The sequence below is a fragment of the Cnephaeus nilssonii genome, assembly GCF_951640355.1.
Source record: "Cnephaeus nilssonii genome assembly, chromosome: 20".
In the NCBI taxonomy this organism is placed as follows: domain Eukaryota; kingdom Metazoa; phylum Chordata; class Mammalia; order Chiroptera; family Vespertilionidae; genus Cnephaeus; species Cnephaeus nilssonii.
In genome coordinates, this window is record NC_137091.1 from 36,198,293 (window position 1) to 36,486,650 (window position 288,358).

General features: G+C 45.2%; 8 protein-coding genes and 1 long non-coding RNA gene across 19 annotated transcripts in view; 3 read left to right on the forward strand and 6 right to left on the reverse strand.

Annotated features, from left to right (window-relative positions):
* Window positions 1–6,605, reverse strand: part of LOC307115965 — a 9,505-nt gene extending 2,900 nt beyond the window's left edge. Inside the window, exons 1-2 of the long non-coding RNA XR_013815164.1 lie at window positions 6,486–6,605; window positions 6,092–6,187 (exon numbers count right to left, since the gene is read on the reverse strand). This is a non-coding gene — a long non-coding RNA (uncharacterized lncRNA). The remainder of the gene's footprint in view (window positions 1–6,091; window positions 6,188–6,485) is intronic.
* Window positions 6,606–21,746: 15,141 nt separating this feature from the next.
* Window positions 21,747–67,988, reverse strand: CNGB1 (cyclic nucleotide gated channel subunit beta 1; the record flags this gene model as incomplete). The annotated part of the gene is made up of 30 exons (XM_079759719.1): window positions 21,747–21,995; window positions 25,337–25,553; window positions 31,142–31,288; window positions 31,511–31,629; window positions 32,570–32,653; window positions 32,737–32,834; window positions 34,666–34,825; window positions 35,458–35,599; window positions 38,531–38,653; window positions 39,415–39,479; window positions 40,500–40,586; window positions 40,822–40,872; window positions 41,076–41,284; window positions 42,403–42,558; window positions 44,010–44,167; window positions 45,399–45,506; window positions 46,431–46,593; window positions 50,352–50,379; window positions 50,917–51,004; window positions 55,426–55,594; window positions 59,464–59,500; window positions 60,461–60,536; window positions 61,730–61,925; window positions 62,282–62,321; window positions 62,531–62,606; window positions 64,245–64,281; window positions 64,468–64,510; window positions 64,608–64,707; window positions 65,418–65,449; window positions 67,812–67,988. The coding sequence occupies 30 exons, from the start codon at window positions 67,986–67,988 to the stop codon at window positions 21,747–21,749; spliced, it is 3,435 nt and encodes a 1,144-aa protein (XP_079615845.1).
* Window positions 67,989–74,490: 6,502 nt separating this feature from the next.
* On the forward strand, window positions 74,491–79,788 carry SPMIP8 (sperm microtubule inner protein 8; the record flags this gene model as incomplete). The annotated part of the gene is made up of 7 exons (XM_079759556.1): window positions 74,491–74,713; window positions 76,522–76,583; window positions 76,842–77,016; window positions 77,853–77,914; window positions 78,129–78,193; window positions 78,477–78,509; window positions 79,758–79,788. The coding sequence occupies 7 exons, from the start codon at window positions 74,491–74,493 to the stop codon at window positions 79,786–79,788; spliced, it is 651 nt and encodes a 216-aa protein (XP_079615682.1).
* Window positions 79,789–95,162: 15,374 nt separating this feature from the next.
* On the reverse strand, window positions 95,163–117,022 carry ZFP30 (ZFP30 zinc finger protein). The gene is made up of 5 exons (XM_079800129.1): window positions 116,856–117,022; window positions 106,526–106,611; window positions 105,093–105,219; window positions 103,026–103,121; window positions 95,163–97,181 (listed from the first exon to the last, which is right to left on the reverse strand). Exons 2-5 carry the CDS (start codon window positions 106,532–106,534, stop codon window positions 95,827–95,829), a joined length of 1,587 nt encoding a protein of 528 aa, XP_079656255.1. The 5' UTR covers window positions 106,535–106,611; window positions 116,856–117,022; the 3' UTR covers window positions 95,163–95,826.
* A 7,630-nt stretch (window positions 117,023–124,652) lies between these two features.
* LOC307116238 (uncharacterized protein) lies at window positions 124,653–146,742 on the forward strand. The gene is made up of 6 exons (XM_079800002.1): window positions 124,653–124,696; window positions 125,724–125,785; window positions 137,761–137,846; window positions 140,057–140,183; window positions 140,489–140,584; window positions 145,440–146,742. Exons 3-6 carry the CDS (start codon window positions 137,838–137,840, stop codon window positions 146,633–146,635), a joined length of 1,428 nt encoding a protein of 475 aa, XP_079656128.1. The 5' UTR covers window positions 124,653–124,696; window positions 125,724–125,785; window positions 137,761–137,837; the 3' UTR covers window positions 146,636–146,742.
* A 12,308-nt stretch (window positions 146,743–159,050) lies between these two features.
* ZNF527 (zinc finger protein 527) lies at window positions 159,051–180,252 on the reverse strand. Its single transcript, XM_079799997.1, has 6 exons — window positions 180,001–180,252; window positions 178,304–178,376; window positions 177,721–177,789; window positions 171,140–171,266; window positions 170,467–170,562; window positions 159,051–160,694 (listed from the first exon to the last, which is right to left on the reverse strand). The coding sequence occupies exons 3-6, from the start codon at window positions 177,745–177,747 to the stop codon at window positions 159,196–159,198; spliced, it is 1,749 nt and encodes a 582-aa protein (XP_079656123.1). The 5' UTR covers window positions 177,748–177,789; window positions 178,304–178,376; window positions 180,001–180,252; the 3' UTR covers window positions 159,051–159,195.
* A 242-nt stretch (window positions 180,253–180,494) lies between these two features.
* ZNF570 (zinc finger protein 570) lies at window positions 180,495–212,451 on the forward strand. Of its 4 annotated transcripts, XM_079800001.1 has the most exons (6): window positions 183,528–183,635; window positions 185,287–185,370; window positions 189,353–189,479; window positions 197,517–197,612; window positions 206,876–207,537; window positions 210,099–212,451. In XM_079800001.1, exons 2-6 carry the CDS (start codon window positions 185,338–185,340, stop codon window positions 210,150–210,152), a joined length of 972 nt encoding a protein of 323 aa, XP_079656127.1. In that variant the 5' UTR covers window positions 183,528–183,635; window positions 185,287–185,337; the 3' UTR covers window positions 210,153–212,451. The 4 variants fall into 4 exon arrangements, with proteins under 4 accessions (XP_079656125.1, XP_079656127.1, XP_079656124.1 ...); XM_079799999.1 differs by lacking the exons at window positions 183,528–183,635; window positions 210,099–212,451 and adding an exon at window positions 180,495–180,608 and having other exon boundaries at window positions 206,876–209,310; XM_079799998.1 differs by lacking the exon at window positions 210,099–212,451 and having other exon boundaries at window positions 206,876–209,310.
* A 12,557-nt stretch (window positions 212,452–225,008) lies between these two features.
* On the reverse strand, window positions 225,009–253,379 carry LOC307116234 (uncharacterized protein). Of its 7 annotated transcripts, none has more exons than XM_079799990.1 (5): window positions 252,963–253,379; window positions 251,534–251,596; window positions 241,954–242,042; window positions 235,934–236,060; window positions 225,009–226,977 (listed from the first exon to the last, which is right to left on the reverse strand). In XM_079799990.1, the coding sequence occupies exons 3-5, from the start codon at window positions 241,960–241,962 to the stop codon at window positions 225,062–225,064; spliced, it is 2,052 nt and encodes a 683-aa protein (XP_079656116.1). In that variant the 5' UTR covers window positions 241,963–242,042; window positions 251,534–251,596; window positions 252,963–253,379; the 3' UTR covers window positions 225,009–225,061. The 7 variants fall into 7 exon arrangements, with proteins under 7 accessions (XP_079656116.1, XP_079656114.1, XP_079656115.1 ...); XM_079799988.1 differs by adding an exon at window positions 244,762–244,940 and having other exon boundaries at window positions 251,534–253,379; XM_079799989.1 differs by lacking the exon at window positions 251,534–251,596.
* A 10,972-nt stretch (window positions 253,380–264,351) lies between these two features.
* The window catches only part of WDR87 (WD repeat domain 87), a 26,623-nt gene continuing 2,616 nt past the window's right edge, over window positions 264,352–288,358 (reverse strand). For both annotated transcript variants that reach the window (XM_079799981.1, XM_079799980.1), the window contains exons 2-6: window positions 276,174–276,290; window positions 274,174–274,341; window positions 270,887–273,756; window positions 270,206–270,477; window positions 264,352–269,899 (exon numbers count right to left, since the gene is read on the reverse strand). In XM_079799981.1, coding sequence (XP_079656107.1) covers window positions 264,513–269,899; window positions 270,206–270,477; window positions 270,887–273,756; window positions 274,174–274,341; window positions 276,174–276,245 — 8,769 coding nt within the window. In that variant the 5' untranslated portion in view covers window positions 276,246–276,290 and the 3' untranslated portion in view covers window positions 264,352–264,512. The remainder of the gene's footprint in view (window positions 269,900–270,205; window positions 270,478–270,886; window positions 273,757–274,173; window positions 274,342–276,173; window positions 276,291–288,358) is intronic.

Here is a 288,358-nt window from a genome sequence, read left to right on the forward strand (position 1 = left end):
ATTTATCCCAACACATTTATTGAAGAGACTGTCTTTACTCCATTCCTTACTCCATTCCTGTCAAATATTCTCCAAAGAGGACACAGATTAACCAAAGAAATTATATGCATAACCCATGGACATAGGAGGTGGTAGATCTGGGGGTAGGGTGGAGGGTGTCAATGGGGATAAAAAGGGGACATCTGTAATACTTTTAACAATAAAGATTAAAAAAAAAATTAATTTAAAAAAATGGTTCTTCACCTCTGGTAAGAAGCTGAATCAGCTGAGGAACTTGTAAAATACAATGTCGAGGAACCGTCTAAGATCAACTAAACAAGAATCTAAAGGAGTAGGACATTACAACTAACAGCAAGTCCTCCCATTTCTAGCCTCAAAATATATCCAGATTATGACTACTTCTATCAGTATCTTTACCACCTGTCCAACCATACTAAGATTAACATCCTCTCTAATAAAATGGTAATATGCAAATTAACCATCACTCCGCTACATAAGCCATGCCCACCAGCCAAGCCACGCCCACCAACCAATCAGGGCGAGTATGCAAATTAACCCCAATCCAAGATGGCTACAGCCACAGAGAACAAGGTTTCCCAGGTAACAGAGCAAGCCAAGCTTTCCATAGCCGTTGCAGGCCTAAGCCTCCACTCAAGCTACAAAGTTTCAATTATAGAAGGTAAACAAATTCAAACAAATGGCGGCAGAATGGAGCTTGAGAGAGCAGGCCAGGGTTGCCGGCGGCAACAGGGGAAGCAAAGCTTTCCGCACACCCTGGCCGGGCTCACCCGCTTAAGGCTACAAAGTTTCAATTGTAGAAGGTGAATTAACTGCCACAGAAATGGCTGCCAGAGCCCCAGGCTTGGCTCCGCTCCAGGCTACAAAGTTTCAATTGTAGAAGGAAAATAAATTCCAGATACCAGGGCCTCCCCTTGGGTTGCCAGGGGGCGTGGCCGGCCTGCAAACCACCACAGGCCCCTCGCTCAGGCCGCCGCACACCCCAAGGGAACCCCCACCCTTATCTGTGACACCCTTCAGGGCAAACCAGCTGGCCCCCACCCGTGCACCAGGCCTCTATCCTATTTAATAAAAGAGTAATATACAGATTGATCATCACTGCAACACACAATATAGCTGCCCCATGTGGTCAAAGATCCTGCCCCCATGTGGACACAAGATGGCCACCACAAGATGGCCAGCAGGGGAGGACAGTTGGGAGGCACCCGGCCTGCAAGGGAGGGCAGTTGTGAGGGACCAGGCCTGCAAGGGAGGGCAGTTGAGAGGGACCAGGCTTGCAAGGGAGGGCAGTTGGAGGTGATCAACCCTGCAGGAGAGGGAAGTTGGGGGCAAACAGGCTGGCAGGGGAGCAGTTAAGCATCAACCAGGCTGGCAGCGGAGTGGTTAGGGGGTGATCAGGCTGGCAGGCAGAAGCGGTTAGGGGCAATCAGGAAGGCAGGCAGTTGGGAGCCAGCAGTCCTGGATTGTGAGAGGGATGTCCGACTGCCCGTTTAGGCCCGATCCCGGTGGGATCGGGCCTAAACGGGCAGTCGGACATCCCTCCAGGAGTCCCAGATTGGAGAGGATACAGGCTGGGCTGAGGGACAACCCCCTGCCGTGCACGAATTTCATGCACCGGGCTTCTAGTCTATAATAATAAAAGTATAATATGCTAATTAGACAGGTTAGCTGAACAACCTTCCAGATGTCATTCCGATGTCCTTCTGGATGAAGCTGCAGTGGCGGGGGCCAAGGCAGAGACGGTTAGGGGCAATCAGGCAGGCAGGCAGGCAGAGGAGGTTAGGGGCGATCAGGCAGGCAGGTGAGTGGTTAGAGGTGATCAGGTAGGCAAGCAAGCAGTTAGGGACAATCAGGCAGGCAGGTGAGCAGTTAGGAGCATCAGACAGGCATGAAGAGTGCTTAGGGACGATCAGGCAGGCAGGCAGAGGTGGTTAGGGGCGATCAGGCAGGCAAGTGAGCTGTTAGGAGCCATGGGTCCCAGATTGTGAGAGGGTGCAAGCTGCGCTGAGGACCCCCCCCCCCCGCAATGCATGAATTTCGTGCACCGGGCCTCTAGTACTATCATAATGGGTCTCCCTACTTTCACTGTTGCCTTCCTAATATTTCATGCCTAATACAATAACTAGCGTATCCTTGTTAAGATAAATTAGATCATATCATTCTTCTGCTCAAAAACCTCCACTGAATTTCTTTCTCAGGAAGAGTAAAAATAAAAGTTTTTATGTGGTCTACAGTGTCTTCCCTGAATTTTTGCATTACCTTTCTGACCTCATTGCCTATCTCCTCCCTTTAGCTGACTCTGCTCTTGCTCTTGACCAATGAGATGTTCTTCAAACTTGTCAAACACACCCCTGCTTCAGAATCTCTGCCTGGAAATATCTTCCCTAAGATATCAATATGACTTATTCAATTACTTCATTCTGACCTCTAATCAAATGGCAACTTATGAGATTACTCTTTATAAAATAGAACCCTCATCACTCTTTTATAGTGCACTTTCATCATATGCCAAGTAACTATTTCCCTGACATTATTATGAAGATTTTCAAACAATAAAAACAATAAAAAAAATTAGACCATGAACCCCCATATTCCAGACATCAGATGTCAGAAGATGATGTTACTTTAAATATTGGGGAAAACAATCTTATAGTTGAATCTTGTGATGACCCCTCATGCACTAGATAGGTGAAGGCCACACCTTCATTACTAGAACCTGAGGCGGGGTGGAAATGAGCTCCTATAGCTCTGAATCCTCAACTTACAAACTGGTACAAGAGTAAAATGAAATTTTATGGGTCAAAACTACTGTAATCTGGATGTCTGTAACACACAACAAAACTATATCTTAACTCCTATACTGGCTTCTTGCTGATACTCAATTCATGAAGCCCATTTTCTCTCCAGAGCTTTTGTGCTTATTGTTCTCTCTCCCTTGACACTCCCTCCCTGCTGCATCTTCAGAAATCTCCTTTTCTCCCTGCTTTCAGGTCGCCCCTGGCTCCAATATTATTTCTTCAGAGGACCATCCCCAACACAATCCAATATTACAGAATCACCTCTCACCATTCTCTAACTTAAATGAAGTAAGATTTTTTTTTCTTCAAAATGTACTGTTATTTAAATAACATTACATATGTATCTACTTTGTCCATTTTTTTCCCACTGGAAGTACAATAAACTTCATGAGACAGGGCCTTTCACTTTTTTCACTGTTGTATAAGCAATAAGAAATTGTTGAATGTTGACCAATAGATAACTCTAAATGCAAAACAGAAGACAGGAGATTGATTTCAGAGTGGGAACCTTGGTAAACTTACATTTTCCTACAAAAACAATAAAAAGACTGCAAAGAAACAAACAAGCAAACTTGGGGAGATAATTAGGATCTGATATTTTAATTTAAAATTGTGGGGCTATTCCCATTTCCCCTTTCACCAGCTCATTGACACAGCTGATAGCCGATTTGCAGCCAATGGATAAGTCTGATCTCTTCTGGAGTCCCATTAAAAGCACCACAATCCATCCAATATTTTTTCAGAACTTATAGCTCTCTGGAAAATATATTCCCAAGTTGTTGTTACTATTTAATTTGAATCAGGGCTCAACTAGGATGGGAGAGTGGAGGGATGGGAAGTTCTATCCCACAGCATTACTGAAAACAATAGCAAGCAATGGCAACATAGGAGCTGACTAAGGCTCTAATTTCAGTTGGGGCAACCAATAACAAGAGGGGAATTTGAAAGGAAATCTTAAGAACTAGGTGACCACAGAAAACTAAAAATTTCCAACAGGTTCCTAGGAATATAAAAAGCCCAATCAGCCCTAGCTGGTTTGGCTGTGGATAGAGCGTCGGCCTGCGAACTGAAAGGTCCCAGGTTCAATTCCAGTCAAGGGCACATGCCCTGGTTATGGGCTCAATCCCCAGTGGGGGACTTGCAGGAGGCCGCCGATTCATGATTCTCTCTCATCATGGATGTTTCTATCTCTCTCTCCCTCTTCCTTCCTCTCTGAAATCAATAAAAATATATTTTTTAAAAAGCCCAATCATTCATATTTGCCTAACTTTGAGGTCCTGTGAAATTATAAAGTGCATGCTAAGACTGTAATGTAAGTTGCCTAAAGTTTTAAGGTCAGCTTTCTCACATAGATTTCCTTTGCAAAGGGTAGAAGAAATATAGGCAAGGCATTTAAAGAAATCTTCTAACCAATCATTGACTTACCACCAATTTACAATGACCCATGAGTAACCCCCAGGAAACCAAGCTAAAAAATAAAAACAAGAACTTAAAAAAAAAAGCTACTGTAAAACTTAGAGGCTGCAAACTACAGAGAACAGGCGGGACAAAATTAGCCAAAGAAAAGTGCTAAATCAAAGAAATAAAACAACTAAAAAACAAATCAAGGAAACAACAACTAAAGATACCAGACCTGTGACAATACATTATCCAAAATGTCTACATTTGCCAAAAAAGATGAGACATACAAAGATACAGGGAACATGCCACATACACAGAAAACAAAAAGGAACCAACAGACAATATCCCTGAAGGAGCACAGTTAATGCACTTACTTAGGCAAACACTTGAACTAAGCTATTATTAATATACATATTTGCTGAAAGAACCAAAGAAAGTCATATATAAAGTATAAGTTAAAAATGACAGTGGAGTATCCCATCCAAGTACTAACCAGGCCCGAAAAATGACAGTGGAGTAAGTGAATGCTCCCAGGACCAAACTGTAATCACAAAACACAAACACACACACACACACACACACACACACACACTTTGAATAATCAACTGAAGACTAGCTGGATAACCAAAATAACCAAGGATGGAAAGAGGAGACCTCATTGAGATTGAATGGAAGGGAAGAGGCGTGAAAGGAGTGGCCAAGCTCCCACAGACAGCACCTGACGTTCAGGAGAGATATCTCAGCTATGGGGCGTTTCCACTGACAACTCTGGGGTCTAATCCCCAAGCTGGACTCCCTGGAAGAGAGCACCAGAACTGAGAAAGGTAGCCACATAACATCTGGCAGTGAAAAGCAGCAGGGTTGCTGTCTGCCAGGGAGAGAAGGCTGGAAATACAGGCACCCTCTTAAAGGGCCATGGCAAAAAATTTTGTGTGTAGCCACTCATCTTGGGCTCCGGCAGAGGGAGGGCAGTTGACGGGAGCTATGTGAGTAAAAGCCAGGGTTGGGGACTCTGGGGTTAGAGCTCAGAAGACAGGCACCCCAGCTTCCTGTCTGGGTCATTCCCTCATACTGCGGAGGTCCTCTATCTCATGTAGACATTAGCTATCCGGGCGGTTACTGCTTGGGAGAAGACAAGTGAAGGACATAACAAGAGATAATGAAGGCCACTTCATAATACTAAAGGGAGCAATCCAACAAGAAGAAATAACTCTGGTAAACATATACACACACAATACAGGAGCACCCAAATACATAAAAGAACTCCTAGAGGATATCAAGGGAGAGATTAACAGCAATACACTCAGAGTGGGAGACTTTAATACCCCACTATCATCATTGGACAAATCCTCTAAACAAAAAAATCAGCAATGAAACATCAATCCTAAATGACTCATTAGACCAGATGGAATTAATTGACATTTTCAGAACATTTCACCCCAAAGCCACAGAATATACATTCTTCTCAAGTGCACACGGACTATTTTCAAAGATAGACCATAAGCTGGGACATAGGCAAAGTCTCTTCAAATTCAAGAAGATAGAAATCATACCGAGTTATCTTCTCAGATCACAGTGGTATAAAACTGGAAATCAACTACAATAAAAACAATCCAAAAAAATCTAACACATGGAGACTAAACAGCATGCTATTAAACAATGACTGGGTTACCAGAGAGATCAAGGAAGAAATAAAAAACATCATGGCAACAAATGACAATGGAAACACAACAATCCAAAATCTATGGGACACAGCGAAAGCAGTCTTGAGATCTCAGGCTTTTTCAGGGAGCTTCCTCCCAACATCTCAGAAATGCTGCCTTCTCACAGTCACACCTGCCATGGCCTTCTCCATACAAGTCACCATCACTCACCTGGGCACCATTCTTTTGCCTCCTTCTTTTTAACAATCCAGGGTTCTTTCCCCTGTTCCAATAAGGAGATCACATCTGGCTTAGAATCAGAAAGTCCTGCTCAAGGTAAAAAAAAAAAAAAAAGGATGTTGTGGGTGTCCCAGAATTAAAATCAATCCATGATTATCAAGAAAGAAGTGTAAGTAGTTTAAGGGTGAAGGTCAGAGGAATGAAAAAGATAAAGTTGTAAAATGGAGCAGCCAAGTTTTAACTTCACAAGAAACAACTATTCTTTGGTAAGCAAGAATCATTAATTCAGCCAGGCACTTGAAAAAGCACTCACAAGAAATTGATAACAAAGAACATAAAAATTCCAGAAGGCCAATTCTGAATTTTGAGGGGCAGATAAACTTACCCAGTGAGATCAGGTTGTTATAATTTTCCAACATTATATCTCTGTACAAATCCTTTTGGGTAGAGTACAAGCATTCCCACTCCTTTTGAGAGAAGAAAATGGCCACATCTTCAAACTTCAAGCCCTGAAACCAGAGATAAATATACTATTTGGGATATTAATGGACAAAATCTTAGAATAAAAGAAAATGGAGAAAGCAATTCAGTAAGGAAATTGCTTGGGAAAATAGGCTATGCTGGACCCTTCAACATGGATGGGTCAGTGTAGAAACAAGAGTGATCAGAGCACACATTATTCTTGGTGCATATATCATTCTTAAACATGCCTGCAACTATAAATGTTACCTCTTGGCATTATCCTCTTCCATTAGCCACTCAGGTCTGGGAATAAACAAAGGCCAGATAATTTGTGTTTCCCAACTAAGTAAAACTACACTGAAGTACACAGCACAATCTATCTTCAGCACATAACACTTGATCAGATCCTTCCCATCCTCTCAATAAATTTTTTAAAAGTCTGGATCATTCAAAAGTTTATCTTATAAAACTTCTATTTCTGAAATTGAATTTAAATATAACTTAGTGACTTAATCATATCATCAAAACTCAAGCTCATAAATATGCCAGAAAATTAAATCCTAATCACTTTTCCATGTCATCAAAAATGATGCTACCAAAGGCTGCTTGCTGTCCTGCATCCCTCTGTTCTCCAACAAACGTTTAGGTATTCATTTTGCAGGGTCTGGCTTATTTAGGGCTGGATTCTTCATGCAGGTGCAGTCTGTGGAGCCATACTCTTCATTAGTGTGTGCTTTCTTGATGCATCAAGAATCCCCCGTCTCCTTTCCCTCCATCTTGTTTTCAGTAAACCACTTCTTTTGAACCTGTTTCACCTCCTCTCTTGACTTCTGTTGAATAGAGGCAGGAACCCCTTAAATTGTGACAAAAGCATGAAAGAGGGCTCAACCTCATTTAGTACCAAAATATGCAAATTTAAAATCAGAATAATATATCAATTCATACCCACTAACTGGCTGAAAATGTAAAAGTCTGACAATACCAAGTGTTAATAAAGATATGAAGTAACAGGATTTGTAAATGGGTATAAACACTGGAAAGCAACTGGGCAGTGTCAGGAAGGTTAAAGATGCATATACCCTATGACCCAACAACTCTATTTCTAGTTATATAGCTAGAGAAAATCCTTACATATGATACCAAGAAACAAGTTCAAGAAGTCCACATGAATATAAAAGAAAAATGTACATTTATACAATAAATGGCTATATAGTAGGATAAACTCACAATCTGAATGAACTTCCTCAATGTACACTGAGAGACAAGTAATAAAGTTGCAGAAGATTTCAAACAGTATGATTTTATTTACATCAAATTTTAAAATGAAAATAAACATATATAGTTAAGACTATAAACAAAATCAAGGAAATGAAAACATGAAACTCAGAACAGTTACCTCTCGGGGTGGAGAAGGGCACTGGATAGGACTAACTCCTGGTGCACATGTTTATTTTTTTGTTTTATTTTTAACAATAATTAACATTCTATTTCTTTTTAAAAATATATTTTTATTGATTTTTTTACAGAGAGGAAGGGAGAGGGACAGAGAGTTAGAAACATCGATGAGATAAAAACATCAATCAGCTGCCTCCTGCACACCCCCCACTGGGGATGTGCCCGCAACCAAGGTACATGCTCTTGACCGGACTCGAACCTGGGACCCTTCAGTCCGCAGGCCGACGCTCTATCCACTGAGCCAAATCGGTTTCGGCAACATTCTATTTCTTAAAATGGGTGATATGTCATTCATCATACCTTATACATTTTCTACTATTCAATCTATACTAATAATCTATACTAATAAAAGGGTAATATGCTAATTAGACCGGACATCCTTCCGGACAAAGCCACGGTGGTGGGGCCAGGGGCCAAGGCAGAGGCAGTTAGGAGTGATTAGGCCAGGAGAAGAGAGCAGTTAGGGGTGATCAGGCTCGTAGGGGAGGGCAGTTAGGGGGCAATCAGGCCGGCAGGGGAGAGCAGTTAGGAAGCAATCAGGCTGGCTGGGGAGAGCAGTTAGGGGGCAATCAGGCTGGCAGGGGAGAGCAGTTAGGGGTCAAACAGGCCGGCAGGGGAGAGCAGTTAGTGGGTGATCAGGCCAGCAGGGGAGGGCAGTTAGGAGGCGAACAGGCCGGCAGGAGAAAGCAGTTGGGAGACGATCAGGCCAGCAGTTTGGGGGAGATCAGGTCAGCAGGGGAGCAGTTCGGGGGCAGTCAGGTCAGCAGGGGAGCAGTTAAGGGGTGATCAGGCCAGCCAGGGAGCATTTAGGGGCATCTGACTGGCAGGCAGAAGCGGTTAGAGGTGATCAGGCAGGCAGGCAGGCGAGTGGTTAGGAGCCAGCAGTCCCAGATTGCGAGAGGGTGTCCAACTGCCGGTTTAGGGAATCGGGCCTAACCTGGCAGTTGCACATCACCCGAGAGTCCTGGATTGGAGAGGATGCAGGCTGGGCTGAAGGACCCCCCCCCCCATGCACAAATTTCATGAACCAGACCTCTAGTATTTAATAAAAGCAGTTTTAAAAAAGTTACAATACAGTGTGATAAGAACTATGACAGATGCAGAATAAGGGAATGTGATCAGAGTCACCGAGGATAATTAGGAGACTCAAGCAGGCTTCATAGAACCCAGAGAAAATGGTGGTATGGTATAAGCACCTCTCTTGTATTACTTGTGCAACAAAGACAAGAGATAGCACTGTGTATTCTGGGAACTACTAGAGGTGAGTGAGGGAGCAGAGAGAGATAAGGCTGAAAAGAAGGATCACATCCTTAGATGGTTAGACTTATTTTCACAGGTGAAGGGTTTTAACCAGGTTAAATTAGCTCCTATTACAAATAGAAGAATCTCGATATGGGAAATGAGTGACTTAATTAGGGTTAAGGGTATGTAAAAGTTTCATGTAGCATGCAGAAGATTAATTGGGATTCAGAAAAGGAATAGGATTCCAATAAACAAAACCAATTTCAACAACATTCCAAAGTACAGTGAACAGAGTAAGCTGAAGGTAGAGAGGGAGACTAATTACATCCTGTGTGTCTGAGAAGTAGGAAATTAACTGGGGTAACTGGTGAGAGATTCTGGGAAAGGAATATGTCAGAAGTGATGGTGAAGAAGTCCAAAGGGGCCAAGATAGATAGGTCTTAGATGACAGGTCATCCCTGGCAGGAATAAAAATACTCATTCACCACTTTACTCCAATACTAGGATTGGTGCTCTAGTAAACATTTACTGTGCTTTTTAGTGTACATCTACCGTACTTTCTGGCGTATAAGACGACTGGGCATATAAGATTTTCCTGGGTTAAAAAGTCGTTTTATATGCCAGAAAATACGGTATATTGGACTATATTGATGGGATTAGATATAATGGATTAGATATATTGGACTACCGTATTTTCCAGCGTATAAGACGACTTTTTAACCCAGGAAAATCTTATACGCCCAGTCGTCTTATACGCCGGAAAATACAGTATATATATATATAAAAGTGTAAGAAACCATTACAACTGAACAGTAAGAATGACCGGTCTACCAATCGCTATAATGCGCACTGACCATCAGGGGGCAGACGCTCAATGCAGGAGCTGCCCCCTGGTGGTCATTGTGCTACCACAGCCAACCTCCCGCGTTCGGCTGGCGAGGTTGGCGTCCAGCATCCATTCCTTCTGTGCCTGGCCCAGTGACCGTAGCCTCCTCTCCCAACCCCGCTGGGGCCTTCGGACCTGGGCTGGGATGGGAAACCGGGGGTGGGAGGCGGTGATTGTGGCCTCTTTCCCAGGGGGGCCGAAGGCCAGCTCCCTCCTTAGGGCTGACGGCCAACCTCCTGTACTCATCCCTCCCCTTGGCCAGCAGGCCCCCATTGGCCTGCCACCCACTCACTGTGGTGGCAGTGCTGTGGCGAGGGAAGGAGGAGGGGGTGAGGCGGGGAACCACACGGTGGTAGGGTGCTGGTGTCAGCTGGTGACGGTTTCCGGCGTCCATGCCTTCGGTGCCTGGTGACCATTGTTTCCTCTTCTATCCCGCTGGGGCCTTCAGGCGCCGGGCTGGGACAGTGAACTGGGAATGGGTGACGGCAGATGCAGCCCCTTTCCCACGGGGGCCAAGGACTGGCTCCCTCCTTGGAGCTGGAGGCCAACCTCCCGTACCCTATACCTCCCTCTGGGCAGCAGGCCCCAGTCGGCCTGGCCCTGATCAGCCCTCATCACTGGCCAGGCCTAGGGACCCCACCCGTGCACAAATTAGTGCACGGGGCCTCTAGTCCATACATATAAGAACCTAAGTGACCGGATGACTGGCCGACCGGTCGCTATGATGTGCACTGACCACAAGGGGGCAGATGCTAAACACAGGAGCTGCCCCCTGGTGGTCAGTGTACTCCCATAGCCAACCTCCCGCTGTCCCTACCTCCCAGCTGCCTGGGTGGTCAGTGCACTCCCACAGCCAATCTCCTGCGGTCCCTCCCCCAAGCTGCTGGCCCCGATAGGCCTTGTTCACCTGCCAGACAATGGAGGGAGGTTGTAGGGCACAAAGGAGACAGAGCGATGACATTTGGCACCTATTGAATGTTGGGAAGATCTGGAGGTAGGAGTTGGGGAACCTCCACGTTGAGGTGAATGTCCATTACCATCATATTCCCCAAACCTTGTAGCATACCATTATGCAGAGGAAGTTATGGGGAAGCTCATGGTCACATAACTAGTAAGTAGGAGAAATTGGGCAAGAGTCTACCATTTTATAACAGTACTAGAGGACTGCTGTTTTTATAACAGAAATTTTGCACAGGTCCCTAGGCCTGGCCTGCAATCAGGCCATCTTCCCCGGCTTCTTGCAGCCAGTTCCGTCCCCTCGCCCTCTCCCCCCACCCTGCTGCCACCTATCCCCAGTTCCCTGTTCGCCTTCAGGTGATTGGAGCCTGCTGGCTAGGGGGAGGGACTGAGAAGTCGGCCATTCCCGCTCGCTCGCTGGCCCCACCCCCACCGTGGGTCACCCTCTGTGTGTGGGGTGACTGGCAGGGCGGGGACCTTGGCCTGGCACCACCCACATCCCCCGCCACCCACCCCCAGTTCCCCATTTGCCATCGGGTGATCAGAGCCTGCCGGGCAGGGAAAGGGACCAAGAGGTGGTCAGTGCGCCTCATAGTGACTGGTTGAGCGGTCGTTCCACCATTAGGGTCAATTTGCATATTACCCTTTTATTATATAGGATAGAGGCCCAGTGCACAGGTGGGGGCTGGCTAACCTGCCCTGATGGGGGTCCCAGATCGGGGTGGGGGGGTGTCCACTGGGGGGCGGGACTGGCTGGGGTGAGGGGCTGTGGGTGATTTGCAGGCTGCCATGCCCCCGATCGGGGTGTGGGGGTCTGTGCTGGGGGGTGAACCAGCTGGGGCGAGGGGCCGTGGTTGTTCTGGTCTCTGTTTGTTCCACTGTTTTAATCACTGGGCTTTTATTATATAGGACTAGTGGCCTGGTGCATGAAATTCGTGCATGGGGGTGGGGGGAGTGTCCCTTAGTCCAGCCTGCACCCTCTCCAATCTGAGACCCCCCCCTCCAATCTGAGACCCACAGGGATCGGGCCTAAACCGGCAGTCGGACATCCCTCTCGCAATCCGGGACGGCTGGCTCCTAACCACTCACCTGCCTGCCTGCCTGATCACCCCTTACCACTCTTCCTGCTGGTCTTCTCATCCCCAACTGCCCCCCGCCTCGCTGGCCTGCTCACCCTCAACTGCCCCCCACTGTTGGCCTGCTTGCCCCCAACTACCTGCTCCCCCGCTGGCCTGATAGCCCCCAATTGCCCCCCCTGCTGGCCTGATTGCTCCCAACTGCCCTCCCCTGTCGGCCTGATCGCACCTAACCGCCTCTGCCTCGGCCCCGCCACCATGGCTTTGTCCAGAAGGTCGTCTGGAAGGTCTCCCGGTCTAATTAGCATATAACCCTTTTATTAGTATAGATAGCCTCACATTAATACAGAGAAAGAACAATAACCACTCTGAGGGGAGAAGGAAAGGGAGAAATTGACAATAAAAGGTTGAAGGTCAAGGGGAGCTGGAGTTCCTTCCTTAACAAAACGTACTGAGAATGAATGGGGAGGATGTAGTCCTTTTCTAAGAATCGTAGGAAAGTTCTAGCCAGGATGGGAATGGGAAGATAAATTCAACAAGTTCTCACAGAATACAGAAGAAAAGTCAAAGAGAAAGGAAGAAACAGATGAATCTAGAAAACAAATATTATTTCTCAGTCTTTAGAGAAAGGAATTCTTCAGAACTGACTGGCCAACATTAATGAAGAGGCACACTCAGACACATCTAAGAAAAAAAAAACAACACACCTGAACATACTACAAATAGTGTGCCATTCTTTAAAATAGTTCAATCCTAGATAAAAGCCTAAACACGCTAAATCAGGAATGTGACAGCCCACATTTTTTTTTATCATATCTCACACCAGATACCTTAAAGATTAAAATGTATGAACAACAAAAAAAATACTTTAGGAAAATATGAATAACTTTTCTATTTTTATAGTAGGGAAAACTTTTGGCATAACATAAAGGGAAGAAAACATGTTTTAAAAACTCTGAATTTAAAACACAAACAAAAAATAGATAGACTATGAAAAACATTTCTAAAACAACTTATAAATGATGAAGAGAAATATGCTTGACATATAAACTTATTTAAAATAAACCAAGAAAGATAATACTCTTTGACAAGTGGGGAAGGAAATCAGTAGACAATTTAGAAATCTTAGTTATATCATTTAATATGTAATTTTGAAACAAGCGACTTAGCAGAATCTATTTCCTCATTTTTCAACTTAAAATATTAGCATAATTCATCAATTCTGAGATGCTATTGATTTATACATCAGGAAAAAAAAATGCCATCAATGAAACTATGACTTGCCAGAAATTGTAAAACCTATCACGATGTGAAAGTAAAGTGCATCGTAGAATTAATGAGATATAGTCCGACCTATCTTATAGGTTGTTATGTGGATTCAATAAGATAACACATATGAAGAATTTCAAACTTAAAGTGGCTTAAAGCAAACACAATGTTAGTTGCTTCTATCAGTAACATGATCCCATTCTGAAAACATGGAAGGCCCATGAAATCATTTGGTCTGGCCCTGCCAAGGCATTAGGGATGATTAATTAAATGTTTGACCAAATATAGTAGGCTAATTTCTAAGCTGATAACTCTGTATGGCCTGTAAAAGATGCTATAAATGCCCACATGGCCCTTGGCAGAAAAAAGGTTCCCCACACCTGGTCTACGGGAATCAACAAAATCCAGGGAAGTGAAAATTCTAGATGAGAGCTCGTCTGGTTCAGGAACATTCTCCATAAGTGTGGTTTCCTTCTCTCTTCCCTTTTCTCCAAATCACCAGAGTAAATCTCTTAGACAGAATCCTGAAATAGGATAGAGTTCTGAAAATCAAGAAACCCTTTCCAAGAAGAAAGCGCCACACCCAGCTTACCTCTGCCATGACTTTTGATGCCCAGCGGATCTTCTTTCCTCCTGTTCTGGATTCTAAGAGAAGAAAAAAAGGGTGGAAAGAGATTAGGAAACTAGGAGACAACAGTCCCTCCCAGGTTCCTGGAGGAGGCCCCGTTAAAACAAATCCCTGCTCCACCCAGGCACGAAGAGGTCCAAAGCCAAAGAGCCCTGCAACTCCCACCATCCTCCCCATCATATCCCAGAAGCACAGTGGCTTTGGGGGTGCAGATGGGAGTCCTGGGAGAGTATCCTAGTCTGTGGCTGCCTTCCTCCACAAAGCCTGACTTGGGGTGTTCTTCCAAGCCCCGGAGATTATACCGAGCCCGGAGCGGTAGCTCCAAGACACAGCGCAAAGTGGATTCACGTGCCAGAGTCCCCACACCCCGAGGCTGGGGGCACCTCTCTGGGGCCAGATCCCCTGGCGACCAGGGTGAAAGAACAACAAGTACAAGTAGGAGGAGCTCCCAGGCCCCAGCTCTTACAAACCGGCTGGACAGCAGAAACAGGCCCCGGGCGAAAGCTATGCACAGGGCTGCAGAGCAAATGGCGGCGGCTCGGCGGCGGCGGCCGGGCTGGAGGGTGTAATTGGAGATGCACAGGCTGGGCGTGCAGGCGGGGTCTGGGGTAGACGCCCAGAAGCCACCCCAACGCGGACACTCCCAGCGCTGACCAAGATTGGACCAAGAGGGCGCCCTTCCCAGTTCGGGCCCCGAAGGCAGAGACGGAGTCGTGGCCACATGGGATTCTCACGCCCAGGGCCACAGAGCGCTCCGCTCGGACGGTGCCCTCCGCGCGTTCCCACGGGCACGGCCAGCCCGGCGCGGGGCGGCGGCTCGCGATCCAGGTGGGGAAAGAGCCGCGCGTCCTTGCGGCCACGGCAACACCTGACCTCCCCGCACCGCCAGCTGCAACCACTTCCACCCCGGGCGCGCGGGCTGCCGCTTCGCCCTACCGGGCTAGGGGTCGGCAAACTCCTCAGTCAGCAGAGCCAACTATCAACAGTGCAAGGACTGACATTTCTTTTTTGGAAGAGCCGAAAACCGACTTCTGCGCATGCGCCACGAAGTTTCACTCCCACAGTACGTGCGCCCGTGCGCGCGCGTGGTCTTTTGTGGAAGACCCACACTCAAGGAGTCAAGGGGCCAAAGAGCCGCAGTTTGCCGACCGCTGCCCTACCCGGAGGGAGGACACGCGGCCACGGCGCCCCAGGTCTCCCGGGCGGGCGTCCTTCTTCCAGCCAGGGCATGCAGCCTGGACACGCCCCGGACACCCAGCCCCGCCCGGGAGTCCTTCGTGGCCGCTTACCCGCGTGCCTGGTGCTCCGGGCTGACCGAACCCGCCGCCACCAGTGAACTCGTTTGTGGCGCCGCTTCCTCAGATCCACCCCCAGGCCGGCCAGCTCTGGCTGCAGATGGCGATGCCGCGGAGCCGGAGGGAAATGCAGTCCACCGGAGGGACGTCCAACGAGGGCCCGGCCGGCGCGGAAGGCTTCTTGGGGAAGCTCGGTGCAGATCACCCAGTGCCCCTGAGCATCCTGCGAGGGCCTGGGCGTCCTTGGGGAAGGGCGGGGCGGTCCTCCAGCGGGAGGTCCTGAGACCCAGAGGTGGCCCCGTCTGCAGCCGTCTTCGCCCCACACTGGGAGCTGCCCGGAGGTCTCTAAAAACTGCCTTTAAAAGCCGGGCAGCCGACGGCCCAGAGTTCTCTGCACAAGGAGCAGGGCTCTGAGCGCGGGGCCAGCCGAGGACCACTCTCCACCACGCCGCAAACTAGGAGCCGCCAGGACCTGGGCGATCCCGCCCTCGGAGACCCCCCATCCTGGTCGGCTGCGGGTTCACCTTTCCGCGGAGAGTTTTTTCCCTGGACCTGGGCGCCGCTGGGAAGTGTAGTCCTCGGTCAGGACCGCCGTAACCCTGCGGCCCAGGCTTTTCAGCACCAAATTGAGCTGCGGGGCTGCGGGGCTGCGGGGCTGCGGGATAGTGGCCGGGTCCACCCTGGAGGCATCCGGGAAATGTAGTCCGGGGTCTCGGGATTTGGGGGTGTGCCCAGACTGAAGGCAGGCAGTCTTTTTTAATTTTCTTTTTATTTTCTTTTATTTTATATTTTATTGATTTTTTTTTTTTTTTTTTTTTTTTTTTTTTTTTTTTTTTTACAGAGAGGAAGGGAGAGGGATAGAGAGTTTGAAACATCGATGAGAGAGAAACATCGATCAGCTGCCTCCTGCACACCCCTCCTGGGGATGTGCCTGCAACCAAGGTACATGCCCTTGATGGGAATCGAACCCGGGACTCTTCAGTCCGCAGGCCCATGCTCTATCCACTGAGCCAGACCGGTCGGGGCGGCAGTCTTAAGCTCTGGGTGCTGGAATCTGAGAAGGGAACGGGAGGACAACCCTGGGTCCAGAGTGGAAATAACGGCGTACCAATAAAAAACTACTATTTTTATGTTTTATAAATACATAAATACAGATAGAAAGGCACTTGATAAGCTCTCTGGAAAGTTACACTACCATTTGCTAACAATAGTTTATTTCTAGGAAGTGTAATTGTGATATTTATTCTTTTTACTTTACAAGGATGCTCATCTTTGGGGCATTATCATGTCCTTCTTATGAAACGTTGCTTATTAAATTTAGTTAAATATAAAATGAGTAAGTATACACCCGAAACTGGTGTACTAGAAAACAAAAAAGTGGACCAGATTTTTAAAATTCACAATTTGGTTCTAAGAGATCAATTAAACGTAATACTGATAAACAGTAGCAAAACAAAGAATTAAATCAAAACAAAAACATTAGAAAGGTTAAACCACACAGCATTTCACAGAAATTTGAGGCTGTTAGGTATTATGTGCAACTCTACAACCACAGTAGGGGTAATTGTAGATTACCTCGGCCTGGCCTGCAGAATCAGGCCAAAACTGGCTCTCCTACATTCCCTAAGGAGTCCTGGATTTTGAGAGGTCACAGGCCAGGCTGAGGGACCCCACTGGTGCATGATCAGGGCCGGGGAGGGATGTGGGATGTTGGCCAACTGGGGAAGGACCACAGTAGGACTCCAGGGCGTATCTGGCCCACCTTGCTCAGTCCTGATCAGCTGGAACCCAGCAGCAAGCTAACCTACCGTTCATAGCGTCTGCCCCTTGGTGGTCAGTGCACATCGTAGCAAGTGGTTGAGCGGCCTTAGCATATCATCAGCCTCACCTATACGGTGAATTCTTCCCCACCTTTTTGGTGTAATCTTCCTTTCTTCGCTCTAGGTGAAATCATCCCCTCCAGAGGTCCCACATCAAAGGCGCCCATTGTGAGTGTCCATCCCCCCCCTCCCCCCCCCCCCCCCCCCCCCCCGCCCCATGTCCCACATGGTTCAGGGTTCGGGCTCTGGAGGAGGCCGCACGCAAATGAAAGAGACAAGACAAGAAGATATTAATTTGGGAATTGGGGGCCAGGCGGAAGCCCAAGAGAGGACTCCCCTTTGCTCTGGCCTTGCCATCCCTTTTATTCAGGTTTGGGATCCACCTATCGCCCTTAGGCAGGCAATTTCCAGGAACAGGCAAACTATCTTATCAGTAAGGATTTACATGAGACTGAAAGGTGGAAGTTGCTTCAGCTCCCTTGGTCTCCACCAGACAGTGGGTGTGTGGCTCTGACCCTTGCCAGAGCCATCAAGGTTGACCAGCCTTCCGGGTTCCTTGTCCACCTCTTTCTGCTAGTGAAGGCAAATGGGCAGCTTCCAACATTCCAGGAGCCCAGACCCTGTCATCCTAAAGAAAACAGGCCATATAGGCTCTTAGAGTCCCACAAAGTAAACAACAGTTTCAAAATTTTTCAGAAATAGCTGGCTTCCGCTCACTGGATACCAGGTTTGGGGCTAATTGCTAAACCTCTCTATGAGACTTTAAGGGAGAAGACAAAGGGCCTGAAGACTGGGCCCCTGAACGCCACCATGCCTTCAAGGAGTTAAAAATCACACACAAGCAGTGTGCATGCCTTAGAGCTGCTACATTTAGAAAAGCCAGTGACCCTATATATAGCAGAGAGACAGGACTATCTCTAGAGTCCTCACCCAACAGTAGGTCTGACTCAAAGACCGTAGCTTACTTTTCAAAACACTAGATCCTACAGCAGATGGCATTGTTTACCATCTGCAGCAGCCACTGCTCTCCTAATAGGAGAGGCCAGTAAACTTATCCTAGGGCAGCCACTGCAAGTCCAAACCCCCCATCAAGTACAGGCTGTGTTAGAAATAAAGGAACATCAATGGCTCACAGGGGAAGGCTAAGTAAATATCAGGCTCTCCTCCTTGACTCTCCTGAATTAACCTTAAATGTTTGCCAAACTCTCAATCCTGCCACCCCCTGTCAATAAACAAAGAAACGCAGGAGGATCCGGAACTTAAAGATGGAGGCAGCAAGAAGCACTCAAGCGCTGGGCCCTTCGGAGCACCAGGTCACCCACCCATGACACCCGCCCCGGCCTCGCCCAGAGCAGAGTGACCGGCCCAGGACAGGAAGCCTTGGTGAAGGTGTTTTAGGGTCTAGTGGGGTGGGGGTGGGGGGCGGAGAGAGAATGAAGTTGGATTAAATACATTCATGGATAGTGGGGAAAGCTGTGACTTGGATTATTGTAATTAGCATGTGTCCAGGCCTCAGCACGAACTCTCATTAAAGAGCAAAGAAAGGCCCTGACCGATTTGGCTCAGTGGATAGAGCTTCGGCCTGTGGACTGAAGGGTCCCGGGTTCGATTCTGGTCAAGGGCATGTGCCTTGGTTGCGGGCACATCCCCGGTGGGGGGTGTGCAGGAGGCAGCTGATCGATGTTTCTCTATCATTGATGTTTCTGGCTCTCTATCCCGCTCCCTTTCTCTCTGTAAAAATCAATAAAATATATATATTAAAATAAAATAAAAAGAGCAAAGAAAGAACCGATCTTGCCCTTTCTATTCGTAACCCAGGGCGGAGGCAGAAGTCAGAGAAGGCGGGCCTCTTGGGGTAGCAGACGGGGATGGAAGTCGCTTGCATCCTCATGCCCATTCCGACGGGCAATGCCAGTCTCTTATCTGATCGTCTCAGCGGCCCTGTGCGGTGAGTGTATTATCTCCATCTTATAGATGAGGTTGTTGGGGCTCAGAGCAGTCCATGGCCATCCACGGATACGGTCCAGCTGAGGGTGGAAGCTAGGCAGTCGGAACCCGGGCTCGTCAGCACTCTGCACCATTGAATGAGGCCAATGGGCTTGGTGAGGCCAATAGGTGAGATAAAGGGGCTGGGTATTTTTCTTTGCGGGGGGGGGGGGGGGGGTGTTAGAATTCTAGGGCCCAGAGAGATTGGTAAGGTATGCCCTGGGATGTCACTCAGCCACAGGACTGCAGGCCGGAGGGCAGCCCCAGAGAGGGCAGTGGGGATGGGCCAGGGAGCCTGAGCCAGGCATAGGCGGAGCTTTCCTCACAAAAGTGTCTGTCCTGCATGGTCAGTTCCCGAAATGAATCCACAAGCCAGGGACGCTGGTTTAACCTCTTTTAATTAAAATGCGCTGTCATGGGATGGAAGCCAGAGCGTGAAAGGCAGGGCGCCCATTTACTAAGAAAACAGCTGAAAATATTCCAGGTAGCTGAGCACATTTTGATAATGGAATTTTAAGCAGCTTCTTGGTTTTCATTTTGTTTAAAATGTGTACGTAGTTAGAGAAAAAAAAATAGCTTGCTATTCATTATCTACCCGAATGCAGGAAACGCTGAGACATTTTAAATCAGTCGAGATTACACAGGCATAAATATAGGTCCCGGTTCAGCGGCAGAATTAGTGTTTCTGAGTTGTTCCATCCACACCTGTGCGATCAACCCATCCGATTCTACTTGGAGAATAATGTCAGCCTCCAATTCAATTTACCTAATATCCAAGTTCTGTGGCATTGTCCAGTTTGATGAGCTAGCTCAGTAAAATTAAGACACTGTTAATCTCGTCTCAAAATCAATTCTCTTTCAAGGACAATTCTTGGGAACCTCAAAAACCTCTCGCTTTATATAATAAGCAGTATACATTCAAGGGTTGAGATCTAAAAGAATAAGTACATTCATATTAAAAAATCCTCATAGCCCAGCTGGCATGGCTCAGGGGTTGAGCTTTGACCTATGAACCAGGAGGTCATGGTTCGATTCACAGTCAGGGCACATGCCCAGGTTGCCAGCTCAATCCCCAGTAAGGGGTGTGCAGGAGGCAGCCAATCAATGATTCTCTCTCATCATTGATGTTTCTCTCTCTCTCCCTCCCTCTTTCTCTCTGAAATCAATAAAAATATATTAAAAACAAACAAAAAATCCTCATAAAATAGGATCTCACAGCGAGGGTGCCCTTGAAACATGTTGTCATCTACTGAAGGGCAATACGCTTAGTGTATTGTTATTATCTGAAGTGCTTGCTCAAGATGAAAGCATTCTCTATGCTTGGGCCTCTATTAGAATGCATAATGCAAATATGAGAATGATAAATGGGAATGATAAAGAAAAAGAATTAGCCCAAACCTCCAGACTTCTCCTATTTAGAAATAGTGTTTACCAGTGAAATTATGTGTGTGTGCAATTTTCTATTGAAGCATTTTGTTTTATGGCATAAGATGGGAAATAATGCAAATGCGTGTGAACGGTAGAGCAGTTCAATGTTATGATATTTCCAGACACGGACCAGAGTGCAATTATAACAAAACAAGCATGCCCTTTATGTGCTGAAAGGGAAGACACCCCCAAATAAATCAAGTGAAAAGTAACAGTGGCTCACCCGGCCGGTGATGCTTAGTGGTTGAGCGTTGACTTATGAACCAGGAGGTCATGGTTCAATTCCCGATCAGGACACATGCCGGGGTTACGGGCTCAATCCCTAGGAGGGGGTGTGCAGAAGGCAGCTGATTGATGACTCTCTCTCATCATTGATGTTTCTATCTCTTTCTCCCTCTCCCTTCCTCTCTGAAATCAATAAAAAATTACTGGGGGGAAAAAAGAAAGAAAAGAGACAGCATCCGACATGGGGTGAGAGGTACCCTATTCCCTGTGAGTTAAAAGGACAGTACAGCCCTAACCGGTTTGGCTCAGTGGATAGAGCATCGGCCTGCAGACCGAAGGGCCCTAGGTTCCATTCCGGCCAAGAGCACATGCCTGAGTTGTGGGCTTGATCCCCAGTAGGGAGCATGTTTCTCTCTCATCATTGATGTTTCTTTCTCTCCCTTCCTCTCCCTTCCTCTCTGAAATCAATAATATATTTTTTAAAATTTAAAAAAAGGCCAGTACAACTGCCTGCCTTTCTGCCGGACATTTCCTGTCCTTGAAACATGGAAGACTGATTCCTGAAGGGAAACCCCCAACATTCAAAACCCTGGACCTCCAACAAAGCGTCCCCTGGTGTTCAAGCCCCATTCTAGCCTCTGCCTATGAACTCGCAAATTAGAAAACAATATTTGTTCTTGAAAATATTAGTCAAGGGAGGTAGGGTTCTCAAGTGATGGTGGGAACTTAGGGACACTAGGAAATTTGGTGCTGTCAAGACCAGCCCGGGAGAAGCTGATGTGGGAGAGAAATGTGGGCCAGCAGTTAACTGAGGGCCAGCCACCCAGGCCACCACTGTGGACCAGCGTCTTGGCTGCTGGGCTGCTGGGCTGCTGGGCTGCTGGGCTGCTGGGTGGGGTGGGGTGGGGGTGGGCACCTCACTCCGCCTCTTTCTTCTCCTCCAGGATCTCCTCCGGGATCTCCACCGACAGGATCTGTTCGCCAGGGTCCAGGCCCGGGCTCACGCGGATCCGCACCGAGTGCTCCTCCTCAGGACCAGCTGCCTCCTTCTCGGCGCCCCCTTGCGAGGCAGGTGGCTGAGAGGCTGGGGCGGGCGGTTCCTGGGGTACAGGCTGGTCGGGGGTGGCAGAGCCCACCTCTCCCGCGGCGTCTTCCGAGCTCTTGGCCTAGAATCCCAAAAGGGTGACTGCTGAGGCCAGAATGTCCAAGGGATCTTAGCTACCTCCCTGTCCCCCTCGTCGGACCCCCATGGAAAAGGATGGTGAGCTCAGCAGGTGCAACTAGCGGATGGGGGCTGGGCGGAGCCGTCAGGGTTCCTTACAGAGACGCTATGTTATGGGGGGCGTTTAAGACTTAAAATCTCTGTTGGAAAGTCCTGGGGAGATATGTTAGGTCTCTGTTAGGTCTCTGACATCATCTCGTCAACATCATCTCATCAATGACTGAAGGCAATAGCTGACGCCTGTGGACCCCCGGGGCTGCACGTAGCACCCTGGCCCCTTCCCCTTTATACTCCTGCCCCCTGTACCATGCTGGAAGGGCCTCTCCCTGCCCACCCAGTTCCCAGGGCTGCGTGCTCCCTGGTGGACGAGAAAAACTAAACAGACAAGGAAAGGGCCGATGAGGGCTGGAGCAGCTGTGGCCTGCCCCCCTTTCTGGAAAGTCTCAAAGGTTGAGATCCACAGGGCCACTGGCATTAGGCTGGGCTGAGCCCACGTCTGGGGACTCGGTGGGTACCTCCAGCCTCCAGCCTGCGGGCCCCCGTGGGCGCTGGCCACGGTCTGTGTAGCATAGGGAATTGGTTGAAAACCCATGCTTTTGTGGGTACGCATGGCCCCTCCTGCCCTGTCCAAACCTATCTCTGCACGGAAGGATGCTGGGGAGGGAGCAGCCCCTAGACCAGGAGGCCCCGGGGGCCACAGATGTCCAAGTCCGGCTTAAAATGGTGCTGAGTTAAAGGGAGAGCAGTCATCGTGCGGAATTAAAGGGACAGAGACCCCTGACGTTGGTTCAAGTCACAAGGTGTTGAAGGAAGGGGAGCAGGGGGTGGGGGACAAGATGCTCCTAGAACCCAAGGCGTCCTGGGGGACAGGTCACGTCCTCTGTCCCATGTGTCTGCAGGCTTGTCACCCCTGTACCCCCCTCCCCTGCCCACTCTAAGCTCTGGCACGCACTCCCAGGGCAGGATGCCCAGATGGTGCCCACTGTGGGACCTCCTGAAGCATCCTGCTTTGATGGGACCCGAAGAATCATGGGACAGTTGGTCCAGGGCTTCGCCGTGTTCCAAATGCTTTTGTGAAAGGCATCCCGGGTCTCCCGCCTCATCCCTGGTACCCTATGTGGCGACCCTGAGGAATCAGGGGCTCCGGAGGCTTGAGGAGCTACACTGGTCACAGCGGGCAGTGACAGAGCCGGGTTTGGACCTGTGTCCTCGGACGGCTACGGAAGAGCCCCTTGTACTCTGCCGTTCTGCCCTGGTTCTGAGTTGCAGGGGAAATGCCTTTTATTGGAACACGCGTGCACATTTACACGGAGTGGCCAGATTATGATGATCTCTGAACGCATAATCATCTGGCCACTCAGTGTATATCCTATATAATAAAAGGCTGATATGCAAATTGTCCCCTCAACCAGGAGTTCGACCAGCAGGCAGGCCGGCCAACCGCCCATGTCCCCTCCCCCTGGCCAGGCTGGCCGGACCCCACCCCTGCATGAATTCATGCACCAGGCCTCTAATACACACACACACACACACACACACACACACACACACACACACACACACTGAGTGGCCAGATTATTATGCGTTCAGAGATCATAATAATCTGGCCACTCAGTGTAATTCCCATCTCCTAGCTGCCTCGGTGAAGAGCTAACATTAGGAGCCAGTTTCGGATCAAGCCCGTCACTGTCCTGAGGACACTCTGGGAGCGCATGTCGGCTCAGCCAGCCCTAAAGGCCCCAACCAGCCGGCTTTACGCCGCCCTTGGCAGGTGGTGAGCCAGTCACGTCTGTCCTCAATCTGGGGCCAGTGGTGACTGCCTCCGGAGACCCAGGTATCACTCCTCGGACGCCTGCTGTCCCCTAGCTTCTGACAGGTTCCCGGACTCTGGCACCAGTCTGCACTGAGCCCCGAATTCACTGGGCTCCTCCGAATTGTCTCCCATGGCCTGCTGCCCCCTCCCTTGCCACCGAGCTCCTGCCTAAGCCCATCCCCCCATTTCCTGGCAGCCTCCCTACAGGACAGTAATGAGCAGCCATAATTAATGCAATCATTCTAATTGGCATTCTGGGCATTAGTCACAGAAAAAAAGTCCCAGAACTAATTTTAAAATTCCCTTTAGATTTATGGGGATGGGAGCAGTCTGCACAGTGCCTGTCGCCTTTCCAAGTCTTTTAAATTGCAAATCTTTTCAACAGACACAACATTAACTAGGAGAACGTCACTTTTATCTGGGGAGGGAGGGACATTCGCGGCCCACACCAGGACTTCCCTTTGGGAAAGCCACTCTACCGCCTCAGCGTGGGGCGGGGCATGTGAGCCAGGCCTCTGGGGAGTACCCCACTGAATGGCTCAGGAATTGACACGTGACCCAATTCTGTCCAATGACAGTGAGCCCTGGGATTTTTGCTGGAATTACTGGGAATGAGGTGCTTTCTTTCTGTTGGAGTTGCTACACTTTCTGTTGGGGCCAGCCCGGGAATGGAGTCCACTCCCAGGAAAACAGAGGTGATACACCTCATCCTGTTGGCATCATTTGAGCTTTGGGCCCAGCCTTGTGATAGGGGGACCTATACCCGGATAGGTAGAGCACCTGAATTCATCTGAAAAGTAATCATCTTATTTTAAGTCCTAGAACACATATGCTTATATGAACAGGGGGTTAAGGTTCTTATATGAGAACAGGGAGTTAAGTTTTTCTTAAAGTTTCCTCTTCAAGGCCTGTGCGAAGCAATGGAGGAGGTGAATCCAGCAAGCAGAACCGATGAGCATGGTCAGGCCAACCCACCAGGAGTCAAAACGTCATCGCGCCAACATCATCTCATCAATGACTAAAGACAATAGCTGACGTCTGTGGACCCCCGGGGCTGCACTGAGCACCTGGCCCCTTCCCCTTTATACTCCCCTGCCCCCTGCACCTTGCTGGAAGGCAGGATTTGATGCTTGTAAGCGCCCTGTCTTCTTGGTTGGCTGGCCTTCTCAATAAATGCCTAATCTGATTCAACGCTGCCTTCCTTATTGGACACAGCGACAGGCAGCCCGAGCCCAATGGGGGTTTCCCGGTAACACTTGCCCGAACTTTTTAATCACTCCACCCAATAAACTCCGTTTTCTCAAGTGAATATGAGCTTGCACTGTCCCTTGCAACCAAAGGAGCCCTGGCGGACAGGAAGGAAGGAAAGCACTCCCTGGAATGGACTGTGGGTCCCCTCGCAGGTCCCGGGCCTGCCTTCTGCCTGGAACAGAGTGGACACGGGTCGGTGGCCGGGTTCCCGACCACATTACCTGTTCCAGCAGCTGCTGCTGTTTGGCAGCCGCCTCCAGCGCAGCCAGCTCTTTGAGCCGAGCCCTGAGGTGGGCCAGCTGGCCGCCTTTTGCCCCCCTGGCGCCCATCTTTCCCGCTGCGGCCAGGGCGGCATTGAAGAGCTTGGGGGTGCCGGCCCGGGGAGGAAGGATGAGCACGCTCTTCTCCTTGGGCTTGCTGTTACTCTTCAGCATGCGCCTGCAAGAAAGCAGTGTCCGCTCATGTCACCAGTGCAGCATTCACTCATATCCCTAGCACGCGCAGGGACAGAGGAAAAGTTTGCTTGCATAGTGCTCTTAGAATTAGACTTGCATGGTGGTGGTTGTTTGACGAGCCATTTTTTAAAAATATATTTTTTTATTGATTTCAGAGAGGACGGGAAAGACAGAGAAAGATAGGAACATCAATGATAACAGAGGACCATTGATCAGCTGCCTCCTGCACACCTCCTACTGGGGATCGAGTCTGCAACCCAGGCATGTGCCCTGACCAGGAATCGAACCGTGAACTCCTGGTTCATAAGTCGATGCTCAACCACTGAGCCACAATGGCCAGGCTGGCAAACCATTTCTGAGTGTATTTTCTGAGCCAAGCATAGCACTAAGGGCTTCGTGCATAGCATCTCACTGAATGATCAGAACAACGAACGTAGGTCTTATTGTCTGTACCTTATAGATGAGGAAATGGAGGCTCAGAGGGGTTGAGCAACTTCCCTGAGGTCACACAGGAAATAATGGAATCTACACTAATAAAAGAGAAATATGCAAATTGTCTTACCTCTGTGACACCCACCAGCCAATCAGGAGTGAGTATGCAAATTAGCCCAACAAAGATGGCAGGTTAATTTGCATACACAGACATGGAGTGGCTGGGCAGGGTGGGACGCCTGCTATGAGGGGGAGCGGGGGCAGAGGGAGCTACAGGAGCGGGGCTCCAGCTGGAGTGACGATTCCGGCCGGAGTGAAGACAGAAGGCGGCGGCCAGAGTGAAGGCCTGAGTCCCGGGTGCCGGAGGAAAAGGGGTGCCAGCAGCCAGGGGAAGGAAGGCCTATTGCACGCATCTTCGTGCAATGGGCCTCTAGTCAGAAATAAGAGGCCCAGATGGAAAAGGACCCAAAGCACTTTGCTTCTCTTCTCTGGCTTCATTGTCATGTCAGCATCAGCGCCAGCACCAGCTGAGCCCTTACTGAGCGTCTGTGGTGTCAGGCCCTGTGCTCAGTCCTCCACAGGCGCTCTTGGGTGGCTCTGCGGTCCCCCGTCCTGCCTCTGTGTGATCCCCACCCCTTGAGGGTGAGTGGGACATGCCACTTACTTTCAATCAATAGGACACCGCGAGGGTGATCAAATGTCACTTTTATGAACACGTCGCACAGGATCCTGATCTCCGTCTTGCAAGGACAAGCCTTGCTGGCTTTGATGAAGCCAGCGCCCATGTGGGGGGAAGTGATGGGACAAGAACCTGCGGGCGGCCACCAGTCCTACAACCACAAGCACTGGATTCAGCCAACAACCACGTGACCCTGGAAGCAGATCCTGCCCCACTTGAACTTGAGAGGAAACCCAGCTCTGGCCAACACCTTGACTACAGCCCTGTAGTGGGCCCATCCCAGCCGTCCCCAGACTTCTGACCCATAGAAACTCTAAGATAATAAATACGTGTGGCGTTAAGCTCCTGCGTTTGTGGTAATGCTGTTATGCAGCAGTGATATCTGACAGCGCCCTCTGTCATTCAAGTCTCCCAGGAGTCCTCAGGCAGGTCCTGTTATGTCCCCTCATTTCAAATGAGGGTATGGAAGTCCAGAGAGGGCGAGTAACTTTCCCAAGGTCACACAGCTAGGAAGTGGCAGAGCTGGAATTCAAACCCACGCCTCTGACCCCAGCACGCCAGGCCTTAATGATCGCAGCAACTTCATGGGCATGCTCTTCTTGGATGCTGACAACACTCCTGTGACACGAGAAGGGCTGGGATTCCTGTGCCTATGGGAGCTGGGGAAACTGAGGCGCGCGGGGGGGGGAGGGGGAGGGTGACATGCCCAAGGTTGCTAGGAAGGGGCAGAGACAGAATAACAACCCAGATTAAGTGCGACATGTCACCCGGCTTCTCTAAATGAGGAGAGACTTTTCCATCTAACGGAGCCGCCGCCTCTCATAAGGAATTCTTCACGCTGTGCATTTATGATGAGTGGTTTGGCTCAGGAACACATGCATTTCGCCTGCAGTCTAGTAGAGCGGAGGCCACTAATTGGCCAATTCATTCATCAGGCTTCCGGCAAAACTTGTTTGTTCACAAAGGAGGCCCCGCTGGCTGCTTCTCTAATCAGAGGCAATGGATTGGAATTGTGCGTATCAATATTAATTGCCCAAGACTTGCATTAGCTAGCTGGGGCTCCCCCCCGGAGAACACCAACGTGATCACTCATCGGAAGCCTCCTCCGTGCCCGGCGCCGTCACCCGTGTTATTAGAGTCCATAACTCAGCGCATGCCCGTCTGCAGGAAGGCTCGGCATGGGACGAAAGCGACACAAAGGAACTGTGCGCAGGACCTTCGCGAGGGCTGGTGGCTGGCTCTGGTTTGAAACACTGAGTGGGCTTCTGGGGCACCTCCAGACTAAGGCAAGGGAGCCCCGCTTTCAGATGACATGCATTTCACTATCATTAGGATCAAGCATTCACCCCCCAAGGAAGGGGCATGCGTGAGACGTTTTGGCCCCCTTTCTGGGAAGGGCCAAGTCCAAGAGCTGAGCGCCTCGCTTATTTGGGGCCACGGGTCTCCCATAAAGTGGGGAGCTCAGACAGAACCCCACATGTGGCTTTCACCAACTCAGATACCCCCAGGCCCTGTGGTTCTCAGACCCCCATCTCTCTCTCTTTAAACTGATTTCGGAGAGGAAGGAAGAGGCAAAGAGAGATAGAAACATCAGTGATGAGAAGGATTCATTGATTGGCCGCCTCCTGCATGCCCCCTACAGGGGATCGAGCCCACAACCGGAGCATGTGCCCTGACTGGGAATCAAACCGTGACCTCCTGGTTCATAGGTCGACGCTCAACCACTGAGCCATACCAGCCAGGCGATCTGGTCTCTCTTTTGATGGACAGCGCTCCTACGTGGCCCCCTGCCTCTCTCCTCAAACTTGTTGTCCAGAGAACCAGAATCAGCCCCTCCTCCTTCCTCTGGCTGCCCCCACCCCCACCCCCTGTCCCGCAGGCAGGTCAGGAGCCAGGCCTCTGCAGGATCTGGCTGATTTGGCAAAGCTTCACCTAACCAAGCCGGGGGGATGGCATGCCACTTGAGCCTGGCTTTCGGGGGGTTGGGGGTAGTGGGGGGAGGAAGGGAGAGAGGGCCCTGGGGCCAGTTCTCAGACATAAACAGTCAATTCCCATTACTTGGGTAAACTCTACGAAGTCCCTGCAAACGCGGAATCGGTGACTCCTGAAGGGTCGCTGCTGGGGGGATCAGGATGAGGGCTCTGTGTGCCTCTCAACACAACGTCTTCATCAGCCGGTCCATGCATAACCTGCCTCTGCTTACAGGTGTGGTTCTGCTTAAAGACATCTCATTTATCCTATGGCCGACCCATTCACCACGAGCCTAGGGCCGGCAGCCCCAGACCTCCAGCCTGAACGAAGGCACGTCCCAGCCTTCTTTTCAAGTAGCGAGAGCACCACAAGACTTCACGGAAACGTGAAAACCGTGGCACGTAGCAGACCACACACCCAAAAGGACACTTGTTTGCAGTAGGAGCTGGGCGGAGAGGGCGGAGCGCCCCCTTGCTCTCCCTCGGCTTGGAACACGCACTCGGGGTGTAAATAAACGGTAGCGAGGAGGCAAGTCGCAAATACAGGTTCCGAGAATAGTGAGTGTTGACCACACTTCCCAGCCCCCCTCGGGAGAGGAGGGGAAGTGGGGGGTTTTGTGGGGAAAGTTCAGGTTCCCCAGCGGCTTCTCTGAGAGAAGAAGGTGCGTTACAGGGCGGCTTCCTTCCCCGCCCCATCGCGAGGCGGAGCCATCACCAGGCTTCACCTACAGGCCCTCCCAGTCTCAGCCCCTCGCTCCTCCATCCCCACGGCAAGCTGCGCTCCCTTTCTTGCTGGTCTGCACACACACACCGAGCCTGCGCCTCCGTGGGCCTTTGCACATGCTGTTCCCTCTGCCCAGCATGCTCTTCCCTGCAGGCGGCGCCCAGCTCATTCCACCGGCTCAGAACGGCTTTTCCTTGGCGACTTATCCCAGCAGCTCCCTCCCTCGGTGTCCCCTCCCGTGGCTTTGTGCTTCCACAGGGCCCTTGTCCCCTGCGGCGGACACATCACCTAATCATTCACTTCCCTGTTGTCGGCCTCCCCCCGTCCCCCAACTAGGATGCCAGCTTCGTTTGGTCTCTGCTGTCCCCAGGGCCTCCCACTACGTCCTCACTAAAAGACGGTGCTGCGTGAACAGATGGTGGAGACTCGGTTCCTCTTGCCAGGACCACGCTCTGTGCCTGGTGTTACCTACGGCATTCTTTCAAAGAATATCCGATAAAGGGCAGGGGAGGGCAGACTCCAGATCTGTGCATTAGCAAGTATCCAATGGGGACATTATAGCGGAAACTGAACGGGTAAAGAGGGACCATCGTGATTAGCCGTCGTCTTACGGAGCCCTCCCTCAGGCCGGGCGCCCTGCCGGAGACGCACACAGTGGTGGATTTATGGTTACTCTTCGTTTACAGGGGAGAAGACCGAGACCAGAGAAGTTAAGTAACTTTCCCCAGGCCACACAGCCCAGACCCACACCTGGAGGAGGTCGGAGCTCTATCAGCCGCCCACGCCGACGGGGGTCCTCCACCCACCACGTGGCCTCCGTCACGCAACTAAAAACCCGACCTTTTAAAAGCAAAAATCTGCTTTTCTAAGAAAGCACCTGCCCCCTGACCATCCCCAGTCCAGGTGCAGAGGTCCTTCGCTGCGGCCCTGCTCCCACGACAAGATCCTGGAAACAGCCCGAAGGCCCTCTCACCGCAGCGGCTTGCCTGTGGACCGACGGGCCGCGCGGCGGGGTGGGCGCCACGTGCAAAAAAGCAACGTGCAGAGAGAATCCAGTGAGCCACTCTCCATGCAAGGCAGAAACTGATCAGAACCCACCCGTGGGCCTGCCTGTCCTTGCCAAAGGAAACACAGGAAGGTCCTGCGATGCTGGAAGAGGAAGTCTTAGTCCTTCAGGAACGCGCACTACAGCATCCACGCACTTTTTTTTTTTTTTTGAGAGAGAGAGTGGAAGGGGGGGAGAGAGACAGAGAGAAACATCTAAGTGAGAGAGATACACCAATCCGTTACCTCCTGCATGTGCCCCACCCCAACCAAGGCCGGGGACCGAGCCTGCAATGCGGTACGTGCCCGTGACCAGAATCAAACCCGGGACCCTTCAGTCCGAGGGCTGGCACTCCATCCACTGGGCCAAACCAGCCAGGGCTCCGTGGACTTTTTTAGTTAAAAAAAAGAAAGAGCCCGAGCGGGTTTGGCTCAGTGGATAGAGCATCAGCCTGCGGACTAAAGGGTCCCGGGTTCGATTCCAGTCAAGGGCACATGCCCGGGTTGCGGGCTGGGGCATGCAGGAGACAGCCGATCAATGATTCTCTTTCATCACTGATGTTTCTATCTTTCTCTCCCTCTCCCTTCCTCTCTGAAATCAATAAAAATATATAAAAGAAAGAAAGAAAGAAAGAGAGAGAGAAAGAGAGAAAGAGAGAAAGAGAGAAAGAAAGAAAGAAAGAAAGAAAGAAAGAAAGAAAGAAAGAAAAAAAAAAAAGTACCTGGCCTTCTTCCGGAGTAACTTCTGGGACTCGGGGTAATGCACCAGAATTTCATTCAGGTCCTTCTTGTCCAGAATGAAGAGGTTGGTGAACCCGTGGGCCACCACGTTGGCCGTGCGCCGATTCCCACCTCCGACAGCCAGCAGGCTGGGGTGAGGAAGAAGGGAGGGTGAGGCCCTTGGGGGGCTGCGGTTCTGATCACCCTACGGTCTTCCTTTCCACCCGTGTCAGCCCCACACCCGTGAGAGCATGTCATCTGCGTGTCGGCAGGTGCCGGGGGTGCATCCTCAGCGCTCCCTCTGACCCCCCGGGGCCCTGAGGATGAGGCCCACCCATGGTCCCCCGCCCCCCCACCCCTCCCTCTCTGACCTTATTTCTCCGAAGACGGATCCAGCTCTCAGCGTCACCAGCACGGACTTCCCATCAGGGCCGCCCAAGACCTGCACCTGCCCCGCCTGGATGATGTACATCTCGCGCCCTATCTCCCCCTGAAACCGAGAAGGGGACGTCCCTCTGTCATGGTCAAAAGCGACCACAGACACGGCAGGACTGGGCCGGTGGCACGGCATGAGGAACCTGCCCTGGGGGCCAGCCCGGCCACGACTTGGTGTGTGTTGTGGGGCCTCGGCCTCTCCATCTGTGGATTGGGGAGAATGACCCCCCTCGGCCTGCCTCGGTGACAGGATTGCAGTGGGGAGTTAGCGAGTGACGGAAAGTGCTGGACGTAATGGGGCAGGTGTAACGGTGCTTCACAAATTCCCGTTACACACCCCGATGAGGGCCCATGGACCTATGAACCAGGAGGTCACGGTTCGATTCCCTGTTAGGCCACAAGCCCAGTCGGTGGGCTTGGTCACTAGTGAGGGGCGTGCAGGAGGCAGCCCATCAATGATTCTCTCTCATCATTGATGTTTCTATTTCTTTCTCTCCTTCTCCCTTCCTCTCTGAAATCAATAAAAAATATATAAAAATAAAACCTTAAAAAATGGTTAGGTGGAAAGAAATCCACAAACATCTATGCAAGGGCATCAGGTGCAGCCTGGCCCTGTCCCACCTCTACTCCCGCCCCCTTCTCCCCAGAGCAGGACCAAGACCCTGGCAACAGTTCCGTCCACACAGCCATGCCCTGCCCCCCTTCAGGCTCCGCACGTCCCTTTTCTGTGAAGTGGGGCTCCTCGTCCCGGCCCCCACGATCCCGTGTCCAGGGAGCAAAGCCGGAGACTCACCTGAGTTCAGTGCCTGGAGCCGGGCAAAGCCTCCTGTGCCACGGAACCAGGGTCCCTGCGGCCGGCTGGCCCGGGCACGGAGCTATGCCACTCTCCCCTTCCCTGCCAATCCACCTTCCCTGCGCCCCAACCTCGCTGGACCCTCACAGCCGGGGGCTGGGGGTGAATCCCAGCCGGCGCCGTGGCCGCCTCGGCCCCTCACCTTCTTGCACACGTAGTCATTGGGCAGGTAGACGACAGAGCGCAGCCGCTTGAGCATGTCAAAGATCATCTGCCGGTCACAGCCCTGTTGGGAGCAGCCAGGAGCCCGGTCAGAGGAAGGCGGGGCTCGGCCTCCCAGAGCCCGGAGGTGCGGGCGGTGGGGGGTACCTGGAAGAGCGCCACTTTGCTGACGATGTCATAGTTCACGTCGATGGCCAGGTCCAGCCGCATCTTGTCTGGAAGCTGCACCATCAGCTCCGACTCATCTGCAAACGAGACCCTGGCAACAGTCAGAGGCTCATCCAGGCTCCTCCCCACCACGTAGGCCGAGTCCACACAGCACCTGGCCCCATCCACACTGCACCCGGCCCCATCCACACTGCACCCAGCCCCATCCACACTGCATCCGGGCCCATCCACACTGCACCCGGCCCCATCCACACTGCACCTGGCCCCATCCACACTGCACCCGGCCCCATCCACACTGCACCTGGCCCCATCCACACAGCACCTGGCCCCATCCATACTGCACCCAGCCCCATCCACACTGCACCCGGCCCCATCCACACTGCACCTGGCCCCATCCACACTGCACCCGGCCCCATCCACACTGCACTCGGCCCATCCATACTGCACCCGGCCCCATCCACACTGCACCCGGCCCATCCATACTGCACCCGGCCCCATCCACACTGCACCTAGCCCCATCCACACTGCATCCGGGCCCATCCACACTGCACCCGGCCCCATCCACACTGCACCCGGCCCCATCCACACTGCACCCGGCCCCATCCACACTGCACCTGGCCCATCCATACTGCATCCGGGCCCATCCATACTGCACCTGGCCCCATCCACACTGCACCCCGCCCCATCCACACTGCACCCAGCCCCATCCACACTGCACCCGACCCCATCCACACTGCACCCAGCCCCATCCACACTGCATCCGGGCCCATCCACACTGCACCCGGCCCCATCCACACTGCACCCAGCCCCATCCACACTGCACCCGGCCCCATCCACACTGCACCTGGCCACAAGGTGGATATTCTTTGAAAGAGTCTGTCCAGAGAAGGGAAGGGTCAAGACTGTTTTGCCCACCAGGATGTCTGTGGTGCCCGGCAGAGAGCCTGGCATGGATGAATGTTGGTCCCTGGAGACAGGAAATGCACTACCGGTCCCCACCCTGATGCCCCGCCCACTGCACCCGATGATTTATGGGCTCCAGCTCTGAGGGAGCCTGGGCCAGTCAGAGCCCTCTGGTGATCTGCTCCCCTGGGAAAGGGGGTGAGATGACCATGTCACAAAGCTGTCACTGCGGGGAATGAGGTAATGCAGCATCCCTTGTAGAGTCACAGGCACTAGCAACCGATAGTAACCAAGATCCTGACACTCGTGGCCACAGACTGCCACGACCTTAGGCTCAGGTGTGGCTTCTTTGAGACCAGAGGGAACCCCACAGAGGCAACGGGCCCTTTTATTTGGTTGGAGAAGTTGGGGGGCTCTGAGGCACAATAGGGTGGCTTACGGGCTTTTCAGAGGCCTCCAAAATCACGTCTAGGCTCTGAGAACAAAATGACTAGCTCCCAGAGATAAAAAGGAAACTGGGAAAATTTAAATAATTAACATATGATTAGCATATTCAGATTCCATTAAGGGTTCCCTTTAGAATCTGTGAAAATCTTGCTACATCTGCAAGAAATTTCAGGTAAGATCCTCCCACTTTGTAAGAATTACTGAGCACAAATTTACAAAGAAATCTATACATACCTATGTATATATTTGGAGACAGAGAGAGAGAGAGAGAGAGAGAGAGGGAGAGAGAGGCTTTCTTTTCTCCTGACTGGGTTGTACTCCCATCTCCGATGAACGCCCATTCCGAGGTGGGTGGAGTGAGGTGGGCAGAGTGCCCAGAAGACAAGCCCCCTCAAGTCTCCAGGGCCTCCTGACGGCCCAGCTCCGGGCGCCCCACAGGCCTCCCAGGCCCCTCTCACTTAAATGTAGGGACACAGCCAACAGAGGCCCCAGGCTGGCCTCGGAGTCACAGGACGAGGGCAGACGCAGGAGGGTGGGTACCTGCAGGGGGAGTCTTACCCAGCATGCCTTGGGAGTGCCAGGTGTACTCGTACCAGGTCTTGACACGGTTCTGCACGGACCTGGGGATCTTGTAGAAGTTCATGTACTTCACGGTGCTGTCCATGCAGCTGCGGTAGTAGGTCTGCCCCGCCGTGGCGGCCCCCACCACATCTCGCATCTGGGGCAAGGGGGGGGGGGGGAGGTGAGGAAGCCGCTGGGTCAGAATGGGGCCGTTCCATGGGCTTTGGGGATGTGGGACACGGGCACATTTACTTCATACAGACCAGGGTGCAGTGGGGGTTCAGAGAGAGAGAGGCCCATGTCCACCCAGAGAAGGAGTTGCTGGCGGGGAGTCTGTCTCCAGAGAGTGGGGGGGGTAATTGGGGGCGAGGCTGCTGGCCCCTGGGCGGCCTCAGGTCCCAGGGGCTGGGCTGATGCTAATACCACACGGCCGATTGGTGCCAGGGGCACTTGGACCCCAGCCTGCAGGAAATATGCCCAGTGAGGGCGGGGCCCCTCAAAGGTAACTCTGAGGACCGCTGAGTGTCGCCTCCTGCACTGACTAGAATGCGAGATAGGCCCCCAGCACATCAGAACCCCCGCCCCAGGGGTTGCTCTCTCCAAGGGCGCAGCCCAGTTCCTCAGCCTCTGCAGAAACCATTGAGCCAGCTCTCCGGACTTCCCAAAGGAGGGGCATTTCCCAGAAAGCCACCGCCCCGAGGGGATGGGCCCCGAGCCCAGGCTCCCAGGCTTGGTCTGAAAGGCTCAGGCGCAGGCAGGTGTGGGAAGCCGGACCAGTGACCCAGCTACCTGTCCGATCATCACGGAGAAGGCGAAGACGCCCGTGAAATAGTTCAGCAGCTGGAAGACGATTTCAAACAGCGTCTTGGGGTCGGGCAGCCCGCCGATGGTGATGAGGGTCTTCACAGCCCAGTAGTAACAGCGAATGTAACTGGGGAGGAAGAGGAAGGGCGGCTCAGGCATCACAGCCCCGCTCCGCCGACCCAGGTGGCGTGGCTCTGACAGGTGTGCCTTGTGCAAGAAAGAAAACCCTGCCCGGCCGGCGTGGCTCAGTGGCTGAGCATCGACCTTTGAACCAGGAGGTCACAGTTCGGTTCCCGGTCAGGGCACATGTCCAGATTGACGCTCGACTCCCAGTGTGGGGCGTGCAGAAGGCAGCTGATCCATGATTCTGTCTCATCATTGATGTTTCTATCTCTCTCTTCCTCTCCCTTCCTCTCTGAAATATATATATATATTATTTTTTTAAAAGGAACACGGGGCCCTGAAGCTGGGCTGCCTGGATGCAAACCCAGCGCTGCCACCCTCCAGCTGCATAACCTGGACCAAGCCCAGCTTCCTTCCCTCGAGTGGGTGTGTTCATAGAAAACATCCATCACAGGTGACCACGAGGACACAGCTGAGGTGCTAGAAGAACACCTGGCCCAGGTGGGCTCCCAGTAAATGCCAGCTGTCAGCGCCTTCACTGTGGCTGGCACCTGCCGCGTGCCTGCTGTGGCAACAATAGGCTCCGCGACCTCAAGAAGTTCACCATCTAGTGGGGACAGGCAAGCAAACACGTAATGGGGACGGGAAGCAGCCGTGGTTGGCAATGGTAGGGGAGGGGTCTCTGGCTCTGATTAGCTGGAGGCCGGGGGCAGGGCTTTGAGCCGCCCTGTCCCTCCTTTCCACCTGGTGCAGGGAAATCTCAGGACAACACAGGCCGGCCCTGGGAAGTCCCCTGTCATACCGGTCCTGGCCACCAGAGGGCGCAGGGACAGCCTTTAGCTGGACTGAGCAAGGAAGCTGGGAGCTGCGGAGCCAACAGGAAGAAAACAGGCGTGATGTCAGCAACCCTCAGCCTTTCCCCAAACCCTTCCTGGTGGGAGGGACCTTCCACTGGCATGGCACACTCAGGGGCCTCCCTGCAGCCTTGTCTGCCATGCTACCAGGTCGGTGGGGACCCTGCAGGATGAAGGACCAGATATGTAGGAACTTGGGTGCTCAAGCCCCAGCCCGTAGCAGACACTCGACAAATGGTCGTTGTTACGAAAATTATAATCACCCCTGGTATTGGACTTGTAGAGGAATCCTCCTTTGCTACTTGTGCTTTGGCCATATATCGGGGTTCCCTGTAGGATTTCCTTTGGAAAAGAGCAGTGTTGCCAAAAAAGGGGTGCCCTCCACGCTGAGCACCAGGAGCTCCCAGGGGCCCTACAGGAGGAAGGCTCTGTTCTCCCCTCCCTGCTGGCCACTCCTCCCTGTGCCTGCGATGGGGGTGCCAGGCCCAGCCCCAGGACATGGATCCATAGCTTGTTGGGGTACAGACTCCTCTGAGAATCTTAGTAAAGCCAGGGACTTCTCCTTCGAAAAGCCAGTATGTCCCACACATCTCAGTTGCACCTGCGTTTCAAGTGCTCGGTAGCCCGTGTGGCTAGTGGCTCCAGTGTCGAACAGCGAAGGCCTAGAAGGTGAGGCGGGACCTGCTCAGGTAGGGAGGCTGCTGGGCAACCAGGCCCCGCCTACCTTCCCAAGTCATTCCACACCCTGTCCCCTCCGGAGACACAAAGCTGCACCCCACTCCTTAACTCCATTGTCCTGCAACGCCACACCTTTCTTCATGGTGCTCCCTCCCCCAGGCATTCTCTGCCCCTTCTCTCCACCTGCCAAGGCCAAGATCAAATGCAGTCTTTCCAAACTGACCTCTCGTTCCACCTCTACAGCCCCAGGCAGACAGACATATATGACACTGTAGCCACTCCGCCTGGGTTCAAATCCCAGCTCTCTAACTTAGGAACTGTGCTGCCCTCAGAGGTCACGGCACACCTGTTACCTGGTCTGTAAAACGGGGGCAATGACCGTACCTCTCTTGGGTGCTTGTTGTGAGGATTAAGTGAGTGACTGTGTTAGCAGGGCTGGTACATTATAACTGCTCTGTGGTTCCTGCTATTAGCATTATTATCATTACCATCATCATCATCATTTGAACACAGTGTATGGCAGCTCTCTGGATGGGCAAGTAGGTTTCTTCTTCTTTTTTTTTTTTTTTAAATATATTTTACCGATCTTTCACAGAGAGGAAGAGAGAGGGACAGAGAGTCAGAAACATCGATGAGAGAGAAACATCGATCAGTTGCCTCCTGCACACCCCCCACTGGGGATGCACCTGCAACCAAGGCACACGCCCCTGACCGGAACTGAACCCGGGACCCCCAAGTCCACAGGCCGACGCTCCATCCACTGAGCCAAACCGGCCTTGGCGGTTTCTTCTTTTTTTAAAAAAATATTTTTTTAATTTATTTCAAAGAGGAAGGGAGAGGGAGAGAGAGAGAGAGTGAAACATCGATGAGAGTGAATCATCGATTGGCTGCCTTCTGCACACACACCCCCACCGGGGATCGAGCCCGCAACCTGGACATGTGCCCAACAGGGGTTCGAACTGTGATCTCTTGGTTCAAAGGTCAACGCTCAACCACTGAGCCATGCTGGCCCAAAAGGGCAAGTAGGTTTCGCCTTGTTGGCCAGCCCCCGCCGGGCCAGGGACGCCCGGGAGCTGTGCTAAGGTGTGGTGGCCTCATTCCCTCGCAGCTGAGCCCTTAGGGTACCCACCCCAATGCACACATGCGGTGACTCTGCCATCTCTGCTAGACTCCGGGACGCTGCAGGGGCTCTCCGGCAGGTCTGGCTCATGTCTGAGCCCCCTCTGCCTGGCACGAGGCAGGGCCTCAGATGTTAGCTTAGCCAGGATGGGAGACTTGGCCCCTCAACCTCATCACGGTGAGGTTCCTTGGGATGGAGGAGGCCTGGGGAGCATGCAGGGATGGGACTTGTGTGTGGGAGTCCCTGTGCGGGGGAGTACGGCCCGGGAGGAAGGCTGGCTCACCTGTTTCCCACGCCATCGTACACCCAGTGGGTGGAGCCAATGCCCTGATAGGCCGATGCCCAGTAATACAGGCACGAGTTCAAGTGCAAGCTGTAGAGCAAGTAGGCGGTGGTCCTGATAACCCTGCCAGGGAAGGAAAGGCGTGAACATGCCGCGGGAAGGGTGGCCGTGACATCTCACCAGGGGCAGGCACGCAGGGACCAAGCCGACATCTCTCCCGGCACCCACTCCACAGACGTCCCTGCGAGCTGCATGGCCTTGCCCAACTGCTTGGGGGGTGGTCACTGGCCAATAGGGACAGCACAGCAGCCAATGAACTGAGCCAACCGGACGCTCTTTTGAGACTGCGTGCTGGGAGTGGTGGCTCGGAACGGTGCTGTCATGACCAGGGCTGGTTGGGCCCAGAGCGACCTGTGCAGACAGTCCTGGGCAGTGCGTCGTGGGCAGGGGCAGAGGAGGGACAGGTGTGTGCAGAAGTGCCAGTCCACGAGAGAGGGGAGAGGACCCTGACCCCGAGCCTGCCCTGGCTGGCCATCCTTGGTCATCCACCCGATGGCCGACTGTGTCCTTGCTCCGGGTCCCCCTGGATTTGAACGACTGGGGCACAGGGGTCAGTTCCCTGAGCTGAGACCAAAATGAGGCTTCGCTCCCTGGAAACACGGGTGAGCCACGTGTGCCGACCTAGGTGTACCCTTCTCACCATCGCGGGAAACGGGACACCCCTGTTTCTCTAAAACACAAACATCCCTCCGAGGAGGGCCAGGAAGGGGCCCAGCTTCCGGCCGTGCAGAGGCCTGCAGGCCAGGGGAAGCGTGGGCAGAGGGTGTGTGTCTGTGTGTGTGTGTGTGTGCGCGCCTGTGTGTGTGTGTGTGTGTGTGTCTCACCTGTAAACGTAGGCTTTGCTGAGGATGGATTCCAGGCGGTTGTTGAACTCGAAGAAGGCCATGTACTAGAGGGAGAACAAGGCATCAGGGCAGCCCGAGGTCTGTGGGTGACACCCCGCCCTCACCCCGTAGCCCAGCTCCCTCGGGTGCCAGGACTCGGGAGGGGGCTGGAGAGGGGACATTCGAAATCACAGGCCCTGAGTCCTCGGAGGGTCAGGGCCAGAAACTCCAGTTGCTAATCCGATGGGAACCATGGCACCCTGCCTTTGGAAATGACACACCATCCTGTGCTGACAGTTTAATCTCAGGGGCCGCCTAGACCTTCTCACTCTGATCATGAACCTCGGAGGGCACCTGTGTCCCAGGTAAGGACACTTGTCAGTGTTAGCTTAGAAAGAAAACAATCTCTTAGCGAACCGTGTCCCTAACCCCTCACTTACAATGAAAGTAATAATAACAGCCGCGCTCTGTGCTGAGCACCTTTGACCATCGCTCCGTACAGTGAAGAGCATGGGGGTTGGGGTGCGGACCCCTGTGCCGTCGAAAGTCCGTGTACAAGTTTGGGCTCCCCATGAACTTAACTACTAACAGCCTACTTTGACCGGAAGCCTTGCCAATAACATAATCAGTTGATTTACACGTTTTGTACGTTGTATGTATTACAAACTGTCTTTCTACAATAAAGGAGGCTGGGGAGCAGAAAATATTATTAAGAAAGTCATAAGGAAGAGGAAATACATTTATAGTAATATATGTATTCATTTTTTAAAAATCTACATAAGTGGGCCCACGCAGTTCAAACCCGTGCTGTTCAACGTCAGCTATACTGTATATATGTGTGTGCATCTGTCTATATAGCTGTATACATGTTACCTTAGTACATGTTTTACATGTGCATCAACACTCTCCTTTTACAGAGAGGAGACGGGCACTCAGCATTCACCCAAAGCACATAGGCAGGAAGTGACAGAGCCAGGGCTCGAACCCGGATCGGACTCGCCCTGCCTCTCCGAGGGGGACACCCTGCCCGCTCCTCCCACTCCCGGTGCAGAGGAGGGCCTTGGCTGGGAAGCCACCTGGCCTACCTTCAGACAGCGGGGCAGCCGCAGGAGGGGGTTCACGCCGAACTTCAGGTAGAGCAAGTCCAAGGGCAGCAGGCAGAGCAGGTCCATCTGCAATCCCAGCGGCAGCACAGTGTGTGCACAGGAAACCCCGGGCAGGGATGGGGCCTCTACCCTCAGCGGACAGGTGAGCTCAGGAGGCCCAGGAGGGCCTAAGCGTAGAGCAGAAGGCCTCCCACCCACAGGCTGCTGCCTGCACAGCCTGTGCCAGCCTGGGGAACCACGTCACACCTGCCCCGGAGCACCCAGGGCTCCCTGAGGTACCACCTTCATCCCTGGCACACACCTTAAAGCGGGGAGACTTCAGGTAGTTATTGCGCATCTCCTTTTTGTCTGTCTGGAAGGAAATGGAATAATGACCGTGAAATGGGGAGCTGCGATGGGAGTCCCTAATGACCCCCGCCCCCCACCTTCCTATCAGAGTTGTAGCCCCTGGACAAGGAGGAGCCAGAATGGAGCAGCTGAGCTCAGGGGAGAGCCTCCAGGTTTCCAGGAGGGGAAGGAGCCCCCAGCCACCCGCTCCGCCTGCCGGTGACTCACAATGATGTCCCCTCCCCTGACAAACTGCAGGCGCATCTGGAACACGGTGATGTCCAGGAAGTAGATGAGGTCGCACAGGTAATCCATCAGCAGCCAGAAGTGGAGGTTGCCCGGCGTCTGGTAGGGGAAGGCCCAGCGCACAGGGATCAGCCAGCAGTTCCAGTTCCAGGCCAGCACCACGAAGAACAGCCACAGGATGTACATCAGGTCTGCGAGGGCGGGAGGGGCCGGGGCGGGCCAGAGCCTCAGCCGGTGCGATCAGGTGGGGCTCTCTATGTTCCACTTGTCTGTCTGCACTTTCCTATAAGCACTATGTAAGTGTGACACTCCTATAACTTGGAGGGGGTAAAATCTAGTTCCTGCCTTAGTAAATACATAGTAGTAAGTAATGCACAGAAGATGGACAGCTGGATACACGGATGGATGGATGGATGGATGGATGGATGGATGGATGGATAGATGGATGGATGGATGGATAGATGGACGGGTAGGTGGATGGATGATGGATGGACGGATGGACGAGTGGATGGATGGATAGATGGATGGTTGGATGGGTGGATGGGTGGGTGGATGGATGGATGATGGATGGATGATGGATGGATGGGTGGATGGATGGATGGATGGGTGGATGGATGGATGATGGATGGATGGATGATGGATGGATGGATGGATGGATGGATGGGTGGATGGATGGGTGGGTGGATGTACAGATGGATGGATGGATGGATGATGGATGGATGGGTGGATGGATGTATACCATAGATCACCCGGTCATTTTAGAGGCCCCATGGACACCAGTGTCTCCCAAATGACTGCTTGTGTGACCTTGGGACAGTCCCTCTGTGGCACCTGCCCTGCCCTTCTCAGAGAAGTCACAAGGGGAGGTCATATAAGAAACACAGGGAGATTGTAAACTATAAAGAGCTGCGCACACATGAAGGACTGTTACTCCTGAGGAATATCAAATGGGCTAAAAGAGGGGATTCGCTTCAGATGTGGGAAGAACTTCTTCCCTTTCTGCTCAGAGCAGCACCTCCAGGAAGGAGCCAGCGAGAGCCTAGCAGAGAGGCCTGGCCAGCAGTCAGGGGCCCAGGCGCCAGCATCTGCTGTGTGTGTTGGCGGTGACCTTCTCTGTGCCTTTGTTCCCTTCAGATGGCTGTGACCTGGTCTTCCCATTCCATGGATATGTTTGCTTGTTTTGGGGTCACCAGCCTCGGATGTCCACGGCCTCCCAGCCCACCTCTGGCTCAGCCCCTCCATTCCCGTCCCGCTCTCCCGGCCTCTCGTGTCACATGGCGGCCATGCCCACGGCCCAGCCAGGACTCACTGGTCAGCGGGTCGATGCTCCGGGGGAACTCGTACTTCCGCCAGGGCCGGCGCTTGAACTTGCAGCAGAGCATGTCGCAGTAGTGCTCCTCCTCCGCCTGCGCCTCCCCGGCGGGCGTCATGCCCGTGGCCGGCTCCGGGGCTTGCTTGGCCGGAGCTGTGGGATGACGCTGGTGACCCCTGACCCAGCCCTGAGGCTCAGGCAGAGGATGCAGGGAGAAGGCTCCCAGCTCTGTGGGCAGACGCCAGGGTGCTCTCCTGGAGTAAAACCCTAAGCTCCCTCCTCACAGCGACCTGGGCCCCTGTCCAGACTCGCTCCCCAGCCACCAATCTGAAACGGCCCCAAGGAGGCGTTTCTGGGCAAGTTGATGTGTCAGGTGAGTGTCAGTTTGTGCATCTGTTTGGATCCCTTTGGTTCCCCCTGCAGGGCCGGGAGCTCCTCGGACCGAGGACTTCCACCCCCCAGGGTCAGAAACCAGGGCAACATTGCTCTAGGTTCCTCAGAGCAGGAATCTCAGCTCCTTTGTCTTTAAAACATGACACTGAATGGGATCACAGCCAGTGGATGGCGAGGTGGGTGACCTAGAGATTGGCTCTTACAGGTTCAATATGGCTATGTTCCTAGCCGTAGGATTGCAAAGGCTCTGCCAGTTCATTGCTGGCACCGTGAGTTCTAAGGCACGGTCCTCCTTTGGAAAGACCTAGAAACCCCTCCCCCGCCCCCCAGCAACAGAGCATGTTCCATATTTCCTCCTGGCACATGGAAAGCAGAAGACATTCAGGTAGCCCCATGAGAGCATTGCAAGTGAGGCATGTGAACAAGACTGTCTGGCTCCATGGTGAGTTATGGACATCATCTGAGTGTGAGACCAGGGTGGACCACCTGATGCCAGTGGATAAAGACAGAAGGGTCGCCTGGCCAGGTGTGGCTCAGTAGTTGAGCATTGACCTCTGAACCAGGAGGTCACGATTCGATTCCCAGTCAGGGCACATGCCCGGGTTGCAGGCTTGATCCCCTGTAGAGGGCGTGCAGGAGGCAGCCGATCAATGATTCTCTCATCATTGATGTTTCTCTCTCTCCCTCTCCCTTCCTCTCTGAAATCAATAAAAATATATTTATTTTTTAAAATATATTTTATTGATTTTTTAAAGAGAGGAAGAGAGAGGGATAGAGAGTTAGAAACATCGATCAGCTGCCTCCTGCATACCCCCCACTGGGGATGTGCCCGCAACCAAGGTACATGCCCTTGACCGGAATCGAACCTGGGACCCTTCAGTCCGCAGGCCGACATTCTATCCATTGAGCCAAACCGGTTTTGGCAATAAAAATATATTTAATAATAATAAAAGGAGAGTCCATGAGGGTACTTGCCCTGTTGGACAGTGGAGCCAAGTACAACTAGATCCTTGGTCCGAACTTTGACCTTCTTCCCTCCCCTGGGTATATAGCTAAACCTGTACATACAGGACCCCAAGATCCACACAGTGGGGATGTGGCTTCTCTCAAACACCCCAATCATTTGGGGGACCACCCTCACCATGAGTCAACAGGGCTTTTGGGGTCCCTCCCCAACCCTCCTGGGTGGACCATCCCAGCTCTGGACTCACAGGGCTTGGGGCTCTCCTCATCGGAGGTGACATCCGGGTCAATGAGCTTCTCCTTCACCTTCTCCGTCCGCTCCTTGAAGAGCTTCACCAGCTCCTGCAGCCGCTCGTTGATGATGGCGCTGTTCTGGCTGGCGGTGGAGGACGCCCGGTCCTGGTCGCTATGGAAACACCATGCGAAGCTGAGCTGGCCGAGTGGGAAAGGACCCCTGTGCCCCGGGGCAAGACCTGACCCCACCTAGCCAGAAGGAGGTGAATCCCTTGGACATCAGAAATATCAAGCCCACTTTGTTATCTCCTGGCAGGAAGCCCGCCTGGGAGTAACGAACGCCCAGGGCCCAGCTTTCAGAAAATGCACTGCGCAGCCAGGCCAACGTGGCCCGGTGGTTGAGCATCGACCTAAGAACCAGGAGGTCATGGTTCACATCCTGGTCAGGGCACATGCCTGGGTTGTGGGCTCGATCCCCAGTGTGGGGTGTGCAGGAGGCAGCCGACCAATGATTCTCTCTTGTCATTGATGTTTCTATTTCTCTCTCTCCCTCTTGCTTCCTCTCTACGATCAATAAAAATACATTTTTTTAAAAAGAAAAGAAAATGAACCGTGCAGGCTCTAAGTCAGATGGGCAGTTCTGAAAAAACTTTGATTCCACTGTGACTTAGGGGTGAGCACAGCACAGCTCAGGGGTGAGCACAGCTCAGGGAAGCTAGTTATTTAGGCTTCAGAAATAGCTGGGGGGGCGGGGGGGGGGAGACGGGACAGTCCAGATATACTATATATCTTTTTAACTTTCAGGAATTTATGAACTCACAGCAAGAGAAAGAGACTGAATGAATGAATGAACGAACAAACGAGCAAGAGTCTGCCTGACATTCCACTCAGCATGTGGCGAGGGCCCTGGGTGGCTGGACGCAGACATGTAAGTCAGCTGTCCTCTGAGTGGCCTCACTGTGCCCCCTCGCTGAGTGGACTGTAACACCGGCGTTTTCAGATCTGGAGACCCAGCCTTGTCTCACTTCTTGGAAGTCACTGGCAGAGGCTGCCTTGTGGTAGAGGGTTCTACAACCATCCATGGTGTCCGGCCGGCATGGCTCAGTGGTTGAGCGTCAACCCATAAACCAAGAGGTCACGGTTCAATTCCCAGCCAGGGCACTTGCCCAGGTTGTGGGCTTGATCCCCCGTGTGGGGCGTACAGGAGGTAGCCAATCAATGATGTTTCTCTCTCATGGATGTCTCTCTCCCTTTCCTTTCCTCTCTCTCGCTAAAAATCAATCAAAAAGACATTTTAAAGCATCCATGGTCCCCCCCATCCCCGCCCCACTCACCTCCTCTTGCCCACCCATCCCCACCCAGCCTTCTGACTCTCCAAGGCCCCAGGGGTGGCCCCCACTCACTCGGTGCCCTGCGGGGTGGGGGGGTCGGACCAGGCGACCACGGGGGTCTCGGCGGGTGGCAGCTCCTGGATCTCTTCCGCTTCATCGTCCTGGGAGGGCAGCCTCTTCCTGCAAAGACACAATATGGGAGGGGCCTTCAGCGAGGGCAGGCCCCTCGCACATCACCCAGAGCCAAATCCTGGGTGGGGATGGGGCAGGAGATACTGCTGCCCAAGGGTCCTCACTTCCCCGCAGGGACACAGAAAGGGGGAGGGGAGGTTCCCAGCTGCTCTCTGACCTCAGTCTCCACACCCGTTCAATGGCCGAGCATAAACATCACAGCATTGCCTTGGCCTCAGGCAAACCTGAGTTCGCACCCAGCCCTGCCTCCTCCCAGTGTGTGACCTTGGCAGTGGCTTAAACTCTCTGAGCCGCCTCGGTTTCCCCTTCTATAAAATGGAACTAAATCCACCCGACGCAATGAGATACTGATCTCTCAGCCGGGCCCGGCCTAAACATCCTTCTCCCTTCCCGTCCCAGTCTAAAGTCACTGCCCTCGTCCGGCCAGCGTGGCTCAGGGGCTGAGCATCGACCCATGAACCAGGAGGTCACAGTTCAATTCCCGGTCAGGGCACATGCCCAGGTTGTGGGCTCCATCCCCAGTGTGGGGCATGCAGGAGGCAGCCGATCAATGATTCTCTCTCATCATTGATGTTTCTCTTTCTCTCTCCCCCTCCCTTCCTCTCTCTGAAATCAATAAAAACATAGTTTTTTAAAAAAATTATTTTTAAAAAGAGGAGTTAGAATTCAGGCTTGTCACATTCTACCCCCTTCTGACGTGCATTTGAGGGTAGTAGGGACAGGGCTTCCCTGGAGAGCTCTTTGCAGAGAATTAGGAGAACCAGCAAGGGAGGGCACAGTCCCGGTTCGAACCCCAACTCGCCGAGTGACCTCGGGCCAGCTGCTTCCCCTCTCTGGCCTCAGTCTCCTCATCTGCCGAATGGGCAGGTGGCACAGTGCTGCGGAAAGCCCATGAGAAGCATGAAAGGTGACCTGTGGGTCCCCGCGGCCGATCCCGGGACTGTGAGGGTGTCGGACTTGGCAGGAGAAGGTGGCAGCCGCTCGGGTGAGGGTGGCTTGTCCTCCGTGATGGGGGGCTGGCCGTCAGCATCAGTGTCTTCCACCTGCACTTCCGGGTGCTCTTTTGTGGCAGGCACTTGGGGAGAGGAAGGAGGGGACACAGAGAGAGAGAGGGAGAGGGAGGGAGGACACAGACGCAGGCTTGGAGCAGCCACTGGCAGCCACCTCCCAGAGGGCCCACACGGAGCTCCACGCAGGACGCACAAAACACAAGACACAGAGCCCAGAGGCCTCCAAGGGCCACGCGGCCCCGGCCACCAGCCCAGGACCCACAGAGGCAGCCGTGATGCCACGGAAGCCACAGGAGCTCCAGGACACGGCCTGGAGTCCAGGTCTCCAAAGCCCCACCTGCATTCCCTGGGCCTGGGACACATCAAGGACCCAGGGTGGCAGGGAGTGGGGGTACAGCCACAGAGAAGGCATGGGGAGCCTGGGGGAGGGGGGGCGGGCAGTCCTAGCGCCTGGCCTAGCACAGCCTGGCTCAGCTGCTTCCCTCCTCTGGGCCTCAGTTTCCCCATCCCACGGAAGGGGGGATGATGCCTTCCCAGGCCTGGGGGTGGGAGGAGAAGGCACTAGCCTGGCTCTCTTGAAGGCTTCCATGGAGAGGGTAGCAGCCTGTCTTTGTAGTGAGCGTTACTGCTGTTGGGGGACCCCTTTGGGTGTTTCTTAGTTTGTTTTTAAATATATTTTTATTGAATTCAGAGAGGAAGGGAGAGGGAGAGAGAGACAGAAACATCAATGATGAGAGAGAATCATGGATCAGCTGACTCCTGCACGCCCCACACGGGGGATCGAGCCCATAACCGGGCATGGGCCCCAACTGGGAATCAAACCGTGACCTGCTGGGTCACAGGTTCGACACTCAACCACTGAGCCACACTGGCCGGGCGGTATTTCCTTGCTTTTCTACATGCCAGGAGCCCCCCAAATTCATCAATGCAACCCCTTCCTGACCTCTGAGAGGCCTGGTGCCAAGTCCCACATCCTGAGACTGGTCCTCCCTGGGAGCCTGCCTGTGGTCCCACCCCAGGGACTGCGGGGCCAGGTGTCCATTGTCCTAATGTGTCACTGGGAGTATTTCCCAAGGTGTGGGGCTCCCCAGGACCAGGGAGGACACGAGACGACTAGATGGCACAGAGCAGGCAAAGGGCAGCACAGAATGAGGACATTCCTCTCGCTCAGCGCTCTCTGGGTCCAGAGAGGACGTCTCGGGCTGTGTGTGGCCCCACTCTCCTCCCCTCTGTGCCCGGGAGAGCAGGTCTCCGTCCGAGCCCCCGCTGGCCACCCTGTGCCACTAAAAACTGCCAACATCACCTTGTTTTCAGTGTCTTCGTGGTTCTTTCTACTTGTGCCTTCTATTATGGCAAGGCGTGTCAAAAAAGGTTTTCATTTTTATAGTAATGGCACGTTTCCTGTTTAGATACACTTCAGTAAGCCCGACCAGCGTGGCCCCGTGGTTGAGCGTCGACCTATGAACCAGGAGGTCACCGTTCCATTCCCGGTCAGGGCACATGCCGGGGCTGCAGGCCCGATGCCCAGTAGGGGGCGTGCAGGAGGCAGCCGATCCATGATTTTTCTCTCATCATGGGTGTTTCCCTCTCTCCCTCTCCCCTCCTCTCTGAAATCAATAAAAATGTATTTAAAAATAAATAAATAAATACACTTCCTTAAATAAAAAGGCACATCGTTTGAAAGGAAAAGCAGAGTTGGCACAGACCGGAGTAAAAACCCAGGAGTGATCCAGGGTGGAAGTCGGGGGACCCTTCGGAGTGAGTGGATTTAGGGCTTGCCCAGAAGACGGAAGCTGGGTGACACCCCTCGTCGTGAGGATGACTGCGTGCCCCCTCCCCCCGCTCTGCCCACCCCGCGTGAGGAGCGGGGGAGAAGGACCGCAGTGGATCTCCTTCAGGAAACGTGCGGTGCTCCCTGCGTACTGATCTCACGGGCAGCTTGCCCCGTGCCAGCCACACACACAAATCGAGAGGGAAAGTGGGCGGGTCTGGCTTGAGTTAAGGGAGAAAATGGCAGGGGTCAGCCCAGAGGGGTCAGTATGTCCCTGAGCACTTGGTCACCAGACAGCAAGTAGCAAGCCTGCAGGCCACGGAGGGCACCTCGTCACAGCCGAACAGATCCAGGCGGGCCTGCCCTCTGCCCTGGCCCCCGGGGAGGCCGCGCCTCCCGCTCTGCCTGCCAGCACCTGAGGCCTCTCCTTTCCTGACATGGAATTTGCCGGGCAGATACCCACGGTCCTCAGAAATCCCAGCTCCCGGCAAACTCTCAAGGTCAGAAGATTCTGTCTGCAACAGACTCCACATTCCTCTCCTGCTCCATTCCGCCACTTACTCTCTTCCCCCACCCAGTTCCCTGCCCCAAGTCTCTGGGCCTGGAGATCTGAGTGGCTTGTTTACACTAGGGTGTGAGTGACTATTTGTACAAAGGATGATGATCTGGAGAAAGCAATGTTTAACCCAAAGAAATGACTTGCTAATGGTGGGATTTTAGGCACAGGGAGAAGGAGATGAATACCCCGCAAGCCACCACAAAGCATGAGGAAGGCAGTGATCAGCAGAGGGAGGGGTGGTTTTCCACAAGCCCAACTAGTGGCCCACATGCTGACCACGGCACCCACACTGGGAAACAGCCCCGGCCATGCAGAAGCACACAGCACGGGCGCGAGCATGCTGGGTGGGCAGGATCACGCTACCTAGGCGACGGACGGAGCTCCTGGTCTCCTTGGCGAAGCTGGAGTTGGACAAGGTCGTCCTCCGGGAGATGAGGACGGGAATGCGGGTGATTGGGGGGCAGTAGCTGGGCACATTGGGGAGGTGCTCCGCCGGGTTTAGGGGGGCAAGCCTGGGGGCCACCTGGCCAGGCGGCTGGTCCTGGACCCGGCCATTCAGCTCCATGTCCCTGCCTGGGGTAGCCATGGTGCTGGGGCCAGGGGGACTCAGGCAGAGGCGGGACCCTGGGGACTGCAATGAGGAGCACAGAGTTGGGGGAGGCGGGGGAGTGGGGTCTCCCCATTAGCACCGACACTGACCAGCCCGGCACCCGGCTGCACCTGCAGCAGCTGCTCCCAAAATCTGGAACATCACCCTGGTCCCTGGAACTTGATGTCAAATGCATCACCACGTATTGTGGCTGGCTCTCCCCACAGCTCCTAGGGACAGCCTGCAGCCCCTAAGGCCTTGCACTCTGTTAACCAACTCCCGGTAGCATTTCCCACCTCAGACTCGAAAAAGTCAGAATCAGCCCGGCAAGCACAGCTCAGTGGTTGAGCATCAACCTATGAACCAGGAGGTCACGGTTTGATTCCTGGTCAGGGCACATGCCCAGGTTGCGGGCCCGATCCCCAGTGAGGGGCGTGCAGGAGGCAGCTGATCAATAATTCTCATCATGGATGTTACTATCTCTCCCTTCCTCTCTGAAATCAATAAAAAATTTTTTTAAAAAAAGCTCAGAAGGGGTGTGGAGTTAGGACATGGCTTTAGCAAGCTCTGGTCCTAATTTTCACTGTAATATGTTACACGTTTGAGTCAAACTCCTGCTGGGTGGCAGCCCAGAGGGCTGGGTGGTGGGAGGGGGGCGGCTGGCTGGGAGCAGGCTTCCCCCCCCCCCCCCCCCCCCCCCCGGCTGCTGGAGTCCTGGGCCTCAGGGCAATCCCCCGGGCCCTTGAACTCCATCACCCGCTTTGATAATGTGGTCCCAGGCCCAGAGGGTGGTTTGCCTGAGGATGGGGCAGGTGGAGGGGGACAGGGATGGTGGAGACGGAGGGAGAGGAGGTGGGGTGGCCCTGCACATTCTCTGCAACCTTCCACCCCCACCCCCACCTACCTCCTGAGCTGGTGGCTGCGGCTTCCTCCTGCAAAACAGGGGAAACAGAAGCTGCAACCAGCAAGCCACGCCCCCACCCTAGCCCTGTCCAGCCCATCCCCTGGGGCATCCGGGGAGGTGGCCTCCACCTCGTAGGGGCAGTGCATACAGGAGCCCCAGGCGCCACCCCGACCTGTGCCTGTGGGGACACAGGCACTAGAGCAGCCACCACAGTCCTCCCCACAGGCACCTCACTTCACGGCGCACAACTGCGCACAGCCTGCAGGGCGAGGGGGCTGGCCCCATTTCACAGAGGTGGCCACTGAGGCCCAGCGTGGGCTGGTGACTGGTCCAGGGTCACACAGCCACGTGAGGACGGAAGTGCAGGTCCAGCAGCTCCCCACCCACTCCACCGAAGGCCCCTCCTCACACCATCTGGCCCTTCCCACCACCCTGCTCCCTCTGTCTGGCGGGCATCTCACACGTTGGAACCCCCCCCAAACGAGGGAGTCAAGGTCCCAGCCCCTTCCACCGAGGCCAGCCCACACCCCAGGGCAGCCGGGGCCAGGCCCGGTCTGCACCATACCTGGCAGGAGGCCCTCTGGGTGACCGTCCTGTCTACTCCGCCCGGGTCCTCGCCGGCCTCGGCCACCAGACAGCTATCCAGCAGGACACTGTGACCCCGAGGGAAGAGGGCTGGGGTCAGGGCTGAGGGCCAGCTCTGTGCCGGGAGCTGGGGCACCGAGATGCCCTTGAACAGGCCCTCCCCTCGTGAGACTCCCACACAGGGAGGCGGCGGGCGCGTGTCCTGCTAACGACCCCCCCAGTCTGAGACATGTGCTGGGACACGGGGCCGTGAAGGCCACGGCCACAGTTCGGCCTAGGAAGGAGGGCTTCCAGGAGGAGGTGGCCTGTGAGCTGAACCTCCAGGATGATGCAGGAACCATGGGGAATAGGTGGGGAAGGGTGTCCAGGCGGGGGGAACAGCGTGTGCAAAGGGAAGTGTGTAGGGCGGTTTAGGAACTGTCCTCTGGGTGTGATGCGAGAGCACTGTGCAGTGTTCACAACAGAGGCCCAGCACGTCCCTCTGAAGGCTCCCGGCACCCTCGGTGCTGCAGGCAGGGCAGGGAGTCTGAGAAAAGGGAGGCCCAGAGAGGTGAACCGGCCTGGCCAAAAGCACACGGCAAATTGTCACACGCCACACAGACCCTCAAACACAGGCCCTGCGTTTGTTCCCGCGCGTGAGCTCAGAGCCCCACTGCAGTACAGCGTCCCCTAAAAGTATTGTGGAAACAATGCCCTCCTGGGGCCTCAGGCCCAGGAAATGCGCTTCCCACGGCCCAGGCAGGGGCTGCCCAGCGTCCCGACCTTTCCAGAATCAGGCCGGGAAGTCAATGTGTGGCTGTGGGCAAGTCACCGGGGCGCCCTCTGGCTGCCTCTGTTTGCTCGTCTGTCAAATGGGTAGGACTTGCTCAGTCTTCACAGGCTGACTTATTTGGGTGAGCTCAGAGAGAGGCCCTGAGAATCTCCTGGAAAAGGCTCCCCATGCCAGCGGTCATTCTCGATTCTCCATCTCTAACGACCGGTCAGCAGCTTGGCCTGGGGTCCCAAGTGCAAGCGTAGAGCCAGCCTGACCTGGGACGGGCCAGCTCCGCACCTGCCGGCAGACACCCGTGTCTCGGAGCCTCGGGGCTCTCGTCTGGGAGCCGGGATTAATAACAGACACCGTAGTCCGGTGTCCGGCACAGAGAACAGTCCGAGTCCGATGGCAGCTGTTCTCAGGCTCGTCCTTGTCCTCATTCCTATCAGTCCCGGAGGAGGCACCTTCTTCAGGGGTAGGAGTCACCCACGTGGACGGGGGAGCGTTTTGCACAAACATCTCCAGCCACTGAGACACCTCAGCAGCCCTGCTGTGGCCCTGTCAGCACCACCAGGGGCTGTTTGGGGACCTGGGCACCCACAGTCATGGTTGCCTCTGGCCCGCAGTGTGCTCAGTGCCCGCCAAGACCCCTTACTGCCGGTCCCAGAAGCAGCAGGCTATCGACTTCTGGAAGGTTCCCAAACCCCAGGGAATTCTAAATGGAGGGTCAGAGAGACTGGCTAAGGTGGGCACCCCAGAGCAGCCACCCCACCCCCACCCCAGCTCTCTCAGTGAAAGGGTTAAAGGTGCAAGGAGGAACCCAGGAAGCCAGCTTGCCAGGGTCTGCCAGCCCCCTCTGCCCCCAAGTCACCCAGCAGGCTGTGCCCCCAAATTAAGGTCCTCACAGTCACCTTCTGCAGACTCGTCATGGCACCCCAACCCCAAAAGAAGGAAGGGGGGAGCCCTTAGGAGAAGCAGCCACCTACTTGGGTCTCACTGGCTTTGCCGACCTGGACAGCCATGGTGCAGGAGCTCAGCGGGGGGCGGTGCCATTCATCCCAGGGCCCGAGGCAGCGCCAACAAGCGGAGGATTGGACAGCCTGCCAGCCTGAGCCTGCGAGCCTGCGCCTGCCGGGCTGGCTCTGGAGCCAGTGAGACCCGGGTGGCGGATGAGCCACCAATTCTTCCTGCTTTTAATCAGATTGTGCGGGCAACTCTGCAGAAGCGCCCCCAGGGAGGCCAGGTGGGGACCAAAGGGCTGCGGTTGCTAGGAAGAGCCGAGCTGCTGCCAGCAGAGACCTGGTCGCTAGGCGACCATCTGCCAGCATCATCAGTCACCCCTGCGCCTCCACAAAGCTGGCCCAGAGCCTCCTTAACCCGCCAGTGACAGCCCAGCTGCTTGCCCACGCCAGACCCCTCTGGCCCTGGCTCTGGGATCACTCGCTCTCTTACCACAGAGCCCCCATCCCTGCCTGAGGCCACGGGCCCAAAACTTCCCTGAGTTTGAAACTCTGGGTCAACATTTGTGTAGGCGTGTGTATGTATGTAGCTGCAGCACTTGTGGGTAACTTTATGCATGTGCTGTGTTGCATGAGCATGTGTGCAGGGTGCCGTGTGGGTATCTGCAAGTGTGTACATGTGTGTCTGTGAGCACACATGTGTGAGTGTGTTGTGTGTGCTGTGTATGTATGCAGACTTGTGTGTCTGTGCCCGTGTGCTGGTGTGTGTGGGCAAGTCACCGGGGCACCCTCTGGCTGCCTCTGTTTGCTCGTCTGTCTCATGGACCTGTGTGCATGAGAATGCATGTAGTTAGCACATGTAGATAGATGTGTGTGAGCACATTGGATCACTGGCCTCAAGGGCTATTTCACTCGGGAGCCATGGCACAGAGAGGGGTTTTCAGGCCTGCGTGTCGGGCGCACAGGTTTAATGGGGGAACAACTCCCCCACTCTATGCTCCACACAGGCAGGTGGAGGGCAGAAGGCAAACAAGGCTGCACTGAGGGAGCAGGCAGCCTCAAAGGTCCTCACCCAGGGCAAGAGCGGTCACCTGTCCGTGACAGCAGCCTGGCTCGGGGGCCCAGAGGGCAGAATTAGGACCAGGTGACAGAAGTCATCAGGGAGCACGCTTGGTTTGGTAGAAGAAGTAATTTCCTAAGCCAGGGGGGCATATGGATGGAATGCACAGCCTCTGCGGGGTGGTGAGCTCCCCATCATTGGAGGGAAGCAAACAGCTGTGTGGCCTCTTGCCGGAGGATGAAAAGATGGTGTGCGACCTGGGCAAGGGTAGACTAAAGGTAGATGACACTGAGCAGGCTCCTATGCTGGCCTCATGGTTTAACTCCTTGCTGGCAGGGACTAAAACGGACCCTCGGTGGGGATTCGAACATCCTGCCGCACCCATTCTCACAGCTGGGCCAGTGACCACCCTGCAGGGCGCTGTTGTTCTCCCCCACCTGATGGGTGCAGGGAGAAGCTCTGTACAGGGATGCCCTTGCCCCTAAGAGCAGCAGAGCCTGGGCCCCTAACACTCAGGGGGCTACCCTGCCCCAGGCTACGGCCAGAGGGGCAGGTCAGGGAGGAAGGATGCGGGCCAGGGGGTACCACGGAGGGCAGAGTGACAGGGAATCGTGCCAGGGGGTGGAGCAAAGGGTCCCATTCAATCAGTCTGGCCTGATGGGATAACAGGCTCCTCCCTGCCTCCATCTCTCCACAACGCAGCTGCCAGATCATGCCACTCCCCTGCTCACAAGCCTTCAATGGCTCCCCATGGCTCCCAGGAAATTCAGTTCAAGGCCTTTACAATATGGCCCACTGTCTCTGAAGAATTATCACCTCGCAGCCCCACCTCCCTGGGCCACTCCTTAGCCAAGGGCGTAGTGCCTTACTCAGGCTCCTCCTCCTCCTCCTCCTCATCTTCCTCTTCCTCCCCATCCTCCTCATCTTCTTTGTCCTCTGGAATCCAGGGAAACTCCCTGAAATGAGATCAGAGGCAAGAGGTGAGCCCCCCTGAAGATGCACCCCGAGTCCACCTCCTGTCCCAATTTTCAGTACGATGTCCCGTGACCCCTTGAGATCAGACCTGAACCCCTCAACCAAGAATCAACCTGGGAACCCCCACCCGAGGAGCCCCAGGCTCTCGCTAACAACAAGGCCTCTTTATGGCAGGAGGGCCTGTCTCCTCCCCTGATCCTCTCTGGGCCTCAGTTTCCCCTGCTGTGCAATGCGGGGCGTGGGGCTGAGGACCGGAGAGCTCCTGCGGATGCACTCGCAGGCATGCCCAGGAGTGTTTGTTGCAGAATTCCTTACAATAACACATTTTTGGAATCAACCTAAATGTCCATCAATAGTAGACGGGTTAAATCAATTCTGGCACATCCGTATGATGGAATATGATGCATTCATTAAAAAAAAAAAAAAAGTGAGCCATCTCTATGTACTGAAGGTGGAAAGATCACAAGACGGATTGCTAAATGAATATAGCCAAGTGCAGCAAGGCAGGTGCACGCTATGCTTTGTAAATAAAAGTAAAAGGAGGGGAGTCCACGCTTGCATGTGCTCAGATGGTCCCTGGAATGGCACAGAAGAACCTGGGGAAGGGATGGGTGTCTAGGGGAGAGGAGGGAGGGAGAGGCAGGCTTGGTCCACTCTCTGCGCCCTTGTAGGTCCTCGAGGTTCCGTACTAAGTGCCTGTTATCTTCCCAGTCATTGCTCAGGGCCTCCCCTGGCTCCCACCTGGACATCTCTGCCCCGGCCTCATTCTCCTCCACGTGAGCAGACGCCACCGCCTCTGCGCCCTGCGGGCCGGTGCTGCCGTCCTGAGGCAGGTCCTCCTCCCAGTGAGGGTCGACCTCTTCTAGGATGAGATCATCGGGCTCCTCTGGCCCTCCGGGGAGGATGCTGACTGCAGGGGACACAGGGTGTGGGGGACCGTGGGCTTGGGGCTCAGTCCCAGGGACCACCCAGGGAGCCTTGGCCATCGCCAGCCATGCGCCAGCCCTCAGCCCAGCTGTGGACCCGGCACCACGGTCAGCGGGGCCGTGAACAACCACCGGATCAGCGCTAAGGGATGGGCTGTAGCCCGCGATCAGTCAGCCTGTCTCTTGCCATTCGTTTTCCTCTTGAGACAGAGCTTCCATCAGAGCTAGTCTTTGTCTCTCCTTCTTGGCGTCTGTGCAGGAGCAGCAGCACCGCTTCTCACCACAGGGCTGCAGGTGCTGCCAACAGGCCGAGGCCCGGGGTCCACCTGCACGCCCAGGTGCAGGGAGCCTGAGTGGCCCCGTGATGCAGAGAGAGCTTGCCCACTGCCTGCTCTCTCGATGGCGCCCCCTGGTGATGGCACGCTGCAGGCCTGTAAGCTCAGCGCCTGCCTCTGGGCGTCTGTTTCTCCTTCCTGGACCTAGAGGCTCCACCCCGCAAGGGGGGGGGGGGTCAACTTTCTCATGGAGGTGGTCCCACCTTCAGAGAGAATCTGCAGTTTTCAACATTTCTCCGTGGACCCTGGCCCCTGACCGTGAAAACTCTGTGGGGCTGTGAACTTGGCGGAAGTGGGTGCAGGGGAGACGCACTGGGAACCTAAGCCCACCCCCAGGCAGGAGGAAGAAAGAAAGGGGGAGGTTTGCCGGGGTACCAGGTGTTTCCAAAAAGTTCCAGGGGTCCAGGTAGCCCTCACGCCGAGCATGCATGACTAATGGTGACTTACATATGTTTTTTTATTGATTTCAGAGAGGAAGGAAGAGAGAGAGAAAGAGAAGAAACATCAATGATGAGAGAGAATCATGGATCCGCTGCCTCCTGCAGGTCCCATACTGGGGATCAAGACCACAACCCGGGCGTGTGCCCTGACCAGGAATTGAACCGTGACCTCCTGGTTCCATTAGGTCGATGCTCAACCACGGAGCCAGGCCAGCTTGGCTGCTGACGCTCTTTAATGTCAATGAAAGCATCTGCTGCCGTCCATGGCGGTCCCCACCCTCCGAGGCCAAGCCCAAGAAGAGCGTCTTCTGGGAAAACCTGTGTCCCATGGGGACCCCAACTCTGTGGCAGGCTCTGTGCTGAGACAGTCCTTGTGGCCTTCCCCAGCCTTCCGGGGGGGGGGGGGGTCCTGCTGTCCGGCCTCAATGCCACAGGCTGGACCCCTGACCTTCCCCTGCTCTGGTGGGCAGGGGCCGGCCTGTGTCCCCAAAAGGCAGCTCTGGGACAGGGGCAGGGAAGGGACTCTGATCCCCCCTCGTCCTGCCAGGGGTCACTGTTCAAGGAGGATTGGGGGGCGGGGTGGTCAACGGCCACTCATTCCCCACCCCTGCAGGTCTTCTCTTCGGGACACCCTTCTTTCCTTCCATCCATCCGTCCGTTTGTCCATCTGTGCTCTCCCAGGCTCCCTTCTCCCCTGTTTCAGAGGCCTCCCGCTGCTGCCACCCCTGAAACAAAGGAGAAGACAGAGGGTGGGTGGCCAGGTGGCCAGGCGGAGGGGCTGAATGAGTGAGTGCCTGAGTGGGTGAAGGCTGGGGAGGCTGGGGGCAGACTGGGGGAGGAGGGGGACACATCCCCAGCCCCTCAGGACCCTCAAAACATAACTCCATCCCTAACCCCTGTCCCCCGTGAATGTGACCTTGTTTGGAAAAAGGGTCTTTACGGAGGTTGCTAGTTAAGGATCTCAAGATGAGATCATCCTGGGTTAGGGTGGGCCCCAAATCCAATGCCGAGCATCCTTATAAGAGAAAACAGAGGGTGAGCTGGCAGAGCAAGAGGCAGAGCCTGGGAGGCAGCTGCAAGCCCGGGACACTGAGGAGTGCCCGCAGCCACCAGAAGCCGGGAGAGAGGCATGGACGGTGTGCCCCTCGGAGCTGTGGGAGGAGCCAACCCTGCCAGCACTTTGACCTTGGACTTTTGGCCTCATGAACTGGGGGAGGGTACAATTCTTTGGAGGCACCCAGTCTGCAGCCCCAGGAAACTACCACCAGGTTCCTAGGAGGGGTGTTGAGTTGCCCATGGCGGTCCCAGGCCCCTCTGCTGACCCCAGACTCCCACGCTCCGGCACACAGGGAGGCCCTATGTGTGGCTGGCTGAGAATTCTGCCTCCCTCAGAGGAGCAGAGAGAAGTTAAGAGGAGCCAGGGGGCCCAGCCGGTGTGGCTCAGTGGTTGAGCATTGGCCTATGAACCAGGAGGTGACGGTTTGATTCCCGGTCAGGGCACATGTCTGGGTTGCGGGCTCGATCCCCAGTGTGGGGTGTGCAGGAGGCAGCTGATCAATGATGTTTCTCTCTCATCATTGATGTTTCTATCTCTCTCTTCCTCTCCCTTTCTTTGTCTGTCAATAAAAACATATTTAGGGGGGAAAAGAGGAGCCAGGGGCCCCACCCTCAAAGCTCTCAGCCACCCAAGGGAGGGGTCTCTTGTCCCAGGGCACGTTTTCCGTGCGTTAACCTCAGCCTGACTGAGAAGCTGCTGCCAGGCCACGTGGACTCTAGTCTCCGAAAGTCCACGAGGACTTGCCCGGTGACCTTGGGCACAGCACTACCTGCCCCGACAGCATGGGGGTCCCTGCTCTGTGTCCTCCAGGGCGGCCATGAGCTCCACGAGACTGGGTGAGTCCTGCTCTGAGGCCTCCCCTCCCAATGTCAACACAATTACACAGACCCCATCGTCCCCTACAGCCGCTCTGTCAGACCCCAGCTCCGCGGTCAGCTGGCCTATCTGTGCCCCAGGCCACAGCGGCCATCCCCAGCCTTGAAGTTCTCATATAGACCACCACCGGCCTAGTGGGACTGGGGTTGGACGCAGCCTCACAGACACGGTGAGAGCAGCCCTGGGAGGCCCTGAGACCCACAGTCCCAGTGCCCGGACCCACGTACATAGGGCCACCGCACTCAGGGCCTGAGCGCCGCTTTGCCACCTCTAGCATTCATCACAGGCCTGGCACACAGCAGGCCCTCCTTTACATGTGTGAGCGAATGAATGAGCAGATGAATGAATGATTGAATGAATAGATGGGTGGATGGATGGATGGATGGATGGATGGATGGATGGATGGATGGATGAATAGATGGGTGGGTGGATGGATAGATGGATGGATGGATGGATGGGTGGATGGATGAATAGATGGGTGGGTGGATGGATGGATGGATGGATGGATGAATAGATGGGTGGATGGATGGATGGATGGATGGATGGATGCCCTGTCCTCCATAGGCCTTTCCTGAGGCCACAAAATGAAAGACGAGCAGATTTTGGACCCTGGCCCACCCCTCCTGCCTCAGCCTCTCCCCCAGTCCCGATGCAGGTCTGAGACAAAAGGCAACACACTCACCTGCCTAACCAGGTCACAGGTGAGGGGATACCCTCCCAGCTCAAGCCAGCTGAAGTCTGTGGGGTCCAGGTCCCTGTCCATCTCCCCTCCTTGCTCAACCAGGGACTCTGCTCAGCTAACCACCCCCACCCCGCCCCGGCCCAGCTGCCAGGGGCTGTGGGGAGCTCTCTCTGGGTGTCCCAGCAGGACCGGCTCCTCTGCATGGACGCTCAAGTCCATCCCCTCCCCCATCTCCCCAGCCTCCAGCAGGGCCTCCAGCCACCATCTGCTCTGGGCCGGGCTCTGGCTCCCTGGCCAGGCTGACCTGAGGCGGGGGCTGCCGGAGCACAGGCTCCCTCAGGAAACCCTGACTGTGCCCCGGAGCCAGTGCAGGCCTGGCAGGGGGCAGACCACGGCCCATGCGCGCTCAGGCCAAGCAACCCTCCCAGAGAGGCACACGAGCACCCGCCAACCTGTCACTTACTGGTCTGCACGTCACACGGCCCAGGGGAGTCAGGCTCCTGCACGGGGAGAAAGGGGAAAACCACGTGGCCTCCCCACCGGCTTTCCCACTTCCACCGTCCCTCCCACACATGCAAGGGCAAGAGACCTTCCTTCTCCCCACCAGGACACTCCCTCCCCGTCCCCGCTTCCTACCCCCCCCCCCCCACACACACACACACACAGCCAGGACACGCAGAAGATCCCCTTGCTCCGGGCCCCACGCTTCCCTGCCTCTCCTCTCCTGCCTCCCAGGTTGGCTCTGCTCCAGTCACTCTCCACCCCCTACCGCAGCAGCACAGGATCCAGGCCGCCCACCCCCAGTTCCAGGTGCTTCTGTGAAGGTGTCCAGTTGTCCCCAAGAGAGAAGGGTCAGGGGCCAGGTTCTTGGAGGGGAAGAGGCGCCCGGGCCCTGCTCCCCAAACTCACCCACGCTGGAGTCCGAGGCTGTCAGGAGGCACACGGAGCCTCGGGCTTCCGACAGCCCCATCCTTCCCAGAACATGCCAGTCCTCTCTGACCTCCGGCCTCTGCACAGGCTGGTCCTCTGCCCAAGGACCTTTCCAATCACCCACATTCACAGCCCGAGGGCCTTTCCAATCACCCACATTCACGGCCACCCACCCACTTCCTACTCCTCCTCGGGTCTCAGCGCGCAGGCCACCTCCACGGGGAAGCCTTCCGTCATGCTCCCGGGAGGCTCCTCCTCTGCACCCCACATCCTCTCTGCTCCCCCAAGGTAGCACCTCCCCCACCGACTGTGACCTCTCGAAGGCCGGGCTGAGCCGGCCCCCTCAGCCCCACAGACATGGTGCCTGAGGGAGTGCAGAATGGCGGGGCCGTGCCGACGGGTGGGCGTGGGCGGGCTGGGCTCCCGTGCCCGGCGCCCTTCTTCCTTCGGTGTGATGGCCCCCCTGAGACACAGACCAGCCACCCACTCCCGCCCCATCCGGGCCCGCCCTCCCCTAGCCCAGCACCCACCTGCTCCCCAGCCTTCCCACGGGGCACCGGCTGCGGCAGGGCCATCTGCAGCCTATGCAGGAGCCACGCCACCAACCTGTGGGGGAGAGAGAGTGGCCCTGTCACGGGGGGGGGGGGGGAGGGGGAGGAAGGGATGCCCAGGGCAGACAGACAGCCTGCCAGAAGGCAGACCAGAACCCAGGCCTCCAGCCCCAAAGACCATGGTCCCCCTCCCCCGCCTCCTTAGGCAAGTCTCAGGCTACTGCTCAGGCGCCAGCAGGTAGCTCCGGCTCCCCCACCTCCACCCCAACCCACTGCAGGTGCCCCTCAGGCCCCTCGCCCACTGCCAGGGTGGGAACTGGTCATTACCTAGCCCGATTTTATTTTATTTTTTGTGTATATTTGTATCGATTTCAGAGAAGAAGGGAGAGGGAAAGACAGAAACATCAATGAGAATCAGTGGGAATCAAGCCCACAACCCCAGGCATGTGCCCTGACTAGGAATCGAACCATGACCTCCTGGTTCATAGGTCAATGATCAACCATTGAGCCACGCCAGGCCAGGCCCTAGCCCGATTTTAAATGCATGTATCCTTTGGCCCAGCAACTTCATTTCCTACAGATTTATCCTACATATTTGCTTGCATGTGGCGAAATGATGCCCATACAAGGCTATTGCTTGCAGTAAAAGAGTGGAAACACACCTAACTGTGTACGGCATCCTATCTAATGGAGATGGAATATGCAAATTGACTGTAACTCTGTGACAAAGATGGCAGCACCCACAGCCAATAAGGAGGGAATATGCAAATTGACATGACAAGGCAAGAGGCAGAAGGCGGCTCCAGGACGGAGCGAAGGTGGTGCTGGCAGCCAGGGGAAGGAAGGCCTATTCTTACATGAATCTTCATGCATCGGGCCTCTAGTGATTAAATAAAAGCCAGTACACCCATACAGTGGAGTGCTATGCAGCCACGCAAAGCATGAAGCGGGCCTGGGTGTCTAAAACCATTTTTGGGGTGAAGAAAGCAAGGTGCAGAACAGTGCATACAGTTTGCTGCTGTCGGGTGGGTGTGTTTAAAAGTGAAACACACACAATCTTGTCTGTGCCTAGAAAATGCTGGGAAGGCTGAGAAGCTGCTGATGGGGTGGCCCTGGGCAGGGGCCCTGGAAACCCCTTTGAGTTTCCTCCCAGGGGCATGTGTCACTTTTATAACTTTTAAAAGAGTTTGGTGAAGGTTGGGTGTTGGGCTGCTCCCCACGGGAGGTGTGGCATTTAGGGGGGCTCACCTGGCAGTGTCCCCGGGGGGTGGCAGGGAGGAAGCCTGGAAGCCGGGCTGGGGCTCTGGAGTGGCCTCCTCCTCGGGCTCCTCCTCGGGCTCCTCCCCGGGCTCCTCCTGGGGCTCTGGGGGGCCAGGAGTGGGCAGGGGGGGACTCTCTGGGGGCTGCAGCACGGGCTCCGTTTCCAAGGGGCACCCTGGGGGCTCTAAGCAGCAGGGAGAGGAGATTCAGGCCGGGTTCCAGGGGACCCTTAAGGGCACAGGGGACCGGATCTGAGGGGTAACCATGACTGAATGGGGAGCCCCTGGGGATCACCCAACCACCCCCATCAGCAGACAGACATGGCCTGAGGCCCAGGGAGCAAAGACTTGTCCAAGACCTCACTAGGCTGTCCCAGGCCACTGGCTCCCCAGCCTGGACCGGGGAGGGGGTTCTAGTGCCCCCCACAATAGACCAGCCAGTCCTGAACCCCTTCCTCGTGGGGATCCCTAGGCCCCAGTGCTACCCCAGCCCAGCCCGTGACCATCTCAGACAGCCCCTTCCCAGGTCCCTTGCCTGTACCTGGGCCCAAGGCAGCATCTGCAGGCGCGTCTCTGCAGCCCTGGGTCATAAGCAGGGAGAGAGGTCATGGAGCAGGGCTAGCCCCACGCACCCGGCCCCTGGCCAGCTGTGCGCCCGCCCATCCTTCCCCTGAATCCAGTCCCTCCTCCAGTCACCCCTCCCATCAGACACCCTCCAGGAAGGACTGCCTGAGACCCCAGAGACCCGCCCAGGTGGTCAGCTTCCGGCTGCCCCTATTTCTCCACTTACCTCGGAGGTTTTCGGAGGCTGAGGCAGCACTTTCTCCAGGTTCTGCTCAAACCACCTGAGCAGCCAGGGCACCGGCCTGCAGAGGGGCCGGAGGTCAGCCAGGCGGCCTGAGGAGTGTCCAGCCACGCTGTCCTGACCGCCTCACCCAGCCCCGCCCAGCCCTCGGCTCCCATTCTGCCCAGTGGGGGCCTTGTACTGATTATTCTCAAAGGACCTCAGGCCTGGCCCGTATGGCTCAGTGGTTGAGCATCAACCCAGGAACCAGGAGGTCACGGTTTGATTCCCGGTGAGGGCACATGCTCAGGTTGCCGACTCAATCCCCAGTGGGAGTTATGCAGGAGACAGCCGATAGATCAGTGATTCTCTCTCATCATTGATGTTTCTATCTCTCTCTCTCCCTCTCTCTTCCTCTCTGAAATCTATCTATCTATCTATCTATCTATCTATCTATCTATCTATCTATCTACATACATACATACATACATATGTGTATATATATATATATATGCATATATTTTTTTAATTTCTTTATTGATTAAGGTATTACATATGTGTCCTTATATTTTTAAAAGAATGAATGAGGGAAGGGTTGAATGAACGGGTAAATGGAGATGAACGCATGACTGGATTTCCAGTAGAGATTGCAAACTGGGGGCTTCAGGCTTATTTGGGGAGCCCACATTGTTCTGACAACTTTTCAATTACTTGGCAATTTGACATTAAAACCTACATTTCTAGCATCTCTCCTTTTTTCAATTACAGTTTACATCCAATATTATTTTGTATTCATTTCAGGTATACAGCATAATATACTTTACAGAGTGCTCCCCGCAGACTCCCAGTTCCACCTGCCACCATACACGGTTATTACAACCCTACTGACCATGTTCCCTCGGCTGGGCCTTTCATGCCCACGACTACTCTGTAACCACCAAACTATACTTCCCAATCCCCCCACCTTTCCACCCAGTCCCCCGGCCCTCCTCCCCGCCGGCCACCATCAGTCTGTTCTCTGTGTCTGTGAGTCTGTTTCTGTTTTGGTTGTTCACTTATATTGTTATTCTGATTCCACATCTCAGCGAAACCATATGGCACTTGTATTTTCTAGCTTCTCTTGAAAAACTGGAGGATCTGGCCACCCTGGGCCCACACTCCTACAGGGCAGAGGACCTGGAACTGAGCAGGCCCCTCCCTGGAGGAGGACACGGGCTCCTCACCCAGCCTGCCCCCCTTGATGACAAGGCAGCCACCCCGCCTCGGTCACCTCTGGCAAGTTCAACACTGCTGACAACTATGAGGCCAACCTAGGTCCCCCCATGTCCCCCACGGTGGCCGAGGCTCTGCCTCTGGGCTCCACACGGCATCGCCTACACGAAGCCCACCTGTGAGGAGCTCACCCACACCTCCTCCCATCCTCAGAAGGTGCCCCTGCCTGGGGATCTCCCAGGAATCAACACAACAAGCCATGGGCAGCACAGAACCCATAGCCCCATTTTGTGGATGAGAAAAGTGAGGCCCAGAAGAGACCAACAGCATGTCCAAGGTCACACACTGAGGTGGTGGTGGACCCTGCTTTTAAACACAAGAGCCTGGGCTCTGTGCACACTGCCTCCTCTCTTCCATCCCCCCTTCCCCCCGCCCCCCCCCCCCACACACACACACTACAGATGAGGCTCAGGGGCACCCAAACCAGTGCTCAGGGACAGGGACTCACCCAGTGTCCTTTGCCCTGGAGGCCTCGTTGGATCCATCTGCAGAAGAAAGCATGGTGGTCAGCAGCAAGAGGCCTGCCCAGAGCCCCCCAGTCACCCCAACTCAAAACCAGGTTTGAAGCCAGGGCCAGTCCCATGAAATTCGGCCCGTGGACTCTCCCCAGGGCAAGGCGCATGCCAATGGCTCCTCAGCCCCAGCTCTGTAAAGCCATCCTCCCTCCTTACCTGAGGCCCCAGTGCTGCAGTGCCCACGGATCTGAGCTCCTGCCTGTGGGGACAGACAGACAGACAGCTGTGGGCAGAGTCCAGGTACACCAGCCTCCCAGGGTCCCCTCCGCACCCAACCCTCCCAGACCCAGCAGTACCTGATCAGGGCCCTCGACGCCGGCCACAGTGCTATAGACGGGCTGCGGGATGACCTTCACCACGCCCTTCCTCAGCCAGGTCAGCACCCAGGCGCTGGGACTGCAGGGGACAGAGGTACACACCCACCCTCAACCTCCCCAGCCCCCGCCTGGTCCGAGTGGCCGTACAACTAAAGACCCTGGGTTTCTCAACTTAAAGCAATTGGCTGGAATCACAACCTCTATCTCCCCGAGGGGAGACTTCAGACACGCCGTCTCCCCCTGAGCCTCAGGTCCCTCTCCGGGAAGTGGGGGCACCAAGTCTTTGTGAGTTGGGTGTGGTCGGTGCCATCCCGAGCCCATGCTTGAGAGCAGCCAGCTCTCGCCATCATCCTGCCTCCCCCTGGCCTGGCTCAGGGGTCCCCACCCTGCGCTTGGCACACGTCCTGCCTCCAGAGGGTGGAGGGTTTCCGGGGGGTGGGGGGAGGGTCGTTTCCTTGTGGCCAAGGCTGGTGGTCATCCTAGATATGAGGGTCCCGGGCTCACTGCCTTGGATAACATGTGAGCCGAGCAGAGATTTCCTGTGAAAGCCGGAAGTTCTGGCCATTTCACTCCGGCCCTGAGAACCCCACCCTCACTTCTCTTGGTCCTGTGGCCCATTTGGCTAGAGACCACCACCCACTCCTGAGGCTTTCTTCAGCCAATTCCCCAAAGGTCCCACATTTGGCCTGGGAGTGACCGTGGATCTGAGAGCCGTGTGGGGCCCCACCCGCAATGGCTCCCTACCTGGGGTGGGGGGTTGGCCCTCAGGAGGGGGAAGGGGTACAGTACCTGTTCACTCCGGGGTCCACAGCCACCCGGGCCTGGAGGGAGGAGGGCGGAGTAGAGACGGTTTTCTGGGTCTCTGGAAAAAGAGGCCCCACACTTCATATACATTTGTTAATACACTTTTTATTGATGTCAGAGAGGAAGGGAGAGGGAGAGAGAGAGAGAGAGAGAAACATCAACAATGAGAGAATCATCGATCAGCTGCCTCCTGCACGCCCCACACTGCGGATCGATCCCACAACCGGGACATGTGCCCTGACCGGGAACCGAACCGTGACCTCCTGGTTCATAGGTCGATGCTCAACCACTGAGCCACGCCGGCCAGGCAAGTCCCCCACACTTTAAGATCTGGAGCCTTGGAGAACCCATTTCCACCCTGTTTGGGAGGTCAAGTCAGAGGCAGGGGCGAGGGGAGAGCCCCAAGCAGGTCAGGAGGCTGGGATTCCAGCTCAGCTCAGCTACCAAGTGCCCAGGAGCCCACCCCCAGCTTCTCTGAGCCTCACTGGGAAGCGGGCATGCCAGCCTCGCGGCTGCTCTACAGGCCGAGGGGAGAACACAGCCTGTCCCACCTGGGCTCTGCCATCCTGGGCTGCAGCACTCACCCTGAGGGCCCGGGGCAGCCACAGCTCCTTCCTCCCCTTCCAGTGGCTCCTCGGGTGGCTGGGGGGTTCAGAGAGGACCATGTAAGCCCTCGAGAGGCCAGTCTGATTCCAGCAGGGGCAGCCCCTGACCCACCGGTAAGGGACCCTTCTATCTCCCACGGGACCAAACAACTCTATTCTCATAATCGTCTCTGTAAATCCTGGCGGCCTCACCTTCCCCCTGGGACACGCCCTTCCTCCCAGCCCCAAGGGTCCCTCATCCAGGACAGGGCCCTCACACACCCCCAGCGGTCCCCAGGAAGCTACCCAGGGAGCTGCCCCATGTCAGTGGCCTGGGAAGAGGGGCAATGTTATAGAGAGCTGTGTAGCCTTGGAGGGGAAGAGGGAGGTGAAAGGAGCCCCCCCTCCCCGCCCCAGCCCCAGCCCCAGTCAGGCTCTCCCTCTCCTTCTGGGCCAAGCCTTCCACCCCCTCCAGCAGCCCCTCATTGGCCTCTGCAGCAGCACCTCCTGCTGCCTCATGCACTTACATGCGTGTACAACAAACGCAGACACAGGCACACTCACTCTCACATGCACTTACATACAGGCACAGACATACACAAGCACACACGCATGCAAGTGGAGACACAAACATGTGCACATACATTTGTGTTACATGCCCCGAAACACATACAGACACATGCAAACCTGTGTGGATACAATTATAACTCAGCCCGGCCCCGCTGTGTCTAGGAAGCACTCACCTGCCAGCTTCCAGTCTCCCTATTCTGAGCACCCACTGTCCTCAGTCTGATACACTTCTGTGGCCTCCCAGGGGGGTGGAGCCGAGACCAGGGTTGGAACTCAGTGCACCTCCTCATCACCTCCGTCTCCTTGCAGAATGACCTGGACAGGTACTTGTCTGCTGACCGCCCCCCTCCCCACCCCTGGCCCCTGCCGGGCAATGCCGACTTCCATCATTCAGCTCCCGGCACCGCACACAGGGCCTGGCGTCCACGAGGAGCTAAATCGAATCTGTTTAATTGAGCTTCTGAATGAGTTCTCACCAGGCCCCTGGATGAATGAGATGCAGCCTGGCAAGTCGTGATGGACTCGAAGGAAAGTTCTAGAGCAGTGCTGCTCGAAGTGTGGTCCACGAACCAATGTCAGTCTTCACACTGCTACTGGTCCACAGTGAACAGGCAGTTTGCACCGTAATGTTCATCAGTCAGCACACTGCTTTCTTCACTGAGACAGGCTTACCACCAAAAAAACACCTACTGAGCTACTGAGGACTCAGTGCTCAGCACGCTCAGTGACATGGTAGCCTCATTCTCATGGTGGACTGCTAACCAGCAGCCCGTGCACTGGCTGCTTCGGCAGCTCTATCCTAGACTCCAGAGCAGGGGTCCTCAAACTTTTTAAACAGGGGGCCAGTTCACTGTCCCTCAGACCGTTGGAGGGCCGGACTATAGTTTAAAAAAAAACTATGAACACATTCCTATGCACACTGCACATATCTTATTTTGAAGTAAAAAAACAAAACGGCAAAATCACCCGCATGTGGCCCGCGGGCCGTAGTTTGAGGACGCCTGCTCCAGAGGCTGGCAAACAACACCCGTGGGCCAAATCCAGCCTGCTGCGCATTTTGTCAATAAAGTTTTATTGGAACACAGCCATGCTCATTCGTTTGCGTATGGCCTATGGCTGTTTTCACGCGTCAATGGCAGAGTTAAGTGATGAACAGAGATGGCATGACCCGCAAAGCCTGAACTCTTTACTCTGGAGCAGGTCCTCCCTCACCCTCCCTTCTTACCAGCAACGCGCCTTCTGGCTTGGCCTGCTGCGGGGCTGGGTCAGGCTCTGGTGCTGGTTCCAGCTCCGCCTCCAGGTCGGGCTCTGGCTCTGGTCCTGCCCCCTCCTCCTCCTCCATCCTGGTCTTCTGAGGGGTCCCTGGGGGCTGAGGCAGCACCCTCTGGACCCAGCCCAACATCCTGACACCTGGAGAGCACAGAGTCCTCAGGCCTCCCCACCACTTGGGGGCCACTTTTGTGGGTTACACATTTCCCTTTCCTCTCATCTGTTAAAATATGTATGCAATTATATCTCCAAGTAGCAACAGTCAGGCCCCCAAACACATGTGTAGAAAGAGGCCGACCACAACAGTGTTATAGCAAAAGATGAAAAAATTCAAATATCCCTCGACATGAGACTGGTTATCTGAAAATACCTCAATGTTCACCTGTAAGAGAGGCGCATGTTGGATACATTACACTACGCCCAATGATGGAATATTGTGGATCTATCTGAACTAACATGGAAAGCTTTACATGCTCTAGTCGTGAGCAAATCAGTGGAACTCACAGTACCTCAGTTTGCTTGGCTGTAAAATGGGATATGAGCGCCTACTTTGTAGGGGTGAGTGTAAGGATGAAATAAACTGGTTAGAACAGCGAGTTGCACACACTGGAAGCTTAATAAACGGCGGTGACTATTATATGGAGTAAAAAATGCTTGTTGTGGAATATCATGTTCAGCATAATCCCCCTGCAAATTTTTATGAATACATTCTAATATGTAAGTGGGAAGTCTGTTTGACTACAGACAAAACTAACCTATTTTCCTGATTCAAATCTCTTAAAGTAAAATGACAGCGAAGCCCCTCTTGCATGGTTTACTGTGAGAGTTCAGCCCTACCTTATATGGGTTCAGTTTCTGGTATCGTTTCCCTTCGGGGAACGGGAAGCCCCCTCCCTCCTGATCAGATCCCTGCAGGAGGGCCTGGCCCAGCAGCACCACACAGGTCAGGCAGTGCAAACTCCCGGCCTGGAACGGGCCCTTCTGGGCAATGCCAGGCATGGTGTGCCCGCCCCAGCCCCGGGCAGCCAGGTGTTAGTAGAGGGCTCCTCTGTCCCTGCCCCACCAAGGACCCCATCCCCAGGCGGAAAGGGCAGGCCCCGGGCCCAGGATCCCTGCCCCGGGGCCCTGCTCCCTAAAGCCCGTGGCCGCGCTGCCTCCTTCTGCTCACAGCTCTGACTTCTGTCCCCACCCGGCCTCAGCAGCCAGCCTCCCCTACGAGAGGCTCAGCCTCCAAAAAAGTGAACTTGGGCCGAGATGACCCCTCCAGGCATCCATGTCCCTGTTGGGTGGGGTGGGGGGGGTTCATAGACAGTGGCTGGTGGCCCAGGCACCCCTGTTGTCCAGGGCTGTCCCTCTCAGGGCCCCCTTCCGTCCAGCCTTTCAGAATCTTGTGAGGAGCTGGTGCAAATGTTGATTCCTGGGCCCCCAAGCCCTCTGCGGGCCTAGAATCTGCATTTCACAAGCTGCCCTGGGAGCCGGATGCACACACACTAAGGTTTGAGCCTCGTGGGGAGGGACGGGGGAGGGAAGCCCCGGGTTCTCAGCCTCGCCTGGTTCTCCGTGTCTGAAGGCCTTGCTAGCAGGAGAGCACGGGGATCCCATCAGCAGGCCCACCGCCCCCTCATCCCTAGTTACCTGCTCTGAGGCCGGCCACCAGCCAGGAAGTGCCTTCTCCCCACCACTCACAGCTGCCCTCTCAGACACGGGATTAATTGACAGCACCGGGCGGGCCGGGCCGTGTGCAAAGGATTAGCAGATGCCAAATGGGAGTGGGGAAGTGGGGGGGTGGGGGGAGGCTGATGCTCAGGGAGCCAACCCTAGCAGCCCCCTAGAGGCCAGCAGGGATCTGGACCCCAGGCAAGGAGCCTTGCGGGGCGGGGTGGAGGGGCGGGGGGGGGGGGGGGGGCTGGGGGGGGGGGAGGAGGTTTGGGAGCCTGGCTCCCCACATACCTTGGCCAAACTGCAGAGTGACTGGTCGGAGAATGACAGCTTGGGGTCCCCGGGTGATCCTGGGAGACTCCTCAAAGTGGCAGGGGCTTGTACACTCTCAGTCATCAGTGGCCATACACCCCAGCCCCCCAGCCCCAAGGCCGAACTCAGGCGGATTCTCTCTGGTCGGTCCCAAATCCTGGGCAGCTGGGGCCTCAGCAGCCGCTGCCTTGGGCTCTGCCTGAACCACTGTGGTCCCAGGGCCAGGCCTTTAGGAAGGATCCAAGGACTGAGGGGTGACTGACTGACTGGGGGTGAGCTGGCCCCCTGAACTGAGGTGGGACCCTAGAGGGGAGACAGAGATCTAGGGGAAGAGGACAAGAGGGACAGAGAGGCGACAGGACCTGGACGGGCGGTGGGGTAGAGGGATGTTCAGCAAAGGGATGGGAACCTAACTTGATCATCCACACTATTTCCCGAGCCCTTCCTATGTGCCCCACAGCGTGCCAACCTGGCACATTGAACAAGACAGGCGTGGGGCCTGCCCTCCTGGAGCTTCTATTCAACGGAGGGGACAGAAGTAAAACAGATGAAGGATGAGTAAAGAAATATTGCAGCCCAGCGGGTGTGGCTCAGTGGTTGAGCGTGGACCTATGCACCAGGAGATCACTTCAATTCCCGGTCAGGGCACATGCCCAGGTTGTGGGCTTGATCCCCAGCAGGAGGTGTGCATGAGGTAGCTGATGGATGTTGATGTTCCTCTCTCATCAATGTTTCTATCTCCCTCTCCCTTCCTCTCTGTCTCTAAAAAAAAAATGAATAAAAACATATTTTTTAAAAAGAAATATTGCAAATTTTGCTGATTCCATGAAAGAAGCAAACAGGGCAGGGAGTAGGGGCTGGCAGGTGTCTGTGAAGAGGTAGACATTTGAACTGAGACATGAAAAGCAAAATCTGAGTGAACGGTGGTCCAGGAAGAGGACACTGCCAAGGTCAAGGTCCTGTTGTTGGAACAAGCTTGGATGCACCTGAGGAGGCAAGGGGCCGGGGGCAGGCGATTAGGCCAGGGCTGGTCATGTAGGCCTGTAAGCCACGACAAGAAGATTGGGTTTTAGTCGATGGGCCACATTAGCCTGTCTTGTCTGTGGCTTCGAACATAGGTCAAGACAAGCCGTGGTTAAACTATGCAGCAGGAAAATGGGTTGCCACTTGTAGGAAGTTGGGGCTGTGACTTGGAAGAGGTACTGGAAGCTTCTAGACTCTGTTTTTTGCTTTCTTTAGTTGGCATCTATTTTTTTAGAACAACTTTAAGGGGCATAATTTACATGCCATAAATTTCACCCGTTTTAGTGTACAATGAGTTTTAGTAAAATGCCTGAGCTAGGAAATTAGCACCCTCTAGTTTTAGAACATTCCCATCACCCCCCCCCCCCCCCCCACACACACACACACAAGATTCCTCATATCACTTCCTGTCCCATCCCAGCCCCAGGCAACCACTAATCTGCCTTCTGTCTCCCAGGCTTTGCCTTTTGTGCACATCTATAGACATAAAAGCCTAAGCGACCGTTACAACCAGACGACCGGCTGGTAGCTATGACCTGCACTGACCACCAGGGGGGCAGATGCTCAATGCAGGAGCTGCCCCCTGGTGGTCAGTGTGCTCCCACAGCCAACCTCCTGCAGCTGGCCAACCTCTCGTTGTCCCTCCCCCCGGCCGGCCAGCCCTGATCAGCCACGATCAGCCCCTATCACCAGCCAAGCCAAGGGACCCCACCCGTGCACGAATTCGTGCACTGGGCCTCTAGTTTTTTATAAATGGATCATACAATCTGTGGAGTGTTTTTTTGTGTGATTTCTTTCATAATGTTCTTAGCATAATGTTTTTGACGATCATCCACATGATAGCACGTATCTCATTTCTTTTTCATTCTCAAGAGTATCTCATGGAGCCCTAACTGGTTTGGCTCAGTGGATCGAGCGTCAGCCTGCAGACTGAAGGGTCTCAGGTTCAATTCCAGTCAAGGGCATGTACCTTGGTTGCGGGCACATCCCCAGTGGGAGGTGTGCAGGAGGCAGCTGATCGATGTTTCTCTCTCATTGATATTTCTCTCTACCTCTCTCTTCCTCTCTGTAAAAAATCAATAAAATATATATATTTTTAAAAAAGAGTATCCCATGGTGTAGATATAACGCACTCTGTTTATCTGTTTGCCACTCTTGGGCCATTATAAAGAATGAACATTTGTGTGAAGTCTTTGTGTGGCCATATCCTTTCATTTACCTTGGGAAGATTCCTAGAGGTAGAATTGCTGGGTAGTATGTCAATTTATGTTTCACTTTTTTTTTTTTAAGTTCAGAGCAGAAGGGAGAGGGAGAGATAGAAACATCAATGATGAGAGAGAATCACTACCTGCAGGCCCTCTACTGCCACCTGTAGGCCCTCTACTGGTGATCAAGCCCCCAACCCCCAAGGGCATGTGCCCTGACCGGGAATCGAACCGTGACCTCCTGGTTCATAGGTTGACACTCAACCACTGAGCCACACTGGCCAGGCTATGTTTCACTTTCTAAGAAACTGCTGAATTATTTTGCAAAGTAGTGCCCATGGCTTGACCTGAGTGGTAGTTACATGAGGTCTCATTTTATAAATTTTTGGTTACATTTTTTATGCACTTTCTGTATTTTGTTACATTTTACAGCTTCAAAATAGTTAGAAATAAATGGGGGGTGTGTGTTGTGAATGAAGTCAACTCTGGGAGAGTTTTCCGTGAGCTGCGGACGTGGGGATGCTGCCCTGGGGCTGTATGGAGCCCTGCAGGAGGAGCAGCGGGGCGCCAAATCCTACGTGATCTCACAGGCTCGGCACCCGGGCAGGCATATGCAAAGTACATGCCAATATATGCAAATAGCTCAGGCTCTCCCAGGGGTCCCTCACCTGAGGGTCTCTCTCTAGTAGTTGTAACCAAGGTGGTAACAGGCCCCAGGGCTTCGGGCTGCTGGACTTAGGCACTCATGACCTTGCTTTCTGGGAAGGAGGGAGGGAGGCTGCAGGGGGCTGGGGATGATGTCTCACCTGCTAATCCCTGTCCTGCTGAAGCCACCACTCTCCCTGATCCCCTTATGCTGACCCTGGATACTGGCCACCACTAATCTCCACCCCTGGAGCCCCAAGGGCTGGCAAGCAGGACAGTGCCCTCTTCCCTGAGGTTTACAGGGAGGACCCTCCCAGACCCCCAGACACCCCTCATGGCAGGGCCTGGGGCCCTTGCTTAACACAGATGGGAGCCTTGAGGCCCAGAGACAGATAGTAACTAATCCAGGATCACACCGCCTTCCCTGGCCAGCCCTGACATGGCCATTCCCAGGGAGCCCAGCTCCCTGTCTGACATTTCCCAACATGCCTGGCCTGTGCTGTGGCCCAGGGGACAGCAACCTTCAGGAAGGCTGAAATAGAGGGGTGGGGGGGGGGGGACAGAGGTCCCCTGGCAGCAGGCTCTTCTCCCCAGAGCCGGTGGTTGCCAGGGTTGCCAAGGAGTGGGTGCCCTCACAATCAGGTTGCAATGGGCATTGTCTCTGCAGAACATTCTTTATTCTCCTGCTGTCTTATAAGGCACTGGTCCTGGCCCATTTCCCTGCCTCTTCCCCGCCCTGAGCAGCTGGAAGAAGAGAAAATCCTTATAAGCCTGAGCACCGGGAGCCTGAGTCTTGCAGATCAGGTAGCCACTGTCGGTGGGTCAGGAGCAGAGAGGCCTCCCTTCCCTGCTCATCACCCTGTCCCTCCCCCTGCACGTCCATCCCCTGTACCCTCTCCCTGCTCCTCCATGGCCCCAGGTCCTCGCCTCCTGCCCACCTACCACCCACCTCCATCTCTCGCCTCTAACGGGGGCTCAGGAAGGAAATGAGCTGAGTCAGCAAATCCTCACTACATTTGAAAAGGCGGAATGGCTCCTGGGAATACCTGCTTTTTTTTTTTTTTTTTAAATATATTATTGATTTTTTACAGAGAGGAAGAGAGAGGGATAGAGAGTTAGAAACATCGATCAGCTGCCTCTTGCACACCCCCTACTGGGGATGTGCCCGCAACCAAGCTACATGCCCTTGACCGAAATCGAACCTGGGACCCTTGAGTCCGCAGGCCGACGCTCTATCCACTGAGCCAAACCGGTTTCGGCAATACCTGCTTTTTAAAGGGAGGCACTGCCCGGGCAGCAATGTTTCCCTCGTTCGTATCTATCTTGTTTCTCCCCTTCTTTTAAAATGCATTTGTCTCCCTGTAGAATTTTGAGCAAATGCCAGAGGCCTTAGCTAAGGCCCAAAGTCCATAATTAGTTCCCGTTCTGAGCTAAATCTGAACCCAGTTGCTGCTGCTGCTTCCTGCTCATTATTTAAGAATAGACTCAAATGCCACCTCCTCTAGACCATTCCCCGAATGCCCCAACTCCAGCCTCCCCAGACACACACACCCTGTCCTGACCCTGTCAGAGCCCTTAGCACATCCTGTGTGTGCCATGTTGTCTGATTGTCCCTGCCACCCCACGAGGAGCTCGTGAAAAAAAATAAAAAAGATCTGGCACACAGTAGGTGCTCAATAAATGTGGGGCCAGAAGACAAATCAGCACCGGCCAAGGTGGTGTTTGATGTTGAAGGGTGTCTGGCTGACCTGAGCCCAGGGTGAACCCCTTTGTACTCTTTGCTCCCCAGCTATGGCCCGCATCATCGACCTGGTGCCCTGGGACGATGGCTCCACCCACGTGTACGCGTCCCCAGCCGTCCTGCTCCCGATGGAGCGGCAGAGAAACCAGTTGGCCAGCGTGAAGCAGCAGCTCTACCACCCGGCCCTGCCCAGCCTGCGCCGCATGGACATGGACTCTGCCAGGGCCTGCCTGCCGGACGAGCACTGCCAGACCACCACCTACTGCCGCAAAGGTCAGGCTGCCTTGCCCGCTGCTGGGACTCCTGGGCCTTTGCCAAAGGGGTGGATGGTTTGGAGGAGAGAGATCTGGGAATGCAAGGCCATGAGTGGCAGGTGGAAGCATCCAAGGGGCTAGGCCCAGCTCTGCTACTTCCTACTCAGGAAACCTCACAAGGCCTGAGCCTCTGTTTCCTTATCAGTAAAATGGGGATGAGAATGGGACCTGCCTCCCAAGGCCGAGTGTGAGGTTCAAATGAGATAAGGCAGGAAAAGTAATTAGACTAGTGCCTGGCACCTAACAGGTCTCAGCGAATTGAGCATATTGATGTAGATATTGTTATTATTCATGGAGAACAACTGTGCAGAGGTCAGTAGTTGCAGCAGCAGGAATCCTATCTAATAATAGAGTAACATGTAAATTACCATCACTCCTCTAAGCCCACGATTGGGCGGCGGGAGGCTGGGGAGCGGGACTTGGGGTGGCCTATCCGGCCATTGAGAGGCACGGATCCGCTGCCACTGAGCGGGGCTACCCTGCCGTTGAGAAGCGCCTGCGCCTCTCAACGGCCCCTGCGCCTCTCAACGGCCAGATCCGCGGCCGCTGAGGGGGCCTGCCGCAGACACCCGGCTGCGCCTCTCAACGGCAGGGTAGCCAGGTGTCCGCGGCAGCCCCCCTCAGCGCCTCTCAACAGCAGGGTAGCCCCCTCAGCGGCCGTGGACCATGAAAAGTGGGGGAGCTGGGTGCCTGTCTGCTCTGGCACCAGGCCTTTCAGAAGCCTCCGCCAAGCCGGAGGCTTCTGAAAGGCCTGGTGCACCAGCGGACAGGCACCTAGCTCCACCCCGAAAAGCGAAAGCGTGTAGGGGACCCTACACGTGCATGATTCAATCATGCACTGGGCCTCTAGTTAATAATAAAAGCACTAATAACAACTTCTGCCCAATCCTTCTCCATCTGGGAAATAAGGGGAAATATTTTTTCCATTTGTTTTTTGACTTCTCGTGTTGTTTTTGCAATGCAGAAGTTTATTTATTTTTTAAAATATATTTTATTGATTTTTTACAGAGAGGAAGGGAGAGGGATAGAGAGTTGGAAACATTGATGAGAGAGAAACATCGATCAGCTGCCTCCTGCACACCTCCTACTGGGGATGTGCCCGCAACCAAGGTACATGCCCTTGACCAGAATCGAACCTGGGACCTTTCAGTCTACAGGCCGACACTCTATCCACTGAGCCAAACCAGTTAGGGCCAGAAGTTTATTTTTATGTAGCCCAAGTTATCAACTTTTTCTTTAAGGCTCCCAGATTTAGAGTTGGCACGGCCTTCCCCACCCCAAGATTAGGAAGAAATTTATCCATGTTTTCTTTCTTTTCTTTTTTCTAAAGATTATTTGTAATTTATTTATTTATTTTTTTAGAGAGAGAGAGAGAGAGGGAGAGGAGGAGGAAGATGAGAGAGAAGGGGGGAGATATCGATTGGTTGCCTCTTGCATGCCCCCTACGGGGGATCAAATCAGCAACCTTTCAGTACATGGGGTGATACCCAACCAACTGAGCCACACTGGTCAGGGCTACCCATGTTTTCTTCTAGTACTTCTATAGTTTCTGTTTTCTTAATATTAAAATATTTGATCTTTTGGAGTTTATTCTGTTGTAAGCCATATTAAGTAAAAATCCACTTTATCTTAGTTTTCTTAAAGTTGTCAAATATTTCCCCCCCAAAAAAAAAAAAAATTTAAGCAGTGTGGGCCAAACCTCTTCTGGTGTGGGCCTGTGACTGCTGTGCAGGAGACATCTCCTCTGCCTTTCTCTTCCTTCTTCAGATGACTTTGACAACGCACACTACACACTCCTGGGTGTCCCCAACAAACCCCTGCAGTGCTTGGTGAGTGACTTTCCTTTGCCCCTGGCCCTGGGTTTGCTCAGGGGAAAGGAACGAAGGCCAAGCCTGCACCCAGCCCCAGGTCTTGGGCTCTACTCTGTGTACTTCCTCAGCTGCCGCCCTGGGGACCCTGGTCCCCTTCCCATCTCCATCAGGGGCTTCAGGCGCCCCTCGGTCAGCTCCGCCCTCCAGGGTAGTTTGCGTCGGCCTCCCAGGCTTCTGCATCTGCCCCTGGGGCCCTGACTCCCATCGCCCGGTCAGGACATCACCGCCACTGGCCAGAAGATCCGCCACAGGTGCCGCGAGGGAAAACTGGCGCCCATCGCTCCGGGCATCAACCGAGTCAACTGGCCCTGCTTCACACGCGCCATCGAGGACTGGTCCCGTTTCGTGTCCTCTGCCGGCGAGTTCAAGCTGCCCTGCCCGAGCAAGAGGGGTTAGTCTCCCGGGCGCGGAGGATGCCCTGGGGCGGGAGTCTGGGATCCGCAGCGCTGACCACGGACAGGGGACAGAGGGCTGGGGGACGTGGGGGGGGGGAGGAGGGGCGCTCCAGCAAGGACAGGGCGGGGAAGCTGGGGAGCAGTGGGGGTACTGAGAGAGGGAAGGGCTGAGACGGATTCAGGGATATGGAAGCGAGGTTCGCCTTAGGGACAGGGTGGAGCCAGGTCCGGGCCTGGAGCCTTGGGGGCTGAGGCTGAGCCAAAGGTGGGTTCTGCGACCCGTGAAGCAGGGTCTGGAGGCGGGGCTTGTTCCCGCCGCTCAGTCGAGGTTCTAGGAGCAGGTGTGGGCGGGGCTTGGCCTAGGGGCGGAGCTCAGGTGAGAGAGAAGGCGGGGCCGGTTCTAGGAGCAGGTGTGGGCGGGGCTTGGTCTAGGGGCGGAGCTCAGGTGAGAGAGAAGGCGGGGCCGGTTCTAGGAGCAGGTGTGGGCGGGGCTTGGTCTAGGGGCGGAGCTCAGGTGAGAGAGAAGGCGGGGCCGGTTCTAGGAGCAGGTGTGGGCGGGGCTTGGTCTAGGGGCGGAGCTCAGGTGAGAGAGAAGGCGGGGCCGGTTCTAGGAGCAGGTGTGGGCGGGGCTTGGTCTAGGGGCGGAGCTCAGGTGAGAGAGAAGGCGGGGCCGGTTCTAGGAGCAGGTGTGGGCGGGGCTTGGTCTAGGGGCGGAGCTCAGGTGAGAGAGAAGGCGGGGCCGGTTCTAGGAGCAGGTGTGGGAGGGGCTGGATCCAGGGCGGGGCTTGCTCCGAGTGTGCTGGGGGCGGGAGACGGGCGCTCTCTCCCGCAGTCGAGAGTTTCAGCGGCTACGCGGTGCGCTACTTGAAGCCGGAGTTGACCCAGAACTGGCGGGTAGGGAGGGCCGCTGCGCTGGCCCGTCCTTGGGGGCCCGGCAGGGTGGAGGGAGGAGCGGCTAACCCGGGATGGGACGTGGGCAGAGGGAGGGTCTCCCAGTCCTCAGGGCCGAACCCGCATAGAGCGCTGTGTGGGGCGTGAGCGGGGTGGGGTTGGGGGGTGCGTGTCTCCCCGGCTCACGGGCCACCCCCATCCCTCTGGCCTGCCCCAGTACTGTCTCAACCAGAACCCCAGCCTGGACCGCTACGGACAGAAGCCCCTGCCTTTCGATTCCCTGTAAGTGAGGCCACAGCCCACCCCTCCCTCCTCCCCGCCCCGGACCCCTGTGAGACGAGGGAAAATTGGTTGGCTCCAATACACCGCAAGAAGATCGCAATTTCAAAATGAATAACTGTTGAACTTGTGCCGAATGGAGCCCCCTGTCCTCCGGTCCCTGGCCACCTCACCCTTTCGGGTGGCCTGCAACCTCCGAGGTGGGAGCTGGGTTTCCAGGAGGCGAGGTTCCCTAAGATGGGAATGCGCCTCCCCACCCCGGTTCACCCTCCTCCCTCTTCCGCAGGAATGCGTTCCGACAATTCGGCTCCAAGTACAGGTAGGGAACTGCCCCGCCCCGCCCCGCCCTGCCCCTCCCCTCCCTGCCCCACACCTGACCTTTCCTCCCTCCGCCTGGGCTCCTGGGCGAGGGCGGCTCCAAGGGATGGAGAGCCCCCAACCACGTCAGAGAGAGCCGCTTCCTTCCAGGGACCCGCCCAGGCAAAAGCGCAGCCCACCTGGAGTTGGGGGGGGGGGACCGAGAGCTTGTCCCACCCAATGTGCCCCTGGCCATGCAGGGTTGGGAGGGTTACCGGAGAGGACGCAGGGGCCAGAAGAGCAGACAGAGATAAGAAACATGATGGAGCCCTAGCCGGCTTGGCTCAGTGGATAGAGCACCAGCCTGTGGACTGAAGGGTCCCAGGTTCGATTCCAGCCAAGGGCACATGCCTGGGATGCGGGCTCCATCCCCCAGTAGGGGGTGTGCAGGAGGCAGCCGATCAGTGATTCTCTCTCATCATTGATGTTTCTATCTCTCTCTCCTCTCTTCTTCTCTGAAATCAATAAAGAAATATATATTTTTTTTTTTTAAAAAAAAGAAAGAAACATGATGGAGAGGGTCAGGGCTGCCCTCCGGGATGCAGAGCTGGTAGGAGCTGGCGCCAGCGTTCTCAGCCCGCGGGTGCACGGCATTCAGGCGTCCGCCTCACTGGGCCGCTCCCACCTCTCCCACAAGCCGCCGGCACAACCACGCGCTCCACACCTTCGCGTGTGCTGATCTTCCTGTGCCTGAAAAACTCCTCTCCAGTCTTTAAGGCCCAGCCCAAGGATATCCCATCCTCGAAGTCCCTCCGCCTCTCGCCTCCAGCTCAAACCCCCTCCCTAGGGACGGTGTCCCTGTCTGATGGTGCACAGACTGCTGTGTTCTGTGGTTGATGGGAAGCTTGCTCCTCTCGCCCACCCTGTGCACACCCAGGGAGCACGTGCGATTTTGATACTAACATACAACGCCTGCCAGTGCGGTTCCCTAAAGGGTGAAAATGAGTAATGCGGTGCATGGTTGGGGATGAGAGGGAGATAAAGGTGAGGCAAACCGGAAGGGAAGGGGGCTTGGAAGTCAGGCAGAGCAACTGAAAATATAACAAGGGAAATAGGGAGCCACTGAAGGTTCTTGAGCCATAGAGAGGCAGGGTGGAAGCTGTGTTTGCAGAGCTTTGAGGGCAGGAAGGTGGGTTTGGGGGCGTAGACATCCTGATTTTCCCCCAGGGTACCCCAGAGGCGCCCACCTCACCCCTGTTTCTCCCTACAGTCGTGTCAACTACCTGATCCCCTGGCATTAATCTGTGAGGAGGCCGATGCCCAGGCTGCTGGACCATGCCACCTCAGTTTCCCAGCTGGACAGAGGGGGTACGGTGGCAGCCCCCATCTCCCTAAGAGTTCATCCTCACTGGAAATAAACCTAATGCTCCCACGGGGAGGCACCAGGCTCATATTCTGTGAGTGTGTGTGTGTGTGTGTGTGTGTGCGTATGTGTGCGTGTGTGTGCATGTGTCTGTGTGTGCGCGTGTGTGTCTGTGTGTGTGCGTGCGTCTGTGTCTCTGTGTGTGTGTGTGCGTGTGTCTGTGTGTGTGTGTGTATGTGTGGCAGGGACTGGGAGTGGCCAGGACCTGCAGATGACAATATCTTACCCTTTCCTGCCCCTACTGACTCCTGCAAGACTTGGCGGGGGAGGGGGGAAGTCTGGCGACCCCGGGGAAAGTCAGGATCTAAGCCACGAGGCCCAGCTGGGGGTGAGATGCAGAAGCAGACCTGAGAATTGGGGTTTCCTCGTGCCCCTGTCCCCTGCTTGTAGCACCGCAAGCAAGTCCCCTCCACCTCAGACTGTGAACTTGAGCCCTAAAGAGAAAAGAGGAGGTTCAAAGGGGATTTTTTTAGACACCTTACAGTGGGGGCGGGGGCGCGAGGGGGCGGGGGGTGTGTGCTGGGGCTGGAGAGGTGGAGGCCAGCTTGGAGGGCTGGCCAGGCCTGGGGACTCTTCCCAGTGACACAGCCGAGAGTAGAAGTAAGATGATGCCCCAGGCCCCTCAGAGAAGTGAGTTTCCTGCCCCACAGGCACCGCCAGTGAACATACCGTGTGAGCAAACACTGTCGGCTCTACCCAGTGCTGGCGGGTGAGCAAAGGCAGGCCTGCAGCCGGGTGGGGATGGACGCCCACAGGCCCTCCCCCACCCAGCCCAGCCCTCCTTCCACCTTCTCTTTGGGCCCTGAGGAGGGCCAGGCATTCCAGCCGGAATCTGTGAATCTGTGGAAGGTCAGGCTTTTCCTGGAGGCATGACCTTCAAGGAACAAAGAAACCCGCCAGCGTGAGGATGGCAGCTTATCACAGGGAGCCTGGCCCGGGCTGGGAGGCCCTGGTCCTGTCTGAGGCCCCCTGTGAAGGCGGGAAGGGGGCTGAGAGGTCAGGAGGGAGGACTGGAGGCCTGCGGAGGCCTGGGCTCTTTCTAAAGCTGCTCTGCACAGATGGGGAGACGGAGCCCGGCGGCTTCGACCGCTGAGGAAGCAGAGGGCTGGCCGCCCCCTCTGCCTGCTGGGAAAGAGCTTCCCTGCTCCCCTGGCCAGACCCAGTGCCAGCACCAGTCCTGGCCATTGTTCCGACTTCCTGGTCAACTGCAGTGGGTGGGAGCCAGAGCCCCAGGCGCCAGTGGCTGGAGCCGGAGGCCTGTGAGGTCCCAGCCCCGCTGCCTGTCCCCCACCTGGCCCGTCTGGCCAGCCCCCGCAGTGCCAGGCTCCTTTTATCACTAACTGCATGGCCGTGGGCAGCCCCTGCACATCTCAAGGGTCTGCCCTGCCCTTCTCACAGAGATGGCATGAGGCTCAGGCCAGCTGGGGGATGGGACAGGTCTTGGGAACAGGGTGTGGAGGGGAGTGGGACACCCCTGGCACTCGGATGGGAGAGCTAGGCCGGCCCCCTCTCTCCTCTGCCCTCCCAGTGCTCTGCTTTCCTGAGTGCCCACTACGTGCCAAACACTACACACAGGTCACCTCACCGTGCCCTCACCCTAAGCCCAGGGGAGACCATTACTGGCTCCATTTCACAGATGAGGAAAATGAGGCTCAGAAAGTCCCAACAACCTGCCACTGATGAGTGACAGCGGCGGGACACTAGCCAGCTGTGACTGTATGCTCGTCATCACGCCACCACAGTTCATGAGCACAGGGTCCCCTCCCACTGTCCCCTGCAGGGCCGAGCACAGGGCCAGCCACACAGTGGGAGTTTGACAGAGCTGCCAGGATGATGGCTCCCAGGGGAAGTTGTCTTTGGTGGCCCTGCCTGCCCCGGCGGTGACCTGTGGACACTGGGAGAATGCCCCCACCCCCACCATGGCAGTGCCTCTCCCCCCAGCCAGCGGGAATTACTAACTCCAAAAGGTAGAGTTTATGTCGGCCTCCCCCTCTCGCTCCTCCCAGCTCTGGTTCGCATCCGATGTCACCCCCCCCACAAGGTACCACCCCCTCTTGCCATACCGTCAGTGGCTGGGGCAAAGGGGATGATCACCCAGAGACTAGAAGACAGCGCTGGTTTGCCACCCTGGTCACAATGTCTGACGTTCCCCTGTGAGAATGCTACGCTCTAAGACAGGGGTGGGGAACCTTGCTTCTCCAGCCTTACATCACCCCTCTCTCCCTCAGGGCTTCCTGCTCCATCCACTCCTCGTTCTATTTTTGTTTCAATCAAGGTTCTTAGTTTCAAGCAACAGAAACAGATTCTGGGGACTCTACACAGAAAAGGAATTTGTTGATGATACTGGTTAGTTCCCAGGAGACCCAGCACGTCGGAGGGTAAGACCTGAAAGTGACCTACTGCCTCTGCTGGGCACAGACACCACAGTCAGCCCACCAGTGAGGGGCGGAGGTCCAAGCACCTTTGAAAGCTGGGGTGTGGCTGCTGCTACTGCTGAGAGGTGCGCCTTCACATCAGCAGCTTTCATTCAAAGTTGGGCATGCGGGTCTGACTGGAGTGACCAAGTAATGTGCCCAGGCCCTAGCTGCAAGGGAGGCTGGGCAAGGGAGGCAGAAAGGGGCATTTTTAGCTTTTTTCATGGGAGGCAGGTTCTGTCTCAAAGCTGGGGATTCCTCTAACGCAGGAGGGGACTCAGCTGTGGAGTGGCCAAAGGAATGATTCATGTTTACTGCAAGAAGCCACCTGGTGTGCAGCCAGTACTCTAGCCTACAAGGCTGACCTGGCCAGCCCCATGCTCTCACCAGGGGCCTCCCCGGCCATTGGGCTCTGTGCAGGATACAGCAGGTAACGAGCAGCCCTGTGCAATGGCAGCACGGCCTGGAGGCGCCAACAGAACCACGCTCTGCTTGTAGCTGCGTATCTTTGAGTATCTAAGTCCCCTAACTTCTAGGAACACTGCAGTGGTTGCGAGGCGGGGGACTGACATCCTCTTGGCCTCCTAGGTTGCTCTGTACATGACCCTGGATGCACACAGTAGCCTTTCTATAGATAGGGGTACTATTAGCATCTACCCTGCGAGGTTGCTGTGAGGATTTCATGAGATGATGGATGTAAAGTCTCTAGCACAATGCCTAGGAGCAGCGGTCACCAACCTTTCGGACCTCAAGGGCCACCAGTTGGCGACTGCTGCCCAGGAAGATGCCACCATACACTTGGACATGGTTTACCATTGATGGTGAACTTCCCAGACACTCCACCAGCCCCTTGTGATAACCGGCCTTGATTGGCAACCTGGTGGCCAGGGATGATTTTTCCCATTTGACCCAAAGGTTGGTCTCATGACCGATGCCTCTTGGGTATTTCTAGTTTTAGGGGGTAGTGATGATATACAGCCCAAAGGGAATGGCAAGCTTATCTTAATGCTGGGCCTTCTGACCTTGGGCGTAGCAGGCTTTTGTAAGTGCCAATGCACTGCTGCCCTGTGTGGTGGACATGGATTTGACTTTCTGTCCCTCTGGACGTTGCAAATGTGAAAGTGCCCACAAGTATGAATATAGGAAAAAAGGACAGACAGAAAGGCAGACCACAGGGACGTGCAGGGGTTTACCTCGGTGCATGGGTTCTTGAGCGGATGAATCCTGGTCACGGAAGGAAGATGGGGGCCGCGGGTGGGAACGCCGCATTGCCAGCTTTCTCCCAACTACTCAGATGGTCAGCGCCTCAGGGCATCGTTGCCAGTCTCCGCACCACAGCAAGCGGGGGCTCCTGGTGACTGTGTTGCAGGAAGTCTTGAGAACGGAACAAGGGGAAGGCTCCCATTCATGACCGTCTTGCCGGCCAAAGGGGGCCCTGGATGATGGCCATAGATTCAGGCAGAAAGGGGTGGGTTCCAGGCGGGGCCTCAAAGTCACAGGCCACACTCTGGGGTCTGATCCAAATCCACAAACAAAGCCCAGAATGGATTGAATGGAACTCCATTCACATATTCAGCAGACATCACCTGCCTACTAGTGCCAGGCCCTGCGTGGGCCGTGGGCCGTGGGCCGTGGGGACCCAGCAGGAAGCAGGATTCCCCTCCATCGTCCTCCATCTCTCGGGTAGTAAACACAGAAGGAGCTCAGAAATGAGACAACCGTCCCATGCCTGGTGCACAGAGGGCTTCGTTGCTTGACTTCTCAGCCCCCCATCGCCTGAATTGGGTTCAGTTAACTCTCGACTTCCCACTAAGAGAGGGCAGTGGGGTGTCGCTCCCCAGCCCAGGCTGGCTGCTCACTTGGTTCTCACTCGGAGCATTCAGGCCATTTCAGATGCAGCCGGCCCAGGGGCTTAGCCCAGAGACCGCTGTGGTGTGTGGGCATGGCAATGGGGCAGGCAGGCAGGCAGGGGGAAAATACCAAAGAATTAACCCCGACCAAGGCTGGGTGTCTCCTCAGAGGACACGAGGATCACAGACATTCCCCCTCCTGCCTTCTGACGGTACCACCCCCAAACTCCAGGGCTTGGGAGATGGGGTTGATACCCAAGGGTGGGGTTTCATCTCAGCGCCATGATTCTCTGAGGATGAAGATGGTCCCTCTGGAGCCTGAGCCCAAGCCTGGGTAGGAGGACCCGGGTCCATAGGAGGCCAGGCTGGGCTGCCCATTACTGCACCGCCCACCTCAGGGCTGAGGGGCAGGGAAGGACCAGCCCAGGAGGCAAGCAGGAGCCCACATGCTCTTGGCCCTTCCTCCTGCACCCACTCCCTCACTCCCTCCTCTCACGCTCTGCCCACTCTCTTGCTCTCTTCAGATTCAGATATGGCTCAGAAGCCCGCACCCAGCCCGGTCTGGCCCAGCCAGAAGAGGCAGCAGGACACAGCCATGTCCTGGTGAGTCTGCCTGCTGGAGGAGGAGGCTTGTTTGGGGACGCTGGGTTCCCAAACAAGGAATGGAACAAGGACCCCAGCTCAGGCTGCGTCCTACTCACTGTGGCACCTGAGGAGGCCCTTCCTCCCCGGCCTCAGGTGCGGTCTGGGCTGAGGGAGTCGACCCGGCTCATTCCCAGACCCCTTCTCACTGACGTCACCAGCCAGCATCCTGCCGGCAGACCAGGGTGTCCCTCCTCCCAGGGTAGCCTCGCTGTGAGGCCCTGGGGGGATTTCCCAGGTTTAGGTGTTGGAGAAGTAACAAATAAGAACCTTTCTGGATGAAATCTTGGCCGTAAACTTGGGAAGCTTAAAGAAATCTTCAAGAAACCTTTCAATATTTTCAGAACAGAGGTCACCAACCTCTGCCAGCCCAATGTGCCACTTTCCCAGGCATAAGGAGGGTATGTGTGCACACGCTGGCCCTGTGGCTGGGCATCTGTGCTGGCTGCACTGAGCTCCGGGCCCTTTGGTGGGCAATTGGGTGCTTCTGTCTGGCAGGCGGGGAGGCGGAGGCAGTGGGCAGGTGGTTGCTCTTAGGAACAGTATCCTAAGAGGGTTAGGATTAGGGTTAGGGTTAGGACGAGGGTTAGGGTTAGGGTTAGGGCTAGGGCTAGTGTTAGGGTTAGGGTTCAGGTTAGGGTTAAGTTTAGCTTTAGGGTTAAGGCTAGGGTTAGGGCTAGAGTAAGGGTTACGGTTAGGGTTAGGTCTAGGGCTAGTTTTAGGGTTAGGGTTAGAATTAGTGTTAGGGATAAAGTTAGGTTTAGGGTTAGGGTTAGGATTAGGGCTAGGTTTCGGGCTAAGTTTAATGTTAGGGTTAGGGCTATGGTTATGGTTATGGTTATGGTTAGGGTTAAGTTTAGCGTTAAGGTTAAGGCTAGGTTTAGGGCTAGGGTTAGAGCTGGTATATATGGAAAAACGCTGTATAAACACATGGAATTCACACTGAGGTAGCTTTTAACACTGGACAAAACTGAAAAAAGCTGGTATATATGTAACAAGGCTGTAGAAACACGTTAAATTCGCAATGAATGAGACTGAATCACTGTAAAAAAAAAAAACCAACACTGAGGATTCAGAATGACAGGCTAAGGAAAGGATTAGGATTAGGGCTGTGGTTAGGGTTAGGGATAGGTTTAGGGTTAGGGTTCGGGCTAGGGTTAGGACTAGGGCTAAGGTTAGGGTTAGGGTTAGGGTTAGGGCTAGGATTTGGGCTAGGGTTAGGGTTAGGGCTAGGGCTCAGGTTAGGGTTAGGGCTAGAGCTAGGGCTTAGGTTAGGGTTAGGGTTAAGGCTAAGGCTAGGGTTAGGGTTAGAGTTAGGGTTAGGATTAGGTTTAGGGCTAGAGTTAGGGTTAGGGTTAAGGCTATGCCTAAAGCTATGGCTAGGGTTAGGATTAGGGTTAGGGTTAGGTTTAGGGTTCGTGTTAGTGTTAAGATTAAGGGTAGGTTTAGCGGTGTGGTTAGGGTTAGAGTTAGGGTTAGGTTAAGGGTTAAGGCTAGAGTTAGGTTTAGGATTAGGTTATGGTTAAAGTTAGGTTTAAGGTTAGGGTTAGTGCTAGGGTTACATTTAGGGCTAGAGTTAGGTTTAGGCTTATGTTGTATAAGCATTTGGAATACACAAAGAATTAGCTTGAATCACTGGGAAAAAAGTGAATCAAACTCTGAAAATTCACAATGAAAACTAGAGTAATATCTAAGAACATGCTTGAAACACTAGGAATACATTAACAAAGAGCCTTAGTATCTGTAGGGCATTTTTTAATGACAGGGAAATTGTGTTCAAAGATCAGAGAACCGAGTTGGATACTGTTTACATTTATATTTCAGTGCCAATGAGTTGGTGTTTTTGAAAGAAGTTCGGTTAAGCATTTAAACCAGAAGTGCTGACATTATCAATGGCGAGGGGCCACGTGGACAGGCTGAAGTGCTCAAGTGGTTAATGGTTTGGGGCCAGGGGACCTGCTAGGAGTGCTGACATCATCAAGGTTAGGACTAGGGTTAGGGCTAGGGTTAGGATTAGGGTTAGGGTTAAAGTTAGGTTTAGGGTTATGGTTAAGCTTAGGGTTAAGGTTAGGGTTATGGTGTATAAACATTTGGAATACACAATAAATGAGCTTTATTCACTGGACAAAAGTGAATGTAACGCTGAGAATTCACAACGATAGACTAGGGAAATATTTAGGTATGTGCTTCATACACTAGGAATACATGTTCAAATAGATATAATATCTGAATGACACACTTTTGTCACTTGGAAATCGTGTTCAAAGAGCTGAGGAGTGCAATACTGTTCACATTTATTATTCCTGTCAAAATGAGTTGGCGTTTTTGGAAGAATGTTGGTGAAACACTTAAAAATTCATTTTCATAGAGCTATATAACAGTATGAAAGTATTCAAAACTCTAAGAAATAAAAAATGATAGTTAGGTTAGTGTTCAAAGTAGTAATAATGTACCTTTAAAGAGCTGGTATGATTCCTGTATTAAAATGTTAAAACTCTCCGAGCTCAAAATAACAGACCAGGGGAATGTGTAAGAGAGTTTCTAAAACACTTGGAATAAGTTGTAGAACCTTAACATCTCTACTGCATGTTAAAATACTGAGAATTTGTATTCAAAGCACTGTGAAAGGTAGGATAGTCTTCAAAATGGTATTAATTCATATTTAAAGAGCTTGTATATATGTCAAAACGCTGTTTAAACACTTAGAAGCAGCCCTCCATCCCGTAGCCCTGATTTTTCATCTCACTCCTGTCCTTTCCCCTCTTGCTAACTCAGCTTTCACCCCTCAGGAGGAAAAGCAGTTAACCAAGATAGGAGCCTCCAAAAGGGAAATGCTTTCTAAGCATTTTTAAGACTATCATAAAGAAAAGAAAATACATTATTGTATTTAGTGATACCATAAATTTATATCATCTGTACGATGAATTATCAGTACATATACCAATGTTGTCTTTTATGAAACAAAACAATGTAGATGTTACACATATTACTAACTACACATCAAGAATAAAGATGTGAAAAATTCACTTATACATATAACAATGCAATAACTAAGAAGCAACAATATGATTGTCTCATGGAAGCCTGGCCTATACATGAACAAATAAAAAATTTTTGTGGCATACAGTATTAACACGTTAAGTGCCCAGTCAGTCACCGGTGACTGATACTATACTTTCTGTCTGGAAGACAAAACAGGCTGGGCGCTTAACGCATTAAGAGTCATATTTATAATACAGTATTGGAAATATTACATTATTTTAAAGTCTACTTATCTGTGGTGATAGGCTGATAGTTTCTCCACATATAAGAAGAACTATACAATAATATACTTCTTTGAAAAAGTTATAAAACTGAATTTTATAATATATGTCAGTAACATGTCTATGTAAAGATAGGTTATCCACTTTAAGTCTTAAACACTATCTTTTACATGATACATACTTAGGTGGTAATGATACAAAAATGTGTCCTGATTTCTGGTCAAGATAGAATAATTAAACACTGCTTGCTTTCTCCCACAACCACATCAAAATTATAAACTACAGATCAACCATCATTGAGAACCACCTGAAGACTAGCTGAGAAGTTTCTAACAATATAAAAAAGGAAGACAGGAGAACCAAGATGGTAGTGTAGGTAAACACCTGTACTTACCATCTCCCACAACCACATAAAAATTACAACTAAATTGCAGAACAACTATCATTCAGAACCGCCTGAAAGCTGACTGAATGGAAGTCCTACAACTAGAGCAGGAAAGTACATTGAGACTCGTGGGGGGTGGTGTGTGTGTGTGAAGGCATGGACTGGCTGGCCCGACACCCATTGAGTACCAATTTTGTAATTAAGAGGGAGATCATCTCTGCAGAGGCTGCCTGTGAGGAGCAAGGGGTCCCAGCCCCACAGCCCAGGTTTCTAGAGCTGGGGAAGAGAAGTCCCTGCAACTACAGGCTGTAAAAACCAGCAGGGATTGTGGCTGAGTGACAACAGAGGCTGCTGGATACCCAGGGTTTCCATTTAATGGGCCCAAGAATGAATGTACTTGGACTCCCAGGGCTGAGAGGATTTGGGGATCTAGACACATACGGGGAAGAACTGGATTGTCTGGCACCAGGGCAGGAAATGGAGGTGTTCAGAGGTGCTGGAAGCCAATTCCAGGATGTCAGCAGGGCTGAATCATCTGGGATGGCTAAAAAGCATCTCCCCCAAACCTGAATAGGATAATCGTTTGCTGCCAGAGAGCTCAGGGCATCTTAATCTGCATGTTATTGCCTCCTATTGGCCAAACACCTGAACAGCTGTAGGCTATTCCCCAATCTGACAATGCTTCTGTAAACCCTACCCTTTGAAACCCTACCCTTTGAAGTGTATTATCCCCACCTTGCCTTAGGACAAATTGTGTTAATAAAAAGCATGGGATCCTGAGTCAAGGGGTAGTCTTGAGCTTCTTTAGCTGAAGCTCCTCTGACCCCCAATGCCTTTCAAAATTATCTTTTGTCTTTGGACTCTTTAATCATCTACGCACAGCCTTTCTCCAGATTGCTGCACCCCTTTGTAATGCTGGGACAAGAACCCCGGCACAGAGGGGTCATTGTTCCTGTGCTGGGACCTTCCCTGTTGCAGGGCTGACTGGTAGCCATATCTGAGTCTCCATCAGCCTGGAGTACACTATATGCTCTGCCCTGGGGATTCCCTGAGACCCCCATCCCATCCATTTTGCAGCCCTACCCAAGCTGATTACAGCAGCTTTTCCATATGAATGCCCTATCTTGGCTCAGGCTTCAGACTCTACTAAAATCTCCCAAACAAGCTGCAGCTGGTGACAGCATGCCCCAAACCTATAAAAGGCCCAAGACCTGGCACTAGCACCAGCACCAGCCTGCCTTACTTCACAGCTGGGCCTTGCCTGGGCACCTCCAACCCCAATACAAATAGCAGATAGTAGCCATGTACAGATCCCTCTAGCTCCTGTCAGGTGTCTCCAGGTAGTGACTGACTTTGCACCTTCCTGGAGGCCTTAGGCCAGTGGACAGATTCAGAGTATAGCAGATTACAACTCTGCACATCCATAAATGACACACTCAAGGGGCAGACCTAGTGAGCACCAAAACCCCACTGAAGCAATTCCTGCTCCATAGGGATGTTTCCTACAGAGAAGCTCTCCTACTGTAGTCACAACTGGTCCTCACAGCCAATTGGCTTGGTGGTCAACTCCTCCCAGTGATGCCAACAGCAATCAAGGCTAAACTACAAAACTGTGTACACAGATCACACAGGGGTGCACCTAGAGTGCCCAGCTCAGATGATTGGGGAGGCTAAGCTACTGGGCCCTATAGGACACCTACTACATAAGGCAACTCTACTAATTCCAGGAGACATAGAAACAGGGAAGGAGCTAAAATGCAGAGACAAAAATAAATTACAAATGAAAGAAATGGAAGCAAGGAAACTACTTGATACAGAGTTCAAAACAATGTTTATAAGGTAACTCAGGATCTTCATGAGACTCTCAAGTATTTTAATGAGAGTGTCAAAGACATGAAAAAGGACCAGTCAAGTCAGCTGCAACCACAGGCCATCTTTCATGAAAAAAAAAATAAAAAATCCAGCACGACTCAGGGTAGAACCAAAAAGATCTCAGTATGTGAACATGCTACTTGGAAGCAGAAAAACACTTAAACTGGATTATACAACGATGCAATCCACTGAGTATCATTGCTTCCCAATCACAGCAGAGAATGCTGTGAGAAATAAGTCTTCAAAACCCCATGTGTATTTTACACTTAACACTATTTTAATTTGAAATAGCTAACATTTCAAGTTCTTAATAGTTTAAATTCTAGTGGTCAACATGTTGCTAGCAACTATCTTATTTTTAGGATATATTTTATTGATTTTTAGAGAGGAAGAGGGGAGAAAGGAAGAGAAAAACATTGAAGTGAGAAACATTCACTGGTCACTTACTGTATGCACCCAACCAAGGATCAAACCCACAACCTATGTATGTGCCCTGACTGGAACTAGAACCTGCAATCTTTTGGGATATGAGAAGATGCTCCAACGAATTGAGCCACCCAGTCAGAGTGCTAGGAACTACTTTATTACATAATGCAGGTCTATTTCATTAATCTCCACATTTAGTGGTAACTGCTTTTACTCATTCTTTAAATATATGAAGTACTATGAGATAGGCACTATTAACAGATATAGCAATAGGTTAACTAACTAAAATCTGGACCCTCATTCTTAATTTCCCCAATACATTAGAGCATGTTTAACCCCAGTGTTTAGAGCTTTGTCAACAACCACAAGCTCTGAGATATAGGCATTTTAAAAAATAATTCATTAAAAAATTACTCACGTCAAAGCAAAACAGCCAGCGCTTCCGATTAACCCAGCAAATCTTCCTTTGAGCGACCCTGGCGATAGCGGGTGTTTATAGAGACAGTTCTCAGTGTGCGAAACTCTTTAAGATTTAGAAGTTCCTGAAAGCATCAAAAGAAACAGAAGGCGAGAGAAACCAAGATGGCGGCATAGGTAAACACCTAAACTGCTGCCTCGCACAACAATTTCAAAACTACAACTAAAAGACAAAACGTCTATCACCCAGAACCATGGGAAAGCTGGCTGAGTGGAAGTTCTACAACTAGAAGGAAAGAGAAAAGAGCATTGAGACGTGCACAAGTGCTGAAAAGCTGAGGTACAGAGGCGTGCGAATCGGGCTGGCAGCGGGCAACTGGGTGCGCTGCTTTTCTCAACCTGAAGGGAGACCAGCTCCTGATTACTCTGAACTCCAGTTTCTGGGGAGACGCTGGAGACCCAAACTCCTACGGGGAGAAGCTGGACTGTCTGCCATCGGGTTGGAAAGGGAAGGTGGCTTGCTTGCAGAGAATCATTGTTTACTGCGCTGGGGCGCGAGACGCAGAGATGGCTGACTGGCAGCCATCACTGTTTGCCACGCCCTATCCTATGATGCCCTGAAACCCCGCCCCACACAATCTACAAACCCACCCAAGCTTCACATAGCGGCTTTTGCATATAAATGGCTTGCCCTATGGCAGCTTAACCTAACAAACTGCAGCTCTGGTCAGACAGCTCCAAAACCTCCAAACCCCAAGCAAAGAGGAGAAAACTGTAGTTCTCGCTGTAGCTCCTGCTGGGTGGCCCCAGACAGTAGCTGACCTGCACCCCATTGGAGATCCAGAAGCAAATGTACCTAGTGGTCAGTGTGAGACAACACCAGATTTCAACTCCTCACATCCATAAGTGACACATTCAAGAGGCAGACTCAGTGAGCACCAAAGCCCCACTGAAACAAGTCCTGCCCCATAAGCATGTCTCCAGCACAGCAGTTCTTCCATTATAGACACAGCAGGTCCTCACAGCCAGTTGGCCTGGAGGTCAATTCCTCCCATTGTACCAACAGCAATCAAGGCTTAACTACACCAAAACTTTGCACTCAGCCCACAAAGGGGTGCACCAAGAGCATCCACATCAGGTGATTGGGGAGGCTGAGCCACTGGCCCCTATAGGTCACCTACCACACAAAGCCACTCCATCAACACAAAGAAGCAGCCAAAATGCGAAGACAAAGAAACATGTCATGAATGAAATAAATGGAGGAAAGCAAACTACTGGACATAGAGTTCAAAACCACATTTATAAGGTTACTCAAGAATCTTCTAAAAACCACTGAAAAACTTGATGAGACCTTCGAGGAGATTAGTGAGACCTTCAAGGATCTTAATGAGAATGCCAAAAAATGGAAAAGGACCAGTCAGAAATTAAGCATACACTGTCTGAAACAAAGAATATACAGAAATTCAACTGTAGATCGTAGGACCCCAAGAATCAAACCAAAGATCTGAAATATGAGGAAACAAAAAACACCCAACCAGAAAAACAAAAAGAAAGAATCCAAAAATATGAAGATAGTGTAAGGAGCCTCTGGGACAACTTCAAGCATACCAACATCCGAATTATTGGGGTGCCAGAAGAAGAGAGAGAGCAAAATATTGAAAACCTATTAGAAGAAATAATGACAGAAAACTTTTCCTACCTGGTGAAAGAAATAGACTTACAAGTCCAGGAAGCACAGAGAACCCCAAACAAGAGGAATCCAAAGAGGACCACACCAAGACACATCATAATTAAAATGCCAAGGGCAAAAGACAAGGAGAGAATTTGAAAGCAGCAAGAGAAAAACAGTAACCTACAAGGGAGTACCCATACAACTGTCAGCTGATTTCTCAACAGAAACTATGCAGGCCAGATGGGAGTGGCAAGAAATATTCAAAGTGATGAAAAGCAAGAACCTACAACCAAGATTACTCTACCCAGCAAAGCTATCATTCAGAATTGAAGGTCAGATAAAGAGCTTCACAGACAAGAAAAAGCTAAAGGAGTTCATCACCACCAAACCAGGATTATATGAAATGCTGAAGGGTATTCTTTAAGAAGAGGAAGAAGAAGAAAAAGGTAAAGATAAAAATTATGAACAACAAAATGACAACAAATACATACCTACCAACAAGTGAATCTAAAAATCAACTGAATAAAAAATCTGATGAACAGAATGGACTGATGAATATAATAGAATCAGGGACATAGAAAGGGAGTGGACTGACAATTCTCAGGGGGAAGAGGGTTTGAGCAGTGCGGGAAGAGATTGGACAAAAATCTTACACCTATGGATGAAGACAGTGGTGGGGGTTAAGGGCATGGGGTGGGGTGGGGAATCAGGTGGAGGGAAGCTATGGGGGAAAAAAGAGAAACACCTGTAATAATCTGAAAAATAAAGATTTATTTTTTAAAAAATTACTCACATCACACTGATTATAACATTGCATAATTTTACCTTTAAAGGAACATTATAGAAAATTTTAGACATAGAAGTAGAGAAAATAGCAAAAAAATATATACGATAGCCATTTATCCAAGTATCTTACCACCTTTTACAATTTTTATTTATTAATAGATTTCAGAGAGAGAAAAGGGAGTTGGAGGGAGGGAGAGAGAGAAACATTGATTTGTTGTTCCACTTATTTATGCATTCATTGGTTGCTTCTTGTATGTGTCCTGACTGGGGAACAAATCTGCAACCTTGGCATATTGGGACAATACTCTAACAATCTGAGCTACCCAGCAGGGCTGACCACCATTTTAACAAACTTGTTATCCATCTTCTTTCTCATGAGTATTTTAAAGAAAATTACAGACATCATATCATCTTGCCTGTATCCACTTCAGACATTTTTACATAAACATGTTATAATCCTTTCTAATAAAAGAGTAACATGCAAATCAACCATCACTCCGCTACACCCACAAGCCACGCCCACCAGCCAATCAGGAACAAATATGCAAATAAACCTAACCAAGATGGCTACGGCCACAGAAAGCAGGAGGGAGGCTTGGGTTTCCCAGGCAATGGAGGAAGCCCACCTAGGCCTCCACTCAAGGCTACAAAGTTTCAATGATAGAAGATACATAAATCTCAACAGAAATGGCTGCCACCACGGAGCAAGCAGAAGGCTTGGCTCCGCTCCAGGCTACAAAGTTTCAATTGTAGAAGATAAATAAACCCCAGATACCAGGGCCTCTGCTTGGGTCGCCAGGGGGCGTGGCCGGCCAGCAAACCACCACAGGCCCAGGCCGCCCCATGCCCCAAGGGAACCCCTACCCTGATCTGGGACATCCTTCAAGGAAAACCAGCTGGCCCCCACCCGTGCACCAGGCCTCTATCCTATCCTATCTAATAAGAGTAATATGCAGATTGACCATCACTCAACACACAAGATGGCTGCCCCCATGTGGTCAAAGATCCTGCCCCCATGTGGACACAAGATGGCCACCACAAGATGGCCAGCAGGGGAGGGCAGTTGGGAGGGACCAGGCCTGCAAGGGAGGGCAGTTGTGGGCGATCAGGCCAGCAGGGGAGGGCAGTTGGGAGGGACCAGGCCTGCAAGGGAGAGCAGTTGGGGGTGATCAAGCCTGCAAGGGAGGGAAGTTAGGAGTGACCAAGCCAGCAGAGGAGGGAAGTTGGGGGCGACCAGGCCTGCAGGGAAGGGCAGTTGGGAGGGACCCAGGCCTGCAGGGGAGGGCAGTTAGGGGCAAACAGGCTGGCAGGGGAGCAGTTAAGCATCATTCAGGCTGGCAGGGGAGTGGTGATCAGGCTGGCAGGCAGAAGCGGTTAGGGGTAATCAGGAAGGCAGGCAGGCGAGCAGTTGGGTGCCAGCAGTCCTGGATTGTGAGAGGGATGTCCGACTGCCCATTTAGGCCTGATCCTACCTGATCCTACCGGGATCAGGTCTAAACGGGCAGTCGGACATCCCTCAAGGCGTTCCAGATTGGATAGGGTGCAGGCTGGGCTGAGGGACACCCCCCCCCCATGCACGAATTTTGTGCACCGGGCCTCTAGTCACTTAATAAAAACATAATTTCTTAACATTATTTATATTTGATTCATACACCTCTGAAGATTTAATATCTATGAGTTTCACTTCCACTTTTTCAGTGCCTATTTATTGGTCAAGAGGCCAGGTAAATCCCTCTTGTAGAATTACCCATATTTTATATTTAATTGCTTTTAAAATGTGTTCTATTCCCTGAATTTGTCTTGTTTTTGATGAGGTTAAAATTGATCAGTGGGTTCACATGTTGTCAAGCTGACCTTTTCACAATCAAGTTCCTACAAATCTTTCATCTAATGTTTTTAACCTCTACTAAGAATCCTGCCTAGTCCCATTAACTTCATGTGTTGCAAAATACTCTACTGAAAAACATTACTTTATCAATTTCTTTTCCACATTCAATCCTTTAAGAGAATTTCATTCTAGAATCAATTTAAATGGTGATGAATGTCTTCTTCATGTTAATGAACACATTCTTCCTTTAAAATAAAACCTCTTAAGTTAGTTGTAAGAATGAAGTAAAAGGGATCTCTACATTTAAAAACTTTTCCAATGCTCCTTAACACAAAATTCACAATGGAAAGCTTTCTCACAACTATTTAGTTACATTATGAATTCGCTGATGGTAAGTAAGGTGTGAGTGTTGTCTAAATGCCTTCTTACATTCCTTACAATTGTATGGTTTCTCTCCAGAATGAATTCTCTGATGCTGAATAAGTGATGAATGAAGTCTAAAGGCCTTCCCACATTCCTTACATTCATAGGGTTTCTCACCGGTATGAATACTCTGGTGTTGAGTAAGTTGTGAGAGCAGTCTAAACGTCTTCTCACATTCCTTACATTTATAAGGTTTCTCACCAAAATGAATACTCTGATGTTGAGTAAGTTGAGAAAACAGTCTAAATGCTTTCCCACATTCCTTACAATCATAGGGCTTCTCTCCAATATGAATACCCTGATGTGAAATAAGTTCTGAATAACGACGAAAGAACTTCTGACATTCTTTACATTCATAAGGTTTCTCACCAGTATGAATTCTCTGATGGAGAGTCAGATGATAGCCACGACTAAAGGTCTTCCCACAGTCCTTACAATCATAGGGTTTCTCACCAGTATGAATTCTCTGATGGAGAGTAAGTTGTTGCCTAACTCTGAAGGCTTTCCCACAATCCTTACATTCATAGGGTTTTTCACCAGTATGAAGTTTGTGATGTATTCTAAGGCCTGTACTACACAGAAAAGCCTGGCCACATTCCTTACATTCATAGCACTTCTCAGCAATATTAAGTCTTTGATGGCGAGTAAGGTGTGCATACTGTCTAAAGGTCTTCCCACATTCCTTACATTCATAGGGCTTCTCACCAGTATGAATTCTTTGATGAAGATTAAGTTGTCCTCGCACTCTAAAGGACTTCCCACATTCTTTACATTCATAGGGCTTCTCACCAATATGAATTCTCTGATGTACTCGAAGATCTGCACTACATGTAAAGATCTTTCCACATTTTTTACATTCAAGAAGTTTGTCAGGAGTATGAATTCTCTGATGTCGACTAAGGTGGGCACACTGTCTAAAGGCTTTACCACAATCTTTACATTCATAGGGTTTCTCACCAGTATGAATTCTCTCATGGAAAGTAAGTTGTTGGCGTACTCTAAAAGCCTTTCCACACTCCCCACATTCATAGGGTTTCTCTCTATTAGGAATTCTCTGATATAAAGTAAGAGATTTGAGTTTTCTGCAAGTGGGCCTTTTTTCAGAGGTGTTTTTTTTCACTTGCCTGAAATATCCCTTTTCAGGACCTTTTTGTCTCTCAAACTTTTTATATTCACATTTTTTTCTGAAAAAGCAGTCTTCTAGGCTACAACTTCTAATGTTTCCCATTATCTCCCATTGAGATAAATTCATTTCATAAATGTCCTTTTGAGGTAACTTTTTGGATTCCAAATCTGAAAAAAAAAAAAAGAAGAAGATAAATGCATGCTATTTCCTTATTCTAAAAAAACCCCACACAAACAAACAAATAAGCAAACAAAAACTTTAAAATAGGGAAAAAAAGAAGAAAGGAAGAAAAGAAAGCCACTGAAGTAAATGGGGTAGAAAACTCTAAAATAATCATGTAATTTGAAGAAAGTTAGGGGGAATAAAAAATACTGGTAAGATCAGATTATTTGGATGCAGATCAAAGTTTGAGAATCTCTACTTGAAGTTTTCAGTTATTACTTTTTCAATTAGAATAAAGTATAAACATCTTACCATGAATAACATGGCCTGTTTACCATAAGATATTTCAAAACACCGACTGTCCCCTTTGCTCCCTAAGTCCTATGTCATGATCTTTCCATTTCCTAGAGATTTTTACTGGCCATTAAAATTCCTCCAAATGCTGATGTAGGTTCTCCACATGGTTGGATTACTTTCATGTTAAATCAGAAAAATTATCCCTGTTGAATTCATCTAATTTATAACCTTTATTTTCTATCTCAGTAACTTGTTTCATGCTTAACACTTCTTCAATTTTGTTGTTATATATTCATGAATTTTCCTAGTATTTATTCTCTTTATTTTTTTACTTTAAACCTTCCCAAAGGCAGAAATAATCTCTCAATTATCATTGACTAACAAATCCATAGGACATAGTAATTGTCTATTTAGTTCCCATAATTAGCTGAAAGTATTGCATATATTGCCTCCCTTCAATCTTGTAGTTTACTACACTGATTAAATATTCTTTTTTGTCATTTCCTATAGCGATGGGAAACAAAAGCACATGTAAGCTATCTCAATCCTATCTAATAAGAGTAATATGCAAATTAACCATCACTCCGCTACACCCACAAGCCATGACAAGCCAAGCCCACCAGCCAATCAGGAGCAAATATGCAAATAAACCCAACCAAGATGGCTGCGGCCACAGAGAGACCAGGAGGGAGGCTTGGGTTTCCCCAGCGATGGAGGAAGCCAAGCGTTCCGCACACCCTGCCCAGCCCAGGCCTCCGCTTAAGGCTACAAAGTTTTAATTATAGAAGATACATAAATCCCAACAGAAATGGTTGCCACCAGCAGAAGACTTGGCTCCACTCCAGGCTACAAAGTTTCAACTGTAGAAGATAAATAAACTCCAGATACCAGGGCCTCCGCTTGGGTCGCCAGGGGGTGTGGCCAGCCGGTAAACCACCACAGGCCCCTTGCCCAGGCCGCCCCATGCCCCAAGGGAACCCCCACCCTGATCTGGGACATCCTTCAGGGCAAACCAGCCGGCCCCCACCCGTGCACCAGGCCTCTATCCTATCTAATAAAAGAGTAATATGCAGATTGACCATCACTCAACACACAAGATGGCTGCCCCCATGTGGTCAAAGATCCTGCCCCCATGTGGACACAAGATGGCCACCACAAGATGGCCAGCAGGGGAGGGCAGTTGGGAGGGACCAGGCCTCAAGGGAGGGCAGTTGTGGGCGATCAGGCCAGCAGGGGAGGGCAGTTGGGAGGGACCAGGCCTGCAAGGGAGGGCAGTTGGGGGTGACCAAGCCAGCAGAAGAGGGAAGTTGGGGGCAACCAGGCCTGCAGGAAAGGGCAGTTGGTAGGGACCCAGGCCTGCAGGGGAGGGTAGTTAGGGGGGACCAGGCCTGCAGGGGAGGGCAGTTAGGGGGGATCAGGCCTGCAGGGGAGGGCAGTTGGGGGGACCAGGCCTGCAGGGGAGGGCAGTTCGGGGCAAACAGGCTGGCAGGGGAGCAGGTAGGCATCAATCAGGCTGGCAGGGGAGTGGTTAGGGGGTGATCAGGCTGGCAGGCAGAAGTGGTTAGGGGTAATCAGGAAGGCAAGCAGGCGAGCATTTGGGATCCAGCAGTCCTGGATTGTGAAAGGGATGTCCAACTGCCCCTTTAGGCCCGATCCCTGTGGGACACCTTCCCATTTTTAATTTATTTTACAGTGTAAAAGCCCATACAAGTTGGCATAAGAAACATTAAAAAATAGAAAAAGTAATGAGGCCCTGGTTAGGTATCTCACCTGGTTAGAGCATTGCCCCACTACACCAAGGTTGCAGGATTGATCCCCAGTCAGGGGATATAAAAGAATCAACCAATGAATGTATAAGTAAGTGGAATAACAAATTGATGTTTCTCTCTCTCTCCCTTCTCTCTCTAAAATCAATCAATGAATTTTTATCTATATATATAAAAGCCTAAGCAACATTTATGACTGGCTGGTAGTATGACGTGCACTGACCCAGACCTTACTGCTGGGGCCCTGACAGCCCCGAATCTGGTTCACCTGCACCCTGGACCCAGACAGGAGGGAAGAGGAGGAAACCTGATTCGGCCATTAGTTAGCTGGCTGATGGGGCCAACCTCCCACAGTCCCACCCCCTGGCAGGCCACACACCCCCCATTGGCCCCGATCGCCAGCCAAGCAGAGGGACCCCACCAGTGCATGAGTTTGTGCACAGGGCCTCTAGTTTTTTAATAAAAAAGAAAGAAAAGGTAATGGAATAAAGGAAGTGAACAATGTATAAAATGAATAGAACAAAATGTCCATATTCACTCATTTAAAAAAAGTAGAACAAGTTATAAAACTTACCCAAAAAAAAGTGCACGTTTTGATGAAAAACATACAAAACATTCCCAGAGTACATATAATGAACCTGAGCTTCTCATATATGTCCCCCTCAACTTAAGTGACATGCCAGATCAAGATCTTGGCATGTTGACAATTCTTATCTAGGAGACTAGTCTATAGAATAAACAGCTGAGCTGTAAACTTAACAAAAAAATCAGCCACATTTGTTCCCATATTTGTTTATGCCAGTTTTTATCCCTGCAAGCATTTTTCCATGAAAACCAAGTTGATTATTTTGAAAGCCCAGGCTATAAATGAAAGTTACATTGTTATCAAAGTATGACTGAGAAAATAGTAAAGATTAATGGAAAACAAAAACTCAAGGATTCTGCACTCGGACTGCTTCACAAGTATATTCCAGTTCATATTCTATCTTAAATAAATTGAAAGTGCAAATAACAGCTCATGCATTATATATGTGATCTATTCAAAAGAGAATGTGCTGGACCTATATTGAAACAAAAGGCTGGCATCAAAAGACAGGCCCATGGCCTTAGCTGATTTGGCTCATTGGATAGAGCATCAGCCTGCGGACTGAAGGGTCCCTAGGTTTGATTCCAGTCAAGGGCATATACCTGGGTTGCGGGCTCGATCCCCTGTGTGGGGTGGGCAGGAGGCAGCCAATCAATGAATCTCTCTCATCATTGATATTTCTAACTCTCTCTCCCTCTCCCTTCTTCTCTGAAATTAATAAATATATATATATATATATTTTTTAAAAAGATGCCCATGGTAGGAAATTTTAATATTCTAACTTTAAAGATACATGTAAAATATTAAACAATTTAAAATTAATAAATCAATTACTAGTTTGGATCCTACAGAATCAAGGGCTTAAGTGAAAGCAAAATATTAGTTTATCTTAAATCAATAAAAAGGAGAAATGTTATTTCTATTTGCAGGGTATCAGCTTTAATTAATAAGAAAATGAGAAGCAAACTACTTGGTCATAAAATTAATGTTTGCTGAGGTATGATATCTTTAATAATTTTTTTTCTGATACAATTTGGTATGGGATACAAAATATTTATGACAGAGGCGTTTTAATCACATTAACACTAGGGTTAATGTATCAAGAATTCTGTAAACATTAAAACCTTATGTCCACAGAATTTTACTTCTGAGGATCAATACTGATCAAATACTAAACAGTCCATACTGAATTACAATAAAATACTAAATAATCCTCACATTCTGCTGGTTATCTTGCTGCTTATTTCACCAAGGAATTAGAAGCAATTGAAAGAAAAATATAGTTCTCTTCACCATATTATCCAACTAATTTATATCCATATCCTTACCATAGGCATAATTTTCCTTCATAAATTAGCTCCTACTCTTTCCCATCTACTAAAGGTCATTGCTTACAAAACTATCCTTTTTATATACTCCTTCAATTTTCTTCTCTTTTAAATCATTCCCTTCAGCCTATAAATGTGTTCGAATATTGCACACCTTAAAAAAATACATTTCCTGTATCCCATGCATGGTTTTATGGCAAAGTTCTCCGACTTGTGTATACTTATTTTCACTACTGCCATACCTCTCATTTCTCTTTTCTTTTATCTTCCAATAACTTTAAAAGAAAACTTTATTACAAGGGCATTACTAACATACCCAAAAATGTATAATAAACGTCCATGTATCTATGACCCAACCTCATCAACCCAAGCCCAATCCTATTCTGTTCACATTATTTAAAGCAAATTCCATATATAAAAAGTATTTTTGTACTTCTTTAAGAATTTATCTCTAAAAGGATTTTAAAAAACATCATCATAATATTACTATCCAAAACTAAATAATGAACAATTCTTAATATCAGCAGAAGTCAGCCAAGCCAGCACGGCTCAGTGATTGAGCATTGACCTAGGAACCAGGAGGCCTGGGTTACGGACTTGATCCCCAGTGTGGGGTGTGCAGGAGGCAGCCAATTGGTGATTCTCTCTCATCATTGATGTTTCTATCTCTCTTTACCTCCCTCTCCCTCTCTGAAACCAATTTTTTTTAAAAAAAATCATAGTTTCAACTATCTCTAAAATCATAATTGATCCAAATCCCATAGAGTACAACTGGTTAATATGTTGTTTACATCCTTTTTAATCTATAGGTTCTCCTGCTATCTTTTGATTTTTCTTGAAGAAACTGGATTTGGCCCTGTAGTTTTTCCCATATTCTGAATTTTGCTGATTATATCTTCTTATTAATTGATAATTGGCTTTAGAAATTTTATCAGACATAGTATCAATTTTGTTGGCAAAGTTATTTCCTAGGTGATATTGTGTCTGTACATTAGAAGAAATATAATGTCTGATTGTCTTTATTTTTGTGATGTGATCAGCATTAATGTTCAATGCCTAGATCCAATAGTTCATTATAGGTTCCAAAATGGAAATATTCAATTATTCTTCATTTATCCACTGAACATTTTTTAAATAAAAACATTCTTTACTATAAGAACAGTTCTTATAGTAAGGAAGGCAAGAGAAATGCTTCTTTTTCTTTAAATTTCTATCTTCCAAATAAGTTAAATTTCTAGTAGTTCCCAGTAATGAACAATCTGCTGTTATTATCATTAAGAATTTATGGGATTAAACATATTTAAGCATATTTTGTTGTAACACATTGCAGTTGTGTGTATAGGTGCTCAAATGATTCCATCTTTGACAAGTTGGAGCCTCCTCCAATTGGTTCCCCTTCCCTAATCAGCCTATCCAACATTACCCCATTCTCCCATCATAATTCTTACTCTACTCATTTTTGCTCATAATATTTAATCACTTCATGATATCTGGTAATGCATTTGTTTGTGTTTATTGCTTGACTTTCCTACTATAAAGCAAACACCATAAAAAGAGGGCAATGAAGAAGTAAATAGGCTAAATATAAAAGATGAACTAAAAAGGATATGATCCAAAATACAGGTAAAATGGTTGTTATTAGGGAAGAAAACTTTCCCTCGTTGAAATTAGAGGGAAATATGAGTGAAGAAATAAGTGGTAATGGAAGTATAGGTAAAATTTCTTTGGTGACTCATGCTGCGATCTAAGTTTTCTTCCCAGGTTTAAGGTCTTTACTTCATAATCGATACCTAAGGGATGTGTTTCCTTCCCAACCAGCAGCACTATACCATGCTATAATGGCTTACTTTTGCCTGATTAGCACTTACTCACCCAGACTCCATCTTTTTTTCTCATCCCTCACAACCATCCAAGGTTCTTTCCCTTGCTCTAATAGGGTAATCACATCTGGTTTAGAAATGGAACATCCTGCATGGGAAAAAAAAAAGAACATAATAAAAGTATTTACTTCATCAAGCTTCAGAACTAAAATGAATAATGGGATTAAAAATTACTCATATTAGAGTTATTTCAGGATCATAAAGACAGAGAGGTAGAAACATCACCTTATTTTAATTTAAACCATACAGGCTATCTCTTAAGAGGAAGTTAATGATTGAGAGCATTAGTTTCAAATCCTGCTATCACCTGAGTAGCTAGGGCCTCAGTGTTCTCAGTTGTTAAAAAGGAATAATAACAATATCGACCCATAATATTCTTGTGAGGTTTGATTTAATAAACATAAAGCACTTTGATGAGTCTCTAGTACTTAGTAGGCACTAAATATATTTTTATTAGGTACTATTTTTGCTATTTTGCTAAGAGGAAAATAATTAGTTTTGCTATTTTTCTAAGAGAAAAATAATTAGCCAGGATATTCATTCAATGGTAAATGCGAAGTTCATGCATTTTAAAGTATTAATCATAAATTAAAAATATGTCCATTGTAGTAAATTGCAAGTGTTCACTTGAGTTTTAACAGTTGATTCAATCCACCATCATATATAAGCTTTTCCAATAGGTATATAGAGTCAGACACCTTTGTCTTCCTACTCACACTGTGAGTTAGCAGATTAATAGACTAGGTATAGCCCTGGCCAGTGTGGCTCAGTTGGTTGGAGCGTCATCCCATATACCAAAAGATGGTGGGTTTAATTTCAGATCTGGGCACATACCTAGGTTGTATGAACTGGAGGCAATCAATGTTTCTCTCTCATATCATCAATGTTTTTCTCTCTCTCTCCTCCTTACTCTCTCTAAAATCAGTAAGAGATAATAATAAGACTAGCTACAGCAGTATTGAAACCAGATTTCTTTCTTTTTTTTTTTTTAATATATTTTATTGATTTTTCACAGAGAGGAAGGGAGAGGGATAGAGAGCTAGAAACATCGATGAGAGAGAAACATCGACCAGCTGCCTCCTGCACACCCCTTACCAGGGATGTGCCCGCAACCAATGTACATGCCCTTGACCGGAATCGAACCTGGGACCTTTCAGTCCACAGACCGACACTCTATCCACTGAGCCAAACCGGTTTCGGCAAAACCAGATTTCTTTAACAATGGTCTTGATAGGGAGGGACTTATAATCTGATAGAGCACCTGAATTAATGTGAAAGATAATCATATAAATTTGAAATCCTAGAATACACACACACACACACATATATATATATAGGAATAGAGAGTTAAGTTTCTTATATGGGAATAGAGGGTTACGTTTTTATTCTTTTCTAAGTATCATTTCTCAGGCTGATGCACCTGCATACTCCCTTTGATCCTAAACAAAGTGACTGAGGTGATTCAGCTGCAGACAATGTATACTGTACCCAGCAAGCAAGCAGAACCGTTAAGCATGATCAGGCTGACCCTACCAGGAGCCAAGACATCATCTCATTGCCTGACAACCAAGAACAACAGTTGAATTCTGCTGACTCCCAGGACTGAATGCAATTGCATTCTGTTCCCAACCTCAGCCCAGTCCATCTTTCCTATATAATCCTGTCCCCTGCACCTTGCTGTCAGACAGGTTTTGGATGCCTGTAAGCTCCCTGTCTTCTTAGTTGGCTGGCCTTCTCAATAAACGCCTTATATGATTCAACCCTGCCTTCGTTGTTGGACATTGCGACAGGCAGCCCGAGTCAACCCGGTGGAGGGGTGGGGGGGTCCTGGTAACAGTTTTACTGTGTCTAAGAATTTATAATTAGCAGTAATTAAAGAGAGGCGATTATACAAAAGGCAAAGAAAGATATAAAGATCGTTAAATTATGGGGGAATTTAAGGTGCTATTTCACAGCTTAATAGCTATTTCAAAACCACAAAGTTATTCAGCCAATTTTAAAGACAGCCCTGAAATCCAGTCCTGTTAAGTTCTAAATTATTTGACACAGATAAGCTTACCCACTGACACCAAGTTGCTATAGTTCTCTAATATCACATCTCTGTACAAATTCCTCTGATATGAGTTCAGGCATTTCCACTCTTCCTGAGAAAAGTCTACAGCCACATCTCTGAATATCACCAAATCCTGAAATGACAAATTCATGTATTATTTGTAAATTTATTTCTGAAAAGGGCCAATACTTTAGGGTTTGCATGCCACATATGGTCTCTGTTGTATTTCCTTCCATTTTTTCTTCATTGAAAAAATTATTTCAAAATGTAATTAGCTCAATCTAGTTCACAAGCTATAATTGACCACCAATGCAATAGACAAAACTGCCTCTGTACTGTGGGATATCTACTTTTATATCTGTTCAGGTAATTATCAGAATTTCCCAATTAATTAGGCAATGGGCCTAAAAAATTCTCAATAAGTGTGATTTACTCTAACCTCCTTTCCTTTAAGGATTTGAGAAAAAAATTGATGGAATTCTTTTCCCCAAATAAGCCATATAATATCTACTTTTTTAAAAGTAGGGTTTACATAAACGAATTTCTTCCAGACCTAACTTCATCATTATGTTCTATCATTAGCATTTTTTCTAATTATAACAAGTCCTTTATTGAATATTTTTTCATATACAATAGTCCATTTTATAAATATCTTAGACTTAGTGAATACACAAAATCTCTAACACTGCAATGTCCAATATGCTAGCTTAGACACATATGGTTATTGAGCACTTGAATTGTGGCTAGTCCAGATTTAGATGTGCTGTAAGTATAAAATGCACACCAGATACTGATGGCTTCCAAATTAAATAGGAATTGTAAAATACCTCAATAATTTTATGTTGATTACACTTTGAAATGATGCTATTTTGGCTATATTGGGTTAAATAAAACATTAAAATTAACTGCACATTTCCTTTTACTTTTTTAAAATGTGACTACTAAAAAGTTTATTATGTAAATGCCTTGCATGTTACTCTATACTTTTAATGAGACTGACATGCTGCCTAGTGGATGAAGAAGGCACTATCATTCTATAGAACATTCAATGTGTGACTACTAGAAAATTTAAAATCACGTATGTGGCTCACATTATAATGTTTTTAGGACAGTGCTACTCTAAAGTGTTCTCTAGTCCTAAGAGTCTCAGATCAAATATCTCCCTCTAGAGACCTCATTTCTGCTTTACCTCTGCTCTAGACAAAGACCAAACACACAGGAGATACTGAATAATTTGGTCACGTCACACATAGACATTGATGGAGAAGAGAGGGGCACACTAGAGGGGCCTGGCTGCTGGGCTTCATCCCTCACGAGATTGGGAGAGACTGGGGAGAAGCTGTTGAATGGGCTCAGTTAGAAAGCTTCAGTTAATTCATGAAAATGTTTACAAAACCTGAAAAAAATTACATTTCATAAAGAGAGAAACACAAACTTACATGCGCCATGATTTTAGAGCTGCAAGAACTGGTCAGATTTCCTGAGGGGTAATTCACTGGAGAAGCAGAGTCCACAAAAGCCAGAGCTGGGAAAAGAATGAAGCCTTAACAGAATTGCCTCAGAGCTCCAAATTTTAAAAACCCACACTAGTTCTCCATGAGAGGTAAGAGATAGTTTAGACAAAATATGCCCTCCACAAAACCACATGGGGATAAATGAAGAACAGAGACTCTCCTGCATGGAAGCACATATCTAGACACTTTTAGCAGGAGGGCTTCCAGTTAGTCCTCCACTATGGGGAGGCTGATCTGAACTTAAGAATGGGCTGTCCATACCTGCCCTGAGCATATATATACATTCCTGACTATACCATCTAAACCAAAACTTCCTTTTAAAACTTGCGTTTTTGAATGTTTCTTCCTTGACAATGGATTGAGATAATGCTCCAGAGAATAGCAGTTTTGCATCTTATTTTATACATTACAATCAAAAGAGATGATACAAATGGGTTACATAAAATCCAGTGGTGATAGATTAGGGAGGTGGGAGAGAGCAAAGAGGTGGGAGAGTGGGAGGAAACCTCTAGGGTTGGATTAAAAGTCAAACGAGAAACACATACATCTTTTACATAAGTTGGTACAAGATAGTTAACAGTCAACAATCCTATCTAATAAAAGAGTAATATGCAAATTGACCATCACTCCAACACACAAGATGGCTGCCCCCATGTGGTCAAAGATGGCCATCCCCATGTGGACACAGATGGCCACAAGATGGCCAGCAGGGGACGGCAGTTGGGGGAGACCAGGCCTGCAGGGGAGGACAGTTGGGGGTGACCAGGCCTGCAGGGGAAGGCAGTTGGGGGGGGACAAGGCTGGCAAGGGACGGCAGTTGGGGGCAACCAGGCCGGCAGGGGAGCGCAGTTAGGAGTGACCAGGTTGGCAACGAAGGGCAGTTAGGGGAGTTAGGGGTGACTGGGCCAGCAGGGAGCTCAATCATGAAATTCCAGAAAAGCAGATTTTGAAAGAGCCTATACAATCAATTATTATTCTTGTTGTCTTCATGCAAACAGGCCAAACTGAAACTAGACTTAATACATTAAATAAATTAGTCTTTAATAAAAATGGGGGTAATTTTGGGGAGAAAAATTATATTTCAACAGACTCCATAATTAACAGTTGATTCCAATTAATTGTTTCAAAGTTTTGTCTTACACCTATGAATTCAACTGAAGCCTGCATTTGTCTAGTTTTCTTACATTTTTAGCTACAACTCTCCAGACTAATGCTTGCTTTTCTCCCATCCTTAGCCTTGGAATCATTAAACACTAAAACACCTTTCACTAGATCACTTGTCATAATTCTTGTTGTTCAGTTTGTCTCCACCAGGTTACAAGTCCTACCTGCACACAGGGAATACCACCTCTAAATACCATCGCCATCTCCTTCCTTGCGCAGCCTCATCCCTCTGACAGAGAACAAAGATTCCTTGGCTCTGAAGAAAAATGTCACCTCTTTTAATGTAGGATTTGTTTAGTCCTTTTCCAATCTATTATCAAGAAAATTACCTCACCAGTAAATGTAAAGTCCTAGTCCTTGCTTTCCACATAAGTCCCTCATTACTAACAGATAGGGGAGACCAGAATGAAAAAAATAAATCTTTCAATAGTACAGGCACACATAGAAATAAGACTGGAGCTGTCTATACTCTCCCTGGGCTCTGGGTACTGGCCAGTCCAAAGCTCAGGGTACTGAAGTACTCTCTCCGAGACCTCGGCCTAGAGGCCCATCTTTTAAAACTCCTTTAAGAAACTCAATAGGTATACTTCAGAAACATTGGAACCGTCTCAGACACTTTCAATCAGAGACACGAGTAGTACAGGCTTCCCCACATCTGAAGCAGGATGGGTGCCTGCTAGGACCTCACTGGTAAGTGCACACAATCCAGTAGGTCAAATCTGTTAGTGGGTGCACACTAACAGGTTTTTCTCACTCTAGATCTCGCCGATGAAGTGCAACTAAGTCCGGCAAATCCTCTTTTGAGGTCGCACACAAAGAGGCATTATGGGAACCCTAAATCTCACCCGTTACTAGGTGTACCAGTTAAAAATGCAGATTTTGTAATCAAAGAAAAACACGGTAATTTCAAGAGAAACATCAAAAGTGCTTTATTCAAAGTGATGTCCATTGCTAGCTACACATTTCCTCCATCTTTCAGGTAATTTGTGGATACCTTCCCAATAGAACATTTCTTGTTTTGAGGCAAACCATTCAGAGACCCAATTTTCCACTTCTTCATATGTTCTGAAGTGCTGCTCAGAAAGTCTGTGTGCCATCGATCTGAACAAGTGGTAATCTGAAGGAGCAAGGTCTGGTGAATACGGTGGGTGGGTTAATACTTCCCAGGCAAGATCTTTTAACATGTCTTTAACTGGTTTTGAATGTGTAATGGTGCATTATCATGAAGCAAAATTACTTTGCCACGTCTTCTGGTCTTCTGGCCCATTCTGGTCGTTTTATGATCAAAGCATGGTTCAAATTGATTATCTGTTGTCGGTAGCAATCAGTATTAATGGTTTCACCTGGTTTTAGAAGCTCATAATACACCACACCTTCCTGATTCCACCAAACGCAGAGCATTGTCTTCTCTCTGAAGTGATTTGGCCTTGCAGTCAATGTTGATGGTTGACCTGGATGAACCCATGACTTTGTGCATTTGGGATTCTCAAAATAAATCCACGTTTCATCGCCAGTCACAATTTGATGCAAAAAAAGACTTTCTTTCATGGCGTTGAAGCAACATTTTACTGATGACTTTTTGGTTTTCTATTTGTCTTTTGTTCAGTTGATGTGGCACCTATTTTCCTTCCTTTAAAAGCTTTCCCATTGCCGAAACCGGTTTGGCTCAGTGGATAGAGCGTCAGCCTGCGGACTGGAAGGTCCCAGGTTCGATTCCGGTCAAGGGCATATACCTTGGTTGCGGGCACATCCCCAGTAGGGGCTGTGCAGGAGGCAGCTGGTCGATGTTTCTCTCTCATCGACGTTTCTAGCTCTCTATCCCTCTCCCTTCCTCCCTGTAAAAATCAATAAAATATATTTAAAAAATAAAATAAAATAAAAGCTTTCCCATTACGTGTAAAAGATCAGAAATTGTTTGCTGAGCAACGTTTAATCTTTCTGCAAGTTGTTTTTGACTTTGACAAGCTTCATCCAATAATGCTTGTAATTGTTGGTCTTCAAACTTTTTCGGTTGACCTGGACGTTCTTTGTCTTTCACGTTGAAATCATCACTTTTAAAGCGTTTAAACGAGTGTCCACAAGTATCTTGAGATGGAGCATGTTCACCATAAGCTTCCCAAAGTATACGATAACTTTCAGCAGCACTTTTCTTCAAAATAAAGTAATGAATTAAAACTTCCTGCAAATGCTCTTTTTTTGGCATGAAATTCGACATTTTTAAGCGTGAAAATATCTATGATGTTAACACCTTCAGAAAATTTGACATATGAAGTTTTGAAGCTTGTCAATACAACAAAATATCATACATATCAAATCACATATATATCAACACATGTGTAACTTCATCTATTGAAAAAAATCCGCATATTATATACCCCTGGACTATAAGGCTTTAATGGGAAGCCGATTATTGGGTTCCCCTCCCCTTGCAGGGAGTCTGAATCTGCTTATAATAATCTGGAGGCCCGGTGCACGAAATTCGTGCATGGGAAGAAGTGTCCCTCAGCCCAGCCTGCATCCTCTCCAATCTGGGACTGAGAAATGTCCGACCGCCCGTTTAGGCCCAATCCCATAGGGCGGTCGGACATCCCTCTCACAATCCAGGACTGCTGGCTCCCAACTATTCGCCTGCCTCTGCCTGATTGCCCCTAACCACTTCTGCCTGCCAGCCTGATCACCCCCTAATCATTGACGCCTAACTGCTCCCTGGCTGGCCCAATTGCCCCTAACTGCCCTCCCCTATCGACCTGGTCACCCCTAAATGCCCTCCCCTACCAGTCTGGTCGCCCCTAACTGTCCTCCCTTGCAGGCCTGGTTGCCTCCAACTTCCCTCCCCTGCTGGCCTGGTCACCCCTAACTGCCCTCCCCTGCTGGCCTGGTCTCCCCCAACTGCCCTCTTCTGCTAGCCTGGTCACCCCTAACTGCCCACAACTGCCCTCCCCTGCAGGCCATCTTGTGGCGACCATCTTGTGTCCACATGGGGGCAGCCATCTTGTGTCTTGGAGTGATGGTCAATTTGCATATTACTTTTTTATTAGATAGGATTTTCCACACTTTTGCTTAAATCTCTGGTCCGTGTAGCTCATTCTTCAGCGTCACTAGACACAACCCCGGGAAAAACACCTCGGCTCACCCTTCCGGTTATCATTACTATGTTTGGCCTCATGCGTTCCTCCTTCGGCAACCCTAACATTGGGTGCTCAAACCCGGGAGGGTTCCATGGGGAAGGAGAAATCATCACCCTGGCTTTTGGCACCCCAAGTCTACTACTCAGAGAATGGTAGGCAGCGGCAGCTCAACCTGACTTACCTCTGAATCCTACTCAGGTGACACGATCACTGGCCTTGACTAGGCCTCCCTCACTTATGGGCCCTCCCAAACCAGCTAAGGAGGATGCTGGATGGGGAACCTCTCTTTTCCATTGATGACCCCACATTCAACACCAGCTCATTTAATCTCTGGTAACAAGTGGATCATCCTTCCAGATTTCTGATTTGCCATTTTCTGTCTCTGACAAAGACCTAGCGGGCCATAAATCTTCAGTACGGCCTCAGCTCTGGGACCAGGCCCCACAGTTTCCCCCATTGCAGGAATATCCTTCACATGGATTAGACTGTCTTCCTCCCTCCAGAGCCTTGACTAGACAGTGGGGACACCTTCCATCTAGTCTAGTCTCCCAGGTATCCCTTTGTTGCTTACCTCCTCTTCCTAACTTACATCATGGGGAATTCTTTTTCTGTCCTCCCCAAAAACACTCCTCTGGGATGTCTCCTCCTTAATCTTAACACACTAGGCTTTCATTTCTTATCTTCTATTGTAATACTGTCTGGCCACACTATAAATTAGACAATGATTCACAATGGCCCGAAAATGCAACTTTCAATCTTAACACTCTGAGACTTAGACAATTTCTGTCATAGCAATGGGAAATGGTCAGTGATTCCTTAAGTTCAGGCCTTCTTTACACTCCACAATCCTCCTTCTCTCTGTCAAACTTGCTCTACTCATAAAATCCTAATTCTCCACTCAAAGCCCCCTTCTGCCAACCCCAGACATTGATGACCTGAGGCTTCTGATCTACCCTTCGGAGACCTGTCAGGTCCCTTCAACCCTTCTGATCACTCTATTCCCCTTAGTCCCCCAAACTCACCTCATGTCCCTCCTCCGACTTCCCACCGTCTTCAGACTCCACTTTTTTGTCCACACCCTCGACCTCACCTATCCCTCCTCTTACTTGTTCCTGGGCAACGCAGCCTACAGCCCCCATCCTTCCCCTTTAGAGGTGGCTGGAGCCAAGGGTAATGTCCGGTATACATCCCATTTTCCATATCCGACCTCACACAGCTTGAGAGGTGTCATGGGTCTTTTTCCACTGACCTGACTACCTTTACTAAGAAATCTGAGTACCTGACCTTGTACTATGACCTAACCTGGCACAACATCTATGTCTTCATGTCCTCCTCTCTAACCCCAGAGGAGGAGTGAGTTTAGCTAGCAGCTCAGGACCATGCTGATGCCCTCCATAGGACAGGACACAGCAGCCAACCTGGTTGATGCTGACACAGTCCCATGAACTGACTCAAGATGGGACTATCAGGTCAATTCTCCAGGGCACGAACACCGCAGCCATATGGTCACCTGTCTCATTGCCAGACTCAGAAAGGCTGCCTATAAGGTGGTCAGCTATGACAATTAAATCGCTCAGGGCCCTGATAAAAACCCAGCTCCCTTCCTCTCCTGTCTCACGGAGGCTTTACAGAAATTTACCACCTTACACCCCACCTTCCCAGAGAGAGCCCTTCTTCTGAACACCCATTTTATATCCCAACTAGGGGTCCAGTGCACAAATCCATGCACCTTGAAAGGAACAGTGGGCTGCAAGGCTGCGGTGGGCACAGTGGCCCGTCCTCCACACCCCACTCAGCTCCTCCCGCTGTGGTCCCTGGTCCCGTCTGCCAGCAGCCCTGCTCCCACCGCCACCGCTCCCACACACTGCCGGCGCCCTGCTCGCACCCGCTGACAGCGCAGAGCGATGCGCTGCTGAGCCGATTGCCCTCGGGAGCAGGGGGAGGTGGAGAAGCCCTCAGGCACCGGTAGTGGGTGCCAGCGGTGGCTCCGGTGCTGGCTACGGGTGCGAGCAGGGCCAGCGCTGGCAGCAAGTGTGAGCACCAGGCAGGACCACGGCGCACAGGAGCAAAGAATTTTCAGTAACCACCAGAGGCTCTCCCTGATGACAGCGACCAGTGACCGCCTTGGTCTGGCACCCCCGCTCACCTGCTCCACTATCCCGCTGCAGCCGACGCCCGCCATGTTCTGTGCACGCTCCCTGGTGGCCAGCACACGTCATAGTGACCAGTTGTTCAGTCTATTTTCATATTAGCCTTTTATTATATAGGATCAACCCCCATCATACTCTGCAAACTTCAAAAAATAGACACAGGTCCACAAACCCCTCCAATAGACCTCCTTAAAAAACTTAAGATAAGCACCCAAAAGACTCGGATCTCATTAACGCCAAAATTAGAAATGATACAGCAAGGTTAAAATATTAAACAGCAATTTTTACCCAAGTATGGTTGCTACCATACTTCAACCTGACTAGCTCAGGGAAGGTCTGTGTGGTGACCTTGCACATTCAGAGACCTCAAGTAACCACAAAGGATGATCTGAAATTAAAAATTTTTAAACTAAGAGCAGTTTATGGTGGGTAGGCATGTCCTAGACTGGCATCTTCCCTGACAAAGGTCTATCTTTTACCTTAACTGAGCCAGTTCATTGTCTTTTTGCATCTACTATAACATATCTTTGGAATGTCAAAGTAATTTTCCTTTTTCGGATCCCTCAAACCACAGGCACCGCTCTGGGGAGACCACAAATCCCCTCATTATTAATGAGTTAATTAACTACTAACTATCTTATACCCACCCATGTAAAAGATATAAAGATGTGTCTATCATTTTACATTTTATGCAATCCCAGAGGTTTCCTCCCTTTGCTTTCTCCCACCTCCCTAATCTATCACCAATGGATTTCATGTAACCCTCGATGCCTCCTCTCTTGATTGTAATATATAAAATAAGTTGCAAAGCTGCCATTTCCCAAGCAGTATCTCAATCCGTTAAGATTTTGCTTCCAGGCAATTGTCAGTTTGGCTTAAACTCACAAAAATTCTTCACAGTTTTGAATGTTTCTTACGTTTGTTAGATTGCAATTCAGCGAGTCCAATAGAAGATACCACAGCCAGAGGGTCGAATTTTGGAGCCTTTATTTCAAAGCAGATGGCGACCTCGAAGGGCTATCGCCGCTCCAAACCTTGAGGTCCTGAAATGAAGTTAAGGGTAAGCTTATAAAGGCAAAAAGAGGGGAAAAACACTCTAGGATTGGTGCCGTGAGACCCCATCTCAAGGCCTGGCCTGGCGCCAGCCCTGACAACTCTGTCTGGTAGTATTATAGCTTATGGCCTTTCCAACATGGTAACAATGCGTAAGCAAACAGGTCCTGCAAGATAGATGGTTTAAGAGAGAGCAGCGACCAGACTATAGACCGATAAGAATGTACACCAGATTTCCGTCACAGGCTCAGATTTCCAGCCCCCCCCCCCCCACCTTTATTTTCCTATTATTCAAGCAAGCATATTTACAGAAGCTAGAAATAGCATAGTTACTTATCTGGTTTAGTTATAGCCTGTAATTAATAGGTCAATGGACCATCTGTGCCTGAAAAGCAGTCCTAACAAAAATTTATGGGAATAAAATGGAATGCCTATGGTTCAGATAGAGGGCAAGGGGACAGAACAGAGTCAGTTCTTTCAAGGTCCATTTTTCACGTTGACATAACAATTAGAGGTGATGAAAATGTTAGGCTGATAGTTATAATCATTCCACTCCACAATGTATACATACATCAAAACATGTTTTACAACCTAAATATATACAATTTTTAATTTGTCGACAAAAATAAACTGTGGGTGAAAAAATAAAGTAACTTCACAGGGGGTTCCAATCATAAATTCCTAACTGGGTATGTCAAGCCCCAGACCTATAACTATACACACACACACACACACACACACACACACACACACACACTTTATTGATTTTAGAGAGGAAGGGAGAGGGAGAAAGAGATAGAAACATAAATGATGAGAGAGAATCATCCATCGGCGGCTCCTGCATGCCTCACACCAGGGATTGGGACCTCAACCCAGGCAGGTGCCCTGACCCAGAATCGAAACATGACCTCCTGGTTCATAGGTCGATGCTCAACCACTGAGCCATGCCAGCAGGGCAAACTTCTTTAATAAATGGTTTATCTTTGCTTTAAGCAAGCCCTGTCCATTGTTTGTGCTTCTAGGTTAACACACCTTTGAAATAAACATAACCACCTTCAGGAGGGCACATAATGGAATTAAAACATCCTATAATTCAATCCTGCCTTCCTTTTTCCCACCTCCATGTAACCCCCCCTTAAATTCCCTCCTTAATTTCATATACATAAAAGAAGCTGCAAAACCAATACTCTCTGGAGCATTTGAGATCTTGCTCCTAAGCACAGGTTGGCAGTTTGGGCTCAAATAAACTCATAAAATTCTCTACAGGTCTGGATGTTTTTTACATCCACAAAACAAAACAAACGCATGCTATGAAACTTCTAGCCATATCTGGCTGGTATAAAAAAAAACTTTCCACTTTATGAATTCCCTTAGGGGGGAAAAATCCCTACTCTAAAATGATTAAAGATATCTCAACTACTCTTTAACAAATCACAGTCGAAAACAAAGGATGAACATTCACACCCAGAATGGGGCATTTCCGTCATCATTGTTCTTAGAAAAATATTACGTAGAGCAACTGAATATACAGTGCATGGTTACCTAAATATAGAAAGGCAGTAAGTGGCCACTCGAAAAGGGAATCCATTCATTAGGTCCCTCCCGGTGACCAAGTAGAGAAATTCTAGGGCCCATATTATTATTATTTTTTAAATATACTTTATTATTGATTTTTTACAGAGAGGAAGGGAGGGGGATAGAGAGCTAGAAACATCGATGAGAAACATCGACCAGCTGCCTCCTGCACACCCCCTACTGGGGATGTGCCCGCAACCAAGGTACATGCCCTTGACCGGAATTGAACCTGGGACCTTTCAGTCCACAGACCGACGCTCTATCCACTGAGCCAAACCGGTTTCGGCTCTAGGGCCCATACTAAAGAGAATATTCTTAAGCAAGATATCTCAAGGGAAGGAAATTAAAAAAACAAGCCCTGTGTGTCCTGAAAAATCCATGCATTTCACGGAAACAAAGAAGCAGCACATACCCAGACAGAACCTAACTTTCAGGGGCGCAGCAGCGTCTCTTAGACTTCAAAAGGCCTTTTTTTTCTGGAGTCCCGCAGGGCTGGGAAGGCCACGAGGCTCACACCCCAAGGCTTTCTGGACTCGGTCAAAACCCAACCTCCACGCCCCCGGGCCTAGTCCGCCGTCCCTGCCAGCACAAATGCAAGCGAGAGGGAGATGGGAGGAGGCCCGGGTACCCGCGCGGGAGCGCGCCGCTCTCCGCAGACTCCGGCACAACTGTCCTCCTCCCCACCCCGGACCCCCGCCCCGCCCCGCCCTCCATGATGGGGTCCCACCACCCCGCTCCGGCCTTTTCTCTCGCCCGGGCCTCGGTGGCGGAGGACTGATGGAGGAGCAGGCCTCCTCCCAAACCCCGCCCGCGCCCTCGCCCCGCGGCGCTGCCCCCGCCCCCCGGCTCTCTGGACCGCAGGCCCTCCCTCGGGAGGGAGCGCACGGGGGCCCGAGGCTCCAAGACCCACCCCCATTTCGGCCGCTGAGACTCCGAAGGCCGGCGCTGGTTTTCTCTTCAGAAAAGCGGCTGCCGCCTTCGCGCCTCGCCTGGTTCCTCCGAGGAGCGCCCGGCCCTCAGGACCGCGATTTCGGAGGGTGCCCGCCTCGGCCCCGAGTGCACAGCGCCAGTCCCCGGGTTCCTGCGGGACGGCCCGCTCCGAGGGGCGAACCGGGCGGTCCGCGGGGCGCGCCTAGCGGAGAAGCCGGGCGCCGGGAGGGCCGGGGTGCGCGGTTCCCTGCGTACCTGCCTGTAAAAATGACTCCGACGGGGACCGGCGCCGCAGAGGACAATCCAGGCGTGCGCTCTCCTGTGGGAGCGGAGTCGACAAACCAGAAAAGCTGTCTATCCCAGCGTTTCTCCTGGTTTCTAGGCGCTGCGCCCCCGCGAACGCAGCGAGTACCGCCAGGCCCCAAGACCCGAGCACTGAGGCTCCTGGGAGTTCCCTTTTTTTTTTGCCCAGAGTGCGCAGGCGCTTGGAGGGGAGGAAGGGTGGGAGCGCAGAGATCTGGGGGCCCAGGACGGTCTTGGGTCTTATCAGCAGAGGGCTTGGAGGACAAAGGTGGAGAGGAGGAAGAAGAGGAAGAAGAGGAGTGGGTATCATGAGGTTGGAGGCCAATCCCAGGTTGGGACCTGGTGTCCAGTCCAGATCTTGTAACAGTGACCCTGACTGTGATATCCCAGTGCTTCTTTTTTTTTTTCTTTCTCATCCATAGTTTATTTATTTATTTATTTATTTATTTTTAAGATTTTATTTTTTCCATTTTTTTCCATTTTTTTTATTAAGGTATCACATGTGTACATGTCTTCCCATTGCCCCCCCCCCCACTCCCATACATGCCCTCACCCCCCAGTGTCTTGCATCCATTGGTTATGCTTATATGCATGCATACAAGTCCTTCGGTTGATCTCTTATCTCCCCCACCTCTCTCCCTAACCTTCCCGCTGTAATTTGACAGTCTGATGCTTTACTGCCTCTGTATCTATTTGTTCGTCAGGTTATAATGTTCTTTATTATCCACAAATGAGTGAGATCATGTGGTATTTTTCTTTCATTGACTGGCTTATTTCACTCAGCACGATGCTCTCCCAGTGCTTCTGACGTGTTCCTTGTGACCTTTGCTGGGATACTGGTGTGGTCCCCTGTGTGCCTGAGTGTGTGACTGCAGACAGAGTTGTGTTTTCCTGGTTGTAGCTGTTTCCTGCCTGTGAGCCAGTTTTCTCTTTACTGCTCTGCTTGGTTATTTTCTGTTACCTTGTCCTGTGAATTGCTATGCACTCTCCTGCTTTATTTAACCTACTGTTGATTCATTGTAATGCAGTCTTCATTTCAGATAACGTATTCTTCATTACTGATTGGGTTTTTTAAATTACATAGATATAGATATAGGTATAGGTATAGGTATAGGTATAGGTATAGGTATAGGTATAGGTATAGGTATAGATAGATATACTAGAGGCCTGGTGCATGAAAATTCATGCACTGGAGGAGGGGTCCCTCAACCCAGCCTGCCCCCTCTCACAGAGTGGGAGTCCTCAGGGGCTGGAGGCGACCCAGCAATCAGGGGAAGGCAACGCCCCCATCGCACCTCTGCTGCTGCCACTGCTGGCAGTGCAAGCCTCAGCTGGCCCTGGTTACCTGAGCCTCGGGCGGCCCTGGGCGGCTGGGCAGGTGCCATCCAAGGCTTGCCTACGCCTCGGGCTGGCCCTGGGAGGCTGGGGGGCTGAGGGGACTGGGGGACTTCCTTATTGGCTGTGGGTGCCACCATCTTTGTGAGGGCGTACAGTCAATTAGCATATTCCCTCTTTATTAGGTAGGGTAGGCTGATTGATTTCAGAAAGGAAGGAAGAGGGAGAGAGAGATAGAAACATCAATGATGCCGAAACCGGTTTGGCTCAGTGGATAGAGCGTCAGCCTGCAGACTGAAAGGTCCCAGGTTCGATTCCGGTCAAGGGCATGTACATTGATTGTGGGCACATCCCCGGTAGGGGGTGTGCAGGGGGCAGCTGGTCGATGTTTCTCTCTCATCGATGTTTCTACCTCTCTATCCCTCTCCCTTCCTCTCTGTAAAAAAATCAATAAAATATATTTAAAGAAAAAAAAAGAAACATCAATGATGACAGAGAGATTAAAATCAAAACAACAATGAGGTACCATCTCACACCTGTCAGAATGGCAATCATCAACAAATCCACCAATGACAAGTGCTGGCGAGGATGTGGAGAAAAAGGAACCCTCGTGCACTGCTGGTGGGAATGCAGACTGGTGCAGCCACTGTGGAGAACAGTATGGAGTTTACTCAAAAGACTAAAAATGGAACTCCTATTTGGCCCAGTACTCCCACTTCTAGGAATATATTCCAAGAAACTAGAAACACCAGTCAGAAAGGATATATGCACCCCTGTGTTCATAGCAGCACAATTCATCATAGCTAAGATTTGGAAACAGCCTAAATGCCCATCAGCAGATGAGTGGATTAGAAAACTATGGTACATCTACACAATGGAATACTACACTGCTATAAAAAAGAAGGAATTCTTACCATTTGCAGCAGCATGGATGGACCTGGAGAGCATTATGTTAAGTGAAATAAGCCAGGCAGTGAAAGAAAAATACCACATGATCTCACTCATTTGTGAATAATAAAGAACATTATAACCTGATGAACAAAAAGATAGATACAGAGGCAGTAAAGCATCAAACAGACTGTCAAATTACAGCAGGAAGGTTAGGGAGAGGTGGGGGAGATAAGAGATTAATCAAAGGACTTGTATGCATGAATATAAGAATAACCAACGGATGCAAAACACTGGGGGGTGAGGGCATATATGGGAGTGGGGTGGGGGGGCAATGGTAAGATATGTACACATATAATACCTTAGTAAAAAATATTTGTTAAAAGAAATATAAAAATAAAGACATTAATCCCATCTCATGACCTAGTCACACCAAAAGCACCACCTCCAAATATCATCACATGGAGTTTCAATATATGGATTTTGGGAGAATACATTCAGTCTATAGTACTGACCATAGGAGAAAAATTGGTATTTTACATTTATGATGTTAGCTATGCATTTTTCATAAATGTCATTATCAGGTTAAGCAAGTTCTCTTCTATTCCTAATTTGTTGATTGTTGTTGGTTTGTTTTTTTGTTTTTTCATGAAAGGATATTGGTTTGTGTCAAATGCTCTTTTTGTATCTATTGAGATGATCAGTGGAAATCCAAGATGGTCGCAGAATAGGTGGAGGGCACACTCCTCTCCTCCCAGGACCAAACTGGAATTCAAACAAAAATACAGAAGAATTAACCTGAATAATAGCTGAACAGACGCCTTATAACTAAGGATTTACAGAAGAACCCACGTAAGAGTTGGAAGATAGGGCAGAGATTTGAAATGGGCCGGCCCTGCTCCCACGAATGATGGCAGAGATTCTGCGGGGATATGTCAGTTACAAAGTTCCACTCAAAGGAGTGTGGAGTCTCAACTCCAACCGGGCTCGCTAGTCCAGAGCACCAGAGCCAAGAAGAGGCACCCACATAACATAAGGGTGATGTGAAGATCAACAAGGATTCTTCCTGCCAGGGAGTGATCAGACTCTGCTGGAGAGGCAGGTACCCTCTTAAAGGGCCAACACACAAAATCTTGTTCACAAACACCAGTCCTGGGCTCCTGTAGGGGACTTGAATTATATAACGAGAGACTGCGGCTTGTGGCTTTGTCAAGAGAGCTGAAGAAACAGCCATGAGGATCCCTGTGCTGAGTTCCTTTCTCACACCACAAATGCCATCTTTCTTGGGTGGAGCACTCCCCTCCTTGCAGCATCAGCCTGGAGACATGTAATAGTCCTATACTCTGGTCTCCCAGTCATGTCAACATGCTGAGGTCACATCCTACTGAGGAGTCAGCTGCTTGGGCTGGATCGTAGAGGCCCTGGTTGACCCAGGGGGTATCAGTGCCTGAGTTGAGTAGCTATGGGGACCAATACTTTTAAAATATATATATTTTATTCATTTTTTTAACAGAGAGGAATGGGGAGGGAGAGAGAGTCAGAAACATCGATGAGAGAGAAACATTGATCAGCTGCCTCCTGAACATCCCCCACTGGGGATATGTTTGCAACCCAAGGCACATGCCTCTGATCGGAATCGAACCTGGGACCCTTTAGTCCTCAGGCCGACGCTCCATCCACTGAGCCAAACCAGCCAGGGCTGGGGACCAATACTTTTGTCAAAATTGAGACATATTTTAGTTTCCTGGATCAATTTTCCCTTACAAATGATTGTCCTCATCTTTTTGCACATGGATTTTATCTTATATCACTCTGTTTGACCTCTACTCTCTTTACGGCAGTTCCTTCTCCAAAGTTTATCATTCAAGATAAGCTCCTAGTCTTTCTGAATCTATCTTTTCTCCTATTTCTAGAGTTTTTTCTAATAGCCTTCACCAGCTACTAAGAATGGTTTCTCACCTCTGCTTAGCAAGCCTCATCCTCTGACAAGCTTCAGTCTAATCTCAACAGTATTAGTGTTACAGAATTTACCAGGCGACCAAAAAATACACAGGAGTACCCAGAGATTCAGGAAAAACCCATTTATTTCCAGATGTACTGGTACAGTGACTCAGAGGGGGTAAGTTCTCCAAATCCAGAGTAAGCCAATATGGAGGAAGCTTTCTCTTTATACCCTTTGGTTTCTTTGTCCCCCAAATATGGATCATACTTCCGGACCTTCCGAGGACTTTGCAAAAGCCCCGTGTATTGGGATAGGGACTGTGAGACCACACCTAAAGGCCTGGCCTGGTGCCAGCACTGATAACCCCCTCCGGGGTTGTGTATTGTTCATGGTTTAGGTCAAATGGGAGTATTTAGGTTAACAGGTCTTGCAAGACCAGATAATTAAGGAAGGGGCAGTGACTAGACTAACAGGAATGTGTATTAGGGATACAGAGTCAGGCTGCTAGTACCACCCCCCCATATCTTATTTTCCTCATCATCCCCCCCCCTCCCCCCCCGCACCCTTGATCCTCAAGCTGATTTTCAGCCTTAGGGATTCAATAGAAGACTCAAAGCTAGGGAGGAGGGTATTTAGGAGCTTGAGTCTTTTTTTTCATCTTTATCACCCAAGGGATTGTGATGGCAGTCCAGAGACCTGGTCTGGAGTAACATCTGGGGCTTCAGGGCTTACTGCTTCTATCTCTATTAGATGTTCTAAAACCTGTTGTCTTTCTTAGAGGAAGGGAGAGGGAATCTGCACAGGTTTCTTCATTTCTGGCCTCAGAGCAGTTGGAGTGGTGAGAAGCATGTCTCAGGGTCTCATCTACCTCTTTTCCAGTTGGCCCATCGTCCTTCCTCTGCTCATGTCTGTCTAACTGCCTAACACATCCCCTCAAGGATCCTGGCTCTGAATTCTTTCAGAGAAAGTGGGTCTCGGTGGGCTCCTCTGGCTACTTCCATGCTGCAAGGGATGGTGTTTTCTTTCAGAGCCAAGAGATCCTTGCTCTCTGTCAGAGGGATGATAAGGCCTGGGCACAGAAGGAGGTGGGCTTGTGACCTGGCAGAGACAAACTGTATTATAAAATTTAGTATTATTGAGCAATTAGAACAGCAAGAGTTACAACAAATGGCCTGGTAGAAGGGAAAGAAAACATTTCAGCTCTAATAACTCCTATTGAAATAGAAGTTTTCTCCTTAAAATCACCCTTATGTTTATTAAAGAGCCAAATTAAGACCAATTTATCTATTGCATTCAATTTGGCCTGATTGTTTGCATAAACACAACAAGAATGGTAACTGACCACTGAAAGATGAGACAGAGGGCCAAAAACCAGGACTACAGGCTTTTTTTCTTTTTTAATATATTTTAATGATTTTTTACAGAGAGGAAGAGAGAGGGATAGAAAGTTAGAAACATCGATGACAGAGAATCATTGATCAGCTGCCTCTTGCACAACCCCCGCAACCAAGGTACATGCCCTTGACCAGAATCAAACCTGGGACCTTTCAGTCTGCAGGCCGACGCTCTATCCACTGAGCCAAACCGGTTTCGGCAGGACTACAGGCTTTATTAGAGGAGAAGGACCCCTGCCGGGCTGCCTTGCAAAGGAAGAGAGCACACATGCAGGGGTGGAGACGCCTTTTGAGGGGAGGAATGGGAAGGGATGGGGCTTAGGGTACTCGGCCCACGCTGATTGGTGGTTTCATATAAGGCACATGATTAGGCACTTAGGTACTTAGAAATCTGGGGCTTAGGGTATTTGGCAGGTGCTGATTGGTGGTTCAATGTACAGTTCATATAAGGTGCCTGGTTAGGTGCTCAGGAATGTCCATGCTGCAGGTGCAGCTTACGTCATACTCTGTCCATCAGTTGGGGGAAGGGAGGATCTATCAATCACCTTTGTCGGAATTTCGTGATTGAGTCTCAATGTGCCCCGTAGGGCAGGGAAGCCAAGCCATCCCATTGCCGTCAGGCCTGCCTGCAGCAGTATCTGCAGGGTTAGATGATTTCCTCACCTGCAGTGACTCCACCCAGGCCCGTGCCCTAGGCTTCAAGGCCCATCTCAGCAGCCCTCTCAGCACCATCTATTTTCAAGACTACCAAGCAAGATACCAGGCGAGAAAGAGAGAGAGAGAGAGAGAGAGAGAGAGAGAGAGAGAGAGAGAGAGAGAGAGAGACTCTTTGTTCCCAGAAATTTTAAAGGACCAGGCGCTTTTTCAAAAATAACCAATCACCTTCCCAAGATTTCCCCGGCTTCTGATGGGTCTACCTCCTAGCCAATGATCCCTTTCCCAGGTTAGACTAACAGGCGTCTATGGTCAAGTACCTCCCCACTGTGCCATTTTGACGTCTATTGCACAGATCCTTATCTCCTCCTGCTCTCTGACCCTCCCACCCGCACCCTCCTACCCCCAATCCCCAGTACCAGAACAGGGAAGGGATGGGGGTTAATCCTTGGCTGGGCAATGCTGTGATTCCCTGTAGTATGTGTGAAGCTAGTGAAGCTATAGCTTCCTGATGAAGCAAACAAGCTAAATGTCCACTTCAGCTCTCCAGGTTGAACAATATCCAATTCTCTTTGCTTTCTTCCTTAATTAATACAAGACCAATTTGGTTTTCTTTGTGCTTCTCCAATAGTCAAATAAAATTGATGGTACAAGAACATGCATCCCTGAGACAGCATAAAACCTGGGTCCTGGTTTCCAAGGACACTGGATAAGAAGGAAAAAAAAAAAATCACAGAGCTGGCGCCATCCTGCCACCCCTGGCTGGGATCCCAGAGACTCCAGATAGCCAGAAAACAAACAAACAACACACCAGGTAAGTCCACCACAAAAATATAATCAGCCCTCCACTCCCTATGAAAAATGTCTTATTTCTCTTCTACTTGCTTTCTGAACCCCCCAAAACAGTTGAATAGCAGCGTAGGCTCAGAGATCAGGAGCCCTCCCCACCTCCCTGGTCAATAAAAGCCTTTCCCTCAAGCCCTTTGGGGAGCAGACCCATCCCTCTTTTCTGTCTGGGTGCAGGATACCTTGTGCACAAGTTCAAGTCTTTGCTTGGACTTGGCCAAAATGGCTATTTAGTTAGACCTTAGTATTCGCAGAGAGGGTTTACAAGTCCTAGAAGAGGGGCAGCCCCGCTCGTCCCCGTGGGAAAGCTCAATGCCGAAAGTCATCTATGACAATCTTCTATTTGGGCGGGCGCCTCACCCTTTCTGGGTCAAAGACTACGTTTCCCAGAAGTACTTGCGGCTCTAATCAACTTCAAGCGAGAACTGGGCTACCTTTTTCTGTTTCTCAAGGAACTTGTGACTCCCTGGGATTGGTCGGGTCTATGGAGAAAACTTGTCTCCAAGGTGTGGGGTCTATCTGGGGTGGGAGCGCATTCCGAGCCTGCGTCTGGATCTCAAAGACTCACAGCAGGGCTGTCGGCTTATGCGATAGCGGGAAACCCAGAGACCGGGCGCCATCTTGACCAAACGGATCCGGGTCGGGACTACGTTTCCCAGAGGCCCCCGCGGGAACAGGTCCACCTCTACACTCGCCTGTGGAACCCTGGGCCTCCCGGGAAGGTGGCATGCAAGGTGAGTGGCCTTGGTCTTGGGAGCTTGACTAGGTTTCTCAGTTGCGTCCCTGAAAGAGTCTCGGGCCTGTGTGAGTTGGTCGGGCTGGGGAGAAGTGTGGGGTTCCATCTGTACGATTGTGACCTTGTGTGACTGTGCGGCGTTGTGCGTGTGGGTGTGGTTGTACGCCTCGTGGTGGAAGTGTCATTGTGATTGATTATGCGCGGAGTTGTGTGCAGGTGTCTCTGTGGATAGCCTCGTTGTAGGTGTGTGATTGTGACAGTATGCGGCACTGTGCGTGTGTAGGTGTGACTGTTTACCCTTGGTCGACTGTTATTGTGTGTTCGTATAACTTTTTGTTTTGCTTTAGATATATTTTTATTGATTTCAGGGAGGAAGGGAGAGGGAGAGAGAGAGAGAAACATCAGTGATGAGAGAGAATCATTGGTCGCTGCCTCCTGCACGCCCGACACTGGGACCGAGCCCACAATCCAGGCATGAGCCCTGACCGGGAATCCCATCGTGACCTCCTGGTTCATAGGTCGATGCTCAAACACTGAGCCATGCCTGCTGGCTGGGCTATTTCTACAACGTTGGGTGACTGTGTGTGTGTGTGTGTGTGTGTGTGTGTGTGTGTGTGCCGGCGGAGTGTAGAGAATCTGTGATTATGTGGCTCTGACTGTTATCTGAGGGCTGAGTGTTTGTGATTGAGATTGTATAAATGTGAGCAGCAGTAAGTGTACTGGATGCCTGTGACTGTGAGGACGTGTGAGTGTGATCATGTAACTGTTCGTGGCATTCTTTGTGCAGTTGGAGGGTGCCTGTAATTGTGCCAGGGTGGACAGTGAGGTTGGTGTGTGAAGTTAGGACAAATTTTGGTGTTGGACAACAGACGTTTCCCCTTCTCACACCGGGAATGCTCAAGATACCTATCCCAGACTCTGGTCTCTTCCATGGGTGGTTGGTGTGGGTCCAAAGCTGCCTCTGATCTGATGAGTCTGGACCACAAGGAAAATCTGGCATCTCTGATTTCTTTCTCTTTCCTCAGCTCTTCTTCTCAAGAGGTCCTCAGAAGAAGGAGGAATAGCTGTGGACCAAGCTAAATGCAAGGTGCTTCCTATATGCTCTCTTTCTCCTGGATTGTACCGTTTAACATAGACTCATTAACCTTTTGCACTCAGATGTCGAGTGTGACTCGACGCGGTTAGCATTAGAATAAAGGAATCGAGAAAAAAGCAAGCGAGTGCAAAGGGTTAAGTATCCTCTTGCTACAACTTTCCATTCAAGAAAATAATGGGAAGCCCTGGGGGTGGGCACACAGATCCCAGGATACATACACCCTCACTTCCTTCTACATGATGTTCATATATTAATTTAGAAAACAGCTCAGTTACTCCTGTGTGCTAAGTTTTCCCTTTTCAAACACAAACACAAAACATGACGTAGTTATTTTAAAGAATTTGGAAAATGGGAAGTTACAAAGAGTATAGCCAGTCAATGTTTTGATTTATTTCCTTCTAATATGTTTCCTATGCAAGTATAGTATACATTATTTCAAGATTGGAATCTTACAGCACTTACCATTTCATAGTTTATGTTTTCACTAAAATGATCTGTAGCTATTATTTAGTTTCTTTTTCATTCATTAAAAAAAAAATTCCTGAATACTACATACATACACAAAAGTGCTTAAAATATAAGCACATAGTTTAAGAAGTAACTATAAAGGGAAACTGTTTAACAAAAACTTGCATTAGCACTCCAGAAACCTCAGTTAGTCCTACCACAGAGAAAAAAAACTAATCCTTATCCTGACTTCAAGGTGGTAATTTGTTGTTGTTGTTTTATTTACCATACATTTATACATCCCTAAAATATATAATTTAGTTTTGACATTTAACTTAGAAATGAAATTGTGCTGTGTAATGTTTTGAGTCTTGATTTTCTTACACAATACTATATTTCTTTAGGATCACTCTTGTGAATTGTTTAATAAAATTACATACAGCTTGATTAATGAGTAGATGAGACAAGTTTTTGGCACCTTTGAAAGGACTGCTCTGAACATATATTTATAAGTGTCTTGGGGCACACATGGATGCTTTCCTAGGGTATAAACATATCAATGGAATTGCTGGGCTTTACAATATGCGTGTATCTTTAAATTTCCTAGATATTGCCAAATTATTTTTCAAAATGCTTGTACGAGTTAAATTCCTACAGCAGTTTATAAACATAGTCATCCTGTATTCTCTCTAATACTTGGTTATTTGGTATTTTAATTTTGATGAGTCTGCAGATATAATGGTATATATACATATATACATATGTATATATATAGTTTTAAAAAAATAACTACATTCCTCAAAGTATAGAAATTAAAATATATGTCTGATGAATATTATAAAAGGAGTATATTTATTTAACTAGAGCTCAAATCAGATCAGGAGATAGAATATTACTAGCATTCCAAAATACTGATTCTTGTCCCATCTACTCACTTCCCATCTCTCCCAAAGATAATCATTATTCTGTCTTCTATAGCCATAGATTATTTTTACCTATCCTTGAATTTTATGTAAATAGAATCACACAATATCTCTTCTTTTATGCTTGACTTCTTTTCTTTTTCTTTTTAACATATTATATTGATTTTCTACAGAGAGGAAGGGAGAGAGATAGAGAGCTAGAAACATCGATGAGAGAGAAACATCGATCAGCTGCCTCCTGCACACCTCTCACCGGGGACGTGCCTGCAACCAAGGCACATGCCCTTGACCGGAATCAAACCTGGGACCCTTGAGTCCGCAGGCCGACGCTCTATCCACTGAGCCAAACCGGTTACGGCAATGCTTGACTTCTTTTGTTCGACATTAAATTTCACTTGTAGCATGAATGCACTATGTGATATTATGTAGTATGAATATGTGAAATTCATTTATGTTCCTTCACCTAGTTGTAGGTCATTTATTATTATTGTTTAAAATTCCCTTCAGTGAACATACCACATTTTTTTATTCCATTATTGATTGGCATTTGAGTTGTTTTCATATTGGGGCGATTATGATAAAGGCTGCTGTGAACATACTTGTACATGTCTTTTGTGCACATATGAATGCATTTTTATTGGGTATGTCCCTAGGAGTAAAAGTCTGTGTCATAGTTTAGGCATATAGCAGCTTTAATATAATACTAACAGTTTTCCTAAATAGTTGTATCAATTTATACTACTCATTTCATTGTATGAGAATAATCTTTATAATAGGAAGCTTTATTAGAGATAAAGAATGATAGTTAATAATGTAAAGGTTAGTCCACCAGCAAGATATTACAGTTCTAAATGTGTATGCCCTCATAAAATTACTTCAAATATATTTGACAGAACTAACTAAAAGAAGTAGCAGACAAGTCACAATCGTAGTGGGGGATTTTTACCACTTTGATATGAGGCAGTTATCTAAATTGATTATATTCTGAATCATAAAGGGAATTTCAGTATATTTCAGAGGAGTGAAATAATATTATATGTTTTCTGACCACAGTGGAATTCAGCTAGAAGTCAATAACAAAAACATAATTAGAAAATTCCAATATTTGGGATTTAAGCAATGTTTTATACATAACTGGTGAATCAGAGAAGTTGCAATAGAAATTAAAAATATTTTTAAGTGTATGATAATGAAAATATAAAAATGTCTTGTGTTGCTGAAGCTGAAGAAAATATATAACCATAAATTCATATGCTAGTAAAGAAGAATGCTAAAAAATCAATGATCTATGTATTCATCTCAAGAAGTTAAGAAAAAAGTATACTGAAACTGAAAGAAAGAATAAAATAGAAAATAGTAAGAATAAGAGCTCAAATATAAATTTATATATAATAGAACATAAAGTGAACGTACAGTTGCCCTAGCTGGTGTGGCTCAGTTGGTTAGAACATCATCTTATACACTTAATGGTTGTGGGTTTGATTCCTGGTCTGGGCACATACCTAGGTTGCAGGTTCTGTCCCTGGCAACCAATCAAGGTTTCTCTCTAAATAAATAAATAAATAAATAAATAAATAAATAAATAAAAGATAGAAAAAATAAGTAAATAAAGAAATAATGAATATACAATAGAGAACATTAACAAAGCCAAAGGTTTATTTTGGGGATTAATAAATTGATAAAATTCTAGCAAAATTTACAAAAGAAAAAAAAGAAGGTAGGACACAAATAACAAATCTGATTTGAGAGAGAAAAAAAAAAGACTAGTTTTAAGGCTGAGTTCTTAATTCTTGTTTGGTACCTGTGATTTAGTTGCACAGTAAAAGATCATTAGAACCTGAACCAGTGACCATTACACTCAGTCCCTTTTTATACTTCATCAGACATGTAAACTTATTTTTAAATACAGATTTTTAGTTTTGTAACTCGTTTTCTTTATTGGACATTGTGTGTGCTTTAAGTTTTACGTGGCCTGCAGTTTCATTACAACTTACCATGCTATCATGATGGATTTAATATGTTAATAAAATATTTATTTCCTAGGTGATAATGGGTTGAGTATGAAATGAGTTCTTTGGGACATTCAACTTATTTGTTATTTTATCCTGCCCCATCTCTATTGGATTTGTGTCTGCTGGTATTGATAATGTGGAATACCTTTTCTATCTTGGGTTATTATGTGAGGCCGAGCTGTGATAGTCCTTCCTGGTTTGATAGAGTGGTCCCTTTTTTCTGAGGCTGGCTTTTTCAAAGTTCCCTGAGTTTATACTGTTCAGACTGTACAGATGAAAACAAGCACATTAATTAGGTCATATACAAATTATAGGATGAGGAAATATAAATAATAGGACAAGAAAAAAATAAATATGTACTCACTGACAAGGAAAAAACTTTTTATTCACCCTCTCTTTTATATACTTCATACTTTTTTTCATGCTTCATGTTATTATGGGCTTAAAGCATTTCCTAATGTTTTAACTTACTGATGGTTGTCAGATTTCATTATAGTCAAAGGAGTAGTGGCAGGAGAAGTATAGTATGTCATTGCGTAAATTTTTATTACATGGCCAAAGACAGCCCCTTTAAGGAGAGTCTTTTTTTAAAAAAACATATTTTTATTGATTTCAGAGAGAAAGGGAGAGGGAGAGAGATAGAAACATCAGTGATGAAAGAGAATCATTGATAGGCTACCTCCTGCACGCCCCCTATAGGGGATCGAGCCCACAACCCTTGACCGGAATCAAATCCGGGACCCTTCAATCCGCAGGCCGACGTTCTATCCAGTGAGCCAAACTGGCCAGGGTAAGGAGAGTCTTAAAAGGAATCTTTCAGCACAGCACCTGTGTTACTTTTGGAAACAACCTGTTGGCAACAGCAGAATGTTCCAGATCTAACAATTTTTTTTTTTTTTCTGATGTAAGACATGGAGTCAGCTATTATCCAAGAACTCCTTTTTTTTTCATTTACTGTGTCTTCACTTCTCTTTTTTCCTTCTTGGAATTGAATAAAAGACCAAAAATGGGAGACTTATGTTATACCTGACAGTTTATGTTGGGTAAAAGTGGTACTGTTATTGGTCTATTTTAAGTGGTGCCAGAGCTCAAAAGGTTTCTTTTTAAGGTTTTATGTTCACATGAACTTTTCTCTAGTTTCCTTATGGTAAGTGATTTTTTCCAGTTTTCAAAATTTTGTTTTACTTCGGTAGATTATTGAGGAATTAATTGAGGAAATAATTAAATCTGAGGCATTTCCACAATAAATATGTATTACGGAATAACAAGCAAAATTTGCGTTTTAAAAAATAATAAGACTTAAAATAAATTTCACACTCACGTGGGCACCTTCTTCCTCAGGAAAGATACGACAGCTATCTGAAGCTATTAAATATTAGCTTCATTATAAACTAATTGAACACTCCAGTGACTATGACTTCACTCTCCTTTTGACTCTATTAACCTAAAAGTTATCAGGCACAATGGTAGGAGAGCTAGAATACAGATTGTGTGTGAAAAACAAACACATAGTGTTTTGAGCAGGCTTACTCTGAATTAAATTTGTATGATGTAGATAAAAAGTTAACTGAAAACCTGGAGTTTACTCAAGAAAAAAATCAGGATGAGCAGTTTTCTTGGACCTGAACTTTTTCTGTCTTAATTTTTTTTAAAATATATTTTATTGATTTTTTTTTTTACTGAGAGGAAGGGAGAGAGATAGAGAGTTAGAAAAAATCGATGAGAGAGAAACATTGATCAGCTGCCTACTGCACACCCCCTACTGGGGATGTGCCCTTGACTGGAATCGGACCTGGGAGCCTTCAGTCTGCAGGCCGACGCTCTATCCGTAAGCCAAACCGGTTAGAGCTTCTGTCTTAATTTATTCCCCAGTCAATTCTCCTGGACAAAAACCATGCAAAGATGTATTGGTTCCCTTTCCCATTAGCCAAGATGTATTGGTTCCCCCTTCCCATTTTAGCCACTCAAAATGTTTATACCACCCTCACTTGCTTTGTACTGCTAGAAAATAGAGTTATTGCCTACTCCAACATGAATGGGAATGCCTTTGAGAAAGTAATGGACTATAATGGAATTTCTAATAGAAAAGCATTATAAAGATTGGGTTCTTGCCCTAGCTGGTTTGGCTCAGTGGATAGAGCGTCGGCCTGCGGACTCAAGGTCCCAGGTTCGATTCCGGTCAAGGCATGTACCTTGGTTGTGGGCACATCCTCAGTGGGAAGTGTGCAGGATGGAACTTATCAATGTTCCTCTCTCATCGATGTTTCTGGCTCTCTATCCCTCTCCCTTCCTCTCTGTAAAAAATCAATAAAATATATTTTTTTAAAAAAAGATTGGGTTCTTAAAAACTAACATCACTCAATGTTATTAGTTACAAGGAAAGTGTAAATCAAAACCACAATGAGATACCTACTAGGTACCTACATACCTTCTAGGATGGCTATGATAAAAAGGATGGATCATAAGAAGTGTTGGTTAGGATTGGAGAAGTTGCTGGTAGGATGTAAAGTGGTGCAACTATTTCAGAAACCAGTTTGGCAGTTCTTCAAAAAGTTAAGCAGAGTTACCATATGACCCAGCAGATTCTCTCCTAGTTATATACCCAAGAGAATTGAAAACATATTCAAACAAAAACTTGTACATGAATGTTCATGGTAGCCTTCACAACAGTGGAAGTAATCCAAATGCCCATCCATCAATAGATAAACAAAATGTGATATATTTATACAATGGGGTATTATTTGCCAATAAAAAGGAATGATGTTCTGATACATGCTATCCCATGGACATAACCAAGAAAACATGTTAAGTGAAAGAATATAGTTACAAAAGGCCATACATTGTATGATTCCATTTATATGAAATTTCTAGAATAGGTAGAAAGTAGATTAGTGGTTGCTTAGGTCTGGGGAAGGAAGGAAAATGGGAATTGACTGTAAATGGGTTTTCTTTCAAGGGAGATGAAAATGTCCTAACATTTTTATCTCCCTTGAAAGAAAACCCATTTACAGTCAATTCCCATAAAATTAGAACATTTTTTGGTGATATATACTAAGAAACATTGAATTATATACATTAAATGAATGTCTTATATGGTATGTGAAGTTTCTCTCCATAAAGCTGTTAATAAATAAAGCTTACCTAAAATTAGTGTGTTAGAACCTAGATAAAATAGTATTGTCCATGACTTTATAATCGTGGCAGCTAGTTAATGGGTACCTGGAGGCTTTTTATACTGTTTAAAATTTACTTTTGTGTATGTTTGAAAATTTTTATATTAAAAAGTAAAATAAAAAACTAACCTAATGCCTAGTGGTGAAATACTAGGAGCCTTAATAGTAAAATCAGGAAGCAGACACTATCCATAGGATTATTTAACATTTTTCTATACCTATTAGAAAAAGAGTACTCCTTAGAAAACAACTAGAGAACCATTGCTTTTTAAAAATATATTTTATTGATTTTTTACAGAGCGGAAGGGAGAGGGATAGAGAGTTAGAAACATTGATCAGCTGCCTCCTGCACACCCCCTACTGGGGATGTGCCCGCAACCAAGGTACATGCCCTTGACTGGAATTGAACCTGGGACCTTTCAGTCCGGAGCCCGACACTCTATCCACTGAACCAAACCAGTTAAGACGAGAACCATTGCTTTATTCTTTCCTATAATTTCTATCAATCTTCTCTGTGTCCTAGTTGATTTTCTGTCCATGGATGTCAGTGTTGGGTAATAACCAACTTTCACTTTACGGTACTAATAAATACTATAAACTTAAAAAAAAAAGTGTGAACTCTTGGTTTTTCTAGACACTTGTCGTGAGAAAGCCTTGATGATTGCTTCTCTCTTTCCTTTTCCTGAAATTCTTCTCTGTCCCACTAGGTATTCTCAACTCCCTTAGGTTGGAAGCAGGGGGCGGGGGAGGGAGGGAAAGAGGGAATAAGAGACAAGAAAAGGTTCAAGAGCCATTCTCTAGAGGTCAAGGAAGTTCTCTTTGATAGGTTTGAAATAAATCCTGACCCAGGGCAGCTCTTACTGTGGGGCTCATGTCTAGTCCCAGGAGAGAATTGGGCCTGTTTTTGTGCCTTCTAAACTCTGAGAACACAGGGAGAGTTTTCCTAAGAACTCCTACTGCATTCATTCCACTTGGAATTGTGGTGGCACTGCAGTCCCCTCTTCTCCTTATGAGGTAGGAATACAGAGCACACCAGTGCTTTCCAAAAACAGGTCTTTCTCTCAAATACTTCTGGAATAGACATTGAATTGAAACAAGGGCACAAATTAGGTTTCCAGCCAGTTCCTTTTGCACTATACATTAGATGGCCAAAATTTTCACTGGAATGCAGAGTTTCATGGCCCCTATTGTCTTGCTCTCCTTCTCCAGGACTTCTCCTAAACTGAGAATCAGAGGGCATATTTTTTAATTTTAATTTTTTAATTACAGTTGACATACAATATTATATTAATTTCAGGTATACAACATACTGATTATACATTTAGATAACTTGAGAAGAGATCACCCTAATAAGTCTAGTACCCATCTAACAATACATAGTTATTAAAATATTATTGGCAATATTTCCTATACGGTACATTATATACCTGTGACTTTTTGTATGACTACCCATTTGCACTTCTTAATCCTTTCATGTTTTTTCACCGAACTCCCCAATCCTGCTCCCATCTGGTGACCACCAAGTCTCTGTATCAATGAATTTGTTTCTGTTTTTCTTGTTCATTTATTTTTTTTAGATTTCACATATAAGTGAAATAATATGGTATTTATCTTTTTCTGTCTGACTTATTTCACTTAGCATAATGCCCTCTAGGTCCATCATGTTGTCACAAATGGCAAAATTTCATTCTTTTCTATGGCTGAGTAATATTCCATTATATATACAGTAGGTATCACATCTTCTTTATCCTGTTAACTATCAAAGGATAGTTTGCTTCTGTATCTTGGCTATCCTACCTAATAAAGAGGGAATATGCTAATTGACCTTCACATCCTCACAAAGATGGTGGCACCCACAGCCAATAAGGAGGGAATATGCTAATTGACTGCCACTCCCTCAAAGATGGCAGCACCCACAGCCACAAGATGGCAGCGCCCAGTCCTCTCAGCCCTGCCAGGGTGCCTGCCTCTTGAGTCGCCCAGTCCCCTCAGCCCCCCAGCTGTCCAGGGCCGGCCCAAGGTGCAGGCAAGCCTCAGATGGCAGCTGCCCAGCCACCCAGGGTCACCCAAGGCTCAGGTAACCAGGGTCGGCCAAGGCTTATGCTGTCAGCAGTGGCCGCAGCAGAGGTGTGGTGGGGGTGTTGCCTTCCCCTGATCGCCAGGTCGCCTTCTGCCCCTGAGGGCTCCCGGACTGTGAGAGGGGGCAGGCCAGGCTGAGGGACCCCTCCTCCAGTGCATGAATTTTCATGCACTGGGCCTCTAGTTGTAAATAATACTACAATGAACATAGGGATTCGTTTATCTTTTCAAATTAGTGTTTTGGATTTCTTCAGATAAATACCCAGAAGTGGAATTGCTTGGTCATATTCTATTTAATTTTTTTTTTAAGAATCTTTTTGCTGTTCTAGGTGTTTTGTTTTTCTATATAATTTATTTTTTAAATATGTTTTTATTGATTTAGAGAGGAAGGGAGAGGGAGAGAAAGAGAGAAACATCAATGATGAAAGAGAATCATTGATCACCTTCCTCCTGCATGCCCCCTGCTGGGGACTGAGCCTGCAGCCCTGGGCATGTACCCTTGACTGGAATTGAACCCGGGACCTTCACTCCACAGGCCAACGCTCTATCCACTGAGTAAACCAACTAGGGCTATATTTAATTTTTTGAGGGACCTTCATGCTGTTTTCCATGGTGGCTGCACAAATCTACGATCCTACCAACAGTACATGAGGATTCCCTTTTCTTCACATCCTTGCCAACATTTGTTGTCTATTGATTTATTTGTGTGTGTGTGTGTCAAGCACTTTATTTTTTAAAAATTTTTATTGTTGACAGTATTACAAATGTCCCCCATTCCCATCCCTCCCCCTTTACGTCCCTCCACCCAGTCCCTACCTCCCCTAGGTTTATGAATATAAGTATATAAATTCTTTGGTTTATCTCCTTGTTCCCCCACCCCACATCGAGTTATGTCCGTCTGTTACATGCCTCCATGCTTCCGGTCTTATTTTGTTGGTCAATTCGTTTTTTTCATTAGATTCCACAAATAAGTGAGATCATGTGATATTTGTTTTTCTCAGGTTGGCTTATTTCATTTAGCATAATAGTCTCCAGGTCATCCAGGCTGTCCCAAAGGGTAGGAGATCCCTCTTTTTTATAGCTGCATAGTACTCCATTGTGTAAATGTCCCACAGCTTTTTTATCCATCTATTGATGGGCACTTGGGCAGTTTCCAAATTTTAGCTATTGTAAATAATGCTGCCATAACATAGGGGTGCATATATTCATTGGTGTTTTAGGGTTTATAAGGATACATTCCCAGAAGTGGGATTGTTGGATTAAATGGTAGCTCCATTTAAATTTTTTCAGGAAACTCCATACTGTTTTCCATAGTGGCTGCACCAATCTGCATTCCCATCAGCAGTGAACTAGAGTCCCCTTTTCTCCATATCATCTCCAGCACTTGTTGTTTGTTGATTTTTTGATGATAGCCATTCTGACAGGTATGAGGTGATAACTCATTGTGCCTTTAACTTGCATTTCTCTGTGATTTTGTGCATTTTTTTATGTCTCTTGGCCATTTGTATGTCCTCTTTGGAGAAGTGTCTATTCAGGTCCATTCATATGCAAAAGCCTCTGCACATTGCTTGGATGGAGCGGAGTTTCAGGTGGAGGGGGGCGCATGGGGGCACCCAGAGGTCAGCTGGGACCTACCCTTCCATGCCAAACACTCGCACTTCGATCGATGGCCAGGCCTAGGGACTGTACCCATGCACAAATTTCTTGCACCATTCCTCTAGTGTTGAATAAGAGTGGTGAAAGCGAACACCTTTGTCTTGTTCCTGATCTTCAGGAAAATGCTTTTAGTTTTTGCCCACTGAGTATGATGTTTGTCATATATGGCCTTTATTATGCTGAGGTATGATCTCTCTATTCCTACTTTACTGAGAGTTTTTATCATAATGGAAGAGTGAGGTCCAAGTCTCCCAAGTGGCCTGTATCTGCACTGACTCCACCACCACATGTTGTGGGCTCTTCTTCCTGTGTCTGTTGCTCTGGGTTGAAACCCCACACTCCCGGGGAAATGGAGTTTTGTAGCCACAATATCCCTCAGGCTTCTCAGCCACTGCACCTGGTTTTGGGGGCTAGCCCTTTCTGTGTCCCTTTCTGCCCTTTTACATCTTTATATGGCTTCTGCTGTGATTCCTTGGTTATAGTATTCAATTCAGCTAGCCTTCAAGTGGTTATTTAGGTTGATTGCTCTATAATTTAGCCATAAGTCACGTTTGGGGCTGAGAGCAGGTGAGTGTAGCTTCCACCTACACTGCTGCCATATTGGGATCTCTTATTACTTGATCTTCAGTAAACCTTTTCTGCAACAATTTCCATTGCTGGTAGCAGGAGCTATGGCAGGGTCCAGGAAAAGACCCCATTTAAAGTAGTAGAAGACACCTAGGAATAATCTGAATAAGAATTATGCATGATATATAAGAAATATTCCTGAAGGACACAAACGTTAACTTGAGTAAATAGAAAGGCATTCTGTGTTCTAAGAAATCAAGACTCAGCACCATAAAGATTTCAGAACTCCTTATATTACTCTATTCATTTTATGCACTCTCGGGAAAAATATGAGTATAATTAATAATTGATCCATGTTTATGTGGAAACTTTGAGTTATTAATTTTTTTGAATATAGACAGTCAAATAATATCATACCAAAATAAAATAATTGATTAAAGATTTACATGTAATGAATGAAAGCATTAAAGTTATAGAAAAATGAAATTTATATAAGTATGTTATAGGTAAGAAAGATCTTACTCAAAAGGTAGAAGAGTTGACATTATGACTGTTTTGTGTGACAAAAATACATAGCAAAGATAAAATCTTTTTTTTTTACAAAACAAAGCTAGTGTAGGAATGAGGAATGCTTCTATGTAGACGTGGGCATGGGTGTGTGGTGGGGAAAGTTGACTGACTTTCTTGGGCTTGGGAAATGAGAAGACTTGATTAGGAGTCTTTAGTTTTGATCAGAGGGTACTGTGTTACTGGCCAGAGGGCACCATTTGGGTGAATCTGGCTTGGGACCTGAGGACTTCAGAAGAGGGATTCGCTCAGGGCAGGTCATGGAAGCTCTCTCTTGGTTTCAGAGCAATATCACTACTACAATCACACTGTTGAGACAGGAACCTGGGGTGCTTGGGTGAAGGAGAGGGAATCTGAGTCTGTATTTTTTAAAATCTACTAGCTAGGATCTGTCTTGCTGCAGCTAAAGCCTGGGGTTTATGGGGTTGAGGAAGGGGTAAGATTTATCCCACTAGCTAGACTTATCAGACCAAGGGAAATGGAGATAGTTTTACTTGGTTAGTCTGAGAGCTGTAAGGCCCATATTTTCTTTGCTTCCTCAGGCCTGCCTTCTTAGAACACTATCCTTTTTCAAGAGAATGGCCTTGAAGAGGACTGTTAATCTGCAATACTGAAAGCCATGGCCCAGGTGAGTTTATGTTCTTCTTACCTTCTTGACATTGTTCTTTTAAAGAAATATTTAAAACAAAATTTTAAGGGCATGTGAGCATTTGCTTACCTTTCTGGCTTTCTGTCTATGAGGGTCCTCATTCAGAATCCTAGAATCCTACAAAGTGACCAGCAGTTTTGTATTCAGTATTGTAGATAAGCTCATGAATTTAAATTTTTTTTTTTATTTGATCAGTCCATTACATTGATCCCCAGATTGTACCAATTTTGGCCAATACAAGGCTCTTCGGGTTGACTCCTGAGACCTTCTAACCTGATTCTAGTAGGTTGTGTTTTTTTTTAATTGTTATCACTATTACATGTCTTCCATATTGTCTCTTTTGCCCACCTCCACCAGCCCCTTCCCCTCCTCTAGCCTTCATCACACTGTTATCTGTGTCCATGGGCTATGTATATATATTCTTTGGCTAATCTCTTCACCTTCTTTCATGCACTGACCTCCCCTCTGACATCTGTCAGTCTGTTTCATGTATCCATGCCTCTAGTTCTATTTTGTTTGTCAGTTTATTTTGTTCATTGGATTCCACATATAAGTGAGATCATACGGTATTTGTCTTTCTCTGTTTGGCCTCTTTTGCTTAGCATATAATCTCCAGGACAATCCATGCAATCACAAAGGGTAAGAGTTCCTTCATTTTTACAGCCAGCTAGTATCCCATTGTGTAAATGTACCACAGTTTATTTTTTTCCTGTTAATCTACCGATGGGCACTTGGGCTGTTTCCAGATCTTGGTTATTGTAAATAATTCTGCAATGAACATAGGGGTGTATATATTCTTTCTGATTGGTGTTTTGGAATTCTAGGATATATTCCCAGAAGTAGGATTGCTGGGTCAAAAGGCAGTCCTATTTTTAAATTTTTGAGGAAACTTTATACTGTTTTTCTCAGTGACTGCACCAGTCTGTATCTCCACCAACAGTGCACTAGGATTCCCTTTTCTCCACATCCTCACTAAGCACGTATTGTTTGTTGATTTATTGATGGTAGACATTCTGGCAGGTGTGAAATAATATCCTACTGTGATTTTAATTTGCATCTCTCTAGTGATTAGTGATTAGTGTTCTGTCTGGGGCCATCTAGAATGAGCTACAAATCACTATTTAGGTGGCTGCTACTTGTGCTGGGTTTGGAAGTGCCCATGTGAGGCCATGCTATGAACTAAGGCAAGCCGCTGCTAGTGCTGTGCCTGGACCACTTAGCAAGAGGTACAGAGAACACTGAGGTCAGATGCTGCTCATTTGAGAGATGTTAGGAAAGTCTAAAGCATGAGCAAAGACAGGCCATTCCTATGTAAAAGCCACTGGAAACAACTTGCGTGTGCCCGCAAGTTGGGTGGGGCATGGTCATGGGGCGTCACTAGGGCAAGGTGAACAAATGTGAGCGAGGTTGATGGAGACTCAGATATGGCACCCACCTGCCTGCTTTTCAGGGGGAGGGCTCAACAATAGAGTCTGCCAGCACTTTTTGTCTGGCAGAAAGCTGCCACCCCCCACCTATTGCACCTGATGCCAGACAATTTAGTTCCTCCCTATTTGTCCTTGGTGCCTCTTTCAAGCTGCTGCCCCAGCTCTGGAGCTCAGAGGGAGGGAGTTCCAGTAAGTCTGTGCATGGGCCCTTTAAGAGGAACTGCCTGGGACTCCAATAGCCATCCTTCTCATGCAGCCTCAAACCTGGCTGTTTTTTACAGCCAGAGTTATGGGGAGTTCTCTTCCTGACACTGGAACCCTGGGCTGGGGGGGGGGGGGGGGGGGAGGCTTATGTGAGTCTGGGATCCCTTACTTTTTAGGAGGAAACTCTGCAGCTGAGATATCTCTCCTGATTTGTATTCACCACATGTGGTTGTGGGACCAGCCCATTACTGATCTCTGCCTCTCCTACAAGTCTCAATATGGCTTTTTCTTTAAGTCCCTAGTTGTAGGATTTCCATTCTACTAGATTTCAGACAGTTCTGAATGATGGTTGTCCTGTAGTTTTGTTGTAATTTTGATGTCGTCTGTTTGTTTTTTAATGTTAAATACACATGTTCCTCTTACTTCTGTTTGAGATCCAAAGATTCTGGTTTTCAGTGACACTAGTATAATTGCTTATTTGCTTTACCCCACATTATAAGTGCAGTAGTCTGAAGTGTTTCTCTTATTACACATGTATACATGTGTTTATTGTTTCAGGAATCAATGATATTCAGGGATGTGGCTATAGATTTCTCTCAGGAGGAGTGGGAATGCCTGGACCCCGCTCAGAGGGACTTGTACAGAGATGTAATGCTGGAGAACTACAGCAATCTGCTATCAGTGGGTAATGTCATTTATACCAGTAATTTAGAGTTCTCTTCTGGAATGTCTGTTTTATTCCACTGTGAATTTCTTAGCTGCTTTTTGAGTTACTAGCTGAATTCTTGCTCTCTATTCCCAAATAAATGGTTGGAACTGAAATGAAAAGGAAGAACAGGAAACTGAAAGTTCCAATTGGCTATGGCTGAATCTTTTTTCTTTGGCTATTCCTGTAGTGGCATCTCTTTTTTTATCATCAAGGGACTGGATCTTACATGGATCTGATTTACCCATAGCATAACCATGATTCATATCTTTTCTTATGAGCAGGATTTTACATACCTAAGCCTCATGTTATCTCTTTATTGGAACAAGGGAAAGAGCCCTGGATGGTTGGCAGAGAACTGACAAGAGGTCTGTGTTCAGGTAAGTAAGAAATGATTGAACAAAGCAGGGCATTATAGGTAATAACTCAGTTGATCAGTAAAGAAACAGTGTCTTCAAGATATTATCTTAGAAGCTCCCAACAAAACATGAGGCCTGTGAGAAAAACTAAGTGTTTTTTTTTTACCATGAGTTTACAAATGACCTGTTTCATTTCTTCCCTCACTTACTAATCTTTTAATTATTATTCTTTAACACACCACTTAATTTCAAGTAGAAGGTTTCCTTCACTTTCCCTCCAAAGAAAACTTTTACCCATATTTAAGATTCAGTTCATTCTCTTAGATTCGTCTAAATGTTTTCTGTTACCACCCCCAAAATAAAATGTGTGTGTGCACGCACATGCATGTGTATATCTGCACTGCTCTTCCCCTCCAAGTAATTGTCTTCAGTATAGCTTCCGGAATTTGGGCTTCAGCCATTGTGTGAGCAAGAGGCAATTGTGTGAAAGGAGATCAGCAAAGTAGCAGGATATATGGGGTATTGGTGTGCTAGGTACATGTGGGAGGTAAGGTATACCTGCAGGTGATTTGGATTTTTTGGACTTAGGTATGGACTTTGAATTCTGTTCTGAATGAGGTAGGTATAAAGCCATTTTATTCTGAATGAGGTGATTTGAGCAGAGGAGTGACATCAAGTTTTTAAAGGAATACTGTGACTCAGAGATTGCTAATTTTGGATTTCTTTGTATAGAATTTGGGGAGTCAATTAACTTAGATGAGGAGAAAAATGCATCTTGCCCTAGCCAGTGTTCAGTTGGTTGGAGAGTCATCTCATACACCAGAAGGTCATGGGATTGAATCCCAGTCAGGGCACATGCCTAGATTGCAGGGTCGGCCCCTGGTTATGGCATGTATGGGAGGCAATCTATAAATGTCTCTCACATCAATGTTTTTCTCTCTCTCCATCTCTAAAAACATAAAAAAAATATTGATATTTAATAAACTCTAAGTGAAACTTAGTATTTCTTCCAATTATGGTATATGCAGCAAACCATAATAGTATTATTTCCATGATTTTGACATGAATGGAAATTGTTATGCCCAGATTTCGTGATCCCCAAAGACCACCAGGGAGCCAAGTCCTATGCAAAAGCAAAGAGCCTTTATTCAAGCTAGCCCGAGCTCAGGCCCACACACACCCACCGGCGCAGTGGCGAGGTGAAGAGAGCGAGCTTCAATAGGACAAAGGTTTTATGGCGGTCTGGGGCAGGGGGAGGGTTGGACCCCTGAGTTGGCTGACCCCGATTGGTCAGTTCCGGGTCAGGGTTTTATTCCAGGGTTTTACAGCAGGGACTTACACCAGGGCTTTACAGCAGGTTCTTACGGCACAAAGGGCAGGAAATGATTAACACATTCCTGGGTCTGAGCTATGCCCTGCTACCTCCTGATGGGTGAAGAAGCATGCTACGGTATAGCCTAATTTTGGGCCTAGCTGCTTTCTTGTGGTCTTTCCCGGGAGGGAGGTTATTCTGGGAACAGGATGAAGGGCCTAGCACAAAAATGGAGTCTCTGCCCTTTCAGAAATCAACATATTGAATTATTATTTGTGCTCATCACTATTTCATAACTACTGTAGTACTAGGTTCACTGCTAGATCTTACTATTCAATGTGTTAATAAAGAAGAAAACTCCAGGAAGAGGGAAGAAACCCTGTGAAAGCCCTTCTAGGAGGGGAAAGCTTGGTGTGTTTGAAGAACTGAAAGAAAGCCAGTATTGCTGGGCCCCATAAGCAAGAGAGAGTGAAATGTGAGTCAAGGTTGGAGAGACAGGAAGGAACCACATTATGCAGCCTCTGCTGGCTATGAGAAGCCACGTCCTGCGTGGCTTAGGGTTTGGGATCTGGAGGACCATGGGCAAATGACGAGACAAGACAAGAAATAATAATTTGGAAATTGGGGGCCAGGCAGAGAGTCCAACACAAGTGGAAGGTCTTCACTGGTGCCCAGGCCTTGCCAACCTTTTATTCAGTTTTGGATACACATATTGCCCTTAGCCAGGCAGGCAGTTCCGGTAACAAACAGACTATCTTAAAGGTCATTAAAGATTTACTTTGAGACTATTTCGTCAGGAAATTGCTTGAGCCACCATTGTCTCAACTAAACAATTGGTGCATAGCTCTGGCAAATCAAGGTTTATGAGCCTTCTGTGTTCCTTGTTTACACTTTTCTGATAGTGAAGACAATGGGTAGCTTCCAACACCTTAAGAGAAGTATGGATTTTTGTAGTGGAAAGCCAAGCCAAGTGCATTTTTGGTTCTTGAATAGATTACTGAGTGTGAAACTTGCTGGGGAAACTGGATTAGGAGGCTATTTTAGTGGTCTGAGTAAGAGATAATTCTGGTTTGGAAGAGGGCATTAGTACTGAAAATAGAAGAGGATAGTTTTAAGTTACTTTGGAGCTTAAAATTGTTGAAAGGTTATATAAAGGTAGGAGTAAAAAAGATTATACTAGAGATTTTCTAATAGGCTCCATTTTGATGTCTTCAAATAATTTCATTAGCTTAAAAATTCTACTTTTTGGTAAGAAATTCTTTCATAATAAGACCTGTCAAATACTGAACACTTTATTGAGAGATAATTATAGACATTTCATCACCCTTCCAGTAATTATTTCTTTATCTTTACAGATAAAGAAGTGGGGATTTAGAAAGGTTAAATAATTGCCTAGGAGTAAGTGTCAGAGTTGGTACTCAGCTTATCAGTCTACTTCTTGTTCCTATCATCTTTCCATTGCAGTGTTTTGCACTTTGTCATTTTCTTTCTGTCTGCCTTAAACTTTAGCTGCCACTCCTCTCAGTCAATACAGGTTGTACATGAGCACTCTCTTCTAAAATAAGCATCACAAAATTCTAAGGCAAACAATAGTTTCACTTAATTCCTAGCACATAACGGATTCTGAGTCTTCCCTATCTGCCACTCACATCAAAGTAGTTCAGTCCTTAGACTTATCTCAAGCTATTCCCTCATGTGGCTTACCCTCTGTAATCTCTTTCATATTTCATCCAATATATCCTTTATTATGGAGTCTATTGTTTCTGCCCCAACTGAGTGTGCAGCAATTTAATTCTAACACTAACTACCCAGAGTTGACATAAACCCCACAGATTAACAGCAAAACCCTACACAATATTGCCTTTACTTCAGATGCCAGTTGTAAGTCTCAGGGGGTCCTCAGGGGGTCCTCAGTACTTTCTGACCAACTGGCTATAAAGTTGGGGCTTTCTATGACCCTTACAGTTTTAATGATTTGCTAGAATGACACAGCACTCGGAAAGCTCTATACTTATAGTTGCAGTTTTACTATAAAAGATACATATTAGGCCAAGGTGTGGTAGGCTTCCAGATGCAGAGGTTCTACATCCTCTCTCACTGTTGAGTCAAAATGTATCACCCTTTTAGCATTTCAGTGTGTTTAGATATCAAGCTCCAATGAGCTTTAGTGTCCAGAATTTTTATTGTGATTTATTTATATTCACATGATTAATTGAGTCATTGGCCACTCAATTTCTGGTTCCTCTTATCTCTCCAGAGGTTGAGAAGATGAAAGTTCTAAACTTCTAATCACATGTTTGGTCTTTCTGGTGACCAATGTCTGTCCCAAAGCTATCTTTGGACCTACTATGTTTGACTTCATTAGCATAACAAAAATACTTCTATCATACAAGAAATTCCAAGAGTTGTTGAAGCTCTGTGGTAGGAACCAGGTGCAAAGACCAAATTTATTTTTTTATTATATTAAGAACCAAGAATCTTCCACTATATGGATTTATTCCTTTCAAGAGACTTTAATGGAGGTTGGAAAATTATCCAGTTTTTATTATATATATATATATATATATATATATATATATATATATATACACACACACACATGCTTATACAGATGTATATAGAACTAGTCATTTTTTTTATATGCTCAAGCATTGTATATTTACCAATCTTTACAGATGATTCTGATTCATATGATTATTTGAGAAGGATTGTAGTTTTCTATGTCCATAGTCTCTTCTTCCTGCTTTCTGCATTATACATTGATGCACCACTTAACAACAGGGATATGTTCTGAAAAAGGTATTGTTAGGTGATTTCATCACTGTGTGATATCATAGAGTGTACTTACACAAACCTAGATGACATAGCTTACTACTGTCATTGTGTGTGCTATACTTTTATACAGCTGGAAGTGCAGTAGGTTTGTTTACACCAGCTTCACCACAAACGTGAGTAGTATATTGCAGCACAACCTTAAAACATCTAGGATGTAACTAGGCAATAGGAATTTTTCAGTTCCATTATGTATTTACTAGAGGCCTGGTGCATGAAATTTTTGCACTTGGGGAGGGAGGGGCTCCCTCAACCTGGCCTGCACCCTCTCTCAGTCCGGGAGCCCTCAGAGGATGTCCGACTGATGGCTTAGGCCCATGAGGAGCAAGCCTAAGCCAGCATTTGGACATCCTTAGCGCTGCCCTATGGGCGCACACTGACCACTAGGGGGCAGCTCCTACATTGAGTGTCTTCCCTGGTGGTCAGTGCGTGTCATAGCAACTGGTTGTTCCGCCATTTGATCAATTTGCATATTACCCTTTTATTATATAGGATGGGACCACAACTCAGATGTGGTCCAAATTTGACTAAAATGTCATAGGGTACATGGATGGCTAAATCTCAGTACTTTCTATATATTTCTAGTCCATTTTTCAGATTAAACAAATATACTTGAGAACTGTATGTCATTTACTACCAGATATCTTCAGTTAAATTTTTCCATTTCTATTATAAAAATTTAACTTTTCACAAATGGGACAGAAATAATATTTGCAATTTTATTTCTTTCAGATCTGGAGTCAATGTGTGAAACCAAGTTATTATCTCTAAAGAAGGAAGTTTATGAAATAGAATCATGCCAGAGGGAGATGATGGGACTTACAAAGTATGGCCTTGAGTATTCTCATTATAGAGATGTTTTGGAATATGGCAGCCACCTTGAAAGACAACTGGGATATCAGAATGGTCATTTCAGCCAAGAAATATTTACTAATGGATATATACCCACATATATTCAACAGACATTCTTTACTCTGCATCAAATAATTAATAATGAAGAGAAACCTTATGAATGCAAGAAATGTGGGAAAGTCTTTAATCAGAATGCACAATTTATTCAACATCAAAGAATTCATAATGGTGAAAAATCTTATGAATGTAAGGAGTGTGGGAAATTCTTTAGCTGTGGCTCACATGTTACTCGACATCTGAAAATTCATACTGGTGAAAAACCCTTTGAATGTAATGAATGTGGAAAGGCCTTCAGTTGTAGCTCTTACCTTTCTCAACATCAGAGAATTCATACTGGTAAGAAACCCTATGAATGTAAGGAATGTGGGAAAGCCTTTAGTTATTGCTCAAATCTTATTGACCATCAGAGAATTCACACTGGTGAAAAACCCTATGAATGTAAAGTATGTAGGAAAGCCTTTACTAAGAGCTCACAACTTTTTCAACATGCAAGAATTCATACAGGTGAGAAACCCTATGAATGTAAGGAATGTGGCAAAGCTTTTACTCAGAGCTCAAAGCTTGTTCAGCATCAGAGAATTCATACTGGTGAAAAACCCTATGAGTGTAAGGAATGTGGCAAAGCCTTCAGTAGTGGCTCAGCACTTACTAATCATCAGAGAATTCACACTGGGGAAAAACCCTATGATTGTAAGGAATGTGGCAAGGCTTTTACTCAGAGCTCACAACTTCGACAACATCAGAGAATTCATGCTGGTGAGAAACCTTTTGAATGTCTTGAATGTGGGAAAGCCTTTACTCAAAACTCACAACTTTTTCAACATCAGAGAATCCATACAGATGAAAAACCATATGAATGTAATGAATGTGGAAAGGCTTTTAATAAATGCTCAAACCTTACTCGACATCTGAGAATTCATACTGGTGAAAAGCCCTATAACTGTAGGGAATGTGGGAAGGCATTTAGTAGTGGGTCAGATCTCATTCGTCATCAGGGAATTCATACTGATGAATAATAAAAGTTAAAGCTCTTCTAATATTTTAAACAAAAATAATAATGTTAGAGAGTGTTAGAGAGTTACCATCTTTCACTGTTTGTTTTCATTCATGTAAATGCTAATTTTCATAATTACCATATATATATATATATATATATATATATATATATATATATATATATATATATATATGTATATGAAAGCCTATATTGGCATTTACCCATTCTTCCCCAATATTGTACTAATGGCAGATGTTCAGTAATTCTTTTCTTTCCCATTATTTTGTCCTACCTTCTTGGTGTTAATATTATATTATTCTTTATATTTACTTGTGTTTCAGGGCTATTTTTTCTGCTTAAGTTATGTTATCTTGTATTTTTAATTCCTGTAGAAATTTTACTTGGTTTTTGAAATCAGTGTTAATATTTTTTTCACAAATTTATATTTTCTTATAAAACAGAAAACCAAAAAGCAAATATTAATTTTAATCAGAGTAACTATAGATGACTACTCTCAAGTTGGTAGAGTACATCCTGCCATACTTTGTCTTTAAAGAAAGTGTAGTCATGGTATGCATATTGTATCTTCACCTGCTCTTAACATGCCAAAAAATATGATGCCATTTCAGCAAATGTAGATTTTTATTTTTAATGACTTATACTCAATGACCTTTTTAAATGGCTTTATTATTCATGTTATGGTTGCATCTAAATGTCCACATGCCCTGAGTAGCATGACCCAAAGTTTATCTTTGGATTTGTGTTTTTCTTTTAAAACATGTATTTTAATTGCTGAAATTATCCACATCTTTTCCTTATAAACTTTTATGTTCCTTTTCATTAACCCTAATCCCAATCTCAAACTAGGATGTTTTTAACCACTGTTATAAAAATGCTGTCAATCCTTCCATATGTATTTTTTTTACTTTTTATTGATAGGTTTTAGTGGCATTTCATATGTTTTATTTCATGTATATTAAATATAATTATGGTATATCTATTGGTTTGTTATGAGGATTCAATCAATGAATAAATTTAAAGTATTAGAATATCACTACTAAGTGCTTAGTAAAAGTTGTCCATTTTTATCATTGATATGCTAATTTTTATAATTACCTTATTATTTGTGGGAAGGATTTAAATCATGTTGTTTACCTTTGTATAAATCAAAGAATGTGTAATGAAAAAGAAATGAGTGTAATGTGCATAAGAAAGCTTTTCTCATCATTCATTATTCAGCATGGATTTTTAAAAGGAACAGGAAAACTGTGTGAGTAGTCTCAATTCAGACTTCATCTTTTATGCTGCACAAAGATGAATACTAGTCTTAAACCCTGTGGATATGATTGGTAGGTGAAAGCACAGGTGTTAAAGTAGGAAATGATGAAAATATTTTTCCTAGTAATTAGTTCTCCCAAAGCAGAAAATATATAGGCCAAATTTTTTCCCCCTTGATTAACATGGGTTAACCATTTGTACACCATAAGTGTCTATAGATGCAAGCAGTGGACCTTTTCTAATTAAATTAAAAATACCATGGCAGTTAACTGGTTAAGGAACTAAATCCTTACTATACACATTGCTTAAATGTGAATGAAAATGAGAACAATTGAAAAACCTGTGAGTGACAATCAAAGTTAAATAGGGAGTTTTATAACCCAACTAGAGGCTCGATGCACTGAATTCGAGTATGGGGGGGGGGGTGTCCCTCAGCCCAGCCTGCACCCTCTCCAATCTGGGACCCCTCAGGAGATGACTGACTGCCAGTTTAGGCCAGATTGGACATCCCTCTCACAATCCAGGACCGCTGGCTCCTAACTGCTCACCTGCCTGCCTGCCTGATCACCCCTAACTGCCTCCCCTTCCAGCCTGATCACCCCTAACCGCCTCTGCCTGCCAGCCTGATTGCCCCTCACTGTCCCCCCCTGCCAGCCTGGTCGCCCCTCACTGCCCCCCATGCCAACCTGGTTGCCCCAACTGCCCCCCCAACTGGCCTGGTTGCCCCTCACTGTCCCCCCTGCGGACTTGTTCATCCCCAACTGCTCCCCCAACCGGCCTGGTCACCCCTCACTGGCCCCCCTCTGCCAACCTGGTCACCCCTCATTGCCCCCCTGCTGGCCTGGTCACCCCTCACTGTCCCCCTTGCCAGCCTGGTTGCCCCATGCAGCCTGCTGTTCAGTCGTTTGGTCATCCCTCACTAACCCCCTGCCGGTCTTGTCATCCCATGCAGCCTGCTGTTCGGTCATTACTGTGAGGGCATCCTGACCAATTTGCATATTACCCTTTTATTAGTATAGATATACATATATATTACCCTTTTTTAGTATAGATTATTAGTATAGATATGCATATGTATAATATATATAGATATATGTATATTACAATATTAGAAAGGTCATTAATAAAATCAATATAGAACCCTAGGAGCTAAAACAAACAAAAAATCTAAAATATGGGGTAGAGAAAGGCATAACAAAAAGATGCTCCACATCATACATTGTCAGAGAATGCAAATTAAAACAATGAGATATCACTGCACAACTATTAAAATGGCTGAAATCCAGAACACTGACACCACCAAGTACTGGAGAGAATGTGGACCAACAGGAGCTCTCATACATTGCTGGTGGGAATGCAAAATGGAACACCCACTTTGTAAGACAGTTTGGAAGTTTCTTATAAATGTCTGACTACAGTGTGATAGCTTTAGAAACAATAACAAAAAGATAAGTCCTTTTACTTAAAGGACACCTAAATTATAACACATGTGGAAATGAATAAGAATAAAAACTAAATTCTCAATTCAAAAGGGGGACACAGCACACTTAAACAAAAATAATTAAATTATAAATATAAGGAGTGGAAACCAAGAGAATTAGGAGAAATAAGAGAAAAGGATAACAATACCAAAAAAGAGGTTATTTAAAACGATCAACATTCAGTAAGTTATATAAACCTCTGGTAAAGCAGATACAAAAGAGCAAATTTGAGTCCTGACTGGTATGGCTTAGTTGGTTGAGCGTCATCCCATGCACCCAAAGGTAACTGGTGCAATTCCCAGTCAGGACACATGTGGGAAGCAACTGATTACTATTTCTCTCCCTCTCCCTTTCTCTGTAAAATCAATAAAAACCTTTTTTTAAGAGCTAAGATGAAAATGAATAGGAAACCAAATAAAATTACAAGAACAATAAAAATCTTATGAATGAATATTGCAAACAAAATTGACAACCTAAACAAAATGAACACATTTCTAAAAAATAAATAAAACTAGAGGTCTGGTGCATGAATTCGTGCATGAGTGGGGTCCGGCTGTCCACCCTGATGGGGGCCGATCAGGCCAGGCCAGTGGGGAGAAGGGGCTGCAAGCAATTGGCCGGCTGAGGTGGGGGTGGGCGGTCAGGGGCGGGGCCGGCCAGGGAGAGGGGCTGTGGGAGGTTGGCCAGCTGGTTCTGCCCCCAATCTGGCAGGGGCAGGCCAGGGAGGGGGAGTGGCTGCCCCCTGATCATGCTGGTTGGCCAGCCGCAGTGCGCATCATAACGAATGGTCATTCAGGTCATTCTGGTTGTTCTGGTCACTTGGCTTTTATATATACAGATACCAAAATTGGCACAAGAAATATAAAATCTGATAGATCTGATTAGTTGAAATGGTATAGAAATATTCCCTCAAAAAAAGAAAAAGCTAAAACCCAGATGTATTTACAAGTATATTTTAACTAAACTTTTATGAATGGATTTGAAGACCTATTTAATAAGAGATGAATAGGGTAAGAAGAAACACTTGAGATTCCAAATGACTGAGATATATATGGAGATATGCTCCAACTCATCAGCAGTCAACAATAATAAAAACTAAACCATCCAAGGAAAATATCATAGAAAGAGGTGCTGCTGGTGTGAATGTAAACAGCTGCAAGCATTCTAGAAAGTAATCTGGTTGCACCTAGTGAAACAGTGCAAACAACCCCTTTGCACAATATTTTAGGGTACTCTAATCTAGTTCAGACCCACAAAAAGACACATACTAGGATGTTCTTTGTGGAAGCTAGGAGTTGTATCCATCACTATAGGAATAAATAAGCAAAAAAGAAGTAAATATATACTATGAATTACTACACAAATGTTAGAAACAATGCATAGCATTACAGTCCTGTGCACAGAGGAACATGACAAACATAAAAAAATAGTGCTGAATAGACAAAAATGACATTTTTATATAGCAAAATACCATTAATGTAAAATTTAAACATAACACAACTAATGTGATAAGGAATATGTATATACACACATATTTAAACAGAACTGTGTGCATGCCTCTGGGGCAGTGGTAGGCAAATTCATTAGTCAACAGAGCCAAATATCAACAGTACAATGATTGAAATTTCTTTTGAGAGCCAAATTTTTTAAACTTAAACTTCTTCTAATACCACTTCTTCAAAATAGACTCACCCAGGCTGTGGTATTTTGTGGAAGAGCCACACTCAAGGGGCCAAAGAGCCACATGTGGCTCGCGAGCCACAGTTTGCTGACTATGGCTCTGGGGAATAAAAATTGGGAATGATTGGGGAAAGAACTAAAAAGTGAGTGTTGGGTTAAACAATTTTGATACTGTACTATGAACTGAGGTCCAAAAATATAAATGGCAAATCTATAAAACGAAGAGCCATACCCTTCCTGGCCTCTATGTTATTAGAAGGCAGAGTTCTAACAACCTCACATATTAAAAAAAAAAAAAAAAAAAAAAAAGGAGCTCTGGGAGACTCTGGATCAGAGAGAAGGGCTTGGAGTATTGCTGTTTGGGACTCTCTATATTGGGAGGCAAGACACAGGGGCAGAATTTGCAATTCTGTCTCATATGAACAGCTTACTCTCAGGTATGCAATTCAACTTCCTGCTTGATTTCATCATTAACTGTCATATTAATATTTTCTCAAGTAATTCTCACAAAAACTTGAAAGGCTGAAATTATTTCATTTTTACAGATAATTAAACTGAGCCTGGAAAAAAGTATAATCATGTTTTCCAGTTTTTCCAACTAAAAGAGCTGATGTCCACATGAAGGTCTCTCATGCCTATAGTTATGTCAATAGTCAAAAGAATAGATACTTCCACTACTGTTACTGGAAGAATATGTCAAGAATTACCATGCAGATACCTTTAAGAAAGCTGACCAGGAAGGTGACTCATTCCCCTGTCACTAAAGTACCTTCACATCACGGCTTCAAGGAATCTGCTTTTCTCCACTATACAATCTATTGTTTCTGTCTTGAGGTTTGTAAATAAAGTAGAAAATCTTAGTAGGATACAGCAAATTAATATGTTAAGTAGGAACTAGATATCAATGTGAAATAATGTTCTAACAAGGAAATACATTTTTCTAGCTATCTCCAAATGGGGCCCAATCATAATGGTAGCAACTTTGCTCAAAATTCATATGCAGTCCAAAATTCAAAGATAGTACTGCTAAAAGGGTACATGACTCAGTGAAAAATTATATATCACACAAAGTTTTGCATTGTTTGCTCAGCCATCTGTCTGAAATATTTTTAAAAATAAAGAAAACCTTCCATAGGGAAAAGAGAACTGGAATTGTAAAGCATGTGGAGAAGTGTAGCCACAGTTTCTTTTGACTCATTTACATCAATTGAGGTTAATTTTAAATTAATTTTCAAATGGTCATTTTAAAACATCAGTTATTGAGATAATGTTCCACAAGTCCTGAAACAACTTTATAAAAGGTAATTAATATATACTTCTTATTAAAGTGTGTTCTCCTATGAAGTTGTGCCATCCTTTTCTTCTTGGGCAGTAGGAACAATAGAAAATATGGTATATAAGGAAAATCCAATTTTACTTTAGTGTCTGTGTTAGGCTCCCAAGTCTAGCTAGCAAGACCTTTTACTGAGAAAAATTTTAAATAGAAACTTCTATTTCTGGTTTCATATCCTCTTTCAAATATATATATGTTTGTTTTCTCCTTTCCTAGATTCCTTGGAAAGTAACTAACTTCATGACTTTGTGCAGGAAACACTGAGGATGGGTCTGGAACATCCTACTATTGCCAGAAAGTAAGGATGCTTGCAAAGGTGTCGTCAGAGCAGTGCTGAAGGGAGCTTAAGTTGTGACTATTTGAGTGCAAATTGTAAAAGCCCATGAATTCATAAGAATAAAAAGAAAAATGTTAAAAATGCAATACACAAATACACAGGCATAATAATATAAGAATGAATTTAGTAAGCACAAAGTTTAAATACACATACATGGATTTCTTATCCATTAGGTATATAAGGCATATAAATGTGTATCTGAATGTGGAGTGTTAATAGATAGATCTCTTTTCTTTCCCATGTCTTTAATCAAATGTTAAATATAAGAGGCCATGGCCACACAATCTAAAATATCAAGCTGGTTCCCAAACTCTTCCTTTATCTTTCTTAGAATTTATTCTTTTACAAAGTATATATTCTATTATCTATCTATCTATCATCTGTCTATCTATCTATCATCTACCTATCTACCTATCATCTATCTTTATTTCCTGCCTGCCTCATCAGAAATCAGCTCTGTAAAGGTAGGAGGTTTTGTCTGTTTAATTCACTATTTTTATTTCCAATGCCCAGATTAGAACAAAGACTGGCACACAGTAGGCACTCAATACAAAATTTTCAAATAAAACACACACACATAAATACAAACCTTCTTCTTAATGAAACTCTTAAATATGACAAGCAAAAGTTATACAAACTGTAACAAGGCAGAAAGATATGGCAGCATAATCAAACTAAAAAAAGGGATCTAATGGTTCAACACTATTGATCACACTCAACATTAGAAGGGTTTCACCAGCATGTTCTAAATTAACTGAACAGATGGTAATATCTGTAAGCTACTAATGAAGCATGAGTTTCTCTGTGTGTGTGCGTGCGTGCGTGTGTGTGTGTGTGTGTGTATATATGGCCTGGTGCACGAAATTCATGCACAGGGGTGGGGGAGGGTCCCTCAGCCCAGCCTGCATGCTCTCCAATCTGGGATCCCTCTCACAATCCAGAACTGCTGGCTCCCAACTGCTCACATGCCTGCAATCCTGATCACCCTCTAACTACTCCCCTGCTGGCCCCATTGCCCCTAACTGCCTGGTCACGCCCAACTGCCCTCCCCTGCTGGCCTGGTCACCAACTACCCTCACCTGCAGGCCTGCCCCCCACCCCAACTTCCCTTTCCTGCAGGCCTGGTCCCCCACAACTGCCCCCCCCCCTGCAGGCCTGGTCGTCCCCTCCCCCCCCACTGCCCTCTCCTGCCAGCCTGATCACCCCTTACTGCCCTCTCCTGCCAGCTTGGTTGCCTGTAACTGCCCTCCCTTGCTGGCCTGGTCACCCCCAACTGCCCTCCCCTGCAGGCCTGGTTGCCCCCAACTACCCTCCCCTGCCGGCCCAATCACCCCTTACTGCCCTACCCTGCCAGCCTGGTCGCCCCTAACTGCTCTCCCCTGCTGGCCTGGTTTCCCCCAACTGCCCTCCCCTGCAGGCTGATCCCCCACAACTGTCCTCCCCTGCAGGCCTGGTCACCCCTAACTGCCCTCCCCTGCTGGCCTGGTCACCCCCAACTGCCCTCCCCTGCAGGCCTGGTTGCCCCCAACTACCCTCCCCTGCCAGCCCAATCACCCCTTACTGCCCTCCCCTGCCGGCCTGGTCGCCCCTAACTGCTCTGCCCTGCTGGCCTGGTTTCCCCCAACTGCCCTCCCCTGCAGGCTGGTCCCCCACATCTGTCCTCCCCTGCAGGCCTGGTCACCCCCAAACTGCCCTCCCTTGCAAGCCTGTTCCCTCCCAAGTACCTTCCCCTGCTGGCCTGATCACCCACAACTGCCCTCTCCTGCTGGCCATCTTGTGGTGGCCATCTTATGTCCACATGGGGGCAGCCATCTTTGACCACATAGGGGCGGCATCTTGTGTGTTGGAGTGATGGTCAATTTTCATATTAATTTTTTATTAGATAGGATATATATTGATTTCAGAGAGGAAGGTAGAGGGAGAGAGAGATAGAAACATCAATGATAAGAGAGAATCATTGATTGACTGCCTCCTGCTTGCACCCACACTGGGGATAAAGCCCGCAACCTGGGCATGTGCCCTTGATTGGAATCGAACCCGGGACCCTTCAGTCCACAGGCTGACATTATTTACTGAGCCAAACCAGCTAGGGCTGAGGCACGAGTTTTTAATAATGCTAAATGATCAAGTCAATATATCACAACAAGACAATGGATTGTATAGTTACAAAAAAAAAAATTAGTACCTTGCTGTAAGGAGAATCACTAGATTATAAACTATAAACACCTACACTAAAAGCATGGATGTAAAGATTTTATCAACATTACAAATGAAATTGAACTATAAAAATAGCCTGGCCTACACCCTCTCCAATCAGGGACCCTGCGGAGGATGTCCGACTGCCAGTTTAGGCCTGATAGCGGAGATTGGGCCTAAACCGGCAGTTGGACATCCCTCTTGCAATCTGGAACCACTGGCTAATCACTTGCCTGCCTGCCTGCCTGCTCACCCCTTAACTGCCCCCCCCTGCCGGCCTTGTTGCCCCCAACCAGCCTGGCCACCCCCTAACAGCCCCCCTGCCTGGATGCCCCCCAATTGGCCCCTGCTTGCCTGCCTGGTTGCCCCCCAACTGTCCCCCTGCTGGCCTGGTTGCCCCCAACTGCCCCCTTGCTGGCCTGGTTGCCCCCAACTGTCCCCTGCCAGCCTGGCTGCCCCCCAATTGCCCCCCTGCTGGCCTGGTCATCCCCTGTCCAGAAGGAAGTCAAACAAACATTTGGAAGATGTACAGTCACCCAGTCTAATTAGCATATTACCCTTTTATTAGTATAGATAATGTAGTTCAACAGTGTTTTATTACCAGTATATTTGTTTCTGTTCAAGGTCTGAAGTATTCAGTTATTCTAAATTTATCCTTTAAAGGTAATTTGTCTTAATACTTCACAAAAATATTTTTTAAGATTTTGTTATATATATATATATATATATATATATATATATATATATATATATATATATATATATACTATTAAAGCAATTGTGAAAGTAGTAGCCATTGTTTTGCTCCACACACATATGTAAATCCTTCACTCTTTTCTAACTCATTTGTTCTGATTTGTTTTTAAAGGTGATCTCCAGAAAATGCCCAAGATTCTAACCAGTTCTAACTGTTCAAGGTTTACCTCCCTACATCCACTCATAAAATAGGAACATGCTGCCTCACACCCTCATGTTCCTCATTGCTCTGAAGAATGGTATTTATTTATTCCCTAAATATTTTAGGCTCCAACTTCTTTATTTTTACCATTATTTGAAAATGGCAATTCTGTCTGCCAGCAATGTCTTTATCTGATATCTTGAGTTCCAAGATATTTATAGATATCTTGAGATATCTATAAATTTCTTAAAGGAAGTTTACAACTCACTCATAAAAGACTTCATTTGCAATTGTGTCTTATTATATTCTATCACAAAATAGGTTTAAACCCACACTGAGAGCAGAAAATCAAATAATTCCTATAAACTGAAGAGCCACTCATTAAACCAATGGATCCATTATTCTCTTAGCTAGTCATTCTTTGTTTGATGGCCTATGGTGAGTCACTGTTACAAGTGATTTTAATTCCTTATACAAAAGCCTATTAAAGAGTGTCACTAGGTGAATTCTATAATTTCACTTAAATGAAACCATAGTGCAGGCAATCTTTGTATTTGACTTCTTTCATTTAGCATAATGAGATTTTCCATGTTGTGTGCATTGACATTGCATTCCTTGCATCAGCTTTGCCCTAAGAAAAGTAATTCTACATCATTATAAGTAGATTTAACTAAGAAGTATCCTGTTATAGTCATTTGTCTATAAATATAAAAATAAACACAATGTAATGGTAAAAAAAAAATTCATCCCTATTGTGAAACAGAATACAAAATTAATTTTATCAACTAATAAAATGAAGTAATTCTCTCAGCTTTATAACTGCTGTGTATTTAACTTTGATACATTTGTTATAACAGAGTTTCTCCTTAGGATAAATAATTATGCCTTATAAAAAAAATCAACCCTAGCCAATGTGGCTCAGTGGTTGAGCATCAATCTATGAACCAGGAGGTCACAGTTCGATTCCCAGTGAGAGCACTTGCCCAGATTGCGAGTTTGATCCCCAGTAGGGGGCATGCAGGAGGCAGCTGATCAATGATTCCCTCTCATTTCTATCTCTCTCTCCCCCCTCCCTTTCTCTGAAATCAATATATATATTTTTTAATTAAGGCTTTCTTACATATGTAGCAAACATACATATATGAGTCAGGACTCTAATTCCAAGAGACAGAAATCCAATTCAAATTAACTAAAAAAAGGAAATAAATTTATTGGATCACAAAAATGAAAAAGTGAAAGATGGTGTAGATTTCAGACATGACTGGATCCAAAAGATCAAACAATGTCATCACATTTCTATCTCTCACCTCCATTTTCCTCTGTGTTGTCTTGGAAAAGCTTTTCTCAGGTAATGGCAAACAAACAAACAAACAAACAAACAAAAAACTGCTGATGATTTAACCTTACTAAATCCTTGAAACTTTGCAACTTCTCTTACTACCCATAATAATACTTACCCTCTGGCTCTATTGATCCAGATAGGACTATTTGCCAATCCCTTAATTGCTAGGTTGAGGAAAATAAAACTGGTCAGCCTATGACCAATTCACAGCTCTCACTGATTAATAATTGCACCAGAATCATATGCATTTATGGGGAGGAAAGTCTCAAAGAAGGCATAGTAACATATCACAAAGAAACAGATATCTACTACTCAGGCTATTTCAAATAAAGGATGCTCAGGAGCTAAAAGCTTTTCCATAGGTACTACATTCATAGAATTACTAACCAAATAATTTACTGATATTTATTTAATAAGGACTGAGTAGTGACTAAATGTTCTCTTATCCTATATAATAAAAGCCTAATATGCTACATGTCTGGTCATGATTGGCTGTTCAACCAAAGCGTAATCCTATCTAATAAAAGAGTAACATGCAAATTAACCATCACTTTGTGATAAAAATGGCCACGCCCACAGCCAATAAGGAGGGAATATAGAAATTGATGGGCCAAAATGGCGGCTTGGGCCGGAGCCACAGAGCCTGCGGAGAGCAGGGGGGAGGAGGAAAAGGCTTGGCGTCCTGGGTCGCCCCAGCGACCAGGAGAGTGGGGGGAAGGCTTGACATCCTGGATCGCCCCAGCAGAGCGGGAGATGGGCTGGAAGGCTTGGCAACTGGAAGAGTGGGGGGAAGGCTTGGTGTCCTGGATTGCCCTGGTCATCCAGGATGCCAAGCCTGACAGGAGAACAGAGCAGGAGATGGGCTGGAAGGCTTGGCGTCCTGTGTCGCCCCAGCGACGGGGAGAGTGGGGGGAAGGCTGATCGGGAGAGTGGGGGGAAGGCTTGGTGTCCTAGATTGCCCCAGAGCAGAGCGGGATATGGATGGGAAGGCTTGGTGTCCTGGATTGCCCCAGCGATCCAGGACACCAAGCCTGATGGGAGAGCTGAGCGGGAGATGGGCAGGAAGGCTTGGCATCCTGGGTTGCTGGGGAGGGCAGTTGGGGGGACCAGGCCTGTAGGGGAGGGCAGTTGGGGGGGACCAGGCCTGCAGGGGAGGGCAGTTGGAGGGGACCAGGCGTGCAGGGGAGGGAAGTTGGGGGGGGGGACCAGGCCTGCAGGGGAGCGCAGTTGGGGCGACCGCCTGCAGGGGAGGACAGTTAGGGGTGACCAGGCTGGCAAGGGAGGGCAGTTAGGGGTTACTTGGGCCAGTAGGGGAGAGCAGTTGGGGGCGACCAGGCCTGTAGGGGAGGGAAGTTAGGGGCAATTGGGCCAGGAGGGGAGCAGTCAGGCATCAATCAGGCTGGCAGGGGAGTGGTTAGTGGGTGATCAGGCTGGCAGGGAGTGGTTAGGGGGTGAACGGGCAGTTGGACATCTCTTGAGGGGTCCCAGATTGGAGAGGGTGCAGGCTGGGCTGAGGGATACCCCCCCCCCACTCCCTGTGCACAAATTTCGTGCACCGGGCCTCTAGTATGCTAATGATATGCTAAGGCCACTCAACCACTTGCTATGATGTGCACTGGCCACCAGGGGGCAGACAATCAACCAGTCGTGATGATGTGCACTCACCACAAAGGGGAAGAAGCTCTGACCAGATTAGCTTGCTGCTGGGGTCCGTCCAATTGGGACAGAACGAGATGTGTCAGACATGCCCTGGAGTCCTCCCACAGTACCTCTCTGGCTGGCCAACCTCCCGCATCCCTCCCAGCCCCAATCGTGCACCAGTGAGGTCCCTCGGCTTGGCCTGTGCGCTCTCACAATCCAGGACCCCTCGGGGGATGTCAGAGAGCTTGTTTCAGCCCAATCCCGCAGGCCTGGCCGAGGACCCACTGGTGCATGCACCAGACCTCTAGTACTTGTTATAATCAGAGAGTTTAATTATGAATTTACTGATGCTGTCTAAGGGCTGAGGCACAGCTAAAATCATTCCCACATTCATTAGCAGTTATAGGTTTTTTTCCCAACATGAATCCTCTGGTGTAGCCTCAGGGACAAGATCTGATGGAAAGCTTTCCCACATTCATTGCATTCATAGGGTTTCTCCCCAGTATGAACTCTCTGATGTTGATTAAGGTATGAGCCACAACTGAAGGCCTTCCCACATTTGTTACATTTATAGGGTTTCTCTCCTGCATGACTTCTCTTATGATGAATTAGAACTAAAGCATCACTAAAGGTTTTCCCACATTTACTGCATTCAAAAGGTCTCTCTCCAGTATGAATTCTATGATGTCGATTAAGTTGTGAATCAGTTCGGAAAAACTTCCCACATTTGATGCACTCATAGGGCTTCTCTCCAGTATGAATTCTATGATGTTGATTAAGGTGTGAGCGATAGCCAAAGGTCTTCCCACATTCATTACATTTAAAGGGTTTCTCTCCTGTATGAATTCTTTGATGCAGAGTAAGGGCTATGCGTCTGCTGAAGGCTTTTCCACACTGATTACATTCATAGGGTTTCTCTCCTGTGTGAATTCTCTGATGTTGATTAAGGTGTGCACTCTGTCTGAAGGCTTTGTTACATTCCTTACATTCATATGGTTTCTCTCCTGTGTGAATTCTTTGATGTTCAACAAGGAAGGCAAAACGGCTAAAGGCCTTTCCACATTCATTGCATGTAAAGGGTTTTTCTCCAGTGTGGATTCTCTGGTGTTGAGCAAGATGTGCACTCTGTCTAAAGGCTTTGTTACATTCCTTACATTCATATGTTTTCTCTCCAATATGAGTTCTCTGATGTTCACTGAGAAAGAAGTGAACATCATGGTTAAAGGCTTTTCCACAGTCATTGCATGCATGTGGTTTCTCTGCACTGCGAATTATCTGAGGTTGAGTAAAGAATGAGTAACAGCTAAAGGAATCACCACATTCATTGGGTAATTTTCCAAAATGTGTTGTTTGACGTTGAGTAAGTAATGAGTGGAAACTTAAGAGATTTGAAAAATCATTACTTTCATAAGGTTTCTCCCCAGGAGGAATTCCTCTATATTTACTAAGGTATGAACTCTGGTTAAATTTTTCATATTTATTACCTATTATAGATTCCCTCTCAGCATGTTGTCTTTTATGCTCCACTGGGACTGAATTTGGGGGGAAAATTTGATCATAAATATCAAATTTATGTACTGGCTGTACTGTGGGAACTCTCTGATGCGATAAAAGTACTGACTTCAAGATAACACTTTTTTCAGAATTATTATAGTCATTGTCTCTTTTCATAGCATAGATTTCCTTAAGACTTGCCACTTGCTTGAAATGCCTCTCCTGATTTCCATGCTGCTTCTCAAATTCACACTTACATTTCCAAGTTTTTCTGAAACTGGAGCATTCAACATCATGACTTATTAGTCTTTCCATTACTATGCTCTGAGATATTTCCTCTTCATCATCAATGTACCATTTTGGAGATAATTCCTTAATTTCGTACCAAGAATCCCAGTCTGAAAAATATAAAGAAAGCAAATTTATCTTTTATCCTTTGCAAGGAGAAAGCAAACTATTATAGAAGAAATTGAAGAATTAATTGGAGGAATGAGGAAAGAAAGCACATGGTTCTGACATCTCTCAAATTAGGTTATGCAATATAAACAAAATACAAAGAAAGAACAAAGAATGAAGAGAGCTGCTAGAGGAAGGTATATGTGCTGGTAATGAGGAGGTGACTGGGGAAAAAGGTTAAATGCAAGACATCAATAAGTAGACAAAATTAAATGCCAAAAAGATAAAGATTTGGAGACAACTGTGTAGATCATAATCACAGTTTCCCTGCCTCTAGTCTTTAAAGTCTCCAGGCCATCCTGCACTATCCAGTCCTATTCATAAGATGAAAAGATCCATAAGGGTATGGATTGTTTACTTATTTTTCTTCTTTTTGTTGCATCTAGTACCTAGGGCAATGGCAGCATTTTGTTGAATCTCTGAATCCTGACTAAATGATCAACAACTTCTAAAATTTTATCAGACCAGAGAGGGAAATTTTTCTCCCCTCAGTGTCTAGAAGGAATCTAAAAGTCAGCATTTATCAACATTGAGATAAAAATGATGCCTCAGAGTATATACTTAATATTTTCAGGAGAGGATATTGGTTGCTATAAAAGAGATAGAAAACTATTGTTTAAAAGATGATCTCAAAAAGAGTAAAATGAGACAGTTATTTTTCTGACACACCACAATAATCAAATGATATATTCAACTATTTAGAATCTACTACTAGAGCACCTAATAAAGGAGAAAAATGTCTGAGACACAGGTCTTTCTTTTGTAAAACTCTATTAATAAAGAGAAAATTCTGTGCATAAAAATTCAATATGCCACATAAAGAATTAGTTAGTATGATACTGATTATGAGTAGTATAAATGTCAGAAAATCAGAGATCAAAACTCTCTCTTAGTTAAGGAATAATTCCCGGGGAATATGAGCTTGATTTTCATACTCAAGCTTCACCAACAAAATGATTTTCAAGTCTTTGATAAAGTTTCCAAAATATAATAATTATTTCCATGATGGAGTCATTTTCATGTTTTGAAGAACTTAGTGATTATTTTAGAAATGCACATGTTATTATTTTTGGGTTAATTAGATAACAGTCTTTTCCATTAACTGTTTACCATCTGCTGAAAATAAAGCTGCCTCCATACTAGGTCAGTACAAAATTGGAACGCAAGAACATATTATTCATCTGCATCTTTATACTCTCTTCTTCAAAGAAAGCCCCTACACCCACCAGTTAGTTCTTCCTAAGTACAGCTATGGTTATTATCCTACCTGGACCCCTATCTCAACCCAGGCCTGAGAGGACTTTGTTCACTTATTTTCTGTTAGGTCCACACTGTTGATCTTTCTTTCTATAGAAGTACAACTATTTCTGTTTCCTCACCCATTCTCCTAAACCTCTTCTGTATCTATCTCTCATGAACACTATAGTCCCTCTTACCAAGAATAAATCTCTAGTGAAATAGAATATAAAATAAACCCCACATAAACAATACAAAAGACAATGAAACCAAGAGCTAGTTCTTTGAAAGGATAACAAGATTGGTAAACCTTTAACTAGACTGATCAAGAAAAAAAGAGGAGCCAAATAAATAAAAGCAGAAATGGAAGAGGAGAGTAACAAATTACACCACAGAAATACAAAGAATAATAAGAAAATATTATGAACTATGTGCCAACAAATTGGACAACCTGGTAGAAATGCATACATTTCTTGAAACATACAATCTTCCAATATAAATGGAATCAAGAAAAAAAGAAGGAAATCTGAACAGACCAATTACAGCTAATGAAAATGAAGCAGGAAAAAAAAAAAAAAACACCACACACACACCCTTCCATCAGACTAAAGTCCTGGACTGGATGTCTTAACAAGTGAATTTTACTTAATATTCAAAAAAGAACCAACATCTATCCTTCTTAAATTACTCCAAAAAACTCTAAGAGGGAAAACCCCTGGGTGATTTCATGAGGCCAACATTATTCTAATTTCAAAACCAGATAAAGATACAACAACAACAATAAAATTATAGGCCAATATTCCTGATGAACATAGATGCTAAAATCCTCAACAAAATATTAGAAAACTGGATCCAGCAATACATTAAAAATATCATACACCATGATAAAGTGGGATTTATTCCTGGGATGCAAGATTGGTACAATATCCACAAATCATTTAACATGATACACCCCATATATATATATGGTCATATGATTTCTATCCTTCATTTTGTTTATGCAGAAAAGCATTTGACAAAATCCAGCACCCATTTATGCATATATATATGATAAAAATCCAGCACCCATTTATGATAAAAACTCACAACCAAGTGATAATAGAGGGAACATATCTCAACATAATAAAAGTCATATAAAACAAACACACAGCCAACATCAGACCCAATGGGGAAAAACTAAAAGTGTTTTCCTTAAGATAAGAATCTTGACAGGATGTCCACTTTCATCACTCTTATTCAACATAGTACTGGAAGTCCTAGCCACAGCAATAAGACCAGAAGAAATAAAAAGCATCCAAATTGGAAAGGAAGAAGTAAAATTGTCATTATTTGCAGGCTCCTGAATGTAGAAATTGCATTCTGGGTTTATGTTGCATCTGTCAAAAAGCTAAAAGAAAACATCATGGGACAGAGAGATTCAAAGGATTCTTCTCTAAGAACACTGATGAGGTTCTACTTTTAACATGTATTCTTCAACATTGCCAGGCAACACACTGACCTGAACCTCTTAACAGGCAGCTTTTAATTTGTGCCTGGAAATTACATCAGCCTAAAACTCTAGGAGAGCAGGTTAAGGCCCTAATGCTTTTTATTAGAGAGGCTTTTTATTCACTTACTAGAGGCCCGGTGCACAAAATTCATGCACGGGGGTGGGGAGAGTCTCAGCCCTGCTTGCATCATCTCCAATCCAGGACCCCTCGGGGGATGTCTGACTGCCTCTCGCAATCCAGGACCACTGACTCCTAACTGCTCGCCTGCCTGCCTGCCTGATCGCCCCTAACTGCTCCCCTGCTGGCCTGATTGCCTCTAACCGCCTCTGCCTCACCCTGCATCCAGGATCCAGGATTCTTGTGCTTCCCTCCTTCTGGCCGGCTGCAGGTACCCAGACTGTGAACAGGCGGTTTTGCCCAGGCCACAGCTGCAGGTGCTGACACCTGGAACTGTGGGGCAGGTGGCTTGTCCCTCTCCCTGGCTGCAGGCACAGCCACTGGCATCCAGGACCGCAGGGTGGGTGGCTTGTCCCTCTCCCGGGCCACAGCCTGCCTGGTCCCCATTCCTCTCTCCCCAGTATTGTGTTCTGAGCCTCGACACTGTGATGACCATTTGCATATTAGCTCTTTATTATATAGGATAGGATTATTGGCCTGTCAATGGAGGCCCCTGAACTTCATGCCTACGGGATGCAGCCTCTCACCTTCTGTGCCAAGTACCCATAGTTATTTTCATTTTCCGCTCATAGAAAATAGGATCAGGGACTTTTCCTTCCTAGTAAGAGGATTGATTCCTGACTATAACACTTTCACAAAATGTTCTAGGTATTTAGAAAAAGCTAATAGACATAGCAAGGAATGTCTTCTCTGTACTTTTAGGGAAACCTACCCCTGGGTCCTAACTCCTACTTTACTCTTGAGTGGAAGGGGACTTCCATACCTCTTTCATCATGTAATATACATGAACCTGCAGAAGCTGGGAGAGGGGATGCCAGGGAGGCTAGAAAGCTATTTTGAATAACAAATTTACCATTCATACAATCAACAATATTGGCTTCATAGTTTTTCCTTCCATTTTAGGATGACACGAGACATAGGAAGAATTCCTTCACTGGGTAAACTGGCCCGATTAACCACCTTTAATTTTATAAAAGGCAAGGGCAATGGCAGAGCTATAGGTGCAATAATTGGGAATATAAGAAAATAAGACACTATGGGGTGCATCCAAAAGGAACAAATCCCGCAGAAGTTACGTGACTCTGGCAACAACATGTAGGACAGAGAATATTCCCATGCCCAATGAGGAAGGGGCTGGAGGTGGAGCACGTGGTAAGGCCAGCTAATCCAAGGCCCAGGGAGGCTAGGAGTTTGGGATGCCTACTCCTCAGCAGGGTAAAGGTAAGGATATGCAGGGGTCCTCAAACTTTTTAAACAGGGGGACAGTTCACTGTCCCTCAGACCGTTGGAGGGCCGGACTATAGTTTTAAAAAAACGATGAACAAATTCCTATGCACACTGCACATATCTTATTTTGAAGTAAAACAAAACAAAACAAAACAAAAAAACAACGGCAAAAACACCCACATGGGGCCCACGGGCCGTAGTTTGAGGATGCCTGTAAGGGGATGCCTGAACATTCCCTAGCACTTTTCTCCTCTATTCTCTTAGAGATGAGGAACATTTCATCTATTCCCCAAGATTCGCCCCTGGGATGCATCTTAAAAGAGCTGGAATAAATTTGAACCCCCAGACTTTAAAGTAAAAGAGATTAGTATTTTTCTATAATACGGGTTGGCCCCAATACAAACTAGAGGATCAAGAGATATGGACTAAGAATGGCAAGCTGAATTTTAATACCATCTTATAAATTAACCAATTTTGTCACTGACAAGGCAATTGGACAGAGGTTCCTTTTGTCCAGGCCTTTAAGGCCTTAAGGAATGACCTAAATTTATGCAAGGGCTGCCAGATAGATCCTGCAATACTTGCTGAAATGACCCATGTTCCTAAAACCCACTTAGAGGAAGAAATAATGTCAACAGAAGTCACATAGGCAATGACTCCTGAACAAACACCATACTCCTCTTCCGGGGGCCCAGCTCCCCATACCATGGAATCCTAGTTAAACGTCTTTTGTCCCATTACAACAGGCAGCAGGACTACAGGGTATCACTAAGGTACTGGGTTCCATTTTCTATGTAGTACCTAATGAATATAAAGGACAAAGTAGAAGTGTCACTGATGATCCTGACAAATTTATAAATGAATGGAGAAAAGTTACAGCAACTTTTGATGTAACTTGGGAGGGATCTAAGCCTTCTTCTATAGGAAGCTATGTCCTCAACTGAAAGGAATTAGTATGTCGAATGGCATGGGAATAAGCTGATAAGCTAAATGTCCAAAATCACCAATTTCCCTGGGGAGGTAGGGCCATTCGCATAGATCAGTGGTCGGCAAACTGTGGCTCGTAAGGCACATGCGGCTCTTTGGCCCCTTGAGTTTTTAGCAAAGGCCAGCTTAGGAGTACCCTAATTAAGTTAATAACAACGTACCTACCTATATAGTTTAAGTTTAAAAAATTTGGCTCTCAAAAGAAATTTCAATTGTACTGTTGATATTTGGCTCTGTTGACTAATGAGTTTGCCGACCACTGCCATAGATGATCCAAACAGCAAAGAAATCCTGGGATGTTGGACACAGACTAACGGCTTTTATTCCTCCTGCATACAGCAATACATCTACAAATGATGACTCAACAAGGCTATCAACCTATACATCAAAATCTATTGGACCAGGCTGCACAGCACTTCCACTCTACCCCAATGTAGCCACCGTGGACAGAGAGCGAAGGATATTGGGCAAATACAGTTCTAGGTCCAAATTCAGCAGGTAGTAGATTCAGAAGCCAGAACTGTGTCCCTCAACTTCCCAAGCGAATTTGGTCTATATCAATTAATGGGGGGAATGTTAGAGTAGGTAGCTGGATAGACATGAATCAGAATAGTTAAGATCTATGGGACATGGGAGACATGGCAAACAAGAATTAACCAAGAGTTAGCCAACCCAAGAGTGAGGAAGGGGAGACTTGAAACCTCCTCCAGGATGTAGTCTAACAGATAGCTTAATATCCGGGTGGGGCCAACTTGAAACCTGAGGAGGTTTTTTGTGTGTGTTTTTTTTCACAACCCAACTCCGGAGTATAAAATTTCAAAGGTCAAAATGAGCAGGGCACTTGGTTAGACTTTGGCCAGCTAAGCTGGAACTATATCTGAGTGTATTTCCTTTTTTACAAATAAACTCTAGCATGCTTTGCTGCTATTTGGCACTGTCTCTTGTTTGAATTCTTTCCTACAAGCAAGACAAGAGCCAGGGGTACAGAGACAACCTCTAACATATAGTTAAGTGAAAAAACAAAATGCAGATAATCTAAGGTATCTCCTTGTATGCTACTTTTCATGTAGCATACAAGGAGATACAAGAAACTACATATGTATCTGCTCATTTGTGCAAAAGAAACATAAAGAGAACAATCCCAAAAATAAAGAGACTGGTAATCTACAAGGGGTGAGTAAGAAAGGGGTACAAAGAAGTAGGGAATAAAAATAGGATAGTAGGGATGAGAAGGGAGCAACACATTTCTGAAGATACATTCTTAAAGAGCTCTGATTTTATTTGTTATAGCACAGTAATGTTTCAGAGACCAAAAATAAACAAATAAGTAAAACACTACAATTAAAACCAAAGAGGATGTGGTAGGAATCAAAATTAGAACACAAACAGTAACAAGGGAACCTAAAAAAACTAACCTAAGTAACTTTGAAATATAGTACATTGACTAAATACTGTAAGATTAAAGAAACAAAAAAGAACCATATAAAAATAGTGTAATCTAGTTGGTAAATTTGTTTCTCAAAGAGAAATAGATGGGAAATTCTGAAATTGACTTTATGTAAATATTAAAATTGAGCAAATAAGTAAATACATTGTTTCTCATTGTCATAAAAAGAAATTACAAATAAGTAAAGGAAGAAGGCTACAATAAACACTGTGAAGCAGGACTAGAATCATTATATCAATATAAATAGATAGTTTTAATATATAAAAAGATAGAGGCAAAAACATAGATGTGTGTGTATGTCTATATGTGTGTATGTGTGTAATACATATATTTCTCAGCTCAATCTGTGGTGAGGGCTTAGAAGCAATGACATCCCAGTAGCACTGAGCACACTTAATGCCCAGACCTTCATTTCTAATTATTTCAAAAAAATAAAAAAGGAAGCAGGACTCTTTGGAAAGTGGTTGATTCAAGGCTGGGGTAAGTAAAACAAGATGAAGTTGGAACACCTGGAATTGCAAAGCAAGTGCTCAAAAATGATGGGAACATGTTAAAAGGTCAAAGAAACTAACTTGAAGGAGATGCCAAATGGCAAACCCAGAACAATTTTAGCAACTAAATAATGATTCATTGGATTTACTTCAGAAAAAATAAAAACCCATGATTCCATAAACATAAAGAAATAATTGAATATATAACAAAATGGGAGAGAAGGAACAGCTCTGCCCTACAGAACAATCCTAATTAACATAAGAGGGAAGTGAAAAAATTCATTAGGTCAGGACAGTAATAACTGTTGCAGATAAGATCCATTAAGCCAATGGAGGCTAAGATTAGTTAACAAAAGTTTTAGAAGAATCTGAATAGTTTCACAGTATCTCCCCCAACATATTTATTAATTACAATAGAAACACTGTAATCTTACAATGGAGAAATGAGGCAGACACCACTTTCACCCATTAATCATCGTCAGCATCATCCATAATAAGACATATCAACATTATGATGCCCTGAGAGGAACATAACATTATTTTTGTGGCACTTTTTAAAAAAATGCATTACACATCAATATAATCATGAGAAAACATCAGATTAAACCCAGATTCAGTAGCTGCAGATATAATGACCCATTTGTTCAGTAATGTATATATGAAGATTCTGAGAAAATTTCTCCTGGATGATGAAATCAGCAGATCACCTAATGTGTCTGAGTGTCTTAAACTAAGCAGAAAAACAAATATAAAAGGCCCCTGGACAATTATTAACTACAGGCACAATAAAAAGTTATATAGAAGACTGGTCAAAATGGCAGTGTAGTTAAATGCAGTACTTACATCCTCTCACAACCACATCAAAATTACAACTAAACTAAAGAACAACCATCATTCTTAACAGCCAAATCCCAACTAAAACAGAAGTCCTATAGCTAAGGATATAAAGAAGAAGCCACATCAGGTCTCAAAAGAACTGTTGGTCCAGAAAGAAACTCACTACAGACTGATTCATTTGCCTGTCAGCATAACTATTATTGCTCGTCGCACATTCAATTCTTATAAGTATATCTCTAGTGACACATGATTTCGCTCATCTAGGGGAAATGATGAACAACATAGACTGATGAACAAGAACAGAACCAGAAACAAGGAGGCATCGATCGGACTATCGGGCCTCAGCGGGAGGATAGGGGAGGGTGGGGGGAGGGGGGAGAGATCAACCAAAGGTCTTGTGTGCATGCATATGAGCCTAACCAATGCTTAAGTTCAACAGAGGGTTGGGGCATCCATGGGGAGGGGTGTGGGATGGGAATGGGGGGATGAGGACAAATATGTGACACCTTAATCAATAAAGAAATTAAAAAAAAAAAAAAAAAAGAAGTACAAATTGGTAGTTACAGAACAGTCATGGGGTTATAAAGTATAGCATAGGAAATATAGTCAATAATCCTATATAATAAAGAGGTAATATGCAAATTAACCCTCACGCCTTCACAAGATGGCTGCCTTCACAGGCCAGCAGGGTGTTAGTGAGGGACGACCAAACGACTGAACAGCAGGCTGTGTGGGCGACCAAGCCAGCGTGGGGGGGGGGGGGGCAGTTAGGGGTGATCAGGCCAGCATGCAGAGGCAGTGAGGGGTGATCAGGCCGGCAGGCAGGTAAGCGATTAGGAGCCAGCGGTACAGGATTGTGAGAGGGATGTCCGACTGCTGGTTTAGGCCTGATCCCAAGGGGTCCCGGATTGGAGAGGGTGCAGGCTGGGCTGAGAGCCCCATACCCTGTGCACAAATTTTGTGCACCAGGCCTCTAGTATTCTAATAACTATGTATGGTGTCAGATGATATGAAACTTAATAGGATGATCACTTAGTAAGTTATATAATGTCTAATCACTGGAATGTACACCTGAAACTAATATAATATTGTATGTTAACTGTCATGCAAAATACTAGTAAAAATGAATTTTAAGAAGTTTACAGAAAAAAGTAATCTTTATATGTACAGCACTGCTGTGACAAGCATTTAAAATTCATAGTAATGTAAACACTGATTTCAATCAAAATTATGATTTTGGTGAGACAGAGATTGGGGCATAGGAGATATATGTATGTGTGTGTGCACGCATGTGCATATGTGTTGGACTCGGGATAAAAAAGTACTAAATTATTATTTTCTTGGTGAGAAAATATTGATAAAGATTAAACTTAAAAAAACAATCACAAAATAGGAAACACCAAAAGAAACTGCAAAATAAAAGAAAGTGGATCGCTATAGGGAGAGGGAAACTGGGAAGCAGGGCAAGAGACTGTCTTTTTTAAAGGAATAAGTCTTATAAAACCACTTGACTCTTTAAACACTGTGCATATATAACTTGGATAATAACTTTCATGAAAATAAATCTATAAATGTATACAATTCTGACTATAAATAGGAAAAAAGAGCTGGGAAAGACTGGAATTCAGAGTATAGGTAGAAGTATTAGAGCGAATATAATTTAAAATATATAGGAAGGAAAAAAAATGAAGGTGTAGATGAGGTTTCAGGGAAGTTCATGCTAAAGAGATTTCAGTTTTCTTCTGGAACCAGGGCAGCCTGATCATGACCACTTGGACTGAAACCTTACAACAGCCTGCCCTACCCAGTTCCCATCACTCACCTGTATATTGACCACCTGACATCTCTTTCTCCACTATCCAAGGTTCCTTCCCTTGCTCCAATAAGGAGATCATGTTGGGCTTGGAAATGGAGAGTCCTGTATACAGAAGAAAAATGAAAGCGGGAGAGGCAGAATATGCTATAGCTGTTCTAGGACTCATATCTCTTGGTCATTAGGCAAGAAAGGATACTAGAGAAAGGGCTAGAGAATGGAGGATGAAGAAGATGAAACTTCTTCCATAGCAGTGGTTCTCAAAGTGCTAGAGCAAAAGAACCATCACCTAGTAACATCAGAAATACATATTCCCAGTCCCTAACCCAGACTTATTGAATCAGAAACCACAATAGTTCTCAAACTTTCATGGGCATTAGAATCATTTGGAGGGTTCATTAAAACCCAGACTACTGGGCTTATTCCCAGAGTTTCTGATTCCACAGTCTAGAATGAGACCCCATAATTTGCAATTTAACAAATTCCCATGCCACACTGATACTGCTATTCCAAACCATCATTCTACAGCAAAGGGTGTTACTCATTTCAAACACTAAAAAACTACTTCAAATCATTCCCTGGGAATAGAAGTAGAAATTCAGCTAACCACTAAATATTCCCAATGGAGGAAGCAAAAACACCCTAGAGGGAAGGTTTTGAGTTATGGGGGAGACATCCTTACCAAGCCATACCAAATTCCTGTAGTTCTCCAACATGACATCTCTGTATAAATCCTTCTGAGATGGGTTCAGCCATTCCCACTCTTCTTGGGAAAAATCTAGAGCCACATCCCTAAAGGTTACCAACTCCTGAAATTAAAAAAAAAAAAAAAATCTTGTTTGTCAAGTGCTCCCATACAGTCATAGCCAAAAAAAAAAAAAAAAAAGAAAGAAAGAAAGAAAGAAAGAAAGAAAGAAAGAAAGAAAGAAAAAAGAAAGAAAAAAGAAAGAAAAAGAAAGAAAAGAAGAAGAAAAAAAGAGTTCTGCCAGAGTTCAAAGGTCTAATTGGTCCAAGGAAAATGATTATTGGGTAACAAATACATGCCCAGGTTTTAAGAAAAAGGGGGACATATCAAAAACAGACATCCCTTGAAAATAATAAATTTTTGCAAAAGAGAAAGGAAATATACAAAGAAAAACTTAGCTTATAACATGAAACATGAATTTATGACATGAAAGTATATGAATAAAGGCAAAGTTTTATGTTACATATACTAAGTATCAAGACATTCTTACAGGCAGAATCCTTTTATATTCCCCAAACTGGGGTATCACCTGGCTCAGAGTAATGAAAGAAGGTCTAGACTCTGTATGTGAGGAAAACTTCCATGAGTGTATCTTGAAGAAATAATGAAGCATATGTGAAGAGATTTAAATTGGAAGGTCATATTTAAAAATCTGGAAAAAACTTACATGTCCAAAAATTAGAATTTAAGCTGTACCACTGATATAACAAGCTGTATAAGTGGAAGAATACATGTTTTATAAGCTCATGTATATCCAGTGTCTATTATAAAACCTGTCACATTGTAAATACTCAAGAAATATTTGCTCCTTAGTGAAGATTCAAATGTACATCCATATGAAGGAAAAGTACTCAATGCTTAAAAATGGCAGTTCCATTTTGCATTGAATGGTCTCATTTTTTATTAAAAATAATAAAATATGAAATATGGTTATTCTACACAAATATGGTTATTCTACACTAAAATATGAATAAACGTGCCTAGAGAAAAGAAAACATACAACTACATAGTGTTACATAACTTTCATGTAGCCCTCTACACTTCTGCATTGCAGAAGGCTAACCTATATTGATGACATCAAGAGACTCCTTTTTCCTACTCCATTTTCAGTTGGGTTAAAAATCACATGCAAGATATGGGAGGGAAGTGAGCAAGGCTCAACATTTTTCCCCCTGGCTCCCTCCTTGTAACACCACCCTGTGTGATTTCTGTCCTTCAATCAAAGGCCTCAGTGGCTGTCAGGTATCTCTTTCTCTGGGTTCAGGCCTAAACTCAGTAAACCCCAAGGTATAGCACTATCCTTTGTAGTTTTTCTATATACTTGTAAATAGTTCCCTTTGAGTTTCTTACCAGAACCCTGACTAATTAACATGTTGATCCAATGTGCTTCTAGGATATTACCAGAGATCCAACAAAAACACCACTAGGCAACTCTACTATACTTCCTTAATAAATTCACTCTCCCACACCCTGACGACTATTTCATACTGTCTAACTACCACCAAGTACTCCCCTGTTCTCACTTTGAACTTCTTCATCCTCTAGCCCAGCAGTCACCAACCTTTCAGACCTCACGGACCACCAGTAGTCCATGGACTACCGATTGGCGACCCCTGCTCTAGCCCACCATATATGTTTACTGACCTGTATCTGTAGTCATATATTCTGCCTTCCTTCTGTTACTACAGATAAAACTCTAGGCTTCCTATATAAGACCAATCCCTCCTCTTGTCTAATCAAGGACATTGTCTCCTTTCTCCCTTGTAAACATCATGGAGATATCAGAACCTCCCTTGTATTACCAGTATTTTCTCACTTTACTGAATTATTCCTATCAGTATACAAACTAATACAATATTTCCATCTATAAAGAGATAAACAAATTTCTTTCCATGATCTCATTCTGGCTATTGTCCCATTTCTCTACTCTTTTTAATAACAAAAGTCTTAACTGTGGTACATATACACAATGGAATACTACGCTGCATTAAAAAAGAAGGAATTCTTACCATTTGCAATAACATAGATGGAACTGGACAGCATTATGCTAAGCGAAATAAGGCAGTCAGAGAGAGATAAATATCACATGATCTCACTCATTAGTGGAATATAATGAATATAATTTAAATAAACTGGTGAACAAAAACAGACCCAGAGACAGAGAAGTGTGCCGCACCAGCACAGCCAAGGGTTCGGCAAGCCTGAGGGAGGGCCGGCAAAAGATGAAGAAAAGACAAAGAGAATAAGCTGGGTCTAGGTGGATCATCGGTGCGTGACTGAGACCAGAGAACAGATCCAGACTGCAAGCTGATGCTTTATTTTATAGTCAGAGGTAAACAAGGTAATTTACAATGTTCTTGTAAGTTTCACTTGTGTTGGCAACACTTGCTGCATCCCCACAGCCCATTAGCTATCCAGAAAAGATCTAGGGAGCAGTCACAAGATCAAGCTTAATTATGCTAAGAGGGCGGTGCCCTCTAAGCTGGGACTTGTTTTCGGCTTTGCCAGCAGGTCAGTCTGAGACTTAACCCTATAATCACTCCCTACAGAGAAGCATTGATCAGACCATCAAACCTCAGAGGGAAGATAGGGGAGGGTGAGGGTAAGGTAGAGATCCATCAAAGAACTTGTATGCATGCATATAAGCCTAACCAATGGACACAAACACCAGGGGGGTGATGGCATGAGTGGGGGGTGGGGGGGCAATGGGGTAATAAGGACAAATATGTAATACCTTAATCAATAAAGAAAAAAATAAAAATTAAAAAATAATAACAAAAGTCTTCCAAAGACTTGTTTAGATCAGTGATGTCCAACAGAATACAACATGAGCCACAAATGTAATTTAAACTTTTTCAGTAGCTACATTAAAAAGGTATATGCAATAAGTAATTTAGTAATATTTTTATTTAATCCAATATATCTAAAATGTTATTTCAACCTGTAATAAATATGCAAGTATTAATGCTTTACATTCCTTTTTTACTGAATCTTCAAAGTCTAGTATGTATTTTATATTTATATGGCACATCTCAATTTGGAGTAGTCACATGTGGCTAATGGGTACATTATTGGACATGCCTGTCCAGAGCTCATAGACATGCTCTGGGTATTTGAGTTTCCAGAATTCCCACTCAAATGGCTTCAAGCTTACTTCCAGAGCCTGCCTGTACCTCTTATGTGTCCAATATTCTTTTGATCTGTCTCTATTCTCACTTTTAAGCCCTCTATTCTCTTTTACATTTATTGCAATGATGCTTTCATCCAAATCACTCTATAAAGTAGCTCTTTTTTTATCAGCAGCTTCCATGTTACTAAATCCAGCAGTCAGTTCTCAGTCTTCATCTGCCTCAATTTCTCTCAGAATAATGTACCTCAGTTGATCATCACCTTGAAAATTTTCTACTCTTGACTTACAGGAGTTCTGGTTCTGGTTCTCCTTCTACATCAATCCTGCTCCGTCTCTTTTGCTGGTTCTTCCTTTTCTTGTCAGCCTCTAAATGATGAATGCCCTAAATTCAGTCCTTGACCTCTTTCCTATCTACATTTACCATAGTCCTAACCTCAAGGTAATCTCATCCTGTCCTGTGTATGGCTTTAAATACACTAGTGACTCTTGCCCTAACCGGTTTGGCTCAGTGGATAGAGTGTCGGCCTGCGGACTGAAGGGTCCCAGGTTCGATTCCGGTCAAGGGCATGTACCTTGGTTGCGGACACATGCCCAGTGGGGGGTTGTGCAGGAGACAGCTGATCAATGTTTCTCTCTCATTGATGTTTCTAACTCTCTATCCCTCCCCCTTCCTCTCTGTAAAAAAAAAAAATCAAATAAAATATATTTTAAAAAATAAAAAATAAATAAATACACTAATGACTCTCAATCAACATTCCACTTGGATATGCAATAGGTCTCTCAAACTTAATATATAGAACTCAATTCTTTTTTTTTTTTTTTTACAGAACGGGTACCTTAAAAAAAGAAATTACCATTATTGGTACATAATTTATATCCAGCAAAATGCACACGTTTCAAATGTATGCATTTGAGTTTTAATAACTGCATACAAACACGCGACTAGACATTTCTGTCACCACAAAAGGGCTGCTCCTTCACCGTCAACTCCAACCCCCACTCCAAGGCAACTACCAATCTGCCTTCTGTCACTATAATTCCATTTTCTTTTCTAGAATTTCACATAAATGGAATCATATGGTGTGAAAAGCCACAGCCAGCGTGGCTTTGGGGTTCAAAGGCTTGGAGAAGGAGCTGACGCACAAACTGATACACAAGACAAGAAATACTAATTTGATTATGGGGGGAAACCAGGGAAAAGCTCAACTGTAGTAGTCAAGTTCCTTTCCCAACTGCTTTTATTTACTAGAATACACAACTGCCTTTTAGAAATGCAAACAGACATATCAATGGTAATGTTTAGTAAAACAGTAAGATTATCAGGTTTGGGGTGAGTTCGCTTTAGGCCATTGAGTCAGCAGTAGGTAATAAAATGTAAATATTCACCCTGTGAATATCAAAGGGAGTCCAAACTCAGCCTTCTGGTGGACTCCTCACATTTATATTAATTACTATTGATCTTGGTTTCTAGCAATATGGTGTGCCAGTTATCGATTTACGGCCTCACAGTTGCAAGTTGCTAAACTGGAGTTTGGCCCTTTCAATCTTTTTCCTTTGCGGACTGACGTAATGTTAACTTTTTCCAGTAGAGGGAGCTAGGGAGATGCTGCAAGAGGAAACGGCTTTGCTTCTAACTTCCAGACATGGTTCCCCAGGGCAGGCGGCTTCTCCAGCCCAATCCCACAGTGTTCCTGCTTCTCCAGTGGTTGGGAGCCAGCACCTTCCTCAGGCACCCACCTCAGGCAGTTTCCTAGCCGAGTGCCTCTGGTGAGACAATTCTTTGTGAACTGTTTTCTCTAGCGCCCTGGAGAACTGACTTCTGGTAAGTTCCAGAGGGTGGATTCCAGCAGGTTCCACAAGTGCAGCACCATAGAGACTCCTTTGCCCTTTAGTGAGTCAAGGCCAAGGGTTTTCCTGTGAGATCAGGATCCTGGGATGTCATCGAGTTCTCTATCTTAGCTCTTAGGGTTAGTGACTGCTTCTTCTATCTGCTGTTTCTTTTTTCTTTAGCATTCTCTTTATTTCTTAGTAGCCAATCCCTCTTACTCCAATCCCCTGCTATAATGCATAATGTATATTTAGCATTATCTCTTCATTTTTTTAAATTTCTTTATTGATTAAGGTATTACATATGTGTCCTCATCCCCCCATTAACCCCCTAAACCCCTCCCCACTCATGCCCTCACCCCCCTGTTGTCTGTGTCCATTGGTTAGTCTTATATGCATGCATACAAGTCTTTTGGTTGATCCCTCCCCCTTACCCCCACCCTCTCCTACTTTCCCTCTGAGGTTTGACAGTCTGATTGATGCTTCTCTCTCTTCAAATTACTGTGTGGGTTCAGGCTCCTGACTGGACCTGACAAATATAGTATATGCTTCCTGTCTTCTTTCCTTCACCGTAATGTCTGCATGATTCATCCACATTGTTGCATGTATCAGTCAGTAGTCACTCCTTTTTATTGCTGAGTAATATTCCAATGAACAGATAAACCAGTCTGTTTATCCATTCACCATGATGGGCATTTGGGTTGTTTCCAGTTTGGGCAAATATGAATAAAACTGTTATAAACATTCACATACAAGTTTCATCACATGCTTGAGTATAACATTGAGTAAAATGTTATTTTAAAAATTGTCTCATGGAAGGATTATATGAAAAAACTAGAGGCCCGATGCAGGAAATTCATGCAAGAGTAGGCCTTTCTTCCCCCAGCTGCTGGGACCGGTTTCCCTCTGGCACCCAGGACCCGGGCTTCCGTCACAGCCCTGGCTTTGTCAGGAAGGATGTCTGGTCTAATTAGCATATTATGCTTTTATTATTATAGACTAGAGGCCCAGTCCGGTGCATGAAAATTCATGCACTGGAGGGGGGTCCCTCAGCTCATCCTGCCCCCCTCACAGTCCTGGAGCCCTCATGGGCGGGTGGTGACCCGGCGATCAGGGGAAGGTGACGCCCCCATCACACCTCTGCTGTTGCCACTGCCGGCAGTGCAAACCTTGGCCAGCCCTTGTTACCTGAGCCTCTGGCGGCCCTGGGCAGCTGGGCAGCCGCCATCCAAGGCTTGCCTGCGCCTCAGGCCGGCCCTGGGGGCTGAGGTTTAGTCTGGCCACACCATGCGCCTGCCACACCCCTGCCCACACCCCCGGCCCTGGCTAGGTTGAAAGGACTGTGGGACTCCGGCGGGGCTGAGGGGACTGGGCACCGCCATCTTGTGGCTATGGGCGCTGCCATCTTTGTGACAGCATGATAGTCAATTTGCATATTCCCTCTTTATTAGATAGGATGGTGGAGAGAGGGCTATCTGGGCTATCTGTGACTCTCTCTGTATTCCAAAGTCCTAAAAAATGAGGTAGCATTTCTGGAAACAAAGTGAAAACCTCAACTTACCTGGGATTCACACAATCCAACAGCCATTCTTCCTTCCTTCTTCAATTTTCTCTTTTGGAGAACAAAGTCCTAAAAAGGGAGAGTTAAGGAAGAAAAATGGCAGACCATCCCTATGTTGCTGATCTTAGACTTACAAAGACAGAACTATCGCCCATCTTGTGGCCCCCACAACCCCAGCCCTACTCATTTCCAAGATCTGAGAAAAAGGCCAAAACTGATATTAATCCCTGAAGTTCTGACTGATAATAACATATAGCCTGAATTCACCAAAATCTAAAATCCATCCTATGGCTAACAAGGAAGTATGATCTGGCCCTGGCTGGCCCTTAGACCTTATTTCCCCCCTTGCTTACTCTACTCTAGGTACACAGGTTTCCTTATAGTTCCTCAAACACTGTGTGCAGTCTTTCTTCAAGGCTGCTTGTTGCCTTTGCTTTTCCTATTGCCTGGACATGTCTCACTCCCTTTCTTCATTCCTATCTGTGCTCAGTTGTCACCATATCAGAGGGCTTTCCAGTCTTTTTTCCCTTATTTTGATTTATTTTTCTTCTTAGAATTTAACACGCTCTAACATAGTACTTACAGTTGTCTTTCCAATCAGTGGTGTAGATCTAAGAGGGCTAGGATTTTTTGGGTCCACTGGTATATCTCTAGTGCTACAATAATACAAAAATCATTGTTACATTCTCAAAAAATATTTGGTAAGTGAATAAATAAATCTTACTGTGCCTCCTGTAATATGTAATATGTTGTATTTGTCATTAACTTATTTAATCTTCACAAAACTGCAAAGATAGGTGTTATTATCCCCATTTTACCAACAAGTGAAATTGAGGTTCAAAAAAGTTTAAAAACTAACTTGAAGTCATAAGAGTCAAGGCTATAGTGTGACTCAAACACTGGTTCTCTTTCAAGAGACCACAATGCTTGAATGAGAAATATTCAATATAAACTGAGAAATCAATGCCATATATTTCTTAGAGAAGCATCTTTAGGAATGGCATATATTACCACTATTACTCCACAGAAATGAAGTCAATGCCAAATTTTAACACTAAACCAGTAACAAACTCCACATCCTCAAATATGTTCCTTGTACTCTCAGAGCTTACATTTCTCCATTCTGAAAATGAGAATAGTTGTGCTTGACCTAAAATGTAGGCTACATGACACCCTAATTCTGGGCTACTCTGCACTAGCCAACTCAGTCTCTAACCAAGTTATTTCCTTAGTGCAATGCAGCTTTAAATTGTTCATAAAAGCCTTTGTAACCTGAGAGGAAAATCGAAGTCTTCTCTGCATCTGAGTGCCCTAAGTAGTATCTGCATAAAAGAAATGTATTTTAAATTTTTATTTGAAAAAAAAAGCTGTGTATCCTTTGGGTAATATTTTCCAAGTTTGAGGTGAACCAGCTGAAAAAAAGTTGTGTTAAAGACTTGGGCATTATATAGCCCACAATCTGCTCCCAGACTCTCTACTCCTTCACCCATTGTCTGTATGTCCTCGGGCAACTTAATCCACTTCTCAGAAACTTTTTTTCCTTACTGTCAAGATTGCATGAGCCCAACTCTTGGCATACAGAAGTGATCCTTGTTTCCACTTAGATGCTCATACATTTTGGAAAGGAAACGAGAATATTTTTCTTTATTAACTGAGAAAGTCAGAACCAAAAATTTAGCTCACTTAGTACATCAGAAAAAGAGCTGCGGATCAACCTCTCTCAGTGCCAAACATAAAAGAGCATGACGAGGAAAATGTTAACATCTCCAATTCCATGGCCTAAGGAGAGGAAGACTGAGCTTTCAGGGTGCGATTTCCCATCGCACCGGCAGCCAATTTGAGAATGGTCTCACCACCATGTCCTCGGACTGGGTTCACAAAGGGGCTGAAGGAAGAGAACCAGATTTAGTTCTCATGTTCCAGAGGTTCCTGCTGCAAGACCGCCGACAACACCCTTAGAACCCAGGGCCTCTATTTTTTTACTTTGGTAATTAAAAGCAAGGACTCGAGAGCTAATCCCCGTTTTGTCCCTTATTAACCGTGTGAACCTGGGCAAGTGATTTTAACCTTCCTGTAACTCACAATCACACATTCACACATTCGTGAGTCACACGAATTCTCACCCCATCACACCCATAATGTCATACACAAACACAGTCACATTAACACAAAGTTACAGGTGGTGATAAGACAATTACACACACGCGCGCGCGCGGTGACACACAAAATCACATTCTATCACACCTGTAGCCTGTCACACAGTCACCCAATGACACCCACCTGGTCGTCGTCCTGTCCCATGTGGTCCACCCCAGCTCACTTCTCGCTCCCGCGCGAAGCCAGGCCCAGCTCACACCTCCCAGCCCCGCGGGTTCTGGAAACCCGACGAGCCACCCGAGACCCGCGACGTCGCCTCCCAGAATCCCCAGCGGGGCGGAGAAGGGCGGAGGCGGAGGCGCGCTGGACCCCAGAAATCGGCCGGGGAAACCTACAGCTACACGGGTTCAGACTGTCTCAGCTTTTCCTCGAGACTCCGCGGACCTCCAGCCCCAGAAGGCTTTGCGCAGCCACGTTCTTTGCTAAACTACATTTCCCAGAGGGCCCAAGGCCCGCCTCTGCTTCGCGCCGGCGTTCCCGGCGGCCTTAGGTGCGGTGCCGCAGAGCCCAGTGCCTCTCCGGGCGGCCCTGGGCCCTCGGAGGACCCTGAGCGACTGCGTGTGAGGACACGGGGATGCTGCGAGTGTCCGTGATTGTGTGCTTCGGGGTGGCCGCTGTGCGCACCAGGAGGGCGACAGGGTCTGCTGGTGCTGAAAGCTTCTGGGTTTTAAATCGCGCCCGGTGATTGGGAGTCGTTATGTGACAGCCCGCGGGGCTGTCGCGCGGAGAATGTGAGTGACTGTGGTTGTGTGAGTTCTGTGGTGGGTTTTGGGCTTGGCCGGTTTTGTCACTGTGTTGTTATTCTAGAGGTCGCAGTTGACCCGCGACAGGCGGTGGAACTTTGTTTCTAGTCTTGCCTTGAAGGTTGAGTCCCAGAAAGAAGTCCTCATGTGTGTCAGTGTGTAACTTGTTTCCAGCTCTAACGGTTCTTCCATCCCCACCCCATCCCTCGCCCCATCCCTCGCCCCCAGCCACGGGCGGGGTCACTGTTAGCTGCATTTTTATATCCCTTTTCTACGTGCACCTGATGCGATGTGGGCACCGAAGGGTAGGTAGATTCCACTGGTAGGAAGATGCTCATTTGCACCAGAGCCATTGATGTTGTAGCCGGTAGCTCTGGAGTTTCCCCTGTTGCTGCTTCCACCTTTTCACTTTACAACTTTAGTGTCCAGCATTAAGAAATGTTGATTACCCGCAACTGCCCTCCCCTGAAGGCCCAGTTGCCCCCAGGTGCCCCCAACTGCCCTCCCCTACTGGCCCGGTCGCCCCCAACTGACCTCCCCTGCAGGCCTGGTTGCCCCCAACTGCCCTTCCCTGCTGGCCTGGTCATCTCTAACTGCCCTCCCTTGCTAGCCTGGTCCCCCAACTCACACGCGCACAAAAGAAGAAAGTGCCCACAGTCAGGAGGACAAATGCGAGCCCCTGAAGTGATGTTAAAAACAGAGTTGAACAGTAGTTGAAGTGGGTGGGGGGGGGGGGGGGTTGAGAGAGAAAAAATTCAACAACTATTTCAATAGGGGAATAGAGATCAGTATAAAACTGAGCTCAGTTTCAAATACAGCAAGAACAATTGGGGATTTATAGGAAAGGAGCAAGTTGGGGGAGGGGGCGGGGTCAGTGTATGGAAAATTACTACGAGAAGACACAGGATAGGGAGGAATTCTTGCTAGAATGACCAAAAAGATTCTTGCTGAGAGGAGGCCAGGGTGATCAATTATCATCTGGGTGGATAAGGAACTTAATTAGATATTGTGAACACATATCAAGAACTCTGGCTAAACCAACTTGACAGAATTCTTGCTAAAACTGAGTGGTGTAAAGGCAAACTGAAGTGAAAAGGTTGAAGTCAGGGTAAGAAGAGTATTCAACCCTAACTGGTTTAGCTCAGTGGATAGAGCATTGGCCTGTGGACTGGAGGGTCCCAGGGTTCGATTCCAGTCAAGGGCACATGAACGGGTTGTATCCCCTGTGCAGGGGTGTGCAGGAGGCAGCCCATCAATGATTCTCTCTCATCATTGATGTTTCTATCTCTTCCTTTCCCTTCCTCACTGAGAGCAATCCTATCTAATAAAAGAGTAATATGCAAATTGACCATCACTCCAACACACAAGATGGCCGCCCCCATGTGGTCAAAGATGGCAGTCCCCATGTGGACACAGATGGCCGCTACAAGATGGCCTGCAGGGGAGGGCAATTGGGAGGGACCAGGCCTGCAAGTGAGAGCAGTTGGGGGCAATCAGGCCTGTAGGGGAGGACAGTTGTGGGGGGTGGGGGGACCCAGGCCTACAGGGGAGGACAGTTGAGGGGGACCCAGGCCTGCAAGGGAGAACAGTTGGGGGCGACGGGGCCTGCAGGGGAGGGCAATTGGGGGCGACGGGGCCTGCAGGGGAGGGCAGTTGGGGGACCAGGCTGGCAAGGGAGGGCAGTTAGGGATGACCAGGCCAGCAGGGAAGGGCAGTTGGGGGCGACCGGGCCAGTAGGGGAGGGCAGTTGGAGGCAACTGGGCCTGCAGGGGAGGGCAGTTGGGGGTAATCAGGATGGCAGGGGTGAGTTAGGCGACCATCAGGCTTGCAGGGGAGTGGTTAGGGACAATCAGGCCTGCAGGCAGGCAGGCGGTTGGGAGCCAGCAATCCTGGATTGTGAGAGGGTTGTCTGACTGCCGGTTTAGGCCCGATCCCTTGGGGGCAGTTGGTCATCCCCCAAGGGGTCCCAGATTGGAGAGGGTGCAGGCTGGGCTGAGGGCTACCCTCCCCCCGCCAGTGCACAAATTTGGTGCACCGAGCCTGTAGTAAGCAAATAAAAAACTTAAAATAGAAACACTATTGTTCTAAGGGGTTATAGAGTTAGTTACATTAAGGAGTCATGAAGTGCCAGGGGAGAGCTGTGATCAGGTAAAGCCTCTTTAGAAATGTGACATTTTTATCTGAATGTAGGGAGTAAGGGAAATTTGAAGATACCTGGCAGAAGTCCCATGTAAGAAGAGGGGTCACGTTCACTCCCATCAACACTAAATCACAAATAGCAGAACCATATGCAAACGGTTATGCCTTCTACTGTATCCCCACTTTCGCTGTCCCCCCTCCACCCCCCCCCCCCACCCCCCATCTGCAAGCTAAGCTGTTCCCTGAACTAGAATCCCCTAGGGACTGGGAGGAAGTATAATACTTGTGCACACTCTAGTCCCTGCTCCCCCAACCTCCCACCCCCCACACATACACACCTACTTTGGGGGGTTTCCTTATGGAATTCTAGGAACTCTCCCCTTTTCCCACTTTGTGTAAAGCACTGGAGCCAGCCCACACAAACCCTAAGCCCTTCGGCTAATCTTGGGCTCTAAGTTCTTCAGCCCGGGTTTCTAAGGGTTGGAGACCTGGTGCCCGCGCACTTTAGTCTTAGCCATGAAGCCATCTAGTGTGAAACTTGGCTCAGTCCCTGTTGCGTACCCAGGCCCAGAGCTAGGAGGAATAGGGACTTTGGGGCTTCTTTTGGGAGATCTGGAAGAGAGGCCCGCGTGGGAGGACCTGGGGGTGGCGTTTGGAACCCTCAGGGCGGTGCAGTTGGACTTCGCGGCGTCTGCTGCGGGCTTTTTCCTGGTCTGGACTACATTTCCCAGTGGACACCGCGTGCGTTAGTCGGTGGCCGCTTTGTCCCTTCTTTCCGGGGCAGCGGGGGCTGGGTTCCATCAGGCACCCCAGGCTGTAGGTGGGCCCTAGCAGAAATTGCCGGAGCCTTGGGGGCGAGGACGTTCAGTTCTGCAGGTAGGGAGTGGGCTGAGGAGGGGCCTGTGCGTCCTCGGGCCGTGGGGCCCGGGCTCCTCTGTGTGACATGGTAGTTGCTGTGGTGCCGTGTGAGACCGTCACTCCATGGGCGGTACACACCGTGTTTGTGTGACTGTGGGTGCGAGGAGGTCCGAGGTTGGTGTCACGGAGAGGGAGACTGTGAGCAGGGGTGGGAGAGTGTTCTCTGCCCCTGGTTCCCTTACCCTCGGCTCCGTGAGGGCTGTGAGCCAGACCGCCGGTTGTAACACCCTAGTTTTGGAGGTTGGGGGCCAGGGAGAGAGGGCAGAGACTGTGTCCATACCCGTGGCCTCGGACTGTGATGTCTGTAAAACGGTGGTTGACGCTGTCGTTTTTAAGAATCAGTATCTGCGGAGGTCGAGACTGTGTGCCACCACTGATCTATTGAGGAGGACTGTGGAGCCAGGCAGATCTTTAGTTGATCTTGGTGTTGTTATTTATTAGTTGTGTTGTCTTTTATAAATGATTATATTACTCGGAGTTTTTATTTATAAAGTCTAGAAAATCTATTGTTAAAAAAATAAATTAGGAAGTGATTTAGGCATGGATTAAATGGTTATGCAAATAAATCCCCAGGTATCCATTATGTTCCTCTCTCTCTTTAAATTTAAATTTAAATTCTTTATTGTTCAAAGTATTACATATGTCTCCTTTTCCCCCCATTGACCTCTCCCCAGCCGCTCCCCCCCCCCCCCCCCCGCAGCACATGCCCTCACCCCCCTGTTGTCTGTGTCCATAGGTTAGGCTTGTATGCATGCATACAAGTCCTTTGGTTGATCTCTTCCCCTTACCCCCACACTCCCCTACCTTCCCTCTGAGGTTTGACAGTCTGATCGATGCGTCTCTATCTCTGTATCTGTTTTTGTTCATCAGTTATGTTGTTCATCATATTCCACAAGTGAGTGAGATCATGTGATATTTATCTTTCTCTGACCTGCTTATTTCCCTTAGCATAATGCTCTCCAGTTCCATCCATGCTGTTGCAAATGGTAGGAGTTCCTTCCTTTTTACTGCAGCCTAGTATTCCATTGTGTAGATGTACCACAGTTTTCTAATCCACTCATCTGCTGATGGGCACTTAGGCTGTTTCCAAGTCTTAGCTATGGTGAATTGTGCTGCTATGAACTTAGGGGTGCATATATCCTTTCTGATTGGTGTTTCTAGTTTCTTGGGATATATTCCTAGAAATGGGATCACTGGGTCAAATGGGAGTTCCATTTTTAATTTTTTGAGGACCTTCCATACTGCTTTCCACAGTGGCTGCATATGCTCCTCTCTTTAAAAAAAAAAAAAAATATATATATATATATATATATATTGATTTCAGAGAGGAAGGAAGGGGGAGAGAGAGAAACATCAATGATGAGAGAAAATCATCGATTGGCTGCCCTCTGCATGCCCCATACCAGGTATCCAGTCCACAATCTAGGCATGTGCCCTGACCCTGAATCAAACTGTGATTTCCTGGTTCATAGGTTCATGCTTAACCACTGAGCCATGCTAGCCAGGAGCTCCTCTCTTTATAGGAAGAGAGAAGCAGCAAACCTTTAGGCTGGTGATTCGGGATGCTGCAAGAAAAACCTCGTTTCTCATGTTCCCTTTCCCATCTTAGTCATTTAAGAACACTGCCATTTCCCAACAGAAGAGCCAAGAAAAGGATCAGATGGCCGTTGACCTTCTTAAAACCATGCACCAGGTGAGTTGGTGTTTTTTCCTAAAATATTTTTCTGCTGTTTGAAACAAGGAAACCTTAATTTTTCTTCTGCTGAAGGTTTTTCTGTGTAAACAATTACGTTACTTCTTAAAACTCTCCAATGGATTCTCACCCATTCAGGATAAATGCTGAAGTATTTCCCTTGGCTAGCAGGGCCCTACATAATCTGGCCCTCTGACTTCATCTAATTATTCTCACCCTGTCTATAACTTACTTGGTTCCAGCGACACTAGCTTCCTTGTAGTGAGTTGGATATATTCTTAACTCATGGCTTTACACTTGCTATTCCCTCTGCCTGGAATGCTGTTCCCTCAGATACAGACCAACTTCTTTATTCTAGTCTCTGCCTAAACATTCATTCAACAAATTTTTAATAAGCACCTATTAACTAAAGGGTTTAGCCCTTGGTCCTCCTCTGTGCTCTGTCTACAGTCACTCTTTTGTTGACCTTATCCTGTCTCACAGCTTTAAATACCATCTATATGCCAATTACTTCCAAACTGTATACCAGACCTCTCTCCTATAATCCAGACTTGTATATCCAACTACTTACTCAGTATCTTCATTTGATTATATACTAGATACCTCAAACTCAGACATCTCAACTGAGTGAAATGAGCTTTTGGATGTTTTAGAGCAGTGGTCGCCAACCTTTTGGACCTCATGGACCACCGGTTGCGGACCACCGGTTGGTGACCGCTGTTTTAGAGCACAGGAATCAAATTATCTGATTCTCATTTTAATAGGATCAGTCTTACTGGTACTAAACCTAATGTGACAAAGAGAGAGGCTGGGAAACTCTTAAATATTCCTTATTTCAAGTGCTGAAGTAAGAAGCCTTCCACCTTCAAAAGATATCTAGAATCTGACCACCTTTTTTTTTTTTTTTTTTAATATTTTATTGATATTTTACAGAGAAAAAGGAAGAGGGATAGAGAGTTAGAAACATCAATCAGCTGCCTCCTGCACACCCCCTACTGAGGATGTGCCTGCAACCAAGGTACATGCCCTTGACCGGAATTGAGCCTGGGATCTTTGAGTCTGTAGGCCGATGCTCTATCCACTGAGCAAGACCGGTTAGGGCCTGACCACTTTTTAATACCAACACTTTCTTGTTCCTGGTCAAATCATCATCTCTCAACTAGATCATTGCTATACTCTCCTAACTTACTCTCTCCTAGTCTGTTCTCAACAGAGCAACTGAAGTGATCTGGTTATATTATGTCATTCCTCTTCATGGTGGGGAACTTTATAAAATAGTTTAGCTGTAAGCAAAAAAAGAGAAATGGGTGGTGACTGAAGGAGAAACTAGTGGACAAAGTTTTTTAAAGATGGGTATATGTCTTAGGCTGATGTTGATTCCATAGAAATGGAAACTTGAAGGTGAAAAAGCGAAAGGAGTGAATTGCTGGAACACTGTACTTGAGTAGGTCAGAGGAGCTGAGGTTTAGTGTATAAGTGGAAAGGTTGGCATTTGCTAGGAAGGCAGGCTGTTCATTTATAGTAATAGGAACAAATTAGAGTATATAGGCGCAGGTGCAGATAGGTGTGTAGATGCTGTGTGAGTTTGTGGAAATTCTCTTAAAATGGCTTTTTATTATTATTATTATTTTTTAGTGAAATAAAATGTAAAATTACCAACTAAGAATAAGGATGGGGGAGGAGAAATCAAAGCTTTGAGGAAAGGAGAAAGTATCAAATGGTCATTTAGGAGAATCCTACCTAATAAAATGGTAATATGTAAATTACTATCACTCCACTACGCCCACGATTGGGCCAGCGGGAGGCGCAGGGGGTGGGACTTGGGGTGGCCGGGGTAGCCGATTGGGCCGACGGGACGCTGAGCTGCGGAACAGAAGGGGCCTCTGGGGCAGCGAGCTCACGTCCCGCCGCGGACCATCAAAAGCGGGGGAGCTGGGTGCCTGTCTGCTCTGGCACCAGCAGACAGGCACCCAGCTCCCCCACAATTGAAAGCGAAAGCGTGTAGGGGACCCTACACGTACATGATTCAATCATGCACTGGGCCTCTAGTAGTAGAATAAATGGACTAGAAAAGTATATTGTGTAGGTAGCATTTTTGCCTACTTGAGGTTAGTGATCATGATTTTAAAGTGAGACCAGTTAGCATGGTTGGTATGATTTTCTCCAGTATGTTTACCTGTGTACTGTACAGAAATGGAGTATATGCTGAGAAATGGCTGTGGTTAAACCAGGAGAGAAAGGAGCAAGAAAGTTGAGGATGTATGAATGGGATGATTATAACAAATTGTTGTGCTAGGAAGTGAGGGTATGCAGGGATGAAGAGCAGTGAAAACATGGCAAGATCAATGATCTGTAGGATCTGTTGGGGTGAGAAATTATCCTAATTTGGATACCATAGAGCAAAAGTTAGAATATAGAAGATGGGAAGTCAGAGTTGAAGAGTTGAGATTATGGAGGGTTTGGTAATGACAAGGTCTGAGGCATTATGATGGAAGCTTGATTTTAGAAGTGTGGAGAACAACATTATTGAAGGAGAGGGGGTTGGAGAACTGAGAGGCCAGGCTGTTGTGAGGATTATTTTATGGATATTGAAATGACCAAAGATTATAACAGGAATAGCATTGGGAAGAGTGACAGTGAGCCATGTGTTCAAGGAATGACAGAAACTTGGTATCTACCAGGAATTGGTAGATAATTGAAATGAGGGGTAGTGTGATTGATATAGTCTGACTTCATGAGGCATAAAACTAGGTGTCTTTCTTTTGCATAAATAACAAATAAAATTATTCATATGTTTGTAATTCCATTGCTTCATGTTATCAGCAGTGCCTGGACCAGAACAGTTATCAGTTTCAAAACAGGCATAGGACAAAAATATTATTCATTTCTGTAGATTCTTTTAAATTTTGAAAATGATTTTATAATCATTCAAAGTGTGTATATATTGTTTTGGGACATCCTGTATTTATATAAACTAAAAAAGACATTTTTGAAAGCATATATACAATATGAACCAAACTCTTAACAGGAATGTTTCTGCAACATATGAGATATGTTATCGACAGAACAGAGAGGGCAAAATTCACAAACTACTTCATATAATTAAGAATAAAAGTTACAGAATGGTAAAAAACACTTTAAGAATTTTTATTTGGCAGAGAGAGTTTCTTTAACTATGACAAAATTATTTCAAATGACCAATAATGAAATATTTTCTTGCCATGACAGATTTGCCTCTTTCAATTTTGTAAAAAAAAAAAACCCCACATATTTTACACACACACACACACACACACACACACACACACACTCACAATGTATGTTAATTTCATCAGCAAGTGGTCACATTATAGAAATCTGGAACCCAACTGAATCACAGCATGACTTGCAAGTTTATAAGAACTTTGCCCAACCTATTTAGGCAGAAGTAGTATTATAAGTGGAACACCTATTCCTTTACATAAAATTTAAGGTTCTCTTAATTGAAGTATTGAATTTTAATGTGGTCTACCACATTTTTTAGAGATATAGTAAATACTTTCTGGTCCCACTTTTAATCCTCTTACAGGTTCTTAAACTTTTCAAACCATTCATTTATTAATTTAGTTTATTCAGTGCATGTTTGAATGCCTCACCTGTGCCAGACACTGTTCTGTACCTGGGAATATAGCAGTGGCTGAAACAAAAACATGTTTTGCCCTCCTGGAGCTTATATTTTAGTGGAGGTGGAGGACAGACAATAAATAACAAAATAATTAAAGTGCCATTGAGAAAAATAACTAGGGTTTGTGAATAGAGAACTGGGGCATGAGCATTGGTATTTTTATACAGAATGATCTGAGAAGTGCAAAAGCCCTGAGCGGGATCATGCTTTACATATTTGAGGTTGTAATATCAGGAAGACCCCATTGTGGCTGGGCAAATGAATGAGTTAAATGTGGTAAGAGATGAGGTTATTTTACTTTCACTTATTTCACTTTAGGAGTTGGTGACCTTTGGGGATGTGGCTGTAGACTTCTCCAAAGAGGAGTGGGATTGTCTAAATTCTTCTCAAAGGCATCTGTACAGTAATGTGATGTTGGAGAACTACAGGAGCTTGGTATCACTGGGTAAGAATTAAGCTTCTATTCATAAGGGACCCTTTGCTACCACCATTATGATTTTTTTTCTTTTTTAAAAATTTCTTTATTGATTAAGGTATTACATATGTGTCCTCATCCCTCCATTAACCCCCCAGCCCCACCCCACCCCCACTCATGCCCTCACCTCCCTGGTGTTCGTGACCATTGGTTAGGCTTATATGCATGCATACAAGTCCTTTGGTTGATCTCTCCCCCATACCCCCACCCTCCCCTACCTTTCCTCTGAGGTTTGACAGTCTGATCGATGCTTCTCTGTCTCTGGATCTGTTTTTGTTCATCAGTTTATGTTGTTCATTATATTCCATAAAAGAGTGAGATCATATGGTATTTATCTTTCTCTGACTGGCTTATTTCACTTAGCATAATGCTCTCCAGGTCCATCCATGCTGCTGCAAATAGTAAGAATTCCTTCTTTTTTACTGTAGCATAGTATTCCATTGTGTAGATGTACCACAGTTTTTTAATCCACTCATCTGCTGACGGGAACTTAGGCTGTTTCCAAATCTTAGCTACGGTGAGTTGTGCTGCTATGAACATAGGGGTGCATATATCCTTTCTGATTGGTGTTTTTAGCTTCTTGGGGTATATTCCATGAAGTGGGATCGCAGGGTCAAATGGGAGTTCCATTTTTAGTTTTTTGAGGAAACTCCATACTGTTCTCCACAGTGGCTGCACCAGTCTGCATTCTCACCAGCAGAGCAAGAGTTCCTTTTCCTTCCCATCCTCGCCAACACTTGTCGTTTGTTGATTTGTTGATGACAGCCATTCTGACAGGTGTGAAATGGTACCGCATTATTGTTTTGATTTGCATCTCTCGGATAATTAGTGACTTTGAGCATGTTTTCATATGTCTCTTGGCCTTCCTTCTGTCTTCTTTCGAAAAGATTCTATTTAGGTCCCTTGCCCATTTTTTGATTGGATTGTTTATCTTCCTTTTGTTAAGTTGTATGAGTTCCCTATAAATGTTGGATATTAAACCCTTATTGGTGATAACGTTGTCAAATGTGTTCTCCCATGCAGTGGGCTTTCTTGTTGTTTTGTTGGTGGTTTCTTTTGCTGTGCAGAAGCTTTTTATTTTGATGTAGTCCCATTTGTTTATTTTCTCTTTAGTTTCCATTGCTCTAGGAGCAGTACCAGTGAAGAAATTGCTTTGGCATATGTCTGAGATTTCGCTGCTTGTGGATTCCTCTAGTATTTTTATGGTTTTCTGTCTTATGTTTAAGTCCTTTATCCATTTTGAGTTTATTGTTGTGTATGGTGTAAATTGGTGGTCTACTTTCATTTATTTGCATGTATCCGTCCAATTTTCCCAACATCATTTATTGAAGAGACTGTCTTGACTCCATTTTATGTTCATGCCTCGTTTGTCAAATATTAATTGGGCATAGTGGTTTGGGTCAATTTATGGGTCTCTATTCTATTCCATTGATCACTATGTCTGTTCTTGTGCCAGTACCATGCTGTTTTGAAAACAGTGGCTTTGTAATACAGCTTGATATCTGGTATTGAGATCCCACCTGCTTTGTTCTTCTTTCTCAGGATTGCTACAGCTATTCAGGGTCTTTTTTTATTCCAGATGAATTTTTGGAAAGTTCGTTCTAGGTCTGTGAAATATGCCATTGGTATTTTAATGGGGACTGCATTGAATCTATAGATTGCTTTGGGTAGTATAGACATTTTAATGATGTTGATTTTACCAGTCCACGAACATGTTATGTTCTTCCATCTGTTTATGTCTTCCTCTATCTCTTTTTTCAGTGTCCTGTAGTTTTCTGAGTCCAGGTTTTTTTGCCTCCTTAGTTAAGTTTATTCCTAGGTATCTTAATTTTTTTGGTTTGATGGTAAATGGGATTGCTGTTTTAGTCTCTCTTTCTGTAAGTTCACTACTGGTGTAAAGAAATGCCATAGATTTCTTGACATTAATTTTGTATCCTGCTACATTGCCGAATTCATTTATTAAGTCTAATAATTTTTTTATGGAGTCTTTAGGGTTTTCTATGTACAGTATCATGTCATCTGTGAATAAGGACAGTTTTGCTTATTCTTTTCCAATTTGGATGCCTTTTATTTCTTCTTCTTGTCTGATCACAATGGCTAGTACTTCCAGTACTATGTTGAACAGGAGTGGTGAGAGTGGGCATCCCTGTCTTGTTCCTGTTCTTAGGGGAAATGGTTTTAGTTTTATTTATTTATTTATTTTTCTAAAATATATTTTATTGATTTTCTACAGAGAGGAAAGGAGAGGGATAGAGAGTTAGAAACATCGATGAGAGAGAAACATCGATCAGTTGCCTCATGCACATTCCCTACTGGGTATGTGCCCTCAACCAAGGTACATGCCCTTGACCTGAATGGAACCTGGGACCCTTGAGTCCACAGGCCGACGCTCCATCCACTGAACCAAACCGGTTAGGGTGAAATGGTTTTAGTTTTTGTCCATTGAGTATGATGTTGGCTGTGGATTTGTCATATATGGCTTTTATGATGTTGAGGTATGATCCTTCTATTCCCACCTTGCTGTGAGTTTTTATTAAGAAGGGATGTTGAATTTTGTCAAATGCTTTTTCTGTGTCAATTGATTATGACTATGTGATTTTTATCTCTAAATTTGTTTATGTGATGTATCACGTTTGTTGATTTGCGAATATTGTACCATCCTTGCATCCCCGGGATGAATCCTACTTGGTCATCGTGTATGATCTATCTGATGTATTGCTGGATCCGATTTGCTAGAATGTTGTTGAGGATTTTGGCATCTATGTTTATGAGGGATATTGGCCTATAATTCTCTTTCATTGGTTTTAGTATTAGGTTAATGCTGGCTTCATAGAATGAGCTTGAAAGTGTTCCTTCCTCTTGAATTTTTTGGAATAGTCTGAGGAGGATAGCTTTTAGTTCTTCCTTGACTGTTTGGTATAACTGCCCTGTGAAGCCATCTGACCCCGGGCTTTTGTTTGCTGGGAGCTTTGTGATGACTGCTTCAATTTTCCATAGTTATTGGCCTATTCAGATTTTTAGAATCTTCCTGATTGAGTTTTGGAAGGTTGTATTTTTCTAGGAATATGTCCATTTCCTCCAGGTTGTCTAGTTGGTTGGAGTAGAGTTGTTCATAGTATCCTTTGTATTTCTGTGGGGTCTGTTGTTATTTCCCTCTCTCATTTATGATTTTGTTTATTTGAGTCCTCTCTGTTTGCTACTTGGTGAGCCTGGCTAGAGGTTCATCAATCTTGTGTATCCTTTCAAAAAACCAGCTCTTGGTTTCATTGATCCTTTGTATTGTTTTTTTTTTGGTTGTTTTGTTTTGGGTTTTTTTGGTCTCTATGTCATTTATTTTTGCTCTGATCTTTATTATCTCCTTCCTTCTTCTCACTCTAGGCTTTTCTTGTTGTTCTCTAATTCTTTGAGTTGTAGAGTTAGATGATTTATCACCATTTTTTCTTGTTTTTTTGAGGTAGGCCTGTAGAGCTATAAACTTCCCTCTCAGGACTGCTTTCATTGTGTCCCATAGATTTTGGATTGTTGTGTTTTTATTGTCATTAGTTTACAGGATGTTTTTAATTTCCTATTTGATCTCATTGGTAATCCAATCATTATTTAATAGCATTCTATTCAGCTTCCAAGTGTTTGACTTTTTTGGAATGTTTTTGTTGTAGTTTATTTCTAATTTTATGCCATTGTAGTCTGAGAAGATGCTTGGTATGATTTCAGTCTTCTTGAATTTGGGGAAACTTTGCTTGTGACCCAATATGTGGTCTATTTTTTGAAAATGTCCCATCTGCACTTGAGAAGAATGTATATTCCGTGGCTTTGGGGTGAAATGTTCTGAAGATGTCAGTTAAGTCCATCTGATCTAGTGAGTCATTTAGGATTGCTGTATCTTTGCTGATTTTTTTGTCTAGAGGATTTATCCATTGATGTCAGTGGTGTATTAAAGTCCCCTACTATGATTGTATTGTTGTAGATCTCTCCCTTGATATCTTCCAGGAGTTTTGTTATGTATTTGGGTGCTCCTGCATTAGGTGCATAAAAGGTTATCAGGGTTATACCCTGTTGTTGTATTGATCCCTTTAGTATTATGAAGTGGACTTCTTTATCTCTTGTTATGGCCTTCACTTTGAGGTCTATTTTGTCAGATATAAGTATTGCTACCCCAGCTTCTCTTCATTTCCATTTGCCTGAAAGATATTTTTCCATCCCTTCACTTTCAGTTTGTGTGAGTCCCTTGTTCTGAAGTGGGTCTCTTGTACACAGCATATATATGGGTCGTGTTTTTTTATCCATTCAGCCACTTGATGTCTTTTGAATGGAGCATTTAGTCCGTTTATATTTAAAATTATTACTGAAAGGTACTTGTTTGTAGTCATTTCTATTTTTGTGCCTGTGTTCCTTCTTACCTTCTTATTTCTTCTTTTTACAGCATTCCCTTTAGCATTTCTTGCATTGCTGGCTTGGTGGTGATAAACTCCCTTAGCCTTTTTTTGTCTGAGAAGCTCCTGAATTCCCCTTTGATTTTGATTGATAGTCTTGCTGGATATAGTATTCTTGGATTCAGTCCTTTGCTTTGCAACACTTTGTATACCTCCTTCCATTCCCTTCTAGCTTGATGTGTTTCTGTTGAGAAATCATTTAATAATCTGATGGGGGATCCTTTGTAGGTAACTCTCTGTCTCTCTCTTGCAGCCTTTAAGATTCTCTCTTTGTCGTTAACGTTTGCCATTGTAATTATGACATGTCTTGATGTGAGTCTGTTGGGACTCATCTTACTTGGGACTCTCTGTACTTGTGTAACTTTTTTCTTTCCTATATCTGGGAAGTTTTCCATCATTATTTCTTCAAATAGATTTTCTAATCCTTGCTGCTCCTCTTGTCCTTCTGGCAGCCCTATTATGCGTATGCTACTTCGTTTTGTGTTGTCCCAAAGTTCCCTTAGGTTCTCCTGCTTTTTAATTTTCTTCTCCACTTGCTGTTCAGAATGATCTTGTTTCTCTACCTTATCCTCTAACTCACTAATTCGGTCCTCTGCTTCTTTTAGTCTACTGTTGAAACTTTCCATTGTGTTTTTGATTGTAGCTATATCACTTTTCATTTCTTCCTGCTTCTTGCATAGGTTGTTGATTTTCTCATCCATCCGATGTATGAATCGCACTACCATTACTCTGAAGTCTTTTTTGCTCATGTTGCATGCTTCAATTTTACTAATTTCCTTTCTTGGCAACTCCTCATTTTTTTCTCTCTGGGGATTGTGTCGTCTCCCCATTCTGCCTATAACCAGAGGTTCAAACTTTGAGTTGCATGGACCTGAGCCATGTGCAGTGGGAGCTCCACACCACTCAATTGTCACAGAAGTGCTCCAACACTAAGACGTGTGGCTGCTGTGGGTTGGTGGGAGCCAGGCTCGCCCAGGTTCAGTGTTACCAGCGCTCAGTGTGGTCTAGTGTGTGCACCTAGAATCAGGGATCCCGCCTGCACCATGCTGTTGGCGTGTGCCAAAAATCAGAGTTCCCTAGCACGTGCCAGGGGTCAGAATTCCCCTGTGTCTGCACCAAAAATCGAGTATCAGAGTCTCAATTGCTTTGTGCGACCTCTCACTGAGAGTCAGGGTCCCTGTGTGCGCACACACCAAGAATTGGAGTCACTGGCTCTTAGTGTGAATGTGCCGTGAGTCAGGGATCCCAGGCGCACCTGATAAGAAACAGAGTCAAGTCAGTGGTGCGCAGTGCTGCCTCCCGCCTGGAGAATCGGGGTCCTAGTCAGCTTGCACAGTGGTACTGTGCCGGCCAGAGGTCTGCTCCTATGCTGCGGAAAACAGACTTCCGTGTGCGCTTGCCCAGAATCAAAGTCAGGTGGCACTGCCACCCAGCGTGGGCTTTGGGTTTGGTCACCCATTTGCGTTGTGAGGAGCAGATTCCCAGTCTCTGTGCACGCGCAGGCTCAAATTCCTGTAATGGCGCTGCGCCCATGCAAGGGGTGGGTCTATCAGTTACTATGGTTCTGCCTGTGAGCCTGCGGGGAGGGGGATAGGCTCCTTGACTCAAAGAAATCTGCTGCTGCAATATCTGGATTCTTGTTGTCTGTTGGTCTGCAGCTGTGGTTGCAGGTTTTTGTCCCCAGTGGCTGCAGGGTCCTGGTTTGCATCTGATACCAAACTGGGTGGTGCTGAGGCCAGGATCCTAGTCTCAAGCAGCTCTGTTTCTCAAGATGGCATGGTCTCTGTGCCCGCACTGGCTGCCCAGAAGTGTCCATGTTGTGCGTGGGCCTCCACCGTCTAAGACTGCCCGGTTTGGCAGTCCCTTGGAAGACCTGCAGAATCTAACTGTCCCTAGCTCATACACATACACACACACCACACAAGTCCACACACTCCTCTATCACTCTCTCACTCTCTCACACTCTCTCCTTCCCTACCTTCCTGCCGGTCACCATCTTCAAGCACTTTTTCATTATGATTTTTTGGATAGCATCTGCAGTGCTTGGTTGAATGTGTGATGCTTGTACCAAATAATCTATATATATAAAGAGCCAGAGTCATAACATCCACAACAACCGGAGGCTCGACTGAATGCCAGGCTACGCACACAACAGGCAAGCGGGCTGAACTGCTGACCTCTCAGAGAGAGAGAGAGGGGCGGGGCTGATCAGCAGCAGCAGTGGTTGCTGAAGAGGCCCATAGAGAAGCAGGGTGATCAGACCCTACTTCTCTCTTCAGGCCTCGCCAGCAGCCAAGCCTCTCTATCTCTCCCAGAGGTCAGCAGTTCAGCCCACTGGCCAGCAGCCTGGGGCGGCTGCTGATTAGCCCCGCCTCTATGATCAGGCCCGGAGATAGGCTTAGAGATGCTGACTGGCATAAAAAACGACCAATCAGAACCAAATCTGGGTCAAGTGTGAGGAGCCAATGGCTGCCTAGGAAGTGGAGTTTTTGATGCTGACTGGCATAGAAATTGACCAATCAGAACCAAATCTGGGTGAACTGTGAAGGCAGATCATAAGGGCGGACTGAGGAGGGGTTTTAAGAGCAATAGCTGTTTGGTGTAAGGTGTAAGAAAGTGATTCAATTTTTTAATGACCAGTTTGGCAGTATAGTGCATATGGCTGGCTATCAGTCCAGATATAGGGATTATGTGTTTTTGTCTGCCAAGGCATCTCCTCCTGTTGAAAAAGGCTCCCCACCCCCCACCCCCACATTTAAGCAATCCTATCCTATATAATCTATCTATACTAATAAAAGGGTAATATGTTAACTAGACCGGGTCAACTGCAATCTTCCAGACATCCGATTTCCTTCCGGACAAAGCCATGGTGATGGAGGCAGAGGCAGCTAGGGATGATTAGGCTGGCAGGGGAGGGCATTTGGGGGCAAGATCAGGTTGAAAGGGAAGGCCAGTTGGGAGTGAGATCAGGCCAGCTGGGGAGGGCAGTTAGGGACAATCAGGCAGGCAGAGGCAATTAGGAGCAATCAGGCAGGCAGGCAGAGAGGTTAGGGGCGATCAGGAAGGCAGGGGGCAAGGTATGTTTGATCAGGCCGGCAGGGGCGCAAGGTAGGGGCGATCAGGCCAGCAGGCAGACTGGGTTAGGGGTGATCAGGCAGGCAGGCAGATTGAGTTAGGGGCGATCAGGCAGGCAGGTAGAGGGGTTCAGGGCAATCAGGCAGGCAGGCAGGTGAGTGGTTAGGAGCCAGTCATCCCGGATTGTGAGAGGGATGTCCAACTGCCAGTTTAGGCCCAATCACACAGGCAGTCAGACATCCCCTGAGGGGTCCCAGATTGGAGAGGGTGCAGGCCGGGCTGAAGAACGCCCGACCCCTCGAGGTGCAAATTTCGTGCACCAGGCCTCTAGTGATTTAATATTTGTGGAGTTGGCATGGACAGGTCTATTATTAACCTATGTTGGAAGCTTCCTTTTCCCTATGCTTTGAATACATGTCTCTTCCCTGATGAACAAAGGATTGGATGTGAGTTCTGGGATATCCATAGCATGACCAAATTCTGTTTCTATTTATATATGCAGGACTTTGTTTCTCTAAGCCAAGTGTGATATTATTGTTGGAACAAGGAAAAGAGCCCTGGATGGTGAAGAAACAGCTGGCAAAAGACTTGTGCTCAGGTGAGTGAAGAAGAATTAGCAGGCAAAACCCTTGCAGGGTACAGCTCTGCTTGTGTCACCCCTTCACTTTTCTTTGTTGGCATGTTCTCAAATGCTCTAGGTCTCAGTAGAAGCTCAGGGCCTTTTAGGGTGTTCTCCCAATTTGTTATTCATAACTGTCTCTCCTTTAACATTTTGCCCCCATCTTTCTGATAACTCATTTATATATTCTCTGAGTCCAGTTTCTTCCCAGTTTCATAAGCCTCTCTCAGTCTTTTAAAAAAATATTTCCCTAATCTGATAGTATTAGAACAAAAAAAAACATAAACCTACTTCTTAATGTAAGAATTAGAAAATTGTCAGTGCCATTTTAGACCCTTAAGGCCTCTGCCCAATGATATACCACTTCATACCCATGGTTCATTCTTACCTCTCATTGGAGAATCAATTTTGCTTATAATTTACTAGAGGCCCAGTGCATGAAATTTGTGCACAGGGAGGTGTGTGTGTTCCTCAGCCCAGCCTGCATCCTCCAATCTGGGACCCCTCGAGGGCAGTTGGACATCCCTTTCTCAATCCAGGACTGCTGGCTCCTAACCGCTCACCTACCTGCCTGCCTGATTGCCCCTAACTGTTTCTGCCTGCCAGGCTGATCAAACCCTAACCACTCCCCTACTGTCCCGATAGCCCCTAACTGCCCTCCCCTGCCAGCCTGGTCACCCCTAACTGCCCTCCCTTGCCAGCCTGGTTGCCCCTAACTGCCCTCCCCTGCAGGCCTGGGTACCCCCCACAACTGTCCTCCCCTGCTGGCCTGGTCACCCCTAACTGCCCTCCCCTGCCGGCCTGATTGCCCACAACTGCCCTCCCTTGCTGGCCATCTTGTGTTCACAAGGCGGTGGCAATCTTTGACCACGTGGGGGCAGCCATCTTGTGTGCTGGAGTGATGGTCAATTTGCATGTTATCTCTTTATTATATAAGATTGGCTTTTCTTTATAGTTGTATCATATGTCCCTATTTTCAACTTTTTATGCACAGAATTGTGTATGTAATTCTGACTTTTTAAAATTTAAAATTGTATTACTGAGATTCATCCTGCCAATTTTAGTTTCTGTGGTTCACTGAATATTTTTTTCTTCTGAAATGTAATGTATTCCATTTAAATTTGATCCATTTAAGGTCATTGGAATTATTTCAATTTTATGTTAGTGCTATGAACCTTATTAAATGTGACTGCTAGTACACATATGCTGGAGTTCATTTAGAGAATACAGCCAGGAATTTACTAGATAATGCTATTTTACTTTCTAAAGTATTTGTACTAATTTATATTTCTAACACTTGTGTGTGAGGTTGGTCATTGTTCCACACTTGGAATAGACAAATTAAAAATTTTTTTGCTAACCTTCTGGGTATAAAATATTATTTCTTTATATTTGTAATCTGAATTCTCTTAATTATTAAAGAAATTGAGCATATTTTTATATTTATAATGGCCATTTGGATTTCCTCTATGGTCTTTTGCCCATTTTTAGGAAGGTCTTCATTTATACATATATTTGTAGTTTATATTTTTGATATTTTGTTTTAAGAAACCTTTCTATATTCCAAAATCACATACTCTCAAATTGTTTTCTAAAGATTTTCCTTTTATATTTAGGGCCATAATATAATTGAACTTGATTTTTGAGATTGAAGTAAATTTAATTTTAGTACCTATGGAAAAGCAGATATCATAGATATTTATTAAATAAATGAGCCATCTTCCATAACTGGTTTGGCTCAGTGGATAGAGCGTCGGCCTGCGGACTGAAAGGTCCCAGGTTTGATTCCAGTCAAGGGCATGTACCTTGGTTGCGGGCACATCCCCAGTGATCGATGTTTCTCTCTCATTGATGTTTCTAGATCTCTATCCTTCTTCCTTCCTCTCTGTAAAAAAATCAATAAAATATATATTTTTTAAAAAGAAAATAAATAAATACGCCATCTTTGCTCATTGTTCTGAATGTTATATACTATATCAGATTATAGTATATTTATGGTTCTGATTTTTTTTCAAACTATAAGAGAACATTTATTTGGAATATAAGAGATAGAAGTAATTTGTAGAAGAAATGGGCTTATACAACAAGTTATAGAGGTAAAGGAAGGGCCCTTGGAGCTTAAGGGAAAGGCACAGGCTTGCTCCAGGAGGGAGAGCCTAGGTTCTAACTTTGAGCTTTATTCCATCGATCTCCTTTTCTTTATGCCCAGCCTATTTTTAGTTAAAATACTTTATTATAACACTGAATATCTGTTAGGGCAGGTATCTATGTCTTGCTTATGTTCTTTCTAATCTTTCATTTGCCCTTTGGCCATCCAAATAAAGTTTAGGGTCGGCTTGTCAATTTCTACCAGAAAACAGCGAGCTATTGGCTTTTGATTTGTTCATTTGTTTATTTTATATACCAACTAGAGGCCTGGTGCATGAAATTCGTGCACTGGGGAGGGTGTCCCTCAGCCCAGCCTGCATTCTCTCCAATCTGGGACATCCCTCTCACAATCCGGGACCGCTGGCTCCTAACTGCTCGCCTGCCTGCCTGATTGCCCTCTAACTGCTCCCTTGCCAGCCTGATTGACACCTAACTGCTCCTCTGCTGGCCTGATTGCCCCCAACTACCCTCCCCTGGTGGCTTGATCACCCCCAAGGCTTTTATTAGTATAGATATGACCCTTCACAGAAAATTTTACTAACCCTGCTTTACAATGAAGGCTTGACAATTGAATCATTGGGACCAGACACCAAGATTTCCTTTCTTTGAGTAGTGGAGGGAATAATTATCTTGTCTTTAAGTTGTCCTGAAATTAAAATGAGATAATGACTTAGAGAAGTATAAAAGCACCATATAAAGACAACTGTCTTTTTCATGTACTGAAAAGACAATAAAGTGGTAAAATGACAAACACTATTTTTATTCTCCCACTTCCTTCCTTTACAGCTTTTATTTATAAAAATTTCACTCCAATTTTCATTCAATATTATTTTGTACTAGAGGCCTGGTGCATGAAATACGTGCACGGGTGGGGCGGATTCCTCAGCCCAGCCTGCATCCTCTTCAATCTGGGACCCCTCAAGGGATGTCCGACTGCCCGTTTAGGCCTGATCCCACCAGGATCAGGCCTAAACTGTCAGTTGGACATACCTCTCACAATCCAGTACTGCTGGCTCCCAACTGCCTGCCAGCCTGATTGCCCCTAACTGCTTCTGCCTGCCAGCCTGATCTGTGAATAATGGCAATTTCTTCATTTAAAATTTTTATGCCCTTAATATCGTTTTGTTGTTGTTAACCTGTCTTCAATCTTCAGTATGGTATGAACTAAAGTAGTGATAGCAGGTATACTAGTACTTGCCAACTTCTGGTCTCAATGAGAATGCTTTAATATTTTTTATTAATAATTCTGATGTTTATAGGTTTTTAGCAAATACCCTTTCAATTCTACTTACTAAAGTTTTGAGTTTTAAGACATGTTTTTTAGTTTTTCATGTGTTTTCCATAGTGGTTGTACCAGTCTGCATTCCTATCAATAGTTTACTAGAGTTCCTTTCTTTCCATATCCTCATCAGCATGTGTTTGTTTATTTATTGATAATAACCATTCTGGAAGGTGTGATGTGGTAGTTTTAATTTTCATTTCTCTGATGATTAGTGACATTGAACATTTTTTCATGTGTCTCCTGGCCACTTGTATGTCCTCTTTGGAGACGTGTCTATTCAGGTATTCTTCCCATTTTTTATTTGGATTTTTTGTGTTCCTTTTGTTGAGTTGTATGAGTTCTTTATATATATATATATAAAGTATTACAAATAGTAGTACACATGCCTCCTTTTTGTTCCCCGTTGACATTTCCCTGGTCTCCTTTACCCCCTGGCACATGCCCTCACCCCTCCTCCCAGTGTCCTGTGTCCATTGGTTATGCTTATATGTATGCATACAAGTCCATCGGTTGATCTCTTACCCCCCTCCAATACTCCCCAGCCTTCCCACTGTAATTAGACAGTCTGTTCAATGTTTCTCTGCCCCTGTACCTATCTTTTTGTTCATCGAGTTATAATGTTCTTTATTATCCATAAATGAGTGAGATCATGTGGAATTCTTCTTTCACTGCCTGTCTTACTTTGCTTAGCATAATGCTCTCCAGTTCCATCCATGCTGCTTTAAACGGTAAGAATTCCTTCTTTTTTATAGCAGTGTAATATTCCATTGTGTAGATGTACCATAGTTTTCTAATCCACTCATCTGCTGATGGGCATGTAGGCTGTTTCCAAATCTTAGCTATTATAAATTGTGCTGCTATGAACATAAGGGTGCGTATATCCTTTATGATTGCTGTTTCTGTTTTCTTGAGATATATTCCTAGAAGTGGTATTACTGGGTCAAATAGCAGCTCCATTGTGCTGTTTTCCACAATGGCTGCACCAGTCTGCATTCCCACCAATAGTGAAAGAGAGTTCCTTTTTCTCTCCATCCTCTCCAGCACTTGACATTTGTCGATTTGATCCATTCTGACAAGGTGTGAGGTGGTACCTCATTGTTGTTTTGATTTGCATCTCTCATATGATAAGTGACTGAGCATGTTTTAATGTGTCTCTTGGCTTTCTGAATGTCTTCTTTTGAAAAGTTTCTATTTAGGTCTTTTACCCATTTTGTGATTGGGGTATCTTCCTTTTGTTAAGTTGTATGAGTTCTCTGTAAATTTTGGAGATTAAACCTTTATCAGATATAACATTTCAAATATGTTCTCCTATGCAGTGGGCTTTCTTGTTGTTTTGTTGGTTTCTCTTGCTGTGCAGAAACTTTTTATTTTGATGTAATCCCATTTGTTTATTTTTCCTTAGTCTCTCTTGCCCTAGGATGTGTGTCTGTAAAGATATTGCTACGACATATGTCTGCAATTTTACTGCCTATGGAGTCTTGTTGGATTTTTATGGTTTCCTGTCTTACATTCATGTCCTTTAGCCATTTTGAGTTTGTTTTTGTGTATGGTGTAAGTGGTGGTCTAGTTTTATTTTTTTTGCATGTATCTGACCAAATTTCCCAGCACCATTTATTGATTTGCAGATATTATACCATCCTTGCATCCCCAGTATAAATCCCACTTGGTCATGGTGTATGATCTTTCTAATGTATTGCTGAATCTGATTTGCTAGAATGATGATTTTAGCATCTATATTCATCAAGAATATTGGCCTGTAGTTCTCTTTTTTTGTGTGGTGTCTTTATCTGGTTTTGGGATTAGAGTAATGCTGACTTCATAGAAAGAGCTTGGAAGTGTGCCTTCCTCTTGAATTTTTTGGAATAGTCTGAGGAGGATATGTTTTATTTCTTCTTTAAATGCTTGGTAGAAATCTCCTGTAAAGCTGTCTGGACCAGGGCTTTTGTTTACTAGAAGACTTTTTTATCGCTGTTTCAATTTCTTTGGTAGTTATCGGCCTATTCAGGTTTTCTCATTCTCCTTGGTTGAGTTTTGTGAACTTGTATTTTTCTTGGAATATGTCCATTTCATCTAGGTTGTCCATTTTTGTTGGAATAGAGTTGTTCATAGTATTTTTTCATAATCGTTTGTATTTCTGTGTGATCGGTTGTTATTTCTCTTCTTTAATTTCTGATTTTGTTTATTTGGGTTCTCTCTCTTTGCTTCTTGGTGAGCCTGGCAAGAGGTTCACCAATCTTATTTTGCCTTTCAAATCAGCTCTTGGTTTTGTTGATCTTATGTATTATTTTTGTTTGTTTTGTCTCTATTTCATTGATCTCTGCTCTGATCTTTATTATTTCCTTTCTTCTGCTTACACTGGGCTTTTCTTGTTGCTCTCTTTCTAACTCTTTGAGTTATAGGGTTAGGTAATTTATAACCATTGTTTCTTATTTTTTGTGGTAGGCTTGTAGAGCTATGAACTTCCCTCTCAAGACTGCTTTAATTGAGTCCCATAGATTTCGGATTGTTGTGTTTTCATTGTCATTTGTTGCAATGATGCTTTTTATGTCTTCTTTCATCTCTCTGGTAACCCAGTCATTGTTTAATAGCATGCTATTTAGTCTCCAGGTGTTTGATTTCTTTTGATTGTTTTTATTGTAGTTGATTTCTAGTTTATGCCATTGTGATCTAAGAAATTGCTTGATATGATTTCTATCTTCTTGAATTTGAAGAGACTTTGCCTGTGACCCAATATATGCTCTATCTTTGAAAATGACCCATGTGCACTTGAAAAGAATGTATATTCTGTGGCTTTGGGGTGAAATGTTCTGAGGATGTCAATTAATTCCATCTTATCTAGTGAGTCATTTAGGATTGATGTTTCTTTGCTGATATTTTGTTTAGAGGATGTGTCCAATGGTGATAGTGGGGTGTTAAAATCCCCTACTATTACTGTATTGCTGTCTATCTCTCCCTTGATATCCGCCAGAAGTTTTTTAATGTATTTGGGTGCTCCTGTATTGGGTGTGTATATGTTTACCAGTGTTATTTCTTCTTGTTGGATTTCTCCCTTTAGTATTATGAAGTGGCCTTCCTTATCTCTTGTTATGTCCTTTACTTTGAAACCTAATTTGTCAGATATAAGTATTGCTACTCCAACTTTTTTTTCATTTCCATTCACCTGAAAAACCTTTTTCCATCCCCTCACGCTCAATCTGTGTGTGTGTCTTTTTTTTCTGAGGTGGGTTTCTTGTAGACAGCAGATACATGGGTCATGTTTTCTTATCCTATCCGTTACCCTATGTCTTTTGATTGGGGCATTTAATCCATTTACATTTAAAGTTATTATTGATAGGTACTTGTTTGTCACCCATTTTATTCTTTACCCCTATGTTCCTTTTTCGCTTCCTATTTCATTTTTTTTTATTTTTTTTTACAGTAGACGGTTTAGCATTTCTTGCATTGCTGGTTTGGTGGTAATAAACTCCCTTAGTCCTTTTTTGTCTGTGAAACTCCCGATTTCACCTTCAATTTTGATTGATAGCCTTGCTGGGTACAGAATTCTTGGATTCAGACCCTTCCTTTGCATGACTTTGTATATTTCATTCCATTCCCTTTTGGCTTGATGTGTTTCTGTTGAGAAGTCTGTCACTAGTCTGATGGGGGATCCTTTGTAGGTAACTTTCTGTCTCTCTTTGGCTGCTTTAAAGATTCTTACTTTGTCATTGGTGTTTGCCAATTTAATTATAATGTGCCTTGGTGTTGGTCTTTGGGGTTTCATTTTGCTTGGAACTCTGTGAGCTTCTTGGATTTGTGTGGGTTTTTTCTTCCCTATATCAGGAAATTTTTCTGTCATTATTTCTTCAAACAGGTTTTCTATTCCTTGCTCAGTTTTCTCTCCTTCTGGAACCCCTATTGTGCGGATATTGTTCTGTTTCATGTTGACCCAAAGTTCCCTTAGGCTCTCCTCCTGCTTTTTAATTTTTTTTCCTAGAAGCTGCTCTACTTGGGTATTTTTTCCCACCTTGTCTTCTAGTTCACTGATGCGGTCTCTGCTTCTTCTAGTCTACTGTTGATGCTTTCTATTGAGTTCTTTACAGCAGCGATGTCATTTTTCATTTCTTCTTGGTTCTTCTTCCTTTCCTCTTGGTTTTTCCACATATTGTCGAATTTGTCTTCCATTCTTTTCATCCATTTTATGACCATTTCTCTGAATTCTTTCTCTGACAGATTTCTTGCCTCCATTTTGTTTATTTTTTTAGTGATGCCTGCTTTTTTTCACATGTGGGCTGTTTCTTTGTCTCCCCATGATCTCTCTTCTCTGGGTGTCTGGTTATGTAGTTCTCTCTCTCCTTATCCTAGGCGAAATCTGTCCTTTCTGTGATGCAGTGTATAGCTCCTCTGAATCCGTGTGCTTGCAACAATTGGGGACTGGTATTCTCAGGTTCGCAGCTGTTCGGGGGATGCCGTAGTTGTAGATTCCCTGGGCTTTTCAGGCTTCTGATAAGATCCACTTTCCCCTTCAAGATGGTGTGGTCTCCACGTCTGAGCCTGTTGCTCAGGGAGGAAACTCAGCAGCAGTGGGGGCTGCCCAGTCAGGGGAGCCTCGTCCAGCAGTCCCCCACAGTCTTCTGGGGCATAGCTGTCCCTCAACTCACTAACAAACACTCACCGTGCAACCACACACTCTCCTTTTGTTTTCTCAGTCACACACTATCTTGCAGTCTGCCTTCTGTTGGCAGCCATCTTCTAGTAGCCTCCCCGCCTCTTTTGCTAATTGACCATATAGGCATGGGTTTATTTCTGGGCTCTATTGTGTTTCATTGATCTTTGTGACTATTTTTATACCAATTCCATCTCTTCTGATTACTAACACCTTGTAGTATAGCTTGAAGTCAAGTAGCACGATACTGCCAACTTTGTTCTTTCTCAAGATTGCTATGGCTATTCAGGGTCTTTTTTGGTTTTGTATACATTTTAGGATTATTTGATCTAGTTATGCGAAAAATTCCATTGGTATTTTTTTTAGGGATTTCTTTGAGTATGTGAGTTACTTTGGATACTAACCATGCTTCTTTTTTTTTTTAATCCATGAGCATAGTATATCTTTTTAATTACTTGTATCTTAATTTCTTATGGTTGTTCAAATATAGGTTTTTTACTTCCTTGTTTAAATTGTATTCCTAGGTATTTCATTCATTTTGATGCAATTGTAAATGGGATTGTTTTTTTTAATTTCCTTTTCTGATATTTAATTAATGATATATAAAAATGCAACTGATTTCTGATATTAATTTTGTATCCTGCTACTTTGCTGAATTTATTAGTCCTAAAAATTTTTTTGTGTGTGGAAGCAAATGATAACAGCTTTACTTCTTTCCAATTTGGATACCTTTTACTTTTTTTCTTGACTGATTGTTGTGGCTAGAACTTGCAATACTATCTTTAATAAGAATGGTGAAAGTGGAGATCTTGTCTTGTTCCTGATCTTAAAGAAAAAGATTTCAGCTTGTTACCATTGAGTGTGATGTTAGCTGTGGGTTTTTGATATGTAGTCTTTATATTGACGTAGTCCCACTTTATTGAGTTTTTATTCTATATTTTTTCTTGAGTTGAGATTTACCTGCTGATTTTTCTATTATTCTAAACAATCCTCCCAAAGTTTCTATAAAACCTACTTTTAGTTTTTATTTTTCCACACTTTAGAACTATGAAAGCCAGTGTTCTGGTTGGTTTTATTTGCTATTAAACTCACATAGTTCACTTTATGTACTTTCCTAGAAGTACCTCCTGGTACATAAAGAGGAAACATGTTTTTCTTATTATTTTTCAGGTTGGGAATCTGTGTGTGAGAGTGAAGAATTAACCCCAAAGCAGGACATTTGTGAAGCACAGTCATCCCTGAAGATAATAGTAAAATTTAAAAGCTGCGGTCTTGAGTACTCCGATTTGAGAGAGGAATGGAAGTGTGAGGGCCATTCTGAGAGGCAACTAGTGAATCAGAAGTCATATTTCAAAGAAGAGACCATTACTAATGAAGGATCCCTTGTTTATGAAAGAGGACAAGAATATAACAAATCTTGGCAAAGTTTCCATCTGAACACACTGCTTCATACACAACAGATAGCTTCAAAAGAGGAGAAAGTACATAAATATGACACACATAAGAAAAGCTTTAAAAATAACTTAATGGTTATTAAACCCAAGAATATCTATACACAGAAGAAACTTTTGAAATGTAATGACTGCGAAAAAGTTTTCAGCCAAAGCTCATCCCTTATTCTTCATCAAAGAATTCATACTGGAGAGAAACCCTATAAATGTGTATATTGTGGGAAAGCCTTTAGCCAGAGATCAAATCTTGTTCAACATCAAAGAATTCATACTGGAGAGAAACCCTATGAATGTAAGGAATGCAGGAAAGCATTCAGTCAGAATGCACACCTTGTTCAACATCTGAGAGTTCATACCGGAGAAAAACCTTATGAATGTAAGGTGTGTAGAAAAGCCTTCAGCCAGTTTGCCTATCTTGCTCAACATCAGAGAGTTCATACTGGAGAGAAACCCTATGAATGTATTGAATGTGGGAAAGCATTTAGTAATAGATCATCCATTGCTCAACACCAGAGGGTTCATACTGGTGAGAAACCTTATGAATGTAATGTGTGTGCGAAAGCATTTAGCCTTCGTGCATACCTTACTGTACATCAGAGGATACATACTGGAGAGAGACCCTATGGATGTAAGGAATGTGGGAAGGCCTTCAGTCAGAATTCACACCTTGCTCAACATCAGAGAATTCATACTGGCGAAAAACCTTATAAATGTCAGGAATGTAGGAAAGCATTCAGCCAGATTGCCTACCTTGCTCAACATCAAAGAGTTCATACTGGAGAGAAACCCTATGAATGTATTAAATGTGGGAAGGCTTTTAGCAATGATTCATCCCTAACCCAACATCAGAGAGTTCATACTGGAGAGAAACCTTATGAATGTAATGTTTGTGGAAAGGCTTTTAGTTACTGTGGATCCCTTGCCCAACATCATAGAATTCATACTGGAGAGAGACCCTATGAATGTACAGAATGCAAGAAAACTTTTAGGCAGCATGCACATCTTGCTCATCATCAGAGAATCCATCTTGGTTTGTCAATTACCACCTAATTCTGTCAATCACCAAGTCCTATAGGTCTATTATAAATATTTTAGGAATTTATACATTTTTCTCTATCTTTAATGTTACCCTAGTCCATTTCACCTGGATCACTGCTGTAGCTTTTCTAACAGGCTTTCCTGTATCAATTTTGGTTGCCTTAAATTTATTTCTCACCATGCACCCAAAATTATATTTTTGAATACATACATTACTGCCTATAATTAAAAATTTTTTGGCTCATTATTCTTAAGCTAACATCCGTAGTCTTTAAAATTGTCAATGAGGTACTTTATTATCTAGTTCTTATGTACCTCTCAGCCTTATTTTATTTTACTTTTCCTCTCTGGGCACTAAGCACTTCCAGGATGAAAAGCTTAGAATCTAGAAAATTATAGCTCTACCACTACTGTGGGATTGTGTGGCTTTGAGTAATTTGCTTGACTTACCTAAACCTCAAGGTTGTTGTTGTTTTTTTAAAATTTTAAAATAGGATAATAAAGGATACTGTATTTTAGAAATGTATTAAATAGTGTATGTTGTAAATTGATACATATTAAGTAAGAATTTTGCATGTAAAGTACTTCATACATTAAATATAGCCCACATTCAATAAATGATAGCTAATATTTATGCATCAGGCATTGTTCTACATAGTTAACATATATTAACAAGTAGAACATCCCTAGAAAGCAACAGGTCAGAATTGGGAAACCTAAAAATTTTAGAACATAAGTGAAGTCTTCATACTCTAGGTGAAAAATGAATATATACACACACAAGTAGTAGAAATATAATACATAACCAGTTTTAGGAAGTTTTCAGAGAGAATAAATTGGATAAATTTAATTAAAATAAAATAAGAATTTACTGAGAATACAGAGCTTACATTTAGGTAAAGAAAAGAATAGAGGATCACAACTTCCAGCAATAACAAAACAAAATCCATAAACCTAGAAATTCATACTGTCCCATAAAAAGGCACCAGGCCCAGGTAGTTGTATGGTTGAATCTAGTTAATTTCGAAGCTTTAAACTTTGATGCTGTAATAAACAAGCATAATATTTAGAAGTATTTTTATCCATTGATTATAAAATCAAATTTAAAAGAGGACTTATAGACAAAAACTATATATATATATATATATATATATATATATATATATATATATATATATAAAATAGTAGCTACTCAATAATCACTGAATGAAATACGTATATGTATTTCATTCAGTGATTATTGAGTAGCTACTATTTGCTAGGTACTTTCACTATTATAGGCATGAGGAGACAATGAAGATCAAAACAAAGACTATGTTCACATAGAGTAAAATTCCAGAGGCTGGAAGTGTTAGTATTTAAATATAAGCATAGATTTCCACACTGAGAAGATGGAAGAATAATGATTGAGAAGTATTATATAGTCTAGACTGAAAAGACTGAAGATAACAAAGTTACCAGTTTTTCCTACTTCACAAATACACTACATTTTGAACTAAAATTTATAAACAGGCCTTTTTTCCATTTATTTTCACAACTTTATTCTGAAATTCATCTATTTTGTATGAATTATAGAGAATGGGAAGAAAATTCTTGAGTTTGATCTGTTTGTAGAAATGTTGCATATGAAAAAAATGGTTCACGCCAGTGAAGAAAGAATAGATTCTGGGATCTATATATATAAAGAGCCAGGGTTTGTAAAGACCAAAGGCTTGACCTAATACTGCAAGTCAGTGCTGGGTTGCTGTGGTGATCCAGCACTGACTACAGCCGGTACCAGAGAAGTGACCCAGCAATGACTGCAGAGGGGTCTGCAGATTAGACCTGCAGAGAGAGAGGCAGGGTCTGATCTGCAGCCTCAGTGGCAGCTGTTGATCAGCTGTTGCCTCTCTCTTTCTCTCCAGGCTTCACCAGCAGCCGCACCTCTGTTTCTCTGTGGGCCTCCACAGGGATGCTGATCAGCCCCACCTCTTTGATCAGGCCCAGAGATAGGCCCGGAGACACTCACTAGCATAGAAACCGACCAATCAGAACCAAATCTGGGTCAACTGTGAAGAGCCAATGGCTGCCTAGGAGGCGGAGATTTTGACACTGACTGGCATAGAAACGGACCAATCATAACCTAATCTGGGTAAACTACAAAGGCAGAATCTAAGGTAGGGGCTGAGGAGGGGTTTTAAGATCAACAGCAGTTTGGTGTAAGGTGTAAGAAAGCAATTCAATTTTTTAATGACCGCTTTGGCAGTATAGTGCATATGGCTGGCTATCAGTCCAGATAAAGGGATTATGTGCTTTTGTCTGCCAAGAGCATCTCCTGCTGAAAAAGATTTTTCTCCCCCATTTAAGCAATCCTATCCTATATAATCTATTTATACTAATCTATTTATACTAATAAAAAGGTAATATGCTAATTAGATCTGGTCAACCAGCCATCTTCTGGATGTCCGACTTCCTTCTGGACAAAGCCATGGTAGTGGGATCTGAGGCAGAGGCAATTAGGGGTTATCAGGCCAGCAGCGAAGAGCAGTTGGCGAGATCAGGCCGGCAGGGGAGGGCAGTTGGGGTGAGATCAGGCCAGCAGAGGAGGGCAGTTAGGGGTGATCAGGCAGGCAGGAAGAAAGGTTAGGGGTGATCTAGCAAGCAGGTAGAGCGGTTAGGGGCAATCAGGCAGGCAGGCAGAAGCAGCTAGGGTGATCAGGCAGGTTGGAAGCCAGCAGTCCCAGATTGCAGTCAGACATCCCCCAAGGGGTCCCCAATTGGAGAGGGTACAAACTGGGCTGAGGGAACTCCCTCTTCCCATGCACAAATTTCATGCACTGAGCCACTAGTAGTATTATGATTGACTATATGCATCACTAGTGGTAAGGGCAAAGTAAACAAAACCACAATGAACTATTTCAGATCATCACATTAGCAAAAGCATTACATTCCTAATGATTAAAAATATGTACAACATTGAAATGTGAATACAGTTGTATTTGGAAGTAATTTTGTTTAGAATAATTAGGCAATATCTAATAAAGTTGAGGATGTGGATATTCTGACCCAGCAAATCCACTTAAACCTCTACAGCAAGCATGTCAAACTCAAAGGCTAACATGGGCCAAATAAACAAGGTTTAAGTTTATGTGAGCCATAAAAAAACAAAATTTTCATAGAAAATTTCAATTTTCATAGAAACGTAGATTTATTTCAATAGAGACATGCTGAATACAAAGGGCTGAAATAAATGAGTAATAGTTAACATAAAATAATATAATATTTTAATTAAAATATTTTATTAATATTAATATTTAATATTTTTTCTTGAACATTAACTTACCAGACACCCAATAACTGTACAAGTTAATAAATGTAATGCAAATAAACCTATTTTTCTTGTTCTCTGAAAGCAAAATATTTCCTGTTGCACACACCAAACAAGTCAGTACAAGACTAATGGCATGGCAATCGGCTGCTAAAATATTCACTGCTAGTAGTGGAGAGAAATGGTGCACCTGCATTTAAGGTGAGTAAGGGCAATGAATGCAACACGATTATAGTAATCGGTCATTAGCGAACTTTTTAGTTCATTATTTATAATAATGTATAGCAGGATATTGTAAAAATTAAATTACAAAATTTTTACTAAAATGTTTCTTACATACCATTGTATTGGCTGGGCCACAAAAATATTCGTGTGGGCCACATGCGGCCTACAGGCCACAAGTTTGACATGCTTGTTCTACAGAATCTGTCCTCAGGTGTTCAGGGAACTGTACTTGAAAAATCCATTTCAGCATTGTTTGTGAGAATGGAAGTTGAAAGTAACAAAATAACCCAAGTTAAAGTGAATGAACTCATACTTCTATCAACATGGACAAATCTCAAAAACAATGAAATTGAATCGGAGCATTTTGTATAGTATGGTACCACTTATTTATGTAATGTGCAAATCAACACTATTTTTCCAGTGCTAAATACCATATAGAAATAGTGTAATAGCATTTATGGAAATTATCATCAAATTCAAAACAGTGGTGATCTCTGGAGAGGGTGAATAATTATATTGAGGAAAGGATGCAAATAATAATTTCTTCAAAATATAAGCAAGTATGACTAATTATAATTTGATAAAGCTGGTCATGGGTTTATAGATAGGTTTTTACTCTTTGTACCTTTTGTATATTTAAACTATTTCATAATAAAAATATTTAAATTATGTTTGCTTTTTCAATTATTTACTTGCTAAACCTCAAGTTTGCAGATGGTGTTCCCATTGATATTCACCTCTTTAGAAAGAAGCTCTCATATAATTGACTTCCATATGCATTCACTGTTAACAATTTGTTGACTACCTCATAATTTTGAGTGACTATATTTTTACACTGAGAATTTTATAGCTTACTTATTAAATGATTTCTCCATCATTCTCCCCTCTCCCAACTTTCTTGAAGTATGACTGACAAAATTGGATATATTTAAGGTATACAATATGATGTTTTCATTTATACATTGTGAAATGTTTACTGCAATCAGTCCATCACTTCATAGTTACCATTGTGTGTGTGTAGTGAGAACACTGGAGAGCTACTCTTTTAGCAAATTTCAAGTATACATTATCATTAACCATGCTGTACAGTATGTATTCACAATTTACTCATTTTGTATCTGAAAGTTTGTATCCTTTGATCGATATCTCCCCTTTATCCACCCTTAACCTGTTGGAAACTACCATTCTCTGCTCTTTACTGAGTTCAATTTTCTTTTCTTTCTTTCTTTTTAAAGAGTAAATGTAAATGAAATTATGTGGTATTTGTCTTTCTGTCTCACTTATTTCACTTAGCATAATATCCCTCAGGTTCATCCATGTTGTTGAAAATGACAGGATTTCCTCTTTTTTAAGGCTGAATAATATTCCATTGTGTGTGTGTACACACACAATTTTCTTTATCTATAGACATGGAGGTTGTTACATTTCCTTTGTTTTTTATTTCATTTTCTTTGTATATATACTCAGAAATAGGATCGCTGGGCCATATGACAGTTCTGTTCTTAATTTTTTAGGAACCTTTATACTGTTTTTCATAATGGATGTACCAATTTACATTTCCACCAACAGTGTAAAAGGTTTCCATTTCTTCACATCCTCTTCAATGCTTTTTATCTTTTGACATTTTAAAAATAACTATCCTAATAGGTGCAAGGTGATAACTCTGACATATTTGTGATTTTGGTTTACATTTCTCTGATAATTAATGATGTTGAGCATCTTTTAACATATCTGTAGGCCATTTGTCTTCTTTTGTAAAATGTCTATTCAGGCCCTTTGCCAATTTTAAATTAGTTTTTTGGTGTTTTTTTTTTTTTTTTTTTTTTTTGTATTGAGTTGTAATAGTTTCTTATATAATTTGGATATTAAGCCCTTATCCGACTAATGACTTTCAAGTATTTTCTCCCATTTCATAGGTTGCCTTTTTATTTCTTATTGATTAATTTGCTATGCAGCAGTATTTTATTTGGATGTAGTCCTAATTATTTATTTTTGCCTGTTTATGGAGCCAAATTAAAAAAAAATTATTGTCAAGACCAATGTCAGGGAACATTTCCCAGTTTTCCTATATGAGTTTCATAGTTTTAGGCCTTACATTTATCTCTTTACTACATTTTGCATTATTTTTTCATGTAAGATAAGGGTCTAATTTCATTCCCTTGCATGTGGATATCTAGTTCCCAGCACCATTTATTGAAAATACTGTCCTTTCACCATCACGTGTTCTTGGTTCCTTTGTAAAAATTAGTTGACTATATATGTGAAAATTGATCCATAATCACTCATTCTTTTTTACTTTTTCTTATTCTTTATTGATTAAAGTATTACATATGTCTTCTTTTTCCCCTATTGGCCTCTCCCGGACACTCCCACCCCCCAACATATGCCCTCAGTCCTCTAACGTCTGTGTCCATTGGTTATGCTTATATGCATGCATACAAGTCCTTTAGTTGATCTTTTACTCTCTCCCCACCCCCAACCTGCCTGGCTGTCCCTCAGAGGTTTGATGATCTGTTTGATGCTTTGTTGTCTCGGGATCTATTTTTGTTCATTATTTTATGTTGTTCATTACATTCCACAAATGAGTGAGATCGTGTGATATTTATCTTTCTCAAACTGGCTTATTTCACTTGGCATAATGCTCTCCATGTCCATTCATGCTGTTGCATATGGTAAAAGTTTCTTTATTGTTTTTACATCAGCATAGTATTTGATTGTGTAGATGTACCACAGTTTTTTAATCCACTCATCTGTTGATGGGCACTTAGGCTGTTTCCAAATCTTAGCTACTAGAGGCCCAATGCACAATATTCTGCACTTGGGGGTGAGTGTTTCTCAGCCTGGCCTGCGTCCTCTCACAGTCCAGGAGCCCTCAGGGGATATCCAACTGACAGCTTAGGCCTGCTCTCCACAGGGAGCGGACCTAAGCTGTCAGTCGGACATTCTTAGTGCTGCCACAGAGGCGGGAGAGGCACGCGCCACCACACAGGCTTCTGTCTGAGCAGTGCCCCCCCTGTGGGAGCTCACTGACCACCAGGAGGCAGCTCCTGTGTTGAACATTTGCCCCCTGGTGGTCAGTGCATGTCATAGTGACCGGTCATTCTGCTGTTTGGTCGATTTGCATACTAGCCTTTTATTATATAGGATTGTATATAGTGCTGCTATGAACATAGGGGTGCATATATCCTTTCTGATCAATGTTTTTGATTTCTTGGGATATTCCTAGAATTCAGTTTACTGGGTCAAATGGGAGTTCCATTTTTAGTTTTTTGAGGAAACTCCATACTGTTCTCCACAGTGGCTGCACCAGTCTGCATTCCCACCAGCAGTGCACAAGGGGTCCTTTTTCTCCCGATTCTCATCAGCACTTGTCATTTGTTGATTTTTTAACAATAGCCATTCTGACAGGTGTGAGATGGTACCTCATTGTCATTTTGATTTACATCTCTCAGATGATTAGTGACTTTGAGCATGTTTTCATATGTCTTGGCCTTCTGTATGTCCACTTTTGAAAAGTGTCTGTTTAGGTCTGTTGCCCATTTTTTTATTGTATTGTATATCTTCCTTTTGTTAAGTTGTATTAGTTCCCTTTAAATTTTGGAGATTAAACCCTTATCAGAGATAACATTGGCAAATATGTTCTCCCATGCAGGGGGCTTTCTTGTTGTTTTGTTGATGGTTTCGTTTGTTGTGTAGAAGCTTTTCATTTGGATGTAGTCCCATTTGTTTATTTTCTCCTTAGTTTCCATTGTCCTAGGAGCTGTATCAGTTAAGATATTGCTATAACATATGTCTGCTATTTTGCTGCCTATGAACTCTTCTAAGATTTTTATGGTTTCCCATCTCACATTTAAGTCCTTTCTGTTTTGAGTTTATTCTTGTGTGTGTTGTAAATTGTTGGTCTAGTTTCTCTTTCTTTTTCTTCCTTCCTTCCTTCCTTCCTTCCTTCCTTCCTTCCTTCCTTCCTTCCTTCCTTCCTTTCTTTCTTTTCCTTCCTTCCTTCCTTCCTTCCTTCCTTCCTTCCTTCCTTCCTTCCTTCCTTCCTTCCTTCCTTCCTTTTGCATGTATCTGTTCAATTTTCCCAACATCATTTATTGAAAAGACTGTCATAATTCCATTCTGTGCTCTTGCCTCCTTTGTCAAATATTATTTGAGCATAATGGCTTAGGACTACTTCTGGGTTCTTTGTTCTGTTCCATTGCTGTATATGTCTGTTCTTGTGCCAGTATCAGGGAGGTTTGAGAACAAGGGCTTTGTAATATAGCTTGATATATGATATTGTGATCCCTCCAACTTTGTTCTTCTTTCTCAGGATTGCTATGGCTATTCAGGGTCTTTTTTAAATTCCATATGAATTTTTGAAGAGTTTATCCTATGTCTGTGAACTATTCCATTGATAGATATTTCAATGGGGATTGCATTGAATTTATAGATTTCTTTGGGTAGTATGGATATTTTAATGATGCTGATTGTACCAATCCATGACCTGTAGTTCTGTTTACAAGTTTTTTACCTCCTTAGTTAAGTTTATTCGAGGTATCTTAATTTTTTCTTTCAATGGTAAATGGGATTGTGTGTGTGTGTGTTTTTTTTTAATTTCTCATTCTGTGAGTTCATTATGTGTATAAAAAAAAGCCATAGATTTCAGGTTGTTTATTTTGTATCCTGCTACATTGTCAAATTCATTTATTAAGTCTAGTACTTTCTTGATGGAGTCTTTAGGGTTTTCTATGTACAATATCATGTCATCTGCTAATAATGACAGTTTTACTTCTTTTCCAATTTGGATGACTTTTATTTCTTCTTGTTGTCTAATTGCTATGGCTAGTACTTCCAGTACTATGTAAAACAGGAGTGGCGAGAGTGGGTATCCCTGTTTTGTTGCTGTTCTTAGGGGAAATGGATTTAGTTTTTGCCCATTGAGTATGATGTTGGCTGTAGGTTTGTCATATATGGCTTTTATTATGTTGAGGTATCATCGCTCTATTCTCACTTGGCTGAGAGTTTTTATCAAGAAAGGGTGATAAATTTTGTCAAATGCTTTTTCTGCTTCAATTGATAATTTGTTTAGATTATGTATCAGGTTTATTGATTTGTGGATATTGTACCATTCTTGCATCCCCAGAATAAATCCCAGTTGGTCTTGGTGTATGATCTCTTTAATGTAATGCTGGGTCCAATTTGCTAGGATTTTGTTGAGGATTTTAGCATTTATGTTCATCAGAGATATTGGCCTGTAGTTCTCTTTCTTTGTGGTGTCTATCTGGTTTTGGGGTTAGGGTAATGCTGGCTTCATAGAAAGAGCTTGGAAGTGTTCCTTACTCTTGAATTATTTGGAATAATCTGAGGAGGATAAGTGTTTGTTCTTCTTTGAATGTTTGGTAAAACTTCCCTGTACAACCATCTGGCCCAGGGCTTTTGTTTGTTGGAAATTTTTTGATTACTGCTTCAATTTCCTTCATAATAATTGGCCTATTCAGATATTTTTATTCTTCCTGATTGAGTTTCAGAAGGTTGTATTTTTCCAGTAATATGTCCATTTCTTCTGGGTTGACCAGTTTATTGGAATAGAGTTGTTCATTGTATTTTTTTATTTTTTACAATCCTTTGTATTTCTGTCGGGTCTGTTGTTATTTCACCTCTTTCATTTCTGATTTTGTTATTTGGGTCCCCTTTCTTTGCTTCTTGGAGAGCCTGGCTAGAGGTTCATCAATCTTATTTATTCTTTCAAAGAACCAGCTCTTGGTTTCATTGATGTTTGGTAATTTTTTTGTCTCTATATCATTTTTTTTTCAATCTGATCTTAATTATTTTCTTCCTTATGCTCACTCTGGATTTTTCTTGTTGCTCTCTTTCTAATTCTTTAAGTTGTAAAGTTAGATAATTTATTACCAGTTTTTCTTTTCTTTTCTTTTCTTTCTTTCTTTCTTTCTTCTTTCTTTCTTTCTTTCTTTCTTTCCTTCTTTCTTTCTTTCTTTCGTTCTTTTTCTTTTCTTTTTTTTTAAGCAGGCCTGTAATGCTATAAACTTCCTTTTCAGGACTGCTTTCACTGTGTCCCATAGATTTTGGATTGTTATGTTTTCATTGTCATTTGTTTCCAGGATATATTTAATTTCTTCTTCGATCTCTTCAGAAAGATATCATTGTTTAATAACATGCTACTTAGCCTCCAAGTGTTTGAATTTTTTTATTGTTTTTATTGTAGTTCATTTCTAATATTATGCCATTGTGATCTGAGAAGATGCTTGATATGATCTATCTTCTTGAATTTGAAGAGACTTTGCCTGTGTCCCAATATGTCGTCTATCTTTGACTATGTCCCATGTCCACTTGAGAAGAATGTATATTCTGTATCTTTGGGGTGAAATGTTCTGAAGATGTTAAGTCCATCTGATGTAGTGAGTTAAGACTGCTGTTTCTTTGATGACTTTTTGTCTACAGGATTGATCCAATGATGTCAATTGGGTTTTAAAGTCCCCTACTATGATTGTATTACTATTAATCTCTCCCTTGATATCTTCCAGGAGTTTTTTTTTTGTTTTTGTTTTTGTTTTTTATTGTGTGTTGTGTTTTTTTTTAGTGCTCCTGCATTGTTTACCAGAGTTATATCTTCTTGTTGTATCAATCCCTTTAGTATTATGAAGTGGATTTCCTTATCACTTATTATGGCCTTCACTTTGCAGTCTATTTTGGCAGGTATAGGTATTGCAACCCAGCTTTTTTTTTTTTTAATTTCCATTTGCCTGAAAAATATTTTTCCATCCTTTTACTTTCATTCTGTGTGAATCTCTTGTTGGTGAGTCTCTTATAGACAGCTTATATATGGGTCATGTTTTCTTATCCATTCAGCCACTCTATATCTTTTGATTGGAGCATATAGTCCATTTATGTTTAAGGTTATTATTGATAGGTACTTGTTTGTAGCCATTTTATTCTTTGTGCCTGTGTTCCTTCTTGCATTTCTATTTCTTTTCTTTACAACTGTCCCTTTAGCATTTCTTGTATTGCTGGTTTGGTAGTGATAAACTCCATTAGCCTTTCTTTTGTCTGTGAAGCCCCTGATTTCCCCTGTAATTTTGAATGATAGGCTTGCTGGATAGAGTATTCTTGGATTCAGTCCCTTGCTTCGCATCACTTTGTATACTTTATTCCATTCCCTTCTGGCCTTATGTGTTTCTGTTGAGAAATAATTTGATAATCTACTGGGAGATCCTTTGTAGGTAACTCTGTTTCTCTCTTGCAGCCTTATGATTCTCTCTTTGTCATTAATGTTTGCCATGTAATTACAACATGTCTTGGTGTGGGTCTTTTGAGTTCATCTTGTTTGAGACTCTCTGTGCTTATGTGACTTCCCCCCCCCCCCCACCTCCAACAAGACAAAATATAAAGGAACACCCAAAGCAGGATCTTGGCAGGCCCAAGACCCTGCTGGTGAAGCACAGTGGTCCCTCCTTTGGAAAACTGTTTGAAACTGCTGTTTGAACTACTCTGTTATTCTTAGTGTCTTATTCTATAGGTCAACTCTGTTATTTTTAGATAGTCTCTTATTCTGTAAAATATAACTTTGTTTTTTAGCTTCAATAATAGAAAAGATAAACTTAACTGTCTGACCTTGCACGCTAGCCATCTAACATAAGGGGCTGATACACTGATACTGATGCCAGGTGTCTGTGTAGATATGATAATCAAGGTTACTGGTGTCTGTATAGATATGTACTCAAGGTTATAAGTTGTAGAGAAAAGTGAACCTTAGTGTACTATTGGTGAGAATGCAGACTGGTTCAGAGCCACTATGGAAAAAGTGGGGAGTTTCCTAAAAAAAAAACACCACTAATAATGGAACTGCCTTTTGACCCAGTGATCTCTGTTAGGGAATATATCCTAAGAATCCCAAAATACCAATCAGAAAGAATATATGCACCCCTATGTTCATAGTAGCACTTTTTATAAGAGCCAAGATCTAGAAACAACCCACTTACCCATAAATATATCGGTGAGTTAAAATTATATGATACATTCACACAGTGGAATACCATGAGGCTGTAAACATAGAAATGACTTACCCTTTGTGACAGCATGGACCTAGATATTATTATGCTAAGTGAAATAAGCCAGTCAGAGAAAGACATACCATATGCTCTCACTTATAAGTATAATCTAATGAGTAAATTGAAGAACAAAATAAAATCACAGGCATGGATACATGGAACAGACTGACAGATGTCAGAGGAGAGGGACATGGGGGGGATGAAAGTGAAAAATCCTGGCCATTGTCACTCAGTGGTTAGAGCACTGACCACACACCAAAGGGTCTCGAGTTCGATTCCTGGCCAAGGACACGTATATGGAGTGCATGCAAGGAGGCAACCAATGTGTCTCTCTCACATCGATGTTTCTCTCACTGCCGCCCTGCCCTCCCTCACCCCCCCCCATTTGAAAAGCAAAGGAGAAAATAGCCTCAGGTGAGTATTAATTTAAAAAAGCAAAGATATTAGCCAAAGAATATATATACATAGGCCATGGACACAGACAACAGTGTGGTAAAGGCCAAACGGGGTTGGGGGCTGTGTAGAGGTGGGCAAAGGGGAAAAAATGGGGACATCTGTAATGTCAACAATCAATCAATAAACCTGCATTTCCACATTGTTCTTTGGGACACACTAGAGCCACATGAAAATATCACATGTAGATATTTTGCATAATGGCCCTATTTGAGGTTCAGTTGACAGCCAGAATCAATTACCAGACAAGTGAGTTTTTAGATTATCCCAGTCTTTAGCTATCAACTAACTCCTAGCTTTCAAGTCACCCCATCTGATACTGTATGACTCAGGAATGAGATTTTGCTGCCAAGCCCTGTCTAAATTTTTGTTGATGTGTGAGCTAAATAAATGATCACTGTATTTTAAGTCAAGTTTGGGTTATTGTTATAAAGCAACAGAAACTTGAAAGACTGCCAAAATATGTAAGTGAAAAAGCAAGACACATTTTAAAAATAGAATATGCCATTTACGTATTTTAAAAAAGCAAATGGAAAGACTACATTCTAGATATGTATATGGATATGCTTTCATAACATATATTGTTCCATATATACCCTTGGGAAAATTACATAAATGAATCATTTCCTGATGAATTTGTACCACAGCCTGAGAACTGTTTGGTAGACTTGAGTCATAGGCTGTTGCAGGGTTTCATTAGCAGTACATTTCCCTCAAAAAGTTAATAGGCTTTCAAACGACTTGCTGCTGTTTAGTATAATGCCAAATATCTTGTATAAACAGTTTTAAGCTTGATGATTCTTTTTGCTTACCTAGCACCTTTGCTTTCATTTTACTAGCCCTTTAATTTTCCCAGGCAATCATACTGTACATCCCTAGACAATTAAATCTCTCTCACTCTAATAACTATTTCATATCTTTTATTTGAAGCCCCAAATCTCTCAACCCCCATAACTTTCATCTGTTTGCTTACCACTTCATATCATTTAAGGAATCAGAGAAACATTTTGCAAGATTTCTTCCACCTCATGTATTCATTTCCCAGCACCTGCATCTCATATTCTGCCATCCAATCGCCAGGAATAAACTTTCCATATTATTTAAAGCTAATCCTTCATCCACTAATTCATAACCTGCGTGAGGTCATTCCTCCAGTGACTCTTCCTTCTTTGGGATCATTTTTCCTTTCTAGTGGATTACTCCAACCACAGTATAGAATTGGTATTACATCTCCTATCCTTAAAACATTCTCCTATTCCTATTGCTCCTAATTATAAACCTATCTCTCTACATCCTTTAGCAGCAAAATGCCTCTAAGTAATCTCTATGCATGGTCATCAGTTTTCAATCTTTATCTCTTACTTCTACCACTCCAAAGCAAGGAAACAAATGCACAAACAAAATACCTTTGCTCTTCTCAAGGTCAACAAAAGCTTCATTATAGCTAAATCCAATAGCCAGTTCATAAGCTTCCTATTATATAATCTGAAAACAGTATCTGATAGCATTGATCATCCTTCCTTTGACTCACTTTCATTTGGCTTCTGTGGTCCTACACTATTAGTTGTCCTTACATCTCACTGATCCTGCTTTTTTTAAAAAATATATTTTATTGATTTTTTACAGAGAGGAAGGGAGAGGGATAAAGAGTTAGAAACATCGATGAGAGAGAAACATAAATCAGCTGCCTCCTGCACACTCCCTACTGGGGATGTGCCCACAACCAAGCTACATCCCCTTGACCAGAATCGAATCCGGTACCCTTCAGTCTGCAGGCCAATGCTCTATTCACTGAGCCAAACCAGTTAGGGGTCACTGATCCTGCTTTGATGGTCTTTTATCCTTGAACTCTCAAGGTGGACTAGTCTTCTATGTTCTTTTCTCTCTCCACACTCAGGTCCTTAATGATCTTCTCCTGCCTCATGATTTTAAATAACTATAGGTAATAATTAGTAAATTAATATAATCTCTAGAATAGTACAAATTACAACATCCAAGTGCTTACTCAATATTGTTATTTTGTGTCAAAAAGACATGCCAAACTCAGTATTCCACAATTGTACTTCCAATCTCCCCCCCAAAAACCCGATGGAACTGTACCTTTCCCTATCTCAGCTGATGAGAACATTTTTCCAGTTACTTGAGCCCTAAACTTTTGGGTCAGTACCCTGGACTTTTTTCTCTTACACCTGACATCTAACCCCTAAACAAATTTTGCTTGCTCCATCATATTTACCATATATCTAGAATCCAACCACTTCTCACCATTGTTGCTACTCTGGTCTGAGTCACTATCATCATTTATCTGAATTAATGCCATAACCTCTACTCATAGCCACTTAGACTTTAAAAATTTTAAACATAATAGCAATATGTCAGATCATGTCCTCTGCTCAAAATACAAAATGACTTACAAGGTATAGTCATTATCTTTCTTACCTCCTTTATCAATCACCCATCAGCACAAACCCTTACAATATCTCCACTGGTGTTCCTCAAACACACCAGCAATGTAAGGGCCTTTGCTTTTTCCTCTGCCTGGAATGCCCTTCCCTTAGATAATGATTTACTCCTTCACCCCTTCAAATCGTAACTCAAATACTTCCTTCTCCATGGTTTACCCTGATCATTCTATTTCATATAGAAGCCTAAATTATATCCCCCTCCAGTCCTTTTGAAAATTTCCCCCCATAACACGTATGTTTTAACATACTCTACAATGTATTATTCTATCTTCTCCTGCTAGAATTGTTCACTGATATATAACAAATACCTTAAAAGAGTAGCTGAAATATTAAGTACTTAATAATTAAGAACATTGGGAAAGCATTTTAAATTATTTTTTATTTTGCTAACAGATTTACTGCATTTACAAGGATTAGCAATAGTCTCATTTCTTGTTTAGGCTGCCACTTTAAATCATTGTAAGTGGCTTCAGTTAATGAGTTTGGCATTTTGAATCCCACAAGGATCAAAGTTCTAAAATTTACCATCAACCTGGATTGAGCACCTACAACTCTCAACAAAGCAACATTGTTTTCTTTTTTTTCTTTAAATATATTTTATTGATTTTTTACAGAGAGGAAGAGGGATAGAGAGTTAGAAACATCGATGAGAGAGAAACATCTATCAGCTGCCTCTTGCACACCCCCTGCTGGGGATGTGCCCGCAACCAAGGTACATGCCCTTGACCGGAATCGAACCTGGGACCGATGCTCTATCCACTGAGCCAAACCGGTTTCGGCGCAACATTGTTTTCAATCTCTGAAAGCACCCTTGCTATCTAAATCTCCACTAAATTTCTTTCACAGGATATTACCAAATGCAGAAAGAAGCATACAATACCCACATTCTGAATAAGTCCTATTATTTTCCCTAACATCATAATCTTAATTGGTACAAGATATGCCTTGTGAGATAAAGTGGGAGTCTGACCAAATGTTTTGTGTATAAAAACAATCTTCAGTTTTCTAGTCTGAGATAGGTAGATCCTCATTCTCCACAGACCTAAAGCAGTGCCACATTTGAGACTTCCTTACCCACATGACTCCACATCCAGATATAAAATTTTATATCCTTAATAATTTTGAAAATAACAATAGCATCAATAAGTAAGTTTATTTTCATTTCTATATAAAGAAATACAGGAAGCAGGAAAACCAAAGTTGTGGCTATTGTATAAAATCAGCAAAGGTGTATATTTTGTTTTTTTCTGCTCCACCATCCTTAATACCCATTCTCAAAGTTCCCATAAAACTGCCAGCGCTGCAGATTAAATGTCCATATTGTAGACAGAGGGAAAATAAAGGGGGGGGGGGAGGTTAAATGTCCTAATCATACAAAATATCTTTCCCACTTTGATCAGCAAGGGAAGCTTACATAGGTTTTCAATCAGGAATACAGTTACTAAAAAAGGGAAATGGATACTGGGCAGAAAAAAACAGCAGTCTCTGACATAGACTCATTTTTTCATTGCAAAATAGTCTGTAATGTCAGTTTTTATTTTCAGATTAATCAAAAACTGTAAACCCAAAATTTTAAAAAGTTCCCAGTAGAAAGATTATGATTATCCAATTATAAATACTATTCTTGAATTGTGGTCAGAAATAGTAGAAAATGAGTTGTTGGACTTTGTTACAATTCACTTAAAACCTCGTCAACAATCCACTCATTAAACCTACAGTGTTGTTGTTTTTTAATACAGTATGAATTTCCTCTTGTAGCATATTGGATGAAATCTAAATAAAAGCTTGCTCACATTTATTATAGCATATAGTGCTCCCCATTCAAATAATGGGGGTTAAATGTTAAATGGAATATTTCTCAATATTCATTATACTCATAAGTGTCCTCCTCTCATGCAAATTATCTAACACTATAATAACAGCTAATATTTGTGCTATGTTAAAGGCACTGTTCTAAAAGCTTTACATGTAACAACTCACATAATACTTTGATAAGGAAGGTATTATTAGAATTTGATAAGGAAGGTATTATTAGGTTTTCTTACAAATGATTAAAGGTTATCATAACAAATGTCACAAAGGAAAGCAACTGATAGAGTCAAAATAAGATTTAAAAAGACATGCAATGGCTGAAGGCCTTCCAATATTGACTACATTACTGTTGATTAAAATTCACTAACGTTTAATCAGTTCCTGGTAATAAATTTTTCTACATGGATTACATTATCACTATCTTTCCCCAAATAAATTCATTGATGCAGTTTTATGAGGCAAGTGTACTCCCATATTCACATTTTAAGAATTCTTTGATTGTAATGGATTAATGACCATTGAAGTCTCTCTTTATTAATCACAAAGATTCAAATAATTCATATATAAACTTGTGAGCTATGAGTCAAGTCTGTTCCACATTCCTTATATTTAAAAGATTTCTCACCGATATGAATTCTCTGATGTTGAGTTAGTTGTGAACCACGAGTAAAGGCCTTCCCACATTCCTTACATTGATATGGTTTCTCACCAGTATGAATTCTCTGATGTCGAGAAAGGTGTGAGCTCTGAGTAAAGGCTTTTCTACATTCTTTGCATTCATAGGGCTTCTCACCAGTATGGATTCTTTGATGTAGAGTAAGTTGAGAACCATGACTAAAGGCTTTCCCACATTCCTTGCATTCATAGGGTTTTTCTCCAGTGTGAATTCTCTGATGTTGCGTAAGTTGTGAACCACGAATAAAGGCCTTCCCACATTCCTTACACTGATAAGGTTTCTCACCTGTATGAATTCTCTGATGCTGTATAAGTAGTAAGCCACGAGCAAAGGCCTTTCCACACTCATTACATACATAAGGCTTCTCACCAGTATGAAGTCTCTGATGTTGAGAAAGATGTGAACTCTGAGTAAAGGCCATTCTACATTCTTTACATTCATAAGGTTTCTCACCAGTATGAATTCTCTGATGTTGAGTAAGCTGTGAACCACGAATAAAAGACTTCCCACATTCCTTACATTCATAAGGTTTCTCACCAGTGTGAATTCTCTCATGTTGAGTAAGTTCCGAGCCACGACTAAAGGTCTTTCCACATTCTTTACATTCATAGGGTTTCTCACCAGTATGAATCCTCTGATGCCGAGTAAGTAGTGAGCCTCTATTAAAGGCTTTTCCACATTCATTACATTGATAGGGTTTCTCACCAGTATGAATCCTCTGATGTTGAGTAAGTTGTGAACCATGATTAAAGGTCTTTCCACATTCCTTACATTCATAGGGCTTCTCATTGGTATGAATTCTCTGGTGTTGAGTAAGTTGTGAACCACGGATAAAGGCCTTCCCACACTGTTCACATTTATAGGGTTTTTCACCAGTATGAATCCTCTGATGTTGCATAAGTAATGAGCCACGAATAAAGGCCTTCCCACATTCTTTACATCCATATGGCTTTTCCCCATTATGAATTTTCTGATGTTGAGAAAGCTGTGAGCCACAAATAAAAGCTTTCCCACATTCCTTACATTCATAGGGTTTTTCACCAGAATGGATTCTCTTATGTAGAATAAGTTGTGAGAGCTGAGTAAAGACCTTTCTACATTCTTTACATTCATAGAGTTTCTCGCCAGTATGAAGTCTCTGGTGCAGTGTAAGTTGTGAGTTCTGAGTAAAGGCCTTCCCACATTCTTTACATTCATAAGGTTTTTCTCCAGTATGGACTTTTTGATGTCGGGTTAGTTGTGAACTACGAATAAAAGCTTTCCCACATTGTTCACATTTATATGGTTTTTCACCAGTATGAATTCTGTAATGTAAAATCAGTTGTGAGCTCTGAGTAAAGGCCTTCCCACATTCCTTGCATGCATACGGTTTCTCACCAGTATGAAGTCTCTGATGAAGACTGAGCTGTGAATCACGACTAAAGGCCTTCAAACATTGCTTACATTCATAGGGTTTTTCACCAGTATGAATACTCTGATGTTGAGTTAGGTGTGAGGCTCGTCTAAAGGCCTTCCCACATTCCTTACATTTATAGGGCTTCTCAGAATTACATGAGGGATATTGAGATAAGTAAGTATGCTGATTGAAAATAGACATTTTTTCATATATAATCTTTCCTTGCCTGAAATATTCCTTCTGATTTTCCAATGTGCCTCTGACTTCCAAATAATCTCTAGAAATAGACTTCTTAAGATCATAGTTTTGAAGCCAGTCATTCATTTCCCATTGAAATAATTCTGTTTTATAAGTTTCTTCTTTTGGAGGTAAGTAGTTATTTGCACATCTTGATGACAAATCTGAAAGATTAAAAAAATAATAATAATTTTGGCTGTCATTTTAGAAGAAGTAGAATTTCCATAGTAAAAAAAAAAACAATATAGTAAAATATACAGTATATCACTAGGTGAAAAAAGCCAGACCCCAAGACTACATATTTCAATTATATTTACATGACATCCTGGAAAACATAAAACTTTAGGGATGGAAAATATGCCAAGTTTCCATTGGCTGGTGAGGGGTAAGGGGTTGACAACAAAGGGAAAGCATGAGAGAATTTGTGAGTGTAATGGCTCTGTTGTTTACTATGACTGTGACAGTGGATACACTTTATATGTAGATGGTACATCAGATTTCCTAAAGAACACCAATAAATGTTGAATAAAACATGATAAACAACCTTCTAAAATATGTCAAGCTTAGAGGAAAATAAAGAAGATCCACAGTGGCCACAATAAAGTCAGAACAAGAAACTAGAATGCTAAACATCCTTAAAAATCATAGCTACTCTCAGAACATTTACTCTCTTCAACTGCCTAAAATTATCTTTTAAAAAAATCCAAGAGACAAGGCTTTGGACCAAAAGTAGGTAAGAGATTAGAAAAAAATTCACAATATTGGAACCAGCCAAAGCCTGCAGTTCACATGAATGAAAAAATAATACTCTGGCCTCAAAAGAAAATCACAAGAAAAATCACTACGTAGTCTTGGCATTTTAAGAAATTAGATTTTTACTATGAGATGAGGAGTCATTGAAAGATTATAAGATTCAGCATGACAAGTTCTGACATCTGTTTAAAAAGGAATCATTCTGTTTTTTTTTTTTTCAAACTAAAAAATAACAGATAATATGAAAGTACAAAGGCTTGGTGACAGAAGTTAGGAAGCTATAGCAATAATCCACGTGGTGAAGACAAGATGATTATGGAGAAAAGTGTGGATCATTGGATTCTGAATATACTTTAAAGGTATAATGAAGATTTTGTGATGTACTGAACATATAATATGACAAAGAGAAGTCAAGAAAAATAAGTATTTCACCTGAGCATCTGGAGCAATGAAAGTGCCATTTACAGAGAAGTTCTCCCTGTAATAGGAGCAGATTTGGGAGAGTATCAAGAGTTTGGTTTTGAACTATTTAATATCATAATGATGTGGAATAAACAGGTATATGCATATGTATATGTTCTGAGGAAATATATGGATTAGAAATGTAAATTTGGGAGTATCGGCAAATAGATAACATTTCCTTTTAAAAAAAAATTATTGTTAATCCTAACCTAAAGGTATTTTTTCCATTGCTATTCAGAAAGAGTGAAAGGGAGGGAGGGAAAGGGAAGGTAGAGAGTGAGAGAAACATAAACATCAACATCAGAGAGATACATTAACGGATTGCCTTCAGCATATGCCCTGACTGGGGTGGGGAGCAAACCCCCAACCCAGAGACATGCCCCCGACTGGTAATCAAACTCACAACTCTTTAATGCATGGGCCGACATTCTAACCACTAAACAACACTGGTAAACATATACGCACCCAATACCGGAGCACCCAAATATATAAAAAAACTTCTGGAGGATATCAAGGGAGGGATTGACAGCAATACAATCACAGTAGGGGACTTTAATACCCCACTATCACCATTGGACAAATCCTCTAAACAAAAAAACAGCAAAGAAACATCAATCCTAAATGACTCACTAGACCAGATGGAATTAATTGACATCTTCAGAACATTTCACTCCAAAGCCACAGAATATACATTCTTCTCAAGTGCACATGGGTCATTTTCAAAAATAGACCATATGTTAGGTCATAGGCAAAGTCTCTTCAAATTCAAGAAGATAGAAGTTATATCAAACACCTTCTCAGATTACAATGGCATAAAACTGGAAATCAACTACAATAAAAACAATCCAAAAAAATCAAACACCTGGAGGCTAAATAGCATGCTATTAAATAATGACTGGGTTACCAGAGAGGTCAAAAAAGAAATTAAAAACATCATGGCAACAAACAACAATGAATACACAACAATTCAAAATCTATGGGACACAGCGAAAGCAGTCTTGAGAGGGAAGTTTATAGCTCTATAAGTCTGCTGTAAAAAAACACAAGAAACAATGGTAATAAATTACCTAACCCTAAACTCAAAGAGTTAGAAAGAGAGCAACAAGAAAAGACCAGTGTGATCAGTAGGAAGGAAATAATAATGATCAGAGCGGAGATAAATGACATAGAGACCCAAAAAACAATACAAAAGATAAATAAAACCAAGAGCTGGTTCTGTGAAAGGATAAACAAGATTGATGAACCTCTAAGCCAGGCTCACCAAGAAACAAAAAGAGAGGGCCCAAATAAACAAAATCAGAAATGAAAGAGGAGAACCAAAATACAAAGGAACAACTCAATTCCAAAAAACTGGACAACCTAGAGGAAATGGACATATTCCTAGAAAAACACAACCTTCCAAAACTCAATCAGGAAGAATCTAAACATCTCAATAGGCCAATAAATATGGAAGAAATTGAAGCAGTCATCAAAAGGCTTCTAGAGAAAAAAAGAAAAAAGAAAAAAAAAAGCCCAGGACCAGACAGCTTCACAGGGGAGTTTTAGCAAATATTCAAGGAAGAACTAAAACCTATCCTCCTCAGACTATTTCAAAAAATTCAAGAGGAAGGAACACTTCCAAGCTCCTTCTATGAAGCCAGCATCACCCTAATACCAAAACCAGATAAAGACAACACAATGAAAGAGAAATATAGGCTAATATCCCTCATGAACATAGATGCCAAAATCCTCAATAAAATTCTAGCAAATCGGATCCAGCAGTACATCAGAAAGATCATACACCATGACCAAGTAGGATTTATCCCAGGAATGCAAGGATGGTACAATATCTGCAAATCAATAAACGTGATACATCACATAAACAAATTGAGGGATAAAAATCACATTCATATCAATTGATGCAGAAAAGCATTTGACAAAATCCAACACTCTTTCTTGATAAAAACACTCAGCAAGGTGGGAATAGAAGGATCATAATAAAAGCCATATATGACAAACCCACAGCCAACATCATACTCAATGGGCAAAAACTAAAACCATTTCCCCTAAGAACAGGAACAAGACAGGGATGCCCACTCTTACCACTCCTGTTTGACATAGTACTGGAAGTATTAACCATTGCTTTCAAACAAGAAGAAGAAATTAAAGGCATCCATAATGGAAAAGAAGAAGTAAAACTGTCTTTATTTGCAGATGAATGATACTGTACATAGAAAACTCAACGACTCCATCAAAAAACTATTAGACTTAATAAATGAAATCGGCAATGTAGCAGGATACAAAATTAACACCAAGAAATCTATGGCATTTCTATACACCAATAATGTACTTAAAGAAAGAGAGATTAAAAAAGCAATGCCATTTACCACCACACCAAAAAATTAAAATACCTAGGAATAAACGTAACTAAGGAGGTAAAAGACCTATATGTGGAAAACTACAGGACATTGAAGAAAGAGATAGGGGAAGACATGAACAAATGGAAGAACATAGCATGTTTATGGATTGGTAGAATCAACATCATTAAAATGTCCATACTACCAAAAGCAATCTATAGATTCAATGCACTCCCCATTAAAATACCAATGGCATATTTCACAGACCTAGAAAGAACTCTCCAAAAATTCATCTGGAATTTAAAAAGACCCCAAATAGCCACAGCAATCCTGAGAAAGAAGAACAAAGTAGGTGGGATCTCAATACCTGATTTCAAGCTGTATTACAAAGCCACTGTTCTCAAAACAGCCTGGTACTAGCACAAGAACAGAAATATAGACCAATGGAATAGAATAGCGAACCCAGAAATCGACCCAAACCACTATGCTCAATTAATATTTGACAAAGGACGCATGAACATACAATGGAGTCAAGACAGTCTCTTCAATAAATGGAAACCTCAGACATCTCAGGTAGCAGAATTTTCACCAATATGTCTCCTATGGTAAGAGAAACAAAGGAAAAAATAAACAAATGGGACTACATCAAAATAAAAAGCTCTGCACAGCAAAAGAAACTAACATTGAAATGAAAAGGCAACCCACTATATGGGAGAATATATTTGCCAATGATACATCTGATAAGGGCTTAATTTCCAAAATATATAAAATACTTCATACAACTCAACAAAAAGAACACAAACAATCCAATTAAAGGATAGGCAGAGGAGCTAAATAGACACTTCTCCAAAGAGGACATACAAATGGCCAAGAGACAAATGAAAAAATGTTCATTGTCACTAATCATTAGAGAGATGCAAATTAAAACTACAATTAGGTATCACCACACACTACCAGAACAGTAACCATCAATAACTCAACAAACAACAGTGTTGGAGAGTATGTGGAAAAAAAAGGAACCCTAATACACTGCTAGTGGGAATGCAGACTGGTACAACCACTATGGAAAACAGTGTGGAGTTTTCTCAAAATAGTAAAAATGGAACTGCCATTTGACCCAGTGATACCTCTTCTAGGAATGTATCCCCAGAATCCTGAAACATCATTAGAAGAATATATGTACCCTATGGAGAAGGATCTGGAAACAACCAAGTGTCCATCTTTAGATGAATGGATAAAGTTGTGACACATTTACACAATGGAATACTATGCAGCTGTAAAAAGAAGAATATCTTACCCTTTGAGACAACATGGAGTGATCTGGCGAGTATTAGGCTAAGTCAGTGGTCAGCAAACTGCGGCTCGCGAGCCACATGCAGCTCTTTGGCCCCTTGAGTGTGGCTCTTCCACAAAATACCACATGCGGGCGCACACGTACAGTGCAATTGAAACTTAGTGGCCCATGCGCAGAAGTTGGTTTTCGACTCTCAAAAGAAATTTCAATCGTTGTACTGTTGATATTTGGCTCTGTTGACTAATGAGTTTGCCAACCACTGGGCTAAGTGAAATAAGCCACTCAGAGAAACACAAATTACACAGAATCTGACTTATATATGAAATCTAATGAACAAAATAAAATGACACACAAATCGATCCAGAGAAATGGAAGTATGCAACAGACTAGCGATTCTCAAAGGGAAGGGCAGAGATCAACCAAAAAACTTATATGCATACTAGTGGCCCAGTGCACAAAATTGGTGCCTCCCCTGCCCGTCTGCTCACCCCCAACTGCCCCCCACTGCCGGCCTGCTCATCCTCAACTACCCCCCTGCCAGTCTGCTCACCCCCAACTGCTTGCCCCCAACTGCCCCCCAGCTGACCTACTTGCCCCCAACTGCCCCCCCAAGCCAGCCTGCTTGCCCCCAACTGCCCCCCAGCCGGCCTGCCCCCTCTTGCCAGCCTGATCACCCCCAACTGCCTCCCCTGCCAGCCTGCTCACCAGCAACTGCCCCCCCTGCCAGCCTGCTCACCACCAACTGCCCCCTTGCCAGCCTGATCACCCCCAACTGCCTCCCCTGCCAGCCTGCTCACCAGCAACTGCCCCCCCTGCTAGCCTGCTCACCCCCAACTGCCCCCTTGCCAGCCTGATCACCCCCAACTGCCTCCCCAGCTGGCCTGATCACCCCCAACTGATCACCCCCAACTGCCTCCCCAGCTGGCCTGATCACCCCCAACTGATCACCCCCAACTGCCTCCCCTTGCCAGCCTGATCACCCCCAACTGCCTCCCCTGCCAGCCTGCTCACCAGCAACTGCCCCCCTGCCGCCTGCTCGCCCCCAACTGCCCCCCTTGCCAGCCTGATTGCCAGCAACTGCCCCCACTGCCGGCCTGCTCACCCTCAACTGCCCCCCACTGCCGACCTGCTCACCCCCAACTACCCCCCTACCAGTCTGCTTGCCCCCAACTGCCCCCCACTGCCGGCCTGCTTGCCCCCAAGTGCCTCCCCTGCTGGCCTGCTCACCCCCAACTACCCCCTCTGCAGGCCTGCTCACCCCCAACTACACGCCCCCCGCCGGCCTGCTCACCTCCAACAGCCCCCCTGCCAGCCTACTCACCCCCAAATGCCCCCCCCTGCCAGCCTGCTCACTCTCAACTGCCCCCCACTGCCGGCCTGATTGCCCCCAATTGCCCCCCCCTTCCGGCCTGCTCACCCCCAACTGCCCTCCTGCCAGCCTGATCCCCAGCAACTGCCTCCCTCCCCCCGCTGCTGGCCTGATCGCCCCCAACTGCCCTCACCTCCTGGCCTGATCTCCCCTAAGTGCCTCTGCCTCAGCCCTGCCACCATGGCTTTGTCCGGAAGGATGTCCGAAAGGTCTCCTGATCTAATTAACATATTACCCTTTTATTAGTATAAATATGCGTAACTCATAGACACAGACAATAGTGTGCTGAAGACCTGGGGAGGTGGCAGGAGTGGGGAGGAGAGGGTCAATGGGGGGAAGAAGGGAGACATCTGTAATACTTTCAACAATAATATAAATTTAAAAAAATTTTTAAAAGAAAGTAAAGAAGATCCAGAGGAGGCACAATGACACGAGAACCAGAAGCTAGAGTTAAGCATGCTGTCAAGTCACCGAACTCAGGGTATTTCCTGACTTAAAGTGCCTTAAAATGTGTATGTTAATAGTCTGAAAAATTATCCAGGAGACAAACTCTTGGGTCTACAAATTGTCATGGATTAGCAATGAACCCCTTCACAAAATCAGGACTATCCAAGGCTTATATTTCAAAGAGGGAAAAAGTCCATCTGACCTCAAAAGAAAATTACAAGTTATATTTTATTCTTAGCCTAGACTCTCAAAAGAAAAAAATGCTATAGATAATTCATCAGTACCGAGGAGCCCTCAGGTGTGTGAGAAACTGAAGAATCAGATCTGTTCCCCAGAAATTGCCATTGTTGAATTTATCTACAATAATAAAAGCGTAATATGCTAATTAGACCAGATGTCCTTCAAGACGAAGCCAGGGCTGCGAGGGAAGCCTGGGTCCTGGGTGCCAGGTGCCTGCTGGCAGCCTAGTTTAAAGGCCACCATAAGTCCATACTAACAGAGCATAAATTCAAGTCTTGAAAGCTGATCTGCGGGCAATTTAACTGTCTTCCAAGTAAAGCTTCTCTTTAAAAAAAGAAAAATTTTAGACACTTCGCAATTACTGGGAAGAAGCAGGAAAGTGGGAATCAAAATCAGGAAATATAAATCCTATCTAATAGAAGAGCAATATGCAAATTAACCATCACTCAGATACACCCACAAGCAGTGCCCACCAGCCAATCAGGAGCAAGTATGCAAATCAACCCAACCAAGATGGCTGCGGCCACAGAGTGAGCAGGAGGCTTGGGTTTTCCTGGCAATGGAGGAAGCCAAGCTTTCTGTACACCTTGGAGGACCCAGGCCTCCACTCAAGGCTACAAAGTTTCAATTATAGAAGAAATGTACATTCACTAGTTTTTAGTATAGTCACAGAGTTGTGTAACAATCACCACAATGTAATCTTATAACATTTGTATCAACTTGGAAGAAACCCGTGCCTATTAGCAGTCCTTTTCTGTGTCCCCACTTTTATTTCCCAGTCCATCCCCACCTCCCAGTATTAGACAACAACTAATCTATTTTCTCTATATATAGGTCTGTCTGTTGTGGACATTTCATATAAATGAAATTATTCATTATGTAGGCTTTGTGTCTGGCTTCTTTCACTGAGCATTTTTTCATACTGTGGTATGTATCAGAACTTCATTCCTTTAATGAATAAATAATATTAAATTGTATTCATTAATTAATTTGCTGGTGGACATTTGGGGGGTTTCCACTTTTTTACTATTGTGAATAATGAAGTATACAGCACTTCTGCCTCCAAAAGTTGTGAAGACTGTCATAGTTCTTTATTTTTGCCAATCTAGGGTATCCTATCTAATAAAAGAGTAATATACAAATTGACCGTCACACCAAGACACAAGATGGCCGACGTCATGTGGTCTAAGATGGCTGCCCCCATGTGGACACAAGATGGCCTGCAGGGGAGGGCAGTTGTGGGAAGTTAGGGGGGACCAGGCCGGCAAAGGAGGGCAGTGATCAGGTTATGGGGTGATCAGGCTGACAGGCAGAAGTGGTTAGGGGCAATCAGGCAGGCAGGAAAGCAAGCAGTTGGGAGTCAGCAATCCTGGATTGTGAGAGGGATGTCTGACTGCCCGTTTAGGCCAATCCCACGGGCAGTCGGACATCCTTCAAAGGGTCCCAGATTGGAGAGGGTGCAGGCTGGGCAGGACACACACATCCACTGCACAAATTTCGTGCACCGGGCCTCTAGTTTTATAATAAAAAGTGTTTCTAACATACTCATTCAATGTGAAATATAAAGTTCTTAAAATGTAATATTCAACTAAAAAACACAAATGAGACTGTGTTTGTTGCAATGGATTGGGTACACTTGAATTGTTAGTGAAATGCATTGATCCATCCTATCTTATATAATAAAAGAGTAATATGCAAATTGTCCCCTCAACCAGAGTTCAACTAAGGGGCGGGGCCAGTCTGCCAACCACCCGCATCACCTTTCCCCAGACCACCTGGCCTGATTGGTCCAATCAGGGCAGGCCAGCCAGACCCCACCCATGCACGAAGTCCTGCACTGGGCCTCTAGTCACTATATAAATAAGCTCTTCTGTTGTAAAAAAACAAACTTTTATTTCTGCATCTATTTTTTTTTTTAATATTTAAGCTCCTTTAGCAGATCTAAATTGTAACAACAAATAGCAAAAGTGTCCCAGAATTCAAATTTAGCCCCTAGATCGTTAGGAAGATAGGAAGAAAGACAGAAGGAAGATAGGTAATTATATTTTAAAGATAAATGTACCCTATATGAAACTATCTATGTCTGCCTCTAGTAATTTAAAACCATTCATTTGAGAATAAAAAGAAATTCAGTTTATTACTTAACAACAACCTTGAAATAACATCATATAAGGAATTATTTCAAAGATAGATCCTAAAATACTATGGCATATTCTTACCTAGTGACACCAAGTTACTATAGTTCTCCAACATCACATCTCTGTACAAATCCCTTTGAGCAAAGTCCAGGCATTCCCACTCTTCTTGAGAGAAGTCAATGGCAACATCCCTGAACATCACCAATCTCTGAAACAACAAACATAATACTAGGAGTGGATATAAAGAAAATAAACTCAAAATGGATAAAGGACTTAAAGGTAAGATGCAAAACCATAAAAATCTTAGAAGAAGCCATAGGCAGCAAAATAGCAGACATTTGTCGTAGCAATATATTTAACAATACAGCTCCTAGGACAATGGAAATGAAGGAGAAAATAAACAAATGGGACTACATCAAAATAAAAAGCTTCTGCACGGCAAAAGAAACCATCAACAAAACAACAAGAAAGCACACTGCATAGGAGAACATATTTGCCAATGTTATCTCCGATAAGGGTTTAATCTCCAACATTTACAGGGAACTCATACAACTTAACAAAAGGAAAATAAATAACCCAATCAAAAAATAGGCAAATGACCTAAATAGACACTTTTCAAAAGAGGACATTCAAAAAGCCAAGAGATATATGAAAATATGCTCAAAATCACTAATCATCCGAGAGATGCAAATCAAAACAACAATGAGGTACCACCTCACACCTGTCAGAATGGCCATCATCAACAAATCAACAAATGACAAGGGCTGGAGAGGATGTGGAGAAAAAGGAACCCTCCTTCACTGCTGGTGGGAATGCAGACTGGTGCAGCCATTGTGGAAAACAGTATGGCATTTCATCAAAAAATTAAAAATTGAACTCCCATTTCACCCAGTAATACCAATTCTAGGAATACATCACAAGAAAACAGAAATACCAACCAGAAAAGATATATGCACCCCTATGTTCATAGCAGCACAAATTACAATAGCTAAGATTTGGAAATAGCTTAAATGCCCATCAGCAGATAAGTGGATTAGAAAACTGTGGTACAGCCCTGACAGGTTTGGCTCAGTGGATAGAGCATCGGCCTGCGGACTGAAGGATCCCAGGTTCGATTTCAGTCAAGAGCATGTACCTTGGTTGTGGGCACATCCCCAGTGGGAGGTGTGCAGGAGGCAGCTGATCAAGGTTTCTCTCATCGATGTTTCTAACTCTCTATCCCTCTCCCTTCCTCTGTGTAAAAAAATCAATAAAATATATTTAAAAAAACAAACAAACTGTGGTACATCTGCACAATTGAATATTACGCTGCTATAAAAAAAGAATGAATTCTTACCATTTGCAATAGCATGGATGGAACTGGAGAGCATTATGCTAAGTGAAATATGCCAGTCAGTGAAAGAAAAATACCATATGCTCTCACTCATTTATGGATAATAAAGAACATTATAAACTGTAGGCAGCGGTTATAGGGTTAAGCCTCGGACTGACCTGTTGGCAGAGCTACAAACAAGTCCCAGCTTAGAGGGCACAGCCCTCTTAGCATAATTAAGCTTGACCTTATGACATCCTCTAGATCCTATCTGGGTAGCTAATGGATTGTGGGAGGTACAGCAAGTGCTGCCAAAACAAGTGAAACTCACAAGAACATTGTAACTAAGGTGACCACTACCTCTGGCTATAAAATAAAGGCTCAGCTTGCCATATGGATCTTTCTCTGTGGCCTAAGCCAGGCATAGGAGATCCACCTGGACCCAGCTTATTTTCTTTGTCTGTCTTTTCTTCAATCCTTCACCACACTCCCTCAGGCTCACCAAACCCTTGGTTGAGCTATCCCAGCACAATAAACTGATGAACAAAAATAGATAGAGGCAGAGAAGCATCGAACAGACTGTCAAATGACAGCGGGAAGGCTGGGGAGGGTTGCGGAGGGAGATAAGAGATCAACCAAAGGATTTGTATGCATGCATATAAACATAACCAATGGATGCAAGACACTGGGAGGGAGGTGAGGGCATGTGCCGGGGTAGGGGAGGCTAGGGGACAGTCAATTGTGGAAAGAAAAAAAGGAGACATATGTACTACTATTTGTAATACTTTAAACAATAAAAAAAGAAAAATAAATAAATAAAAATACACCCACACACATACAAAAAAAGAAAATGTATTTTCAATGGAGGGGGAGATGATGCAGAGCTCTTAACCATAGAGATAGCAGAACAAACATGCTAGGAAGTATCTCACATGGATGACACTACAAAAATTGGTGCTTCTGAAGTGACAACATGTTCCTTTTTATTCCTGTTGCTGTAGCATTTCCTGAATTTAGAACAACTCATTATACACATAGTCTAGGAATTAATGAAGTTAAATAAGTAAAATTAATTTTAAAATGCAATGTCCCAACTAAACAAAATAGCATACAGAAGCACCCTGTACAATCTGTATCTTGTATATCCTACCTGCTCAATAAATGAAAGTTTTCCTTTTTATTTATTATTTAAGAAATAAGAGTCCCTGACACCCTGCCCACCCAATTTGCAGGGCCATTTAAGCCACTTCCAGTGGATTTTCTATAAAAATTGCCTGTCTTGGCTCATGCTGTGGACTTTCCTAAATTCGCTCAAACGTTCATAGCCCCAAACAAGCAGCATCTGACCTCTTGCTAAGTGGTCCCAGACCTGGCACTAGCAGCAGCCAAACTTGGTTTGCATCTTGATTTCTCCCAGGTATCTCCAAGTAATTTAAATCCATTCATTTGAGAATAAGAAGAAATTCAGTCAATTACTTCAAAACAACCTTGAAATAACATCATATAAGGCACAAGTAGCACAAGTAGCACCTCCCAGCACAAGTAGCACCCATCTGCAGATCACTTTGTAGCTCATGCCTAGTAGCCCTGGACAAGGCACAGGTAACAGCTAACCTTGGTCTGAACCTTCGAAAAAGGCCCAGAGCCAGTGTATGGCCAGCTTCATACTAAACTGGAGTACCACCCAACCATCTCCATGAGCAACACACTCCAGGGGCAGACTTGACGGGCACCAGAGCCCCACTGAGGCAAGTTTTACTCTGTGGGGTCAGCCTCTGCACTGTGGTTCCTCCACTGTAGTCATGGCTGGTCAATCCCTCCCTCTGATATACCAACAACAATCAGGGAAGATACACATAGCCCACATACAGGGTATGTATAAACTGTCCAGCTCAGATGACAGGAGAGGCTACCCACTGAGCTGTACAGAACACCTACTACATAAAGCCATCCTACTAAGACATGGAGATATAGCAGATCTACCAAATATACAGAAACAAACATAGAAAGGCAGCCAAAATGGTGAGACAAAGAAACATGTCCCAAATGGAAGAACAGGAGACATCTCCAGAAAAAGAAGTAAATGAAATGAAGGATATCAAATTACCAGATACATACTTCAAAACAACAATTATAAGAATGTTTGAGGAACTTAGTGAGAACTTCAACAGCATTTTAAAAATCCACACCTATGCCGAGACCGGTTTGGCTCAGTGGATAGAGCGTCGGCCTGCGGACTCAAGGGTCCCAGGTTCGATTCCGGTCGGGGGCATGTGCCTTGGTTGCGGGCACATACCCGGTGGGGGGTGTGCAGGAGGCAGCTGATCGATGTTTCTCTTTCATTGATGTTTCTAACTCTCTGTCCCTCTCTCTTCCTCTCTGTAAAAAATCAATAAAATATATTTAAATAAAAAAAAATCCACACCTAAAGACCATAAAAAAAGAACCATTCAGAAATGCAGAAAATACTAACTAAAATGAGGAATACACTAGAAAGAATCAAAAGCAGATTAGATGAAGCAGAGGATCAAATCAGCGATTTGGAAGTCACGGTAGCAGGAAACACCCAATTAGTGTAGCAAAAAAACCCACAAAAATATAGTTTAAGGAAAAATAGTTTAAGGAAACTGACACAACAATATCAAGCATACCATCATTCATATCATAAAGGTAGCAGAAGGAGAAGAGACCCCACAAGAGACTCACTTAAAATCAAAAGACACAAACAGACCGAAAGTAAAGGGATAGAAGATATTTCATAAAAATGTAAAAAAACAAAAACAAAAACAAAAAAAGCTGGTGTAACAATACTTATATTGGTCAAAATAGACTTTAAAACATAGGTTATAAAGCACCCAGCAATTCTACTTAATTGGTATTTATTCAAAATAACCCAAAAAACTAATTCAAAAATATATATGTATCCACATGCTCATTGCAGCATTATTTACAACAGCCAAGATATGGAAGCAACTTAAGTGTCCATCAATAGGGGTGAATGAATAAAGAAAAAGTGGTACATATATACAATGGGATATGACTCAATTATAAAAAAGGAATGAAATCTTGCCATCTGCAATAACATGATAGACCTAAAGAGTTTTGTGCTAAGTGAAAGAAGTCAGACATAGAAAAATTTCATATGATTTCTAAAAAACAAAATAAATGAACAGGTAGAATAGAAATAGACTCAAAGATTCAGAGAACATTTTGACGGTTGACAGACGGGAGGGGAATTAAGAGCATGGGTGAAAAAGATGAAAGGATTAAGAAGTACAAATTAGTAGTTACAGAATAATCATGTAAAATAAAACATAGGGAATGTAGTCAAAATTTGTAATAACTATGTATGGTGTCAGATGAGTATAAGTTTTATCAGGGTGAGCAATGCCTAAAAGGTATGTTGTACACCTGAAACTAATATAATATTACATATCAACTGTAATTAAAAAATAAAAAATATACTAAAATATAAATAAGAAAAGTAATTGGGTAAATGTTTCAGTAAAATCTTATATCTATCATAAAATAATATTTGCAAAAAATGAAGAATATATTAAAACCAAGTTTGTTGTTATATCAGAATATTACATCATAGGCATTTTCCTTGTTACTAATAATTTAGTAAGTATTTTTAATAGGCTGCAGAATTGCTCCAAATAATCAATATATCTTGATTTAATGACATGCATATTTGAACACTGTAGGTTATATAAAAATCTCATAAGCATTTCTTTTTTTTTTTTTTAATATATTTTATTGATTTTCCACAGAGAGGAAGAGAGAGGGATAGAGAGTTAGAAACATCGATGAGAGAGAAACATCAATCAGCTGCCTCCTGCACACCCCCCACTGGGGATGTGCCCGCAACGAAGGTACATGCCCTCGACCGGAATCGAACCCGGGACCCTTGAGTCCGCAGGCCGACGCTCCATCCACTGAGCCAAACCGGTTTCGGCTCATAAGCATTTCTTGCTTTGGGGAGTTTATAATTCTCAACAGCTTTTGCATATGAATGATGATCTTTATTGTTATTATTAATCAAGATGATAAACATAATGAACATGACTTTTTCTTGTCTTAAGCAACATAAAGGTGGAAAATATTAATTCAAACTTACACATTCAAGATTAACACACAATATTGAATCTCAAAATCATCTATGTTATTGGTATCAATTATGGATTTCCAGGGAAGATCCATGATCTCTCTGTATTCACTCCTTAATCATAAAGCTCAGAAAGCCTGGGCTTTTGCAATTTATGGAGACTGAGCAGAGTCAAAACCAACTCCTACCTTGCTTAACTGGGAAATTTAGATCTAAAGAGTAGATCAAAGTTTTCTCAGGTGTGGTACCATTTAACATTCTTCTCTATCTTATAAAATCAGGAAATTTTCTTTTGCTGTATCACTCAGTGATTCTAGTTAAAGATGTTCAATGGATTAGTAAATAAGGATATGAATATAGGTTAGATTAGAAAGACATACTTAAAGACGACACTATCTATAATAATAAAAGCATAATATGCTAATTAGACTGGATGGCCAAACAGCGACACTGATGCCTGTCCGGACGACCTTCCAGATGAAGCCAGGGTTGCGAGGGCCGAGCCCCTTGCACAAATTTTGTGCATCAGGCCTCTAGTCATTTATAAGAATGGAATAAACTGGGGAGCATATTCCTGAGTGAGGCCAGTTAGGAAGTTTCAGAAATACGGAATGCATATATGTACATACTATGTAAAAACAAAACAAAAATAAAACATGAAAGGAGAAAACACCAAGTTACCTGAGCCATGATTTTTATGGCTGTATGAAATGATTAATCCTCTCCTGGATGCCTATCTTGGAGAAGCACAGCATCTGGAAAAGGCAGTGCTGGAGAGGAGAAAATAGAACCATGAGACCATGCCTTTCACAAAGCTCCAAATGAGTTATGTTAGAATTACCTTTGTTGCTCTCCTCTTCCTGTCACTTTGGGAATGCTCCCATTCCCAAAATACACACTAAGCAGGAGGATCAGGTTGTGGTTCATACCTCTGTCAAACTCAGTGCTCTCTATATTAAAAAATATATATTTATAAAAAACTACTCTACCATTCCCAAAATAAAACTTATGGATAACAACACATTTACACATTATGCCAAAAATGGATAATGACCAACTGTTATGTTTCAGTATAATAATGATCACACACAACTACAGAAGGCACAAATAATTAAATGCTTACAACTAAATAAAATGAACAAATTTAGATTTGTAAGATGATAATATTCAACTAAGTATTGTTGACATATTTTTATGTTTACCATTTTGAAAAAAAGCGATATATGTATATTAAGTATGTGTGTATACAAGTAAGTGTGTAGAATGAATGAAATTTATTATCTACAAATTAAGGCTTCTATAAGTGTGTGCTATTCACGGGTCAAATGTCACAAGTAGTGTTACCATTAGTGCTGAGACTTTTTAAAGTTGTTTTTAAACATCTCAGTAAATTTCTGAATAAAACCAAGTTTACAAGATGATAAAACTTTCTCAAACAAACAAGCATTCCTGATTTAGCAATAATACTAAAGTAGATAAATCCAGATATTTGACAAAAATGCTCTATGCAAGAGGTTCCAGATCCATATAATTATAAACTTATTTTTTCCCTCAGCTTTGGTTTTTTGTTTGCTTTGGTTTTTTTGCAGGTATTTTATTTTGTGGGGTTTTTTTGTTGTTGTTGGTTTGTTTCTTTAGGGTTATTTTTGCAGGTATTTTATTTTTTTAATAATTCTTTATTGTTGAAAGTATTACATATGTCCCCATTCTTCCCCAATTGACCACCTCCAGCCTTCCTCCAGTCCCCACCCCAGGCCTTCAGCACCCTACTGTCTATGTCCATGGGTTATGCATATATGCACACAAGGTCTTTGACTGATTACCTCCCACCCACCCACCCTCACCTTCCCTCTGAGATTCCATACTCTGTTACATGCTTCAATGTATCTGAATCCACTGTTCATCAGTTAATTTTGTTAGATTCCACATATGAATGCAATCATGTGATACTTGCCTTTCTCTGTCTTATTTCACTCAACATGATACTCTCCAGGAACCAAAATATGGTCTTAAGGAGTACGAGCTTCTTTTTTTCTACTGCTGCATAGTATTCCATGGTATAAATGCACCACAGTTTTTTTTATCCACTAGTCTACTGATGGGCACTTAGGCTATTTCCAGATCTTAACTATTGTAAATAATGCTACTATGAACATAGGGGTGCATATATTCTTTCTGATTGGTGTTTTGGGTTTTGTAGGATATACGCCTAGAAGTGGGATCACTGGGTCAACTGGCAGCTCCATATTTAATTTTTTGAGGAAACTCTACTTTTTTCCATAGTGGTTGCACTGATCTACATTCCCACCAGCAGTGTACCAGGGTTCTCTTTTCTCCACATCCTTTCCAGCACTTGTCATTTGGTGAAAGGTGTGAGGTGATACCTCACTGTCATTTTAATTGCATCTCTCTGACAATCAGTGACTGTGAGCATTTTTTCATATGTCTCTTGGCCATCTGTATGTCCTCTTTGGAGAAGTTTCTATTTAGGTCCTTTGGCCATTTGTTAATTGGATTGTTTGTCCTCCTTTTGTTAAGCTGTATAAATTCCTTATATAATTTGGATATTAACCCTTTATCAGATATATAATTGCCAAATATGTTCTCCCATACAGTGGGCTCCCTTTTCAATTTGTTGATTATTTCTTTTGCTGTGCAGTTTTAGTTATGATGTAGTCCCATTTGTTTATTTTCTCTTTAGTTTCCACTGCCCTAGATGTATCTGTAAACATATTGCTATGCGAGAGGTCTGAGATTTTCCTGCCTATTGTTTCTTCTAGGATTTTTATGGTTTCACAGCATACATTTAAGTTTTTTATCCATTTTCAGTTTCATCTAAAAATAATGAGTTTTACTTCCTCCTTTAGAATTTGGATGCCTTTTGTTTCTTCTTCTTGTCCAATGGCTGTAGCTAGGACTCCCAGAACCATATTGAATAAGAGTGAAAAGAGTGGACAACCCTGTTTTGTTACTGCTCTTAGAGGAAATGGTTTTAGTTTTTGCTCATTGAGCATAATTGTTCACTATAGGTTTGTCATATCTGACCTTTATCATGTTGAGATATGGTCCCTCTATTACTACTTCACTGAGAGTTTTTATCAAAAATAGGTGTTGGATTTTGTCAAATGCTTTTTCTGCGTCTATTGACATGACCATGTGATTTTTGTCTTTCAATTTGTTTATGTGATGTATCACATTTATTGATTTACGAATACTGTACGAGCCTTGCATCCCTGGAATAAATCCCACTTGGTTGGTGTATGATCTTTTTAATATATTGCTGCATCCGATTTACTAATATTCTGTATTGGGTGTATATATGTTTACCAGAGTTATATAATCTTGTTGGATTGCTCCCTTTAGTATTATGAAGTGGCCTTCCTTATCTCTTTTTATGTCCTTCACTTTGAGATCTAATTTGTCAGATATAAGTATTGCTACCCCAGCTTTTTTTTCATTTCCATTCACCTGAAAAACCTTTTTCCATACCTTCACCCTCAGTCTGTGTGCATCACTTTCACCATTCTTATTCAACATAGTTCTGGAATCAGCAATCAGACAAGAAAAAGGATAAAAAGCATCCATATTGGAAAGGAGGAAGTAAAATTCTCATTATTCACAGATGACATGATATTGTACCCTTAAGACTCCATCAGGAAACTACTAAACTTAAAAAATAAATTCAGAAAGGTATCAGGTTACAAAATCAACATCCACAAATGAATGGCATTTTTATACACCAACAATGAACTGTTAGAAGAAGAAACTAAAAAAGCAATCCCATTTATCATTGCAAAAAATAATAATAATAAGATACCTACTTGGAATAAATTTAACCAAGGAATTAAAAGACCTGTACTTGGAAAACTATAGGGCATTGAAAAAAGAAATAGAGGAAGATACAAACAATGGAAGCATATACCATGTTCCTGGATTGAAAGAATTAACATCATTAAAATGCTTGTACTACCCAAAGCAATCTACAGATTCAACACAGTCCCTAATGGCAGACCCAGCCAGCATGGCTCAGTAACCATGGACCAGTTCATAGTTCGAGTCCCGGTCAGACCATATGCCCAGGTTGCAGGCTCAATCCCAGTAGGGGGCGTGCAGGAGGCAGCTGATCAATAATTCTCTCTCATCATTGATGTTTCTATCTCCCTCTCCCTTCCTCTTTGAAATAAAAATAATTTTTTTAAATATATATTTTATTGATTTTTTACAGAGAGGAAGAGAGAGGGATAGAGAGCTAGAAATATCGATGAGAGAGAAACATCGATCAGCTGCCTCCTGCACACCCCCTACTGGGGATGTGCCCGCAACCAAGGTACATGCCCTTGACCGGAATCGAACCTGGGACCCTTGAGTCCGCAGGCCGACGCTCTATCCACTGAGCCAAACCAGTCTCGGCAATAAAAATAAATTTTAAAAAATAAAATAAAATAAAAATAAAATATCAATGGCATACTTCACAGTTAGAACAAACACTCCAAAACTTTATATGGAACCAAAAAAGACCTTGAATAGCTGCAGCAATCTTGAGAAAGAAGAGGGATCATAATAACGGATGTCAAACTATACTACAAAGCCATTATAACCAAAACAGTCTGGTACTAGCATAAGAATAGGTATATAGATCAATGAACCAGAACAGAGACCCCAGAAATTGACCCACACCATTATGGTCAATAGATATTTGAGAAAGGAGGCAAGAACACACAATGGAGTAAAAATAATCTCTTCAATAAATGATGTTGGGAAAACTGGACTGACACACGCAAAAAAAATGAAACTACACTGCCAACTTACACCATACACAAGAATAAACTCAAAAAGCAGAAAAGACTTAAATGTAAGGCATGAAATCATAAAAATCATAGGCAGTAAAATCTCAGACATCTCACGCAGCAATATGTTTACAGATACATCTCCTAGGAGAAAGAAAACTAAGGAGAAAATAAACTAATGGAACTACATCAAAATTAAAAGCTTCTGCAGAGCAAAAGAAACCACCATCAAATTGAAAAGCGAACCCACTGAATGGGAGAACATATTTGCTAATGATACATCTAATAAGGGGTTAATATCCAAAATATATAAAGTACTTACACAACTCAACAAAAATAAGAAAATCAATCCAATTAAAAAATGGGTAGCCCTAGCTGGTTTGACTCAGTAGATGGAGTGTTGGCCTGTGGACTGAAGGGTCCTGTATTTGATTCCGATCAAGGGCACATGCCTGGGTTGCGGGCTCAATCTCTCTCGGCCTTGATGTTTCTATCTCTCTCTCCCTCTCCCTTCCTTTCTGAAATCAATAAAAATATCTTTACAAAATACATATGGGCAAAAGACCTGAATAGACATTTCTCCAAAAAGGACATACAAATGGCCAAGAGACACATGAAAATATGCTCAAAGTCACTAATTATCAGAGAAATGCAAATTAAAACCGCAATGAGATATCACCTCACACCTGTCAGAATGGCTATATCAAAATATCAACAAACAACAAATGCTGGCAAGGATGTGAAGTAAAGGGAACACTAGTTCATTGCTGGTGGGAATGCAGATGGGTGCAGCCACTATGGAAAATAGAATGGAGTTTCCTCAAAAAATTAAAAATGGAACTTCTGTTTTACCCAGAGATCCAACTTCTGGGAATATATCCTAAAAATTCCAAAACACCAATCAGAAAGAATATATGCATCCCTATGTTCATAGAGGCATTATTTACAACTAGCAGCCCGGTGCACAAAATTCGTGCACGGGGGGTGGGGGGGGGGTGCTCCCTCAGCCCAGCCTGAACCCTCTCCAATCTGGGATTCCTCCCACAATCCAGGACTGCTGGTTCCCAACTGCTTACCTGCCTTCCTGCCTGATTTCCCCTAACCACTTCTGCCTCCCAGCCTGATCACCCCCTAAACACTCCCCGGCCAGCATGATCAATGCCTAACTGCTCCCTTGCCAGCCCGATTGCCCCTAACTGCCCTTCCCTGCAGGCCTGGTTGCTCCCATTGGCCCTCCCCTGCTGGCCCAGTAACCCCTAACTGCCCTCACTCACCAGCCTGGTTGCCCCCAACTGCCCTCCCCTGCAAGCCTGGTCCCCCCCAACTGTCCCCTGCAGGCCTGGGTCCCCCCCAACTCTCCTCCCTTGCAGGTCTGGTCACCCCCAACTGACCTCCTCTGCCAGCCCGGTAACTGCTAACTGCCCTCCCCTACTGGCCTGATTGCCCTCAACTGCCCTCCCCTGCAGGGCTGGTTTCTCCCAACTGCCCTCCCCTGCTGGCTTGATTGCCCACAACTGCCTTCCCCTGCCAGCCATCTTGTGGTGGCCATCTTGTGTCCACACGGGGGCAGTCATCTTTGACCACATGAGGGCGGCCATGTTGTGTGTTGGAGTTATGGTCAATTTGCATATTACTCTTTTATTAGATAGGACAGCTAAGATTTGGAAATAGTCAAAGTGCCCATCAGTAGATAAATGGCTAAAAAACAACAACTGTGGGACATCTACACTATGAAATACTATGCAGCTGTAAAAATGAGGGACCTCTTATCCTTTAGGGCAGCATGGATGGACCTGGAAAATATTATATTAAGTGAAATAAGCCAATCTGAGAACAACAAGTATCACATTATCTCATTTATTTATGGAATCTAATGAACAATATTAATTGACCAACAAAATAAGACCCGAAGCAGGGAGGCATGGACCAGACTGACATACCTCGATGTGGGGTTGGGGGGACGTGAAGAGATAAACCAAAGTACTTATATACTTACTAGAGGCCCAGTGCATGAAATTCGTGCACAGAGGGAGGGTCTCTCAGCCCAGGCTGCACCCTCTCTAATCCGGGACCCCTTGGGGGATGTCTGACTGCTAGTTTAGGCCCGATCCTGGCAGTCAGACATCCCGCCAGTTTAGGCCTGATCCTGATAGTCAGACATCCCGCTGGCTCCTAATTGCTCACTTGGCTGCCTGCCTGGTCACCCCTAACTCCCCCCTCTGCCGTCTTGATTGCCCCTCATTGCCTCTGCATGCCGGCCTGATCGCTCTTAACTGCACCCCCCTGCTGGCCTGGTCACCCCTAACTGCCCCCCACTGCTGGCCAGGTCACCCCCAACTGTCCCCTCTTGCCCATCTGGTTGCTCCTAACTGCCCCTCCCCAACAACCTGCTCACCCCTTACTACCTCCCTGCTGACCTGGTCACCCCCAACTGCCCCCCTCTGCCAGCCTGGTCACCCCTCACTGCCCCCTGCCAGCCTAATTGCCCACAACTGCCCCCCCTGCTGGCCTGTTTGCCCCCAACTACACCCCCCCCCCCAGCCTGGTCACCCCTAGCTTCCCCCCCATCCAGCCTGGTTGCCCCCAACTGCTCCCCGTGCTGGCCTGGTCACCCCCAACTGCCTCCCCCACTGGCCTGGCCTGGTCACACCACTCAGCCTGCTGTTCAGTCGTTTGGTCGTCCCTTACTAACCCCCCTGCTGGCCTGGTCACCCCACGCAGCCTGCTTGTTCAGTCATTTGGTCATCCCTCACTAACCCCCCTGCCGGCCTGGTCGCCCCTAACTGCCCCCCCACTGCTGGCCAGGTCACCCCTAACTGCCCCCTCCCTGTCCGCCTGGTTGCTCTTAACTGCCTCTCCCCATCAGCCTGGTCACCCCTTACTACTCCCGTGCCAACCTGGTCACCCCCAAATGCCCCCCTCTGCTGGCCTGGTCACCCATCACTGCCCCCCTGTCAGCCTAATTGCCCCCAAATGCCCCCGCTGCTAGCTTGGTCACCCCCAACTGCATCCCCCCCGCCAGCCTGGTCGCCTCTTACTGCCCCCCTGTCAGCCTGTTTGCCCCAACTGTCCCCCCTGCTGGCCTGGTCGCCCCCAACTGCCCCCCCCTGCCGGCCTGGTCGCCCCACACAGCCTGCTGTTCAGTTGTTTGGTCGTCCCTCACTAACCTCCCTGCCGGCCTGAATGTAGGCAGCCATCTTGTGAGGGTGTGAAAGTCAATTTGCATATTACTTCTTTACTATATAGTATATGCATAGCCATAGATACAGGCAATAGGGTAGTGAAGACCTGGAGTGGCAGGAATGGGCTGGGAGGAGAGGGGGGGACAGGGGAGATATCTGTGATATTATCAACAATAAATATATATATATTAAATGAAAAATTAAAGATTCAACTAAATGCTGCCAACAAGAAATGCACATAGAAGCATGGAACAGACTGCTGAATCTCAGAGGTAAATCGGGTAGGCAGCAGGGTGGGGAGGGGAGGAGAAGATTAACCAAAGAATTATATGCATACTAGTGGCCCAGTGCACAAAATTCATGCATATTAAAAGGGGATTAATTAGAGGAAATAATTTAATATTGCTATTTGCTCTTTCTCTATAATAGAAGTGTCAGAAATGAAAGAAAATTAGTAAAATGTATATTAAAACCTTCTCCCTGTCAGAGACTGGGGCTCACCAGGGGACCCAGAGTGAAGTCCCCGCCCACCCACATGGGCTAGATCCAGACCCAGCCAGTCCCACCCTTGTCAAGACCCGCTGGGCCGGGGGCATAGCCTCAGGTGCCCTGGTCCGGCACCAGTACTGGGGGACACGGCCTGAGATCCCGTCAAACCCCACTGGGTGGGGGGCATGGCCTGAGGTCCCCTGTCAAGCCCCGCCAGGCGGGAGGACACAGCCTCAGGTGCCCTGTCAAACCCCAATGGGCGGCGGTGCAGCCTGAGTTCCCCTGACCCAGCACTGGGGGTGCACCTTGAGGTTCCCCATCAAGCCCCGCTGGGTGGGGGGGCATGGCCTGAGGTCCCCTGTCAAGCCAAGCCAGGCAGGGGGGCCCAGCCTCAGGTTCCCCTGGCCCAGTGCTGGGGTGGGGGGCATGGCCTGAGGTCCCCTGTCAAGACAAGCCAGGCAGGGGGGCCCAGCCTCAGGTTCCCCTGGCCCAGTGCTGGGGTGGGGGGCGTGGCCTGAGGTCCCCTGTCAAGCCCTACTGGGCAGTGGGTGCAGTTTGAGGTCCCCTGGCCTGGTGCTGGGGTGGGGGGGCGTGGCCTGAAGTTCCCTGTCAAGCTTCACCAGGTGGGGGGCACGGCCTGAGGTCCCCCAGCTTGGTGCTGGGGTGGGGGGGAGCAGCCTGAGGTCCCCTAGAAGTGCACCTTGAGGTCCCCTGTCAAGCCCCACAGGGTGAAGGGTGTGGCCTGAGGGTCCCCTGTCAAGCCCCGCCAGGCAGGGGTTGCAGCCTCAGGTCCCCTGGCCCGGTGCTGGGGCGGGGGGCACGGCCTGAGGTCCCCCAGCCTGGTGCCAGGGCAGGGGGCGAGGCCTGAGGTCCCTGTCAAGCCCTGCCAGGTGGGGGGCGAGGCCTGAGGTCCCCTGTCAAGCCCCATGGGGGTAGGGGAGGGCGTAGTCTCAGGTCCCTGCTGATTGCTCGTTAAGGCTCCTTAAGGGAACTTGGCCTCAGCTGTGGGTGCAGCCATCTTTTGTGATGGAGTGATGGTCAATTAGCATATTCCCTCTTTATTAGATAGGATATGCATGACCCCTGGACAGAGACAATAGTGTGGTAAAGGCCTTGGGGGAGGGGGCAGAGGAAACAGATGGAATCGGGGGCAGGGAGGGGAAAAGGGGACATCTCTGATACTTCCAAATAATAAATATAATTTTTTAAAAAGAAATGCACTTTAACCATCAGAATACAAATAGGTTAAAAGTAAAAGGATAGAAAAAGACATACCATGTTAACACTCATGTAAAAAGCTGGAGTGGCTACATTAAATATCAAAGTAGAGGTTCCAAGCAAAGAATATTACTGGGATAAAGGATACTATTTTATAATGATTAAAGGGGCCAATCCACAATTAGAACATGTAATCTAAAATATTTATGTACCTAATAATAGGGCTTCAAAACAGATGAAGCAGAAACTGACAGATTTTGAACTGAAGGCAGAATAAATTACATTAAGATTGGCAAGTGATAATTTTTAGCAGGTTCATTATTCTTTTGTGTACATTTTAAAATGTTAAAAAAATGCTGCTATGTCAGAAATATGAATTTCAAATCCACTCTTCCTTAACTTAATGAATATTGGGAAGCATCTATCACAATTTACTGCTCATATTCCTTTCTCCCAATCTATAGAAAACTGCCTTGCCCCTGCATTATTTGAAAACGCTTAGCTAGGAAATTTCAAAAAGAAAAAGATTCCTATGTCCTGTAACAAACAGAGGGAGATCAGGAAACAGAGAAAATATCTACTCACCCTGGACTTTGCTTTTGAATGCATAACAGCCTTTTTTTTTTTTTTTTTTTCCTCCTCTGGGCCCTACTCTCAGGAAAAGAAAATGGAATTATGAAATACGAGGCCTTTCATAGGGCATATTCTAAATTAGACCATAACTACCCTCATTTAACATGGAAGGCAGTCAAAACAGTCCTCCACTTTATCAGAAAGAAGATCACAGCTGTCTTGGGCCAGAATTTATTTCTGGATTCAAAGTTTCTGTCCGCTGGAAACAGACCCCTGCAGGGGAGTGTTACAAGTTCTGAAGTGTGTGGCTTGCCTCATCCAGCACACTCTCTGAAAGCATTTCCACTCCTGGGTCCCCATTACATTTATAAGTGGCCTTTCTTTAAGCTGTTACCAGCTTTAAAATTCTCATCTCAAGACCTGTGGCTTAGAAATAACTCATTCACAGGCTCAAGTTTCTGACTTCTTGTCACTTCTTGCATCCAATACCCAAAGTGAGAAGGCACTGGAAAGCAGCGAGGAACCTACAACTGCAATCCCAGGATGAGGTAAGGATGCAGAATAAAGCAATCAATAGAGGCCATGTCTGAATGGGGGAAAGGGAGAGGGGTCCTCACTGTGGCCAGAAGAGAAAGAAGTCAGGTCCTTAGGGAAGGACAAAGCCAGGTGGGACTCATGACCCATAGGCTAACTCTAGCCCAGAATGAACCTCAGAAATACCAAAACACAATTTTACCTCTGTGCCCCACTGAACTCTCCTATATGGGCACAGACTACAAAATACACAAATGATGACACAAAGGGACACAATCACATTTCCCCAGCCACACGGCCAGTCACATTCACCATGTTAATACTACACTGTCAGACCACCTAGTCTTAACAAAATCCAAACATACACAGAGTCTACACACAACCTCATTCAAGCACATCCAAGCACCCCTGTCAGGGACACACAATGGCCCAAAAACACCCTTTTCACAGCAGCAATTTTACTCTTTTCACAATCTCGAAGACAACACGGCCACACCATCACACCATCAGTCAGAAAAAAATACAACCAAGTACCGGGTCGAGGAAAAAGCAGTCACAAACACTAAAACCACAGCAACACCTTGCTAACTCCTCCGAGTCACAGGAAAACCCCAGTACTGCACATGGTACAATCACATCCACAACCTCCAAGTGGCCCGAGAACAGCTAAACACCCTTTCCCAACAGCACGGTCGCGCACCTGTAACAACACCAACCGTAGCCGTAGGATCAAACCGTCGGAGTCACAAAGCCACTCACACCAGCACTTAAACACACACCACCACCGTCGCACACGCCCATTCACCAAGTCACCCACACGTCACGCCTGTCTCACAATAAAAAACCCACAGGAGGCACGGCCACCCACGAAACGACACCGACGCTTCCTCCGAGCGTTCCCGCCCACCTCGACCGAAGGTACAGTTCAGGATCGCCCTCGGGGTCCAGGGCGACTCCGGCTTCACGGGTCCCACCACCAAGGGCTGGCCCAAGCTCCTCCACAGACACAGCCCTCCCCCAAAGCGAGCTCCCCCTCCCCCCAAATCGCGCGAACAAACGGAAAGGAAGCCGCCTTAGGAAGCGGTGGTTCTTGGGAAATGTAGTCCAACCACCGGAAGGCTGTGGCTGGCCGGCGAAGACGCTAGGAGACACAGCCACCTTAGCGGGGCGCGGGGACCCCGCTGCCGGGACGCGCTGGCGCCCAGGGCCGCCAGGGGACTTCTGGGAGAGCCCGCCGGCGCTCGGCACGCAGGCGCAGGCGCAGGCGTCGGGCGCCAGCTGGGGAGGGGGAGGCCGAGACCCGAGTCCCACGCGACCAGAAGGTGGGAGGGGCCGGCGTGTCCAGGGCAGGGGAGGAGCTGGGGCGGGGCGGGGCGGGGCGTGTCCAGGGCGGGGGCGGGGGCGGGGGCGGGGCAGGGAGGGGCTGGGGCGGGGCGGGGCGGGTCCAGGGCAGGGGAGGAGCTGGGGCGGGGCGGGGCGGGGCGTGTCCAGGGCAGGGGAGGAGCTGGGGCGGGGCGGGGCGGGGCGTGTCCCGGGCAGGGGAGGAGCTGGGGCGGGGCGGGGCGGGTCCAGGGCAGGGGAGGAGCTGGGGCGGGGCGGGGCGGGTCCAGGGCAGGGGAGGAGCTGGGGCGGGGCGGGGCGGGGCGTGTCCAGGGCAGGGGAGGAGCTGGGGCGGGGCGGCGACCAGCCGGAGCCTCGGACTAGCAAGAGACCCTTTCGGTGCCTGGCCTGGCCCTTAGGAGTGTGATGTGTGTGAAACAACGCGGAGTCCCTCGGCGGCCGGGTGGATGTCTCCCCGTGGGTGATTGTACGTGCTGTTGGGTGTGGGTGGTCCGTACTTGAAGACACATGGTATTGGCATTTTTCATAACGGTGGGATTGCCTGACAGAGCAGGGACCTCTGCCATTGTGCCTTCTTTGTTTTGTGTCCATAATTGAGTGTGGTTGCGTGACTGACTGGTTTTGGTTTGTGTGTGTGTGTGTGTGTGTGTGTGTGTTTTTAACGTAAAATATGCTTTTCTTGTGCCTGTGTTTCAGTGTCTGTAGGAGTTCGACCAGAAAAAGAGCATTGTGTGACTGTGAAAAACAAACAAACAATGGATGGTCAAGTTATTTATTCCTTGAACACTAATTTGATGATCTGGAAAAAGTTACCAATTTATCTGGCAAATAAATTATTTTTTATCAGAGCAAATACATGTATTACGGGGAAGACTACAAAACTAACATTTTTTTTTAAGAAAGTTTATTTCAAAGCCAGTCAGAGAGTAACTGTTTTTTCCTCTGCCACTGCCCCCCAAAATAGGCATCCATTATTTTTTACTATTAGGGTGACATTGTTGGAAAAGGTTGAAAGGCCATCGACTAATTAAATGATATAAGTTTATACATAAGAAGAGTGAATTTTAGCAGAGTCCAGCATTCGATTTCCTGAATTCCAGGTCAAACCCTTCTCTCTCTCTCTCTCTCTCTCTCTCTCTCTCTCTCTCTCTCTCTATATATATATATATATATATATGTATATATATATGTATATATATATATATATATATATATATATATTGCACCATTTGCTTAATCTCTATTTACAACTATTTATATGTATTTTGTTTGTTGCTCAATATTTATGAGTAAACTGCACACGTTATATACTTCACTACTAAATATTTTAAATTGTACCTCTAAGAATAAGGTTGTTCTCCTGCATAACCTCAATAATATCATAAATACACATAAGAAATTTAACATTGATTTGTAATGTCATCTGTTATATATCCTTATTTAAATTTCCCCAAATGTTCCCCAAAGGAACAATTCTGTATGTCTGTTTTAAAAATTGAACCACAGTTTAAATCAAAGTCATATATTGTATTGAATGGACTCATCTTTTTTTAAATAAACATCAAACATTTATTTCTCTCAGTTCTGGAGGCTGGAAAGTCCAAGATTGATTTGGTTAGTTCCAAGACTTATTTGATATAGGAAGATTTGGTTCTTGGTAAGAGCCCCTTCCTGGTTTACAGATGGCTGCCATGTCACTGTTTTCTCACATGGTGGAGAGAGGGTACTTATTTTTAGTTTCTTTAATGTAGAGCAGTATTCCCCTGACCTGTTTTTGTGTTTCATAATGACATTTTTAAAGAGTCTAGAATGTCATTTTGCAAAATGTCTAACATTCTGGATTTGTTTTGTCATGACTAAGTTTAAGTATATTTGGCAAGAATACTATGGGTGGTGATGTGTTCTTATTTTATCATATCAAGGAACACATAATTTAAATTTGATCCATTATTGGTGATACTGAATTTGTTCACTTTGGTTTAAGTTGTATGTGCACCTGATTTCTCTATGGTAAAAGTTACCTTTTTTCTTTGTTAAGCATAACAAACTCCTTTTACCTATTGTTTTAGCATCCGTTAATGATCCTTGCCTAAATAAGTTATTAAATTAAGGGTCACAATGGTGATTTTTAATGTTATCATTCCTTCTTCATTATAAAAGAGCTTTACCTTTTCCCCTTCCCCCCCCCCCTGTTTCTCCCTTTGAGTTATTACTACTGCATAGATTATTTTTTTCCATGCAAAGTATTTTAATACAAGGAACAATGTATTTTAGCCCATTTATTATCATTTTTTGTGTTGCTCAAATTGTCTCAAGTTTGCCCTCTCAAGCTGGCTCCTATATTCCCCTTTGTCTTTGAGCATTCCCTTACTTTTTAAAAAATATATCTTTATTGATTTCAGAGAGGAAGAAAGAGGGAGAGAGAAATGGAAACACTAATGATAAGAGAGAATAATTGATTGGCTGCCTTCTACATGTCCCACACTGGGGATAGTGGCAACCGGGGCCTGTGCCCTGACCTGGAATCAACTGTGTGTGACCTCCTGGTTCATACGTTGGCGCTCAACCATGAACCTTGCCGGCCGGGCCTTACTTGACATAGATATTCCAGACATGTTATACATTCCCTGTCCCAGGACTGGTAAAAGCTACTTTCTGAGGGAATTTTAGAGATGATATTTTCAAATATATATCCTGAGCAAAGACATCCATAAGTAATTTGTGGCACCGATGCAATGGAATGTTATGCATCCAATAAACTTGGGCTTATTAAAATTAAAAAGTTTAAATGAACAAAAATTAATCTTAAAAATTTACTCAGTATTGCATCAATGACATCTATCCTTGACATTATTAATGTGAATGGCTGGATAGATAGTATTCCATTGTTTAGATTTACCAAAATTTAAGTCATTCCTCTTTGATGAATATTATGTTGCCATTATTTTTAATATAATAAATAATACTCCCCTGAACATTCTTGTGTCTTCACTTATGGGTACATGTCAGATTGTCTCCGCATTTTGGCTGTTTCCCTGAGTTGATAGAGTGGCTTTATATGCTAGGTGTCCTATAGGGCCCAGTGGCTCAGCCTCTCAAGTTACCTGAGGTGGACACTCTTGGTGCACCCCTTTGTGGGCTATGTGCACATTCTTGTTGTAGTTAAGTCTTGATTGCTGTTGGAGGAATTGACCTCCAAGCCAATTGGCTGTGAGGATTAGCTGTGTCTACAATGGGAGAACTTCTGTGCTGGAGACACCCTTGTGGGGCAAGACTTGCTTCAGTGGGGCTTTGGTGCTCACTGAGTCTGCCCCCTGAGTGTGTCCCTTATGGATCTGAGGAGTTGTAATCTGGATGGTCCCACTCTGACCACTGGGTACACTGGCTCTTGGATCTCCAAGGAGGTGCTAATTTAGCCTCTGCCTGAGGCCACCCAGCACGAGCTGTGGAGAGATCTGCAGATTCCTCTTCTTTGTTTTGGCTTTGGAGGTGCCCAGATGAGGCCCAGCTGTGAAGCAATGCAAGATGCTGTGGGGCCTTGAGCCTTCTTTTGGATGTTCTGGGTCTCTCTGACTCAGCTACAGTTTGTTAGGTAAGTTTAGATTTCAAAGGACCAGACCATTCATATGCAAAAGCCTCTGCACACAGCTTTGATGGGGTGTGGTCTCAGGGCGGAACAAACAGCAATGGCTTCCCATAAGCTTTGCCCTAAGAGGCCCCCAGGTCTCAGTGTCCCTTGGTAATTGCTGCAAGGACCTCTGAGAGAAAGCTACCCTCATGATCCACCCGCTGCCAGACAGTCCAGTTTCTCCCCGTATGAGTCTGGGTCCCAGAGTCTCGCCCAGAACTGGAGTTCAGAGCAGTCGGGAGCTTGTGTCTCTCTGCAGATTGAAAAAGCCAGCTGAGTACTCAGTTGCCAGCCCTTTCCACGCATGCGTGCCTCTGTACCTCTGCACTTTACTTCTGCAGCTCCTCTGAGTCTCAGTGTGCTTTTTCCTTCTAGTTGTAGAATTTCCACTTAGCCAGCCTTCCTGTGGTTCTGGATGATGTCCTTTTTGTCTTTTAGTTGTAGTTTTGAAGTGGTTGTACAAGGCAGCAAGTTTAGGTGTTTACCTATGTCGCCATCTTGGTTTCTCTCTCTTCCTGATTTTTGCATAGGTTCTTGATTTTCTCATCCACCCAGTGTATAATCTGTACGACCATTACTCTGAATTCTTTTTCTGTCATGTTGCATGCTTCCATTTCACTAACTTTCTTTCTTGGCGACTCCTCATTTTCTTTCCTCTAGGGATTGTGTCGTCTCCCAATTCTATCATCAGAAGGTTCAAATGTTGAGTTGAGTGGGCCTGGGGTGTGTGAAATGGGAGCTTCACACCACCCGAGTGTCACTGAAGAGCTTTGACACCAAGACGTGTGGCTGCCATGGGTTTGTGGGAGCCACGCTATCCCATGATCAGAGTCTCCGGCACTCGGTGTGGACTCATATGCGCACCTAGAATCAGGGCCCCGCCTGAACCACACTGAAACAGAGATTCCACTGGCATGTGCCAAAAAACATAGTCCTTTAGCACGTTCCAGGATTCAGAATTCCCCTGTGCCCACACCAAGAATCAAGTATCAGAGTCTCTGTTGCTTGGTGCAGCCTTGAGCCAAGAATCAGGGTCCCTATGTGCGCATGCACCAATATTTGGAGTCACTGGCTCTTAGTGTGAATGCACTGGGAATCAGGGTTCCCAGGCACATGAGATGAGAAACAGAGTCAAGTCACTGATGCTCAGTGTTGCCTCTCATCTGCCCGGAGAATCAGGGTCCCAGTCAGTTTGGGGGACCGGTTGCACAGTAACACTGTGTCGACAGGAAGTCCACTCCTGCACTGCAGAAAACAGACTTCCGTGTGCGCTTGCCCAGAATTGAAGTCAGGTGGCACTGATGCCCTGCGTGGGCATGCGGTTTGGTCGCCCAATTGCATTGCTGGGAACAGATTCCCAGTGTCCACGCTCGCCCAGGCTCAAATTCCTGTAGCTGCACTGTGGCCCATGTGAATGGCGGGTCTAGCAGTTCCTATGGCATGGCCATGAGTCTGTGGGGAGGAGGATGGGCTCTGTGACTCACAGAAATCTGTGGCTGGGATGTCTGGATTCTTGGTGTCTGGGTCTGCAGCTGTGGTCCCGGGTCTCTGTCCCCAGTGGCTGCAGGGTCCCGGTTTGCATCTGAGACTAGACTGGGTGGTGCTGAGGCCAGGATCCTAGTCTCAAGCAGCTCTGTTTTTCAAGATGGCGTGGTCTCTGTGCCTGCTCTGGCCACCTCCGGAGTGTCCGTGGTGGCAGCGGGGCTCCACCGTGTAAGACAGCCCTGTTTGGCAGTCCCTTGGAAGACCTGCACAATCTGACTGTCCCTAGCTCATATACATGCACACCACACACGTCCACACACTCCTCTATCACTCCCTCACCCTCTCACACTCTCTCCCTCCCTTCCTTCCTGCTGGTCACCATCTTCAGACTCTGAAGTTGGTTTTTAATGGGATACTGTTTAGCACCTCATTCCAAAAACAGAGTGGTGGTGGGAAACAAAGGGCATCAGCCCTTTAAAGCCCCTGGAAGAAACTTCAACCAGAGGGGAATGGGATTGAAACTATGGAGGAGGTATATTGTTTAATAGTTGTCCATCTTTTCATCTACACCTCTGTGCTCAGACACAACAGTTGGCAATGAGAGCACAGATATCTAATATTTGGAAATCAGAGTCCTTTATACCTATCCTGGCTCCTACAAACTGTGTATAAGCTGCTCTGGGAACATATGCACAGTCATCTACCCCTGGATTGAGAATGGGGGATGGGTAGCTGCTACTGTACTAAGAGCCAAAATTGATCAAAATTAACTATAATTTACCATCCAAGTCCTCCTCTGGAAGTTGCAAGCTTTCTATAGACTCCAGAGTTCCAACATAGTTACATCAGACAGATTCAGCCAATTCAATTGTCAAGGTAGGGAAACAGATGCCTGGTGCTTCTACTCTGCTGTCTTTCTAGAATCCTCCCCTGATATGCTTTCTTTTCCTGATACAGAAAGTAACAGGAAAAACAAACCAGAAAACATTGAAGCTGACTACCTATAAGAGTATGTTGAGCAAAATGGGATAGATGGAATATGGGAGGGAATGATATTTCTCTGAGTATACTTTTAGTGTACTGTTGACTTTTGAAAGCATGATAACATTATATATATTTAAGCAAAAATAAATTAAGAATTAGAAGCAGGGAATTCTATAACTGGAAGGAAAGTGACAGAAATGAAACTAATTGTATTTTAAATGAATAACATAACCCTAAAGAATGGAAGGATGAACTAATCCAAGTACCTTATGTGTACAGTATTTGACAAATATGCTCAATCTTGGCAGGGTTGGAGGTATATATGGGGGGAAAATTGCAAACAAATCCTGAACTCTTTTTAATAAATTTGTATGTTATAGTGGTATGGGCAAAGTGATTCTGAAGCTATTTTAAATGTATCATAGACTTGAGTAAAGAAGAAAGTGTGTTTATGGTATTGGGAGACAGGGTACTCACTATGGAAGAAAGGACATACAAATATGAAATAGGGACAGGCAACAATGACTCCTATGGGGATAGATTGAAATTAGAGGTATTGGTATGAATGCATGATCTCTAAAATATGTATGCATATACGTGTGTTTATGTATATACATATATATGCATATATGTATGTGTGTATATCTGTATATATACATACATATATGTCCTAGCTGTGACTGCGGAAAGGGCCACAGAGCAAAGTCAGTTCAGTAGCAATGAGCACACTTAGTGCCTCCTGGAGCTGTCATAATAAACTATCACAAACCGGGGGGCTTAAAACAGAAATTTATTCGTTCACAGCTCAGGATGCCAAAAGTCCAAAATCATGGTAACAGCAGGGTTGGTTCTTCTGGAGGCTCTGAGAGAGAACTTTCCCATGCTTCTCTACTAGCTTCTAGTGGTTGCTGGCAATCTTTAGTGTTACTTGGCTGTAGCTGCATCACTACAACCTCCTTTATGTCTCCCTGTTCTAAACATTTGAGTGCTCAGGCTCAGTTCTCAGATCCAAGCCATCTAGGAGTTTCTCTGTGCTGTCAGGGTCATTTCCCAATCTCAATCTAGTGTCTTTATCACTCACCTTAGTTGGTGCATGTAATATGCTCCCAAGAAATGTAAGATCCTTCTCCCTTGAGGTCTTACCCAAGGTCAACTCCCTATTACCTATTTCCTGATTCAAAGCAGTTGGTAGCTGTGTACAGTAGGGTGTAGGAAGCGCTTATAGGGTTAAGCCTAGGACTAACCTGCTGGCAAAGTCACAAACAAGTCCCAAGCTTGGAAGGGCACAGTCCTCTAAGCATAATTAAGCTTGATCTTGTAACTGCTCCCTAGATCTTTCCTGGGTAGCTAGTGGACTGTGGGAGGGGCAGCAAGTGCTGCCAAAACAAGTGAAACTTACAACAGCATTGTATATTACCTTGTTTGTCCCTGATTATAAATAAAGCATCAGCTTTGCAGTCTGGATCTGTTCTGTGGCCTCAGCCAGGCACAGAAGATCCACCTAGACCCAGCTTTTTCTCTTTGTCTATCATTTCTCCATCCTTCATTGCCCCCACTCAGGCTCGCTGAACTCTTGGCTGTGCTGGCGCGGCCCAGTAGGGAAAGTCTCATATATTACCCAGATCTCACATTCTGAGAGAAGGATGGGGGGCTGGAACCATTTCTCATATCCTGGAGAGGTCTGAAGTATAACCATCCTTTCAAAAATTAGAAATCTAGAGCCCAGTGAGAAGTTACTGGTTGAAGATCATTCATCTACTGGCAATATCTGAGCTAAAGCCCAGATAAATGTTTTTGTGCTCTCCTTAAGTGGTGATTTAACATGTTTGTGTTAAGGACTTCCTCAAGAACCTCATGAAAGCTGCAGACTTTTTCCCAGAGGGGGTTAAGGATACTTAACACAATTCTTTTTCATCTAATTTCAGAAGCTTCATGGTCCCTTGAAGCACATCCATACCTCAGATTGCAAAATTCTATCAGAAAAACCAAAATATGGAGAATCAGTCTTCAACAAATTAATGGTGGAAAAAAACTGGGGAGAGGGGAATATAAATGTTTAATATGTCTTAGGAAGTATAACAATCAAGATTTAGACCTTGTTTGAATTCTGATTCAAACTAAGTGTAAAAGGACATTTGGGGTGAAAACCAGGAAAATGTGCATAGAATATTAGATGATATCATGTAAGAAATTATTATTTTTTTAGAGTATCAGAGTATTTAGGGTTGAAAGATGATATCTGGGATCTTTAAAAATATTTAATCAAAGGAAAAAATGAAGCAATTTTTGCAAGATGTTTATACTTAAATCTAGGTGATGTGATCTGGGGATTCATTATAATACGCTTGAACTTCTGTGATTGAAATTTTTCATAATAAAAAAAATACAAACAAATCCTGCTCACTGCCATTTTGACAAAGATGGGGATTTCTAGGCTGTCACAGCCAGTACTCAGGTTTTGAGTACTCTGAAGAGCCTTTCTTAGACTTCCTGACTCTAGAACCACAATAGACTGTTTTGTCACTGTGGGCTTTTTGTTTTTTTTATAATCCTCATCTAAGAATATATTTTCCATTGGTTTTTAGAGAGAATGGGAGGAAGGAGAGAGAGAGATTGAGAGAGAGAGAGAGAGATGTGAGAGGCACACATCAATTGATTGCTTCCACATGTGCCCTGACCGGGGCTGGGGATCGAACCTGCAACCCAGGTGCATGCCCTTGGCTGGGAATTGAACCCATGACCCTTTGGTGGGTGGACTGGCACTCTAACCACTTAGCCATACCAGCCAGGGTTCACTAATTTAATTTTTTAAATATATTTTATTGATTTTAGAGAGGAAGGGAGAGGGAGAGATAAATAGAAACATCAATGATGAGAAAGAATCATTGATTGGCTGCCTCTTGCACGCCCCCTGCTGGGGATCGAGCCCACAACCCAGGCATGTGCCCCTGGCCGGAATCGAACTTGGGACCTTTTAGTCCGCAGGCCGACGCTCTATCCATTGAGCCAAACCAGCTAGGGCCACTAATTTAATTTTTTACAAAGGACCCACTGCAAAATAAAGTAGATAGGTATTGCTATTCCCTTTCCTGGTCTTTCAGTGAATTCATCCATCTGATCTATGTTGTCACATTTGTGGACATAGAGTTGTTCTTCATAGTCTTTATCCTTTTAATGTCTGTAGGGCCTGTAGTGATATGCCCTGTTTCATGCCTGACATTTGTAATTTGTGCACTGTTCTCTTTTTGACACAAATAAACAGAGGCCAAAAAGGAGAAATAATTCAGGTTGAGAATACAGAGCCAGCTGGACCATGCTTACTTTTGCTGCCTTGTCCAGCTGTTAGGTCAGTCATTCCTTTTAAGGCTCCCTGCCCCATGCTCATAGCTCTCATATACTCCATGTAGCATAATACATAGTCTGGGATGGAAGAGCCCAACTATATACGTAGAGCTGTCATTACCCTTGGCCTCCAAGGTGAACCCAACTTCTCAGAATGTTCTCTTTCACCACAAAATCAAACTCAGGTGGAAGAAGTAAAGTAAGAAGAGAGATGAAATGGAAGTAGCAAATGGCACAGGTGGGCTACTTGCTAGAAGCTATTGGAAGATTCAGCTTCACTGGAAAGAGGCAGTTCTAAAATCTCCATAGTGGGGAGAGAAGATCAGGAAAGTAACATGATTACTGGCAGTGACAACTTCCTCCACTTCACTAGCCCTTTCCCTTAACTCCGTGGTCGGCAAACTGCGGCTCTCGAGCCACATGTGGCTCTTTGGCCCCTTGAGTGTGGCTCTTCCACAAAATAGCACGGCCTGGGCGAGTCTATTTTGAAGAAGTGGCGTTAGAAGAAGTTTAAGTTTAAAAAATTTGGCTCTCAAAAGAAAATTCAATCGTTGTACTGTTGATATTTGGCTCTGTTGACTAATGAGTTTGCTGACCACTGCCTTAACTCTTGTCTCCTTGATTGCTAGAGGAAAGGATTATAAGTCCCTAGGCAACAGGGAAAGGAGAGGGAGCTACTTGAACTTTCACTTAATCTTCCAAATTCTAGCATCTTCCCCAAATCCTATGTCCAGGTATTAGAAAAGGAAATGAAAGACACAGGCTTCCCTCCTTTTCTTTCTGCTTTAATCTCAAATGGCCTTTTCCTTAGTGACATCCAGTAATGAAGTACTAGCTAGAACTTATTGAAGCTCTTTCCTTTACTCTGAGGGTCTCCTCAACATCTAACACACCTGCTGTTTTGGATTCAAGTCATCAGCATGCTATGATCAGGGAAGTAGAACCTGCCTCCACTGTGTAACCCCCAAAACTAAGGGGGAAAATGCTGGGTTTTCTGATTCAAAATCAATTTTTTCTACTATATCAATGCCTCATATTAATGTAAAATATACATTCATTTTTGTGCCAGGTGCTTTCCTTCCTATATAGTCTTTAGGAGAGGATGATGGGAGACAAGAAGGAAGAGGACAAGGACAGATTCTTCTGTCTGAAGGCCTCCAGAGAGTGAGCACCACTTGATTCTGTGTGTTTTTTTAATATACATATTTTAAAATTATTATTGATTTTAGAGAGGAAGGGAGAGGGAAAGAGAAAACATAGATCCGCTTCCTCCTGCATGCCCCCTACTGGGGATGGAGCCTGAAATCTGGGCATGGGCCCTAACTAAAAATCAAACTGTTGACCTTTCAGTGAATGGGACAATGCCCAACCAACTGACCCACTGGCCAGGGCTTCTGGTAAGTTTTCTCGACTCTTTGGAGTATGTAAGTATCTGGTATCCATGGCTACATTTCTGGAGAAGCAACATTTGAAGAAAAGGGACATATCACAGAGCTTGTTGGATATGAGAACTTGATCTTTATTCCACATATAGAAGCTGGCTCCTGGAGCTGGATAGGGAAAGGGCTTTGGCCTGGCCCTACCTCTGTATGGGCCCTACTAATAAAGGTCTAGATCTGGTGGCAAGACCTTTCTCCAGGTTGGAATGAAAAGTCCTGATGTCCAGTCAGTCCTAAATTAGGGGGTAGGAGGCACAATGTGGGACAATTCATTGGTGAGGTGAATATCAGCTTGGGGCAGGCTCTTCCAGGCAAGTTCTAAGATGCCATAATGGGCAATGCCCATTGGAAGCATGGTATGCACGTTGTTCTGTCCTGAGAGAGACACCACCTCCTGGAACTCCAGAGGACCTCTAGGAATGTGAGAGCGACCACAAAACAGGTGGTAGAACAATCGCTCCCCGGGAACCAGCTCCATGGCCTTTTGGGCCTCTTTGTAGATGATCTTATGGGATTGGGGTTCCTCTCTCAGTAGCAGCTCTTGCAGCAATCTCTGGATTCCGGGGGACTTAAATTGGTACAGATCCATGAGGTGGTGGAACTGTTCTGTCCAACCAGCACTGTCTTCTGCATATTGCTCCTGCAACATCCGTAAAACATGGTAGAGTGCCACAAATGTATCCCATAGAGGCACTTCTTCCTGTTTTTTAGAGCTGGGCTGTGTTGTCTTCTCCATCTTGGGCAATCTGGGAAACCTTCCTTTATCCTTAAAAGCCCATAAGTCCTTTTGAAACGTCAGTGCTAGCGTTTGTTTTTCTACAGAGGCATGGGCACCTGTGACAATGTCTCTTGTAGCAGGATAAACATGTTGCCTCTCCATCTCCTTAAGGGCACTGAATATCTGCTCTGCCCGTGCACTCCTATAAGGCTCTGATAGAAGTTGCCAATTTATAGCCTCTGGAATCCTTTTGTTAGCTAATGAGGAAAAAGCCAAAGGTTTTAGATGGCTTTCCTTTTCCTTTCTTTTTATAGGAGGGATCACTTCCAAGTATTTAGGACCCACGATCTTCTTACTGGGTTTTGAGATACATGTGCTTTGTGATTCCAGAACCTGCCTGTGACGGTAAATGATAGCTTCAAGTTTGGCTAGATGCATCCACTCTAAGGTTCCCTTTGAAATAAGGTCTTTGACAAGCTGACACAATCTGTGGAAACTCTCTCTGGAAAGCTGTTTTCCTGCCTCTATCTGTTCTAGGACATGGTGGACCCACTCTATATCTGAGAGGCTTACATCTGCAGATATTTCCTCAGCTGGGATTTGGGGCACAGGTAATTGTACCTTAGTTTGTCCCATCAGAGATGGATGACGCTTCGGAAGCCACTGCCACCTATCCCCTAGTGGTTTGCCTTGAAGTTTCTGTTCTTTTTCGCTCTTCCTCAATATGTGGGATAAATATGGGGCCTTGAAATCTGGTTCTCGGGACTCCAAAACTGTATCCAAAACTTGTAGAGGAATGGGCTGATATTTCTTCAATAGCTCGCGTTGCTTATCCATAAAATTTGTCTCTGGGAATATCCTGGGTGTCTTAAATACTGCAGCCTTATCTATCCAGGATATTTGTTTCTTAGACCCTGGCACTGGGATAATCTTTTCCCTCCCAAGAGCTATTGAGATCAGTTTCTTGGAAGGGATCTTCGGAATTTCCAGGTTTATATCCCTGCCTTTGACCTCAGGGGTTCTTTTTCTAATAGAAGGAACTGTTTCTCTTCTTTCTAGATCCTTTTCTCTTTTTTCTTGTGACTTAAATAATTTTTCTTTTTTAAAGATCTCTTTTTCCTTGTCTATGTCTTCTTCCAATGAACTTCGCACCTCTTCCTCCTCTTCCTTCTCACTCAAACTTTCTAGTTCTTCCTTAATCATGCTTTCATCCTTCTCAAACACTTTTTTCTTCTCCTCTGCTGCCACTGCTGCTGCCTTCTTCTTCTTTTTCTTTGTCTTCTTCTCCTCCTCTTCCTCCACTTTTTTGTCTTCCATCTTCTTCTCTTCCTCCACTTCCTCTCCCTCTTCTTCCTCCTCCTCCTCTTCCTCCTCCTCTTCTTCCTCTTCCTCTTCCTCTTCTTCTTCCTCCTCTTCTTCCACTTCTTCCTCCTCCCTTTCTTTATCCTCTTCCTTCTCCTCTTCCTCCTCCTCCTCAGACAAACTCTCTCGCTCTACTTCATCTAACAGGCTTTCCATTTTTCCAGAAAAGCTCTCTTCACTTTCTACCTCATCCCCCTGACTGGGAAATTTTTCCTGTGGCATTTCAACTCTCTTTAATGCTTTTTTCTTACTTTGCTTTTGTTTAAGAAATGTCATTTCTTCTTCCTCTGTTGTTCCCAACTCCTCTTCTCCCTTCATGATATGTTTCTGTTGCCTGGACAGTCTGGTTTCCTCCTCAGTTATTTTTTGCTCTTTCTTTATCATTCTTCTCATTTCCTTGGCCAGTTTTCTCTGTTTCCTAGCCAGTTTCTCCTCATCTTTGGTCATCTCTGATTGTTCCTCAGAAATATCCAACTTTCTGGCATCAAGTTCTTTTTGTTCTTTGCTCAAAATTCTTTCCTGATCCAAGAATGACCTTGTTATCTGTGTCATCTGTGTTTCTTCCTGGGTTAGTATCCTTTCTTTTTTGATAAGGTTTTGAAATACACTTAAGATTGTTTTGCTAATTTTTGATAGTTTCTTGAAAATGTTTCCTTTAGTCAGCTTCGTTATTACTTTGGTTAGCTTCCTTTCTTCCTGAGCATAAACTCTTTCTCCTCTGGCAAATTCTAATTTTTCTTTGGCAATGTCACTTTGTTTTGTGGCCAATATCCTATCTTCATATGTCAGTATCTTCTCCTCTAGTGACAATTTCCTTTTAAGTAGTTCTAGTTCATTCTTATTCAGTTTCCTCTGTGTTGAGGTTTCTTGAATCTCTTCCTTTAAGAGAGTTTCCTTTTCTTCAGCCAGTCTCACCTTTTCCTCGATCAGTTTCTTCATTTCCATGCCCAATGTTTTTTCTTTCTTAGTAATATCATCTTCTTTACTGAGCAGGTTCAGTTTTTGAAGTACTGCCCTCTTCTCCATAGTGAATTTCATTTTGTCCTGGGCTAGCTTATGCTGTTTCTCAGCCAGGTTTTCCTCTACTTGGGCCAGTTTTTTCTCTACATCAGCCAGTTTCTCCCTCTTCTGGAAAATTTCCTCCTTTTCCTTCACCAGTGTCTCCTCTACCTGAAATAATTTTTCCTTGTACGTGTCCAGTTTCTCCTTTACTTGCAGTAGTTTATTTTTGTTCTGGGAAAGGTTTTCTTCAAGCTGGTGCCAGTTCTCTTTCCTATGAATCAATTTTACCTTCTCCTGACCCAGCTCCTTCTTCTCCTGATCCAGAGTCTTCTTCCTCTGGGCTAGTATTTTCTTCTTGTTTGCAAGGTCCACTTTGTTCTGGATCAAAATTTCCCTTTCCTGGGCCAGTTTTTCCTTATTCTCCATCAACTGCTCCCTTTTCTGGGCAAGCCTTTCTTCTTCCTCAGGCAGAAATTCTTTGTCCTCAGCCAGTTTATTCTCTTCCTGGATCAGCAGCTCTTCTTCCTGGACCAGTTTTTTCTCTTCCATAGCCAGTTTATCCTCTTTCCAGGCCAGTGTCTTCTCCTCCTGAGCCACTCTCTCCTCTTCCTTAGCAAATTCCTCCACTTCCTGATTTAGTTGCTCTTCTTTCCAAGCCATTTCCTCCTCTTCCCATGTCAACTCCTCCAATTCTTGGGCTAGTTCCTTTTCCTGCCATGCAATATCTTGCTCCTTCTGGACCACTTCCTCCATTTTCGGGACCAATATAGTTTTAACCTCAGCTAGCTTCCCTCCTTTCTTTGCTATTTTCTCTTCTTTGCCAGCCAGTTTTTCCAATTTTTTGGCCAGTTTTGTCCTATTCTGGGCCAATTTCTCTGCTCCCTGGCTTAGCCACACTGCTCTTTGGGCCAGTTTTTCCTCTTTCTGGACAAACTTCCTCTCTGCCTGGGCCATTTTCCTGTCTCTCTGCATCAATTTCCCGTGATCTCTGGCCAGTTTTCTCTCTTCCTGAGCTAGTTTTCCCTCTTCTTGTGCCAGCTTCTCTTCTTCTTGTGCCAGCTTCCTCTCTTCTTGGGCTCGTTTTCTTTCAGCTTGGGTTCGTTCCCTCTCAACCTGGGCCTGTTTATATTCTTCCTGTATCTGTCTCTGCTCTTCTGTCAACAGCTCTTCTTCTTCTTCTTCTCCTCTTTCTCCTTCTCCTTCTCCTTCTTCTTCTCCTTCTCCTTCTTCTGCTTCTTTTTCCCACTCTTGAGACAATTCTATCTCCAGGGTCAATTCCTCTTCATCCTTGAACTTTTGCTCCCTGGACCTGTCTGACATAGTTTCCCAGACATGTGCCTCCTCATCCCATCCCAGCTTCTTTTCCCCAGCCAGCTTTTCCTCATCTAGAGGTAGCTTCTCTTTGTCCTCTTGTGGTTTCTCCTCTTCCTCAAGAGTCTCCCTTTCCCAAGCTTTCTTCCATTCATCCCAGGATATCCTTGTATCACCATGAGCCTGTTTCCACTCATCCCAGGATTTTTTCCAATCCTGCAAAGACAGCTTCTTCTCATCTGTAACTGCTCTTACTTCTTGCTCAACCACTTTCTCCTCTAGTTTGGCCATTTCTCCCTCTTCCAGACTCACATCCCTCTCTCTTATGGTCATTCTCTCCTCTTTTTTATCCACTTTTATTTCCTTCTGGACTACTTTCCTCTTTTGCACAGAGGGCTTCCTAGAGGATTTCTTATCTTCTTGTTTCAGTATTAGTTTCCCCTTGGTTAGGTCACCTGGTTCTAAAAAAATAACTTTCTTTTTCTTCCCCTTTTTGGGAATCACCTGGATTTCCTGTAATTCCTGTATATCCCTTGCTTCCTTTTGTACTTGACCCTGCCCCTCTGGTATTTCTTTAGTGTCTACGCTCACCATGTCCTCTCTAATTGCTCCTTCATGAATAAAAATTGGTTTCTCCTCTGGCCAAGCTACATCCCATTCAAGGTCCTCAAGCAGAACTTCACTTTCTTTCTTCAGCAGGGGACAGATCTTCTCAAAGAGCTCCCAGCTGGGGCGCTTATCTGCCAGCACCTTCTGAGCCATGGTTACTAACTCAGTGTTTAGAGATTCTAACATTGTTGTTTGGGAACCAGATATCCTCAGTGTCATAAGACGACATAGGTCATCTCTCCAGGATGAGCCATCTCCAGGGATAGCCCTGTGTCCAGGAGCTCCAAAGGCACCCCGCCTTATGTCTTGCACCTTCTTCGCAACTGGTTCTTCCTTTACATCAGACAGAGGTTCCTCAATTATAACTTCATCTTGCTTTGTCTTTTTTTTGTGCCTCTTTTTCTTGCCTCTTTTGTCTTGTATTTTCCTTAGCATCCTCGTGGTCATTGCAATATCCTTTGAGACATCTTTCTCTGGAGGCTGTTGTTCAGCATCTTTAGAAATTTTTAGTAAACTATAGATTGGAGAACTGATGGCTGTATCCTCCATCTCAACTTTACTCTGATCACTTTCACCTTCTAAGGGACTTGGCTCTGTGCCAGTCTCTTTCAACTTCTTTTGGGCTGCAGAGAAAATCAGGAGATATAGATAAGAAAGTATGGGAGGCTTAAATAAAATACTTTCCAATATCTAGTATGAGCTAGAGGACTACTATAAAAGAAATAGCAATAGAGGGGGCTGAGGCCAGTGTTCCCACCCAGGCCTTGGAGTCTTCCTGAGTTTGGGTGGATTCTTTCTAGGAAGGTTCTCTGTGAAAAGATCTTTCCACTTATCTCTAGTCCTATCTGATACCTCTTGACCCACTTTAACCCTAAACTACATTGCCTCTTGGGGACTCTGAGGCATGAACTGGGTCACCCCATACATACTATGCTTTCTTCCCCCTGCCCGGCCCCGTCTGTGGCCTTTGCTGGGCTTGATGACAACTTCAGATTCATCCGGAATTACATCAGTTTCATCGAGAACGGATATTGTTTTAGGACTCCTTGAGACATCTAAAGAAAAAGAAGGCTTTTCATCTCCATGTGACAAGGTCAGGTTTTCATTTAATCGCTGCTCTACTTGAGTATGAAGAATTTGGAGATCTGTGGCACGCATCCCCAGCAGATTGTCCAGGCTTTCTTCACCAATCATTTCCTGCCTGTGAAAATTAAAAGAGAAGGAGCATGCTGAATTAGGGGCAAGAGAAAATGAAAAAGAACTAATGAGGAACAAGCAGGGGGTTTAGCAAAGTAGACAACAGAGACAGTGTTATGTAAAGTTAAAGGATGGTCAAGAAGAAAGGAAATGTCTAGGAAGATAAATGTCAATTAATGGAGTGATCTGTATGGAGGCTGCAGGAATAGGAGAAGAAATGGAAAAAGGACTGAAGAGTCAGAGGGTTGTCAAAATAGTCTAGGAATGGGGAAAGATTGTGAACAAGGAAAAAGAACAGGAAAAGCCAAGGAACAGGGATGAAGAGCTAGTGAGAGAATGAAAGGGGGAAACTGGGAAGGGAGAGAAGAAAATTAGAAGCTAGTAAAGAATTGAGGAAGGCACAAAGAACTTACTGCATCCCCGGGAAAGTATCTCGATTCTGGATCAAGTTTAAGAGTGAAGTCTTAGAGTGAATTCCAGTGTCAGCCATGAGGTTCAGTGCCTTATTCCTCACTCTTTGGTCCTTGTCCATTAACCCTTGGGCCAGAGCCATGGCAAAGAGATGAGTGATAATTCCTAGACGATTCAGCCCTTCCCAGGCTAGCTCTCGGATCAGTGGATTAGAATTGGTTGTATCATCTAGCAGACGATGGGCTGTTTCAGAGCGCAGGGGTGGAGACACTTGGTAAGAAGCAAAGATTTGCCCTAGTGCACTAACACAGTATTGGTACTTCAATGGAGGAGGAGCATAAATCATAATGTTGAGGATTGTCTCAATCAAGCTATTAATAGCTACTTCATTCATCTTTTTTCCCAGCCAACTACGGTTTGTTGTGTCTGTAAAGACACTATAAGTTATATCCTTGGACATTCTCCTTTTTAGGAAGTCTTCATCTTCCTTTTCCTGTGGTTGTTCTTTTACATCATGTATAGGTCTTACCTTACTGTGCCAGAAGAATTGTTGAGACTTGTCCCATTCCAACTTCCGTATGGGTGAATGCAGGTTGCACTGTAGGTATATTGGGCTGCCCTCTGGCCAAAGACGGGCACGAATCACTGAGTTAGGGATATAGCAATCAGGAGCAAAGGGCCATTTCCGGCCATAACCAAAATAACATTTCAGTATCTGATAAGGGTTGAGTCCATCCCAGGCAGTCAACTGTAGTTGGGGAGGAACCACATAATGAGAATAAGGTTTCTTCAAGCGTATAGCAGTGTCCTCCTTATTCAAGAAACCAGGTCTTGGGGTAGACAGTAGTATGGAGCTTCCTTGCTCATCTTCTTCTATGACATGTGGCACAGTATGGTCAAAGGCAATGGCCCGCTTATTGACAAGTTTCTCCAAACCCACTAATACTTGTTGCCCTTGTCCAAGGTAGATATATTTGGGCACAAACATGGTCTCAAAGGAGAAGAAGAAGCTTGGTATGAAAGGCTTAGGGATTTCTAGCACATCATCTGTGATGCTCATAAAGGAAAGGCGAGCCAACAGGGTTGGAGGAAGTAGTTTTAAACAGGATACCAGATAAAGACTCTGGTTGAAAGTCACAAGCAGGTCACCCCGGTCATTTGCAAAGCAGAGTGGACCAAAATGCAATGATGAGTCCAGCATGGCTACAAGTCTACCGTGAAAGTTCCATATTCGGACAGAGCCATCAATGCTACCTGTGACAAAAAGATTCAAGGTCAGGCATACATCAAAGGACGTAATTGCATACTGGTGCAGAGGCAACGTCTCTATAAACTTTGCCTGTGTCTCAGAGGGCAGAAAGTCATGGAATTTCCAGAGACGCAGGCAGTTAGTTTCTGTGATGGCACCCACAGACTTTGGCAAGAGTATCAGGTGTTTTAGGTGACAGCTGCTGAGAATGCTAGCTAGAGGACGCAAATGTACTCTGGTCCCATTAAGCACAGCTTCTGATAGGCGTATATAGTCATCCATTCCATAAGAACAAAGCAAAGAGTTTTCTCGGCCACCTAAAAGCCCTCCAGGCAGTGTAGAGAGGGCCAATACGGCCCCAAAATGCATGAATTTCTCTATTCGGGCACAGCTGTGCTGGGAAAGGACTCTTATCATACCACTCTGGTATCCAGAAAACATTAGTCCTTCTAGACCCCGACCCAGGTGGAAATGCCCATAGGCCATACATTGTACTGAGTCCTGAGAATTTGGTGAGGTGCATAAAAGATACTTGGCTGGGCAAGGGCAGCGGGTTGTGTCAAAGACCAGCACCTCTGAGCCCCCTGTTGCTACGAAGAGCTCCTCTTTATCTGGGTCATAGGCCCAATCCACAGCCTGGTCCAAGATTGAGAAGGGCCAGGTGAGAACCAGAAGATCCCCTGTTATTGGGGACACAAAGCGTAACAAGCCATCCTCAGTAGTGCATAGAATCCGGAACCAGTTATTACCACAGCGGACCCGACGAACCTGCTCTGGAGCAGAGCCACAAACATTGAAGAGGCTATAGAAGCAGGGCAGACGGCGCAAGGAGAAAGTATGGGCAGTTTGGCAGAAGAAAGTAATGTTATCAATAAATTGGAGTCGATACAATTCCTCGCCAAGTTCTAGTTGCCGAAGCAGATTCCCAGAAGTAAGATTCCACTCCTTAATGAAACCTTCCTTACCAGCTGTTAGCAGGGTGTGGGCTTCTGGCCGGCTGCAGATACATATCACTGATGAGGAATGGGCCTTGAAACTGTGGAAAGAGAAGCTTTGACTGAGGTTCCATACCTGGATGTACCCAGTCGAGTTTCCAGCATAGAGAAAGCCCTGATCAAAACAGGTGAAGCAGCAGGTGATAGATGAGCCACTAGTGGTAGAAGTGAACCTCTTCACTTCTACTAGCTCACTCTGGCCCTGGCGCTCAAGGACCCTCACCACAGTCTCACACAGGGCTAGGAGGGAGCCACTGGGGCCATTCAATATGATGTCCTGGACAAGTTCATCACCAGGCATGGAAACCATGTGGGCGATTTGGAGGCCCCTGCCACTTTGCTCAATGGTCCAGGTGACCACTGCCCCCAGGATACCTGACAGAAGCATCTTCATTTCTGGGTCATAGCAGAGGCAGTTGATGTTAAAGCGGCAGGGCACTATACCCAGGGGTTTGAATGACCGAAAGTGGTCCCTAAAGAGCCGCAGAAGCAAGTCACCACAGTAGGCCACAAGGATATGAAAGGAACCTGTGTGTACCATACACTGGATGGGCGGCAATCGTTCAGTCATGGAGAATGTTCTCTTCTCGACCATGTCCTCAGTTTTGCTCTTCATCCATACTACAGCCTAAAAGAGAATAAGATGGAACGTGCCTAGAAATTATAGTAGAAAAGGAAAGGGCAGAATATTCAGCTGTTTTCCCCTATTCTCATACCAAGGAGAAATTAGAGGATTCTAAAGTAATTTTATCCCCTGGTTATGGTGGTTGTAGAAGCAGGAAGCATAGGATTCTTTCCTTGACCTTGGCATACATTAGGGAAACCATAAAATCTATTTAATGTGAAGACTGTAATTTGAGAAAGTATGAGGGAGAATTCCTGGATCCAAGTCACTTTTTAAAAAAATAAGAGTTTATTTAAGCCATAATGAGGACATATATCTGGGAGCAAAATATCGCATGCTCTCCAGGTCACTGGGTGAGGGCTTATATGGGCAAGGCCCCTGTAGGATGGGCTAAAAAGAAGAAAGAGTAGGCAGTTTTACCTGTATTTCTTTTGTGCTTGTCACCCATGAGAGAGAGGCAAAGAAGTCGGCATCACTGAAGTAATAGCATATAAGTGGCATATTCTGAGGATGGCGAGACTCTTTGAATAGTATCTCAGACCGGTCACTCAGCACAACTACATCATTCTTTGAGTCATCTAAATTTTGCTGGGGAGAGGCATGGAATAAAGTAAGAGAGCAGGACACAAATGCACTAAATATATTCTCACTCAAACTACAATTGAAGCAGTTCCAAAAGTCATGCTACACCCTCAAAAAAAGATCACCTGTGTTACACCCACACATGCACAACGTATCACTCGTGGACACCTACACTTAACAAGCATGTAACAAAACCCCCAACATGAGAGAACCAACCTCTATAGGGCCTATATGGGCAAATTTTATAGTGTGAGCACAGGGGAAACTGATGTTCTTCTCAATATGAAGTTAACTATACCTGTCCTCTAACATTCTCCCTTCTGTCTAAAAGGTACATATGCCATGAAAGAAACATTTAACACATTAATTAGGAAAGAGCACTGCCATATACCCACATACAATATAACGGTGTCCCAAAAGGCAGTGCAGCTTTAAGCTATTAAGGCTTAGAAGTGCACTAAATAAAATTTCTAGGACACCCTACCTGGCCTTTAAATTTGACAGGATGATGATATATACAAAATATATTATCCCACAGTGACAGAGCATGTGCTATTCAACATGAAATTGGGATTTTTATACACAGTCAACTTTAGCAAAACTGAGTTTAGCAAATGTTTTCTCTAGTACTTTCTCCTTTCTCTTTTATTTATTACTAGAAGCCCGGTGCACAAAATTTGTGCATTTGGGGGGGAATCCCTCAGCCCAGCTTGCGCCCTCTCGCAGTCTGGGAGCCCTCGGGGGATATCCAACTGCCGTGGAGGTGGAAGAGGCTCCCTCCACTGCTGCTGCACTTGCCAACTATGAGCCCAGCTCAGGGCTTGTGGCTGAGTGGTACTCCCGCTGTGGGAGTGCAATGACCACCAGGGGACAGCTCCTGCATTGAGTGTCTGCCCCCTGATGGTCAGTGCACATCTTAGCAACGGGTAGTTCCACATTTGGTCAATTTGCATATTATCCTTTTATTATATAGGATTATTATTTTGTTGTTAATCCTCACCCAAGGATATTTTTTCCATTGATTTTTAGAGAGAGTGGGAAGGAGGGAGGGAGGGAGGGAGACAGAGAGAAACATTGATGTGAGAGAAACATATCGATTGGTTGCCTCCCACACGTCCTGAACTAAATTGAACTGAATTGTATGTGCCCTTTACCAGAATAGAACCCGAGACCCTTCAGTCCGTGAGTAGGTACCCCAACCACTGAGCCAAAACAGTTAGGGCTCCTTTCTTTTTTAGAAAAATCTCTTTTTCCAGAGGGCTAGTTCCTCTGACAAATCTCCAAAGTGTTCACCTTCCACTATCAAAATGTTCTTGCAAGCCCTGGCTGGTGTGGCTCAGTTGTTAAGAGTGTTGTCCCATGCACTGAGGGGTTGGATTCCGGGCCCTGTTCGGTGTATGTGCAGGAGGCAACCAATTAATGTGTCTCTCTCACATCAAGGTTTCTCTCTCCCTTCCTCCCTCCTTTCCACTCTTTCTAAAAAGTCAATGGAAAAAATACCTTTGGGGAGGATTAACAGCAACAGAGCACATACTAGGTTGCAGGTTTGATCCCCAGTTGGGGTGCATACACAAGGCAACCAATTGATGTTTCTCTCTCACATCGCTTCTCTCTCTCTCTCTCTCTCTCTCTCTCTCTCTCTCTCTCGGATTTCTAAAAAGTGTCTTTCCAAAAGGTCCCTAGACTCATTTGGAAATTGATGGTCCACTTCCTCCTAAGGTGACAATTGTCTTTATGGTCTCCTCTGCCTGCTTCCACGGATCTATGCTCCTCAGAAGTGCTCATAACTATTAAGATAGACAGAGGCCAATAACGTTTATGTCTTACATATACATTACCTTGTTTTTAAGTGTGTCATTTATGAGGTATTTAAAATCCTTCCACAGGGGAATGAGTCTGGGGGAAGACATCACCTTGATTATCCCTGGTCCTGCTCAAGACCATTCCTTAAAAACCTGTGGAAATCCAGAACATGCAAGCTTAGCCAGTATACTTTTTTGAGGAGCTAGGAATCAGAAGGCAAGATCCATGAACTCATGTTTATTGCACACTTTTTACAGGAACTATATATAGGACATATTTTCTCATCTAATCCTCACTCAAGCCCAGTGAGGTAGGTATTATTTCATTTTATAGACAAGAAAACTGAGGTTTGGAGAGAGTACATCAAAGAGTTGAGGATTGAATCTTAATTATCATAACCCAGTGGGATTTATGGGTGAGGGAAACAGAGAGGGGCTAAAAGGGAATACCATCCCAGGCAAACAATAATTCTTTGCTGCTGGTGGTGTGCTAAGAGAGCATTTTGCATGGACTAGGAGTTCCCAAAGTTCCAAAAGGCAGAGGGTATGTCTTAAAATGCAGATCCCCAGGTCCTGCTCTGAACCTACTGAAACAGAACCTTGGAGGTGGGATTCAAGGACCTTCACCTGTTACAAGCTCCCTAGATGATTCTATGAACATTCAAGTCTGACTACTGAAATAGAAAATTGAGATGTTGGGTGCCTAGGAGTAAGGGTTAGCCCACATAGCACAGCTGGAGAAAGGATCCAGCCATTTTCCCCAGGCTGTTGGAATCAAGTAGCTCCCTTACATATGAATCATCTGTTCATCATCCTCTTCTGCACTCCCTTATCTTTGGCCTTCATGAAAACAAACCTGTACTTTTTCCAAATGGATTGTGAATAAATCCTACTTTTAACAAGCCCCCTCTGCCAGGAAGTCTCTCATTACTGTCCTGACAATAGGCTTGTTTTCCTCATTTGTAAAATAAAAATGCCAGTGTTGCCTATTTCACAGGATTGTTGCAAAGATCAAATAATTCTTGTGAATACTTTTTAAAGTATACTCTAAAGCAACAAACAATTATTATGATTGCTGTTTTTAGGCTGGTTTGGTTTCAGACAAGTATTTCCTTCCAATCCATAATTTGTACTTTCCTCTTGCTCTGGAAACCTGAAGTAAGTTTATAGTTTGGCCAGAAGAGGGCAATGGAGGCCATCCTTGAGCCTGCCAGATGAAGAAAACATGAACCTTCAGTTTAAAGAAGTGGTTCCCCAGAACCAAGATGGTGCCAGGCTGAATGGAAGTCCTACAACTAGAGAAGTACAGAAGAAAGCACATTGAAACTGGTAGGAGGGGTGGAGGCGCAAAACAGGCTGATCTGACACCCATATGTGCTTCTTTTTAATCGGGAGGGAGATCATCTCTGCAGAGGCCACGCATGAGGAACAAGAGGTCCCAACCCTACACCAGACCTCCAGCCCTGGGTTTCAGAGAAGTCCCCTAACTTTGGGCTGGAAAAACTAGCGGGGATTGAGGCTGAGTACATTGGAGGCTGTTGGAGACCCGTGTGTTCCTTTTAAAGGCTGGTGCATGAACTTACTAGGACTCGATCCCTCTGAGCTCCAGGAGCAGGAGGCTTTGGGGGATCCAGGGACATATGGGGAGGAACTGGATTGTCTGACATCAGGGCAGAACTTAGGGGCAGCTTTCTCCCAGATAGGGATCCTCATAGGGGTCATTGTTCCTGTGCTGTCACAGAGTTGACTGGCAGCATATCTGAGTTTCCTTCAGCCTGGCTCACACTGTTCACTCCACCCTGGTGATTCCCTGAGACCCTGCCCCATCCAATTTGCAGCCCCACCCAAGCTGTTAGTAGCTGCTTTTCCATAGAGTAGGTGTGCCAGAAGAGGCAGAAAGGGAGAAAGGAATAGAGAACATATTTGAAGAAATACTGGCAGAAACTTCCCTAACCTGGTAAAGGAAAAAGTCACACAAGTTCAGGAGAACAAAGAACTCCATGAAAGAAGAACCCAAATAGACCCACACACAGACACATCATAATTAAAATGCCAAAAATTAAGGACAAAGAGAGAATCTTAAAGGCAGCAAGAGAAAAGCAAACTGAAAAGCAATACCTATAAAGGAATTCTCATAAGGCTGACACCTGATTTCTCATCAGAAACAATACAGGCCACATGATTACTATATTGAGCAAGGCTATCATTCAAAAATAGATCGTCAAACTTACCAGACCCCCCCCCCCCAAAAAAAAGGCTAAAAGAGTACATCACTACCAAGCCGGCATTACCATAAATGCTAAAGGGACTTATGTAATGAGAAGAATAGAGAAACCTAGGCATACAGAATTAAAATGGCAATAAGTTCCTATCAATAATAACCTTAAATGTAAATATATTAAATGCTCCCATAAAAAGACATAGGGTAGCTGAATGGATACAAAAACATGACCCAATTATATGCTGTCTACAAGAGACCCACCTCACAAAAGACACACACAGGATGAGAGTGAAGGGATAGAAAAACAAATCCATGCAAATGGAAAAGAAAAAAAGCTGGAGTAGCAATACTCATATCCAACAAAATAGACTTCAAAATGAAGACTATCACAAGATACAACAAAGGTCACTGCATAATACTACAGGGATCAATCCAACAAGAGGATATAAACCTGGTAAACATATATAAACCCAATATAGGAACACCTAAATATAAAAAACAACTTCTAGAGGACTTTAAGGGAGAGATCAACAGCAATACAGTCATAGGGGATTTAACACCCCGCTAATTTCACTGGATAGATCTTCCAGACAAAAACTTAACAAGGAAACAGAGACTCTAAAGAACACACTGAATCAGATGGATTTAATTGACATTTATAGAACATTTCAAAGCTGCAGAACATACATTCTTCTCAAGTGCACATGGATCATTCACAAAGATAGACCACATGTTAAGACACAAAACAAGTCTCTACAAGTTCAAAAAGATAGAAATCATATCAAGCATCATTTTCAAATCACAATGGAATTAAGTTAAAAATTAACTACAGTAAAAACACCCCAAAACATTCAAACACATGGAGGCTAAATAGCATGTTATTAAACAATGAATGGGTTACCAAAAAGATCAAGATAAAAAAAGCTTCCTGTAAACAAGTGAAAATGAACACACAACAACCCCAAATCTCTGGGACACAGCAAAAGCAGTCCTCAGAGGGAAGTTCATAATACTACAGGCCTATGTCAACAAACAAGAAAAATAAACAATAAACTATTTCATCCTACAACTTAAAGAACTAGAAAGAGAACAATAAGAAAAGCCCATTGTAAGTATAAGGAAGGAAATAATAAAGATTAGAGTAGTAATAAATGGCATAGAGACTAAATAAACAATGCAAAAAAATAAAACCAAGACCTGGGTTTTTCAAAGGATAAACAAAATTGATGAACCATTAGCCAGATTCATTAAGAAACAGAGAGAGAGGACCTAAATAAATAAAAAAAAAATCAGAAATGAAGGAGATAAGTAACCACTAACACCACAGAAATACAAAGGATTGGAAGAAAATACTATGAACAACTATATGCCAACAAGCTGGACAATGTGGATGAAATGGACAAATTCCTAGAAAAATACAATCTCCCAAAACTGAATCAGGAAGAATCAGAAATCCTGAATAGGATGATAACTACTGGTGAATTTGAAGCAGTAATAAAAAAAAACTCCCAGCAAACAAAAGCTGGGGTCTGGATGGTTTCACAGGGGAGTTTTACAAAACATTCAAAGAACAACTATCACCTATCCTCTTCAAATGATTCAAAACAATTCAAGAGAAAGGAACACTTTCAAGATCTTTTTTATGAAGCCAGCATTATCCTAATTCCAAAACCAGATAAAGACACTACAAAGAAAGAGAATTACAGGGCAATATCCTTGATGAACATACATGCTAAAATCCTCAACAAAATATTAGTAAATCGGATCCAACAATATATTAAAAAGATCATACATAACGACCAAGTGGGATTTATTCCAGGTATGCAAGGCTGGTACAATATTTGCAAATCAATAAACATGATACATCAAATAAACAAACTGAAAGACAAAAATCACATGATCATTTCAATAGACGCAGAAAAAGCATTTGAAAAAATCCAACACCCATTTTTAAAATATATAATATTTAAATATATTTTAAAATATATATTTCAGAGAGAGGAATGGAGAGGGAGAGAGATAGAAACACCAATGATAGAGAATCATTGAATGGCTGCCTCCTGCACGCCCACTACTGGGGATCAAGCCCACAACCTGGACATGTGCCCTTCAGTCTGCAGGCCAACTCTCCATCCACCGAGGCAAACCTGCCAGGGCTCCAACACCCATTTTTGATAAAAATTCTCAGCAAGGTGGGAATACAGGGAGCATATCTCAACATGATAAAGGCCATATATGACAAACCTAGAGTGAAAATCATACTCAATGGGCAAAAACTAAAACCATTTCCCCTAAGAACAGAAACAAGACAAGGATGTCCACTTTCACCACTCTTATTCAACATAATACTGGAATTCCTAGCCACAGCGATCAGACAAGAAGAAATAAAAAGTGTCCAAATTGGAAAGGAGGAAGTAAAACTCTCATTATTCGCAGATGACATGATGTTATACATAGAAAACCCTAAAGATTCCACCAAAAAAAAACCCCATATACTAGATTTAAAAATGAGTTTGGCAAAGTTGCAGGATACAAAATCAACACCCAAAAATCAATGGCTTTTTTGTACACTGATAATGACCTCACAAAAAGAAAAACTAAACAATCAACCTCTTTACCATTGCAACAAAAAAATTAAGATACCTAGAAATAAACTTTACAAAGGTGGCAAAGAAATGTCCTCGGAATACTATACAACGTTGAAAAAAGAGATAGAAGAATATATAAACAAATGGAAGAATATACCATGTTCATAGATTGGTAGAATCAACATCATTAAAATGTACATACTACCCAAGGCAATGTACAGATTCAATGCGATCCCTATTAAAATACCAACAGCATATTTCACAGATCTAGAATAAATACTCCAAAAATTTGTATGCAACCAAAGAAGACCCCAAATAGCTACAGCAATCTTGAGAAAGAACAAAGTTGGAGGAATCACAATACCAGATTTCAAGTTTTTCTACAAAACAGCCTGGTACTGGCACAAGAACGGGCATTTAGACCAATGGAACAGAACAGAGAACCCAGAAATCGACTCAAGCCATTATGCTCAATTAATACTTCACAAAGGAGTCAAGAGCATACAATGAGTCAAGAGAGTCTCTTCAATAGTAAATGGTGTTGTGAAGATTGGACTGATACATGCAAAAAAAAAAAAAAAAATGAAGCTAGACCACCGACTTAAACCATATACAAGAATAAACTCAAAATGGATAAAAGACTTAAACATAAGTCAGGAAACCATAAAAATCCCAGAAGAAACCATAAGCAGCAAAATCTCAGACATCTCTTATAGCAATATGTTTATGGATACATCTCCTAAGGCAAAGGACACAAAGGAGAAAATAAACAAATGGGACTACATCAAAATAAAGAGCTTCTGCACAGCAAAATAAACCATCAAAAAAATCAAAAGGATACCCACTGTATGGGAAAACATATTTGGCAATGATACATCTGATAAAAGGTTAATATTCAAAATATATAACGAACTCATACAACTTTTTTTAAAATATATTTTATTGATTTTTTACAGAGAGGAAGAGAGAGGGATAGAGCTAGAAACATCAATGAGAGAGAAACATCGATCAGCTGCCTCTTGCACACCCCCTACTGGGGATGTGCCCGCAACCAAGGTACATGCCCTTGACCGGAATCGAACCTGGGACCCTTCAGTCCGCAGGCCAACGCTCTATCCACTGAGCCAAACCGGTTTCGGCTGAACTCATACAACTTAACAAAAGGAAGACAAACAATCCAATTAAAAAATGGGCAAAGGACCTAAATAGACACTTCTCCAAAGTGGATATATATATGGCCAAGAGACATATGAAAAAATGCTCAAAGTCACTGGCCATCAGAGAGATGCAAATTAAGATGACAATGAGGTATCACCTCATATCTGTCAGAATGGCTACCATTAACAAATTAACAAATGAAAAGTTCTGTTGAAAATGTGGAGAAAGCCCTAGCGGGTTTGGCTCAGTGGATAGAGGGTCAGCCTGCGGACTCAAGGGTCCCAGGTTCCATTCCAGTCAAGGGAATGTACCTTGGTTGTGGGCACATACCCAGTGGGGAGTGTGCAGGAGGCAGTTGATTGATGTTTCTAACTCTCTATCCCTCTCCCTTCCTCTCTGTAAAATATCAATAAAATATATTTTTAAAAATGTGAAGAAAAGGGAACCCTAGTACACTGCTGGTGGGAATGCAGACTGATGCAGCCATTATGGAAAACAGTATGGATTTTTTTCAAAAAATTAAATATGGAACTGCCATTTTACCCAGGGATACCACTTCTAGGTATATATCCTAAGAAACACGAAGCACCAATCAGAAAGAATGTATGCACCCCTATGTTCATAGCAGCACAATTAACAATAACTAAAATCTGGAAACAGCTCAAGTACCCATCAGTGGATGAGTGGATAAAAAACCTGATGTACATTTATACCATGGAATACTATGCGACAGTAAAAAAGAAGAATCTCTTACCCTTTGAGACCACATGGAGGGATCTGGAGAGTGTCATGCTAAGTGAAATAAGTCAGTCAGAAAAAGACAAGTATCACATAATTTCACTCATATGTAGAATCTAAGTAACAAAATAAACTGATAAATGGAATGGATCTAGAGACAAGGAAGCATGGAACAGAGTATGGAATCTTGTAAGGTGAGGGATGGTGAGTGGGAGGGAGGGAATCAATCAAAAACCTTATATGCATACTAGGTGTACCGGCTAATAATGGTGGATTTTATAATCAAAGAAAACAGGATAATTTCAAGAGAAACATCAGAAGTACTTTATTCAAAGTAATGTCCATCGCTAGCTACACATTTTCCCCATCTTTCAGTTAAATTGTGGATACCGTCACAATAGAACCTTTCTTGTTTTGAGGCAAACCATTCAGAGACCCAATTTTCCATTTCTTCATATGTTTTGAAGTGCTGCTCAGAAAGTGCATGTGCCATCAATCGGAACAAGTCATAATCTGAAGGAGCAAGGTCTGGTGAATACAGCGGGTGGGTTAATACTTCCCAGGCAAGATCTTTTAATGTGTCTTTAACTGATTTTGAAGTGTGTGATGGTACGTCATCATGAAGCAAAATTACTTTGCCGTGTCTTCTGGCACGTTCTGGTCATTTCATGATCAAAGTGTGGTTCAAATTGATTGATTGTTGTTGGTAGCGATCAGTATTAATGGTTTCACCTGATTTTAGAAGCTCATAATACACCATACCTTCCTGATCCCCCCAAACGCAGAGCATTGTCTTCTTTCTGAAGTGCTTTGGCCTTGCAGTTGATGTTGATGGTTGACCTGGATCAACCCATGATTTTGTGCTTTGGGGATTCTCAAAATAAACCCACTTTTCATCGCCAGTCACAATTTGATGCAAAAAAGACTTTCTTTCTTTCGTGCTGTTGAAGCAACATTTTACAGCTGACTTTTCGGTTTTCTATTTGTCTTTCGTTCAGTTGATGTGACACCCATTTTCCTTTCTTTAAAACCTTTCCCATTGCTTGTAAATGATCAGAAATTGTTTGCTGAGCAACGTTTAATCTTTCTGCAAGTTGTTTTTGAGTTTGACATGCATCTTCATTCAATAATGCTTGTAATTGTTGCTCTTCAAACTTTTTTGGATGACCTGGATGTTCTATGTCTTTCACATTGAAATCATCACTTTTAAAGTGTTTAAACCAACATTCACAAATATCTTGACATGGAGCTTCCTGAAGTATATGATAACTTTTTCTTCAAAATAAAGTAATGAATTAAATCTTCCCACAAATGCTCCTTTTTTGGCATGAAATTTGACATTTTTAAGCATAAAAATATCTATGATGTTAACATATTCAGAAAATTTGACATATGAAGTTTTGAAGCTTGCTGTTAATACAACAAAATAGCATGCATATCAAATCGTATATATATTAACATATGTGTAACTTCATCTATTTAAAAAATCTGCATTATTAACTGGTACAACTAGTATATGCATAACCATGGACACAGATAATAGGGTGGTAAAGGCCTGGAGTGGGTGTTGCATGTGGACTGGAGGGGGTTAATGGGGAGAAAAGGGGGACATATGTAATATTTTCAACAATAAAGAATTATTTTTAAAAAATGTGAAAATATTGTAAGGAGTCTCTGGGACAACTTCATGCATACCAACATTCGAATTATGGGGGTGCCAGAAGGAGAAGATAGAGAGCAAGATATCTATAATAATAAAAGCATAATATGCAAATTGACCGAATGCCCAAACAGCAGAACGACAGTCTAGATGACCTTCCAGATGACCTTCTGGACGAATCCGCGGCTGCGAATTTTGTGCATCGGGCCTCTAGTTGGAAACATATATGAAGAAATAGTAACAGAAAACTTCCCCTACCTGGTGAAAGAAATAGACTTACAAGTCCAGATACTGCAGAGAGTCCCAAAGAAGAGGAACCCAAAGACAAAATATAATTAAAATGCCAAGGGTTAAAGACAAAGAGAAAATCTTAATATCAGTAAGAGAAAAGCAGTTAGTTTACCTACCAGGGAACACCTATATGACTGTCAGCTGATTTCTCAACAGAAACTTTGTAGGACTGAAGGGAGTGGCAAGAAATATTCAACATGATGAATAGCAAGGACCTACAGCCAAGATTACTCTACCCAGCAAAGCTATCATTTAGAATTGAAGGTCAGAGAAAGAGCTTCACAGACAAGAAAAAGCTAAAGGAGTTCATCATTGCCAAACCAGTATTACATGAAATGTTGAAGGGTATTCATATATATATTTCAGAGCGGAAGGGAGAGGGAGAGAGAGATAGAAACATCAACAGTGAGAGAGAACCACTGATGGGCTGCCTTCTGCATGCCCCCTACCGGGGATCGAGCCCGCAACCCAGGCAGGTGTCCAGACCGGGAATCGAATTCTGCCCTCCTGGTTCATAGGCTGATGCTCAACCACGGAGCCATGCTGGCTGGCTGAAGGGTATTCTTTAAGAAGAGGAAGAGGAAGAGGAAGAGGAAGAGGAAGAGGAAGAGGAAGAGGAAGAGGAAGAAGAAGAAGAAGAAGAAGAAGAAGAAGAAGAAGAAGAAGAAGAAGAAGAAGAAGAAAAAGGAGGAGAGGGGAGGGGGAGGGGAGGGGAGAGGGAGTGGGAGAAAAAGGGATAAAAATATGAACAATAAAATGGCAAAATACATATCTATCAACAATTGAATCTAAAAATCTAAATAAACAAAAAAGAAATCTAATGAACAAAATAAACTGTTTCATAAAAAAAGAGTCAGAGGCATGGAAACATGGAACAGACTGACGAATCTCAGAAGGAATGGGTAGGTCCGGTGGGAATAGGTTAACCAAAGATCTTACCTATGGACATAGATAGTAGGGTGGTGAATATCTGGGGCTGGGGCAGGGAGGGAACTGGGTGGAGGGAGGGGTGTAATGGGGAGGGGGGAAGAGGGACATCTGTAATACTCTCAACAATAAAGATTTTAAAAATGAAGAAGTGGTTCCCCAAAGTGTGATCCCCAGGCCAACAGCATCACCATCACCTGGGAACTTGTTAGAAATGCAAATTTTGGACCACATCTCAAATCTACTGAATTGGAAACTGAGGGATGGGCCCACAAATCTGAGTTTTAACAAGTTTTCCAGCTGATTTTATTGCACAGTAAAGTCTGCAAACTACTGGCTTGGAGAGCTATTTGAGTTTCAGTCCAGTTTATCCTCGGCCTCTTGAGGCAAGGTCAGTAGAACCCCACCCTCTAGCATAGATCCTATGTTGCCAAAGACTTCATGGCTGGAGTTTGGGGGCAGCAGCAGACAAAATGTATCATTATCATCTCATATGTAGAATGGGTTAGAGCCCACTAAAAAGCTTTCAAATCAATTGCATTAGTTCTTGAAAAAAATCTGAGGCAGATATTGTAAATGCAAGGAATGTGAACTCAGAGAGAAACAGTGTTCACAAGGCTACATAGATTTAAAACTAAGATTCAATCTATAGTTAAGGATTCTTCTCCATATAAGAGTGAAGAAGAGGTTCTGCTAGCTGATGCTAAGAAAGCTCTCTGACCCACAAACCCACTAATGGGAACTGGGGACTGGCTGTCAGACATCAGCATCCCCTCTGTCTCTTTCCATTCTCCCCCAAACTGAGTGCTGTCCTTTTGCCATATCTTTTTCCAGTCTATTCTACTGTAAGCCTGCACTTGCTGCTGCTTTGGACCACCTTTCAGGAGCCAGTGGGATTTGCTTCACATCCTGCACATTAGTGGCTGGCCCTGTTGGCCAGGTCCCACAGCTCAAATTTACCCCACTGGCTCTCCTTGAGGCCCCAGAGCTGCTGAGAGAGTCATTAACCGCAAATTTTCAGCCCATTGCTCCTAATATCTCCTCTGGGTCCAACTTCTTTTAACAAGCCTTCCAAAAGCAAGTGGTTGGGACCCTTTGGGAGCATATGCCTTAGTGGTTAGTGAAAAAGAAGGCCCTCAAACCCCAAGCCTATTCTATTTTTGCCACTCTCTCCCATCCCATATACCAGCTTCCTCAGGCTATCTCAAAGGAAACTTCTCTCCTAAAACCCCCATGTGTAATTCCCTAATCCCATTACCCATCCTTAAAAGCAAGTCCAGAGTGAGCTCCAGATGCCCTAACCTTAATGGTCTTGACTTCTTAGTATCTCGATAATCCAAAGATGATCTAATGGGAGAATTCAAGCCTTTCAGCCAACTTGGGTGTCAGTATTTGGGACCAAGACATGTTATGTCCTCCTGCCAATGGAGACAAACCAGGTTTGTGACACTGCCACTACATCCTTTTACTTAGCTGCAGGCCCTATCAACATACTGTCCGTAGTTGGTATGTTGGAAGGCCACCATCCTATGAGCCCTGCCTTTGTAACATACAACTAGGTGTAGGGGGCACTGCATTCCATGACACTGTTGCCCACCCTGAGCTCCTTTTGAGTCATTCAGTGGCTCCATATGCTCTGTTGTAGGAGTGTGAAGGTGTACAGTTCTTGTGCCGAAGAGCTTATAGTTCAGCAGGGAAGGCAGACATCAAAAAACAGTCATAAAATTAATTACAATGGTAAATTCTGGTGATGGTTTATATTATTTTTTGAAACTTTCTGCAACTTTTAATTTTCTCAATCTTAAAACATTAAATTATGCTAGTGGTTCCGTTTTAGGAAGGTAACTAACAAAGTGCTAGGAGTACTTATAACAAGAAGGGTGATGTGTGCTCCCTTCTCTGAGGTAGGGCCTGGCACAGATCCCACGGTTTTGCAGGTGGCTCTCATATTTGGGGACGTGTGCAGAGAGCCCAGCTAGTGTTAGAATGGCCTAATGAGTTGACTGTAAGGTCAGAGGGGCTGTAAAGCTAAAGGACAATCTTGGGTCATTTATTATACTTTTTTGAATGACATTACTGGTAAGAAGCCCAAGTCTGTCCCTAGGGCTTGGGAATGTTACTCTGGTCTTGCTCTGACTTCGTAGGTGAAATACTAGGTGTACCGGTTAATAATGTGGATTTTGTTCAATAGATGAAGTCACACATATGTTGATATATATGCGATTTTATATTTATGCTATTTTGTTGTATTAACAGCAAGCTTCAAAACTTCATAAGTCAAATTTTATGAATATGTTAACATCATAGATATTTTTATGCTTAAAAATGTCAAATTTCATGCCAAAAAAGGAGCATTTGCGGGAAGTTTCAATTCATTACTTTATTTTGAAGTGCTGCTGAATACTTTGGAAAGCTTATGGTGAACATGCTCCATGTCAAGATACTTGTGAATGCTGGTTTAAATGCTTTAAAAGTGATGATTTCAATGTGAAAGACATAGAAAGTCCAGGTCAACCAAACAAGTTTGAAGACCAACAATTACAAGCATTATTGGATGAAGATGCATGTCAAACTCAAAAACAACTTGCAGAAAGATTAAACGTTGCTCAGCAAACAATTTCTGATCATTTACAAGCAA

Coding starts and splice junctions, on each gene's coding strand:
- ZFP30 (XM_079800129.1), bottom strand. Junction 103,122..105,092: donor TAGCAACTTGGTGTCAGTGG/GTAAGCTTATCT, acceptor TTTCCCATGCAG/GATGTTCCATTTCTAAACCA. Junction 97,182..103,025: donor GAAAAAAAGATGGAGTCTGG/GTGAGTAAGTGC, acceptor TTTTTTTTTCAG/ATTTGGAATCCAAAAAGTTA.
- LOC307116238 (XM_079800002.1), top strand. Junction 140,184..140,488: donor CAGCAATCTGCTATCAGTGG/GTAATGTCATTT, acceptor TCTTATGAGCAG/GATTTTACATACCTAAGCCT. Junction 140,585..145,439: donor GACAAGAGGTCTGTGTTCAG/GTAAGTAAGAAA, acceptor TATTTCTTTCAG/ATCTGGAGTCAATGTGTGAA.
- ZNF527 (XM_079799997.1), bottom strand. CDS start 177,747: ATGGCTGTTGGATTGTGTGAATCCCAG. Junction 171,267..177,720: donor TTGGATTGTGTGAATCCCAG/GTAAGTTGAGGT, acceptor TTTTAATTTCAG/GAGTTGGTAACCTTTAGGGA. Junction 160,695..170,466: donor GTCAGGTGGTCAATATACAG/GTGAGTGATGGG, acceptor TATATTTTTCAG/ACTGGGATTCTTGGTACGAA.
- ZNF570 (XM_079799999.1), top strand. CDS start 185,338: ATGGCCGTTGACCTTCTTAAAACCATGCACCAG. Junction 189,480..197,516: donor CAGGAGCTTGGTATCACTGG/GTAAGAATTAAG, acceptor TTATATATGCAG/GACTTTGTTTCTCTAAGCCA. Junction 197,613..206,875: donor GGCAAAAGACTTGTGCTCAG/GTGAGTGAAGAA, acceptor ATTATTTTTCAG/GTTGGGAATCTGTGTGTGAG.
- LOC307116234 (XM_079799989.1), bottom strand. Junction 226,978..235,933: donor TAGTAACTTGGTGTCACTAG/GTAAGAATATGC, acceptor TTAATCTTTCAG/ATTTGTCATCAAGATGTGCA.